Raw genomic sequence first — 271,079 nt, forward strand, 5'->3', positions numbered from 1 at the left:
TTGTCACAGGTAGCAGAGGAATGGGAGGCTCTGCCGGCATGGGGTGGGGATACTGCTGAACGCTCTGCAGTGTACAAGGCAGCGCCCCACCCCCAGCCTAGCATAGACTGAGCCAGCCCCGAATGTCACAAACGTGGCGGTGGGAAACTGACCGTCCTCACGGCTGTCTGTATTTAAAGGGGACCCTGAAGGAAGAGGGGCTTTCCAGCTGGTAAACGATCTGCCTGCCTTTGGAGGACACACAAAAGACGCAGGTTCAATCCCTGGGTTGGGAAGATCCCCTGGCAGAGGAAATGGCAGCCGACTCCAGTATTCTTTCCTGGATAATCCCATGAACAGAGGAACCTGGAGGGCTACAGTCCATGGGGTCACAAAGTCGGACACGACTAATCATGCACGCACGCACGCTGAAGGAAGGGGCATCTTGCTACTTCTCTGTTCCAGGAGATGAGGTTCCTTTTGCACTGCCCAGAGGGAATCCTCAACCTGGCTGTGCCCCGTATTCCTCATCTGTAAAATGGGAGTGATGATAATAGTACCTACGTGAAAGGAGTGTGGTGCGAAGTAATGTATTTAACAAGTGCCAGCTCTTACTGGCAAGAGGCCAGGGTGGGCACCCAGCAAAGAGGTATCTACTGAGTGCCCCCCTCCCAGAGCCCAGCATCCTCCTGAAGTTCCTCCAGCACGGTCCCATCCTGGACCCGACCCCGCTGCCGCTATCCTGCGCCAGGCTTTATGAATGACGACGGCCGGCGGCCCGGCGACCTTTGACCCGCGGCGCCTGCCGCGCCCCTCCCCCGCTTCGCTTGGCAGGTGGACAGCGGCTGCGCCGGGGTTGGGGTTGGGGGGGGCCGAGGCGCCAACCTTGGCTGGCCCGCAGCCGCTGCCGCACTGAACGGGGGCGGGGGACTGCGGCGCGCACGGGGCCGGGCGAACGCCTGCCTGGACCGCCTCCTGGGCCTCCGAGTGCTGCGCGGCCGCCGGCCAGCGGCCGCCGGCGCGCCGGGGCAGCAGACTGCGCCTCCGCCCCGCCCTCTCACCCAGGGATTGACACTGAACGTTCTGCCGGGGCTTGCCGGACAGCGCGCCTCCACCAATCGGCAGCCTCGCTAGGCGGGCCCCGGGCCCTGTCGGAAGACTCCGCCAATCAGACGGGTCGGCCCGCCCGGTTGGGGTCTCGCAAGCGCTCTAGTGGCCAAGCGTCCTAGGAGCGCGTCATGAGGCCGAGAGCCTATGGCAGCGCGGGAGGGTCGCGAAGGGCCAATGAATGGCGGCGCAGCGCCGTCAGTCAGGGCGGCCTAGGCCAATGAGCTGCGGGCTGCGGGGGCGTCACGGACAGCAGCAGCGGACTTGGGCTGAGGTTCCCGGGCGGGCGGGCGCGGAGAGACGCGGGAAGCAGGGGCTGGGCGGGGGTCGCGGCGCCTCAGCCAGCGCAGCCAACCCGAGGGGCCGCCGCCGCCGCCGCCGCCCAGCGCGCTCCGGGGCCGCGGGCCGCCTCCAGCACCCGCCGCGCCGCAGCTCCGGCACCGGCCCCGGCCGCCGCCGCCGCCGCGATGGGCAACGCCGCCGCCGCCAAGAAGGGCAGCGAGCAAGAGAGCGGTGAGTGCCCGGGCCGTGACCCCGATCCCGGCCTCGCGCTTCCAGCCTCCTCCCTGTCCATCACTGCTTGGCCCCTCCCCCCACGCGCCCCCCCTCCCAATTTCTCTCTGCTTACCCCCAGGCGCCCCTTCCCCCTGCCTGTCCAAGGTTGGGGTCCAGGGCCCGCAGAAGACCTCGTAGGAACCCCCTTGCCAAAGACTTCCCCTCCACTGCAAAGACTGTGCTCCCCCCTCAGCTGTCACTGCCAGCCATGGCACGTATGACCGCTGGGCCCCCACATGGGGCCCTATCACCACCCCACTCCCTACTTTCCTGGTCCCGCTCCGCAGATTCTAATCCCCCCACTTCCTCACTCACCTCTTCCACAGATGAGACCCACTGCCAAACCCCGACCCAGGCTTCTGTCAGTCTGGGAGTGCTATGGGGTCTGCCTCCACCCCACAGGGACCTTGGCCACTTGGTGACCACACCCCTCCCCCCTCCAGCCCCCGCCATCTTTCTCCTGCCCTTCCCCTCTTCACCTTATCACAGCCCCCCTTCAAACCCACCCTTGAGCGTTTCCCAGAGCCACCTCCAGCATTGTTTTTCCCTTCTGTGTCACTTGGCATGGGGCACAGGATCTTTCTGGGTCCCTCTGCCCCTCTCTCATCCTGTCACTATCACTGCTTCTCTGGCTGTGCTTCCTTCTCCAAGCAAGCGTCTGTCCCTGGCTGGAGTCGCAGACTGTTTGTGAACCTAGAGAACTGCTTCTGTGCTTGCAAAGCCAGGTTTGAGCCAATGGTGCTGGAATTCCGTGCGTCCTCTTTCTTAGAGGCTTTGGGGGTGAGGGGTTTCAGCAGAGAGCCCCTTCCCATCTCCTGCTGTGCAGTGAGCTCTAGGCTCTTTGGAGGGCCCCTCAATAAATGGTTGTGTCACAACTGAGGCTTCATCATTCACCCAGTCCCTCAGGCTTCTTTACCTGCTCCTGACTTGGGATGAAAAGTGGGGGATTAAGGGTGAGTTTAGCAAGGCTCATTCAGCTAGAGCTGGGATGGTAAGAAAGAGGACTCGAGGGATGACAGTTGGGAAGAGTAGTAGGTGACATCTAATGACTTGCTTTGCCAAGAGACAGATGCTGATCATCCCTAGGGTTCACCCAGAGGGGCGCCTGTTTCCACCCTCAGCCCCCAAATCAAATTGGCCTTTTCCAGCCAGCCAGGGAAAGAGATTCTGTATCTGAAAATGCCTTCAGATATGGTCTTGAGCTCCTTCCTCAAGTCATCCAGCTCTCAAATTGTCATCACTCCAGGCCTAAAGTTGGGCCTCAACTAGGATCCCCTTCCAGTTACCCAGAAATAGAGTTGAAAAGGAATGGCCACATCCGAATATGCCTTTCCCAGTTACTTGTCTCAGATCCCAGTGTCTGAGTTCCCTGAATGCTCCCTCCCAGAAAGATCCAAGCATGGAAGCCAGGGAACTTTATTTCCACCCAGATTCAAATAGCAGAACTTATAGCTGCTAAGCAGCCATGGAGAAGCCTGACATGTCACCGATGGGTGGGGGACAGGGAGGCAAGTGCCTGTAGCTGAGCGCTTGATGACAGAGGAGCAGGTGGGTAGTGACCAAAAATGGTCTGGGCATGAGCTTGGAGGGGACTAGACAGAGGGGGAGGGGCTGGGCCCCCAGCAGGTGAGGCTGGCCCGGAGGTGTAAGGTAGAGGCAAGCAGTTGTATATTTCAGTGACTCAGTTGAAAGTTGGGAGATGACATAGTCCTGGAAAACTTTCAAGGCATATCAAACACATGCAGTGGAGAGAGGTGGGGTGGCAAAACCACACAGGGAAAAGGATCCCCAAGAAAAAGATCAGAAGCTCCGGAAGGAACCGCTAATTCAGAGTACAAGCTGGATACCCAGGAAGGGACTATCAGGATAAAATAGAGCCACTATTTACTGGGCAGCTAGGATGTGCCGGGCTAAATGGTCTCCATAGATCTATCTGCTCGAGTGATTTTTCGTAACAGGCTGTTACCTGAATTTTACAAACGAGCTCTCTGAGTTTGACATAGATGATGCCACAGAAGCAGGATTCACATCCATTTCCATCTACCAGCCAAATTCCTGGACCCCAGAATTTCCCAACTCAAACATTTCCAAGCTGCCCCCCTGATTTTTCACTATATTCACTTCTATTTTGTTAACTGAAATAAAAATTTTGACTCACTTTTGTTCAGATGTAAATTTTGATCCGTCCTGAGAAATAATATAAATGAAATCATGGGATTGCTATACCAGTTATATTCTCTCTGGTACACCTTAAAATACAGTGAAACTAGAAAGGCAAAATATCCTTAACATCAGTTCGTCCCCAGCCAGTGGGACCTGGTCACACTTTGGGAAACATCCTAAGCTGTACTTCCAGAGATTTGCAGGGGCTCTTGGAGAAGGAAACAGGATGAGGAAAGAAGCCCCTCTTTGCTTCAAAGCTCTGATTCTGAGAGGATGGAGCTAGACAAAATTTGCCCTCTCCCGCAACTAGGACGGGGTGGAGGTGGGGATAGTAGCCTGGTCAGCCTTCAGGGGGCACCTGAATTTCATCTGCCAGACATCAGCCCAACTAGAGTAAGGAAAGTGCCAAAACGTAGTAGGCACCATTTGGCATCCTGCAGCCCCCTGTGCTGCCCTCTCCATGGTGGGGCAGGACAGCATTGGCCTCCTCTCAAGAGGGCAGGGATTTAGAACCAGCCCGGGGATGGGGTGGGGGAAAGTGTTAGTCACTCAGTCATGTCAGACTCTTTGCCACCCCATGGACTGTAGCCTGCCAGGTTCCTCTGTCCATGGGATTCTCCAGGCGAGAATACCACAGTGGGTAACCATTCCCAACTCCAGGGGATTTTCCTGACCCAGGGATCGAACCCGAGTCTCCTGCATTGCAGGCAGATTTTTTATTGTCTGAGACACCAAGGAAGGAGGAAATCTGTACCCAAAGATGCCAGAGCCACTGGTGGCAGCCTGGGTAAGATGCTAAGAGGGCAGAGGAAAAACAAGATCAAGCCCAGGGCTCTGAATAAGCTCGAGGAATTGAGAGAGGGCAGTGGCCCCAAGAGGCCCTGGGGACAGGCAGCCAACTGGGTCTCCAGCCTTGGCTACCCTGGCCAAAAAGGCACCCCTAAGAGCTGGTCCATGGAAGAAGGTACAGGCCTGGTAAGAGGAAGCCCTCCAGACTTCCCCCAACCCCTACCCCAGGTCCCAGAGACCAGAAGATTTACACGCTGAGAGTGAGACTTGCTCCCAAGAGGTCCATAGACGGGAAGAATTGTGGCCCTCCTAACATACTACAGAAGCCTGAGAAGGCCAAACACCCTCTGTGCGTTGGCAGTTGTACAGGTGCCCAAGAGGGTCCTGCCAAGACAGTTTTTCCTTTAAGTCCACCTGGACTTAAAGAAGCTTGAGGGTCCTCCCTGCCCCTCCCCTGCACCCGCTGGCCCGCAGGTTAGATTTCTCTTCCTGCCACCACCCCACTACTCCCTGGCTCCCCCTATAGGCAGGGCTCTGGTGATGAGCAGCTAAGCTGGTGCAGCAGGTCTCATGAGCCTTCCCAGCCACCGTAGTCCAGGTGCTTTGAGAGGAAGACTGAGTGATGGCTTCCAACCCCAACGATGGTGAGGCTGAGCCCTGTTGCTATAGCAACTTCCCAGGCACACTCTGACCCTCAAGTCAAGGAGGGATTAGAGTAGAGTTTAGGGAGCAAGTGGAGAGGAAAAGACTGTGGACCCCTGACTGGCCCTGGAAACCCTTCCTAACAACCCTGAGTAGGGAAGAGCAGGGGAGATGGGTGGTTTAGTTCAGACAAGGGGGCGGGGGGTGGGGTGGATGAGCCTCCCAGATTGGGGATCTGGCCCAGACCCAGGCAGTGGGGTAGACCAGCTCAGTGATGGGGTTCAGTTCAGAGTGGGGGTTGGTCCAGCTCAGTGATGGAGTCCAGGTGGTACTAGGCAGTGGTCCAGTCCAGTGTTGAGGTCCAACTCAGACTAGGGCATGGCCCAGCCTAGGGCTTGGCCTTCCTGCCGCAGACTTTCCAGGACGAGCAAGTTTCAGGGAACACGGGGTCCTGAGATTTTTTTGGGGGGGGAGGTCTGAGGCTGGGATCCTGCTTCCTGCTGGGGCCCTGGCTTTTTGAGGGCTGTTTTCCCTGTGAGCCCAAGTGGAATCCAGCCCAGGGTGGAAGCTGGTACCCCTCCTGTGGGAAACAGGAGCAGGCCAGGCCTACAGTCTCCAAAGACAGCAGCTAGCTGGGTTTCCCTTCTCTGCCACTTCCTGTTGTCAGCAGGGGCCGAGGTTGCCAGGCACTCCGGGGAATAAGTAGCTGCCACTGACCCTCCACTACTTTTGGGGATCTGGAAAGAAGGAGGAAGATGGTCAAAGCTGCCTCCCCCTCCCCCACCCCTGGGTTTAGCGTTTCGTTTCCGGTTTGGACTTTCAGGGCTGAGAGCAGAGCCAAGCACAGGGCAAGGTTTGACAGAGGCCAAGGACATCCCGGGATGTCATGCCCCTCTCCGCCCCTGCACAGGAGCAGGACTGAGTTAGATGTTACCCATTTCTCTCTCAAAGTAGCCAAATTTGAGGGCTCCAGTTTCAGAGAGCACTTGGGGGAGGAGATAGGGTGTTTCTCACTGCCCCCCCCAACCTCCGCCTTTCTCTCCAGCTGCTCTTTCAGCTAATTAATGGAGTTCTGGGGCCTCCTTGACCCCCAGGGAGGCCCCGGCTGCTGCCTGGGCCTGAGCCTTAACTCCTTCTCCTCCCCAGTGGGCACTGCCCTGGGCACATTGGATGCCATCCTCTGGGCAGTCAAGCACCCACTGAGAAAGGCAGGGCCTGGCAGCGGGGAGCAGTGAAGTCCCTGGAACGGGAAGTTAGCTTTAGCACCCCGCCCCCAGGGCAGGCAGGCCCGCCAGGAGGGACACCCTCAGGAGACTCTTCCCACCACCTGCTGCCAAGGAGGGCCTTTACCAACCTTGGCCAGCCGGGAGCAGGTACCTTTAAATGCTTCCCTAGCAACCAGCTCCTCCTCCTCCCCTGTCCACCCCCACCCCCAGGCCCTCCCAAGGAAGTCAGCTCAGAGACTCTGCTGTATTCCTGGTTTCCCTACCAAGGGAACGTTCCTGGGAGAGTCAAGGCGGCCTGGGATGGATCCGGGGTCAGGCAGAGGCTGGGATGGGGACTCAGAGACCACCTTCCAGCTATGGCTGCAGCTGCTTCTCTGGGGCCATCTGATTGTCCGCCTCCTGAGCTACCTGCGCCATACCCTCTGGGCACCTAAGCCGCAACCAGCACCTTGAGCCTCCCTGGCCACAGGCAGATGGGCCCCCCGATCACCCCATCCCACTCCACTCCCTGCCCTTGTACCCCCTGCTGGAAGAGGCAGGAAGCAGAGGTGAGTATGGGGACTCCTGGCTGGGTTTCCCCCCCATCATTATTCCTCTTTATCTGCCCTCTCTTCCTGCCACTGCCACACCCTGTCCCTCACCCCCAAATCTGGCAAGCTGATGAGCGCGCACACAGCCTGGCTCCTCCTGCACTTTGGAAAGGCCGGAGCAGGGTTGTGTCAGAATCAGGGCATCCATGTGGAGCCTCTTAGTGGGGTACCAGCAGACAGAGACGCCGACCCACCACTTTGGGAAAAAACAGGATGTGGCATTTCTCAGGGACAACTGAGAGGAAAAGAAGAAGCAGGACCTGCTTTTCTCCTGGATTCCTCTCAAATGCACTCCTCTCTGCCTTCTTGGGTGGGTGACGGTAGAGTCCCAAGAGGGTACCTTCATCCCCCACTGCCCCCCCACCCACCTTCATCCAGAATTCAGCGTGTACATTTGGAGGTTTCCAAGGAAGGTGTCATATGTCCAGAAAGATTCCGCTAGTGAAACCCTTGCAAGTGGTGCAGCCCCCAGGCTTAGAGAGTTCTCAGACAAGTTGGTGGCTCAGCCAGGCACACCAACCGAGGACCCTCGGCCATTCCTGACTGCCCCCTCTCTGCCCGGTCATTCTTCATAGGGCTTTCCTAGCCAACTATCTGTCCTCTGTCTGCCACTCTTGTGGCCCCACAGAAGGCTTTTCTCTTGGAACACTCAGAGTCTTAGGATTGATGGGGGGAGGGGTGTGGCTACCACAAGGCTGTGGGCATCCTGGCACTGCCTACAGGTGAGCCAGGCAAATGACAGGCAAAGCCAAAGTACAGGTTTGCAGGACCCTCTCAGGGTGACGACCGTCCCAGGGACATCAGGGTTGAGGATAGCTCTGTCCATGGGCCACCCTGGTGCCCTGTGACCCATCAGAAGCAAAGTAGTTAATCTCGTGGGTGTTAGGGATTGTCTGGAAAGTGATCAGAGGCCAGTCTTCTCATCTGTCCAATGAGAGTAATAGCAGCTCTGAGCCATCAGTGTGGGAATTAAGCGTGGAAACATTGAGTGTGTCGCAGAGCTGACACAGAGATGGTCCCTGAACAGCAGCACGACTGGCCCCAGGTGGGCCATTGGACGGACAGGTCCATGCTGCAGGAGTCCGTCAGGCTGCGCATTCAGTGCTCTACCTGGATTTTATACTTCTATTTAAAAATATATTTGAAGCTCCCTGATGGACCAGTGGTTAAGACTCCACGCTTCCACTGCAGGTGGGGGGCGCGGGCCCCATCCTTCATCAGGGAAGTTCTGCCTACCATGCCGTGAGGCCCCAAAAACTTAAAAATAAAAAACACTTCACAGCAAAATTAATAGCTGACATTTACATGGTGCTAGCACCCTGTGCCAGCCACCATCCAGACCCCCTTTGCCAAGATTAACTCCTTCAGTCCCCACAACTACCCCACTGGGTCATTACTGTTATTATCCCCAGTTTACGGATGAGGAAAACTGAGGCCCAGAGGTCAGTCACCTGAGGTCACACAGCAGGTGTGACCAGGCCAGGAGCTGAACTTGATCTTATCCCACAGTCCTGGCCCCTATCTACTTTGCCGGGCTGCTGCTCCACATTGGTGGGAATGCCTGTTTTCAGGCTTCAGTTCGGGGGGTGGGGAGGGGGGTGGTGAATGGGGAGCACAGATAAAAGGAATGTGGGAGGGGGCAAGTGAACCAAAGGAGAGAGTGGACACAAAGTAGCAAGCCCAGGGTCTCAGGGAAATCTTCAGTGCTAGCTAGAAGGTGATCACCTGGGGCTGCTGAGGGGCCTGTAGGGGGCAGGCATCAGGCGAGGCTTTCTTTGAAGCGGCTCAGGAGCCAGGGGCCCTCCATTGGCACAGGCGGGAATGGAGCCAGCTGGGGGCCAAGGCAACAGCTGAACCCCCCAAGGGCGCCTGCTACCCGAGCCCCAGAGGCCTCCACCCGGACCGGCCTCCCCAGAGAAGGGACCAGAGGAGCCGCCAAATCCAGAGGCTATAAATACCTCGGCTGGCGTCGTCCCTGGCCCTGGAATGTCGGTCAGAACTGGGGCGAGTGGGGGTGGGCTGGCCCGGGCACTGTTCTCTGTCCCCCCACCAAGAGTGACCCCCCAAGTCGCCCTGTCCCCCATTGTGGACAGAGTTGAGACTGGACCCTAGCTCTCTGTAGTAAAGGGGACCCACGCCCCAGCCCAGATCAGGCCCCCCCACCCACCCAAGGTTACCCTCAGACTCAGCCAGGATACCCAAAGGCCCAGGGAGAAGGTCAGGCTCTAGGTTAAGGTGACCGCACCCCACTTTCCACAAAGCGGCATCTCCCCGGGAATAGCCTGGGGCCATGCCAGCAACATGGGGTCTTCACCTCACTGCCTTCCTCTCTTTCTTTCAGTGAAAGAATTCTTAGCCAAAGCCAAAGAAGATTTTCTTAAAAAATGGGAAAATCCTGCTCAGGTAAGCCCCGTGGGTACAGAGCCCCGGGAAGGGTGACTGACAGCCCCCTCACCCCAACCACATCCAGGTGACATGGCTAGGATTTTGGGGCCCTGTGGAGGCGCCTCACCTGGCCTCATTCACCCCATCGATGCTCATGGGGGCACCTGATCACACATTGCCAGGCTCCTCCACCCCACCACCCCCTTCCAACGGGCGGCCCCTGCCCCCCCAGGCAGCTGCCAGCAGCTCCTGGGCCCCTGGCCAGGGCTGGATCCGGACCCTGCCACCAGCCTTGAGGAATGCGCCCTCCGCCATCTTGTTTTTCCGCCCCCGGCCTCACCGGCTTCGCTCCACCCGGTGCCCACGGCCCCCTCTGCTGGTGGCAGAGGGGATGCCCCAAACCTGGGCCGCGCAGGCTGCAGGGGTTGGGGTGGTCCCTGACCCTCCAGAGCCCTCTGTCTGCAGAACACAGCCCACTTGGATCAATTTGAACGAATCAAGACTCTCGGCACGGGCTCCTTCGGGCGGGTGATGCTGGTGAAGCACAAAGAGACCGGGAACCACTATGCCATGAAGATCCTTGACAAACAGAAGGTGAGTCCGGCCCTGCCACGCGGCCCAGGGCCCAGCTACCAGGGCTCTGCCCGCACAGTGGTCACCACCTGGAGCACCTCCATAACGTGCCAGACCCGAGGGCAAGAAGGGTACCGGACTGCCTTCAGAAAGCTTCCCCTCCCCGGGAGCCACCCGCGCCAATCCCAGCATGGAGGCGGCATCAGACACCTAGCCTGTCTCGAGGAAGCCAGGCATTTTCCTGAGGGGAGTGATATCTACGCAGACCTCCTTTCTGCAAATATTTTTGCCAGGCATGTTCTAGAGCAGCACGGTCCAGGAGAAATATCACATATGGTTTTACATTTTCTAGACTCCTTATTTTATCTTTATTTATTTGGCCAAGCGGCTTGTGGGATTTTAGTTCCCTGACCAGGGATCGAACCCGGGCCCTCAGCCATGAGAGCATGGAGTCCTAACCACTGGACCACCAGGGAATTCCCTAGAACGCTCATTTTAAGAGTTAAAAAAAACGAGTGGAATTCATTTTAACAGTGTGTTGTAATTAAGCCAGTATATCTCCAATATTATCATTTCAACATATGTATGCAGTGTAGAAATATCATTAATGAGACACTTTACATTCTTTTTTTTCCGTACTGTCTTAGAAATCCAGAGTGTACTTTACACTTAGAACACATCTTCGTTTGGATGTTCATTTTCACTAGAAAGAAAAGAAAAAGACAAGTTGAAAAAGCATATTCACATAGCCCAAGTTGTTCCAAACAGGCTTGAAAGTTGCCCAGTAACTGCATTGAGTATCAGTTTTTAAATTTTCATTTTAAATACTTTGAGTTTTTTGGGGTTTTTTTTTTAATCTTTTTTTCGGCTGTGCTGGGTCTTTGTTGCTGCTCAGGCTTTTCTCTAGTTGTCGCAAGCGGGGGCTACTCTCCAGCTGTGGTGCACAGGCTTCTCATTGCAGTGGCTTCTCTTGCGGAGCACAAGCTCAGTAGTTGTGGCCCATGAGCTTAGTTGCTCCGAGGCAGGTGAGATCTTCCCAGATCAGGGATCGAACCCACATCTCCACTGGCAGGCATATTCTTTACCACTGAGCCACCAGGTAAGCCCCAAGATGCTTTCAGTCTTAAACTCAATCTGTCAGTCAACCAGCCATGTTTTAAGTACTCAGAAGCTGTACGTGGCTAGTGTGGACTGTCCTGGACAGTGCAGGTATAGACCCAGAGGATGTAGTTGTGGGCAAAGCAGAAGATGCCCCATTGCATTGGGGCTCAGAGCTGACCGAGGGGCCAGACTGTGTACGTGTGACAAGCTGGTCTGAGGTTGACTAGCTGCATGTGACCTTGGGCACCACACTTCCCCTCTTTGCATCTGGGCTTCCAGACAGGCATGTTCCCAGTGCATCGTCCTCAGGACTCCTGTCAGTGTGTGAGGCGGCTGCTGGGGATGGCTGAGGGCCAAGGAGGAATTAGCCCAGAGTTCAGGTGGATTGTGGGGAGGGGCGTGCTCTAGTTGCAAGGAAGGTATTTCTCAACCCCCCCACCCCTTGGTTGCCCCTTCTGCCTGTATGTTCTGTTTCAGCTCAGCTGCCCCTTCCTCCAGGAAGCCTTCTCTGACTCCTCAGACTTCACCAGGTGCCTTATCTGGGCATCCAGATAAGGCCCCCAGCTTCCCCCACCAGGGCTGTGACCCCTGTGGCCTGGTGACTCATGTGTTCTTGCCCTGAATTGCATGACTGCATGCCATGTGGGGACAGGCACCTGGCCCAGTGCTTGACAGTTCCCAGGCACTCAAACAGTGTGGGGTTTTTTTTAGGTCAAAACTTGTTTATTTACTTATGACTGCACTGGGTCTTTGTTGTGCAGCGTGCACAACCTTTCTCCAGCTGCAGCCAGTGGGGCCTACTCTCTAGTTGCCATGTGGTGTACGGGCTTCTCATTGCTGTGGCTTCTCTTATGGAGCATGGGCTCTAGGACATGCGGGCTTCAGTAGTTGGGACTTGCAGGCTCACCAGTTGTGATACACGGGTTTAATTGCACCATGGCATGTGGCATTGCCCCAGACCAGGGATCGAACCTGTGTCCCCTGCATTGGCAGGCGGATTCTTCACCACTGGACCACCAGGGAAGTCCCCACTCATACAATTCTAGATGAAGGACCTGGCCCGGCCCTGGCACCTCTCCTTTTTTTTGGGTGGTCAGGAGGAAAAGGACTCACTCACACCCCGTCCTCTCCACTCTCCCCTCCTACTCCTGCAGGTGGTGAAGCTGAAACAGATTGAGCACACCCTGAACGAGAAGCGCATCCTGCAGGCGGTCAACTTTCCGTTCCTTGTCAAACTCGAGTTCTCTTTCAAGGTGGGGTTCCAGTGGCGGCAGACCGAGGCCACGGCCAGGCAGTGCAGCCTCTGGGTTCCCAGAGCTGGGGCCGGGCCGATCACCACCGGTGGCTGTCCACTGATGGGGCAGGGGCGTGCAAATCAGCCTGGGGCTCTGATCGCCCCAAGTTCAGCTGGGCCTGCCAGCCTCTAGCTTGATAAGCTGGGGCTAGTCCCTCAATCTGGATAACATCCCTCAAAATCATCACTCATTTATAGCAAGCACCTGACACACGGCCATAAGCCAGACCACTCAGCCTGGGTTCCAATCCCAGCCCTGCACTTCCTGGCCGTGTGACCCTTGCCAGGGACTTTACTCCCCTGAGCCTTGGTTTCTTCATCTGTAAAAGGGGTATCGTGGCAGTCCCCACCCGGGGCTGCCGTGACAGTTCAAAGCACAGCATGCGCACGCTGTGTGAGCTGTTTTGGGCATCATCCTAAGCCTTGACTGTGAGAACTGGGAAAGGCTATTCAGGGTCTGTGACCTCTGCTGTCACAAGGGTCCTGCACTTGGTCTTGAAATTGATAATCCTGTTTTTAACAAGGGGCCTCACACTTTTATTTGTGGGGGCCCCACAAATTCTGTACCCCATCCTGGGCTCAGTTGACAGATGATAAAACCGTGGCCCCAAGAGCCTTGCTCAAGACATGAGCCACCATGGAATTCTGACTGCAGCCCAGACCGACTGGCCAGGTCCCTCATGTACCCCTCACCGGCCCTCACTTTGGGTCCCCGTAAGCAGGATGACAGCTGTCCCTAGTTGCTGGCAGGCAGAAGGAAATGAGACAGGTAACTGGTGAGCACAGAGCCTGGCACTTGGAACGTGCTCCACTTGGGAGCCAAGATGGTGGTTGTCACTTTGTGAAAACCTGCCAGGTAAGGGCACTAGGCCTGCAGATGGGGCCCGGGGCTTGGGGAGCAGAACCCTGATCACTTGCTGCTTCCCACAGGACAACTCAAATTTATACATGGTCATGGAGTACGTTCCTGGTGGGGAGATGTTCTCACACCTGCGACGGATCGGGAGGTTCAGGTGAGCCCGTCACCCCACCCCGCCACCTTGGGGCTGTCCATGGGCATCATCCGTGGAAGTGGTCTCTTGGGGTCCCAATGAGTTCTCGTTCCCCCTGAGCTGAGGAATCTGAATCTACAATGTCTCAACTACCATGAAACAAAACAAACACAGGGACTTATGTGTCACCCCGTGAGTGAGTGATTTTATGTCCTTTAAATTTATGCTGTTTTATTTTACTTATTTATACAGTGATACATTTTATGTACAATAAAATGCACAGGTTTTCAATACCTAGTCCCATGAGTTTTGACAACTGCATACGTGTGTGTAGCCGCCATCCTGGAAAATTCCCTCGAATGCCTTTCTTGGCAAATCACCGGCCCAACAAAGGCAAACGTCCTTTCTGGCTTTCAAACACCATAAGTGCGTTTGGTCTGGGTCTGGACTTGATATAAATGGACTCACACAGTTCATATTCTTTTGTCCCTTTTCTTCTCTTGCTTCACATAATCATTTTGAGACCCAGCCACATTGTTGGGTGTATTCCTCATTCGTCCTGGTGGTGGTGTTGGGTCCGATCCCATTGTATGAATCTGTTGCAACCTGTGATTCCATTCCTCTGCTGATGGACACAAGGGCTGTCTCCAGTCCGGGGCTGTAGATGAAGAAGGTTGCTCTGTGGGTGCTTTTTTTTTTTTTAATCACAAAATAAGGCTTTTAATTATTTAGTCTCTTAGAGTACTCACACAAGAGAAACTGACAAATCCACCTTGTTATTTAGTCACTTCAGTCGTGTCCGACTCTTTGCAACCCCATGGACTGTAGCCCTGCCAGGCTCCTCTGTCCATGGGATCTCCCAGGCAAGAATACTGGAGTGTGTTGACATTCCCCTTCTCCATCTGCTGATGCATCATGATCACCTAGGCTGGAGACAGCTCCATAGGCCCACCTGCTGGACTGTTCCGGGGCAGGCGGGTGCTGCGGGTATGGCTATACCCGCATCCATCTCACCCATCCCACTCACCCATCCTCTCCTCTCTTATCTCCATCAGTGAGCCCCATGCGCGCTTCTACGCTGCCCAGATTGTCCTGACCTTTGAGTACCTGCACTCGCTTGATCTCATCTACCGGGACCTGAAGCCGGAGAACCTCCTCATCGACCAGCAGGGCTACATTCAGGTGCCCACTGGGCCAGGCGAGGGGGCAGCCCCAGGCGGCCCGCCCTGAACCCTTCCGCCCTCCCAGCCAACCGCCCGTCCTTGTGCCCACAGGTGACAGACTTCGGTTTCGCCAAGCGTGTTAAAGGCCGCACCTGGACCTTGTGTGGGACCCCTGAGTACTTGGCCCCTGAGATCATCCTGAGTAAAGTAGGCGCTTCCCGACCCCTCCCACCGCCCAGAGGCCTGTTCTGCCCGCGCCCCCTCCTCACCCTTCTCCCCACACCTGCACCTCACCCTTCTCCCTCCAGGGCTACAACAAAGCTGTGGACTGGTGGGCCCTGGGGGTCCTTATCTACGAAATGGCCGCAGGCTACCCGCCCTTCTTCGCCGACCAGCCCATCCAGATCTACGAGAAGATTGTCTCTGGGAAGGTGAGGCCTGGATGTTGGGGGCTCAGCCCTAAGACCAACCCTTCCCCGCCCATCCTGCCCACCGTGGAGCCCTGCTCCTCACTGTCAGAACAATCTAGGGAATTCCCTGATGGCCCAGCGGTTAAGACTCTGCGCTTGCTTCCACTGCAGGGGGCACGGGTTTGATCCCTGGGTCGGGGAACTAAGTCCCACATGCCTCACGGGGCAACCAAAGAAAAACCAAAAGAACAAATCTAGAAGTTCACGAAGTCAGGCCAGGTGGTGAAGCCAGACACACCCACCACAGTGAGGCCACCACTTCACACAGCCTCACTCATCTCTGGACCTTCAGTGCCGAAACCCCACGGGTTTCCAAAACCCCAGGCTTCGCTCAAACTCCTGCCCTGCCTGACATGAGGCTCGTCTCACCTCTGCGTGACCCCCTTAGCGTCAGTCTCCATAAGTTTGACAGCAGAAAGGCAAGTGTGTTCAGTTCCCAGGCGCTACCCTAGAGCCCTGCAGAGAGTCACTGAGGACACATAGCCCCGCCTCCTTTCCCAAATGCAGACTTTCTAACTTGGAGGATGTGGGTAAGGGGTGGCTGAACTCTTGGAGCCCTGGAGTGCATGAAGTGCCTACTGCCCCATGCGCCCCCTGGGTCACACAGCACTGTGAGGGAGGAGGAAGCTGAGGCCCAGAGATTGGGCATGTCTGGTTCAAGATCACACAGCACTGTTGTTCCGAGAGAGGTTGGGAGCCCCAAGTCTGCCTTCAGCTCACCCACCTCCCCTGGAGGACCAGCCACCCCTCCATCTGGCTCAGAAAGTGGTGGAAGTGGCTCCCAGCTCAGCCTCGGTGGACTGACCTGGTTCTAAGTCCCGGCTCTGCCATCCATCAACTTTGAAACCTCAAGCCAATATCTTTGCTTCTCTGAGTCTCATCCATCTCAGAACTGGGGAACAAGCCACTTGCCTCTCAGGGAGGTTTAAGAGAGTCACCAACTACCAAGTGGAGTCGTTAAAAAAGGGAAAGATGAGGTGTCTGCCACAAGGCACAATAGAGGTTGCCAAGAAAATGGCGCAGAGTGGGGAGAAAAAAAAAGTCATAGAAGTTTCTGAGGGGGAGAGGAGATGAGCTTGACTCCCTTCTTTGTAGCATTTCACAGTTCCCACACACCCTCAGCAGGATTATCTCCCTCATGCAGCCTTGGGATATCTGCCCCGTGCCAGAGAGGCAGGCACAGGCCCAGAGAGGTTAAGGCAGTGGCCAAGGTCACACAGCATGGAAGAAGCAGAGCAGTGCTGGAAGTCAGTTCTTGCAGCTGTAAATTCACTGACTACTTCTATACAAGGCTGTGGCCTCAAAGCATTTGGGGGAAGTTTCTGGAAGTTACACCGAGCCTTAAAGAATGGAAGAGCCTTAGCTATGCAGAGAGAGAGAAATAGAAAAACAATCATTTCTCTCAGAAACATGAATATTTCTGAAGTCCCCCAACCCCAGCAGAGCTGCCTTAAGAAGCAGTGGCTAAGGATGCAAGTTTTGGAGTCCATCAGACCCCACATACGGAACCAACCTGTCCTGCTCCTCAGTGTGACCTTGGGCAAGCCTGTTTCCTTTTCTCTAAAATGGGAATCTCGGGAACTCCCCAGCAGGCCAGTAGTTAGGAGTCTCTGCTTTCACTGCCAAGGACCCAGGTTCAGTCCCTGGTCGGGGAGGCCAGAAAAATAAAAAATCAAATGGGAACCTCATAGCTCTTACCTTGCTCCGGTGGTTCTCAAAGTGGTCCCTCCTCCAGCAGCATCAGCATAGCCCAGGCACTGGCTAGAAATATAAGCTCTCAGGCCCTACCCAGATCTCCTCAATCGGAAACTCCAGTGGGCCCAACGAGCTGTTTTAAATGGGATTCCAACACACACTCCATTTTGGGCTCCTCTACCCAATAAGACTGTTGGGTGAGGAAGGCAGTGTTCTGGGCTCCCCAAGCTCCAGAGGGGTTTCCCAGTCTTCCTGTGTTATCTGCTCTCCAGGTGCGGTTTCCGTCCCACTTCAGCTCTGACTTGAAGGATCTGCTGCGCAACCTCCTACAAGTGGACCTCACCAAGCGCTTTGGGAACCTCAAGAATGGGGTCAATGATATCAAGAACCACAAGTGGTTTGCCACAACTGACTGGATTGCCATCTACCAGAGGAAGGTAGGGCACCCCTTTCCTTCCTCAGGTGCTCTGGGGGTTTGGGGAGAAGGGGGGAGTATTACCAATGGAGAGATGAAAAGGGAAGGGGAATCTAAAAATAGCCTTCAGGCTCTGGGTGAATGTAGATGTGGCAACTTAGAGCAGTGGGGGTCTAGAAACAGAATTGCAGAGTCATTTGGCCACTCTGTGACCTTGGGCAGGAGACTGTTCTCTCTGGAAAGTATTAATAATTTGCCCATCAATGTGTTGGCTGTAAAATTCTTTTTTTTTTTTTTTTTTAATTTATTTATCTGCACCAGGTCTTAGTTGCAGCATATAGGGTCTTTAGTTGCAGCATGTAGGATCTAGTTCCTCGACTAGGGATCAAACCTGGACCCCTTGCCTTGGGAGCACAGAGTTGTAGCCACTGGACCACTAGGGAAGACTTCTATAAGATTCTTAAGAGTCCACACTCTAATGCTAAGCTCAGGCCTGGGTCAGAGTAAGTTATCTTATGAATGTTAGCCCATTCGCATTTATTGTTGTAATGATGATTATGTTGACTGCTGAGGTCTGAGTGGTTCTTGACCCCTCTCCAGGTGGAAGCTCCCTTCATACCAAAGTTTAAAGGCCCTGGGGACACAAGTAACTTTGACGACTATGAGGAGGAAGAGATCCGAGTCTCCATCAATGAGAAGTGTGGCAAGGAGTTTTCTGAGTTCTAGGGGTGTGCCTGTTCGCCCATGGGTTTTCTTTCTTTCCTTTTTTTTTTTTTTGGTGGGGGGGGTGGGAGGGTTGGATTGAACAGCCAGAGGGCCCCAGAGTTCCTTGCATCTAATTTAACCCACCTCGCCCCACCCTCCAGGGTAGGGGGAGCAGGAAGTCCAGGTATTTGGGGCAAAACACCAGCTGCTCCCCCACACCCCCTTTTCCCTCCTGCCCCCCCTCCCCCCCCACTGCTTTTGCCTTCCTTCCACAGCCCCCCACCCCAGCCCATTTCTGCCTGTTTTAAACGAGTTTCTCAGTTCTTCCCTTCTTCAGGTCAGACCAGGTCTCCCTGGTTTCAGGGACAGGGTGTGGCAAGAGGGGCCCAAACTTAACTACAGCCACCCCTCCCCCCCCAAAAAAAAAAAACCGACAGGCACCACTCTCTAACTGCGAATGAATGAAAAGCCAACCTTGCCTTCAGAATAATCCTGCCAGGGAAGGAGAGATTTTAGTGACACGTTCAGTGGGCCACTTGCTATAATTTTTTTTTTAAATACAATTTACAGTCTTATTTAAGTTCCACCAATGCCTCCCTCCCTCCTTCCTCTCCCACCCTTTCCCATGCCCCTCCTCTCCAAATCGTTTTTTTTTTTTTTTTTTTTTAACAAAAATGGGAAGCAGACTGACTGTAAAGGAAGGAGCTGGGTTCGAACCTCTCCCCCAAGCTGCTAATCTCTCCTGCCTCCTCCCCCCACCCCTTTCCCCAGGATCCCCTGCCAAGCCTGGAAGGGTCTCAGGCCCTCTAGGAAGCCCCTACTCTGTTCTGCCCCCAACAGACCTGTCTTCACCCTTGGGCTTCGGGACCCAGACAAAGCAGCTGCCCCTCTCCCTGCCAAAGAGGAGTCGTCCCCTGAAAAGACAGAGGGGGAGCCCCGAGCCCAGGGTCGTCCCTCCCAGTAACACTGTCCCCAAACTCCTTGATTTTATTCTCAGCTAGATTTTAATGTCCAGCCTCCTGTCAATTGGGAAGGCAATCACCGCAAAAGGAGGTAGAGCGCCCCCTCCCCCGGGTTCAAGGCCAGGGTTGCTGGTGAGGGGCTGCTTGTTTTATTCACCCAGCAGCCTCCTCCCTCCACCCCCCCCATCTTGGGCGCTCCTCCTCTGCTTAGCTGTCAGCTGTCAATCACCGGTTCTCCCCCCACCCCACCGCCACCACCCATTTGTGGTTTTTTCTCTCTTAATAGAAAAGTCAGGAGTCACCCCATTCATCCCCATATTTGTCCCTCTCATCATTTCTCCCCATCCCAGGAGGAGCTCTCAGGCCTGGGGTGGGGCCCGGGTGGGCGCGGGGGTGATTCAACCTGTGTGCTGCGAAGGACGCAACTTCCTCTTGAACAGTGTGCTGTTGTAAACATATTTGAAAACTATTATCAATAAAGTTTTGTTTAAAAAAAAGTGTCGCTAGTGTTCCTGACTTCGGTCACCCACCCACGCACCCCCAGGGGGTTGGAAAGAGAATTTCGGACCCCAGCGTCCAAACTGATCAGCACCTGGCCTGGAGTCCTTGTAAAGCCGGGTTTAGCTGGAATTCCGCCACTCCCCTCCGCCCTGCCGGAGAAGGGGGCGCCAAACTGCCCTCTGACCCCAGATTAGGGGTCCCCACATTCTGAGGCGCACCCCCTCTGCGTCCAACGAGAGGCCGAAAGGGCGGGAGCTCTAAGGAGACGCTGGGGCCGGCGCGCCGGGAAGCCGAGCGGCGGCGGGGGCGGCCCTGGCAGGGGGGGGTATTGGGTGGTGGAGACCGTGCGCGCCCCCTCCCCGCGCAGGGCCAAGCACGCCCAAGGGGCACGGAGGCGGCGGTGGTCCGAAGGTCCCCGCGGCGCCGGGTGAGCGCAGTGGCCCGGCCCGCGGGCGGCGAGTTCCCGGTAAGTGCGGTCCCGAGAGCGGAGCGCGCCGGGGAGGCGTGGAGAGGGGGGCTGGGCGCCGGGGACGTCTGGGTCCCGCGCCCAATGGCTGGAGGGCGGCCGAGCACCGCCCGCCCGCCCCGCCCGCCCCCTCTCCCCTCCCCCCGGTGCTCCCCTCCCCCTCCCCCGCCCGCCGCTTTCCCCCGCCCCCGCCCCGGCGCCAACTCCGCGGCGCCTCCTTAAAAAGCGCGCGGGAGTTGTAAGGGGGGGCCGGGGCGAGCCGGAGTGAGCGAGAGCGCAGGGTAAAGGGGGCGGGCGGGGGGCCCGGGCTCCACCTTAAAAGCGGGCGCGTGGGGGTGGGAGGGAGGAAGGCGGGCGGCGGGGAGGAGGGAGGGAGGGAAGGAAGGGGGGCCGGAGTGTCCCGGGCGCAGGGCGCGCGTGCGGCGGCGGCGGCGGCGGGGAGGGGCCGGCCGCGCCGCGCTCCCCTCCTCCCTCCTCGCATCCCCGGCCCCGCGCGCGCCCAGCAGAAGCGGGTCTGTGTGTGCGTGCGTGCGAGTGAGTGAGTGTGTGCATATTTTTTTCTCTCTTTTCTTTCTCTCTCACTGTTTTTTTTTTTTTCTCTCTCTCTCTCGCTCCCTCTCTCTCTCTCGTTCTTTTTTTTTTTTTGCAAAGAAACAGCAGCGCCGCCGCCGCTCCGCCGAGGCGCTGCGCCCCCCGGGGGGGGAGGCGGAGGAGGCGGGCAGCGGCGGAGGGAGGGGTGCCGGGGAGGGGGGCGCCGCGCTGGGAGGGAGGCAGCGCGCACGGTGCAGCCGGGCCGGGCGGGAGGCATGGCGGGGCCCCCGGCCCTACCCCCGCCGGAGACGGCGGCGGCCGCCACCACGGCGGCCGCTGCCTCGTCGTCCGCCGCTTCCCCGCACTACCAAGAGTGGATCCTGGACACCATCGACTCGCTGCGCTCGCGCAAGGCGCGGCCGGACCTGGAGCGCATCTGCCGGATGGTGCGGCGGCGGCACGGCCCGGAGCCGGAGCGCACGCGCGCCGAGCTAGAGAAACTGATCCAGCAACGCGCCGTGCTCCGGGTCAGCTACAAGGGGAGCATCTCGTACCGCAACGCGGCGCGCGTCCAGCCGCCCCGGCGCGGAGCTACCCCGCCGGCCCCGCCGCGCGCCCCCCGCGGGGGCCCCGCTGCCGCCGCCGCGCCGCCGCCCACGCCCGCCCCGCCGCCACCGCCCGCGCCCGTCGCCGCCGCCGCCGCCCCGGCCCGGGCGCCCCGCGCGGCCGCCGCTGCTGCCGCCACAGCGCCCCCCTCGCCCGGCCCCGCGCAACCGGGCCCCCGCGCGCAGCGGGCCGCGCCCCTGGCCGCGCCGCCGCCCGCGCCCGCCGCTCCTCCGGCAGTGGCGCCCCCGGCCGGCCCGCGCCGCGCCCCCCCGCCCGCCGTCGCCGCCCGGGAGCCGCCGCTGCCGCCGGCGCCACAGCCACAGCAGCAGCCGCCGCCGCCGCCGCCGCAGCCACAGCAGCCGCCGGAGGGGGGCGCGGCGCGGGCCGGCGGCCCGGCTCGGCCCGTGAGCCTGCGGGAAGTCGTGCGCTACCTCGGGGGTAGCGGCGGCGCCGGCGGCCGCCTAACCCGCGGCCGCGTGCAGGGTTTGCTAGAGGAGGAGGCGGCGGCTCGGGGCCGCCTGGAGCGCACTCGTCTCGGAGCGCTCGCGCTGCCCCGCGGGGACAGGCCCGGGCGGGCGCCCCCGGCCGCCAGCGTCCGCGCGTCGCGGAGCAAGGTGAGCGCGCCGCGGAGGGGGGCGCCGTGCGGTGGGCAGGTGCTGGCGAAGTTGGTGGCGGGGCGAGAGTCCCAGGAGGAAGCGGGCCGCAGGCGGCCGGGGCTTTGCGCTTCTTCCCTGCGGGCTTGGCGGGTGGTGACCTTGGCAAGTGACTTGATCTTCGCCAGCCTCAGTTTCCTCCGCTGTAAAACGCGACTTAATAACAGTAGCGACCTCTTGGGGTTGTTGAGCGAGTTTAGTGAGATTTGGCTACTGAGAGCTTTATTAACACAGAGTCTGGCACGGAGTGGATGTGTAAAAGTTAGTCCGTGTTGGTATTAAAGGTGGTGGTGAGGCAGTCCGCCTGGTCCTGGATCCCCGGGTCGGGCCCAGGGCTAGCACAGCTACTGCCCTTACGGGCCTCCCTCTCTTGCTCCAGAGAGGTGGAGAAGAGCGAGTGCTTGAGAAGGAAGAGGAGGATGAAGATGACGAAGATGAAGATGATGAAGATGAAGTGTCTGAGGGCTCCGAGGTGCCCGAGGGAGACCGTCCTGCAGGTGCCCAACACCACCAGCTTAATGGCGAGCGGGGCCCTCAGAGTGCCAAGGAGAGGGTCAAGGAGTGGACGCCCTGTGGGCCCCACCAGGGCCAGGATGAAGGACGCGGGCCAGCGCCAGGCAGTGGCACCCGTCAAGTGTTCTCGATGGCCGCCATGAATAAGGAAGGGGGATCAGGTAAGGGCTCCTCCGGGTGGGGGAGGGTGGCTGGTGGGGGGGAACCGAGCCCCAAGACAAAAACCACAGGCATCTGCTTTTTATTTCCTAGCCTCTGCTGCCACTGGGCCAGACTCCCCATCCCCCGTGCCTTTGCCCCCAGGAAAACCAGCCCTCCCTGGGGCCGATGGAACCCCCTTTGGCTGTCCGTAAGTTGCAGTGTTTGAGACACGGGGTGGGGTGGGGGCTGCTGCCCAGGTGTGCGTGACCGAACCACGGGAGTGTCACTGCTCACTGGTTCCCTCTGTTCCAACACAGTTCGGGGCGCAAGGAGAAGCCGGCTGATCCTGTGGAGTGGACGGTGACAGATGTGGTTGAATACTTCACTGAGGCTGGCTTCCCGGAGCAGGCGACAGCTTTCCAAGAGCAGGTGGGTTCAGCCCCTCAGCTTAGCCCCAGGGTTTCAGGGTCTCAGTGGGGGTGTATTCTGACCCTGCTCTCTCTGTCTCTCTCTTTCTCCTCTGTCCCACCCAGGAAATCGATGGCAAGTCTTTGCTGCTCATGCAACGCACAGACGTGCTGACCGGCCTGTCCATCCGCCTCGGCCCAGCCCTGAAAATCTACGAGCACCACATCAAGGTGCTGCAGCAAGGCCACTTTGAGGAGGACGACCCCGACGGCTTTCTAGGCTGAACGCCCAGCCTCACACCCCTGCCCCAACCCACTCCAGTCTCCATCTCACCCAAGAGTCTGGGAGCTGGACCGGGAACACCCTCAGCCCTTGTAACAGATTCTAGTGAAGGGGCATTCCTACTCACCTTTCCCCCAACATACACGGCTCTGGCCCCCCAGCACATCCTGTACTCCCTGACAAAGGAGTGTGGGGTGGGACAGGGCCTATTCCTTTCACCCCAGGAGGCCAACCCTTTCCCCCCGCCCGCTGCCCCCTATCTAGGACATTTTGGGGAAAGAAAATGGGGGCTTCCCATCTCCCCTAGATCCTCTTCAGTTCAGCCAGATATTTCCTATATCAATGTTTTATTCTGCCTGTTCATTTTGGTGGGTGGCCTTTCCTCTCTCCCCCACCACCCAGGCCCCTCTCCAGTCTGGCCCTGGCCTCCAGCCCCTGGGAGCAGCTGGGAAGGGGGTCCGGAGATCTTCCCTACCCATCCTCCCCTTTTCTTTCTGTTCGTTGTCGCTCCAGCTGGCCGTATTGCTTTTTAATATTGCACCGAAGGTTTTTTAAATAAAATTTTAAAAAAAGAGAAGAAAAAAATGGCATGGAGTCCATTTCATGAAAGTAGTCTGGGGAGGAGAAGAGCCACATCAGCCCCCTGGGAGCCTTGGGTTTAGGACAAAGCTATGTGCGGTGGAAGACTAGGTAGTGAGTGGTGCTGCCTCAGAGCTGGCTGTAATTTTGACAGTAACTGTTCCAGGAGAAAAGGATTATTTGTTTCTTCTGCCATCTCTCCTTTCCCAGAATAGTCCCTGGGCACATAGTAGGTGCTCAAATATTTGTTAAGTGACTAGCAGTTAACTCTAGGTTTTATGAGCATTCTCTGGGTTCTCACCAGAGCCCCATGAGGCAGAGCTCATTAAAAAAAAAAAAAAAAACACTTTATAGACCTGGCAACTGGCTCATCACTGCAAAGATGCTGGCTCGGTGTCACATAGGGTGGGTTCAGACACCTGTCATTCTTTACCCAGCGTCTTTAAGTATAATTAATGTATTTGGCTTCAGACCTCTGTATCTGACAACCTTTGCATGTTAACAAAGAATCCAGTCTACAACTCGGGGGGTGGGGAGGGCAGAAGTCTCTTCTGGGCCCATGGTAGGGTCCCCAGTCCTCAAGGTCTTTTTCATAAAAGGGACAGGAGGGACTGGGCCATCAGATGAGATCATGAGATGGGGAAATCTTTCCAAGTGAAGATTTTTATTGTTAGTGACAACTACTACATCACAAGAGCCTAGTAAGTTCTAGTCAGTTTCTCAATTCCATTAGGTTTTTTTTTTTTTTTTTTTAAATACAGATTCCAGGGCCTGGGGGTCAGTGTCAGCGAGCGGGGCGGGGCCTTCCTTGATTTCTATACTTGCAATCCCAGGGGTTTGACGCGCGGAGAAGATCCCTCCTCCCTAGGAAACCACCTCCGAGAGTTAGATGCGCTGGCCCCAGGCCGCGCCCCCAGAACACCGCCGCGCCAGCAGCAGCCCAGGTCACCTCCCCCGGAGGCGCACCCCACGGTCAGGTTCCGGGAGCGCGCGTGTGCGCGGGGCGCCGCTGCCGCGCAGCGCGGACAGGAGCGGCGCGCCCCTCCGGCGTGTTGAAATTCAAATGAGGCGAACTCCCTCCACGCGGCGCCGGCAGGGAGGTAGAGGCTGGGGTGAACCAGGCCAGGCAGGTCCGAGATACCCTGGGCGGGGTCGAACCCGCGGCCAATGTGAGCAGCGGAGGCTTAAAGAGCTCCGGTGGTCCCCGCCTCTTGCCGCACGATGGCAACCGAACAGTGGTTCGTGGGGCCGCTCCCCGCGGGCTCTGGGGAAACGCCGCCCCTGGACGACTTGGAATCTGGGGCACAGCCCGGCGAAGACCCCTCGTGGTCGCCTCCCCCTGGCGGACCTGGGAACCCACCCGAGGCGGAGCCCGAGAAGGATGTTCAAGGACAGCTGCCCCAGACCCCCACCTCTACGCCTTCCCCAGAGCGTCCGGCCCCAGGCCCCCGGCCCACCCCTCCTCGCCTGCCGTTGGACACCGTGTTCAGCCCCATCACCGAACAGCTCTGCTACCTGCTTAAGAAGGCAGATGATTTCCAGAGCTACTTGCTCTACAGGTGATGCTCAACGGGGCCCTAGATTCTACCATGGATAAAGGGGCAGAGGAGGGTTTAACAAAATAGGCGAAATACACTAGGTTTGCAAACTCAAAAGCATTGGGAGCTAGACGAAGTAAATGACGCTGGCTGATTAGCAACCCAATTTCAGAGTTATGAGAACTGTGTAGAAACTTGGGGTTAGGGAGGGCGGACTACTATGTGGGATTTTGGGGTTGCCAAACTGCTAGAACTTTTCTCCCACTTTTTAACTGTTGGCTTAAGTTTCGAACCTTGGGCAGGCTAAACAAAACCTATCTGGACCAGATTTGGCCTGCTGGCCACCAGTTTGAGACCTCAGAGGATGATATGATTCCCAGACCAAGGGAAGGGGGACTGTGATGCTCACAGATTAATGTCCATTGGAATCCCCTGGGAGGCTGTTTAAATCCTAGATTTCTGAGCTCCACCCAGGGAATAGTAGTAGGTCAAAGTCAGATGTGGGACTCAGGTGTCTGCATTTTAACAAGTGTTTCACATGTCTTTGATGATGGCGGTCCTGAAAGGTCCTCTGGGAGTTTGTTCGTAGTGGGAGTCCAGGCCAGGGATACAGGTGGGAGGGGTGCATAGAATGGGAGAAATTGGTGGGGGAGCCAAGGACTCAGGCAAAGGCCTGCTTCTCCCTTCAGCAGGGACCGAGTGCAGAAGGAACAGTTGGCAAAGGCCATGCCCACCTTCTTGCAGATGTGTGAGCCCTACTTCCTGTACCTGGAGGCAGCTGCTCGGAGTGTGCCCCCGGTCTATGGAGCCCTGCAGGAGCTGATCCGAAAGGGGGTGTGTGTGGAGCAGGTTTCCTAGACCCTGATGCCCCTTTCTGCATCCCTCAGGCCTGGGGGATGGGGAGGATGCTCCTGGAAGGCCAACTAATCTCGCTATGCCCCCTCTTCCATACAGCTGCTGGAGATCTCCCAACAACTCACTCTTCGCCTGGAACAGCTGGTCCTAATGTATGCCTCTTTTGGGTTCGTGAACTTGGAGGAGACTGACCCCCTAAGGTAAAAGCCTAAGAGACTTGGCTTGGGGTCAGGGGTGGAGGAGCCCAGGGCATAGCCTCATTCCCTACTCTTGAATCTCCTGCCAGCATCTCCTGTTTCTTCTGCGGGAGGTTCTCCATCAGTCCCTCCCATGAGGTGTCCATCTTCAGATACTGTGCCCCTGCTGCCTACACCGCCAGCCGCTTCCCCCGATACCTGTATAAGAAGATGCGCTGGAACCTGGAAACCACCCCAGAGGCCAGCAGCCAGGAGCAAGATTCCCACGTGGATTAGTGAGTCCCCTTATCAGAATCCAAGTCCTCCCCCTCGCTATGGGAGAATGCCAGTTTGGGCCACTGAACCACCACCAAAGTGGAAAACCAAGCAGGAATTCAAGAACCTTTGCAAGGTCATCCTCACCTTAAATATACATACATACATAGATGCACCCATCAAAATAGAAGTCGTTATCTTAAAAAAATAGGCTGACAGGGAGAAAAGACCTCAGTATTGTCACATGCCTACCTGAGAACCTGAAGGTAACTTTTGATGAGTTTCCACTTTACCTCCAAAATTAAAGCCCTCAAACAGAAGAACTAAGAGACTGCTCACTGCTCACTTTTAATTGCTGCCCCTTCCCTTCCCAGCTACTTCTTATGCTATCGAGATACATGGGAAGACACAGGCAAGAGTCCGGCCAATTCCTGCCCCCAGATTCAGAAGCTGTGGTCCATTGGCCGATGGGTGCCCCTAGGACCAGCCGAGGATGACCTTTATTCATGGTAGGAACCAGGGCAATGGTAAGGTGGGTGGGGTCTGGAGGGAGGGACAGAAGCCAACCAGAGACCATCTGCCTCCCTCAACATTGTTACCATTGATAATAATGAATTTTATTGTGCCCTGAAAAGCCTTTATGCAGACTCATGTAACAATCCACTGAGGTCTATACTACTAGCCCCATTTTACAAAGGAAACAGGTGTTCAGAGAGGTTAAGTTACCTGCCAAAGGACACACAGCTCGTTGAGTAATCAGCCAGGTCAGGGATAAAATTGCTCAGCCTCCCAGAGCCTTACCCTCTAGGTTTCGCATCAACAAGGAAACCACTTTCCCCCCAGGGTTTTTCCCACCCCCAGCTGAAACAAAGCCTCTTTCAGCCACAGCTTCTCGCTCAAGGGGAGGGGCTCCCGAGTAGCAGGGGACGCTCACGTCCTGGCCTGTCTGTCCCTGGGGCCCAGGATTTTGTGCCCGCAGCCGCCTGGGGACTATCAGCAGCTGCTGACCATCGGCTTCGAGGAGCCGTCGCACATGCTGGCCACCGACCTGCTGGTGCAGATCCTCACGGGCCAGGCAGGCACGGCTCGGCCCCCGAGCGCCGCCGGGCCCGCGGCGTGGGCCGCTCAGGAGTCTTGAACCTGGAGAGAGGGTGGGAGCTGGAGCTTGACAGTTCCAAACTCCAGGAGAGGGGGTAGGGGAGGGGCTCACTCGTTCTCCTAGTGCGGCTCGGCCTGCCTTCCAAGGGGCCAGGCCGAGCTGGCCCGTCCGCACTGGATCCGGCCCGGCCGCGGAGCCCTGCTTGTGAACACACCAGTTTTGTGTTAAATAAAAGAAAGAAAGAGGTCACAGGCTCAGCGTCCGCTCGGAGCGCCGCTCCCCTCCCCTTGGGGAGAGGAGGCCCCGCCTACTCGCTGTGGCCTTCTGGGTAATGTAGTCTTATGGAAACAAAACCGTGGTCCGCTGACTGGCCGACGGGAGCTCAGAGCATGCGTAGGGGCCGGTACCAAGCAAAAAGGGAAGTAGCGGCTCCTGTCAACAACCGGAACCCAGATAACCGCAAGTTTCGGGTAGCGAGGAAATTCAACGCCCACTGTGAGAAGGAACGCAGGGCTACGCCCACTCTCATGTTTTGACCCGGAAATTATTTCCCTGTACCGAAAAAGACTATATTTCCCGACGTGCCCCAGGAAAGGGCCAGCGATCAGTTTCCTAAGCGCCGAGGTTAGATCTTTCTCTTCCAGCTTTTGGGTCATGGCTTGGGCAGGTCGCTGTACCCTCCTGAGGTGTCCGGGGCGCGGGCTGGGTGGGACAGCGGTGAGGCCCTCCTTGGACTGAAAAGGAGACCGGGTTGAGAGGTGAACCTGCCTACCTAGAGCTTCAGAGACCAGGTGGTGGAGCCTGCACCTGATAGCAACTGGTCACTTGCCAGGGGAGGAGTGTCCTTCTCATCCGGCTGTCAGTCAGCTGCGAGTTACCCACCCCTTTCCCCTTAAACTAACGGACACCTTTTGAGTCTCCCTTGCATTTTCAGAGTTGGAGGAGAGACTTGGAGCCCTGCTTACCTAATAGTCCCTGACACATAGTATTATCATGTGTTATGATTATCCCAGTTTACAAATTATAAAAATAGAAACGTGAAGTGAATCATGATTAACCAAAACCCTTGTCTTTTTGGAGTAGGAGTAGAGGCTTCTGGTGACAATTTCTGACTGCACCAAGGATTTTTTAGTCCACAACCCAGGAGTTTGAATGAGTCCAAACGGGTTCTGAAGTTCCCTAATACTGAGTCAAGGCCCCTCTGAGTTCACCACCACTACTGTTCAGACTTAGTTCAGTTCAGTTCAGTCACTCAGTCGTGTCCGACTCTTGGCAACCCCATGGACTGCAGCACACCAGGCCTCCCTGTCCATCACCAATTCACGTAGCCTACCCAAACTCGTGTCCATTGAGTCGGTGATGCCATCCAACCATCTCATCCTCTGTCGTTCCCTTCTCCTCCTGCCCTCAGTCTTTCCCAGCCTCAGGACCTTTTCAAATGAGTCAGTTCTTTGCATCAGGTGGCCAAGGTATTGGAGTTTCAGCTTCAACATCAGTCCTTCCAATGAACACCCAGGACCGATCTCCTTTAGGATGGACTGGTTGGATCTCCTTGCAGTCCAAGGGGCTCTCAAGAGTCTTCTCCAACACCACAGTTCAAAAGCATCAATTCTTTGGCGCTCAGCTTTCTTTATAGTCCAACTTTCACATCCATACATGACTACTGGAAAACTGTTTAGACTAGTCCAGTCCAATAGAAATTTGAGCCACAAATGCGAGTCACCTATGTAATTGCAAATTTTTAAGAGCTATACTAAAAGAATAAAGAGGCCAGACTTTTAGTGATATTTTTATTTAACCCCAGATATCCAAAATATTTTTGCAACATATAATTAATATAAGAAATTATTTTTTAAAAAAGAAATTATTGAGGTATCCCCCTTTTTTTGTACTAGGTTTTTGAAATCTGTGTATTTTGCACTTATAGCACATCTCAATTTGGACTAGCCACATGGAGCTTTAATTTATCTTCCCTTAAGACAAATCCACAAGCCACTTAAAACTAGATTTCCGGTGGGTGGTGGCAGTCCCGGGAGAAGAAGGAAACAGGTTTGATTTCCTGGGTCCTTTTGGTCAGGAGGGAAGCCCTGGTGGCTCAATGATGAAGAACCTGCCTGCCAATGCAATGGGGGAGATGGTGGGAGGGTTTTCCATCCCTGAGTGGGGAAGATCTCCTGGAGAAGGAAATGGCAACCCACTCCAGTATTCTTGCCTGGGAAAATCCCATGGACAGGTGAGCCTGGTGGAATGCATAGTCCATAGGGTCGTAAAAGAGTCAGGCACAACTTAGAGAGTAATAACCAGTAGTTGCTCAGGAACTGTCTACACCCATGATTCTCTAGCTTTAGAATCACTGGAGGGTTTGATCACTAAGTCTGGGATGGAACTTTTTTCTTACAAGATCCCAAGTGATGCTGATGTTGCTCATCCAGACACCACACTTTAAGCTTGTATCGACCTATATCGAGCCTACATCGACTTCGTGGCTCTCAAATTTGGCTCCATGTTAGAAACACCTGAGGAGCTTTATTGATTCCAAAGCTTCTATCAGAAGCTGATTTATTTGACATAAGCATGCCTCAGGTAACTTTAATATGCAAGAAAGTTCATGAATCCAGGTCTATACTTAATTTCTGTCAACTCAACATACTTAGCTCTTAGCTCCTCTGCAGGGGATTAAAAACAGGCTCTTGGTGTTTCCATTTTCCACCTTGGCAGTGCTGGCTCTGAACTCTGGTGTTTAAGACTTGAGAGTTCCTCGAACTGCAAGGAGATCAAACCAGTCAATCCTAAAGGGAATCAATCCTGAATATTCATTGGAAAGACTGATGCTCCAATACTTAGGCCCCCTGATGCAACTTAGGCCCCCTGATGCAAACAGCTGACTCATTAGAAAAGACCCTGATGCTGGGAAAGATTGAAGGCAGGAGAAGGGGACAACAGAGGATGAGATGATTGGATGCATCACCAACTCAATGGACATGAGTTTGAGCAAGCTCAAGGAGATGGTGAAGGACAGGGAAGCCTGGTGTGTTGCAGTCCATGGGGTTGCAAAGAGTCAGAAATGACTGAGAGACTGAACAACAAATGCCGGCTCTTTCCTGCCTTTCTCTCCATTCCTCCCAGAGTCACAGTCAAGCATGTGGTCAGTGTGCTGATGATGGGGTCAGGGGTGGGTCCTTGGGCTGAGCTACTGTTGGGGTGCAGTGCTGTGTGAGCTAGACCCAGGCATAAATCCAGGAGTTTAAACAATGATTCTAAAATAGTCTTTTCTGGGTCTCAGCGTATCTCCAGGAATTTGATACATTAAAACTGCAGAATATACTGCACTGATGCAGCTTTACAGCTTATCTTGAACCCCATCAGAGGCCTTGGACCCCTAGTCTTGGGACCAAGGGAAGTTAAGGAAGGCTTGCCAACTGAGCCACAAGCCCTATTGCAAACAGGTATTGTTTGCTGTCTGCTCTTACCTCCCACCAATTAAAGTTTTCTAAATAGTCACAATTCTTTAAAGTTCAGTAGATTTCTCTTTTAAAGATGATTTCCAGTTACTTTTGGGTTTTTTGTTTTAGATTTTTTCGGCTGCACCACAGGGGTTGTGGGATTTTAGTTCCCAAACCTGGGATTGAACAAGGGTCTTCCTTCGGCAGTGAAATCATGACGTCCTAACCACTGGACAGCCAGGGAATTCCCTCCAGTTGCTTTTGGAAAACAGAGACTTAACACCACTGAGCTCACTCACTCAAAGCACTGGTGATACGAAGTAACCCCTACCTCCTCCCTGTTGAAACCAGGTCTTTGTTTTACAGCACACCCTCTCCTCCTTTTAATATCTGTCTGGGGTCTGTAAGGGCTTCCCTGGTGGCTAAGATGGTAAAGAATCTGTGTGCAATTTTGGAGACCCGGGTTCCATCCCTGGGTTGGGAGGCAACCCACTCAGTATTCTTGCCTGGAGAATTCTATGGACTGAGGAGCCTGGTGAGCTACAGTCCATGGGCTCTCAAAGAGTCGGAAACGACTGAGCAGCTAACACACACACACTGGGGTCTGTAAGCATCTGAGGTTTACACTTGCTAGGCAGATTATAAATGGCCTTACATGCCCTGCTAAGGAGCTTGAACAACCAACACCACATTTTTTTTTTTGTAGCTATTGTTTATATCCCCAGGGTGGGAACAACCTCTTATCACTTCTGTCTAGCCAGCACCATGCGCGGGGCACGTCGTTTGGCACCAACAAAAGTTGACGAAATCTGGAAAGGGAGGGCATGAGTTCGTTTGTCCCAAAGCCGCAGTTCGCGCCCGCATCGCTAGGGGGCACTAGGACCCCGGCAGGGCCGGGGGAGACCAGCGGCCACGGAACCGGGCGACAAGGGGACATTATGCATTCCGGCTGGCGCCTCCCGTGTGTGTCAGGCCTTCCTCGTCTCGCCGCGCTCCTGCCCCACCCCAGGAGAAGAAAACCCAGAAGAAAACAGCCTGCACTGTCCAGAAAGAAAGGGCTTTATTGGGGAGTAGGGGCAGCCGAGGACCCCTGTCTTCTAACAGACAAGGCCAGAAGGAGAGGCTAAGTGCCGTTTGCAGTTAGGCGGCGAAGGGCTGGGCAGTTTTACTGGCGGTGGTGGTGGCGGTGCTTCCCAATGGGGACTAACAGTTTTATAGAAGATTCTGGTCAGTTTCACAAAGTCAGGTTCAAGGATGCTGATCGATTGCGTCTTCCCCGGCGCAGACCTGTGGCCCTTCTCCAGGCCTTCCGCGGATACGGAGGGCACTCCTGAGCGCCCGGGCCCGAGGGTCTGCGGGGCATGTTACTTTCCTCCTGGGACTCCAGAAGGCCGGAACCTCAAGGCTCCTCCTGCCAGGGGGAGGGGCCAGACCAAAGGCAAGTCTTAGCGGCGCGCGCACCGCGAGTGGGGACACCCAGGCGCCGGATGGGGCAGTATGGGCCCCACGACCACCGCCTCCTCCTCACCCGCGGGCCACGCCCCGGACTTTGGGTCCTAGCGCAGTGACTTCCCAGGGAGCCCTTTCGCTAGCCCAGTTTTCTCCCATGCAGAGGGTTGGGGTAGGGGCAGGAGGGGAAAGGAGTTCCCACCTGTTCCAGACCGTTCTCCGAAGCCTTTCTGCGAGGAGGCCAGATCACCGCCAGCTTTCCGTCGCCTCTGCTCACTGCGGAGGAAGGGGCGCTCAGCTGGGATTGCCCCACCCTACGCCTTACCGGCAGGAGGCGGCCAAAACGAAGGAGAGCGGCCGCGCCCCTTAAACACACACAGGCGTTCACCCCCCTCCTCCCCACGGAAGCCTCCGTCCCGAGGGAGGAGGGAGGAACCCCAGGGAGGGGGAAGGCGAACAAACCCACAGTGAGGAGGTAGGAACCAGAAAATTCAGAGGGGCAGATCCAGGTGTGCCAGAACCCAGGGAGGGTCCCTGGGAACCCGACAAAGACATCTGGGATCCTCCTCCCTTCCCCCACCACAAGCCTAGGTGGGGTGGGTCTGGGAGTTCGACGGGGGTGGGGGTGGAGCATAGGGACGGTCAGTCCAGAAAGGGTGGGCAGAGAGAGGAGAGTCGAGAGGGGTGTCCGGGGAGTTCGGGAGCCGGGAAGGGGGACCCTGAGGATTAGAGGCCCATTGGAGTTGGGGAGTCGGTGAAAGCGGCTGGAGCCCAGGGAATCCCCAGCGTTGGGGCGCCGGTGGCTTACCCGTTAGGCTGGGCGCGGGCTCCTTGAACTCGGCGGTGCCGTAGAGGCTCAGCCGCTGGCGCTGCAAATCCCACTCGCGTTCATTCACCTCGCGCACCTCCTGCTCCAGCAGCGACGGTGAGATAGGCGGCGGGGCGCGAGCCAGCACCGGACACCGGCCCTGTACGACTGAATGCGGCCGGCCTCCGGGCTCGGGCAGCCGCTGCGTGTCTGCGCTGCCCTCCACCGCGGGTGAGGAGTAGCACCCAGCCTCGAAGAAGCGCTTGAGCTCGCCCAGCGGCTGCGGCGGCGGCCGGGCGCTCTGCTTCGGGACCTCGGGGCGCGCTAGCGCCGCCTGCCGATAGGCCTCCCGCTCGATGTCTCGCTGCATCTGCGCGCCCGCCCGAGCGCGCTCCAAAGCGCGCGGGAGCGCGGGGCTAGGGCCCGGCAGGCTGAGCACCGGCCGCACGCGCAGTTCGACGAGTTCACTGCCCGCGCGACCTGGGCTCAGGCCCCGGCTCCGGCGCAAGCTTTCCTCGCGTTCGCAGCTGCGGCGGATTTCGCGCTCGATGGGCGTCTCCATGAGTGGCTCCTCTCGGGGATGTTGTGGGGTCTCCGAACGCAACTGGAGGGCTTCCGAGTTCGACTCAGAGGAGGTTTCCGGACCTTGAGAGAGACACTGCTCCAGGAGCCCCGCGCCTGGCGCTTCAGACGGTTCAGGGTCGTCGCTTCCTTGCCCAGGACTCTCAAAGCCCCCAGCTGCGGTCGGCCCAGGACGCTCTGCGTCCTGCTTCGCTGATGGCCCGAGGACTTCCCTCTCTTGCTCAGGAGTCTCCGCGCCCTGGTCTGGGTAGGGCACGGGGACGTCGGTATTCAGCTCTGCGGCAGGCTTGGGAATTTCAATATCTAAGCCGGGAGGTTCAGGCCCACGCGCTTCGGAAGACCCCAGGGCTCCGTTCTGAGGCCCAGGGGCTTAGGTGTCCAGGGTTGGGAGCAGCTCGGAAGCCTTAGCTCCCAGCGCTGGAGTTTTGATGCCCAGAGCTGGGACACCCTGCCCTGCGCAGCACCTGTGGTTGCAATTGCCGTCCGCTGGTTCCAAGGCGTCGCCCGCACGAGCCACTTCTCTGACCCGCCCCTGGCCTCCAAGAACTGCCCTCGGGGGCAGGGCCGGGCACCGCCCCCTGCACCTGCCAGCCGGACTCGGAGCCCCGCCCTGGCCCCGCCCCCGAGGGGGGGGCGCTTCAGCTGGGCACTGGGTTTGGTCCACTGACCCGCCTGTCAGCTCGGGGCATTGGGTGTTTTAGAAGAGAGCGTCCCTAGACCTAGTCTGCTACCTGGGGGCGCCAGTCTAGATGCAGTGTTCACTCAATGGGCGCCACCTTGGCACCTTTTCAGGCTCACGTCTCCGGCATTATCAGGGGTCTTGGTCCCACCCAGCTGCACGCCTGGCTGAACCTCTGAACCACTGTCTTCTGGTGGGGTGTCCTCCGAAACCATCTTTCCGGGGCCTGGCCTGGCCCGCCAATCCTGTGTCAGCAGGCTGGCAGCGACACCAACGGCCTCCGGGCTGTCCTTTCAAGTTCCACCCCTGCAGCGCACAGTTCGGGCTGGAGGGGGCGCCAGGAACCGCCTCTCCTACCGCCCCAGTCTCCCTCCCCGAGCCGAGCGCCAGCGCCCGCGCCAGGCCCATACGGCGCTTCCCTCACCCCACCCGGAAAAGTCCGCGAGCCGGCCACTGCCCAGCGCACTCCCAGACCGAGGGCCGAGGCAGGCATGCACACACAGCGTGCCCAGGGCCCAGAAGAGCGGCTGAGATTGGAAAGGCGGTCACCTTGGGCCCAGGCGACTGGGAGACCCAGAGAAGTATCCAGGCTTGTGGGGGAAGTAGCTCCCTGCAGCTGGGGTCAGATTGTGGTGTTCTTGGCCAGGATTGATGCCAGGAACAGGCGAACTACTCCCAGGGACATTTTCCACTCTCTTCCACTGGGCTTTCGCCAAAACCTGCCTCCACCCCCTCCCCCTCCATTTTGGGATGACCAGTGAAAAAGATAGTTCCCTAAAGAAAGGGGGAGGGGGGCGCGGCTACACAGTCTCAGGATCGCCAATAATCCCGCAACTCCCTGCCTATCCTGGTAACTCCCTATCTATCCACCCTCTCACTCCACTCTCCTGGATCCCAATCTCAAGCTGCTACCCTCCTCCCTCTAACTCTATTGGCCCAATTGGGATTGGGCCCACCTGGGTTTCATCCCACTGAGAACCTGAGCCAAGTTGTCAGCCTTCTCCAAGACTCAGTTTCTTTATCTGTAAAATGGGGATGGTAGTACTTACCCCTTTGGGAGGCGTTGACGATGAAGACTCTACTTCTGGAATGAGTTGTCTCTACAGTGGACTCTCCACTTTATCATCTCCTATTCCTCTTCTTCCCTGATGGCTCAGTGGTAAAGAATCCGCCTGCAGTACAGGAGACACGGGTTCAACCCCTGGGTCAGGAAGATCTCCTGGAGGAGCAAATAGCAACCCACTCCAGTATGCTTGCCTGAAAAATCCCCATGGACAGAGGAGCCTGGCAGGATACCGTCCAAAGAGTCACAGAGTCAAAAACGACTTCACATGAATATGTGCATCTCTCTTCTAGCCATGCATACCGTGCTCTCGGTTCCACCACACCACAGACCCTTCTCTGTCCAAGGATCTCCGTGACCTCCATTTACCAGACCTGGTCACTGGCTTTTCCCTGAGTTCCTTTCCACTAGCTCCTTAGTCTTGGAGAACGCTACCCATTTATGGTTTTCCTCTGACCTCCCAGGTGCCCCTTTTCAGATTTCTGGTTCACCTGCATCAGTGGATTCTTTCCCCTCTGGCTTCCATTGGGTTTGACTGATGGGAGAGAGGCGAATGAGAGATCATGTGTTCTTCCTCCAAGCTTTGTTGGCTGTGTCCCTCCACTGCCGGCAGCAGCTCCAAACAGCTCTCTCCCTCCAGGGCTATGGGGTGGTAAGAGCTCCCAGCTGTTGCTAATCCAGCCAGTGCACTATGCCTTCTTTATTTCCTTCTATTGAGTTCTGATCAATTACTTAGTTTAAGTATACAATGTCTTTCCTGCCAACACTCAAACCTTGACAAACTCCAATTTCACACTTTAAACACCATCTCTATGCAGATGTCTCCCAAATTTATATCTCTAACTCTAATTTCTCCTCTGAGTTATCCAAGTCCCCAGTCTAACAGATAGGTCAAACTGAACACTTTCAAAACTGAATTCTTGGTCTCCCCCCAACTCTACTTCTCTTTACTACATATAGCAACTCACTCATGCTGTTTTTCATGTCCCAAAATGTAGAACTCAGCCTCAATTTCTCTTTTTTCCCTACCCACCCCAGTCCATTCATATATTGGATTGCTGTTTGCTCTGCCTCCAATATATATTCTGAATTCGTCCACTTTTCCCAGCCATTCATTGCCCTCTGATGTCTCTCCAACAAACTTAGGAGAAAAGTCCAAATTTCCTACCCTGGCTCAACACCCTTCCCACTTCTCAGATCTCATCTCCTGACACCGTCTCCCTTGATCTCTCCTCCATCTGAACCTTTATGCTTTCCTCAAACTCTGCGATTACATTCCCACCCCCAGGGCCTTTGTACTGGCCTTTCTCTCTGCTTGGAATGACTCAGTACATGGCTGGTTTCTGCTATTCAGATCTTGATTCAGATGTCACTGCTTCAGAGAAGTGGTCTCTGATCACCCAGCCTAGCTCAAACACAGCTCTTTTTCATAACTCTATCCCTGCCTTTTTTTTTTTTTGTAATTCACCCAATACTACAGTTGGGCTTCCCTTGTGGCTCAGATGGTAAAGACTGCCTACAATGCAGGAGAACCAGGTTTGATCCCTGAGTTGGGAAGATCCCCAGGAGAAGGGAATGGCTACCTAATCTAGTATTCTTGCCTGGAGAGTGCCATGGACAGAGGAGCCTGGTGTGCTACAGTCCATGGAATCACAAAGAGTTAGACACAACTGAGCGACTAACACTTTCACAATACTATAGTTATCATCAATTACCTTGTTTCTTTATTTGTATATTATCTATCTCTGCCTGCCCCCCACCTCAGCTGTAAAGTGAGTGGTATTACAGCATTTTCTGTTTGTCATGTTCACCCAACTCTCTCATGCCTAGAACAGTGCCTGACACATAACACTTATTAAAGAATGTTCCCAAAATTGGGAACAAAGAAATAAACTAGACTTGGAAGTTGCCGCTGAGTTTAGGAGACAGACACAATTATAAACAGAACAATCTTGCCTCAGGGTGGAACCCAGGACGAGAGTATAGAGGGAACCCTATATAAGTGTTTATCTAAATAGCTAACAGTTACAATAGCTACAAGCATTGAAGTAAAATATACACTGTCCTCCAAAAGGTGGGAACAACCCAAATGTCCATCAACAAATGAATGGATAAGCAAAATGTGATCCATTCATACAATGGAATATTATTCAGCCATGAAAAGGAACGAAACACTGATTCAAGCTAAAATGCAGATGAACCTTTAAAACATGGAGAAAGGAACGGCAACCCACTCCAGTATTCTTGCCTGGGAAACCCCACGGACAGAGGAGCCTAGTGGGCTACAGTTCATAGGGTTACGAAGAGTCAGACACTATTCAGCAACTAACACTTTCCTCTTTTGAAAAAAATGATGCTCAGTGAAAGAAGCCAAACAGAATAGGCCACATATTGTATGAGTCCACTGACTAAAAAAAAATGTCCAGAATAGGTAAATCTACAGAGACAGATGCAGATCAGTGGTTGCCAGGGGCTTGGGAGGGGAGTGCCTGTTTAATGGGTACAGAATTTCCTTTTGGGGTAATGAAAAGGTTCTGGACCTAGATAGTAGCAAGTTGCACAACATTACAAATGTACTAAATGCTACCAATGGTAAATTTTGTTTTGTGTATTTTACCACAATTAAAAACTGATTTTTAAAAATGTGTTCTCTATTTCTATCATGGCAAATAAACTTTTATTTTATTTTTTAAAACTTTTATTTAAAAAAAAAAAACTTGGCTGACTTGGGTCTTAGTTGTGGCACAAGAGATCTTCTTGCCTCATGTGGGATCTTTCACTGTGGCATGTGGGCTTGGTTGCCCCACTGCATGGGAAATCTTAGTTTCCAGACCAGGAATCAAACTCGTGTCCCCGTCATGGCAAGGTGGGGGATTCTTAACCACTGAACCACCACGGAAGTCCCCCAAATATGCTTTTAGGAGGATATATTGGGTTAGCCAAAAAGTTCACTTGGGTTTTGCCATACCATCTTTGGGTTGTTGTTATGAAAAAAGAAAAAAAAAAAAAAAACCCAAAGGAACATTTTGACCAGCCCAATAGAAGACCAGGTTCAACTGAAAATATTTTGAATCCCTAGGAGTTTTGTCCTTGGCATAGGAAAACCCCAGGCCTCAGTCTGGCCCCGTTTGTTTTCCACCCCCAAGTCTGTCCTGCACAATGAGGGGCCTTGTACATGTACTTAGGGACCCTGTCCCATGTACCCAAGCTCTTTCCTCGCTCCTCTGCCAATTTTTGGCCATCCTGAGTAGGATCTAGAGCAGGGAGGAAGGATTAAGTTGGGCACATTCCCTTTGTTCCATGGGGAGCAGACCCTCTGAAGCAAGGAAGGGGCCTAGGGGACTTCCCTGGCGGTCCAGTGGTTAAGACTGTAGGGGCCATGGGTGCGATCCCAGGTCGGCTGGGGTGAACTAAGACCCTGCATGCTATAGAGCTTGACCACAAGAGTGCTGGGGGCTGCAGCAGACCACCCTGGAGAGTAGGAAATGATTTCCCCAAGAGGATGGTTGGATAAAACACATGTTCAGCTGAGAAAAGGGGCGCTGCTCCTTGAAGAAAAGAATGGTGGGAAGATTGAATAGGGACCTTCAAGACTTGGGTAAGAAGTTCTCTAGACATTTCTCATCACTACATTCCCCCAACAGTTATCAAACCTAAGGGGCATCCAGTGTCCTGGAGGCAATTTGATTGAATTCTCTCATTTTCCGAAAGGGGAAACAGAGGTCCAGAAAGGAAGTTGCCCTGAGTTGTCCAGAGCTCAAGCCTTCTGGTTCTCATGAGGCACAGGCTCTGGTCTCCAGAATCTTCTGGTGGGATCAGCCCTCCATCCTCACCCCAGAGATCAGGGTCCAAGAAGGGAGGGCAGTAGTATGTAAAAGCAACAGTGTTCGAAGGCAGGTTACCCTTGGTGGACAGCCGGACTTGGAATGTCTAGGGTGCCAGGCAAAGGTGCCCTTGTCTGAGGGGCCAGGGAGTCCCAGCCCTAGTCCACAGGCTTGACCAGGCATGTGAGAGTGTGTTTGCCGGGAGGCAGCCGAGTGCAGCAAGGAGGCCAGTGGCTGGTAAATAATTGATCAGGACAGCTGATAGTACCTCCCCAGAACTGCCCGCCAGACCCCAGCCCCCCTCAGCCCGGCCCAGGCGTCTCCCGCCTCCTGGCCCAAACCAGCTGGACCAGCTCTCCCAGTGCCCGCCTGCTGCGCCCACCCCCCCCCCAAACTCCCGACAGCCAAGTCACAGCCTCCGGGGCACCTTTCGGCAAGCACCCGGGGTGGTGGATCTGGAATTCGGAAATCAGAACGTGGGCTTCTGGGCAGAGATGGCCCTGCAGAGCCATGTGTGGTCTCTGGCCACACCCATGTAAGTGTCCGGGGTCAGGGGGGCCAGTGGGCAGGGCCTGGGAGGGGCTCATGGGAGACGCTGGCCTTCCTAAGGGGGGACGGCAGGGTGGGGGTTGTTGCTGCTTAGAGCTCCAGCTAGCCTCTCCTAAGGGGGCCAGAAAGAGTGAAGGGCAGCTGGCAGCCAACCCTGGAGCCTCTTCAATGCCCCCCTCCCCCGAAAGTCGGGTGGGAGATGTGAATTCTTACCCCCTTGTTTTTTCGGGATTTTCCACCGGCAGGCTTCAAGCCCAAAGTCCAGCCAGAGGCGGGGTGGGGCTATTACTTGAGTGGGGGATGGGGAATGTCAGGGTCCCTCATATTTCGCCTCTAAATTCATCCTTTGGCGTCTGGGGTGGGAAGAAATGTTTGAAATTCAACAGGAAAAAAAGTTAACAGCTCCCAAACTGGAAAAGAGAATTTCAACAGGGAAATGATTACCTGCTTAATGAAATGACCACCAACTGTCCCTGGCAGGGCAAAAAGCTGAAGATTTAGAGACAAGCAACATTGAATAAAGTGTGCAGATTGTTTTAATATTTGAGATGTGAAGGCCTTTGAAAGTCAGAAGATGGAAGGGGCTCCAGAGGTTTGTAGAGACTTCTGGAAAAGGGGCTCCCTCCAGGGACCCCAATTGGGTCCCTCACTCTTTTGGGTTCCCCGTTGCATTATTCACCAACTACAAACCTGGTTGCCTAGCAATGGGAATCTGATCTCCCCCCACCCCCCCAGCAAGGAGGAGGCAGGGTGATTACATCTTGGGCGTGGCAGAACAGAGGGGAGACTTTAGCCTCCCCCAGGGCAAACCTATTAGCAGGGGGTCTGAGCTTCCTTTAGGACACCCTGTAAAGCATGAACTTCAGCATCCTGCCCTAATTGGAATTGAAGACCCACCTCCCCAGGCTGATCTCTGGTCCCCTGGCTGTCAAGATAAAGATGCATGAACTTCCATTTCTCCACAGTGTTCCCAGTATTTGGGCTCTAAGAGCCTTGAGTTCCAATCCTGACTCAATGACATTAGACAAGTCTTCTGCCACTTCTCAGAGCCTCAGTTTCCTTTTCTGTAAAATGGGGACAGTAGTACTACTTAGCTTTTAGGATGGTCGAGAGGGTTAAATGAGTTATTAAAGAAGTTTTTTGAAAGGCGCTCAGTCCTGTCTGACTCTTTGCAACCCCATGGACTGTAGCCTGCCAGGCTCCTCTCTCCATGGAATTTTCCAGGCAAGAATCCTGGAGTGGGTAGCTGTTGCCTTCTCCTGCAGATCTTCCCAACCTAGGTATCGAACCTAGATCTCCCGCACTGCAGGTGGATTCTTTACCATCTGAGCCATCATGGAAGCCCCAAATGAGTTACTAGGAGTAAAGCATTTAACGGTGCCCAGCATGTGGTGTGCACTGGCTAATGGTTGGCTGATTTTCTTGTCAGTTGGAATGTCAACTCAGCAAAAAGTTGACTACAGTGTCTCAAGATCAGGGCAGGGAGGAGGAGGCGGAGACGGCTGCGGGAGCCTAGCGGAAGCCCCATAGAGCACTTAGAGAGCTATATATAGTAAGTGCTAAATGCGAGCTCACTATTATGCCTTCATGGTGAAGCCAGAGAAGATCAGGGAGGCCCCACCAGAGTTTGGGCAATGAGGTTTAAACTCATCTGATAGGTTAGTGCTCAAATTAATAAATCTTTGAAGGGCTTGCTCTGTGCCCACCCTGGGCGACGTGTCAGGGCCAACATGCAGATAGATATATCCTTCTAGATATTGGAAGCACCTCCATGTAGCTGGCACCCAGTGCATCTCTGTGATGGGAAGTTGTGACGATGACTGTCCCCGACGTGCACTGCAGTACCAACCAGTCTCCAGCTTCCAGGGGGAGCCCAAATGGACTAGGGGTGCCCTGGAGGCTGAGACCTGGGGACCCCGGGGTGTTTTGAGGTGGACAACGATGGGGGAATTGCAGGTTAAACCTTAAACGGCAAGTCCCCCTCCCCCCAGTTCGGAGTCCAGCACTAGGCAGTGTGACCTGGTGATCCTTGCCCCCTGGGAGGGTGGCTTGCAAGTGGAAGAGGCAGCTCTGGAGTTACCATGGCAATGGCATGTGTCCACAGAGAGATGGACACTTCTCTCCCAGACTCTCACCCCCTCCCTCAACCCGCATGTAAGGGATGCTGGGTAACAGCCAAGGTCCAGAGAGGGTGTGGATTTGGGAAAAAATACAGAGCATGTTCCAGCCTGGTGGGATTCAAGCTTCTGGGGATGGTTATTATAATTAATTAAAAACATTATTAGTCATGGGAATTATTTAAATTATTATTATTTTTCTTTTTGACTTGTGGGATCTTAGTTCCCCAACCAGGGATTGAATCCCTGCCCTCAGCAGTAAGCGCCCAGTCCTAACCACTGGACCGTCAGGGAATTGCCTAAAATTACTATTAATAATAAACTATGCTACTGTTTTGGGGGCACATAGTCCTAAGTTTTTTCCTGCATGGATAGATATTTCCCTGAAAGGGAATCTCTCTCTGCAAGCTGAGGAAGGGTCAAGCTATTCTGGTCCATTTTACAGATGGGGAAACAGGCTCAGAGGGGTGATGTCTAGCCTCAGAAGCGATTTAGCTCAGCCTGTCCCGGCCAGGGCTCTCTCCCCATCACAGGACCCCTGCCTTCTGCCCTGACTCCTCCCAGGTGCAAAGGGGAAATAGAGAAAATTACTGGGTTTGGTTGATTTCCAAGCAGCTCAGGGATCTTGGCTCAAAGAGGGGTGTTCAAGAGATGGGTCTGCGAGGGTTGGGCCCCCGGGAGGCTCCTTTCGCAGCCCAAGCCGGCCGCCCCTCAACCCCGCTCCCCTTCAACCCCCGCCGTCTCCCTGCAGGCCCATGGCGGAGAGCTCCCTCTACCGGCAGCGACTTGAGGTCATCGCGGTAAGGGACGCCCTACCAGCGCGCTGCGCCCTGAGCCCTAGGCACCGCTCGCCACACCCAGGCCTCTTCCTCACCTCTTTCCTATCTCAGGGAGCAGGCCTAGCGCTCTGAACGTGCGGGGAGCACCCTCAGCTCCAGCCGCGCCTGGGGCGCCCCACCAAAATCCTCAGGCCCCTCTGCTCCTCAGTTCTTCTGTATGATCATCAACACCCCCAGAATGGAGCTCTGGGGACTCCGCACTCTCAAATCTGCAGCATCTGTTCCATTCTTGAACCCCGTCTCCCAGATACACCATGTCTGAAGCCCCCTGTCTCAGGCCCCCAATCTGGACCTCATCTCTCCGGACCTCCATCTCTGAATCCCCATCTCACCAACCCCATCTCTCTGGTCCTCCACTGCTGCACTCGCATCTCTCTGGACCATCTCTACATCCTAGTCTCGCTAGATCCTCACGACTGCACCTCCATTTCCGTCTTCCCACCTTACTAGCCCCCTCCATTGGATCGTCATATCTGGACCCCCATCTCTCTGATACGCATTCCTCTTAATCCCATATCTCAGACCCCTCCCCCTCTGGATTCCCATTCCGGGGCCCTCCCCATCCACAGACCCCGCCCCCCTTCCGCCCGGGCGAGGCCTCCGCAGCATCTGGGGCGCGGCCGGCCCCGCCCCCGCCGGCCCCGCCCCTACCCTCTGCTGACTCAGCGCCTCCGCCCCCCAACCTCTTCCCCGCCCGGGGCCCCGACGTGTGTTCCGCTACCCGGTGCGGCCTGCAGCCCCGGGAGTCCCGGGAGCCCCCGGGAGCCCCGGCGAACCTGGCGGAGGAGGGAGGGGGGGAAGGGGAGGCGGCGGCCCCGGCCGGCCCCACCCGGCCAGCGGGCAGGTCAGGGTCCTCTGTACGCAGGAGAAGCGGCGGCTACAAGAGGAGATACGCGCGGCGCGCCGCGAGCTGGAGGAAGAGAAACTCCGCGTGGAGCGGCTCAAGGTTGGGGGCGGCCGGGGGCGCCTGCTTAGCCCGGGCAATGAAGTGGCGGTGTCTATGAGAATCAGTTCTGGGAACCAAAGGAGCCTCTCTTTAGACATGGGGTTAGGGGAATTGGTTCCAGCTTCGGGGACGGGCGTCTTCCCCAGCTTGGGAAGAGTGGTTGGTGGTGATGGGGGACGTTTGTTCTACCTTTGGGAAGATCATGGGAACGTGTTTGTTACGCTTTGGGGTAGAGAGGGGCTAAGAGGGACGTTAATTTCCCCTTTTTGGGTGTCTGTCCCATTCTGGAAAAGTTGGGGAGATGGGTGTTTCTTCCAGCGTGGGAAAGCGGTCGGCTGGGAACGGGGTGGCTTCCCACCTGGCATTGTTGGGGCACGTATCCCAGCCTGAGGCAGAAATGTCTGTCCGTCCACATGCCCCTTCCCATGGCCAGAGGAAGTCTCTCCGGGAACGCTGGCTAATGGACGGGGCAGCTGAGGAGCCAGAGCGGCCCCAGGACCCCACCTCACAGGACCCCCAGTCACCTGAAGACCAAGCTCAGGCCCGCATCCGGAACCTGGAAGACAGCTTGTTCACGTGAGTAGGGCCCCCTGCCTGATAGCTTCGCCCCTCTGTCTAGGCCAGGCCCCTCCGCCCACTCCGCTGAGACTTCCGGTGGGGGTGGCCCGTTGAGCCTGGGGTCCAGGCTCCCAGCAGCCCCTTCTCTTCCCCAGACTCCAATCCCAGCTGCAGCTGCTGCAGAGTGCGTCCACAGGTGCCCAGCACAAGCCCTCAGGCAGGCCCACCTGGCGACGACAGGTGAGGAACTAGGGGATGAACCAGCAGAGCTCAAAGCAGTAGTCTCCAAGCACAGTTGTATTTTTTTTGACCCTGCTATGTGGCTTAATTCCCTGACCAGGGATCGAACCTGTACTCCCTGCAATGGAAGCGCAGTTACTTAACCACTGGACTGCCAGGGAAGTACCCAATCACAGTTTAGATGCTGGGTCCTCTGGTCTTGTGGTCTTGGGCAAGTTGCTTTCCATGCCTAAGTCTCAGTTTCCCCATCTCTAAAATGGGGATACATAACAATAGCATACAGCTGGAAGAGGTGTGAGAGAGGGTCAATGAGATCATAGCTTGGTACCGGAAGCAGACACAACGGAATTTTTTTTTATATGTTGTCGAGTTGTGTTAATCGCTCAGTCGTGTCTGACTGAGTTTGTGACCCCATGGACTATAGCCCGCCAGGCTCCTCTGTTCATGGAATTCTCCAGGCAAGAATACTAGAGTTGCTATTTCCTGCTTTGGGGGATCTTCCTGATCCAGGGATTGAACCGGGACCTCCTGCATTGCAGGCAGATTCTTTATCATCTGAGCCACCAGGGAAGCCCTATTTTGATATATGATTGCCAATATGACCTGAATGAAGAAAGTAGTCAGAAAATGTTGTGGGGCGGGGTTGGGGCTGGGGGGCTGGGGCTGGGAGTTCCCTGGCAGTTCGGCGGTTAGGACTCGGTGCTTTCACTATAGTGGCCTGGGTTCAATCCCTGGTTGGGATTACTAAAATGATCCCACAAGCCGCACAGTTTGGCCAAAAAAAAAGAAAAGAAAATGTGGGGATGTGTTCTCAGAATTCAGCCTCCCAAATGGGAAAAGGGTCCCCATGAGATGCTCTAATGATTTGAGGCATTTCCATGATTTGAGGGATTTGGGATTTTGTTTTGGTAATGCCTCTATTAAGATATAATCCACATGCCATACAACATATGGGTCTTTGAAAACCAAGACGACTTTACATTAAGATCTGGCTCTCTGGGTTATCCTTGAAGTCCATAGATCCAGTAACATTATCCAGTATCCATAGATCCAGTAACTGATGCACCTGGCCACAGTAAGCTGTGGGTTTTCCACAGCCCCCACCTCTCCTTGATGCCTTACTTTGGCTCCCAGGTGCCTGTCTCAGGACAGAAGGGGAGAGGAGACCTTTGGACAGAGGAGGGTAGGATTGAGAGCTGAGAGATCTGTGGGGTTTGGTGGAGGTGGCCTGTATGGCCAAGTCCCTAGCTCCCCTCCCTGAGCTCATCTTTCCCTCCATCCCTTCATCACTCCACTCCAGCCACCCTGACCCTTTTCTGTCCCTTGAACTTGCTTAATTCATTATAGCCCCAGGGCTTTGCACTTGCCTTACCCCTCTTCCTAGAATGCCCTTTCCCACCCCTTGACTCAAGGCTGGCTCTTCTCACCTTTCAGGCCTTTGTTCAATGTCACCACCTCCAAGAGGCCCTCCTGCATCTTTTTTTTTCTTTTTTTAATATTTATTTGGCTGCATCAGATCTTAGTTGCAGCATGTGGGGTCTAATTCCCTGACCAGGGGTCAAACCCATGCCCCTGCGTTGGGAGCATGGAGTCTTAGCCACTGGACCACCAGGGAAGTCCCCCTCCTGCATTTTATACCTACAGGAGGCACCCCATCACCTCCCAACCATTTCCTAGCCCCTTATCCTGTCCCCCCCCCCCATAGCCCTTCTCACTTCCTGAATTATAGATTTGTATTTTATGTTTATTACCTGCTTCCTCCCACTGGAATTTAAGTTTTAACAGCAAAAGTCTTAAGTATCCCTTAAGTGGGATTTCCCAGGCGACTCAGTTGTAAAGAATCCACCTGCTGGTGCAGGAGATGTGAGTTTGATCCCTGGGTCGGGAAGATCCCCTGGAGTAGGAAATGGCAACCCGATCTCATATTCTTGTCTGGAAAACTCCATGGGCAGAGGACCCTGGCAGGCTACAGTTCACGGGGTCACAGAGTCAGACACGACGGAGCACGCATGCATGTCCCTTAAGTAACCTCAGTAGCTGGCAGAGTAGGTCCCCAATAGAGGGCAAGGCTGCATGGACACAGGATTGACTGGGTGCATACCATGTGCAGGGCAGGGCAGTAGAGGGAGCTTAGAGAGGTGAGGAAGACTCACGGTTTGGTCCTGAGGTAATGGGGAGCCATCCAGGGTGTTTGAGCAGGGGAGGGGTGCTGCCATGCTGGAGGCTGGAAGTGAGATGTGGGCTGCCCTGACCTTGTTTCTGCCATCCCTGCAGGGTCACCGTCCTCTCTCCCAACCCAGCGTGGAGTCAGGTCCTGCAGGTGGGTGTTTTGAGGTCTGGGGGTCGCAAGAGGAAGGGCCTGAACCTCACACTGTTGCCCCATCTCTCCTCTTCCCTGACTCCCCCAGGCCAGACTGGTCTAAACAAGAGAGCCTCCTTGCCAGCCGGACCGCTGGGCACATACCTGGAGTCCCCCTCCGAGCCCAGAACTGAGGCTGCCGGGGTTCCAGCAGCCCCGAGGCAGGTCCCTGGGGCAGCAGGAACCTCCTCAGAAGCCAATGGCCCCTGCCCTGGATCCAGCCTCCCTCTGGAGCAGGAGCCGAGTCAGGGGGTGGTGGCACCTGAGGGGGCAGTGAATGAGGCCAAAGCAGGAGGCATGGTGAAGGTGGTGTGGGAGGGGCTGAGGGCCACGGAGGACTGTGCCGTCGGGGCCACAGGCTTGGAGCTGGAGGCTAAGGTGGAGGAGATGGTATTGGAGGCCATCGGGGACAGGCAGGAGGCCAGCCGTCCAGAGCTCCCCTCGTGGGTCAAGGAGGACAGGGCCATCGTGGAGGTGGTCTGGGAGGGGGTGGCGGGTACAGAGGGCAGTGACTTGGAGGCCATGGCGGAGGCAGGCAGGGGCCCAGAGGCCTTGCAGACCAGCTCCCTGGGGCTCCAGGAGGGATCGGGGGGAGCAGATCCTGGAGCAGGTGCCCCCAGAAGCAGCCCTGATGGTGATGGGCAGGGGGTCTTTGGAGGAGAGGAGGGGTCCTTCATTTGGGTGGAGAGAGTGACCCTCAGTGAGGAATGGGAGGAGCTGGAGGTGGAGGGGTTGGAAGGGCCAAAGGCCCTGGGAAGGGAGGAAGAGGATGAGCGTCCACGGGGGGCAGAGGGCACAGGCAAGGAGGAAACGTGGGAGGCGGAGAGGAGGCGGGCGGAAGGACCTGAAGGTGCAGAGAAGAGAGGCAGTGAGGGAAAGGCAGGCACGGATCCAGAAGGAGCAGAGATGTCACTGGCGGCAGAGGGGAAAGGAAGCCAGGAATCCTTGGAGCCAGAGAGAAGAGGTGAGGAACACGTGGAAACAGAGATGGGAGGAGGTGATGAACCATTGTCGGCAGAAAGGAAAGAAGCTGAGGGACCTCGGGGGGCAGAGAGGGGAAGAGATGAGAAGCCATTGGGAGTAGAGCAGAACGGAGGTGAGGAAGAGCTAGAGGCAAGCCAAGAACCAGAGGCAGCAGAGAGAAAAGGGGAGGAGTCACTGACGGCAGAGAGAATAGGAGGTGAGAAGCCATTGGAGGAAAAGGAAAAAGTAGATGAGAGGGCAGAGAGAATGGGAGACGAAGAGCCCTTGGAGGCAGAGAAAACAGGAGACGAGAAATCACAGAAGGTAGCAGGACCGGGAGGTCAAGAGCCACTGGAGGCAGAGAAAACAGAAGATGAGAAATCACAGAAGGTAGAGAGAATGGGAGGTGAGGAGCCATTGGAGGCAGCGAAGACAAGAGATGAGAAATCACAGAAGGTAGAGAGAGCCGGAGGTGAGGAGCCATCAGAGGTGGAGAAAAATGAAGATGAGGACTCGCTGAAGGCAGAGAGAACCGGGGGTGAGGAGCCATTGCAGACAGAGAAGACTCAGGGGGTAGGGGAAGAGCAGAGAGAGTCAGAAGAAGAAAAGGAATGTCAGGCAGAGAAAGTGAGTGAGGCAGGGGCTCCCTCAGAAGCCAAGGAGGTGCCAAGGCCGGAGGATGAAGGACAGCAGCCCCAGGAGAAGCAGGAAGGCTCCCCAGAAGCAGAAGTGGAAGCAGCGAAGCCCCAAACTCCTGCTGAGGGCCAGGACCCCACTGGAGATGCCACCCCACTCCTGGCAGAGACGTCAGCTCAGGATCAGCCTGCTGAGTGCCAGCCACTGCTGCAGATGGAGGGGCCCAGGGCCAACCCCAGTGCCCGCCCCGTGCCCACTTATGCGCCTGCCCGGCAGCTGGAGCCATCTGCCCCTCCGGAAGGTGAAGAGGCTAGCAGCCCTAAGCAGAAGACATGCCAGTGTTGTGCGGTTATGTGAGCTCATGCCCTCCACCCACTCCCAGCTCCTCTCACAGCTACCTCGGCCTCTTGGCATCCAGCAGGCAGTCCCAGGCGCAGACGGGGCACCGGACTGACCATGGCACCTGGGAGCCCGTTGGTGTACACGTTCCACCTCCACCTGGGCTTCTGGACCCCTCACCCGCTGCCTGTGACCTGGCCCTCTTCTGTGACAAAGCTTTTTATACTTGAAAATAAAATGCTAAGCATTCGGACAGTGTGAGTGTGTGTGTTGTTGGCCCAGAACCCCCTCACCGTCTCCTGGTGGGAAGTGGAGGGCTTGACTCTGCTAGAAGCAAAGATTGAGTCAGTGAGAGTTAAATAGATGTGGCTGCCGTAACAAAAAGATCTCAAGCTATAGTAGCTATCAAAAGAGAAAACAATTTATTTCTTTGGACACGTCTACGGGATCACTTGGAAACTCTGTTTTCTGTTTCTCGCGCTGCCTCCACCTTGGATGTGGCCAAAGCTATATCACAGGGCACATCAAGGCTCCAGCTCATGGGAACAGGAAGGGAATGTGGGAGAGCCCCCACCCAGACCCAGTGTTGATGCACGTCACCTCTGCTTAGGTTTCACCAGTGAGAACTCAGTCCTTGGTTACACTGAGCTGCAAGGGAGGCTGAGAATGCATCTGACTACAGTTCTGTGATAGCAGCAGGACAGATCTGGGGAGTAGCTGCCACTCTGGATATCATATATTTTTCCTTTGCTCCCTCATCCATCCACATTTTCCCTGTAGGGCCAGGCCCTTCTCTGTAGGGGTCCTTGAGTCTCAGCTCTTCCTTGGCTGGGTGTCCTCAGGCAAGTGACTCAGCTCTGAGCCTCTATGTTTTCATCTGTCAAAGGAGCTCCCCTCTCCCCTCCTGAGGTCAGTTCAGGTCGTAACCTGGAGCCTGCAGTGGGGCCCACAAGGCCCAGCTCCTCAGGTGTGGGCAGGAAGTGTTTCTCATACCCAGAGTCCAGTGGCGCCAAGGGCTGGGGGGGCTCCTTAACCGGAACCTGCTCTATTTCCTCCACTTCCAGGATGGGTGAGTCGCCAGGGGGCTGGGCCTGGGGCACCTCCTGGGGAGAGAAGAGGCCGAGATTGTTCCCCTTGTACATGTGAGTGTGCATGCTAAGTTGTTTCAGTCGTGTCCGACTCTGTGACCCTATGGACTATCAGGCTCCTCTGTCCATGGGATTCTCCAGGCAAGAATACTGGAGTGGGTTGCCATGCCCTCCTCCAGGGATCTTCCCGACCCAGGGATCAAACCCATGTCTCCTGCATTGGCAGGTGAATTCTTTACCATTAAATCCTGGGAAGCCCCTTCCCCTCATAACCCCCCCACCCTAGTTCCCAACTATTCCACACTGTCCTAGCTTTCCCCAATCAGCCAGGCTTTTCACTCACCTTCATGTGCGGCAGGCTGAAATTGCTGTTGGCAGGGTCAGGAATCTTCTCCCAGATCCAGTGGGGCAGTATCTTGTGCTGCAGGTGGACACACCTGGCAAGCAGGTTACGAGTCAGGGCAGGGAATCCAGGTGGCCAGATACCCATGCCCAGAAGGCAAGGTCCAGGAACGTCACCGAGCTCGGAAGCATCATCCCCTCATCCCCGCTGCCCCCACTCCCCCCACCACCCCTGCCAAGCCAAGCTCAGCGATGCCCAGCTGCCCTCCCCACCTGGGCAGAGACCCATGTGTCTGACGGCCTCACCTTCCGCAGGTGGCCAGGCTCACACCACAGCTGGTCAGGAGCACACCCCACAGGAAAAAGACAACTGACAGAACTTTCCAGTTCAGGGTGTTATCTGGGGGGCAAGGGGGAGGGGCAGAAGAACATTTGGACATCAAGAAGGCCGGGAGGGCTCAGGGAAGGCTCATGGGTGGGGCAGGGAACAGGTAAGGAAGTGGGTAAATGGGCAGGGCTCATGAATGGGTGAGGGCTTCTCAGGTGGCCCAGTGGTAAAGAATCTGCCTGCTAATGCAGGAGATGCAGAAGATTAGGTTTTGATCCCTGGGTTGGCAGATCCCCTGGAGAAGGAAATGACAACCCTCTCCAGTATTCTTGCTAGAGAAGCCCACGGACAGAGGAGCCTGGTTGGCTACAGTCCATGAGGTCACTAAGAGTCAGACATGACTCAGCATGCAGGCACAAATCAGTAGGGGGAGTCTCAGAGTGGGAGTGGGACTTGTGAGAAGGTCAAGGTCAGGGATGGGTGAAAGGGTCAAAGACACACATTGCCTGTTAATCCACAGCAGTATTTAGCAGCATCAAAATGCATCATCAACATCCCCAAGTCAAAAGGTTGTCTACCCAATGAAGTTCATTTCAGTAAGGATTGTATAACCCCCCTCCAGTGGAACAGGGTCCCCTCCCATAGCAGTCCCACCCCAGACCCCTACCTGGTAGGTGGAACTGGAGGCTTGGACCAGGTGGGCCCTGTCCTGCGATGGTGGACGCAGTCACCCACAGCTTGCAGGGACCCCAGTGAAGGTCGGGCAGGGTCATGTTTCGGGTGCTGCCAGTCACTGAAGGACATACCCAGAGAGGTGAGGAAGGCAGTCAAGTCCTGCCTCAGGACCTTTGCACGTGCCAGGCTGTCTGCAACACTCTCTCCCAGATATCCACATGGTTCCTGCCTCACCTCCTTCAGCTGTTTGCCCACAGGTCACCTATCCAGTGAGAACTTTCCTGACTGCCCCTCCACCCCAACCAGTTAAAACAGCACTTGCTTCTCCATTCATCTTTCTTGCTTTATTCCTCTACTCAGCACTTACCATCATCTGATATACTGCATAGATAGTATTTACTTTATCTATGCCTGCATGTCCCCCATGAGAAAGTTAGGGCCACGAGGGCCGTATTCCCAGAGTCGTGTCCAGCTCTAGTCAGTGCCTGGCACATGGAAACCACTAAATAGTGATATACAGTTGACCTTTGAACAAGGCAGGGGTTAGGGGTGTCAACTCTTAACTGTTAAAAATCCAAGTACAGTATAATTTATAGTCTGCCCTCCTTATCTGTGCTGCTGCTGCTGCTGTCAAGTCTGAATCTTTGCGACCCCATGGACTGTAGCCCACCTGGTTCCTCTGTCCATGGAAATCTCCGGGCAAGAATACTGGAGTGGGTAGCCATTTCCTCCTCCGGGGGGTCTTCCCCACCCATGGATTGAACTCAAACCTCCTGCATCCCTTGTACTGGCAGGCGGGTTCTTTACCACTGAGTCACCAACACTCTCTTCCAGTCACCAACTCACTCTCTGCCCTCCTTATCTGTGGTTCCTCAATAGGGGCTTTCCTGGTGGCTCAGCTGGTAAAGAATCTGCTTACAGTGCAGGAGACCTGGGTTTGATCTCTGGGTGGGGAAGATCCCCTGGAGAAGGGAATAGCTACCCACTCCAGAATTCTTCCCTGGAGAATTCCATGGACAGAGAAGCCTAGTGGGCTACAGTCCCTGGGGTTGCAAAGAGTCAGACACAACTGAGCAACTAACACACACACTGTAATTCCTAGTTCCACATCAGCAGATTCAACCAACCATACATAGTACTGTTAAATTTACTATGGAAAAAAGTCATGTATAACTAGACCTGCACAGTTCAAACCTGTGTTGTTCAAGGGTCAAGTGTATATTGGAATAAATAAAAGAATGCATGAATATCATATCCCTGAGAATGCACAGGATCCAGTGAAGGGAAATTTGCTTCAGACCAGGGAAAGACATCTGCACCTCCCACAACTGTTTTTGTTTACTTCTTTGACTGTGCCTTAGAGTTGTGGGATTTTTGTTCCCCTACCAGGGATTGAACCCAGACCAGGAGTTGAACCTAGACCTTCAGCTGTAAGAGTCCTAACCACCTGTCCATCAACTATTATCAGTCATTGATAAAGGGTTGCAACTGAAGGGCCTTGATTCCCCAGCACTTCCAGCTGTTGAGGCAGGCAAAATGCTTCAGACCAGAAAAAGCCCTCAGGCCAGGAATGCAGGTGCCGGAGACTGGGAGATAAACTCTGGGCTCTGAGTAGGGCCCTGATGCTGCCCATCACAGTAAATAAGGCTCCTGAGATCCCTTCTCAGAACCTGTGGTGCCATATAGCCTTCCCCAACTGGGAATTTTCCAGAATTGGGGCTCCTCTTCTTTTGTCTATATATACTTATGGTCTTGGGACTCCATCCTTAATCTCTCACTTGATGCCCTTCTCAGGCTGTCCCAAGTTCTTTACACCAAGGACAGACTGCAGTGTTAAATCTCAGCCTAGAACTTATTGCTAGATCTGAAACTTGAGTATCTGACCATCTCATGGACAATCCCACTTGGATGAGCATGTCAGGTACAACAAATCCAAATGGGTCCCCCAACTTCTTCTTGAAAGTCCTTACCACTGGACCGCCAGGGAATTCCCTATTTTTGTGTGCTTTTTAACTGGATGTGCCATATAAAGATATGCAAGCTAAAACATCAAGTAGAAAAAGAAAGCTGCAAAACGTCAGTCATAAGCTTTAGGGGCCTATAACATGGTTCTCTTTTAATACTAATAGTAGGTACATGTACTCATAAAAGGAGAAAGGGGAGCAGAGGATGAGACGGTTAGATGGCATCACCCACTCAACAGACAAGAATCTGAGCAAACTCCGGGAGATGTGAAGGACAGGGGAGCCTGGCATGCGGCAGTCCATGGGGTTGCAAAGAATCAGACATAATTTAGCAACTGAGCAACACATAAATATATATGATTTTTAACCCAGTGATATCTATGTATCCGTGCAAAGTGCAGTCATGGTAAATAACTATGTTTTAAAAAAAATAGGCTTTATCAGGCAGAGACAAAAGCAGAAGTACCGAATTATTTAAGGGTGAAATGAAACCAAAGACATACTAGGTAAAAAGTGTGGGGGATACAGTGAAACACGAATGATTAAATGCAGTTAACTATTGAAACTGGATGGTGGGTACACAAGGGTTTGCTACACTATTTTTCCTACTTTTGCTTGAAATTTTCTACAGTAAAGCAGTTTAAAATTTTCAAACAACACAACTCAGAAACAACACACAGAAACACAACTCCCATCTTTGTGTTAACGTACACAGGGCAAAATATGGAAGCTGCATGATCAGTATCACTGAAGTGATGAGCATGCTGATATATTTGAGTGTATATACTTCTTTAATGCGTCAGTTTTTTAAATACTTTTATTTCTTTATTTTTGGCTGTGCTGGGTCTTCGTTGCTGAGTGGGTTTTCTCTAGCTGTGGCGAGCAGGGGCTACTCTCTAATTGTGGAGCAGACACTTATTGTGGCGGCTTCTCTCGTTGTAGAGCATGGGCTCTAGGTGCCCAGGCTTCAGTAGTTGCAGCCCGTGGGCTCAGTAGTTGAGTCTCTCTGGTTCTAGAGGACAGGCTCATAGTTGTGGCACACAGACTGAGTTGCTCTGAGGCATGTGGGATCTTCCCGGGTCAGAGATCGAGCCCTCGTCTCCTGCATTGGCGGGTGGATTCTTCACCACTGAGCAACTAGGGAAGCCCCAGCGTGTCCGTTTTAAAAACAAGAACAGGTAACTTTTGTGATCAGAAGAAAAGAATATTTTGAAGTTTTTTTTACTTTTTTTTTACTTTTTATGGTATCTGTGTGAGATGATGGATGTGAACGAAATTTATATTGGGAATCATTTCACAGTATTTGTGAGTCAAACCATTACGATGTACACCTTAAACATCCATAGTGTGTTTGTCAATTATATCTCAAGGTGACTGTGGGGGAAAGGGTGATAAAGAGAATTTAGGGACTTCCCTGGTGGTCCAGTGGTTAAGAATCTGCCCGCCAATGCAGGGGACACAGATTTGATCCCTGGTCCAGGAAGATCCCACATGCTGCAGAGCAGCGAAGTCCACGCGCCACAAGGACTGAAGCCAGAGCCCCTGAGAACCTGTGCTCTGCAACAAAAGCCACTGCAATGAGAAGCCCGGGAACCGCCACAACTAGAAAAAGCTAGCAAGCAGCAACGAAGACCCAGAGCAGCCAAAAATAAGAAAGGCATTTTTAAAAGGAATCTGTGCTCAGCGTAAAAATGTAGCCTACATCCAAAGGTATAAAAAAGAAATAAAAATCGTATGTAATTCTAAAATCCCTATTGATGCTGTGGAGGAATTTCTTTCCATAGTTGTGTCTCTGCTTTGCTCAGTGCTGGGTTTCTTATTGTATACAAGTAGAACCATCCCACAAAGTTTTATAACCCTTTTATCTTTTTTCATTTAATAAACTATGACAGGCATCTTTCAATGTCAATAAATATAGATCAGACTCTTCATTTTAAACGGCCACAAGACAGTCTATTATACTGATAGCCACCAGGGTTATTATCCACTGGGGAACCCACGATATCAGGTGTTCTCGGAGGGGCTGAGAGGAAGCCAAAAGGTCCCATCTGGGGGCAAAGGGGGGTTAGACTGATGGGTGGGTCTTACAGGGGCTGGGAGCAGAGGCGGAGGAGCTCACCATTCTTGCAGACAGAAGGCCTGGTTCCACTCTGAGTGCACAGGGTGTAGTGGGTGAGATGGCCCCGAAGTTGGTGCCGTGGGACCTCTCCCCACGCTACGGCAGGGGTCCCTGAGGGGGTATCCTGGACTCGCCAAACCACTGGCCCCGATAACGGTACTGGCGAGAGAAAGTCAGTGGGTCAGGTTCTGCCAGGATTTCAGAACCCTCCATCCTCCAGGCCCACCACTTACCTAGTTCCTCTCTGAACTTCCAGACGGAGGGGGCAGGGGCCAAGCCCCAAGGAGAGACCATGGTCACCGTGATTCGGTAAGGGACCCCTTCCTTGAAATCCACTGAGGAGGACAGGAGCAAAGACCCGTTAGAGTTGGCTGCCCCCCACCCCCAACTCGTTTCTTATTTTGTAAGGAATCTTCATTGGTGTCTCCAGAGGGACGCTCTGCTATAAGGGTTTTGAGGAAAAGTAATTTATCTGGGAGGTAACCACAGAAAACACCAATAGGGCAGTGGGGAAATGAAGCCGGGAAGGAAAGACACCCAGGAAACTGTGTGTTAGAGAACAAGTTCCCAATATGTCCAACCAAGGCTCAGTCCCAGTGGTGCCCTCTGGGTGGCAGAAGAGCTGACAATCCTGAGCTCCATCCCACCCAAGGAGGGAGGGAGGTGGGGTATTTATCCATCGACCATTGTTGGTGAAAGGCTGCATCTAAGGGGCCTTGATTCCCAGGCACTTCAGCTATCTAGGCAGGCAAGATGCTTCAGACCAGAAAAAGCCCTCGGGGCCAGGAATGCAGGTGCCAGAGACTGGGAGATAAACTCTGGGCTCTGAGTGGGGCCCTGACATCACCCATCACAGTAAATAAGGCTCTGAAATCCCTTCTCAAAATCTGCGGTGCCACATAGCCTTCCCCAACTGGGAATTTTCCAAAACTGGGGCTCCTTTTCTTCTGTCCATATATACTTATAGTCTTGGGACTTTATCCTAAATCTCTCACTTGACACCTTCTCAGGCTATCCCAAGTTCTTTACACCAAGGACAGACTCCCCAGTGTTAAATCTCAGCCTAGAACTTATTGCTAGATTTGAGACTTGAGTATCTGACAGTCCCATGGACAATCCCACTTGGAAGAGCAAGTCAGGTGCAACAAATCCAAATGGGTCCCCCAAATTCTGCGGTAAGACTCCCCAACAAGAACCTGCCTGCTTCTCTCCCTTCCTTCGTTCCCTCTCAGAAGGAGCAAATACAGTCCTTTCTGAAAGGGAAAGTGTCACTCCCTCTTTGGTGTCCGACTCTTTGTGACCCCCTGGACTGTAACCCGCCAGGCTTCTCTGTCCACGGAATTCTCCAGGGTAGAATACTGGAGTGGGGAGGCATTCCCTTCTCCAGGGAATCTTCCAGACCCAGGGACTAAACCCAGGTCTCCTGCACTGCAGGCAGATTCTTCACCGTCTAAGCCACCAGGGAAGCCCCCAGTCCCTCCTGGGTTTCTCAATTCCAGCCCTCACCCTCCCAGTCCGTTCCTCCCACAGCCGCCAGGGGGCACCTGTGAGCAACTGAGTCAGGACACACCCTTCCTCCGCTTAGAGCCCTGTGTGGCTCCCACCTCACCGGCAGAAAAAAGCAGTCTTCTTCATGAGCCACAAGGCTTTGCACATTCTGCCCTGTCCCCTCCCTGCCCTCACCTCCTCCCACTTTCCCCTTTGCTCATTCCACTCCAGCCACACTGGCCTCCCCACTGCACTCTAACACCTAAGGCACATTTCTGCCTCAGAGACTTTGCAGTTTGTCCCCTCTTGTTTTTCCCATAGACATCCTCATGGATCCTTCAGGTCTTAGTTTAAATGCCACTTTCCCAGAGAGACTTTTTCTTCTTTTTTTTTTCCCATTAAAATAAATATCTTCCCTCCTCCCCCTTACCCTGATTTACTTTGCTCCAATTACATTACAGGGGTTTCCCTGGTGCCTCAGGGGTAAAGAACCCTCCTGCAATGCAGGAGATGCAGGTTCCATCCCTGCATCAGGAAGATCCCCTAGAGAAGGAAATGGCAACCCACTCCAGTATTCTGGCCTGGAAAATCCCGTGGACAGAGGAGCCTGGCGGGCTACAGTCCATGGGGTCACAGAGAGTTGGACACGACTTAGCAACTAAACAGCTCATTGCATTACAGAGGTATTTGTTTTTTGTCCCACTGGTTGCCTGCCCTACAAGATGAGGATGGAGATGTTGGGGGAGATGAGGGTAGGGATGCTGTTGAGAGGAGACTACAGTGATAGTTCAGGGTTTGGCTTTAGAAACCTGACTACGTGGTTCAAATCCTGGTTCTACCACATACTTGTTGTATGGCCTCAGGGGAGTTGCTTAACTTCTCTGAGCCTTTTTCTTTTTTTTTTCTGAGCCTTTTTCTTTATCTTCATGATAATAGCAGAAACCTGCTTTATAAGGAAGATCGAATGATTTCACAATGATGGAAAGGCCAATACACATCAGCTGCCATCACTGTGTGTGTGTCGTCGTTAACTTGCCAAGTCGTGTCCAACTCTTGTGACCCCATGGACTGTAGCCCTCCAGGCTCCTCTGTCCAGGGGATTTTCCCAGGCAAGAACACTGGACTGGGTAGCCATTTCCTTCTCCAGAGGATCATCCCAACCTGGGGATTGACCCTGCATCTCCTGCATTGCAGGTGGATTATTTACTGCTGAGCCACTGGGGAAGCCCATCACTGTGTACCGGTGTCTAGAATAGGGCTTGGCACACAGTGGGTAGTCAATGAATGTTTCTTACATGAATTAATAGTACTTGAACACTCTTCTGCAAATCCAGCCTCTCCTCTGTTCTCCAACAGCTGAAATGGGATCCCAGGTGCCCTTCGGCCTCACCTGGCAACACTGCGCTGAAGTTCCCAGGAGGAAGCCGAACCCAGTTGAGGTTCTCCAAGGGGTCGCCGTCTCGAATCCAGTCCACCACATGCTCCTGCAGCTCCCTAGGCTCCTGTTGCCAAGTCACCAGCAGCTCTTTGTTTCCAGAGATGCTCCTGACCACCACGCCATGGGGGGCAAAGTCTGGACCTAGAGGATGAGGAGGAGAAATCTCAGCTGTCTACTTGGGACGTCTCCACTTGCACCTCCAGGGCATCTCACAAAGGAAGTTCACAGCCTCTTACCCAAGCAAGTCAAAGAAAGGCTGGTAGGAGGCTCCCAGCTTGTGGCATTCACGGCAGACACCCCCACCCACTCTGCTTGGGTGGGGATGGAGAAGTTGCAGCAGGGGATCTCCTGGATCACCTCCTGATCTTTAACCTGGATCCAGACTCTGTAGGTCACCTGCACGCAGAGCCCTGAAGCCTAAAGGATAAGGGAAAGGAGGGGTGAATCTCTCTCCTTATCAGGCACATACTGTGCATCTCAGTGAGGTCACTGGATAAACCCATCAGTGAAACATTTTTGTTGGTTTCACTGCTGTTTGATCACGAAGTCATGTCCGATTCTTGACATGAATCGGACCCAGGTTACTCTGTCCATGGGATTTTTCCAGGCAAGAATACTGGAGTGGGTTGCCATTTCCTTCTCCAGGGCAATCCTCCTGACCCAGGGATTGAACCTGCATCTCCCACACTGGCAGGTGGATTCTTTACCGCTGAGTCACCAAGGAAGCCCTGGTTTCACGGTACAGGGGAGGAAACCAAGTCTCAGAGGGGCTCAACAGCAGAAGTGAGATTAGAATACAGCGTGTGAGCCAGAACTAGGGTGCAAAACAAGAAAGGATACCAAAAATCCAATCAAGATAAATTATATTTTAATGCAATATTTTTAAAATTTCTTTTTACTGAAGTATAGTTGATTTATGAAGCTGTGTTCATTGCTGCTGTAAGCAGTCACACACGCACACACACACACATATACACATTCTTTTTCATACTCTTTTCCATTATGGTTTATCACCGGATATTGAATACAGTTCTCTGTTCTACAGTAGGACCTTGTTGTAACACAGTATTTTAATCCATCAAAATTAATGCAAAAAAAAAAAAAAATGACAAATTTTCAAGATTTTAAGTAAGGGACTTCCCTGGTGGTGCAGTGAGTAGAATCTGCCTGCCAATAGGGGGAACATGGATTCGATTCCTAGTTCGGGATAATTCCACATGCTGCAAAGCAACTAACCCCATGGGCCAAAACTACTGAAGCCTGCTCACCCTAGAGCCAGCAAGCTGCCAACTACTGAGCTCACGAGCTACAGCTACTCAAGCTGGAATGTCTATAGCCTGTGAACCACCAGGGTATAGAGAAGCCACTGCAGTGAGAAGCTCATGCACCACAACTAGAGAGTAGCCCCTGCCCTCTGCAACTAGACAAAGCCCACACGCAGCACCGAAGACCCAGTGCAGCCAAAAATAAATTTTTAAAAAACAAGAGAAAATAAAATGATTTCTAAAAAAAAATATTTTCAGTTCAGTTCGGTCGCTCAGTCGTGTCCGACTCCCTGCGACCTCATGAACCGCAGCACGCCAGGCCTCCCTGTCCATCACCAACTCCCGGAGTCCATCCAAACCCATGTCCATTGAGTCGGTGATGCCATCCAACCGTCTTATCCTCTGTCGTCCCCTTCTCCTGCCCTCAATCTTTCCCAGCATCAGGGTCTTTTCAAATGAGTCAACTCTTCTCATCAGGTGACCAAAGTATTGGAGTTTCAGCTTCAGCATCAGTCTTCCAATGAACACCCAGGACTGATCTTTAGGATGGACGGGTTGGATCTCCTTGCAGTCCAAGGGACTCTCAAGAGTCTTCTCCAACACCACAGTTCAAAAGCATCAGTTCTTCGGTGCGCAAAGACAAAATCTGGCCAACGCACTTGTATAACCCTGCCTCACTCACCTTACCCCATTCTGTCCTGTGTGGTTCTTAGGGACTGCAAAATTCCCACTGTTGTACAGAGGAGTGGTTATGTGTAGCAAAGAGGATGGTACCCTCCAGAGTCCTTTGGGGAAACTTGTGAGACTATCTGGTTACCTCAACGATTGGTATTTGATGCGCAAGAGCCAGGGACACTACTCTCTCCTAGAAACAAAAAGTTGCCCCACCTCCCTTGTGACTTTAGAATGTCATCCCAACTGGAAACTTCTATAGATAGAAAAATCTAACAATTTTAGCTGATCCTAAGACCAAACACCATTTGATGTATAAATACAAAACCTTTGGGGAATGGGTTTTAATATTCACTGAATGTTAAAATATTCCAAACATATAGGGACTTTCCAGGCAGTTGTGATTATCAATTTCCAGTACGATCTGTGTTTTGATCAGAGCATTTCTCTTGCCTTGTCTCATCCCTTTGAAGTCCTTGGAAACTGGCTCAATAGCCTGGTATGTGGACGACTCTGGTAAATGTCCTGTTTGGTATGGAAAGAATGCATGTTCAGATGTTCCCTGTGTAAGTCCACTTGGTTGTCAGCTACTCACATGCTCAGATCTTCTAGATCTTGACTTGTTTTCCAGCTGCTTGTTATGGAATTACTTAGAGGAGTATGTGAAAATCTCCCACAATGGATGTGAATTCAGAGAGTTCCCCTTGTAGTTCTGTCAATTTTCACTTTATGTATTTTATTTATTTATTATTTTTTTTCACTTTAGGTATTTTAAAGCTATGTTATGAGGTACACGGAGCTTCCCTGGTGTAAACAGTAAAGCTTCCCTAGTGTAGACAGTAAAGAATCTGCCTGCAGTGCAGGAGACCCGGGTTCGATCCTTGAGCAAGAAGATTCCCCCCAGAGGAGGGCACAGTAATCCGTTCCAGTATTCTTGCCTGGAGAATCCCATGGACAGAGAAGCCTGGCGGGCTACAGTCCGTGGGCCCGCAAAGAGTCGGACCACTAAGAGACTAACACAACCCTATCAGGTAGGTACAGATTTAGTACTCATGCCATACTGGTGAACTGAATACTCTGGCATTATGTAGTAGCCTTATTTCCCCTTTATTTTCTACTGAATGTTACAATACACTGTATACTGTATGTTACAACACAATACACTGTATTTATACACTTTTAAATGTGCATATATATATATGGGTTATAAGAACTATATTTCTATTTTATAATTTTATTATGTATTATTTACTTGGGGCTGTATGGAGCTTCGTTGCTTGATGGGCTTTTCTCTAGTTGCAGAGAGTGGGGGCTACTAGTTGTGGTACTCGGGCTTCACACTGCGGCGGCTTCTCTTGCTGTGGGGCACAGGCTCTAGGCACACAGGCTTCAGTAGCTGCGGCACACGGGCTCAGCTGTGGCTCCCTGGCTCTAGAGTACAGGCTAAATAGTTGCGGCACACAGGCTGAGTTGCTCAGTTGCATGTGGGATCTTCCCGGATGGGGGACCGAATCCGTTTCTCCTGCATTGGCAGGCAGATTCTTTACCACTGAGCCACCAGGGAAGCCCTGAGCTATGTATTTGATTTCAGCATAGTAAAGGGGCATTACAAGGTATGTGTCATAAAACGGAGGCACTGAGGGACTTTGCTGGTGGTCCAGTGATTATGACTCCATGTTTCTAATGCAAGGAGCCCAGGATTGATCCTTGGTCAGGGAATTAAGATCCCACAGGCCCTGGAGCATAGCCAAAAAAAGCGAAAAAAAAAATTTAAATAAATAAAATAAAGGTATTGAAAGTGTGAATTATGCTTTGAAAGCCAATAAACATCAGCTCTGCCATGTACCAGTTGTGTGGTTTGGGGCAACCTCTCTATGTCTCATTTTCTCATCTGTAAAGTTTGTCAATATAAATAAGTGTCTAGGCGAGGACCTGGCACACAGTAAGAGCTCTGGAAATATTATGCATGGTTAAAGTGAGTGATATTATTAGATCGCGTGGCCCAAGAAAATAAGAACCCTGTTACTGGTTTCTTGCCATGTTTACCGTGAGTTAGGGCCTTGCAATGCATGGAACCGACTAGGTGCTCAACAGACTTGGGTCAGTGAGAACTGTTTCATTCTTGTCTGTCGTCTCACAAGCCCTGTTTTTGTTTTGGTTTTTTAAAAAATATTTATTTGTTTGGCTGCACCAGGTCTTAGTTGAGGCACACAGAATCTTCAATTTTCATTGCAGGAAGTGGGGTCTTTTAGCATACAGGATCTAGTTCCCTGACCAGGGATCGAACCCAGGTGCCTTGCATTGGGAGCTCAGAGTCGTAGCCACTGGACCACCAGGAAATCCCTACCATGCCCCCGCCCCCCACCTTTTAAAATTATTTATTTATTTTATTTTTGGCTGTTCTGGATCTTTGCTCCTGGACTCTGGCTTTTTCTAGTTGCTGCGAGCGGGGACTACTCTCCAGTTGCAGTGCTCGGGTTCCTCACTGTGGTGGCTTCTCTTATTGCAGAGCTCAGGATCAAGGGCGCAAGGGCTTCAGTAGTTGTGGCATGTGGGCTTAGTTGCCCCAGGGCATGTGGGACCTTCCCAGGCCAGGGACTGAACTTGTTCATGTCCCCTGCATTGATAGGCAGATTGTCAGCCACTGGACCATGAGAGAAATCCCTACAATGCCCTTTTGATACTAACATCAAAGCCCTTAGCATACCTGGCTATACTTTGTAGAGCTGAACCTTGTATTGCTTCTAAATCTTTGCACCCAACGTCCCCCCCTGCCTGGAACACTCGTACCCATCTTCAAGTCTCAGCTCAGATCCCCTACTTTCAGTCAACATTGGTGGAGTCTTGCTCTGAGTCCAGCGCCATGCCAGGACTTCCCTGATGATCCCCTCCTTGAAGCCCTGAAGCAGCCTCAAGAGGGCAGCATAGTAGCCTCTGTTTTGTTTACATCATTGTTTTTTTGGTTTTGGGGGTGTTTTTGATTTTGCAGCAGCGGGTAGCCTGTGGGATCTCAGTTCCCCGACCAGGGATTGAACCCACGACCTTGGGAGTGAAAGCTCGGAGTCCTAACCGCTGGACCACCAAGTAAGTCCCTGCATCATTGTTATCCAAGGTTTCCTGACATGAGCAGAGAAATGGGTCTTCACAACTCACCTTCCACAGAAGCAGGAGTTCCTGTTCATCTGGTGCCCCACAGATGTTCCCCATGATCCACACATCTTTTGGAGCTGGTGAGGATGGAAAAAGGAGAGACAAATGGGAATGGCATGATGGCCAGACTTCCAGGAGAGGAGAAGATGGGAAGCCCAGAGATCCTCACCAGAGGGTGATGTCTGGAAAGGCAGAATGGGGCTCCACTCGCCCCACAGATCCTCCTCTTTGTCCACTCGGCAGCGGCCGAACATCTCGTAGCTAGTGGCCAGTTCCAGGTCCTGGATCTCAATAGGGGTCAGAGGTATGGACTTCACTTCCGGTTCCAGCTGGGGGAGTGACATGTGAGTGATGAGGCTGAAGGCTGAATTGAAAGTTGACCTTTTATATGTCAATGTGTGTGCTCAGGCACTTCAGTCCTGTCCGACTCTTTGGGATCCCCTGGACTGTAGCCCACAAGGTTTCTCTGTCCATGTGATTTTTCTGTCAAGAATACTGGAGTGGGTTGCCAGGCCCTTCTCCAGGAAATCTTCCTGACCTAGGGATAAAACCCATATTTCCTGCATCCCCTGCATTACATGCACATTCTTTACCACTGAGCCAGCTGGGAAGCCCTTGAAGGTCAATAGGATGACCAGTACTGTCTTGCTTTGCCTGGGAGACAGAGTGGGTTTTCAGTTTTAAAATTTCAGTTTTAAAATTGGGACAATCCCTGGCAAAAAGAGACAACTTGATTATCCTTTGTGCCAGGTATAGCAGTAGGTGGGAAATTCTATTATTGTTCTCATTTTACAGATGAGGAAAACTAAGGTCAAGAGAGGGAAAGTGACATAGCCAAGGTCACAGAGCTAGTGAGTACTACAGCTGAGATTCACACCCAGGCAGTAGGATCTCAACGCCTGTATCTTAGCACTGTTCTGAACTGCATGGATATTCACAATGAAAACAAGTCTATACATTGTGGTATTTTGCATCCCAAGCCATGACTGAGATAGTTGGTTACCCCCACTACCGATTCTTGGCTTCTTCTTTTGGAAACCCTGAGTATCTGTCAGGACCATGTGCATCAAGAATAAAGACCACATTTCCCAGTCTCCCTTGCAATCAGGTGAGACCATGTGACTATGGTTTTGACCAATGAGATATGAGATGACAGATACATGCAACTTTGGGGTTGTGCTCTTAAAGTGTTTGGGCAGGTTCCTCAACTCCTGAGGGTCCCATTGCTCTGGAGCTTTCGTCTTTCTTTTTTTTTTTTTTGCTGTGTGTGAGCTTGGGAAAGTTGCTTAACCTCTCTGAGATTCAGTTTCCCCAACTATGAAACAGAGATGATCGTAAAATAATCTATATATAGGGAAGTCAGAGTACAGTCCTCATTAAGATCATCCAAGCAGATTGCTTAGCTTGGGACCTGATGCATGGCTGGTGCTTGCAAATATGAACCACTTTTATTATGAACACTTGCGAGTATTTATTGAAAACCAGGCTCTGTTCCTCATCTGTAAAATGGGTAGGCACAAAACATGTCTACCTCAAAGAGTTCTTGTACGGATTTGACAAAGAGCCTCCCAACAGTGTGTGGCACACAGTAGGTGCTAAGTAGTATCTGCTATAAACCTTTTTTTTTTTAGTGTTCATTTATTTATTTGGCTGCATCGTGTCTTAGTTGCAACATGTGGGATCTAATTCCCTGCCCAGAGATTGAACCCTGCATCGGGAGCATGGAATCTTAGCCACTGGACCACCAGGGAAGTCCCCTGCTGTTAACCTCTTACTTTAAGTTTCACGTAAGCTATTTGAGGAGACAGCAAGGAGATCAAACCAGTCAATCCTAAAGGAAATCAACCCTGAATACCCATTGGAAGGACTGATGCTGAAGCTGAAGCTCCAACACTTGGGCCACCTGATGTGAAGAGCCAACTCACTAGAAAAGACCCTGATGCTGGGAAAGATTGAAGGCAGGAGGAGAAGGGAATGACAGAGGATGAGATTGTTGGATGGCATCATCGATTCAATGGACATGAGTTTGAGCAAACTCTGGGAGAAAGTGAAGGACAGGGAAATCTGGGGTGCTGCAGTCCATGCAGTCGAAAAGAGCTGGGTACAACTTAGTGATTGAACAACAACAATTCATTAAATGAAAGTGTCTGAGGAAGTTTACTGAGTTTCTCAAGAATTCCAAGTGAAGGGAATTAATTCCCTGGCTGTCCAGTGGTTAGGACTCCATGCCTTCACTGCCGAGGACCAGGATTCAATCCCTGGTCAGGGGACTAAGATCCTGCAACATGCATGGCATGGCCAAAAAAGAAAAAAAAAATTCCAAGTGGAACTGCATGGAATTTATCCTGGTGCGGGTACATTTTTTAGCTGAACAAGATGCATGTACAGACCTTTTGTGAGGGATGTGGACAGACTCCAGGGGCAGGTGAGGAATGAGTTCTGGGCTAGGTCTCTGATTTGGGAATGATGTCCCAGGATCCACCAGAGTAGGATGGGGGAAAAGGGTCCCTGACACTCACCAGCACCCAGGGCATCTGGCACCTTCGGTAGTAAAACTGGCAGACCAAGACCTTATGGGGTGGCCACGTAGGAGGGGCCCACTGGACAACGGCCTCCAGGGGGTCATCTTCTGAGAAGTCCACGTCAGGGTACAGGTGGGGGGCATCTGGCTTCACTGAGGAAGGGGAAATGCATTCAGCAGGGGCCTCCAGGACCAGCCACCCCACACACAGCACATCCCCACACTCCCACCCATTACTTCGGGTTTCGAGGTTCACGAAGACGGGGGGCCAGAGAGGCTGGCCAGCCTTGGCCATCCAGACAAGGAGCTTATCAGACGTGGTGAGCTGTTCCCGTGGGATCGTCACCCAGTTCTGGCCGGTGGGCACCGCCACGGTCCAGGTTTTGTTGGAATGGCTGCAAGGAGAGATGGGGAAATAGGGGCGGTAGACGAGAGGCTGGGCCCCGAGTCGTAATGATAACATCGGCTCTGCCTGGGTTCAAGTCCTAGTTCTGCTTAAGAACTGTGTGACCTTGAGCAAGCAACTGAAATTCTCTGTGCCTCAGCTTCTTGACCTACAAAATGAGAGTGATAAAAGTGCCTGCGAAAAGGGCTGAATAGGGGAGATGAGATGAGATTAGATATGAAATGCATTTAGGACAGCAAGCAGGACTTCCCTGACGGTCCATGCATGTGCGCTCAGTCACTCAGTCCTGTCGGACTCTGTGACCCCATGGGCTGTAGTCCGCCAGGCTGCTCTGTCCATGGGATTTTTCGAGCAAGAAGACAAGAGTGGGTTGCCATTTCCTCCTCCAGAGAAACTTCCCGACCCAGGGATCAAACCTGAGTCTCCTGTGTCTTCTGCATTGGCAGGTGGATTCTTTACCACTGAGCCACCTGGGAAGCCCTTCCTCTGGTCCAATGATTAAAAATTCACCTAGCAATGCAGGGGATGTAGGTTCCATCCCTGGTTGGGGAACTAAGATTCCAAGTGCTGTGGAGCAACTAAGCCCGAGCCCAGCAACTACTGAGCTCTCATGCCACAACTAAGACCCCATGCAACCAAATCAAAACACTAAAGAAAAGAATAGCAAGCATCAGGGGCACAATACATGTTATATAGGCATTGGTTATTTTATTTATTGAGCACCTATTATATATATCCACATTTACTTCTATATTTTCTTAGGCTCCAAAATCATTGCAGTGACTGCAGCTATGAAATTAAAAGATGCTTGCTTTTTGGAAGGAAAGAATGACAGCTAAGACAAACCTAGACAGTGTTTAAAAAGCAGACATCACTTTGCTGACAAAGGTCCCTACAGTCAAAGCTATGGTTTTTCCAGTATTAACATGTGCAGCTGTGAGTGTTGGACCATAAAGAAGACGGAGTGCCAAAGAACTGATCCTTTCATATTGTGGTGGTGAAGAAGACTCTTCAGAGTCCTCTGGACAGCAAGGATATCAAACCAGTCAATCCTAAAGGAAATCCACCCAATGGGAAATCCAATACCCATTGGAAGGACTGGTGCTGAAGCTAGAGCCACAATATTTTGGCCACCTGATGCAAAGAGCCAACTCATTGGAAAAGACCCTGATGCTGGGAAAGACTGAGGGCAAGAGAAGAAGAGGGCAGCAGAGGATGAGATGGTTAGATAGCATCACCTACTCAATGGACATGAATCTGAGCAAACTCCAGGAGGTAGTGGAAGACAGCAGAGCCTGGCATCCATGGGGTCAACAAGATTCGAACACATCTTAGTGACTGAACAACAACAAAAACAACTGTTAAGTCAGCAAATACATATTTTGTGCCAGGCCCTGCTGTAGAAACTGAGAATAGGACTATGACCAAAGCAGGCAAGGATCCACTCTCCAGAGCTGGTATTTCAATGGAGCAGGCAGATGAAACACATATAAGTATATAATTGATGGTGGTATAAGCAATGTAAAGAACAATCAAGGGAGTTCCCTGGCTGTCCAGTGGTTAGGACTCCACATTTCCATTGCAGGCGGCGTGGGGTTCAATCCCTGATAGGGGAACTAAGATCCCACAAGCCTCCCAGTGAGGCCAAACATACAGAAATAATTAATGAAATTAAAAAAATCAAGCGGGGTGAGGAAGATGAGGTGCACTGAGATGAAGAATGACAGCGCTATTTTAGTACAGGTGGTCAGGAAAGCTCTCTGGTGAGACATGAGAATAAAGACCTGAAGGAGGTGGGTGCACAGTTTGTGAAGGGCCTTCCTAAATGAAGAGCATTTTAAGAAGGAACAGCAGCCAAGGCAAGGGTCCCGAGGCCAAACCATGCCTGGTGCTTTTTCTTTTTTTTCTTTCATAATTTTATTTATTTATTTTTGGCTGTGCTGGGGCTTTGCTGCTGCACATGGGCTTTTCTCTAGTTGCAGCGAGTGGGGCCTACTCTCCAGTTGCGGTGTGCAGGCTTCTCATTGTCGTGGCTCCTCTTGTGGAGCACGGGCTCTAGGGGCGCCGGCTTTAGTAGCTGTGGTGTGTGGGCTCAGTAGTTGCTCCAGAGCACAGGCTCAGTGGGGTTTCCCAGGTGGTAAAGTGATAAAGAACCTGCCTGCCAATGCAGGAGACATAAGAGATGCAGGTTTGATCCCTGGGTTGAGCAGATCCTCTGGAGGAGGGCATGGCAACCCACTTCAGTATTCTTGCCTGGAGAATCCCAAGGACGGAGGAGCCTGGCGGGCTACGATCCATGGGGTCGCAAAGAGTCAGACACGACTGAAGCGACTTAGCACACACAAGCACAGGCTGAATAATTGTGGCACACGGGCCTAGTAGCTTTGTGGCATGTGGGATCTTCCCAGACCAGGGATCGAACCCAAGTCTCCTGCATTGGCAAGTGGATTCTTTAGCACTGAGCTAACCAGGGAAGACATGGTTAGATAACATCACCGACTCCTGACTCAATGGACATGAGTTTGAGCAAACTCTGGGATATAGTGAAGGACAGGGAAGCGTGGCGTGCTGCAGTCCATGGGATCAAAAAGAGTTGGACATGACTTAGCGACTGAACAACAACAACCCCAGGGAAGCCTCTGTGCCTGGTATTTTCTGAGCAACGGTGAGGAGGAGGCTTGCATCCTGGAAGAGAGTGAGTAAGGTGGAAGTGGGAGGAGGCGAGGACAGGGAGGTGACAGCAGATTGTTCAGATGACAGCAGGAAGGATTCTGGCTTTTACCCTGAGTGAGCAGGGAGCCCTGGGGTGCTGTGAGCAGGGGAGGGAAGTGCTCTGATGCAGAAGTTCACAGGCACCCACTGAATGCCATGGTAGAGAAGAGACTGTGGGGGTGAGGATGGAAGCCTGAGTCCTGAGGGGAGGTGACTGTGGGGTCCAGGCCAGCGATGATGGGGACAGGACCATGGTGGGTGCTCAGGAAGTAAGGAGTCCCAGATTCTAGATAATGTTAACAAGGCCTGCTGATGGATCAAATGTGGGTTAGAGAGAGAGGCTTGAGGATGTCCCAAAGGATTGGATTTCAAAGGTTCAAATCAAGGCCGTCATTTCAAAACAGAAACAAAACCAAAAAACACATATGCTGGCAAAGATGTGGAGAAATTGGGATCCTCTTACATTACTGGTAGGAACATAAAACGGTGCAGCTGTTGCAGAAAACAGTTGGTTCCTCAAAAAGTTAAACAGAATTGCCAACTGACCCAGCAATTTTACTCCTAGGCATATACCCCCAGCGAACTGTTCAGTCGCTAAGTCCTTAAGAAGGACTCAAAAACTTGCACACATAAATTCTCAGTAGCGCTAGTCACAATCACCCACTGCAATTGTTCAATGGTGGAAACATCCCAAGTGTCCATTAACAGATGAGTAGACGAATGCAGTGTATCCATTACAGTAGAATATTGTCCAGCTACAAAAAAAAGGGATGAAGTTCTGGTCCATGTTACAACATAATGAACCTGAAAAACATGCTAAGTGAATGTATACAGATATAAAAGACCACATAAGGTATGATTCCACTTAGGAGAAATGTCCAGGACAGGCAAATCAAAGGGATGGAAAGTAGATCAGTAGTTGTCAGGGGACAGGGATTGACTGCTGTTAGGGACGAAACTGCCTTTTGGGGGTAATGGACATGTTCTGGAATGAAACAGAGGCACTGGTTGCACAATAATGTGAAGTACTAACAGCTACTGAACTGTTCACTTGCAAATGGTTAATTTCACATTATGTAAATTTCACCTTATTAAAATTTAAAAAAAAAGCTTGCCCAGGCAGCTGCCGAAGATGGTGGAGGGGCAGGTCCTGGTGTTCGACGGCCGAGGCCATCCCCTGGGCCGCCTGGCGGCCACCGTGGTCAAGCAGCTGCTTCTGGGCCGGAAGGTTGCGTGCGGTCGTGCTCTGTGAGGGCATCAACATTTCTGGCAATTTCTACAGAAATAAGTTGAAGTACCTGGCCTTTCTCCGCAAGCGGACGAACACCAAGCCCTCCCGCGACCCCTGCCACTTCCGAGGCCCCAGCCGCATCTTCTGGCGGCCAGTGTGAGACATGCTGCCCCACACCAACTGAGGCCAGGCTGCTCTGGAGCGCCTCGAGGTGTTTGATGGGATCCCACCACCCTGTAACAAGAAAAAGCCTATGGTGCTTCCTGCTGCCCTCAAGGTTGTGCGTCTGAAGCCTACTCGGAAGTTTGCCTACCTAGGGCGTCTGGCTCATGAGGTTAGCTGGAAGGACCAGGCAGTAATGGCCATCCTGGACGAGACAAGAAAGGAGAACGCCAAGATCCGCTATCGGAAAAAGCAGCAGCTCACGAGGCTACCGAAGCAGGCAGAAAAGAACATCAAGAAGAAAACTGACAAATTCACAGAGGTCCTCAAGACTCATGGATTCCTAGTCTGAGCCCAATAAAATAGACTGTTTATTCTTCAAAAAGAAAAAAAGAGAGGAGACTTTTTCTTATTCCCTGGTGCAAGCATGCATGCTAAGTTGATTTGCAGTCCTATGTATTGCAGCCCGCCAGGCTCTTCTGTTCCTGGGACCCTCCAGGCAAGAATACTGGCTTGAAAGAATACTGGAGTGGGTTGCTATGCCCTCCTCCATGGGATCTCCCCAACCCAGGGATCGAACCCATGTCTCTTACATCTCCTGCATTGGCACGTGGGTTCTTTACCATCAGAGCCACGTGAGAAGCCGTCTTCCTTTCTCCTTCTCTACAAATTAAAACCCCTCTGGACATGGATGGTGGTGATGTACTGCACATTAAGTACAGTACAACACTGACTGTACTTAATGCCACTGAACTGGACACTTTAAAAAGATTGAGGGGACTTCCCTGGTGGTCCAGTGATTAAGAATCTGCTTGTCAGAGTAGGGGATGCGGGATGGATTCTTGGTCAAGGAACTGGGATCCCACATGCCCTAGAGGCAACTAAGCCCGTGCACCGCAACTAGTGAGAAGCCTTCAAGCCAGGATTAGAGTCCAAGCTGCAAAGACGATCCAGCACAGCCAAAAGAAAAAGATTGAGGAAAAAGGGAGTAAATTTTATGTGTACTTTACCACCATTAAAAAAAAAAAAAACAACCTCCCATGCCAGTTCCCATCTTCAAATGCTCATTTTCCTCCCTTCTCACAGCCAAATTTGAGATGAATTTGAGTTTCCAAGTGTGATTCATCATGAAGCAATATCAGTCACCCCCTCAGACTGTGGGCTCCATAAGGCTTTCTGTGTCTCTTTCACTGTTGCATCCCCAGCACCAGACCAAATGATCTTTCCAGATTCTCAGAGAGGTTAAGCTACTTGCCTAAGGTCACACAGCAATAAAAAACAACTCCTGGTCATTAAGCATTTTCTTTCCCAAGTGCCTAAACTCACTGAATTCTCAGAACCAACGCTGGGAACCAGGTTCCATTACTATCAGCATTTGAGAGAGGAAGAAGTAAGTGCTCAGAGAGGGAAAGTGACTGGTTCATGGTAACACAGCAAGGAAAGGAGGGAATCTGGAACTGAAGGGCTTGAGAGTGGGGCAAGGCTGGGAGGTGAGGGTGGGCAGGACGAATGGGTCCTCTGAGAAGGCTAGAACCTGAGTGGCTTCAGTGCCCCCCAATTACCCCATTGTACTCACTACTTCTGGCTCTGGACATACAGCATGGAGGGGGCTCCCAGGTCCCCAGGAAGCTCCCAGGAGCAGTTCAGGTTGCCCAAGGGTCCAACTCCATAGCACTGCAGGGGCCCCTGGCTGCCTGGAGAGGGAGGCAGGAGGGTCTCAAGGAAGGGGGTCAGTTCCCCCAGCCTCGGGCACACCCCAGAACTTCTGACAACGGTGGAGGGCGATCCAGGGTCCCTTACTGAAGCGAGCAGCAGGAAGGGGGCGCTGGGCACCGCTCCCCAGGCTTTGGGCATAACTCCTCCCCTCCCACCAGCCACATCCTGTTAACTACCCCCCCCCCCCAACTCCCCGACAAAAGCCCTTACTCTACCCCCCCGCCTCCAACCCCGGCCTCAAGTTCCCACCTCGCTACCGCCCATTCCCCAAGCCCTCGTATCGCCCGGCCCCTAGCCCGGGGCCGGGGAGAGCAAAGTGGCTTCTGGACCTCGGCCATTCATTCCGCACACTTGAGGGTCACCCTGGAGGATGGGCGCTTTCGCGAGCATGAGACACGAGCTCGCTCCAGAACTCACCCTGGGGCCGAGTCCGGCAGAGCAGCAAGAACAGAAGCAGCAGCAGCAGCATCGGCTTCGGCCGCGGTGGGAAGGGGGCGGCCGGGGCCCCCCGCATGGCACTCCCGCGCCCCCCCAGTCCGGCCCGGGCTTGCCGGGCCCAGCGCTGCCGCGCCGCCCGCCTCGCTCTCGGGAACCAACGCCTGAGCGGCGACGGGAAGCAGAGCCACCCCTCCCGGCCGCCTCCGCACCTTGCGCTCCGGGTCCCCGCCCCTTCTCTGCACCGGAAAGTTCCCGGCAGAACTCGCAGGGGCTGGGGAGGGAGGCTGGGGAGGGGGTGGGGGCTGCGCTGAGGGCGTGGCCGAAGCTGCCTTGATACCTGCCCCTTGCCTCCCCAAACATCACACACTGCCAAGTCTTTTGCAACTTTTTATTTTGAGGGGCTGGAGAAGGTTCTGATCCGTTCCCACCACACACACACACTGAGCTTCCCACCCCAGGATATGAAGAAAACCCAGGAGTCCCTCCACCAACCCTGGGGTCTACAGCTTTAGAACCGCCCCCCACCCCCAGCGGGCGGGGTTGGAGGGAGAAGGGCTGGCAGGCAGAGGGGCTGGCAGGCAGGAAGGCTGGAATGGAGTGGGGGTATAATTTGGGCTGGCGAATGGCCACAGACGGGACAAAAGAGAGTCACAGCTTGGGCAAGGGTCTGAGGGTGGCCAGTTTGGGTAAGTAGGGACAGTAGGAGACAGAATAGGCCAAGAAAGGCATCATAGGGGCTGCTCAGACGTCAGGGTCCCCATTTGGCCAGGTTGGGGCATAGCTTGCTCATGGGTGGGATGGACTGCTCAAAGATCGGGGTTGGGTGGGGGGGACTTTGAGCCCACAGTGCCGGACCTCCGTGACTTGCTGATGAATGAATGTGTGAGGGACCAGAAACAAGTGCCCAGCCAGACACCAGCCAGGTGGATGGCAGGGCTGGGGCATTCACCCCGGTGCCCCCCTGCTGCCCAGTTCCGCTTCTAGCAGAGTCTGCCAATTTCACTCTTGCTGCACCCCCGCTTGCAGCAGTTGCTCGACAGGCCAGCTAGAACGTCGCGTCTGCTCCGCAGAGACCCTGGGGTTCCCTGCCAGCCCTGTCCGGCCCCGTAGAAGGCCTGAGGGGACTTGGTCAGGGCCAGCCACTCGCTGGAGGCCACTGCCTCATCCAGCTCACTTTCTGAGTCGGTGTCCACCTCTGGAAAGGCATCTTCTGCAAAAGATGAGAAGAGTTAGTGCTCGGGATTGTGTCACACCCAGAGTCCCAGCTCCGGGCTCGCCCAGCTACTTCTCTGTTCTGGAGTGTGACTAAGCCTCGTCAGTATAGACTCTGCTCAGATGTGGGTTCCTTCTTTGATGAGCAGTTTAACCCCACTGAACTTGACTTTCCTCCTCTGTCACAGCTTTTCCCCTGTGTGCTAAGTCACTTCAGTTGTGTCCGACTCTTTTCAACCTTATAAACCATAGCCCTCCAGGCTCCTCAGTCCATGGCATTCCCCAGGCAACCCACTGGAGTGGGTTACCATGCCCTCCTCCAGAGAACATAACCCACATCTTGTCAGGAAGGTTTGGGTACCTCTAGCGCCACCTGGGAAACCCAGCTTTTCCCCTCCTACTTAGTTATTGAGGACCTGATGGTGAAAAACACATGTCTGGGAGCTGAACTGACTGAGCCCTAGTCCAGTTATCATCCTTGAGCTTCAGCTTCCTTGTCTGCAAAGTGGGGATAATAATAACTCCTGGGACGTCCCTGGTGGTCCAGTGGTTAAGACTTTGCCTTCCAATGCAGGGAATGCAGGTTTGATCCCTGGTCGGGGAGCTAAGATTCCCCATGCCTCTTGAAACAGAAGCAGTACTGTAACAAATTCAACAAAGATTTTAAAAATGGTCCACATCAAAAAATTTAAAAAAGCTTCTACCTTGTAGAGTTTTATACAGAGTAGATGACTTAACTAATATGCGTTAAAAAAAAAAACAAACTTAAAATAGCATCTGATATATGGTAAGCACTCAGTTCTGTCTTAATCAGTTTAGACTCAATTTTGCCACTTAACAAATGTGCAAGATACAGGAGCTGTGCCTCCTATTTGCCGATAAAGGGGATCAGGGAAGAAAGGCAACTTGGTAGGAGGGTCACCTATTAGGAGATAAATCTAGCCTTGTAGTCACCACACTCTTCTTACTCCCTTCCCTGAAGGCTTGGAAAACACTTTAGTTTCAGCTTCTGAATGGCACTGACCAGGGTTGGGCAAACACCAGCCTTGCGTAACACAGGGCTCACACGTAGCAGGTGTCCCAGACCTCTAGCTGGTTCAGATGGCTTGCCGCCCACCCCAACCCCCATCTCAGCTCTGCAGCTCTGCCAACCGGCTCCCTCAGCCTTGGCACAGCTTCAAGGGCCTGGCCCATCTCCCCAGCTGCATGTGGTGCAGGAGGGACCTTCCTGCCCCAGCCCCTCATCTCACCTCCGTCTCTGGTTTCTGGGACCCACCTCATGTCCCGTCAATCCCGCGGCCACACACACTACCTCCCCAGCCTTACCCACAGCGTCACGGGCACGTCTCCACCGGGAGCCCCCACAGGTGAAGATGACTGCTCGGATGAATTCACGGCCGCAAAGTTTCACTCCGTAGGGTGTTGCCCGGGCCTCGGTCTTCGGCAACAGCTCCCCAGCCAGCAGCCCCACGGCCAGCAACAGCACCAGGTGTCTGAGCATGCTGGACGGGGCTGCCTGAGATGCGAGAATGGGCACAGCAAGGCAGCTTCCTGGTGACTGGTGCCTCTACCGCCTCCTGGCCCCTCATTTATACATCTTAGCTTCCCCCTCCTGTCCTGTAGGAGCTGAGTGACCTCGTTTATCTCCATCAGCAGAGGGGAGGCAGGCATGCCCCCCCCACCAAACCCTGACCTTTCCCGTTTCCTGGACCAAGTGATAACCTTTGGAAGGAATAGGGTGACGTGGCCCTGCTGTCATCACTGGCTGTCATCTTCAACAGAGAGAGGTGAGAAGGCCTCCGCTCAGCAGAGACCAGTGAGAGAGTCAATTCTTAGGTAGGTTGATAAGAAGTCCGGGGTCCCCACGGAGGAGAAAGGGGTCTGGAGTTCTCAAGGAGGAGAAAAAGACAAGCTTTTTTTCTTTAAGCCCTGAGCTGCTGCTGCTAAGTCGCTTGAGTCGTGTCCAACTCTGTGCGACCCCATAGAAGGCAGCCCACCAGGTTCCTACACCCCTGGGATTCTCCAGGCAAGAATACGGGAGTAGGTTGCCATTTCCTGAGCTGATGATTGCACAACAAAACAACTCATCTTGCTCAAGGATATGTTTTTCCTTAAACTCTGTACCAATGACTATATAACAGCAATGTATCCTGCTTGACGATGTGTTTCTCTTCTTGAGAACCTTCTGAATAATCCTATCATCTTATAAAATGTATATTGTGGGAGTGGATCTGGTAAGACCTTTACAACCTTGAGACATTCTTTTGATTTATTGTTAATAACCAATTGAAAAATCTATAGCTCCCTTGCTAAGACTGGCGAATGGGGCACTCTCTGTCCCCCTTCTGATGTGTATGTCAGAAGCTTTCTCTGTCTCTTTCACTTTAATAAAACTCTGCTATGCAACAGCTCTTGAGTGATCAAGCTGGTGCCTGGTCCCGAAGCTAAATCTTCTTTGGAGATCATGAATCTGACGCCGTTCACTGTAAGCTATCACCAGGAACCCAGACCCCACCAGGCCAGGAGGGAGGGTGCAACCAGCCCCTCATTACCACCCTACTGCTAGGGTCCTGGGCCTCTTCTGTAATAACAATACTGAGCGCTTACACTGTGTGGGTTAAGGGGCCAGGCACCGCTCTAAATAGTTCAGATATTGTTTAATCAATGTAATCCTCTCCATAACCTATGATAATGCTTCTCAAAATCTGAGCAAGCCTCAGACTCTGGAGGGCTTGTTAAAATACAGATTGCTGGGCACTATTTGCAGAGCATCTGAGAATCTCTGTGTGTGTGCGTGCTCAGCTGTGTCTGACTCTTTTGCGACCCCATGGACTGTAGCCGGCCAGGTTTCTCTGTCCATGGGATTCTCCAGGCAAGAATACTGGAGTGTGTAAGGAAAGGGAGTTAGAGAAGGCGAGGTTCAAGGGAAAAAATAAAAACATGAAACCGGCACTTTACAGGAACAGATCACCTTTAATGAGGTGAGAAGGGGCAGCAGTCAGATTAGTGGGCTGCTGGGCTAAGTGGAAAAGAGAGTAGGTATATATAGAAAACGTATATATGCGGAGATGCATCATTTTGAGGGGGTCTGTTTTTCCTCATGATTATTTTTGATTAGTCAGCTTTTAGCAGCTGGGGTAAGGAATTCCTGAAACCGGCTGGAGACTGGGATTGGCTGGGATCTGAATGTAATCAATTTTAATGTCCATTCCTTTCTTCAGGGGAGAAAGTTCTTTATTCTGTATAGAATGGTGAGAAGGACCTGGAGGGAAGTTTTAACTCCAGGCTATTTTGAGCCGTGTAGCTTTCCTTCAGAGTGGGTTGCCATCTCCTCCTCCAGGGGATCTTCCTAAACCAAGGAATCAAAATCACATGTCCTGCATCTCCTGCATTGGCAGGTGGGTTATTTACCACTGAGCCACTTGGAAAACCCCATTGAGAATCTGCACTGGCAACACATTTCTGGGCCATGCAGATGCTGCTGGTCCAGAAAGCACACTTTTTAAAAAAGTTTATTTATTTGGCTGCCCTGGGTCTTAGCTGCAGCATGCGGAATCTTTTTACTAATAGTTGTGGCCTCTGAGCTCTTAGTTGTGAATATGGGATCTAGTTCCCTGACCAGGGATTGAACCTGGAACCCCTGCCTTGTGAGTGTGGAGTTTTATCCCCTGGACCACCAGGGAAGTCTCTAGAAGCCACACTTTAGAGAACCACTGAACTATGAGATCGGGACTGAGATTGTCTCCATGTTACAGATGAGGAAACAACAGTGACATAAGGTGTCCAAGTTTAGTTAGTAGGTGAAAGTGGGGATTGAAGTTTAAGAAGAGCCTCTGACTCCAGAGTCCATGCTCTCCAAAAGGGAAAAAAAAATTTTTTTAACGGTTTTATTGGAATATAGTTGATTTACAATATTGTGTTAGTTTCAGTGTACAGTGAAGTGAGTCAGTTATACATACACATATATCCACTGCTTTTTTTGGATTCTTTCCTCATATAGGTCACTACAGAGCATTGAGTAGAGTTCCCTGTGCTAGGCAGCAGGTTCTTTTTAGTTTTCTCTTTTATTTGGGGCAGTGTGTTTATGTCAACCCCAACCTCCTAGTTTATCCCTCCCTCCAGGGAACATTTTTAAAGAATTTTTTAAAAATTTTGGGGACAGAGTTTCAGTTTCACAGGATGAAGAGTTCTGATGGCGGATGGTGGTGATGGTTACCCAGCCATGTGCATGTACTTTGGTTCATTGAACTGGAAGCTTAAAATGGTTACTATGAAAAAAAAAAAAATGGTTACTATGATACATATCATGTTACGTGTAGGTTACCCTAATTTAAAATATAATTTTTATATGTTTAACTAATATCATATACAGGCTTCCCTGGTGGCTCAGATGGTAAAGAATCTGCCTGCAACTCAGGAGACCCAGATTTGAACCATGGCTCAGGCAGATACCCTGGAGAAGGGAATGGCTACCCACTCCATTCAGAGAGGAGCCGTCATGTGTGGGGCAATGTTTAGCAGTGGGCTCTCCAGATACAAAGGAACTTATTTACAAAATGGAAATAGACACACAGATATAGAAGACAAATTTATGGTCATCAAAGGAGTAGGGGAGAGATAAATTAGGAGGTTGGGGTAAATATACACACCCCGAATGCATGAGTGTTAAGTCACTTCAGTCATGTCCAACTCTTCAGTGCATGACCCCATGCACTGTGGCCCACCAGGCTCCTCTGTCCATGGGATTCTCGAGGCAGGAATACTGGAGTGGGTTGCCATGCCCTCCTCCAGGGGAACATATATACATTACTATACGTAAAACAGATAACCAACAAGGACCTACTATATATAGGGAACTGTGCTCAATATTTTGTAATAACCTACAAGGGAAAAGAATCTGAAAAAGAATGTATATATATATATATATATACACACACACACATATATATATATATATATATGGGCTTTCCTGGTGGCTTAGACGGTGAAGAATCTGCTTTCAATGTCAGAGATCTGGGTTTGATCCCTGGGTCAGGAAGATTCCCTGTAGGAGGGCACGGCAACCCACTCCAGTGTTCTTGCCTGGAGAATCCCATGGACAGAGGATCCTGGCAGGCAACAGTCCAAGGGGATGCAGAGTCAGACGTGACTGAGTGACTATACACAATACACATATGTATATATATGTGTGTGTATTTATGTATATATATATATATATATATATACACACCTGAAACTAACACAACATTGTACATCAACTATAGTTCAATTTTTTAAAATATGAAAACACAACAAGACACAAAAAAAAAAAAAAAAGGAAAAAACAACTCAAGGGACTCTCCAGAAACAAAAAGGTCTTGATTTGTAGCAGTTACAGGTTTCTGGCCAATTTCAAGCTACCAATATGATATTAGTGTGATATAGCCAATTTTCTGAAAAGTTATTAATCAGTTCTCACGAGTCAGTGTAAGCTGGCTCTATGACACCACCAAAATGTGAAAAAAATTGCAATTTGTGCAATTAAAAAAATAATTATGATTCAAAGACTTTCCTGGTGGTCCAGTGGCTAGAACTCCAGGCTCCAGATGCAGGGGGCCTGGGTTGGATCCCTGGTCAGGGAACTAGATCCCAGCTGTTGCAACTCAGCGGTCGCATGCTGAAACAGAAAGATTCCACATGCTGTGGCTAAGACCTTGCACAACCAAATAAATTAATATATTATTTTAAGTAATGATTTTTTAACACTCGTGTCATCATTACCCAGATCAGGGAGGACAGTGCCAGCACCACTGATGTCCTACCCCCACCCCCCCATCACAATTCTTTCTTCCATGCCCAGGTAACCATCATCCTGACTTCAGCTGTCATCATTTCTCTGCTTCTCATTTGTTTTGTTTTCACTTGGTTGATGGCTTGTGGAATCTTCAATCCCCAACCAGGGACTGAACCCAGACCCTTGGCCGTGAGAGTACTAACCACTGGCCTGCCAGGGAATTCCCTGCTTTTCATTAGTGCATTATTTTATTTTATTTTTGGCTGTGCTGAGTCTTTGTTGCTGCTCTTGGGTTTTCTCTAGTTGCAGCAAGTGGGGGCTATTCTCTAGTTGTGATGCACGGCTTCTCATTGTGGTAGCTTTTCTTGTTGCAGAACAGGGGATCAGTAGTTGTGGCCCATGGGCTTGGTTGCCCCTCAGCATGTAGAATCTTCCGGGACGAGGGACCTAACCTGTGTCGCCTACATTGGCAGGAGGATTTTTAACTGGTGGACCACAGGGAAGTCCTGGTTTTCATTAGTTTTTACACCAACAGGGCATCTCTGAAAAAATAACTGAATCTCTGAATCATAACTGAATCTGTTTCTTTTTTTCCCTTTTATTTCCCCCTCCATTCCAGCAAGTTGAACTTTCTATCAAAGTGTGACATGCATTCAGAAAAGTGCCCAGACCATCAGTGGATGTTGGAAGGATTTTCACAAACAGAACACACTTCTGCATCCATTACTCAGGTCCAGAAACAGAACATTCCCAGTCTTCACCCAGAGTGGGGGAGTTAAGCTCCACTGTCTTGAGGAGTATGGTAGAATTTGTGAACATATGTTAAACAGAGGATGAGATGGTTAGATAGCATCACTGACTCAATGGACATGAATTCGAGCAAACTTTGGGAGATGATGGACAGCAGAGCCTGGCGTGCTGCAATCCGTGGGGTCACAAGGAGTCGGACACGACTTAGTGACTGAACAACTACAATGTCAAAACTATACTAGCCAATAAATACTTTGAGTGAGACTCTTTGAGGTGATGCAAAGATCCTGTTTCCCATTCCATCCACTGAGTTTAGCCTTTGTTGGTGGATTGTGTGTGCAGAAATTATTACTGTGCTATTTGTTTATTAGTAAATTTCCATTTACCTCTCTCCTTCTGCATTTGTTATTATTTATTCTTTGGAATTCTTCTGTAAGGAAGAGCTGATTCATGTCCATTTATTTACTTGCTCCATCATTTATTTATACCAATATGGACTCACGAAGAGTTTTTTTTTTCTTTGGGTGAAAATTAAATACTATTATTGTTTATTTTACCACCCAAATTGTTCCAACTTTGGCCATGGGGAGCTCTTTCAGTTGGCCACTGCTCTGAGCATTTTCTCTCAGGCACTGTTCTTTTGACATGACTCCATATTTCTTTTTGAGTACTTCCTTACTTTCTGGCCTCACACGATGTTCCAGGCTCATCTTACACTTTCCTTGCCCCAGTCCTAGAATCAGCCATTTCCCGAAAGGTTTGGGAATTCCTTTCTTGGGTTTCCTTTACTGGAAAGTGGTGGCAAGATTGAGAAGTCAAGATCGGGATGTTGAGTCTGCTTGTTGCTACTGGGGGTAGAGGTTGATGTTGCTGCTTCTGGGCCCTCTCAGCTGATAGCATTACTTAAAAAAAAGAAATATTGGCCTTCCCAGGTGGTCTAGTGGTTAAGAATTTGCCTGCCAGCACAGGGGGGGCCACAGATTTAATCCCTGGTCATGGAAGATTGAGCATGCCGTGGGACAACTAAATCCATGTGCCACAACTACTGAGCCTGCACTCCAGAGCCCAGGAGCTGTAACTACTGCAGCCCACACGCCCTGGAGCCCTCAATGAGAGAAGCCCACACACAGAAACTAGAAAGTCGCCCCCGCTCGCCACAGCTGGACAAAGCCCACACAGCAGTGAGGACCCAGCACAGTCAAAAATAAATAAGCATTGAGGTACAATTCCTATGAAAAGACATGGACCACTTTTCACCAAAAATATTTATTTGGCTGCACTGAGTCTTAGTTGGAACATTCGAGATCTTTGATCTTTGTCGTGGCATCTGGGATCTTTAGTTGCTACACGTGGTGTCTAGTTCTCCGACCAGGGATTGAACCTGGGCCCCCTGAAGTGGGAGCATGGAGTCTTAGCCACTGGACCACCAGGGAAGTCCCCACATTGACCATTTTAGTGTTACATGTACACACATGTTCAGAGTCTCACTAGTCACAATAGTCAAAGAGTGAAAACAACCCAGATTCCCATCAAGAGATGAATGGGTAAACAAACTATGGTCCATCCCAAACAATGGAATATCACATAGTCATAAAAAGGAATGAAGCAATGACCCACACTACCATGTGGATGAACACTGAGAACATAATGCTGAGTGAAAGAAGCCAGATACCAGAGGTCGCATCGTGTACAATTCCATGGATAGGAGATGTCCAGAAGAGGCACACCCACAGAGGCAGAAGGCAGACTGTGGTTGCCAAGGGTTGGGAGGAGGCAGGAATCGAGAATAATTGTTACCAGGTATATCTTAGGGTGATGAAACCATTTTGGAACTAGACAGAGGTGGTGGTTTCACAACATTATGATTCTAAGAACACCCCTGAATTGTTCCCTTTAACACTGTTAATTTTATATTATGGCAGTTTCACCTCAATTTATTTATCTCTAATTTCACCTCAATTAAAAAAAATCATCCATTAGGGGCTCTGGTGATGGGCAGAGCTGAGTTTGAATCCCATCTCTGCCTAGGTCCTGCTGTGTGACCTTTGACAAGTCTCTTAACCTCTCTGGGCCTCAGTTTCCTCATCGGTAAAACGAGGAGGATTCAATGAGTGTGTCAAATTCTTGTAAAAGTCTGTGGCACGCAGTAAGTGCTGCTTAATTAAATGTTATTTCTACTTGACACATCCCCTTTGGATTCTAACTTTATTCCTTTGTCCTTTCTTCATGACAAACTCCTGGCCTCAGTTGCCCCCAAAGCCAAGGGCAACCCTCCAGAAGGCGGGAGTCAGAGCTGACTGTACTGCTTCCAAAGGCCTGATGAATAATCCTCTCCCTTCCTCTGCCTCTTCTTTTCCCGGCTCCTCTCCAGGGCCACACCCTTCTGCCCTTTTCTCTATATCCCTGATCTTGGCCCAGGGATTGCTGATGAACAAACCCACCAGAAAAATATCTGCTGCCTGACTGTTTGCCTTTAATGGACTGTCCCAGGACCAGAAGCGTCTTTCTGTGCCTCACACAGAATCAGAGTTTTGAGCCCATCAGAGCTGGATTCAAACCCCACTTCCCACGAGCAAGTGGCACCTCTCTGAGTTCATTGGGAAGATGGAGATAATAAGCATATGTACTTTATGGGGCTGTTTGAGGACTTGGGTGAAATGATGTAAAATGCATATCACTGGGCATGGCACCCAGGAAGGGAAGCAGGTTGAATGCTGACCTGCAGAAAGATATATCCACGTCCTAACCCCCAGGACCTGTGAACATGATCTTTTTTGGGAAAAAAGGGGTCTTTTTAAAAGTGTTATTTATTTGACTGTGCCAGGTTGCAGTACGTGCGTGTGTGCTAAGTCAGTCGTAGCATGCCAGGCTTCTCTGTCCGTAGAATTCCCCAGGCAAGCACACTGGAGTGGGTTGCCATGCCCTCCTCCAGCGGATCTTCCCAACCCAGGGATCAAACCCGCGCCTCTTTGTTGTTTTTCAATCCGTCAGTTGTGTCTAACTGTGACACCACGAATTGCAGCACACCAGGCTTCCCAGTCCTTCACTATCTCCCAGAATTTGCTCAAACTCCTGTCCATTGAGTCAGTGATGCCATCCAACCAACATCCTTTGTTGCCCCTTCTCTTCTTGCCTCCGATCTTTCCAAGCATCAGGGTCTTTTCCCGTGAGTCAGCTCCTTCCATCAGGTAGCCAAAGTATTGGAGCTTCAGTTTCAGCATCAGTCCTTCCAATGAATGTTCAGGACTGATTTCCTTTAGGATTGACTGATTTGATCTCCTCTTCAACACCACAGTTTGAAAGCATCAATTCTTCGGCGCTCAGCCTTCTTTATGGTCCAACTCTCACATCCATACATGACTACTGGAAAAACCATAGCTTTGACTACACCAACCTTTGTTGGCAAAGTGTTGTCTCTGCTTTTTAACATGCTGTCTAGGTTTGTCACAGTTTTATGTCTCCTGAATTGGCAGGCAGATTCTTTACCACTATCTCCACCTGGGAAGCCCAGTTGCATTACGCAAGACCTTCAGCTTCTTGCAGCACTCACGATCTTCAGTTGCAGCTTTCAAACTCTTAGCTGTGGCTTGTGGAATCTGGTTCCCTGATCACGGATGGAACCCATGCTCCCTGCATTGGGAGCTTGGAGTCTTAGCCACTGCGGGAATTCCCAGGGGAGAAAGGACTTTGAAATGACATCATCCTGGATTATCTGGGTGGGCCCTAAATCTGATGCCAAGTGTTAAAGACACAGACAGAAGAGATTAGGCCAAGTGGAGCTAGAGGCAGAGATTGGAGTGATGTAGTCAAAAGAGGCCCAAGTCACGCCAGGAGCCACAGAAGCTGAAGAGACAAGGAAAGATCCTCCCTAGGCCCTTTGGGCTTCCCTGGTGGCTTATTGGTAAAGAACCTGCAGGAAACCCAGGTTCCACCCCTGAGTCAGGAAGATCCCCTGGAGAAGGACATGCAACCCCCTCCAGTATTCTTGCTTGCAAAATCCCTGAAAGAGTCAGACACAACTCGGGCACTAGCACGGCAAACAAAAGAGGCTTTGGAGGGAGCCACGGCTCTGCTGAACCTTGCTGATTTGGGACTTCTGGCCTCCAGAGCTGTGGGGGAATAACTCTGCATTGCTGGAGGCATCCGATTATGATGAACGGTTACAGCAGCCTTAGGAAACTATAGAATTGCGAAAGGTAATCTGCTAGCAATATCATTATGGGCTTCCCTGGTGGCTTAACAGTAAAGAATCTACCTGAAATGTGGGAGACCCAGGAGATGCGGGTTTGATTCCTGCTTCAGGAAGATCCCCTAGAGTAGGAAATGGCAGCCCGCTCCAGGATTCTTGCCTGGGAAATCCCAAGGACAGAGGAGGCTGGTGGGCTATGGTGCGTGGTGTCGCAAAAGAGTCAGACACGGCTGAGAGACTGAGCAGGCACACACCAATATCATTATTGTTATCATCATCATCATTATCATGGTCAGCATAAAAATGCACTCAAATCTTTCCAATCCTGGGGCCTTCCCTACTGGTCTGGTGGCTAAGACTCCACACTTCCAATGCAGGGGTCAAGGGTTCAATCCCTGGTCAGAGTACTAAGATCTCACATGCCATGAGGATGTGAAGTAAAAAATAAATAAAGTAAAGCAGGGAGTTCCCTGGCGGTCCAGTGGATGAGACTTCGCCTTCCAGTGCAATGGATACCTGATCAGGGAGGTTGTGAAGGACAGGGAAGCCTGGCATGCTGCTGTCCGGGGATTGCAAAGAGCCGGACATGACTGAGTCACTGAAAAACAGGGAGCTAAGACCCCACATGCCTTGTGGCCAAAAAAATTAAAAAAAAAAGAAAACTATTGTTACAAATTCAATAAAGACTTTTTAAAAATAAATAAAATAAAATCTTACCAATCCTAAATAGAACCATGCTCCAGATTTGTAAACTAATTTTATTTTTGAACAGTTAACACATTCTCATGTTTCAACAAAGAGTGTAAGGTTATGTTGCAGGATCTTCCTCTCAAGTCTTAGTTACCCTCCCTTCCCCCAGAGGTAACTCACTGCTCTTCATTTCCTGAGTATCTTTCCAGAATTTCTGGGTACATATAAAAAGAAATCCAAACTCGAGTCCTTATCCCCTCACCCACCCACACACGCCTGCTTTTATTTATTTATTTGGTTGCTACAGGTCTCAGTAGAGGCACTCAGAATCTTTGATCTTTGTTGCAAAGTGGGGTCTTTAGTTGCAGCAGGCATGTGGAATCTAGTTCCTTGACCAGGGATCAAACCCAGGCCCTCTGCATTGGTAACGCAGTCTTAGCCACTGGACCACCAGGGAAGTCCCTCCCACACACCTGCTTTTACGTTAAAGGTAGCTTTAAAAAGTTTCTTTTTATTGTGGTTATATACATATATACAAATAAAATATAAAAATTTACCATTTTAGCCATTTTTTTTCCCATTTTAGCCATTTTAAAGTATACAGTTCAGCGACATTAAGCACATTTACATTGTCGTGTAACTATCACCATCATCCAACTCCAGAACTTTTTCATTTTCCCCAACCGACACTCTGTACCCAATGAAACAGCGATGCTCTGCCCCTCCCTCTCCCGGTTTCTGGCCACCACCGTCCTACTTTTTGTCTCTGTGAGTTTACTTACTCTAGGTACTTTACAAATTAAAACCAAACAGTATTTGCCCTTTTGTGTGTAGCTTCCTGCATTTAGCATAATAGTTCAAGGTTCGTCCATGTGGTAGAGTGTGTCAGAATTTCAGTTGAAGGTTTTACACATTCTTCAACACCTTCTTCCTCCCCACCTCCCCCCCACTTAACAACAAATGCTGGCCATCTCTCTCTCCTTTCCAAAGCTGTCTTTACGCACTTGTCATTTTTTGTAACCACAAAGTATTCTGCCACTTAGATGCCCCATAGTTAATTTCACGGCTGGAGACAAACATATTTTCATCCATTTGTTCTTAGGTTAACACTGCAGTGAAGACTCTTATGCAAACATCATTTCACACACACGCGAGTGTAGCTGTAGATAAATTCCGCAAAGTGAGATTTCTGGCTCGAAGATTATGTGCATTTGTAATTTTCACAGATAATACCAAATTTCCCCCTTTGAGGGTTAGGTTAACTCATATTCCCTCCAGCCACAGGTAAGAATCCTGTTTCCCTTCAGCTTTACCAAGAGAGTATCATCAAACCTTGGATGTTTGCCAATAGGACAAGCAAAGAATGTTATCTCAGAACAGAGAAAATTTGCATTTCCCTTACCACAAGCGAGGCAGAACATATTTTCATAGTTCCATGTAGTTAAGAGCTATTTATAGTTTCTTTTTCCATTCTGATCACCTTCCTCGCCCATTATTCTTTGTTGATCTTTTCCTTCCTGATTTCTAGGAGGGTTTTTTTTTTTTTAATTGTTGTTGCTGTTCATTTAAAACGTTTTTTTGGCTGCTCCACATGGCTTGCAGGGTCTGAGTCCCTTCTCAGGGACTGAACCTGAGCCTTGACAGTGAAGGCTCGGAATCCCATCTGTCGAGGCAGTCCGAGCACGGGTTGGAAAAGAATTTCCAGACCCAGAGCATTTCAGAAGGGAGTGAGATTTTATTAAGCACAAACAGCAGAGAAAACGTGGGCACTGCGAGCACAGGGGGCCGACCTCCTGACAGACCAGGGAGAGTTGACAGCTTTCATGAGTTAATAGACTCAAGGCAAAGAAAATTCCTGCTGGAAGGGTGGCATTAGATGACTGGTCAGGGTACTATAGGGTGTTAGCTGCAGTGGGCATCTTTGCCTAACTGATATCAGCTTGTTAGTGATATCGGGGGGCTTTTGGCAATGGTTGCAAAGGGGCTCAATCAGCTTCAAAGGTGACCTCGGTTCTGGGCTCTGTTTCTATGGCCTTGGTGCAAGGCCTTGTACCTGTGGCCTTGGGAGCAGGACACACTCCCAAGCAGGACACTAGCCACTAGACCACCAGGGAGCTCCCCTAGGAGCTCTTTATATACTAAGGAAGCTTACCATATGGTTATAAAATGTGTAGTAAATATTTTTTCCAAATTTGTCCTTCCTCCAAACTTTTAAATTACTGACCACTAACATTTATTGAGGATTTGCTGTAAGTCTGGTTTTGTCTTACATACTTTAAAGACACTATCTCGCTCTTTTCTTTTCCTTTTTAAAAACTATTTATTTATTTGGCTGCATCAAGTCTTAGTCATGGCACATGGGAGCTAGTTCCCTGACCAGAGTTTGAACCCGGGCCCCCTGCATTGGGAGTGTAAAGTCCTAGCCACTGGACCACCACGTGAGTCCCCACACCATCTCTTTTCAATCTTACTGCCACTGTTTTTCATCTCTAAATACTGCAACACAAAGTTCTGAAAAATAAGATCTTCTCCTATAAAATATAAGGACATTTTCACACCTAACAAAATATTCGATCATTCATCAGTATCATCTAACACCAGAGCGAATATCAACATTTCCCCAAGTCTCTGAAATGTCTTTTTAGAGATACTTTAGAGCAATGATGGCCAACTGAACTTTCACTGATAAGAATATGTTTTCCAATACAGTAGCCACTAGTTATTAATACATGTGGCTGTTGAGTGCTTTAAATGTGTCTAGTGAGGGCTTCCCTGGTGGTCCAGTAGTTAAGAATCTGCCTTGCAAGGCAGGGGATGCTGATTCAACCCTGGGTCTGGGAAGATCCCACATGCTGCGGGCAACTAAGCCCCTGGGCCTACGTGTCGAAACTACTGAAGCCCGCATGCCATAGAGCATGCTCCACAACTGCAACCAGAAGCCCTCGCACAACCAGAGAGTGGCCCCTGCTTTCTGCAACTAGTGAATACCCTTGCACAGCAAAGACGACCCAGCACAGCCACACAAAAAAAGTGTCCAGTAACTGAGGAACAGAATTCTTCATTGTATTTTATTTTCGTTTCTTTAAGTTTTAATAGCTACTTGGAAAATTACAGGCCAATATCCCAGATGAAGTTAAATGTAAAATGTAAACAAAATATTAGCAAATCAGGGACTTTGTGGTTAAGACTCTGTCTTTCCACTGCAGGCGGCTTGGGTTTGATCCCTGCCTAGGGAACTAAGATCCTACATGCACTGTGGCACAGTCAAAAAAAATTAGCAAATCAAACTCAACAATACATTAAAAGGATCACACACCATGATCAAGTGGGATTTAGTCTAAGGATGCAAGCAAGTTCAACATCTGCAAATTAATCAATGTGATATACCACATTAATAAAATGATGGACAAAAATCATGTAAAAAATCATATCAAAACAATCTTCCAATCATGATGAAAAATCAAGAACCTTGAAACCCTGCCCTTGATGGTGTACAGAAAATGTTGACTTTGTTTTTGTAACCTCCCCCTGCCACCAAACCTTGCTAACTTTGATTAAAACACTGAAACCTGGAATAAAAGATCAATAGATGCAGGAAAAACGTCTGACAAATTTCAACATCCTTTCATGATGAAAAAAAAAAATTCTCAACAAACTGCTACTTAGAGGAAATGCACTTCATGTAACAAAGGCCATATGTGACAAACCCACAGCTAATATAGTCAACACTGAAAACTGTTCCTCTAAGATTAGGAGCAAGACAAAGGGGCCCACTCTTATTGCTTTTATTCAATATATCACTGAAAGCCCTAGCCAGAGCAATTAAGCAGGAAAAAGAAATAAAAGGCATTCCCTCCCTGTAAAAATAGCCACACAGGACTAGCAGCTACCATGTGAGACAGTGCAGGTTTAGAGTCTGACTTCCTCACCCAAATATATCTCAGCTGTACGCACTGTCTCCACTCCTCCCCTCCCACTTGGCCCTCAGCCTTCTGCAGTGTGACAACTGGGCCCCTGCCCCTACAAATGTCACCGAACCCAGGTCTCAGCCCTCTCTGCCTCTTCCTAAACTCTGTCATACCTTCATCATGCAAAGCTCCCACTAGTTTTATTTCTGCCTCCTCCATCCCAGAGGGCTTCCCTGGTGGCTCAGCTGGTAAAGAATCTGTCTGCAATGCGGGAGACCTGGGTTCGATCGCTGGGCTGGGAAGATCCCCTGGAGAAGGGAAAAGCTACCCACTCCAGTATTCTGGCCTGGAGAATTCCATGGACTATATAGCCCATGGTTGCAAAGAGTCTGACATGACTGAGCAACTTTACTTCCATCCCAGATCCCCAGATCCTTGCCCTTTCCAAACCACTGCCAACATCTCTAAGGCATTTGCTACATGTTCCTGAACTGGTAAATATTCTTAAATTAATAGGATGCATCATTTTGTATGTTTCTACAGTTTATTTTGCATGTTTATACAAGTGTGTTATAATTTGCACAGTGACCCGCTGTGTACTAGATCTCCATCTGTATCCTTTTCAGTGATACACTGTGGGATTTTTTTGTTTATTTTGTTTTGTCTCTTTTTTTAAACCACATAGAAAGCATTTTTTATTAACTTCTTTCCTTCGGCTTCCTCCCCACAAAAAGATGTATTTCTGCTGGAAGTGGGAGTACGGAGGGGTGAGGTTGACACCGGTTCATGTAGATTTAGGGCATCATCTCTTAGATCTATGTTTTTATTTTCAAATCTCAGTCCATTTCACAGGTCTTCCTTTCTTTCAGTGCCCCTAGGAGTAGAGTCACAAGACCGTCTTCATGTATCAAAATCCTGCTTCCAATATGTTTCCCCCAAACCTGTTTAAGTGCGTGTTCCTGACATTGGGCTTCCCTGGTGACGCAGACAGTAAAGAATCTGCCTGCAGTGTGGGAGACCTGGGTTTGATCCCAGGTTGGGAAGATCCCCTGGAGAAGGAAACGGCAACCTACTCCAGTATTTTTGCCTGGAGAATTCCATGGATTGAAGAGCCTGACAAGCTAATAGTCCATGGGGTGGAAAAGAGTCGGACATGACTGAGCAACTTTCACTGTTCACTGTTGCTGACATTAGACTCCATTGTATTCATGCATATATCTGCACAGTGTTTATATATCACATATATATATATATATATACACACACACACACACATACCTATTGTGTACATAGTTTGAAAAGTTAGAAGAACCAGCTTGCTAATCATTCACTACACCTCATGTTTAACAAGCAGACAGGCACATGCTTTTGAGATGAATTTCCAGTGTAACAGAAGGACATCTTGTTTGTATTTCAATGTACCAAGTGGCAGATTCTTATTTCATTATTGCTGGCACTTTAGTGGATGGCTCTTATTCTTTTTTTCTCTCTCTCTCTTTTTTAGCAAAATTCGATGGAGACTTCTCACTCTTGCCACTTGGGTCAGGTGTTGCTTTATTTTAAAATGCTGTAGTGTCTTGAGTTTCACCCCATCAGCACCACAGTTTTAGAGAGCTACTTCATTGCTTTCAGTGTTGGCTTAGTATTCTGTATCAAGTAGTTCTTATTTCATCTTTCTAGTCCCCTAGGGGTGGACACCTTCATTGCTTCCAACTTCCTATTTCAGTGTGCATTCTTACCTGGTGCAAAACTCAGTGAACATAAAAACTGGGAACAGTTTCTTTAGCACTGAGCTTTCCTGGTGGGTCAGTGGTAAAGAACCCGCCTGCCAATGCAGGAGACATGGGTTCAATCCCTGGTCCAGGAAGATCCCACATGCTGCTGAGCTACTAAGCCCGTGCTCCACAACTACTGAGCTTGTGCTCTAGAGCCTGGGAGTCACAGCTGCTAAGTCCACGTGCAGCAACTTCTGAAACCCACGTGCTCTAGAGCCTGCGCTCCACAACAAGGGAAGCCGCCACAATGAGAAGCCTGTGCACTGCACCAAGAGAGGAGCCCCCGCTCACTGCAACTAGAGAAAAAGCCTCAGAAGCAACGAAAACCCTGCATAGCCAAAAAGAAAATAAAACTTGGAACGGAATTTGCAAAGTTGTTGTTCTCTCTGTTTAACAGGGATACACAACTAGTTTAAATGAGAGAATGTTTGTCTCTGCTGGCAGACAGTCTAGAGATCCTGGCTCCTTTGGTCAGTTGCTCCACCATCCTCTAGGGCTGTCTCTTCAAGGACATTTGCCTGTGTCTGGAGACATCTTTGGGGTTTCCCAGGTGGTGCTAGTGGTAAAGAACCTGTCTGCCAATGCAGGAGATGTAAGAGACACGCGTTCAATCCCTGGATCGGGAAGATCCCCTGGAGGAGGAGATGGCAACCCACTCCAGTATTCTTGCCTGGAGAATCCCATGGACAGAGCAGCCTAGCGGGCTACGGTCCAAAAGGTTTGAAAAGAGTTGGACGTGACTGGATTGACTTAGCATGCACATGCCCACGTACACCCCGAGACATCTTTGGTGGTCACACCTGGCGCATGAAAAGGGGTCATGGACTGGCAGTAGTGATTGGTGGCCAGGAATGCCGCTCAGTTCTCCACAGGGCCCAGGACGTCCCCCGGGGACAAAGAACAATTTGGCTTCAAATATAAATGACGTCACCCGCCCTAGAATAGTCCCCACTCCGTTTTGTCATGACTGACACGCTGAAGAGCCTGGGACAGTTGTTCTGCAGCACGCTCCACTCTCGGGCTTTGTCAGCTGTTGCCTAATGTCGTTTAGCTTGTTCCTCTATGCTTCCTATTTCGTGCAAACTGGATGTTGGGTTGAGAGATTTGATCAGAGTCAAGTTTAACGTTTTGACAAGGGGTGTCCTGGGAGAAGCTATAAACTTCCTTTGGTATTGAATCAGGAGGCCCAGGAGGCCGGAGGGTCCCTCTCCTCTGAGCTTCACTGCAGCTAATGCTGGTGACGGTCTGGCCTCTGCGATGAAGTCTGCACCCGCACACCTAGTGAACCGTCTGAAACCCTGTGCATCTCTCTCGCTCCATCATCTTTTCACCTGAGGCTTTTTAAAATTACTTTTTTATTTTGCCTGTGCTGGGTCGTCACTGCTTGTGTGTCTGTGTATGTGTTGCGGGGGTGGGGGGTGCTTGCTCCACTTTCCACTCTTCCTTGCAGTGAGTGGGCTTTTCATTGCAGTGACTTCTCTTGGTGCAGTGCACAGGCTCTAAGGTTCACGGGCTTCAATAGGTGCAGCATGAGGGCTCAGTAGTTGTGGCTCATAGGTCCCTAGAGCATGGGCTCAAAAGTTGTGGTGCACAGTCTCAGCTGCTCCAAAGGCACGTGGATCTTCCTGGACCAGGGATCGAACCCTTGTTCCCTGCACCAGGTAGGCAGATTGTAATCCACTGTGCCACCAAGAAAGTCCTCACCTGATATTTGGTGACACCCATCGATGATTACCCTCTAAATTAATTACTGCATTTGGCTTTTGAAACATGGTGATTTTTTTTTTCTCCAGTTCTCTCCTTCCTTCCACAATTTTTAGCTGGCATTCTTGGGGTCTTTGGTGACCAAGGAAAGCTACTACTGGGAAGGCCAGATCATGCTAATTCCTTAGTTTTCATAAGTAACGTTTCCAGGAAGGAGTTAGTTGAGAGCTACTTCCAGTGGGTTAATGTGGGTGTGTTTTAGCTTCCAAAGTGAGGTATAATGTATATGAAGTGCTCAGACCTTTTTCTTTTTTTGGCCCAGCAGCAGGATCTTAGTTCCCTGACCGGGGGATTGAACTCAGCCTGGCAGTGAAAGCGTTGAGTTCTAATCACAGGACTGCCAGGGAATTCCCAAAGTGCACAGATCTTAAATAGAGAGCTCAGGGAATTTTGACATCTATATACCTGTGCAACTGCCACCAGATAAAAATATAGAGCATTTCTAATCCCACACTGCCTTCCTTGCCAGTTTTTCTTTTTTTTTTTAAATTGAAGGATATTTGCTTTTTTTTTTTTTCTTGTTGTTGTGCTGGGTCTTCGTTGCTACGAGCAGCCTCTCTCTCGTTGCAACAAGTAGGGGCTACTCTCTAGTTGCAGCGTGCCTGCTTCTTGTGGTGGCTTCTCTTGTTGTGGAGCACAGGCTCTAGGTGATGGGCTTCAGTAGTTGCAGCACGTGGGCTCAATAGTTGTGACGCACAGGCTTAGTTGCTCCTCGCATGTGAGATCTCCCTGGATCAAGGACTGAACCCATGTCTCCTGCACCGGGAGGCAGATTCTTTATCACTGAGCCACCAGTGAAGCCCCCCCTCCCAACCCCTGCCCACTCCCATTAAGTTTTATAATGAGTAGTTTTGATTGAAGAAATGATTTCCAGGTTTGGTTGGCCCCAACTTGGGCTTCAGAGACTTCAGGAAGGTGGGGAAATGGGTGGGAAGTAAAAATAGGGCTTCTCGCACCCCACCACTCAACATGGCTGGCTCTGACTCCCAAAACTGTCTCACAGAATTAGCTGAATGGGTTGAGTGACTTGCTTTGCCAGCCAGGACTTAACTCTGGGCACTCCTACCTGGAAGTCTCATTAATTCTCGGGGCTCAGTGAGCATTTCCAAGCAGACTGCTGCTTCTTGTCTTCCATCTAGGGTCACACCCAGGGGCAGCAAAGCACGCTGGAAAGTCCCAGAAAAGGAGACAGCCTGTCTGGGTGCTGCTGCCTTCCATTACCTGGTCTCAGAGGATTCTCCTTTCCCTCCTGAGCCTTTGCTCACCTGGAAAGTGGGGGGAATATTCCACTTTGCTGGGTTCTTGGGAGGATTTCCGCAGAATCTGACTACCTTTACATTTCTGAACTCACCTCCTGGTGCTTTCCTCTCTGCTCATTCCACCCCAGCCAGGTGTGTGGTCCTGTCCTCAGATGTCTGTTCCTGCAGTTTCCTTCATCTGTTTTTTGGGGGCTCGCTTGCCTCTTCTCACCACTCAGGCTCGGTTCAAATGACCCCTCCTCAGGTTACATGGGTTCCAGCATCACTCTTATCACACACAGTCTAATGTTGCTCTCACAGCTTTTCATTTTTTCTTGAGTCTCTGTTGTTATTTTTTTAAAGTATAGCTGATTGACAATGTTGTATCAGTTTCAGGTATACAACAAAGTGATTCAGAAATATCTATATATATTCTAGATCTTTCTTTCTCTCTCTCTCTCTCTCTATATATATATATTTATGTGTGTGTGTGTGCCCAGTTGCTAGTCATGTCTGACTCTTTGCAACCCCATGGACTGTAGCCAGCCAGGCTTCTCTGTCCATGGGATTTTTCCAGGCAAGAATATCAGAATGGGTTGCCAGTTCCTCATCCAGGAGATCTTCCTGACCGAGGGACTGAACCTGTTTCTCCTGCATTAGCAGGCAGATTCATTACTACTGAGCCACCTACATATTCTTTCTCAGATTCTTTCCCCTTATATGTTATTACAAAATGTTGAATATAGTTTCCTGTGTTATATAATCAGTCCTTGCTGATTATCTATTTTATATTTAGTAGCACCTCACAGCTCTTACGAACCTTTTTTTAAGATTTTTTTTTCAATGCAGAACATTTTAAAAGTCTTTATTGAATTTGTTACAATATTGTTTCTATCTTATGTTTCGGGTTTTTGGCCAGAGGCATGTGGGATCTTGAACAGGGATGGAGTCTGCAACCCCTGCATTGGAAGGCGAAGACCTACCCATTGGAACATCAGGAAAGTCCCATCCTAGATTCAAGTGTTAATTTAGTGGGGAAGGGGGACTGCACTACACACCCTGCAGGAAGTTATTTTAGTGCCCTTTGCAGAGATAGAACTTAGGCCCCAGGCAGTGGGAGCTCAGAGTCCCAACCACTGGACCACCAGGTAATTCTCTTATTATGTCTCTTATTTGCAGTAGTCCACACAGTCAAGGGACTTGTCTTCTTTTTTCACTGTTACTACCAGGGCCTTGCAGAAGAAAGTGTAATGTTGGCCGCACTAGGAAACAGAAGCTCAGAGAGGTCGAGCCACTTTCTCAGTGTCACACGGCAGAATCTGAATTAGAACGTCAAGTTCTGAGTCTCTGCTTTCTTTTTCCTTTCTCCTTGGTCGCTGGTGGGAGCTGGAGCACAAAATTTAAAGTGTTAAAAAACTGTCATCAAGATATTTTTAAAGGTCAAAACTCATGCAAGAAAAAAAAAGTAAAAGGTAAGATTCTACCCTATAGTTGCATGATTTCACTTCTCCCTAATCCCAGTCCTGGCAGATTCTGTCTTTATTTAAAATTTTGCTATTTTGTTCACCATGGATTTATTTTTTCCCATTAAATTTGATATTTAAAACATACTTCAATATTGCATTAGAATATTATTCATCTTGATGGTCGAATTTTTGTACCAAAGACGCTCAACCTAATACAGACTCCGCTTCTGTCTCTTCTCCTTCCCTAGAGAAACTGAGGCACGGAGGAGGGCGGGAGTGGGGCAGGAACGGGGGAGGGATGGGAGAGCAGTGTGGAGCCTGGTTGAGCAATCCGAGCTGCCCCGGGAAGGGCTGGACGCTGACCTTTGCTTATCGCTTACGGTGGAGGCAGCTAATTAAGTCCCCCGCCTGCGGGAGACCTTTCGCAGAGCGGCCCGCACCTCCTGCGGGGCCGAGATAGCCGCGGTCGCCCCGGCAGCCGTGACCTTTCCCGGCCCGAGGCGGCGGGGAGGCGGGAGAGAACCGGACGAGCCTAAGCAGAAGTGGTGGCGGGTGTCGCTCTGGGACTGGGCCCCGGGATCGAACCCTGGCCTCGGGTCCCCACCTTCATCCCACCGCCGTAGGGCAACGGCGTGCGGGGGAGGAAAAGAGCGCCCGGTGACGTCATCGAACGCGGAGCCCGGCCTCCGCCACCAACGTCACAGACAAGCAGCGCTGCGTCACCGTATTCCTCCCCTGACGTCAGCGCGCGAGACCAAGAACTGGCCCACCGGGAAAGGGAGAAGTCTGAAGGAAGAGATCTTTCCTTTCTCGCTCTTTACATTTGGTAAGGCGTTTAAAGTACGCAGGAACGGACTACCACTCCCAGGGGGCTTTGCGTGGCGCGCATGCGTATAGGCGCCAGCTAGAGAGCGCGGCAAACCTTTGGGTTAGACTGACATCCCTTTAGTCTAACCAGAAGACAGGCTTTAAGGCAGCAAACCAATCCCGACCTCACAGACCCCACCCCTTTATTCTTAGCCCGAAGCTTCCTTGCGGGAGTGACGGGCTCCACTGCCTTTGAGGGCTCAGTTTCCTTTGATGGACATTAACACCGGTGAATCAGAGCGCCGGGAAGTCGAGAGGGTGTTGAAAAGCGTGCCTTGGGGCCAATGGGTTAGCGGCAGGGCCTGGCTCCGTCCAATCACTTCTCCCCGTGTCGCCAATCATCCTGGACCCCGCCCCCCGAGCGTGACGTAGGTAGGGTGGGTAGCAACAGTTGCCCCGGTGAGGGAAACGGAGGCGCCATAGCCACGGTAGTCGTGGCGACCAAGCAACCCAGCAACGCGAGTCAACAACAACAACCGCCCGGCCGACCCCCACCCCCACCCCCCCCGGCCCGGCCCGGGGACCCCGGCACGTTCTGTCCCCCTCCCAACATCGCCTCCGAGACCTCTGGAAAGCCCTTCCGCAGAAAGAAGTGGGAAGAAGCCGAGGTAACCTGGGCGGCCCCAGGGTGGCAGGCCGGGCCGGGGAGGGCGGCGGGGCCCGGGCGGCGGGTGTCGCTGTGGTGAGAGTCTTGGGGGAAGGGGCGGGCGGTCAAAATGGCGGCGGCGACCGTCGGGGCCGTGGGGGAGGGGGCTGGGGCCCGGCTGGGGCGACACCACCCGCCCCCGGGCCCCGCGGCCCGGCCCCCGCAAGGGGCGGGCGTTCGCAAGCCGGCGGCGAGTGGAGGTCGGCCGGCCCGGGCGGGGGGCTTTTATATGTCGGGAGGTACAGGGGGGCGGGACTTGGAGGGTTGGGCCAATGGGAGTGAGGGAGGGGCGAGGCGGGATCTAGGTGGATGGGCGGGGCCAGGCCGTAAGGTGTGGTTGGGGGCCGGCCGGTGCCCCGGGAACGGGGTGGGGCAGCTGTCGCCTAGGCCTTCCTGCTCTCTGAAGCAATGGAGGCCACCTGTGCCTCATCACTTTAGAACCTGCCAGTACTCAGTGCCTGCCACACCTAGGCCTCAGTTTTCCATCCTGTAAAGTGGGTTCAATCATTGCCATCTCCCCATTTTTTTTGCATTTCAGGCCTCCTGATTCCTTTCAGAAATTTCTCTAGGCTCATCCTTGAATTTTTTACTCCTATCTAGTGTTTCTGAAGTGTTTTATAGATTAACGGTTGGTCTTAATGTCAATGTTGCTGTTCCCTCCAGAATCTACCTTCTCTTTGAGAGGAGGTGAGGGTAGACAGTTTTTTGAAGCTGTGGGCTAGGGGTATGACTTTAGTCTGGATGATTTGGTTTGCAGAGAGTGAAGGCCTTGTCTGAGAGGCATGATCTTGGGTGGCTGAGTTAGAGGAACCGAAACTTGATTGCTTCTCCCTGGGCTGCTCTAAGATCTCCTTCCTGTTGTCCCTGGGCAGGAGACTTATTCCTGGAGATGGGGCCATTCCTAGCTGTTCTGCCTATCCTGGGCTTCCTTTCTGGGCATGGGAAGTAAATGGCTCCTGAGGAAGTTTCTGAAGCGGCTTCTCTTGGTCAGACACATGTTTTTGTGTCAATCAAGTTGGTGTCAGCTGGATCACATGTCATTGAAGAGGTACCAGCCTCCAGAGCCACGTGGGGAGGGAGCAGGGACACTGAGGTCAGAGACAAGGGGAAGTGCTCTACTTTGTTAGAGGAGAATCTGAGTGAGTGCTTTGCTGGGCAACAAGATCTGCCAGCTTGGGAAAGATTTTTTTAAATAGCCAGCCAAGCCAAGTCTACTGTGCTTATTCTCCGTTTTGCTTTGGAGCTTGGCATCGGCAGGGCTGAGGGCAGACTGCAGCTGTTTTGTTTTAAAATCAATTAATAAACTTCAAGGAGAAGAAATGTTTCAAGTTCTCCTAAAGCTTTCCCCCAGAAGTTTGAGATAAGGCTGGGAGAAGGGATGTCACTTCTCCAGGAATTTTTCCCAGGTCAGGGATGGTAGAACCTCTTGACATTTAAGAAAGGAGAGATTTAATTTTTCAGTAAAAATCTAGAAATAACCAGGTTGTCAGATCATCAGCACCTGTTAGAAAGGTGAATTCTGAGACAGAAAGCGGTGTTACTGATGATCTAGTCTCATTGACTGCTTCTTCCACTCTCTGTGACCCCCCCTTCCCCACCCCACCCCCCATATCTTAGGCATTTGAAAGACCCAAGCCCAGAGAAGTTATTAGACTCCAGAAGGGAATACTGGCTTTGGTTGCTTGTCTTTGAAACAATCAATGGCTCTCTAGCTGTGTGCTCCTAGGCAAGTAACTTAACTTCTCTGGGCCTTAGTTTCCTCCCATCTAAACTAGGGGCAGTGATCATCGGTCACGATTTTAATCTCATGTTAAGGTACTGTGGATCCCATAAAAGAATACATGTTGAGCATCAGATACATAGTAATTGCTCAGACTGTGTTGACTGCTACTGTTATTATGACGATTGTCACTTCCTGCTCAGCCCTTGGAATTATACCACTTGCATTTATTTTTATCATTTCAAATCGAGCGACAGCCTAGTGGGTTTAAAGCTTGACTCACTTGCTGGTCTGTGTGGGCCGATGACAGGGATCCTGGGAAGCTGGGTCCTAGGACTCCAGTTTCTAGTGGGAAGATGTCACTCTCCTAAGGCCCTTCTTCAGCCTCAGGAGAGGACCCAGAGAGAAAGTTTGTCCCTTGGCCCAGGCTCAGACTCAGCCTTCTGGGAAGCAGCTGGATAAGCTGGGGCAGTGGGTGTCATGGGAGAAGTGGGGACCTGGGAAAGGTGTCCCTGGAGCTAAGCAGCTCACCTTCCCCTCCTGCCGTACGCTCCAGCATCCTGGGGCTGAAGACAAGAGTTGGGCCAGGCAGGACTCTTCCCCACTCCTCCACCTGCCAGGGAGCAGTTGCTCACCTCCAGAGAGCAACTGCTTGGTGCACAGTCTTCCTGGCCTAAGGGGCCGTTCTGGATTCGGAGGCATCACCTGCCCCTGTAGCACAGCTGAAGGAGGCAGTAACTCTTCCGCAAGCCTCTCTCACCAGTCGGTAGATTTCAAGCGGCTTTGACACTCACTAGCAGTGTGCTGTTCCCAGCATTGTGGACACTTGTTTGGCAGTGAAAGTGGAGTGGAGTCCCAGCTGTGTGCTTGTCAGTGTTCTCGTAGCTGGGAATGGAGTGATGGGCACCCTTACCTTTCTGGTTGTGGAGGGAAGAAGAAATAAACAGGATACAGGTCCAGGAAAAAAATGAAACTGGAGTATGTACTCCAGAGGGCTTGTAAAGCGGGTGCTTGAGACTTGACAAAGTGACCTATGAGCTGAGACGTGAGTGATAAGGAGCTAGCAGGTGGAGGTGAGGAGAGCATGCCAGTAGATGGAAGAGCTGGGGCAAAAGTCCTGAGGCAGGGGGAGGCCTGGAGCATTTGGGAAGGAGAGAGATTGTGGCTAGAACATTCAGAGCGAGAAAGGGGCCTGGAAGGGGCCAGATCCCATGAGGCCCTGTAGGTCATGGGAGGGGCTCCGGTTTTTTTGTTTATTCTCTGTGATGGGAAACATTGGAACCTTTTCAACAGAGGAGCGACAAAATAGGGTTCGTGTTTCAAAGAATCTTATAAAGGCAAGAGTGAAGCCAGGAGCCAGTGATGAGTGGGTCCAGGCAAGAGATGATGGTAACCATCAATACTAGCATGGTATTGATAAAGATGGAGGGAAAAGCCCAGCCTTAGGAACTGTTTTGGAGGAATTATTGATAAGTCTTAAAAACTAACTGGTGGGACTTCTCTGCTGGTGCAGTGGCTAAGACTGTGTTCACAATGCAGGGGGCCCAGATTTGATCCCTGGTCAGGGAACTAGATCCCACATGCTGCCAATCCTGTGTGCTGCAACTAAGACCTGCACAGCCAAATAAATAAATAAGTGTTAAAAAAAAAAAAAATTAACTGGCTAGGGAATTCCTATCCAGTTCCTGGCAGTCTAGTGGTCAGGACTCTGTGCTTTCACTGCTGGGACCCAGGTTCAACCCCTGGCTAGGGAACTAAGATCCTGCAAGCCATGTGGTGTGGCAAACAAACAAATAAAAACACCCCCCTCCACCACCACCAAAAAAAAAAAAAAACCACACAACTGGATATAGAGAGAATGAGGGAAACACACTGTTACATTTAATTTCTCCATTCCTCCAAAAGTTCGTTTTTGAAGCCAGTCTACAGGTGAGGAAAGCGAGGTTTTCTTTTCATTTCCTTGGGAGGGCCTTGTCCAAGATGTAAACCATTCGGTTTAAGATCTGGCCTCTAAAACAGCTAAACCTTCACCTGTTTTTTACGGCCTGTGATCTGAGCATGTTTTTACATTTTTAAGAAGGATATTCTGTGACATGAATAATATATCGTGATATGTGAAAATTATGTAAAATTCAAATTTCAGTGTCTAGAAATAAACTTTTATCGGCACACAGCCACACACCTGCTTGTTTACATATTGTCTATGGCTGCTGTCACACTCCAGTGGCAGAACTGAGTCACTAGAATAGACTTGTCTGTCCTTGGAGTCAAAAATCTTGACTTCTGGCTGGCCCTTGACAGAAATATGCCGGCCCCTGTCCTAAAGAATGGATTCACACATTCTCCAAAAACAGGTGTTGGCTTTGAAGATAGGTGCAGCCATTGGTGCATTTTTTGGCAGTTTCATTGCTAAGAAACAGATTTGCTGAGTCATGCTCAAATAGATGGGGGACACACCTCATCCTGTATAGATATTTGTGACTTATTCCTCTCCAGGGAACACCCTACCGAACTCTGCTTAACCTAGCCCTCCACAATTGGGGAAAAAAAAAAAAAAAAAAGGGAGGTTCCCTGGTGAAATAATTATGGAAACTTGGCATTCTATATCATTCTTCCTGGAGTCTGACAATGACAGTGCTGAGAAGGTCTCCAGTAGAGAAGGTGGTTCAGCTGTTTTATCCATCTCCCCTTCCCCATTTTGAGCTCAGTTGTGTCACTGCCACCTTGCGCTGTCCTTGAGTGGAAACAGGGAGGCCTGCAGGGTTTGCACCTTGAGGGGGAGAAAGCACCAGCAAGTGCGGAGCTTTTAAAGCCCTTTTGTGGTGGGAGGGGGCCACAAGGGGCCACTCTCCTAAGGGTGGAAAAGCCCAGGCCAGGGTTTCTCAGTGCCCCCAGTACAACCTGCCCCAGAATTATCCAGGCAACTAGCTCAACAGACTGCAGGGTCATCCCAGACTCTGTCAGTGGGCCTAGGAACCTGCGTTTAACTGACTCCCCAGGTGAGGCTGACAAGCACCAGAATCAGAATCTCTGCTTGGTGCCTATTTCCAAGAGCTTGAGGATTGCGTCTCTCTCCTTTCCCCTCCAACCCCATGGGTGCTTGTTGAGTGAATAATGATAATAGCAACTTCCACTTCTCAGTGCTTATTTGGTGCTCTGCTGATCACATTGGATCTTTGCAACAGCCCTATGAATCAGGTGTTATCATCCCCACGTGAAAGATGGGGAAACTGAGGCCCAGAGGAAAGTCAGTTACATGTTCATGAATTAAGAGACAGGCCAGGGTTCAAGTGGAAGTGGGTCTGATACTGGTAGACAGGTGCTGGTCAGCAGCAGTGACTTGAGCATCCTATCTGGGCCAGAGTTTGGACCCAGTAGTGCAAGGAGGTCTGAGGAGGTGGGCCCCTCTAGTGCTGGCAGGAAAGAGTTTGGGGAGGGCAGGGGCTGGTGGAAGATGTTTTCCCTGTGTGCTTGGCAGGCAGTAGCCTCTCCCTCTTCAGGTGAGCAAGTTCTCCCTGCTACCCGAGTCCCTAGCAGCCCACCTTTCTGTCCTGCCCAGTGGGCAAGCCCAGAACCGCTCCCTCAGACCTGGACCATGGCCACTGTCGCCATCCCTCTCTCTGTAATGACCAGTCTTGGCAGGGAGGGTGGCCTCAGGGCCCTGCCAGCTCTGCTCACACCAGCCATCGGAGCCTGGCATACCCCAAGCCCCGCAAGCCCACCCGAGTGCAGACAGCAACCCTTGTTTCCTCTGTACTCAGCAGTCCAAAGCAGGGAAGCAGAGCCCGGAGGCTTGTAGTCTTGCCTAGAGCCTTGTTCAAGGGCCTTGGGCAATGAGGGGAACCAGAGCCATTTCTTAAGTGCTCAGGCTGCACCAGGCGCTTGGCCAAACATTGCCCGCACAATCAGACGGAACTCTGCAGCAGCCCTGCACTGTAGGCCTGCTACCCTCCCATTGCACAGATGGGGCAGTGGAGGCCCAGGGAGGGGACACCAAGTCACACGGCTGGGAGGCAGTCAACTTCAGGTGGAGCACAGGCCCATCCAGGGTTTATGACTCACCTGTCTTGCCCCCTGCTGACCTGGATTCTTCTTGGGTTTGGCATCCAAGGGCAGAGTCCAGATCCCCAGAGAGCGAGGTACAGGGAGGCGTGAAGAACACAGGCGCCACGGTGCTGCCTGGCCTGTGGTCTCCCTTGGGCTGCTCTGGTGGGCTCCCCGCCCCTGAGTTCTGCTGCTCCAACCAGGGCCTTGGGTGGGTAGCATTACCTCTGTGGGTGGGCCTTAGATGTCTCCATCAGAAAAACAGGAAGACTCCATCTACTGTGAACCCTGGGCCTGGCTCCCTGAGTAGGGCTGTGGGCTAACAGCACATATCTGGGGGTCAGAGAGACCTGGCTTCAAATCCCTTCCTTCACTGGTTGCTGCTGCAGGCCTGTGCACAGTCCACTCCTGGGCCTTGTTTTGTTCATCTGTGAAATGGGCACAGTGGCTCCTCCCTTGCCAGCCTGCTGTGAGGAGGTGATCACAGTGATTACCTGGGGGTTCTGATCACCAAGTAGCAGTTGTTTTTCTCTTCCCCTTGAAAAAATCTCACTTTTAGTCACCCTGCAGCTGGCTGGCCATGGCACACAGGTGCTCGAGGATTAATGCAGAAGAGCCTCTGGCTCAGCCCTGCAGTGCCATGCTGCTGAAGGCCACAGGTCACCGCGACCTCGCAGGCAAAGCTCTCACACTGAGATACGTCTAGGGTCACAGGGACCACGTAACTGTGAGGGGTGGAGCTTCTCTTAACCACTCGTGCATTTGTTTCACTGTCCCTAGACGCTCCTTAGCGAAGGAGCCAGGAAACCGGCGGCCCACTCCCTGCTGGGGCGGGGCTTAGCGAGGGGCGGGGCTTAGCGAGGGGCGGGGCTTAGCCAGACCGATTTGCCTCACCCACAGTACTTGCCTCACACCCAGCGCCTGAGAGGCACCACAGACATCTAGCAGCCAGAAGCTGCCTCTGCATGGTCAGGTGGGCCCCGTTCTGAAGTCCGCGGGCCTCCCAGGCCTGCTCTGTGGCCAGGGCCCGCTCCCAGCCCAGTTGCCCCAGGCCCTAGAAGGCCACTGTTTAGGGAGGAGCTCGTATCTGGCGTCGCCACCTACAAATGCCCTCGTTTCTATGGCCGCAAGCAGCTCAGGGGGCTTTTTGGACTCAAAACACCTTCCCCTTCCCCGTGTCTGGCATTTCGCTCTCCACTCGCCCCCCGCCCCCCTGCCTCGGGGAATGACACTCAGCCAAGAATCCAAGCCCAGATGGCAGGCAAGGAGGGGACTGGAACAGGCTGGCTGGGAGACAGCTTTCCCCATGACCTTGCTTTCCAGCTGTTAGCCCACTAGTCCAGTAATCAGAGTGCCCAGGGTTCAGACTCAGTCCCACCTCTTCCCTGATGTGTGGCCTGGGGCAAGCTCCTTAACCTCTCTAAGTCTCAGCTCCTCATCTGGCAGAAGCAACCCAAGCGTGGATGCGACTGTTGCAGAGTTTTAAATTAAGTAATGTAGGGACTAGACTGTGTGCTTCCACTGCCTGGAGTAGGGGTCTGATCCCTGGTCGGGGAACTAAGATCCCACATGTCATCCAGCATGGCCAAAAAATTAAAGTTAGTTGTAAAGAAAGTACGCAGGACAGTGCCTGCCGGCACCCTTAGGAGCACTGTATTATTTGTTTCTGGGCAAAAGTTGGAGGTCTCCCAGCCCAGGGGTCCCCCAGGCACTGGAGCATGCAAAGGAAGAAGGCAGGAATCCTGGGTCAGGGTGAGTGGAAGAGGCGCAGACCAGCCCTGGTCCATCCTCAGTTGCCGTGCAGCAGCGGGTTGGTTAGATCTTGCCACCAGCCTCGGGATGTAATTAAGTTGCTGATGAACCCAAACGTGTCTCTGGGGAGCCAGGAGCTGTCCCTGGTTTCCTCTGCCTGTAGATTAATTCTTGTTTTTCCTTCTTTTTCTCCCTCCTCTTCTCTCTCCCCCCCTCCCTCCTTCTTCCCAAGCAAGCAAAAAAAAAAAAAAAAAGCCTTATTTATTATCATTTTCCCCACTGTTGGCATGGCAACACAGGCGTACGTTACTGAGTTACAGGCGGCCCCGCAACCATCCCAGCCACCACAGGCTCCGCCACAAGCCCAGCCGCCACCGCCGCCCTCCGCGGCACCCCAGCCCCCCCAGCCCCCCGCCACCGCCGCCACCCCCCAGCCCCAGTATGTCACCGAGCTGCAGAATCCGCAGCCCCAGGCGCAGCCACCGGGCAGCCAGAAGCCGTATGTGACAGAGCTCCCGGCTGCCCCCACGCCCTCGCAGCCGGCCGGCGCACCCACCCCGTCCCCGGCGTCCCAGCAGTACATCGTGGTCACCGTCTCCGGTAAGTGGACGCGTGCTCGGAGCCAGGGCACACTGTGAACAACTCCAGCAGAAGTTTGGGGGAGCCTAGCCTTCTGGACGGGGGGCATCCCGGAGCCCTCCCGTCATCACTTATTGCGCCGGTCACCCGGAGGGCAGCTTTTTAACTGTCTCAGCTTCACAGGTGGGATTTGCGGGACATCTCTGGGGAAGGCTTTCCTGGTGGCTCAAGACGGTAAAGGATCTTCCTGCAGTGTGGGAGACCCGGGTTTGATCCCTGGGTCAGAAGATCTGGAGGAGGGCATGGCAACCCACTCCAGTATTCTTGCCTGGAGAACCCCATGGACAGAGGAGCCTGGTGGGCCACAGTTCATGAGGTCGCAAAAGAGTCAGACACGACTGAGCGACTAACACTTTCACTTTTTTACTTTCTGGGGAAGAAGTAGTCAGACCAAGCAGGGAGGACTCTGTGCCCCCCCAGATTCTCCCCACCAGGGCAGCTCTTTGAGCTGGTTCTGTCTCTGTCCTCAAGTAAGATGTCACTCAATGAAAGGCTTGGACAGTGGAGTTAGTTTGCAAACGCCTGCCGGAACTGGAGGGGGAGCATTCAGCTGTCATCCGTAAAGGGACCATAACAACTTTGAGTGACTTCCCTGGTGGTCCAGTGGTTAAGAACCCACCTCCCCACGCAGGGGATCCGGGTTCGAGCCCTGGTCGGGGAACTAAGATCCCACAGATGGCAGGGCAGCTAAGCCTGAGTGCTCTGGATCCTGCGCGCTACAACCAAGACCCAACACAGCCAAAATTTTTAAAAATAAAGAGTAACAGTTTTGAGCTCAGGGACTGCCTGTGAGGTGCTCCCAGCTGCATTTCAGGGAGGTCCACTGGGAGGTCTGGAGGGGTTGCTTCCCTGCCCCTCCGTTTCATTTTTGACAAGATTTGGGCCAAGCAGGGCTCCTGGCTGGGTGAGCTCGTGAGTACGTGATGTGGCCAGGGGATCCTGTTTGTCACTGCAGCCGCCCCCCGAGGCTGTGGAGCAAGTGACCGGGAAGCTTGGGCCATGGCACCCATGGTTCCTGCCTCAGAGCATCTTCCTCATGCCCACTTCCTCTAGAATGGGGACGGGCTGAGCAGAGGGAAGTGGAAGCAGAGAGTCGGGACAGGTGGTCACTCGCCTGAGGGAGAAGGTGCAGCTCAGATGAACTTCCCTGGCGGTCCAGTGGTTAGGACTCTGCGCTTCTACTACAGGGAGCTTCCATCCTTAGTTGAGGAACTGAGATCCTAACATCCCACATGCTGCATGGTGCTGCCAGAAAAAACCAGGTGGCGCTCAGGACTGGACTGGGTGGTTTCTGATGTTCCCCGTGTAGAGGGGAGGCTGGCCCTGGTCTTTCCACAGTGGAAAAGGAAGTGGTGGAGATCCTAAGGGCATCCTGGGAGGCTGTGGAAGGTGCGGGTCAATTAACTTGACCCAAGGACAATGAAGAGTCAAAATTGGTGGCAACTGACACGGCCCCGTGGGACCATGATGGAGGCAGCTGGGCCCCGGCAGTGTCCTGGAGGCTCCCGGCAGTGTCAGGGTCCCCAGGGAGGGCAGGGGGCATGCAGGGGCTTGGGACAGTGACTCTGCCATATAGACTGGTGTGGAGGAGGGCTGGCATGTGAGAGTCAGCTGAATGCAGAGTGAGGCCAGGCCCAGGATGTGGCCAGGGTCACCGGGCGACATCTCCAGAGGGTGCTCAGTGCTGCCCGGTATCCTCACCAGCATTCTCCCCACTCTCTGAAAAACCCAGGCCCCCGGCTCCCCACTCACCTCCATCACCTCCCTCTCATTCCGTTCTTAACCCCCAACCCTGCTCCTGACCTCACTGTACACAAGGCATCGTCACGTGACAAGACGGACCCCATCTCCCACCCACCCAGCCTGCCAGCGCCCAGGGTCCATCTGCACCCACCAGCTCTGCTTTCCTGCTGCTAGAAGGGTGAAGTGGCCCCATGGCAGTTCCAGGCTGCCTGCTCCAGGACTTCTGCCATCCCAGCCTCATTACTGAGTCCCCTCTCTAGTAGATCTTTTTACCTGCTTGTAAAAATATAGCAGCTCCCATTTTAACCAGGGCCCCCAGGCCCTGTACCCCCTACCACTGTTGTCCCATTCTCTTCCCTTTAAATTGTTTAGTTACTAAGTCATGTCTGCTCTTTGCGACCCCATGGACTGTAGCCCACCAGGTTCCTCTGTCCATGGCATTCTCCAGGGAAGAATGTGGAAATGGGTTGCCATTTCCTTCTCCAGGAGATCTTCCCAACCCAGGGATCGAACTCGTGTCTTCTGCATCTCCTGCATTGGCAGGCAGATTCTTTAACACTGAGCCACCTGGGAAACCCTCCCTTTAAGTCAGAATTCCTCAACGGGTTCATCCTCCCTTCCTTGGTCTCAGCCCTTTCACTTGGAGCTCTCTCTCCTCAACCCCAGAGTCCAAGGCAGGACCACCCATGGCCCCCATCTGTCGCTCCTCTGGTCACCCTCTCTTCTCCTCTTCCTTAGCCTCTGGGCAGCACGTGACAGTTTCTCCCCCCTCCCCCACCCCCCCAGCGATGCAGTCCTGCTCTGGTCTCTGCCCACCCCTGCGTCCCCATCTCAGTTTCCCCTTGCTCCTTCCTCCTCATCTCCCTGACCTTGTGCACCACGACTTCTTCAGCTGAGGCCTCCTCTCTGCTCCAGGGCCTTGTCCCGTCCCTCAGCCTCTGATGCCACTTCTGTACGACAATGCCCACATTGAGGTCAGTACCCAGGGACTCGGCCCTGAGTCCTCGCCACCTGTGACCCATCCACGCGGTTCCACAGACCCTCTCAAACCAGCATGGCTCGATGGCAGTCTGGAATTTCGTTCCTTCTTCAAATCTGGTCTCCTTTGAGACTTCCTTGTCCTAGTAAACATAACACCCTCTATCCCCCCAGCCCAGGCCTGGGTCAGCCTGACTCCTGTCTTACCCATACTTTTTTTTTCCTGACTGCGTGGTGTGGCATGCAGGATCCTAGTTGCCCAACCAGGGATCAAAACCATGCCACCCCTACAGTGGGAGTGCAGAGTCTTAACCACTGGACCACCAGGGACGTCCCCTGTCTTACCTTGAGTAAGCAAGATCTCTTGGCTCCACGTCCTAAATCCAACCAGAACCCACCACCTCTCCCACCTCCCTGGCCCCTACCCTGGCCCAGCCTCTGTTCAGACCCTTCACAGTCCTCCCCAGCAGAACCAGAGGAAGCCTCTTGATAACTGTTGATTCAATTCCATCATGTCCCAGCTCACCCCGGATTATTCCAAAGCAGGTGACCCTGGGGGTACTCTCTGAGAAAGCCTAGCCTGGCCTTTCTTGGCCCTCGGAGACCTGGATCCCTGTGATAAGGACCAGCTCCACACTCCCACGCCGCTGCTGACAAATGTCCAACCTCCTGACTTGGGCCTTCCAGGCCTGCTGGCCACCCAGGCCCACCTGGGATCAACCTTCCCCCCGCCCCCCACATTCCTGCGTCAGCCCCACTGGCCTTCCTGTGGCTCCGCAAACCTTCCAGGCTCAATTCATCTCTGAGCCTTGGCACTTGCGTTCCCCTCTGCCTGGAGCTCTCCCATTCCAGACCCTCTGGTGGCTCATCCCTCATGAATGCTGACCTGACCCAGCTCAGCTCTCCCATCCCATCAGCCCCTGGGTAGCCACGAGCAGGCAGGAGGGCTTGCCCATTGCCGCTGGAGGACTTTTCATAGCCTCCACGGCATCTTATTGGCCCTGGACCTCCTGAGTGCTGGCTTTTGCTGCTTGCCATGTCTGGGGTCCCCAGAACAAGGGTCTGGAATGGACGCACGACTGCAGACCCCAGCATCCCCCAAGTCCCAGCCCATCTCCTCTCTCCCCTTGTCTTCTCCAGCTCCTCCCAGCACCCCCCTCCTCCGCCCTCAGGGAGGCCCTGGTGCCCACTGGTCACAGCCTTCGTTGCCCTCTCTCCTGGCCCCCATCGTGCTGTGGGGCACCAGTGTGCACGGCTTGCGGTGCTGACGTGACCGCTTGTGGGTGTGAATCTCAGCCTCCCTTCTTTGGTCAGGCAGTGGCCTCACTGTCTTTCACAGAGGTCCCGGGGAGCTGCCTGTCCCTTCTGCTCCTGGTTCTGCCAGCAGCAGGCCTATCCCTGGAATGGTTACCAGGCACTGCTTCCTTGATTTGTTCTAAGAGGACTCCTGCGGCTTCGTTGACCCCTCCCCCATCCCTGGCAGTGATTCCTGAGGGTTCCTTTGTAACCCTTAGTGTCCCTTTTATCTAAGGGTGGCCTCTGGGTCACGTGAGCCGGTCCTGGGGGTGGAGGTGGGGGTGTAACTAACGCCAGCAAAGGCTTCGGCAAGGTGCCTGGGGCTCCTCCCGAGCCAGAAGCAATGTGAGCTGGGCAGGGACCCGGGGAGTTGCAGGCAGGAGGCAGGGAGGGGCCCGGGAGCCAGACCTGGAGCCCAGACGGGAAGCCAGCCAGGAGCGCCTCCGCTGCAGAAGCAGCTCTTCTTGCCCAGGCCTCACGAGCTCTGCCCTAAGGTGACTGTGGAGGTGATGGGAAGGAAGCTCAAATTTCCAGCTTAGGAACAATCCCCTACATATAAGTCCCTGTCCTCAGAGGCCACCAGGCTATCACCTGAAACCCAAGTGGAAGGAAGACCTTGTGAGTCCCGCCAGCCGTCCCTAGAAAGATGAGACCAAGCCGGTGGAAGGGGGTAGGGCTGGACTGAAGAAGGGACCATGTCCAGCCTCTCTTCCCTGCTTCTGTCTCACTTGGAGCCCTTGGAAGTCCAAGACTTATGTCAAGAAGAGGGACCTGGAAGGTGTTTATCAGTGTCCCCAACCATAGATGGGGAAACTGAGGTCGGGACAGACAAGGGACCCAGGACCCTGGGGGCAGCAGGAGTCCATAGGCTCCCCTCCCAGTGAGCCTTTGACTGAAATCATCGGCAGGACGGGAGCGAAGGATCAGGAGGAAGAGGAACAGATGGCCCCATCTGTGGTCCGCGGTGACCTGAGTCCCGTCTTGGAGTCCAGACTCTCAGGCTTCCCTCCGTCCTCCCCCAAGTAGCTCAGAGTGGCCTGTGAGGCCAGAGTAGGTATCAGTGAGGAAGTAAGCGCAGGGGCCAGGGAGGAAGAGATGCTCATCAGATCGAGGGACAGGAAATCAGCTGCCGCTTCCTGGCTAGAGATTTGAGACGGCAGGGCCCTCTCTGGCCTGTGTGCATGTGCAATGTGGAGCTTGCAGACAGATGCTGATGTTGACGGACTCAGGGTCCCCCATGCACACACGCAGAGCCAGGACGAGACACTGTGACAGGGGTCCCATCTTGGCCACAGGAGGCCCCTCATCTAAAGAGTAGACTCTAGAATCTCACCTGCTCATCCTCATGGTGCAGCCTGGCCAGGATGGGGGTTCCAGCCTTGAGGGCCACCCCTGAGGCAGGAGATGGGCAAGACTGCCTCCCGGAGCTTCCTTGTCCAAGGTGATGCTGGATCCCAGCAATCCCCAGGCCTCCAGCTGCTCTGGGTCCCACTCAAGGACCAACCTTGCCCTTTTCATCAGAGTTCCAGGACGTTGGAAGGGACGGAGAAGCCCCCCACTCGCTGCCCACCCTGAGCCAGGCTGAACCTGCCATGGGCCTTCTCGGTCAGGCACTGTCCCTTGGGCTGGGCCATGGACACCCAGGCTGCCGGGGCCCCCGCGGGACTGGGTGCTTCCTTGGGTTTCTCCCAGTGGGCCCGCTCAGTGAGGGCCTCCTCTTTGACGATGACTGGGAAGCCTAAGTGGTTGCGGGGGATGACTCCAGTAAAACAGGAATCAGTGTCTCCTGGAATGAGCTGCAGAGTTGTCCCAGGGCCTACCCCCCATCTGGCCCACACCTAGCATACACACAGTCACGTGCTCTGCTTCAGACCTGGCCCCTGAGGTCTTTGCTTCTACCTGCATGCGGTCACCTTTCTGTTCTAGCCAATCCCTTCTCCGTGTCTCCCTGCAACAGCTGAGGCCTAGCTCCTCACTTTAGAGGCTGAGACCCAAAAGGATGCTCCGAGCCTTCTGTGTCCCCCATAGGCCCTCCGCTCAGACACATGCCTCCTTACCCACATGCCTGGGTCTGCATCCCTCTGCCTTTGGGGCCTCAGCCTAGGCCTGACCTGTGACTCGGTCCCAGCCCCACCCCACCTCTGAAACTGCGGGGAGTAACCAGGTGACAAAGGGGGTGGGGTGGCTGGTGTCCCAGCTGGGATGAGGGTCTCCCAACCAGTGCCTCTGGGGACACTCACCCCCTGCCCCCCACCCCCCCCCCCCCAGCTCCCCTGCTCATCACTTAGCAAGAGGTGCATGAAACCCGACCTGCACTTTCCTGATAGCATCTCTGGGTACCGGCCTCCCTCTTGACCCCAGCTCCTCAAAGGCCCCACTCGGGCTGGGAGGGAAGTATGTTTATCCCAAGAGGACGGCCAGGAGCGCTGGGGGGATTATCTCCCCAAGGTTGCAGGTATAAAGCCGCCCGCGCACCCTGCTGTTCCTGGAGAGGTGGGCAAGGATCAAGGAGTGCCAGGCAGGCTCCTGGGGACGGACGGGCAGGGGCAGGGGGCGGGGGGGGGGGGGGGCACCATGTTCTATGACTGCCTCTTCTCGGCTGCCTGTCAGCGTGAGTACCCGCCTGCCCCCCACCCCCCACGAGGACAGGGAGGCTCTGACAGTGGCAAGGGAGGAGGGGGTGTCTGACAGCAGGCCGGTGAAACCTTGGGTCACTCCTCTCACCAGCTTCCATTCCTGGGAGGGGGGGTTGATGGGGTCGGTCGTGGTCCACAGTCCTGCCTGCTGGGCAAAGGAGTTCATCTCCCCAAGCCTCCACTGCATCTTGGCTTGTCAGTCAACCCTTCTGGACACCCTGACTTCAGGACAATGAAGGTGGGGGGGGGGGGGCTGCTAATGAGTGTTAAGGATTATAGGTCCTTGTGGCCCCCAGCCCACTCCAATGGGCAGTCTTGGGGCTGGCCAAGGGCCAGGCAGGATTCCTGGAGAGGCCTAGCCCCATCTGGAGCTGGCTTCAGGCAGCGGCATCCATCTCGACGGCCTCAGGCTCAAGGTGGGGGTGGAGGCAGCAGGCAGAGCTGACCTGGTGACCTTTCCCTACAGAGGGTGCCATGCGGGCCAGCGAGACTGTGTCAGAGGCCAGCCCAGGCTCCACGGCTAGCCAGACCGGAGTCCCCACTCAGGTGGTTCAGCAGGTGCAGGGCACCCAGCAGGTAGGACATGCCCCTCCCCCAGGGTGGACAGAGGCTGTGGCCGTAGCGACCTTGCTTCCCCCTCTCCCAGTCCTGCTGCTGGAACCATCTGCTCACCTGTTCTTATCAAGGTGCTCACTGCTAAAAAAAAAAATCACTACCCCTCCACCTCGCCTTTCCCCCACCCCGGCCAGGCTTCCCTGGGGAAACCAATCTGGTTCAGGTCCTTCCTCCTTTCCCCACAGCGGCTACTGGTCCAGACAAGCGTGCAGGCCAAGCCGGGCCACGTGTCACCCCTCCAGCTCACCAACATCCCGGTGCCCCAGCAGGTAAGCGCCCCGCCTCTGGCCCCACCCCCGCTCTCAGAGCCTCCCCAGGGTGTAGAACCAACCCCCGTAGCCTGCTCGGATCTGCCCGCACCAGCCTTGAGGATGCGGGGCCCTACCCTGAGGTGGCCAGTGAGGCTGTATCAGTCAGGGCCCATGAGGTAAGAAGGAGCTGCAGGAGTCATCTTAACAGGGAGACCTGAGGATTGACAGTGGGGAACACGGCTGGGGGGTCCAACCCTTATGTTGCAGAGCAGAGAGCCCAAAGCCAGTTAGGAATCAGGAGCCCAGCGCCAGGAGCAAGTGCATGGTGACCCTGGGGGCTGCGAGGCTGCACGGCGGCCGCTGGGGCCGGCACAGATGGGGACAAAGTCCCGCCTGGTTTCCAGGGTGGGAGCACATGTTGAGGCCCACGGAGTCAGGCTCCCTGGGAAAAAACTTCAGCTCTGCTGAGTATGGGCTCCAGGACCTTGGGCAAATGCTTCTGCTGTCCTAAGCCTCGCTGTCATCCTCTGTGAAATGCAGGAGCCACCTCGCATCGGGACTGTCGGGGCAATTCTGGGAGCCCGTGGGCACGCAGCGCTAAGATAACGCCTGGTTCAGCACATTGATGTTGAGTCAGTCAGTCGTGTCTTACTCTTCTGCGACCCCGTGGATTGTAGCCCACTAGGCTCCTCTGTCCATGGGATTTCCCAGGCAAGAATAGTGTAGCGAGTTGCTGTTTCCTTCTCCAGGGATCTTCCCGACCCAGGGATTGAACAAACCCACATCTCCTGCATTGGCAGGTGGGTTCGTGACCACTGAGCCGCCAGGGAAGCCCCTGGCACACACAGGTGCACATTAAGGACACACAGGCCAGGGATTTCCCTGGTGGGCCAGTGGTTCAGACTGCGCTTCTGAAGCAGGGAACTCGATCCCTGGTCCAGAACTGAGATCCCACATACCTCGAGGAGGGCAAAAAAAAACCCACACACACACAGAGGTCATTGTCAGTGAACTATGGTCCTCCCTTCTCGCTCCAGGCTCTCCCCACGCAGCGTCTGGTGGTGCAGAGCACAGCCCCAGGCGGCAAGGGCGGCCAGGTCTCCCTGACAGTGCACGGCACCCAGCAAGTGCACTCACCCCCCGAGGTAGGTGCTGGCCCCTTCGGCCATCCTCCCCACCCCTCTCCCCAAAGGAGCGAGGACTCCCTCCTCTGAAGTCCCCGTTGAGCCTGGGCAAGAGGGGCTCGGCCGCTGGACTCTCTGCTCTTCTGGCTCTGAGCTGAGTTTGGCTCCAGGAGGAGGCGCCTTCTCTCCTGGGCCAGAATGGATCTCAAAGTTCCAGCTCTGGGCACTGCATCCCAGGAAGCAAAAGTGGCCCTCTTCCAACCATAGTGTGAATACTGAGGACCTCTAATTTCCACGTGGGTGTGGAGGCAGGCGACCTGTGGATGGCTGGGAGGATGGGTGTCAGCAGTCGGACTTTGAGGTCCCAGGCTCAGCCATTCAGTCCTGGGGGACTCTGGACAGGCCCTCAGAGCCTTCTGAGCCCAGAGTTTTCTAGGCAGGAAACAAGTAATGAAACCCACCCCGCATCTACTTCCCATGACACAGGGCTGATGGGGGCTTTGCAACCAGCTCACCTAGGGTCAGCATTTGCTTCCACCACTCACAACTGTGTGGCCCTGCTCATGTCCCTTCCCATCTGCACCTTCACAACTCATCTGGAAAGTGGGGACCCCCTGACCTAGCCTTTCTCACCTCAGGGCTGTTGTCCAGCTGATGATGGAGGCAGCTGGGAGCTGCTGAGCAGAGGCCAAAGTCCCCACCCTCCTCGCTGGGGAAGACAGGCCTCCCCAGCATCTCTGGGCTGAACTCTGAGCCTTGCCCTGGGATCCCTGGAGCTGCGGGAGGGACCAGGTGTCTGGATGCCCGGGACTTTATCAGCTTAGGTGGCTGGGAGATGTCCCCCCCTGGCCATTGTCCTCCCCGAATAGCTCTTGGGACAGGGTTTTTTCAGGGCCCGGCTGCCCCACACACTCTCTGTGCCTCCTTCCCTTGCAGCGGTCACCAGTGCAGGCCAACAGCTCCTCCAGCAAGACGGCCGGGGCCCCCACGGGCACGGTGCCGCAGCCGCTGCAAGTCCATGGCGTCCAGCAGAGTGTCCCCGTCACCCAAGAGGTGCCAGGCCAAGGCGGGCAGTGACAGGGGCGAGGGGTGCCGGCCCCGCGGCCTCTGCATCCTCCTGCAGCTGTTTGCTGGGGTGGTGGTGGGGAAGGCCCATGAGAGACGAGCCGATGGGGTCCAGCCCCAGCTGGCCACCCGGGCCTATGGCAAGCAGCTCTGCTTCTCTCCAGACTCTATGTTCTCATCTAAATACTGGCTTCTGCTCTGAGGGCCAGGGAGCTAGGTGGTTGGGGCTGTAGTGGAAAGCACCTCAGACTGAAGAGGCACTGGAAACAGCTTTGAAAAACAACCTTGGCGTCTCCAGGCCCATTTGCCTGGAGGCAACCCCAAGGCCAATTCCTGGCTCACCCCCAGGGGGCTCAGGGAGAGGCCTCAACCTGTTAAGTCCATGCCCAGTCTTCCAGAGGAGGCCTCACTCTGAGCTGCCAGCTACCATGGCCAGAGCAGGTTATAAGGCAAGGGTTGTCTGTCATCTGGTCATTACCAGTGTGGGGGGAGGGGGTGGTTTCCAGCCCCTCAGAAAACCAGATGAAAGCCATAGATCCTCTCCCTGGAGGAACGCAGAAACTCCACCCTGAAGGACTCAACAGATACTCTCCGGCCAGGCACCACAGCCCCTCGGAAGCTCTAGCCCTGGGTTCTTCACTCAGCTGCTCCCCGCCTCCCAGCCTCTGTCCCTCCCTCTGTCCTGAGGGTCATGCCGGCATCCCCGCCATAGCATGGAAGTGAGGACCTGCTAGATGCCGGGGTGCGGGATGACCCATGTAGGGGTGGAGAGCAGGGACCCCTCCTCGGTCAGCTCCAAGTTCACCTCCCAGTCCTGCTTCCTGTCAGCCTCACCTGGTAGAGCCTGGGTTCCACATGGCGCCCAGAGTCAACCTGGTGAGGAAGCTGGAAGCCACGTGGTGCGGGGCCAGCAGTGAAGAGCTGGAGAGAGGCTGACGCCAGTGCTGGGGACAGGGTGGCACTTGAGGACAGGCGGGCAGCCATCCTGGCCATGGCTGTCACAGTCTGACTTGCCTTTCGCTCCCTGCAGAGGTCAGTGGTTCAGGCCACTCCACAGGTGCCCAAAGCTGGCCCCGTGCAGCAGCTCACGGTGCAAGGACTCCAGTCGGTCCATGTGGCTCAAGAGGTGTGTGTCTCCCCAACATGCCTCTGGGCAAACTGGGGCTCAGTCACGTGGGGTGGCGGGGGTGGGGGGGTAAGGTGCAGGCCCCTCAGGCCGCAGGGAGGGAGTGGAGCCCCCCTGGGAGGGGATCTGGGTCGGGGGAGGCAGCTGGAACCTTGAGAAACCCAGCCCCACCCTGGACTCCAATTCCAACCATGGGCCTCAAGCCTTCCTCTTTGCCAGCACCGGGCAGTTCAGGGCCCAGGCTTTGCTAAGAGAGAGCTCTGGATTGTCCCTTCCCTGACACCGGGTGGGGGTCTTCTGGTCGGGTTGCTGCCTAGTGTCAGCAGCCTGGTGGGCGGTGGAGGCCTGGAGACCCGCCCGCTGCCGGCCCGGTGACCCCTCAGTGTCTCTGTTTGTCCTCCAGAGCTCAGGCAGTCAGTTTCCCGCTAGGAAGGCAGAGCAGCAAGAGCCCTGGCCCACGCCGCCACCGGAGCCGCCGCCGCCCCGGCCGCCCACGCCTGGGCCCGGGCCGGGTGCGCTGGCCCCGGAACCGCCAGCTTGCCGCGGGGAGGCCCCGCAGCTAGGCAGCCCCGAGCCGCTGCCGCCCCATTACGAGCCGGGCGCCGAGCAGTGGGTGGAGCTGGTGGGCTTCCTGCCCCCGCACCTGCTCCTGCCGCAGCAGAAAGTGGTCCTCGAGCCACTGCCCGGGCTGCCGGCCCGAGCCAGCCCCGACCAGAGGGTCAGGATCCAGAGAGTCCCCCAGGTGCTAGTGTTCGGCACGGCCGCCACGGCCCTCAAAGTAGGTGGCGGACGCACGGCGGGGGTGCGAGGGGCGGGCGGGGGCGGGATCCGCCGGCCCCGGCCCGCGCCCGGCCCCACAGGCCCTGTAGACCCCACCTTCATCCAGACAGCCTGGGGACCCATCTCTGACTACCCCCTTCACCCACCAAAGCGGGCTCCAGGTCCCAGACTCTGCCCCTACAGACTGGGATGGGGGATGGGTGGGGGACTCAGGCCCCGCCCGCTTTGTCAGTGGCTCCAGACTCTGGCCCACCAATGGGGCCCCACCCCTGGCCCCGGCTCCGCCCATCGCATCCTGTGCACCGGGCCTAGGCCCCGCCCCCATAGGCAGGGGTCCCTCCCTGATGCAGGCGCCTACCCTGCAGCCATGGCTAGTTCCGGGCTCCGGCTTACACGTCAGGCTTGTACTAGAACTTGGCTCTGCCAAGTTCAGCTTTCATGCCCGCAGTAGGACCCCGACTGGGGTCCCCTCCTCCCACCTCACCTCAACCCTACGTTTGCTGTCCGCAGTCCAAGAAGAGAGGCCTGGCTTTTCCTGACACCGCTGTGCCTCCTTTCCAGCCCTGTCCCTGTCCAGGGTGTTCAGAGAGCCCCGAAGTGCAGCCTCCCAGCCGGGGACCCGGGAGTCCCTGCAAGCTTGGCCAGCTGCCGACTGTGAGAAGCAGGAGGCGGGGCGCCAGCCTGCCCCTGACCCCCCGTGTGCCCTTCCTCCCATGCCAGGTGCAGCAACTCCAGCAGGTGCCAGTCTCACACGTGTATCCCAGCCAAGTGCAGTACGTGGAGGGCGGTGATGCCAGCTACACGGCGAGTGCCATGTGAGTGGGCCAGGATGGGGGAAGGGACAGGAGGAGAAGCATAGGTCTGCTCAGGACCCCTCCCCGGGACTGAAGCCCCAGTCTCCAGCAGACCAGCTAGCCTTCAAGGTGAAAACAGGCAGTGGGTGCTCACCAAGGGGAGAAAGCAGTGAAGCAGAGGGGGCCCTGGCATGTTGGGAAAGGCATTCCAGCATAGCATCGGGCTTTGGAGTCAGGTGGGTCTGGTTCTTTGCAAAAAACAAAAAAATATAGACTTCCCTGGCAGTCCAGTGGTTGAGACTGCGCTTCCAATGCCAGGGGCGCAGGTTCAATCCTGATCAGGGAACTAAGATCTGACATGTCCCAAGACATGGCCTGAAAAGAAACTGCAAAAAAGGAAAAGAAGTTTACCAGATAAAATTTTTAATGAGTAGGGAATGTTAAATAGTGAAAAAGAAATCTCCTTTACTCCTGAGCCTCAACCCTGCCCCAGAGGAGATGCTGCGCCCCATTTCTTTGCTTCCTCCCTGAGATAGTCTGAGAATAGAAATTACCTGCTTTGTGTGTTGAGAAATAGAGGCAGCATGTTCTGTCCCCTATTTCTTCCCCTGCCACATATTTCAAAGTTTTTCATGTGAGTCCCGGTTACCCTCTTTAATCACCATGTGTGACTCCGCTGCTCAATCGCAGCATAAATGTCATATGGCCAGTCACGCCCAGCTAGCATGTAGACGACTTCCACTCTCTGGTACTGTACACAGCTCAGCCTCAGTACCTGCCATATCAGGCATATGTCAGCCCCAGGCCTGCCCTAACCCTGGCTCTGGCTCCTTGCTGGGGGTCCTCCATACACCACCTTCTGTCTCCCCTTCTCCACAGTAATAATTCCAGGAGTTATTCTAGTTGTCAGTTCAGCTTCCCAGGGGGCGCTAGTGCTAAAGAACCTGTCTGCCAAGGCAGGAGACTCAGGAGACACGGGTTTGATCCCTGGGTTGGGAAGACCCGCTGGAGAAGGGCATGGCAACCCACTCCAGTATTCTTGCCTGGAGAATCCCATGGACACACGAGTCGTTTGAGTTTGGGGAAGTTTCATTGACTTTCTTTGCATTTGCCTGATGTCTTTCTCATGTCCCAGCCACCTGTCCCTGTGGGCATGACACTGGGGGTGGATCAGCTCATGGAATGACTTGATCCCTGGGTCCTGATGCTGTGGGTGTGGGGCCCCGGCCCCTGAGTTGTGGTCTGCAGCATCCAGCGACCTCATGGTTCTGTTGCTGTATTTCCCGCGGTGCCTGGCTCTCATCTGTGCAGGGGACCAGTGCTGGTGGGACCACAGAGGACATTCCAGAGAGGAGCCTAGCTCCCGAGGGCCCCCAGGGGCTCTTCTGCCTCTCCCTGGTCTGTCTTTGGCTTCTGATTCAATTCTTCCCTCTGTGACTGTAGTGTGTGAGTGATCACAGAGAGTCCACTGTTACCATCAGATTCTTCTGCTGTATGACTTTCCTGAGGGCACCGTATCTTCTGTCTCTCCCTCACAGGGGGTTATTTCCACATTTCCAGCCCTTTGCTGGTCTGGATTCCTGCTCTGACTAAAGCCACACCCCCTGGGCTCCTGTCCATGGCCCTGTTTAGCTTGTATCCAGGTGTTGTTCAGTCGCTAAGTCATGTCTGACTCTTTGCAAATCCATGAACTGCAGCACATCAGGCTTCCCTGTCCTTCACTGTCTTCCGGAGTTTGCTCAAGCTCATGTCCACTGAGTCAGTGATGCTATCTAACCATCTTAATCTCTGTTATCCCCTTATCCTCCTGTCCTCCATCTTTCCCAGCATCAGGGTTTTTTTCCAGTGAGTTGGCTCTTCGTATCAGGTGGTCGAGGTAGATACACACACTCAGTCATGTAGTCATTTGGCAAACAGTTGCCATAGTAGCATTTTCTGAGAGCATGTGTTGCAGGTAGGGTGCTGGGCTGGTTTCGGTTCCTGCCAAAGAGCGGGTGGCAGGGGCACTTAGCAGCACTGGCTCAGGTGTCACACTTGTGGAGTCACTCGTGCCGTGGATGTGGACTATGTAGATGTGTGAACCAGGGCACAGTGAACAAGAGCTGCATCCTGGGGTCTGATGGGTGACGCCATACACCAGGAGTGACCACGCCCCCCCACCCCAGTCGCTCTCCTTGCTGCCCTGGGAGGCCCATAGGACTTCTGTCTCCAGCATCCTTCAGCACCTTCTGGGCCAAGGACACTCCTGATGGGCCTCCCTCCCTTTCTGGGTCTTAACATTTTAGCTTATGTTTTTTATAATTACTTTTATTTTATTTATTTAGTTTTGGCTGCGCTGGGTCTTCATTGCTACGCGGGCTTACTCTAGTTGTGGCAAGTGGGGGCTACTCTAGTTGCAATGCACAGGCTGCTCACTGCAGTGGCTTCTCTCGTTGTGGAGCATGGGCTCTGGAGCTCCCAGCCTTCAGTAGTTGCAGCGCCTGAGCTCCAGAGCACAGGCTCGATAGTTGTGGTATATGGGCTTAGTTGCACAGCACAGTGGGATCTTCCCAGACCAGGGCTCAAACCCATGTCCCCTGCATTGGCAGGCAGCTTCTTTACATACTGAGCCACCAGGGAAGCCCAGCTTATGTTTTCAAGTGACTAACACATTGTGCGTGCGAGCCAAGTTGCTTCAGTTGTATCTGTCTCTTTGCGACCCCACAGACTGTAGCTCACCAGGCTCCTCTGTCTGTGGAATTCTCCAGGCAAGAATACTGGAGTGGGTTGCCATTTCCTTCTCCAGGGGATTGAGAGGGCTCAAAAATCAAACCTGTGTCCAAACACATTTAGTGAGGTGGCTGCCCTCTGTCCACACACCCTCCACCCCGATGAATGGCAGGTACAGATAATGAAATGCCATGCGATCTCTCCCTTCTTCCCAAAGTGTCATCCACACCCCTCCCTGCCTCTCTTGTTCACCTAATGGAACATTCTGGACCTTGTTCTTTGGTGGGACCTCAAGACCTTCCTCCTCTCTCACCCCCACGTAGGATTTTATCAGCTTTTAACTTGACATCCCAGTAAAGATAGACCACCCCTCCATGTGACTCTTGCTATGATTTGCAGCCTTGAGTTCATGTGACCGAATAGTTGGTGACCTCTCCAGGGCAGGATGGGTCGCTGGGTCAAAGCAAAACACATGTGCACCTTAATAGTCGCCGCTGACCAGCCCCCCATGGTGGCAGCCAGTGGATTTAGAAGCAGAGCGCACTCTCTTCCCCACCCACTTCCTGCCTCGTGTGCCTTGGTACCTGCCACCTTCCAGAGTGCCCTCAATTTACCTTTGCACTTGGCTTCTCCTCTGGCTCCCTTGCTAGGACATTAACCTCCCCCGGACCCCAGGGTGGGACCTTTTCTCTCGTGTCCACCATTGGGTCCAGCATACTTAGAACAGTGCCCAAGCAGGCCTTCAACAGTTGTTGGTCTTTTTTTTTTTTTTTGGCTGCACCACCAGGCTTGAGCAATTTTAGTTCCCCGACCAGGGCCCCCCCAGCAGTGGGAGCGAGGAGTCCTAACCCCTGGACTTCCAGGGAATTCTCTTCAGTAGTTTGTTTTCTGAGTGACTGAAGTGTTTAGGCCGTTGCAAGTCACTCAGCTCTTCCAGTCCCAGTTCCTCAGGGCTGAAGCCGGGATTCCCAAGTCACGGGACTGCTTTGAGGATTCAGTGAAGAATTGCCCATCAGGCACTTGGGGGGATGTGCAGTGCATGGGGCTGTTGCTGCCCTGCCCCGCCTTCCCCCCCCCCCCCCCCAATTGCAGGGCGCCCCTCATTATACCCCTGGGCCACCCAGCTCTTATCCCCTGTCTGCCGCCCTCTACCTCTTTCGTAGCCGCTCCAGCACCTACTCGTACCCGGAGACGCCACTGTACCCGCAGACGGCAGGCACCAGCTACTACGAGGCCGCGGGCACGGCTGCCCAGGTCAGCACCCCTGCCACTTCCCAGGCGGTGGCCAGCAGCGGCTCTGTGCCCATGTACGTGTCTGGCAGCCAGGTTGTCGCCAGCTCCACCAGCAGTGGGAGTGGAGCCAGCAGCGGCGGCAGCGGCAGCAGCGGCGGCGGCGGCGGCGGCGGCGGCGGGGGTGGGGGCGGGGGTGGCGGCAGCGGCGGCGGCGGCGGCGGCGGCGGAGGCGCAGGCACCTACGTGATCCAAGGCGGCTACATGCTGGGCGGGGCCAGCCAGTCCTACTCCCACACCACCCGTGCCTCACCAGCCACCGTAAGTGCCGACCCAGGCCCCAGAGGAGGCAGGGTGGGAGGGGGCCCCTGGGCAGGGGCGTCGGGTGATGGGCGCCGGCCACCGTCCCCAGGAGGCTGGGTAGCCTGGTGCCGCGGTGCTCAGGTGAAGAGGTCCTGGGGTTGACTCCTCACTGTGTGGCCTCAGGCAAGTTCCTCAGCCTCTCTAGGCTTCAGCTAATACGCCCGAAGCTCTTGGAGCTATTACCCAAGGAAGTCTCATTGAGTCTGATAGTAACTGGTGATGGCGGATAGATAGCATGGGGCGGGAGATGCAGGCACCACCATGCCAGGAGCTACCCGGAGCAAGGATCTGTGCCTGTCCAAAAGGCACTGAGATAAACTTCCCGTGCCCAGAGCGGCTCTGTGGAACAGCCCTAGGGGCTAATCCTGATGGGGCTTGTCATCAGCTCTGTGACTGTGGGTGGGGTGTCCCGGCGTGGTCCTTGTCCTCCAGGAGCTTGAGGTCTGAGCGATGGCTGCCCCTCATGTGTAACTCCCGCTCTCTGCCGCGGCCACCCATTGTGGTCATCATTATCAAGACCGAAACTTTCTCAGAAGACAGCACCTCTCTCGGGCACCTGGGCAGCCTGGCTTCTAGTCTGATTTTTTTTAATGCTGGTCATGACCCCCATAACTGACTTCATGAGCCCCAAGTGGGTTCTGAAAATGTGCTCCCCTAGATCCGTACTGTCTGATAGAACATCCTCCAGTGATGTGTTCTTTGCTTGCTGCCTACTGTACAGGCCTTGGGACACATGAGGCTATTGAGTGCTTGACATGTGAGTTTCACAGTCCCAGAGACAGAGTTGTTGTTATTTTTTTATTTTAGAATTTTTAAAAATTACTTATTTTTGGCTGTACTGGGTCTTCATTACTGTGCCTGGACTTTGCCTAGTTGTGGTGAGCAGGGGCTATTCTCATCGCCGGGCACAGACTTCCGACCCTCGTGGCTTCTCCTGTTGCGGAGCACGAACTCCGGAGTGTGCGGGCTTCAGTAGTGTGGGGCACAGGCTTAGTTGCCTCATGGCACGTGGGATCTTCCCGGAACAGGAATCGAACCCGCTTCCCCTGCGTTGGCAGGTGGATCCTTAACCACTGGACCACCAGGGAAGTCGTGGAGTTGTTTGTTTAAAAAAAACGATCTTGAAAGAATTATGGTCACAGAAGCTGCAGAGATCCCCGTGGACCCCTCACCTAAGTTACCCCACTAATTACAATTTATGTAACTGTAGTACAGTATCTAACTCAGAAACCAACAGTTGGTGTTATATGGGGGTATCTACTTCTGTGTCTTTTTATCACATGGGTAGATTTGGGAAACCACCATCAAACTCAATGCAGAACTGTCCTGTCCCCACAAAGATCTCCCTGGTGCTAACCCTTTAGAGTCTCCCTTACCCTCCTCCCTTCCAGCATTCCTGACCCCCGGCCATCACGAATCTGTTCGCAGTTTCTCTAACACTGTCATTTTGAGAATGTTCTGTGAATGGACTCATACTTGACGTGACCTTTTGACACTGGCTTTTTCCATTCCGCCTACATTCATTTAACAGCTCTCCACAGCTAGTGGTGACGGCCTGGGACAGCACAGTTCTAGAGAGTTCCACTGGATTTAGTTCCCATGGGCAAGGGTGACATGACACCCTCTCCGGCATGGCTGTCAGGATCACAATTGGAAATAAATAGAGCACTTAGAGACGAGCACTTGAGAAATGGAAGCCATTCTTAGCATTCTTCCGATTCTTCCGTCCCCCTCGGGCCCCAGGTCCAGTGGCTCCTGGACAACTACGAGACGGCCGAGGGCGTGAGCCTGCCACGGAGCACCCTGTACTGCCACTACCTGCTGCACTGCCAGGAGCAGAAGCTGGAGCCCGTCAACGCCGCCTCCTTCGGCAAGCTCATCCGCTCCGTCTTCATGGGCCTGCGCACCCGTCGCCTAGGCACCAGGTGGGGCCACCTGCCCCTGACAGCCCCCAGTGGCCGCAAGGCCCGCCCTCACCCTGTTTCTGAGGTCCTCCACTCCCCTCGTCCATTCACTGCTCCCCAGCCCCACTGGCCTCATCACAGTTCCTGACACTCACATGCTCCTGCCCCAGGGCCTTTGCACTGTCCGTGCCTTTCCCCATCTCCTGACTCAAATATCCCCTGGCCCTCCTAACCTAAACTTCAGCTTTTCCCTACCTCCCTGGCATCCACCCCACTGAGTTTTTCTCCTGAGCACCCATCCAGCATGCCTTTCATGTTACTTCTCACTTCTGATCTGTCTTCCGATGCTGAAATGCACACCCCTTGAGAGTGTGGGGGCTGCACACAGTAGTTGCTTAATCATGGCCTGTGAGTCAGTGAATTCACAGAGGAAGGAGCAAGGAGCCCTTCCGTGAACCCACCCTTCTCTGCCTCTCCTTTGCGATCCCCCCACACCTTTCTGGGCTGAGCCCTGCTCTTCTCTTGGTTCCAGCTCCCAGTTCACGTCTCAGTGTGACCTCATTCACGTAGGCATGCATGTAGAACCTTGGGCAGAGTACCTCGTCTCTCTGTGCCTCCGTTTCCTCAGCTATCAATCTAGGATGCTAGGAGTACCCTTCATGGGGGAGAGATGAGGAACACGTGCATTCGCATGTGCTCAGTGCTCAGAACAGTGCCTGGCAAATTGTGAGACTAGCAGTCAGCAAAGACCTGCTAAGTGCCTGCCCCAGACTTGGTCCTGTCTTCACAGAGCTCAGTCTGCAGGTGGGGGCCTCTCCTGGCCCCCATAGCCCCCATGGCTTCCCCAGCCCAGCACCCCGAGCTCTGTGGAACATGGGTCACACCCCCGGGCTCTGTTTGGCCCCCTAGCAGAGAGAAGGTGGGTGCGATGTAAAGTTCCCAGTGGATGATCGGGGGCCACCCCCAGCCCAGCCCTCACCCTCTGCCTCCCTCCCAGGGGCAACTCCAAGTACCACTACTATGGCCTGCGCATCAAGGCCAGCTCGCCCCTGCTGCGGCTGATGGAGGACCAGCAGCACATGGCCATGCGGGGCCAACCCTTCTCCCAAAAACAGAGGTAGGAAGGCGGGCTGGCTGGGTGCTGGCAGGCAGGGACGGACGTGGCAGCCTAACTCCCCATCCCATTGCCTACCCATCCTTCCTCCAGGCTGAAACCCATCCAGAAGATGGAGGGCATGACCAACGGCGTGGCCGTGGGGCCACAGCAGGCCACTGGACTCTCGGACATCAGCGCCCAGGTCCAGCAGTACCAGCAGTTTCTGGGTGAGGGCTCCCTGCACTCTCGGGCAGGGCCCAGGGCAGGCTGTGCAGCCCCCAGAGAGCCAGCAGATGGTTCAGTTGCCTTTCTTGAACCTCATCACCCCAAACTGGTCATGGGGGAGCTTGGTAGCCAAGTGGTGCCAACTTAACAGGATCCCAGGATGAGGCTGGAAGGGGCTCACGGTGTCTCCTCTGCCCCCCAGATGCCTCGAGAAGCCTCCCTGACTTCTCAGAGCTTGATCTCCAGGGCAAAGTGCTGCCCGAGGGCATCGGACCTGGGGACATCAAGGCCTTCCAGGTCCTATACCGGGAACACTGTGAGGTAGTGCACCTGGGCAGCGGTGGGGGTGAGGGCGCACCATGCTGCCGCCCGGCCCCCTCGAGCATCTGGCCTCCCCAACAGGCCATCGTCGATGTCATGGTGAACCTGCAGTTCACACTGGTGGAAACGCTCTGGAAAACCTTCTGGAGGTACAACCTGAGCCAGCCCAGCGAGGCGCCGCCGCTGGCTGTGTGAGTGCCCCAGGGGGAGGAAGGGAGGAAGTTGGGCACCTTGCGAGTCTGCCCTCAAGGCTGGGGTGGCTAGACCATGCAGGAGCCAGGGCTCCTCTCTGACCCCCACAGTTTGTGGGGCCCGCCTCCAGAGTGTGCCTGGGTACCAATCTGATGCTCTGTGTGTGGGATGGCGGGCCCCACCGAGCCATTCCCTCCCTGCAGTGGCTAGGTGCCTGGGTCCCCACATGCAGGATGTTGAGATCCCTCTCTGACCCTGGGGGCAGTGAGGCCTGTATCAGCCTGACCCCGGGGGTTTTCAGGAGGCAGAGGGTACCTGCCTGAGCCCAGGGTGGGGTGAGGGTGCTGTACTCTTCTGACCCTGGGTGCAGGTCTGTGGAACAGCCTCGTAACACCCCGGGCCGGGTGGGTGCCCACAGGCACGATGAGGCTGAGAAGCGGCTGCCCAAGGCCAGCCTGGTGCTCCTCTCCAAGTTCGAGCCCGTGCTGCAGTGGACCAAGCACTGTGACAACGTGCTGTACCAGGGCCTGGTGGAGATCCTCATCCCGGATGTGCTGCGGCCCATCCCCAGTGAGTGCCCGCCTCCGCCCCGCCCCCACTCCCCGTGCCCCACCTCCCCCCCCCTCCAGTCCCCACCAGCCCTCCTACCTCCCCCAGGTGCCTTGACCCAAGCGATCCGGAACTTTGCCAAGAGCCTGGAGAGCTGGCTCACCCACGCCATGGTGAACATCCCCGAGGAGATGCTGCGGGTGAAGGTGAGGGTGTGAGGTGGGGGGTGGAGGGGCCAGCTTGGGCCCACAGCTTCGGGTCCTCCCTCCTGCTTGGGGGGGTGGGCAGTGGGCCTCAGCTACCTCTGCCTGACCAAGACAATAAGATGCGTCTCTGTGTGTGTCCCCTCAGAGTGAGCTCTGGGTGTTGTCTTTACAAGCCAGCTTCCTCAGGTGCCCACTTCTGACACACAACCCGTTTGTGGTATTTCTGTATGCAACACATCATCTTAAAAAAAAACCAAATGCAAACTTGACGTAGTTCTCTTCAGAGAGCTTCAACAGAAAGTGCTTTAGATGTTCAGAAAGAGATAAAATCTTAAAAAAAAAAAAAAAGACACCTATAAGGAAACAGAATAACGGCCCCCTTCGTCAGTGCTGCACATTCACTAACTACCAAGATGTTTGGAAACAGATGGGATGGGCTTGCTCTTGAGCAAAAGGAAAAAAGAAAGAAAGAAAGAAGAAAAAAGCTTTTAAAGTCCTGAAAATGCTATTAAGACTGGATGTCTGAAGAATGACCCCTGGGGTCTGCTGGACAGAGGGCTGGGCTTGGTCTGTGGAGAAACTAGAAGCTGGATCCAGGGGGAGTCCTTCGGAACTGGCAAGCTTATGTATTCATTTATTACACACACATTTACTGAGCACCTGCTGTGTGCTTGGCCTGGTTCTAATTACTGGGAGCACAGCAGTGACCAAGATGGACAAAACTCCAGCCCTCCCGGAGCTGACATTCAAGGGAATAATAATCCAAACAGAATGAAGCAGGTGGTTATGGAAGCGGTGCCCTTTCTGGGCAGTGCCCTCCCATATCTTCTTGTGTGCTTTGATGAAAAATAATAGTGTTCAGATACACTGATTTTATTTTTTCTTTTGGACGCATTATTTGTGTGGCTGATGACCCAAAGTTTAAAAATCCTGATCCTTTTATCTCCCAGCAAAAGCAACAAGGTTTTTTCTCCCTTTTCGGAGAAAGAAACAGGCTCAAAGAGGTCACAGTGGGTGGGGGAAGGGACCTGAGTGGGCGGGGGCAGGGGTGAATTCCAAGAAAGCCACAAGCCTGGGGCCCTACAGGTGGCAGCGGCCGGCGCCTTCGCGCAGACCCTGCGTCGCTACACGTCGCTCAACCACTTGGCACAGGCGGCGCGCGCTGTGCTGCAGAACACCGCGCAGATCAACCAGATGCTGAGCGATCTCAACCGCGTGGACTTCGCCAACGTACAGGTGAGCGCCGGCGGGGCAGGCGATGATGAGCGCGGGGTGGCCAGGCGGGGCGGGCCCCGGGGGCGGCGACTGATTCGCGGGCACCCGCCTTCCTGCTCTGTCCCAGGAGCAGGCTTCGTGGGTGTGCCGCTGCGAGGACCGCGTGGTGCAGCGACTGGAGCAGGACTTCAAAGTGACGCTGCAGCAGCAAAACTCACTGGAGCAGTGGGCGGCTTGGCTGGATGGCGTCGTGAGCCAGGTGCTCAAGCCCTACCAGGGCAGCACCGGCTTCCCCAAGGCCGCCAAGCTCTTCCTCCTCAAGTGGTCATTCTACAGGTGCGCCCCGGCTGAGGGGGAAAGTGCTCGTTTTGGAGGCAGGGCAAAAGGGGGCCAGAGATGGCCCCGCCTCTTCGAGGAGGGTGGGGCCAGATAAAGCCCCGCCTCCTTGAGGGAGTTGGATGCCTTTTGAGAAGGCCAGGACTCTGTTGGAGGTGTGTGGGTCTAGGGCCCTCCCCCCTCTCTGATGGACGCCCCCCCGGGGAAATTTGTTCGGGGCTGGGTGGTGGTCGCTGCGTTTGCTCAAGCCTGGTTCTTATGGAAGGAAAGTGGGGCGAGAGGTGGGTCTTGGCCTGAGGGTCTCCTGTCTGTCGCCGCCTCCAGCTCTATGGTGATCCGGGACCTGACCCTGCGCAGCGCCGCCAGCTTCGGCTCCTTCCATCTCATCAGGCTGCTCTACGATGAGTACATGTACTACCTGATCGAACATCGTGTGGCCCAGGCCAAGGGCGAGACCCCCATCGCCGTCATGGGCGAGGTGCGCGCAGCGGGACGCTGAGGGCACGGGGCGGGGCGCCCCTGGGCGGGACTCTCACCCCTTTTCCTCTCCCCACCTTCCAGTTCGCCAATCTGGCCACTTCTCTGAACCCCCTGGACCCGGACAAAGGTAGGTAAAGCCAGGACCTGAGTCCGGAGGTCGGTACAGGGGGGCTGGGATGGAGGAGGCGCCAGTCGGGGCGCCGCGTGGGGGCCTGGTGGCGCGGCCGCCCCGCGCTGAGCCAGGCCCGGTCTGTGTGCCCCAGACGAGGAGGAGGAGGAAGAAGAGGAGAGCGAGGATGAGCTGCCGCAGGACATCTCTCTCGCGGCCGGCAGCGAGTCGCCCGCGCTGGGCCCCGAGGCTCTGGAGCCACCGGCCAAGCTGGCGCGGACAGACGCGCGCGGCCTCTTCGTGCAGGCACTGCCCTCCAGCTAAACCCGCGGCCTTCCCCGCCCCGCCCGCCCGCCCTCCCCCACCGCCCTTCCTCGCCAGGGTCCTTCACAGCTTCTGTGGCTTCGCTGTCACCGCTCCAGCTTCGGCCAGGGCCAGGAGGGGGCCTCCAAGACAGGGAAGGCTGGGGGGTCCCTGCCCCCGCCATGGGGCCCGCACAATCACAGGGCCGGGCGGAGCCGCAGCTGCAAACACTGACACAAAAGACGTGCCTTAAGGAACCCGCCGCAGTGCCCAGGTGCCCCCTGGGGCAGCCAGCTTGGCCCCTTGGCCCCAAAGGCTGCATCATCTCTCTCCCTCCCTCCCCCAGCCCCACCCCCACCACCCCAGGGGGCAGGCAGGCAGGCCCCCTACCTTGCAGAACTGTTAACTTATTCAGCTCGCTGGCTTTGCACAGCCTGTCCTGGGCCCAGCCCTGAGCCCCGGGTGGGCGCAGGTGGGCATCACCTGGGGACCCACCACTGTCGGCAGCAGCAGCCCCGGGACCCCTCCCTCAGTAACCCCACCGCTTCCCCCTCCTTGGTATAAGTGCAATTAAAGCCGTGGGTGTCGCATCTTCTCCAGCGCTGGACCCTCCCGCGCCCCACAGCCCCAGAGGCGGGCACTGCCCAGCCTGGACGGGGGGGAGGGCAGAAGGGGCACCATCTCTGGCTTCCAAAGAGCAGCAGGCTGGGCCGGGCGATGAGCCCGGAGGGGCCTGCTGCAGGCAGCGGGCCCGGAAGTGCCCACGCCTGCCCCGGCCGGGGCTGGGTGCTCCGCTTGCTCGTATCCAAGCCCCTAAGCCCCCTTTGCCGCTGGTTTGTAATGGAATCTCCACGCTCCTACTTAACCCCCACCTCCGCTCCTGGAGACCGTGCTTCTCCTCCGTGTGTGGGACCTCTGCCCCTCCCCACCCCCCACATGACTATTGTGCGATTTGTGAGCGGAGTCGGTAACTTGTTGGGTTTTTTTCCAACCATCATGGCCTTATCTGTTCCGGTTTTCTCAGTGTTTTCAACCTGTGAGATAGATGTTTATGGCAAAAAGCGAAAAAAGAAAAAAAAAAACCTGACCTATTGTATAAAAATCACTATTTTGTGTGCTCCGCGTGCTACAGCTTTTGGGAGTGGTTTGCCCACTCCCTCTCCCACTCCTCTGGGCCTCCCTTCTCCTGGCGGTGAAAGTGTCCACGCGTGTGGTAGTCTAGTGTGCCGAGCTGTTTTCTATCTTTTTGTAGTCTTTCTTAAAACACAATAAATTCCACTGTCATATTTGGCTACTGCTGACTTGCCGGGCTTTGGTGGGAGCCTGGGGGCTGGAGGGGGGCCAGCTGGACCCCGAGCTCCTGAGTAGCAGGCAGTGAAGGGAAGTGGTGAGGTTCAGAAATAAAACATTTATTATGTGAAGAGGAACAACAGGGCCAGGAGGGGGAGGTGTGATGGCCACTAGGTTCTCCACCTCAGATGGGGGAGACGGAGGGTGGTCGGGGCAGGGGTCGGGGATCCATCTGGCCTCCCTGGGCTGTGTGTGGGGGGGCCATGTCCACACCTGTAGCTGAGGAAAGGGGCGAACTCTCTCAAGGAACGAGGGCCCGCGCCCAGCTTAGGGTGAAGGCGGGCGCTCAAGGCAGGTGGGGCAGAGGGCTCTCTTCCCTCTGCCCCTTCCCCACTTAAATAGGCATAAATAAGAAGCGTCCAGACTCTCAGGCCACCAGGGGCTGCCCGGCCCAGCCCCCTTCCCGCAGCCTAACACTAGTGCCGGTCATCGGTTGGTCGGTTGGTTGGTCGGCCGGCCGGCCGGCGGCTACCAAGAAGGCGGCCAGCTCCCAGGCCGCGGAGGTAGTTGGAGTCAGTGTCCAGGGCGGCCGGGCCCTCACAGCACAATCCACGTGTATCGCTCGCTGTCGGCCAGAACTTTCAGTGAGCACCCTGCAGGGGAAGGTGTGAACAAGGCCTTGGAACCTCGAGCCGGCCCAGTCTGCAAGAGAGGCTTCTTTCCCTGACCTGATGGTGGCCCAGAAGGCTCTAGCAAGGCAGGTCCAAGTTATCTCTGCCTCGGGCCTGCAGCCACTCAATGTCTGCTGAATGCTGCCAGGTGCCACATCTGAGCTGGCGCCCTGGCCCTGGCCTGGGCTGCCCTCACCTTCACCTCCATGCCGCTGCTCAGCCAAAGGGCTCCTTCATTCAGCAACATTTAGCAATTAGCGCCCGCTCCAGGCCCCACCCAGCCCCAGGACCAGGACCTCAGTCCTAAACTGTCGTCAGGTCAGCGCCCCACCTTTGTGCAGGGCCTCGTTGGTCATCCTGTTGACGTATCGGCCGCTGCTCTCGGGCACCAGCCACTTCATGACCATGTCCACACAGCTCTTGCGATATGAGCTCCAGACGCTGCCGCTGAGGAGGAGGGTATGAGCGACTCCCAGCCCTGGGCCCAACCCACCCCTGCCCCCGACCCTGCCTCACCTTGTCTGTCCTTTGACCTCAGTGAGGTCGCCCACGCTGACTGTCACAAAGATGCCCGTGTTGAGGTCCCATGCCACCTTGAGACTGGTGTGGTAGGTCTTTGGTCTACAGGAGGGAAAGCTGGTGAGCACAAGAGAAAGTGGGGAACTACAGGGCCCCTGAGCTTGAACCCAGGCTACCCTAAGGGGCTTTTATCTTTGGAGCAGTAATGGAATAGCCTATCCAAGCTTTGGGGGGTCAAGGGGAGTTTTATCATATGCCACCTCCCTACATTGAGGTATCATGAGAGCAGGACCCTGCTGGGCAAGGGTGAGGGCGGGCCCTTGCCCACTCACCGGAGCTGGCCTTCCTCGGTGGGGGATGGGAACGCCAGGAGCAGCAGGCCAATGTTAATGAGGACCTGGTTGGTTTCTGGGCAGACCTGGGGGGTGGGGAGGGTGGACAGTGACAGCTACTGAGAGTGCCACCAAGAGCAGGGGAGGCCCTGGGCTGTCCTGCCCAACACCTGGACCCACCTCCAGGATGACAATATCATAGTCGCTAAAGGAACAGAACTGGTGACCCCAAGTGGCATCATGGCGGATCACCTCGTTGATGACATACTCGAAGTCCAGTGTGAGCTGCTCGACTGTCAGGTACTGACCCTGTGGACAAGGGCAGGGGGAGAACTGCGCTCACTGCCATCCCAGGAGGTGCCCCAGGAGCTGCCCCTCGGCCTGCCCACCACCCACACCCACCTGGACGGCGGCCTGCTCACGCATGGGCCGCAGGTTGCGACCTCTGAGATCAGTCACCACAAAGGGCAGGGAGATCTTGTCATCCTCGAACTCTGAGGGGGCAGGACATGGGGGTAGGGATGGCGGTGGAAGGCCTAGAGGCTCTCAAGGCCAGCCTCCCATGCTTGGGGCCCTGCCCACCAGAGGGGCTCCCCGCTCACCATCCTCTGGCTCCGTCCCCTCACCAGACCCCAGCACGTAATAGAGCTTGGTGTAGTTGACATATCCAGGCTCCGGGGCGGGCGCCTCTGCTGCAGGGGGGCTGTCCCGGGGCACCGCCTCCCCACCTGGGCCAAGGGGCTCAGAGGGCAGGCGGCAACGGCTGCCTGAGGGCCCTGGGCAGGGGGGTGGCCGGACTTCCTCCGAGGTCCCACCCTTGGCCTCTTTGGCCCGGCGGAAGATGTCAGCCACAAACTCCTTGGCTTTGGCAATGGCAGGCGAGGGATCGGGGGTCCCAGAGGGCCAGGCTGGGGCTGCTTCAGGGCAGAGGCTGGGGAGAACAGGGGGCAACTCTGGGCTCTGGGGTCCAGGGGGGCTGGGAGGGGCCGGGGGGTAGGTGGTGTGGTCGTATAGGATCTGGCAGAAGCTGCTATCTCCTGGAACATAAAAATAGTGAGAGAGGTAGAAGAAGTCAATAAATGAGTTTAGGTCAGGATGCTCTCCTGAGCTCCCTCATTACCCGGGGTGGGGGTGGGGGGGCGTGGATCTTAGAAATCCAAGAGCAGACCAGTCCAGAACAACCAAAACGGAAAAAGGACTTACACACATGCATGTTCATTCAAACCTTCCGCTTAAGCATCTGCTGTGTGCCCCATACTGAGGACATAGGCGTGAACAAGAGAAAATTCCCTGCCCTTGGGAGCTGACATGTATGGATAACAGCAGTCATGCATGGATGTGAGAGCTGGACCACAAAAAAAGCTGAATGCTGAAAAACTGAAGATTTTGGTGCTGGAGAAGACTCCTGAGAGTCCCTTGGACTGCAAGATCAAACCAGTCCATCCTAAAGGAAATGAGTCCTGAATATTCATTGGAAGGATTAATGCTGAAGCTGAAACTTCAATACTGTGGCCACCTGATTCGAAGAACTGATTCATTAGAAAAGACCCTGAAGGTGGCAAAGATTGAAGGCAGAAAAAGAAGGGAATGACAGAGGATGAGATGGTTGGATGGCATCACCAACTCGATGGAAATGAGTTTGAGCAAACTCTGGGAGTTGCTGGACAGGGAAGCCTGGCATGCTGCAGTCCATGGGGTCACAAAGAGTTGGACACGACTGAGTGGCTGAACTGAACTGGGGAGCTGGGAGTCTATGATGATGACAGAAGATAAAAGCTACATAAGGGCTTCCCTGGTAGCTCAGTGGTAAAGAATCCACCTGCCAATGTAGGAGACATGGGTTCGATCCCTGATCTGGGACGATCTCACATGCCCAGGAGCAACTAAGCCTACGCGCCACAACTGAACCTGGGCTCTTGAGCCACAATTACTGAAGCCCACACGAGAGGCTCTGCTCTACAAGAGAAGCCACCCCAGTGAGAAGCCCATGCACCACAACGAGAGAGCAGTCCCAGCTCTCCACACCTAGAGAAAAGCCTGCACAGCAGTGAAGGGCTTTATTTGACCCCACATGGTCAAATAAATAAGCCACAGGAGTCTGACAGTTTACCACACTGTCTTCTGTCCTTTTCAACTCGAGACAGACCCACACAGGCACAGCCTGGCCGGATCCCAGGCCTCTCTGTGACTCCACCTGACTGGGGGCCAGATCTCCCTATGGAGAATCTGTGTGGAGAAGCCAAGCATCCACCAAGCAGCACCACCGCCGGTCCCTGGGCTCTGCCTGTCCTGCTCCACTGGGCCCCTATAAGCAGCCCCTGTAGAGGGGAGCTCCCCTCTCAGTTCAGAGACTCGGGGCCAAGGCTCAGAGAAACTTGGCCAAGGTCACACGGAGAGATAATACAAGTATGCCAACAAACTCCTGTCTGCCAGGGCGGCGGCACGTCTTCCGGAGAGGAGGGAGATGAGAGGAAAATGTTCACATCAAAACTCCCCCTCTGTGTAGATACCCTCCTAGGGTGAGAGGATTGTCAGACGCCGCTGACAATGCCCCTCACCCGGGCCGTGTGTGCACGGCTGCATCCTGTCCCGTGCGGTCCTTCCTAATGGGGTGGGGGTCAGCCGCCCCGTCCAGGCCTAGCTTGTTGGGGGATCATAGTTTGGTGAGAAAGCAGAGCCTTGCCCACTCTGGTACAGGTGGCCAGGGCAGCGGCGGGAGGCCCCTGGAAGAGCTTAAGGACAAGGCACACGGGCCCTTGCTGGTCTGTGGGCTCCGTTACATATACATACGTAACACATACATGGCTTCCCCAGTGACTCAGAGGTAAAGAACCAACCTGCCAACGCAGGAGACCCGGGTTCAGTCCCTGGGTTGGGGATCACCTAGAGGAGGAAACGGCAACCCACTCCAGTACTCTTGCCTGGAGAACCCCCACGGACAGAGGAGCCTGGCGGGCTGCAGTCCATGGGGTCCCAGTTGTACATGACTGAAACGACTGAGCACACACATGAGCACATACATAGAATCCACTTCTCATGTCCACTCCCCTGCCTCCCCAGGGGCAGTCACTTTAAATGCAGGTAGTTGGTATCTTTTTTTTTTGGCCATGATACTCAGTCTGCAGGATCTTAGGTCCTCCCCAGCCAGGGACTGAACCTGGGCCCTCGCAGTGAAAATGTGGCCTCCTAACCACTGGACCACTGGGGAAGTCCCAGTGGTCATCTTTATTGGACTGGGTTCTGACATAATTGGAACACATTCTAAACTCATATATAAATGGCATCATTTATAGCAGGTTACAGATCTTCTTGTGTTTCTTTTGCACGTGAACATGTCTTTAAGGCACACTCTCCACAGACAGGCATGCTGGGGCACTCCCTGCTGATCCGGGAGAGGTAACCACCCAGTCCTACCTTCCCAATGCCAGGCAGGCCCCAGCTGCCGCCACTAAAGCCTCGGACATGCTTAGGCGCAGGGCTGCTGCCGGGTCACAGGCACCCTCTGTTGCCGTAAGGCCCTGGGAGAGCAGGAGTGCGAGTGGCCCCCCGCCCCATGTCAGCAACAGTCAAATCCGTAAGGTGGTCCTCTGCGCACTAACCACTCCCTTAAGTTTTTAATCGACCTTCCTTTTTCTGACTAGAAGGACGCACTGCACTGTCCAGCATGGTAGACAGTGGCTGACCACATGTGATGATTTGAACTCGACATCACTAAAATTAAATTTAACAACTCAGTTCCTTGGTCACATGACCCACTGTCAAGTGGCTACTGGTGGCAGCTGTAGCAGATACCCCAGCTGTGGACCCTCTTAGCCCCATGGAAGTTCCAGTAGGCAGTGCTGGGGCAGGGGCGAGGGGGCAGGGTGGCTGGGTTGGGAGCCCACATTGCCACTTCCTGAACCAGGGACTTCACCTCTCCGGGGTCTCCATCACCTCATCAGTGATGCGGGGTAGTGATGGCGCCGACCTCAAGGGGCTGCTTGGCCAAGTCACTGGGTCACAGGGCCCCGAGGGGCCAGGAGCGCGTTTGCAGGGCCTGTCGGCAGACCGAGGGACCCACCTGCCGAGTGCACCGAGACGGCGCAGGCCACCAGAGAGTAGCTGGTGTTGAGCAGCACCACCTGGTCCTTCTTGAGCTGGAAGGCGGGCTGGAAAGTGGGGAAGGGGTAGACCACCTGGTACTTGGTGTGCAGCATGAAGCCATGCCGCAGGCACTGCGCGCTCGGGTCACCTGCAGCGACACAGGCCACGCGGGCTCAGCTGTGGCCACGGGGCAGGGAAGCAGGCCGCCCGGCGCCCCAGGCCCCAGCCCCTCACCTGGGTGGGCGCGGCTGGCGTCCCGGCAGGCGGCACAGCGGCCCGGCGGCGGCACGGCCACAGTGCTGATGTAGATGTCCCGGTGGTTCTCGTCGCTCATCACCATCATGTTCATGAGCATGCCGTTGGCTGAGCGGGTGCTGGGGGCCGGTGGAGCCTCAGAGCCTGGCCTGGGCGCCCGCCCCCACCCACTCCCCACCACCCTATCCCCAAGTCTCACTTGAAGCCGAAGACAATGACTTTGGAGGCGTCACTGGGCCACTCGCACACAGTCAGGTATAGGTCACTGTAGATCTCCTCGTCCTGGAAGAGCCGCACCTGGCGGACCTGAGCAGCAGGTTCTCGTGGGGGTGGGGTCTGAGTGGGCCAGGGCCAACCCGAGGCAGCAGCTGCCGGCAGTCCTGGGCCACGGAGCCCCAAGCGGCCTTCACCCCACATCCCGCTCTGCCACCCTGAGAACACGCTGAGGAGGCTCATAAGAATTTCCCCTCACACGTGGGGGACACAGGGAGGCCAGGCCTAGGATAGGATGCAGCCAGACCCATAGGCTCCAAGCCTGACCCACTCTGAGACCGGTTGACCTCTCTGAACTCATGTGGAAACTGGGGTAACGGCACTCACCTCCCGGGGTGGGACATTCGAGGAGTCAAGGTCAGGGCGAAACCAGGCATGGCAGCCTGCCTAACAGACCTAATGGATCCCTCCTGCCCTAAGCCATCAGACCATAGGAAATCCTGCCATTCCCACTTTCGGCTCTGAAGATGGCCATTTCCTACAGTTTGACCTAACACTTGGGAGTCCTGACAATGGCCCCGCGAGTACACTATCTCCACTCTGTGGCCATGGAACCTGAGGCTCAGAGTGGGGTCATGTGGTCAGAAGGGAGGTGCCCAGCGCCCAGCCTGGCCCTACCAGCTTGAGCTTGCTGTGCACGTTGAACTCCCACCAGTACAGGTGGTAGATGTAGAAAGAGAAGTCGTCGTCCCCACTGCTGCTCGTGTAGGAGAGAACATAACGGCCGCACTTGGAAAAGCCCAGGAAGATGTGTCTGTGGGGATGGCAGGGAGGGGCCAACGGCCAGGTCAGGGCCGGCCAGCCGCCCCACCCCGCCAACCCCTGCCTGGCCCCCGCCTCACCCTGCGTAGAGGAAGTCTTCATCCACAATGTTCTTGAGAGAGACGCAGACCCTGGGTGGCAGCTTCCGGAAGAGGCGAGGAGAAAGCTGCCCACTGATCTGGGGAAGGGTCAGCCAGAGCTCTTGAGACACCACATGGCAGAAGCAGCCTGCAGCACCCCAGCCCCCTCACCCAATGCAGAGCAACACCTCTGGGGTTCAGCCCAGCCACATAGGCCTACTTCCTACCAACCATAACGGTCCAGGGTGGTCCAAGCTCTGGAAGGTGTGAATGGCTTGAGCCTGTCTCTCCACCAGGGCCCCATGCCACCCTCCCAACTCCACAGCCTAAGGGTTCCTCTTGCCTGCCATATCCCTGGTGGCTCAGATGGTAAAGAACCTGCCTATAAACGCAGGAGATGTAAGAGACATGGTTTGATCTCTGGGTCGGGAAGATCCCCTGGAGAAGGGAATGGCCACCCATTCCAGTATTCTTGCCTGGAGAATTCCATGGACAGAGGAGCCTGGCAGGCTACAGTCCATGGACACGACTGAGTGACTGACATTTTCACACATTCCTCTTGCGTAAGCCCCCAGGCTGTGAGAACTATCACTGGCATTGCCTCCTCCAGTCACCTCTGGCCCACACTGGCCACCTAGCTGTCTTCCTGAAGGCTACCTGAAGGCACAGTGAGCTCTGGACATCGAGGACCACCAAGGAGGCTGAGATGGGGGCTTGACCAACTCCACTCACCTGTTCCCAACCCACCAGCCTATACACGGGGCACTTAGGTCCCTGGGGGCCTGTCTGTTGAGGCAGACAGAAGGGTAAACCTGACCAGTGACGGTCCAATTCCTGCCCGACCCCCCCTTCTCAATTAACAGCCACCTTCCAACTGACTCCCTCATCCCAAAACTTCAAGGAAGGTTTGGGCGGGAGACAGGCCCAAGTTGAGCACTAAGGAATCAGAGCACCTCAGATCCTGTTACCCAGTCTAATGGGGAAGATGCAGCCCAGCCCTCGAGGAGATCCCAGAGTGGAATATCCCTGTCAGTGAGGCCCAGGCTGACCGGGAGACACAGTCCCCGTTCACCGAGCTTCCAAGCTAAGGGCGGAGCCACAGCCCAACCCAGGGAGCAATCAGGCTGAGGGTGGGGACTGTCCAGGCTCCAGGAGCTCTAGTCAAAAGGAGAAGACACAGCCCTGCCCTCACAGAGTTCCCAGCCTGATGGAGGAGACGGCACAACTCCTGACCCACGGAGACACAGACCTGCCCCAGTTGCTGCTGACCTGACAGTAGATTTACACGCTTGCCCTCCCAGAGCTGGCAACCCGATGGAGAAAAAGATCCCAGCACGCTGAGAGTTTGGTCTCATGAGGAGACAGAGCCTTCCTCAGGTAGCTGAAGATCAGGCCCTCTCCAGGGAGCTCCCTCCCATTCAATGGGGGAGGCAGTTACAGGAACTCCCAGCTCTCCTGTGGTCAGAGCTGGACAGAGAGAGGAACCCCAGGCGGAGGAATCCCAAAGCCGGTAGCAGAGACTGTGCCAAGGGGGCGGTAAGGCTCCAAAACGGAGGTGCCGTGGGAGCAGGGTTTTGAAAAACGAGTCTGACCCTGCGTCGCCCCCTTCCTCCTCACTCCTCCAGCGGCCTCTAAGGCCCCCTTCATCCAAGCTCGTCCTCGGGACCCCGCCCCCAGCCCGTCCATCCAAGCCCCCTCCCAGGGACCCCGCCCCCAACTCCCTCCATCCAAACTCCCGCCGCAGCCCCCCCAATCTAAGCTCTCTCCCCGGGGCCCCGCCCAACCCCCTTCCTCCAAGCCCCCTCCCCCGGGGCTCCGCCCCCAACCCCTCACCCCGCGAACGCCCTCCCTCCCCGCCGCCTCCCTCGTCCCTCCTCCCTTCCCTCCGACGCGCTCCTCCGAGACTCCAGGCCTCACCTTGACCCGCTCCAGCTGCTTGAGGACGTGCTCCCGCCGCCGCCCCGCTGCCCGCTTTCCCCCGGCGCCCCCAGGGCCGCCGCCGCCGCTCCCGGCCCCGCTGTTCCGCTCCGATTTCGAGCTGGGCGCCATTTTCACCCCCTCCCTCCACTTCCGGAGCAACCGGCCTCTTCGCCCCACCCCCGCCGCCTCTTCATTGGCCGTTGCTCGACACTGCGGCCCGCGGGTTGGGTGAACGCCCGCACTCTGGGCTTTTTCCCGCTACGCCTGTCCATCACTGCCACCTCGACCCTTGATTGGTAGAGACGGTACAGTCCCGCCGGCCCGTCGCCGTATTCCCGCCTTCCCGCAAGGACGCACCCGTCAGAGGCCCCATTTGCGCCCCTCGCTGATATGACTTTGACCCAATAGGCAGAGGACCCTATCCGTCTCCAGGGCGTCACGCCCCCTTGTGGCTGGTGGGTTTCCATGGAGATCCAGGCGGTCCTGGCCTGTGGGCGGGGCGATGGGGGCCTGTGGTCCAGAAGGGTCATAATCCCCGGCCCAAGGATATCCGCGCCCAGTCCGGGTGCAGCGGGGCCTGGCAAACATCCTAGGGCTACCGGCCGTGCTGAGGAAAGGGATTTACAAAATAAAAGGATGAAATTGATTAAAACATCTTTCAGGACTTCCCTGGCGGTCCAGTGGTTTCAGGACTTCCTCATGGCTTCAACTGCAGTAGGTATGGGTTCCATCCCTGGTCCAGGGACTAAGATCCCACGGTGCAGAGGGGCATGAGAAAAAAAAAAAAAAAAAATTCAGATGGACTGGCGGGCGGCCTGACCAGATCATGATGATGATAATAACAACAACATTAATCACTTATATAGTACTTTACACTTAGCAGAAACAGTTCTGCACTTAGAATCCTATGTAGTAGATCGCTGTTAGGCCAATTTTATAGATAATAGTAATAGCAGTTGTTTAATGTCAGATATGAGTATCATCTTCCTGTGCTTTAGCTTATTTAACTTTCAAAGCCGTTTTGGAGATGGATCCTTTTATTATCTTCATTTTAAACGTGGTGAAACTGAGGCTTACAGTGTACTGCTCCTGAACCCCTGGCACATATACACCTCAGATGCCTGAATGTTATGACCATAATTAGAGAAGAATAGAATGGATCTGGCTTTCATATTCTTCCAACCTCTGTCTTCACTTATTCAATAAATACTTATTGAGCACCTACTATGTTCAATGAATATGACGGGGCTTATTTATTAATGTGGCTGTAGCAGGTCTCAGTTGCATCATGGGAGATCTTTTGTTGGTTGCAGCACACAGTCTAGTTGTGGTGCATAGATTCCAGAGTGCACAGGCTCAGTAGTTGCAGCTGGTGAGCTTAGATGCCTCATGGCATGTGGGATCTTAGTTCCCCCACCAGAGATCAAACCAGTGTCCCCAGCTTTGCAAGACAGATTCTTAACCTCTGGACCACCGGGGAAGTCCCTAGTGATTCACTTTTAGAAAAAAGAATGGAAAGGGAAAATGTAGTCTGGCAGTGAAGAAACTTTGCAGATAACACCTCAGTCAAGTGGTCAAGTTTATCATCATAGTGATAAGTTGTGTGCATGTCATGGGCACTTGATGTGACGTGGGGACCCTTGCACTTGTCTGGTATCCGCCAAAACCTATAACCTCCATCTAATGAGAAAACATCAGGTGATTGTCCCAAAGGGAGGGACAGGACCTTCTACAAAAGTCCTAACTGGTATACTTCAAAAGTGTCAAGGTCATGAGAAAGCATGACCAAGGAACTGGCACAGTTTAAAGGAGTCTAAGAAGATGATGTGATATCCAAATGAAGTGTTAGCTGTGATCCTGAACCACAAAAGGACATCAGAGTAAAACCTGGGGAAACTGACATTATGTCTGTAGTTTAGTAAATAGTGTTATACCAACATTAGTTAATCTCTTAGTTGTGACAAATATGCCTGGTTAGGCAGTATATTAAAATTTGGGGCAGTTGGGTGGAGGGTAGACAAGAATTCTTTGTACCAACCACCTTTGCAAATTATAGTCTGGTCAAGCTGCTATAGCAAAAATACTATAGACTGGGTGGGTTTGCAACAAACATTTATTTCTCACAGTCCTGAAGGCTGAGAAATCAAAGATCTAGGTTCTGGCAGATCTGGTATTTGGTGAGGGCCCACTTTCTTTATTGTGGACAGCATCTCCTTGCTGTACCCTCACACGGCAGAGAGAGAGACCTAGAGACAGAAACAGAGATGAGGAAGAAACAGGCAGAGATCTTGAACATTCCCTTCTAAGGGCACTATGCACTGTGCGGTACCAAGTTGCCTCACTTGTGTGTGACTCTTTGCTCCCTACGGACTCTAGTCTGCCAGGCCCCTCTGTCCATGGGATTCTCCAGGCAAGAATGCTGGAGGTGATTGCCATACCCTCCTCCAGAGGATTTTCCTGAACCAGGGATCAAACTCACATCTCTTACATCTCCTGTGTTGTCAAGCAGGTTCTTTTACCTATAAGGGCACTAATCCCATTCCACCTGCCTGACCTAATTATTTCCCAAAGACCTCCATCTCCTAATACCATCAAACTGGGGTTTAGGGCTTCAACCTTTGAATTTCAGGGGGACCCAAGCACAGCCTGTAGGACAAGTCATCTGTAAATCAAAAAGTATTCCAAAATAAAAAGTTTTTAAAGAGTTTGGGGGCAGGTCATTATGGTTGCTGTATAGAGGATAGTTTAGGGGATTAAGAGCAAGAATGGCCTCAGAGAGGCTAGAGAGGGAGGTGATGGTGCCTTGAATTCAGATAATAGCAATAGAAAGAGAAAAATGATCATATGCAAAGGTGATGGGTGATGCTCATGGATTGGGTATTGGGATGGAGGCGAGAAGGGAAGACAGTGACCTTCTTCAGCAGGATGAAGGAAACCAGACAGGAGTCCCCCTCATCCCCTTTCCAGAGCCCCACCTACCCCAGTGGAAGAGATCTTGTATCAGTTATCCATTGTTGTATAATAAACAACACCAAACCCAGTGGTGTAAAATTACAATAATTGTTTAGTCATTTTTTAATATATTTATGTATTTATTTGACTGGGTCGGGTCTTAGTTGTGGCACGCAGGCTCTTCATCGCTACATCATGCAGGATCTTTCGTTGTAGCACATGGACTCTCTGGTTGTGGCATGTGAGCTCCAGAGCATGTGGACTTCAGTTGTGGCACGCAGCCTTAGTTGCTCCACAGCATGTGGGATCTTAGTTCCCTAACCAGGCATTGAACTCTCGTCCCTTGCATTGCAAGGTGGATTCATATATACATATACGTATCTCTGTTGGTGTGCAGGCTTTTCCCTAGTTGTGGCAAGTGGGAGCTACTCTCTAGTTGCAGTGCACGGGCTTCTCATCACGGTGGCTTCTCTTGTTGTTGAGCACAGGTTCTAAGGTGAAAGGGCTTCAGTAGTTGAGGCATGAGAGCTTGGGAGATTCAGTTCTTGGGATCTAGAGCACTGACTCAATAGCTGTGGTGCACAAGCTTGGTTGCTCCAAGTCCCATGGGATCCTCCCAGGCCAGGGATGGAACCCGTGTCTCCTGCATTACATGGCAGATTCTTAACTACTAGACCATCAGGGAAGTCCTAGTCATTTTGTATTCAGTTCAGTTCAGTCGTTCAGTCTTGTCTGACTCTTTGTGACCCCATGAATTGCAGCACGCCAGGCCTCCCTGTCCATCACCAACTCCCGGAGTTTACTCAAACTCATGCCCATCGAGTCAGCGATGCCATCCAGCCATCTCATCCTCTGTCGTTCCCTTCTCCTCCTGCCCTCAATCTTTCCCAGCATCAGGGTCTTTTCCAATGAGTCAGCTCTTCGCATGAGGTGGCCAAAGTACTGGAATTTCAGCTTCAGCATCAGTCCTTCCAGTGAACACCCAGGACTGATCTTCTTTAAGATGGACTGGTTGGATCTCCTTGCAGTCCAAGGGACTCTCAAGAGTCTTCTCCAACACCACAGTTCAAAAGCATCAATTTTTCGGCGCTCACCTTTCTTCACAGTCCAACTCTCATATCCATACATGACCACTGGAAAAACCATAGCCTTGACGAGACGGACCTTTGTTGGCAAAGTAATGTCTCTGCTTTTTAATGTGCTATCTAGGTTGGTCATAACTTTCCTCCCAAGGAGTAAGTGTCTTTTAATTTTCATGGTTGCAGTCACCACCTGTAGTGATTTTGGAGCCCAAAAAAATAAAGTCTGACACTGTTTCCACTGTCTCCCCATCTATTTCCCATGAGGTGATGGGACCAGATGCCATGATCTTAGTTTTCTGAATGTTAAGCTTAAGCCAACTTTTTCACTCTCCTCTTTCACTTTCATCAAGAGGCTTTTTAGTTCTTCACTCTCTGCCATAAGGGTGGTGTCATCTGCATAGCTGAGGTTATTGATGTTTCTCCCAGCAATCTTGATTCCAGCTTGTGCTTCTTCCAGCCCAGCATTTCTCATGATGTACTCTGCATAAAAGTTAAATAAGCAGGGTGACAATATACAGCCTTGATGTACTCCTTTCCCTATTTGGAACCAGTCTGTTGTTCCATGTCCATTTCTAACTGTTGCTTCCTGACCTGCATACAGGTTTCTCAAGAGGCAGGTCAGGTGGTCTGGTATTCCCATCTCTTTCAGAATTTTCCACAGTTTATTGTGATCCGCACAGTCGAAGGCTTTGGCGTAGTCAATAAAGCAGAAATAGATTTTGTATTACTCTCTTACAATCCTAAGAGTTGGCTGGATTCAGCTGGGCAGTTCTCACTTGAATTCTTTCGTGCATTCTATTCAGATGATGTGCTGAGGTTGGAGTCAACGTAGCACATACATGTGGACTTAGCGCACATATATGCCTTGTATAAGAATAAAAATATTGTCAATATTATTCACGATCCCATTGTCTTTATTCCCTGTCAAGGTAACAACATCCTAGAATTTTGTCCTACCATTCTCATTATGTTTATATCCCTGAAGAACACAGCGCTTATTTTGCCTGCTTTGTGCTTTTATACAAATGAATTCATAATGATGGGACTCTCTTATGATTTGCTTTTTTCACTCAACAGCATGCTCCTGTGATTCACCCATATTGTGTGTAGTTGGGGGTGTGTTTGTTCTCACTGTGCTAAGTTGCTTCAGTCCTGTCCGACTCTTTGTGATGCCACAGACTATAGCCCACCAGGCTTCTCTGTCTATGGGAGTCTCCAGGCAAGAATACTGGAGTGGGTTGCTGTTTCCTTCTCCAGAGGATCTTCCTGACCCAGGGATCGAACCTGTGTCTCTTATGTCTCCTGCGCTGGCAGGCAGGTTCTTCACCATTAGCACCAGCCACTTTGGAAATCCTTATTTTCACTACCATATAGTGAATGCACCATAATTCTCTATTGTCCTGTCAGTAGAAAGTGCAGCTGTTTCCAGTTTGAGGAAACATGGTCAATGATCAATGCTTGATCATCAAAGCATGATCAGTGCTTCTCTGAGCCCTCTTGTACATACCTCCCAGAGAACCTGTGCAAGAGTTTATCTGAGGTCATACATTGGAGTGGAATTGCTGGTATGTGTCAAGTTGTTTTTGCAAAGTCGTTGTATCCATCTACACCATAACAACAATGTGTGAGCATTCCAGTTGCTCCACATCCTGAGCAACACTTGACATTGTCAGACTGCTTCACGTGTGTCCCTTACCAGGTAAGAAACACAGCAGTCTGGTGTTATTCATCCCTGCTGGGAGCACCCCAGTCAAGATAGGTGTCCATATTCTAGTTTAAAAAAAAAAAAAAGATGTAGCCTCCCTGGGAAGCCTCCTGCCCAAAGCTTGGTGTCCTCTTTCTGTTTCCTTCTCCCAACGTGGCAATGTTACAGCTTCCATGGACTTGTGGTTGACACACGCTTAAGGTATGTAGATTCTACTGTCTATGTAGACCCACAGAAAGATGTGGTAGGTTCTGAGTAGGGGTCCATCTGTTGGGGCAGAGACAAGCATGGGATCGAAAGGATACAAGATGCCCTTAAGAAGCCACTGTTGGGAATTCCCTGGTGGTCCAGTGGTTAAGAACCACCTTCTAATACAGGGGACTCGGGTTCAACTCCTGATCAGGGAACTAAGATTCCACATGCCACTGAGCAGCTAAGCCCACATGCTACAACTACTGAGTGTGCTCACTCTAGAGCCCATGCCGCACAGCTAGAGAAGCCCCCTCACACTGCAACCAGAGAAAGCCTGTGTGCCACAATGAAGACCCGGCCCAGCCTCCCACCTTAAAAGAATTCACTATAATTTACTGTGACCAAGCCTGTATATGAACTAATACAGTTTATTTTTAATAAATAAGAACAATTGATATGCATATTGTATACAGTTCAGTCACTCAGTCATGTCCGACTCTTCGCAATACCATGGACCACAGCATGCCAGGCCTCCCTGTCCATCACCAACTCCCGGAGTTTACTCAAACTCATCTCCATTGAGTCGGTGATGCCATCCAACCATCTCATCCTCTGTCGTTCCCTTCTCCTCCTGCCCTCAATCTTTCCCAGCATCAGGGTCTTTTCTAATGAGTCAGCTCTTCGCATGAGGTGGCCAAAGTACTGGAGTTTCAACTTCAACATCAGTCCTTCCAATGAACACTCAGGACTGATTTCCTTTAGGATGGACCGGTTGGATCTCCTTGCAGTCCAAGGAACTCTCAAGAGTCTTCTCCAACACCACAGTTCAAAAGCATCAATTCTTCAGTGCTCAGCTTTCTTTATAGTCCAACTCTCACATCCATATGTGACCATCAGAAAAACCATAGCCTTGACGAGACGGACCTTTGTTGGCAAAGTAATGTCTCTGCTTTTTAATGTGCTATCTAGGTTGGTCATAACTTTTCTGCCAAGGAGTAAACGTCTTTTAATTTCACAGCTGTAATCACCATCTGCAGTGAGTTTGGAGCCCAAAAAAATAAAGTCAGCCACTGTTGCCGCTGTTTCCTCATCTATTTGCCATGAAGTGATGGGACCAGATGCCATGATCTTAGTTTTCTGAATGTTAAGCTTTAAGCCAACTTTTTAACTCTCCTCTTTCGCTTTCATCAAGAGGCTCTTTACTTCTTCTTCACTTTCTGCCATAAGGGTGGTGTTATCTGCATATCTGAGTTTATTGGTATTTCTCCCAGCAATCTTGATTCCAGCTTGTGCTTCATCTGGCCCAGCATTTCTCATGATGTACTCTGCATAAAAGTTAAATAAGCAGGGTGACAATATACAGCCTTGATGTACTCCTTTTCCTATTTGGAACCAGTCTGTTGTTCCATGTCCAGTTCTAACTGTTGCTTCCTGACCTGCATACAGATTTCTCAAGAGGCAGGTCAGGTGGTCTGGTATTCCCATCTCTTTCAGAATTTTCCAGTTTATTGTGATCCACACAGTCAAAGGCTTTGGCATAGTCAATAAAGCAGAAATAGATGTTTTTCTGGAACTCTCTTTCTTTTTCGATGATCCAGCAGATGTTAGCAATTTGATCTTTGGTTCCTCTGCCTTTTCTAAAACCAGCTTGAACATCCGGAAGTTCATGGTTCACGTATTGTTGAAGCCTGGCTTGGAGAATTTGGAGCATTCCTTTGCTAGCGTGTGAGATGAGTGCAATTGTGCAGTAGTTTGAGCATTCCTTAGCATTGCCTTTCTTAGGGATTGCAATGAAAACTGACCTTTTCCAGTCCTGTGGCCACTGCTGAGTTTTCCAAATTTGCTGGCATATTGAGTGCAGCACTTTCACAGCATCATCTTTTAGGATTTGAAATAGCTCAACTGGAATTCCATCACCTCCACTAGCTTTGTTCGTAGTGATGCTTCCTAAGGCTTGCTTCTGTTGGGTCCATATGATTTCTGTCCTGTGTTGAGCCCATCTTTGCATGAAATATTCCCTTGGTATCTCTAATTTTCTTGAAGAGATCTCTAGTCTTTTCCATTCTATTGTTTTCCTCTATTTCTTTGCACTTATCACTGAGGAAGGCTTTCTTATCTCTCCTTGCTATTCTTTGGAGCTCTGCATTCAAATGTGTATATCTTTCCTTTTCTCCTTTGCCTTTAGGTTCTCTTCTTTCTAAGCTATTTGTAAGGCATCCTCAGACAACCATTTTGCCTTTTTGCATTTCGTTTTCTTGGGGATGGTCTTGATCCCTGTCTCCTGTACAATGTCACAAACCTCCATCTAGTTCTTCATGCACTCTCTCAGATCTAATCCCTTGAATCTATTTGTCACTTCCACTGTATAATCGTAAGGGATTTGATTTAGGTCACACCTGAATGGTCTAGTGGTTTTCCCTACTTTCTTCAATTTAAGTCTGAATTTGGCAATATCTGAGTCACAATCAGCTCCTGGTCTTGTTTTAGCTGACTGTATAGAGCTTCTCCATCTTTGACTGCAAAGATAATCAATCTGATTTCTGTATTGACCATCTAGTAATGTCCATGTGTAGAGTCTTGTGTTGTTGTTGGAAGAGGGTGTTTGCTATGACCAGTATGTTCTCTTGGCAAAACTCTGTTAGCCTTTGCCGTGCTTCATTTTGTACTCCAAGGCCAAATTTGTTTGTTACTCCAGGTATCTCTTGACTTCCTACATTTGCATCCCAGTCCCCTATAATGAGAAGGACATGTTTTTGGGGTGTTAGTTCTAGAAGGTCTTGTAGGTCTTCATAGAACCATTCAATTTAAGCTTTCCGGTCTCCTCTGGCGTTACTGGTTGGGGCACAGACTTGGATTACCCTGATATTGAATGGTTACATAGACCATTCTGTTTCATGGATAGGTTTATTTGCGCCATATTTTAGACTACACATTTAAGTGATATCCTATGATATTTGCCTTTCTCTTTCTGACTTATTTCACTTAGTATAATAATCTCCAGTTTTAGAAATGAGTTCTGATTCATATATGTTTTCCATATTTTTGTTTTTATTTTATGCCATACATACCTCAATCAAATTTTTAAGATGTATTGACTTTATTTGGAGAAGAAAATGGCAACCCACTCCAGTATTCTTGCCTGGAGAATCCTATGGACAGAGGCGCCTGGCGGACTACTGTCCATGGGTTCGCAAAGAGTCGGACATGACTGAAGCGACTTAGCATGACTTTATTATGTACGTTTGGCTGCGCTGGGTCTTTGTTGCTGCCTGGGCTTTTCTCTCGTTGTGGCCAGCAGAGCTGCTGTCCGGGTGCCATGCCTGGCCTTCTCACTGCTGTGGCTTCTCTTGCTGCGGAGCACGGGCTCTGGGCTCGTGGGCTGCAGTAGCTGCCGCTCCCATGCACAGGCTCACTGCTTGTGGTACAGGGCTTAGCTGCCCAACGGCATGTAGGATCTTCCCAGACCAGGGACTGAACCCATGTCTTCTGCATTGGAAGGCAGACTATCACTGAGCCACCGGGGAAGCCTTCAGTCAAATTTTCTATTCAACAGATATACAAGTGTGCAATGTGGCAAAGCCCACCTCTCCTCTCAGCCCCAGCCACCCAGCTCTCCCCTCTGAGACAACCAACTCATGAAAATATTTAGGTTATGAAAATGAGTGTGATTGTTAACCTCACTCTGCAACGTTTTTGTCTTCACATTAGCTCTCCTCACTCTAATCCATGTCGTGGTTTGAATGGTGATCCACAAACAGATGTGCTGACATTCTAACCCCAGAACATGTGAGCATGACTTTATTGTGGAAAAAAGAGAGAGAGAGAGATGTAATTAAATTAAGGATCTTGAGATGATCCTGGATTAGCCCTAAATCCAGCGACCAGTGTCCTTAAAAGAGACAGAAGAGGAGAAGCATAGACAGACACACACAAATAGAGAGAGAGGAAAAGGCCACGTGGAAACCAAGGCAGGGACTTGGGAGAAAGAGCTAGAAACACTGGGAATGGCAAAGATTGCCAGAAACCACTAGAAACTGGAAGAGAGACAAACAAGTAGTTTCCAAAATGAACCAAGCCTGCCAACACCTTGACTTCGGACTTCTAGCTCCACAAGTCCAAATAAATAATTTGGACTTCTGAAATGAATCCATTGCTGCTGTTTAAAGCCATCCAGTTTGGGATCCTTGGTTATAACAGCCCCAGGGGGAAATGAATAAAGTATGTGTAGATAAAGTCCACGGTGGGTCCTAGATCTGTTTGCCTATTGTTTCAATAGGACACATTTTTTTTTTTTTTTTTGTCTATTTATCTATTCCCTTCTTCTTTTCTATTTATTCATTTACGGCTGTGCTGGGTCTTTGATGCGATGAGTGGGCTTTCTCTGGTTGCGGCAAGCAGGGGGACTACTCTCTAGTTGCGGTGCGCAGGCTTCACATGGTGCCGTGGTAAAGAATCCACCTACCGGTACAGGAGACACTGGAGACACAGGTTTGATTCCTGGGTCAGGAAGAGCCCCTGGAGAAGGAAATGGCAACCCACTCCAGTATTCTTGCCTGGGAAATCTCATGGACAGAAGAGCCTGACAGGCTACAGTCCATGGGGTCGCAAAGAGCCAGACACCACTGAGTGACCGAACACACACATACTCTTGTTGTGGAGGGCGGGCTCTAGAGCTGGGTCTCAGTATTTGTGGCTCACCGACTTAGTTGCCCCTAGGCATGCGAAGTCCTCCGCAACTCATGTACCCTGCATTGGCAGGCAGACTCAACTACTGGACCGCAAGAAGGTCCTACTATTCCCCTCTTAGCCAGATTTTTTTCACTGATCACCTGGTATGTGAGAGGCCCTGTTCTCGGTCTGGGGACACAGCAGTGACTGTGACCAAGTGCCCACCTCCGTAGAGCTGATATTCAGGTGGGAGAGATGGACAGTGGGCAAATATATAAATTAGGATGTGAGAAATGCCAGGAAGAAAAAGGAGGCAAGGAAGAAGAAACGGTGGAAGAAAAAAAAAAAAGCAAACCTGCTTCTGATCAGGGGATTTGGTGAGGGGGGTGCTCTGAGGAAGTGATGTGAAGTTGCTAGCTTTGTGGGATGGAGGGTGACAGAGAATTTTTACTCCATTTAATGACTCTGCAGGGAATGGTCCTTGTGTGGACATGTTGGGGGCTATGTAAGAAAAAGAGATGGCTGATCCTGTGTGTCACAGAGAGGATAATACTGCAAATATTCCACTTGCTCCTCTCCCTCCACCCGATTACCCACCCACTCCCACCTCCTCACCCCATTTCTCCCTTCCTTGCATTCAGGCAGGACCAGGTGACGAATCCTCACCAGTGAGACAGGAGTGGGAGGGTAGATGGTCCTTCTGAGTGGAGGCACTGAAAAAGTGATAAAAAGTGAAAAAGTCTCTCTCTCCAACTGCTCTGGCCACGCACAGACTGCTATTCAGGTCCATGCAGCCTCTGTTGGACTGGATCCCAGAATGACTATGGCTCCGACGCCCTTCTGCTGATCTGTTGAGACTGTGGTGTTAGGCACTGATCTTTGCAGTCATTTGTTATGTAGAATGGTCTGCCTGCCCCACCTCTCTCTCTCTCTCTCTCTCTCTCTCTCTCTCTATATATATATATATATATATATATATATATATATATATAAGACCCTTGAATACTGTGGGGGTTGGAGGCCATACCTCTGCATAGTCAAAAATCCGTGTGTAAGTTTACAATTGACCCTTCAAATTTGAGGTTCTGGATTTGCAGATTTGGCCCATCATGGTGTGACACTGTTGAAGAAATTCAGTGGAAAAAAATCCACATAAAAGTGGACCCATGTAGTTCAAGGAAATACATATGTATGTATGTATGTGTATATATATATATATACACACACACACAATATTTTACATAAACACACATAATATATGTAGTGTGTGTGTGTGTGTATATATGTAAAGAAACCTGTATGCAGGTCAAAAAGCAACAGTTAGAGTTGGTTCCAAATTGGGAAAAGAGTACGTCAAGGCTGTATACCGTCACCCAGTTTATTTAACTTATATGCAGAGTACATCATGCAAAATGCTGGACTGGATGAAGCACAAACTGGAATCAAGATTGCCAGGAGAAATGTCCATAACCTCAGATATTCAGATGACACCACTCTTATGGCAGAAATCGAAGAGGAACTAAAGAGCCTCCTGATGAAAGTGAAAGAGGAGAGTGAAAAAACTGGCTTAAAACTCAATATTAAAAAAACAAAGATCATGGCATCCAGTCCCATCACTTCATGGCAAATAGATGGGGAAACAATGGAAACAATGATAGACTCCCAAATTCTTGGGCTCCCAAATCTCTACTGACGGTGACTGCAGCCATGAAATTAAAAGACATTTGCTCCGTGAAAGAAAAGCTATGACAAACCTAGACAGTGTTTTAAAAAGCAGAGACATTGTTTTGCCGACAAAGGTCTGTAAAAGCTATGGTTTTTCCAGTAGTCATGTGGATGTCAGAGTCGGACCATAAATAAGGCTGAGTGCCAAAGAACTTATGTTTTCAAACTGTGGTGTTGGAGAAGACTGAGAGTCCCTTGGACTGCAAGGAGATCAGACCAGTCAATACTAAAGGAAATCAGTCCTGAATATTCACTGGAAGGGTTTCCCTGGTAGCTCAGTTGAAAAAGAACCCGCCTGCAATGCAGGAGATCCCGGTTCAATTCCTGAGTTGGGAAGGTCCCCTGGAGAAGGGATAGGCCACCCACTCCAGTATTCTTGGGTTTCCCTTGTGGTTCAGCTGGTAAAGAATCCATCTGCAATGGGGGAGACCTATGTTCGATCCCTGTGTTGGGAAGATCCCCTGGAGAAGGGAAAGGCTACCCACTCCAGTATTCTGGCCTGGAGAATTCCATGGACTGTATAGTCCATGGGGTTGCAAAGAGTTGGACAGGATTAATTGGAAGGACTGATGCTGAAGCTGAAGCTCCAATACTTTGGCTACCTGATGTGAACAGTGGACTCATTGGAAAAGACCCTGATGCTGGGAAAGATTGAAGGCAAGGGGAGAAGAGGATGACAGAGGATGAGATGATTGGATGGCATCACCGACTCGATAGACATGAGTGTGAGCAAACTCTGGGAGTTAGCATGCTTGCCATGAAGCCTGGCATGCTTCAGCCCATGGGGTCACAAAGAGTCGGACATGACTCATACATATATATATATATATATATATATATATATATATATATGTATATATATATGTGCTTAGTTGCTCAGTCGTGTCCGACTCTGCAATCCCGTGGACTGTAGCCCACAAGGCTCCTCAGTCCATGGGGATTCTCCAGGCAAGAACACTGGAGTGGGTTGCCATGCCCTCCTCCAGGGGATCTTCCCAACCCAGGGATTGAACCCAGGTCTCCCGCAATGCAGATGGATTCTCTACCATCTGAGCCGCCAGGGAAGCCCAAGAATACTGGAGTCGGTAGCCTATCCCTTCTCCAGGGGATCTTCCCAATCCAGGAATCAAACTGGGGTCTCTTGCATTGCAGGTAGATTCTTTACCAGCTGAGCTACCAGTGAAGCCCATATATAAGTATATGTGTGTATATATATATATAATATATATTATATATAATGTGCATATATAATATTGTGTGTATATAAAATATTGTATGTTAATATGTGTGTATATAGTATTTATGTATATATAATACAGTTACTATATATATTTTTTCATATATACATATATGCATATCATTTTATGTATGTAAAATCTATATAAGTAAGAGGAGATTTAGCATGAGGAGTTGACTCATGTGATTTTGGAGGATGAGAAGCCCCCAAGCTGCTGTCTGGAAGCTGAGGACCCAGGAAAGCTGGTGGCGTTATTCCAGCTTGAGTCCTGAGGACTAGGGAAGCTGATGGTGCACCTCCCAGTCCTGGGGCAAGAGAAGACCGATGTCCTAGCTGAAGCAGGCAGGATGAGAGAAAAGGCGTGACTGTCTCCTTTCTTCAACTTCTGTTCTGCTCAGGGATGCTGTAGATTGAATGATGCCTAGGCACAGTGGGGAGGGTCATCAGGTTTACTGAATCCACTGATTCCGACACCAATCTCCTCTGGAAACACCCTCACAGATGTGCACAGGAAGAATATTTAATCTGGGCGTCCCATGACCCAATAAAATGTTATCATGTGATTTTATATTTGACACATACAACGAACCATCACCAACCAGTACCTGGCAGGCACATCTTCAGGGTTTTTTAAAAATTAATTAATTACATTATTTATCTTTATCTGTGCTGGGTCTTCATTGCTGCACTCAGGCTTTCTCTAGTTACATTTCATGGGCTTCTCCCTCTGGGGGCTTCTCTTGTTGGAGCGCATGGGCTTTAGGGTGCACAGGCTTCAGTAGCTGCGGCACGTGGGTGCAAACATGTGTGGCTCTCGGGTTCTAGAGCACAGGCTCAGTAGTCGTGGCGGCACAGGCTTAACTACTCCACGGCAAGTGGGATCTTCCTGGACCAGGGCTCGAACCCATATTCCCTGCATTGGCAGGCAGATTCTTTTATCACTGGACCATCAGGGAAGGCCCACATCTTCTGTTTTACCAGATACTCTCAGGTTCCTTTCTGACCCTCCTTCTGCATGGCCATCGAGGGCTTCTCTTTCACCCACACCTCAAACCTAAGGATCCTTCAAGGTCCTCTCTCTGACTCCCTTCTCTCCTCCTACATGTTCTTCTTGACGAACAGCATCCATGCTGTCTCCAGTTCTCACCTCTGTGGATATCTTCTGTGTCCACTAGGATTCAATTCAGTTGTTAAAAGTGTGGGTGGGGGCGCTTTCCTGGCACTCCAGCGGTTAGAATGCTGCACTTCCAATGCAGGGGTGCAAGCTCAAGCCCTGGTTGGGAATTAAGGTTCCACATGCTGTGCAGTCAAATAAATAAACAAGTTTTTTTAAAAGGATGGGTGGGTGGGTAGGGGACACAATTCTAAGTGACCTGTGGAACCAAAAAAAAAACACACACACACATATATATATGGAATTTCAAGAACACAAAACCAAATGATAACAAAAACATTACATATAAAAACTTGTGAAATGCAACCAAAGCAGAACCTCAGAGGAAATGTTAGACCCTAGTGGTCCAGTGGTTAGGACTTTGCACTTCCACTGCAGGTAGTACAGACTCCATCCCTGGCTGGAGACCTAAGATGCTGCAAATCGCAAATCGCAGGTTGCATCCCTTCCTCCCTGCCAAAAGGGGTGGGGGGTTGGGAGGGAGAACTAGTAAAAATAAAAAATATAAAGAAATTTTTAAATCCAAAATAAAAATGGCTAACCAAGAGAGATATCTATTTTTTCCTCCTGGTCAAGATAACTGGTGTTGGTTATGTGGAAAGGCCTGAAATTCCATGGGCTGTTTTGACCTCCTTGACTTTCACAGGGCCCCCAAGACTTCAGTGTGAATTTCTCCACTTTTGTCCCCACCCCAACCACCTGACTCGTTTCTCTATCAGCCAGAGCAGCCACCCCCCATCTGGCCCTTGACCTAATGCGTTTTACCTCTCTGGCAGTCAGAGATTATTCAAACAAGCCAATCACATCCTCGGAAGGGAACCAGAGGTTACCGCACACTTTTGTCGCTACCAAGGTTGTCTCTTGTAGCCCCTGCTTCTTGACTCTGCTCCTGAGTGCACCCCCCACCTGGTGGCTCAGTGTCTTCCTCCACTTCCGGCCTGTGAGTATGTGTGACCAATTAACTGATGATGATCTCATCTATCCTGTTAGGTGTCATGTGCTGGGCTATCATGTGTTTGCACTATTTAGGGCATGTGATCCCTCTTTCTCCTACAGGGCCAATAGGAGGGGATTAAAACATGGGTCAGTTCATGGACCACACAGTCTTCCATGGTATGTGAGATCCAGTTTCCTTCTACAATATCTTGTTGCTCCACCATTCAAGGCTTCTAGTCCCAAGGCAGAGTCATGGCCCCAGAGAGCTGATGGCGTTCCAGCCATCATGTCTATGTTCCATCAGAAAATAAGGCACCCTCCTTTCCTCAAAGTTGTATATATCACTTCTGCTCACATAGTCATATGGCAATGTCTAGGGCTTCCCAGGTTGTGGCAATGGTAAATATTCCACCTGCCCGCGCAGGAGATGCAAGAGACACGGGTTCGATCCCTGGTTGGGAAGATCCCGTGGAGTAGGAAATGGCCACCCACTCCAGTATTCTTGCCTGGAAAATCCTATGGACAGAGGAGCCTGGCTGACTGCAGTCCATGGGGTCGCAAAGTCAGACACGACTGAGTACCGTACAACAGCAAGGGCTTGTCTACCTGCAAGGGAACCTGGGAAATGTAGTATTTTATTCCAGGCAGCCACAAGGCCTGGCTAAGTACCAGTTAGTTTTATGGATCGGGTCCAGATCTTGAGGGGCTTATCAATCAGATGAAGGCTGATTGAGGAGTTTGGCCTTAGCCTGTGAGTCAAGACTGGATGATATTAGAGGATGAGGAGGGGTAGGTCCAAGGTTAGCCTTGGGATCATTAACTGGTACTGAGTTAAGACCCCTCCTTTCCTCTTCTCATTGGGAAACCACATTTTCCATCAGTTTCGTACTCCCTCCCACATCAACTCTGCCCCTTCTTCCCCCACCCCAAAATGACACCACATCAAGACTTTCCTGGTGGTTCAGTGCCCAAGATTCTATGCTCCCAGTGCAGGGAACCAGGGTTCAATCCCTGGCTGGGGAACTTGATCCCACATGCCACAACTAAAGGATCCTGTATGCTGCAACTAGAGATCTCGAGTACTGCCCCTGAGACCTGGCACAGCCTAATAATAATACATAAAACTTTTTTTAATTAAAAAAAAAAAAACGTTGAACAACAAAATGAGATCAGATTTCTGCCCTAGCTCCCATGGTGCTCCTGCAACTATCTTTTGTACCCCTGATTCCACAGTCCTCTTACTCTGAGATCAGAGCCCCAGGAAAACCAAGAGACAACAACACCCCCTCCTCATGCAAACATCCCCACACATACAGACACAATCCTACACGCGTTTTGATTCTGCCAGGCTCCACATTCGTAGACCATACTCCTTTACCACCCCTGTAGAACTCCCTCTTGGGCAGGGCAGAGCTGGGAGGGGCTGAACCCGGCTAGGCACAGCACAGTGCAGAGAAGGGGGTTTGTTGCAGGAAGATAAGCCCTGTGGGTCATTCACAAGAGTGGTGGTTATGTTCCCCACCAATCATCACATTCCATCTGTCTAGCCACAGGGACTGATTCCAGATGCACATGTGACCAATGCGAGGCCAATGACGTGTAACCTTGGGGCTTTCAGCTGGACTAAAGCTGGGGCTATCTTGGCACCACACAGAGGAGCCTGCTGGTAGAACTGAGAGGTAGAGAGAGTTTCCATACTGAAGATGTCATTTGAGCCCCTGGAACCAGCTATGCCTGAAGGACACCCCTTCAACATTTCTATTCAAGAGTTAATAAGTACCCTGGTTTGTATTAGTTAGTTTGGCTTGATTCTCTATTCCTTTGTATCTTTAAGAGTTTCCTGCCAGAAACTCACATATTAATAGTTTGGTTCTCATTGTCACATCCCTGTGGCTAGAATCAGATCAGTAGTTCTTCAACACCCTGGGGCTTTATTTACTCTATTACTCTCTAATTACTCTGTTATGGAGACTAAGAAGCTGCTACACAACGTCCAAGCTAGTGTTTGTCAGTCCCACATGGAGAACTTGGAGGCCTGTTGTTCTCTTCTGGTCAAAGCTAAGTCCTATCTTCTGTCCTAGCCCTGAGCGTCCCATTTCCCGAGGCCACACAGCCCTAGGAAACATGGTTAAACGACTACCTCTTTGGGTCCAAGTTTCTTCTTCTGTAAAAGAGGGATTAATAATACAGACACCCTCTGTCCATCATTCTTCCACATCGTGGTCCTTTCTTCCCACCCACCTGATGCACTTCACCTCCATCACCCCATGGCTGGACGACCCCTCCCCCAAACCCTCTGCAGTTGGTTCTGTCTGGGGCTTACCATGCCCTCCTCGGGCCACACCAGCAAACATCTCGTACCTCTTTATTTTTAAAAATATTTATTTATTTATATTTGGCTGCTCTGGGTCTTGTTGCTCCACCAGGGAGTTTCACTGTGTCATGTGGGGTCTCTCCTCATGGGCCATGGGCTCTAGAGTGCTTGTGCTCAGTACTTCTGGCTCATTGGCTTTGCTGCCCCATGGCATGTGGGATCTTAGTACCCTGACCAGGGATTGAACCTACATCCCCTGCATTGCAAGGCGGATTCTCAACCGCCAGATCACCAGGGAAGTCCCTAATATCTCTTTGGGGGTGGAACCTGCTTTACCCAAACTGCCAGGGAATTCAGGTCCCTTGGGGGTAGCCCTCAACCAGTGACCAATGGAGGGAGTTGAGGATCAATACCTCAGCTCTCTCACCCCTGGTGTGGGATGACTCTGATCTCCCAGGGCTCCCTTTCGGGACTGAGCTCCAGCTGCCTGCGGTGAAAATTTGCTTGATTATGAGAATGACCAACCATCCCAGTGTGCCCAGGACTGAGTGTTCCTGGGACGCAGGATTTTGAGAGCTAAAGTTGACAAGTTCCAGGGCAAGTTGCTTAATCCAGTGATATCTCATCAATTACTAACTGCTCCCTTCCTTCCCTCTGCCACATCCCTGCTCCCCTACAGCTGCTGTCTCTGAGGCAATGGCACTAAATCTTCATCTCCGTCTGTTTTGGAGAGACCCCAACCTCCATCGTGCCCTTTAAGCAGCCCATCAGCCACTCCCATCCAAGCTGAGCACTGTTGGGGCAGTTGCTCAGTTATTTTTTCCCCCACTATCTGGTTTTCATCTTGTGACAGCCTCTTTCCCTAAAAATTAAATAAATAAATAAATTTTATTTATTTGGCTGCTCTAGGTCTTAGTTGTGGCATGTGAACTCTTAGTTGTGGCACATCGGACCCAGTTTCCTGATCAGGAATCAAATGTGGGCCCCGCGCATTGGGAGCTTAGAGTCTCAGACACTGGACTGCTAGGGAAGTCCCTGTCTTATGACAGTATTTTGAAAAAGGATCTTCTGTCATCTTCATGTTATGTGTTGGAAAGCTGAGGTTTGGGCAGGAAAATGACTTGTCTGAAATCTTGCCATTAAGTGGCGTGTCTCAGGGGATGGGACCTGGGGCAGAGATGGGCTTCCTTACCCCTCGGCACACACTGCCACTCTGCTGTTGAGGGCCTGGTATGTGCTGGGTGCTATCTTACCTTTGTCTTTTTTTTTTTAATTCATGCATTTGGATTTCCCTGGTGGCTCAGTGGTAAAGAACCTGCCTGCCAATGCAGGAGATGCAGGTTCGATCCCCGGGTTGGGAAGATGCCCTGGAGAAGGAAATGGCAACCGACTCCAGTATTCTTGCCTGAAGAACCCCACGGACAGAGGAGCCTGGCGGGCTACAGCCCGTAGGGTCACAAAGAGTTGGACATGACTGAGCAACCAAGCTCGCGCACACATTCATGCATGTGTTTGGCTGCCTGGCTTTTAGGTGTGGCATATGGGACCTAGTTCCCTGACCGGTGATCGAACCTGCCCCCCTGTGTTAAGAGCATAGAGTCTTACCCACTGGACCACCAGGGAAGTCACCTCTCTCACCTCCTTCTTATGCATTATCTCATTTAATCCCTACAGCACTCTGAGGAGGGCAAGACCACCATTCCCCCACTTTGCAGAGTGGGAAACCAAGGCCAGGAGAGGTGGCAGAGCCCAGGTTCAAGCCCAGGCAGGCTGCCACCAAGCGCACATCCTTAACCACACGGCTGGTGCCTCAATACTTGTAATTTCCTCTTGGGCGGCGGCGGCTGTGGCCATTTGGGTACAGGGGGAGTCTGGCTGCCAGTGAGTCCAGCTGGCAGAGGGGAGGAGGGGCCCAGATGGCAGGCCTGACTGGGAGCGCCCCAGGCTGGTGTCTGGACTGGCAGGCTGAGCCCGGGTCTGCCCTGGCCCTTGCTCCCAGCCCCGTCTCCTTGGGGACCCTCCTGGGCCCTGAAGTGTCCTCCACTCCTCTGCACCCACCCCTACTCCTGCGGTCGGCCCAAATACCAGACAGGGCGAATCTCAGCTTTCCCCCAAGCATTCCTCGCTCCTGTGGCCCGGCCCAGGCTGGCCGAGGTTACGCAAGCCGATCTGGGGTGGTTGGGGGAGGCGGGTGGGACTGAGGGGATGGGCTGGCCGGTCCTCACCACCCCATCCGGTGCCTGCCCGCCCTCCACAGGGCGGGGAAAGGGTGGGCCAGCTCCCCTGAGCCCCTGGGGGAACGGGCTGGGGGGAAGGAGGGTGGTTTGTGTGAGATGGGGGGCAGTGGCGGCCACAGCACAACCTCCAGAGGTGACCGCCTGGTTTCCATTAAGGAACCCTGGTCAGCAGTTCGGGCGAGACAGCAGAGCGGGGCTGGCTATGGTAAGGTGGGGCGGGGGTGGGTCTGAGGGTGGGGCCTGCCTGCCTGCTGCACACCCCCCACCAGGCGGGGATGCTTCCGTTGCCATGGTGACCCGGTGCCCAGCCCGGGGACATCCTGACCTGTCCCTCAACCCCCAGCGACTGAGCCTATTGCTGCTGCTCCTGCTGCTGCCTGGCCTCCCACCCGCCCTTGGCATGGAGGATGATGCCTCCTTCCCCCACCTGGGGGAGAGTTCCCAGCCCCCACCTCGGGCCTGCCCCCCACGCTGCTCCTGCCCCCGGCCCGACACGGTGGACTGCGACGGCCTGGACCTCCGGGTATTCCCGGACAACATCACCAGGGCTGCTCAGCACCTCTCCCTGCAGGTGGGGCCGGCGTGTGGGTGCAGGGCGGCTCCCAGGGTGGACGGGGGAGCCTGTGGAGTGCTGGGGTTCAGAGTGCGGGGTCCCCGTGCAGGGGTGAGGTGCTGGGCGTGTGGGTGTGGGTCGTGACACGGATGGGAGTTGGTCTTGATGAGCACGCAGGGGTCTGTGCAGGAGTCAGGTGAGAGGAGGTGGGGGGCACAGATGCTAAAAGTGGGAGGGGCTGAGAGCTTAGGGGTGTCGGAGGGGTCAATGTCTGCTGATTACAGGGTTGCTTGAGGTCAAGTGTAATGAGGCATCTGGGGTCAATTGTAGGGGTGGATGGGGCACTGGGGGGCCAGTGTCTTTTTGTTACAGGGTTGTTACGAAGTAATGCCTTTGGGATCAAGTACAGGGTGAAGGTTCAGTGGTAAAGAACCCTCCTGCCAAGCAGGAGACAGGAGTTCAATCCCTGAGTCAGGAAGATTCCCTGGAGGAGGGCATGGCAATTTACTCCAGTATTCTTGCCTGGAGAAGCCCATGGGCAGAGGAGCCTGGTGGGCTACAGTCCATGCGGTCACAAAAAAGTCAGATTTGGCTGAGCGACTCAGCAACAAACTGGGTGAAGGGGCGTCGGGGCTTCCTGCTTAGGCTGGTGGGAAGCTGAGAAGCAGGGCGTGGGGCCATCTGTTGGGGGCCCAGGGTCACGGGGGTCAGGGCGTGAATGTCGCCCCCCACCCCGGCCTGCCCTGCAGAACAACCAGCTCCAGGAGCTCCCCTACAACGAGCTGTCACGTCTCAGCGGACTGCGGACCCTCAACCTCCACAACAACCTCATCTCCTCTGAGGGTGAGGCGGGGGGATGACGGGAGGAGGCCCCTCCAGAGCCCGGTCCCGGCTGCCCTCTCCTTCCCCAGCTGGGTCTGTGGGCAGCTCTGCGGCAGTTCCCAGAACTGCCCTTTGCTGAGCAGGATGGAAACTCAGGGGGTGGGGGGCGGGGGCTGTGGCTTCTGAGGACACGCGGGGGCGGGGCCGGAGGAGCCTCTGCCAACCTCCACCCGGACGGGAACACGGGCTGCCCCCTGCCCTCGCCCCCCGCCGGGAGGGCCCCCTCACTGCCCGCCTCACGCACAGGCCTGCCCGACGAGGCCTTCGAGTCGCTGACACAGCTGCAGCACATCTACGTGGCCCACAACAAGGTGAGCGCCCCGCCGCGCCCCCATCCCGCCCCAGGCGGCCCGGCAAGGGCACAGACGGCTGGGGTCACGCAGCGCTGCGCGGAGGTGGGCGGCAGGCGGGCGGCGCAGGACGCGCGTGCCGCCGGGACCACTGCGGCTGTGCCCCCGCAGCTCTCTGTGGCCCCCCAGTTTCTGCCCCGCTCCCTCCGGGTCGCTGATCTGGCTGCCAACGAAGTGACTGAGATCTTCCCGCTCACGTTCGGGGAGAAGCCGGCGCTCAGGTACAGCCCCTGGCCCAGCCCAGGCCCCGCCGTGTCTTGGGTAGGCCTGGGGTCACTCTGCACCCTGGGGTCTGACTGGGGTCATAAGCCAACCCTGGGGAGGCTCTGGGTGGCGGGGGAGACACGGCCCGGATGCTCTGTCTGGAGAATTTCAGACTGGAGAGTGCACACACTCACACATAACACTCAACACGCACACACTCAGATACATACACCCACACAGTCACACACACACACTCATTCACACACACACACCCACTCACACACAATACACAACACACACACATACACCCACATTCACACATACTCACACTCACACTCACACGTATGCTCAACACACATTCACTCACACACATAGTCACACCCACTCACCCACACAAATCACACCCACACAACTCCCACACACACACACACTCGTCACACCCACCCACCCACACAACTCACACACACACACACACTCAGATACATAAACACCCACAAATTCACTCATTCACATTCACTCACACCCACCCACTCACACACACACCATACACAACACACACACACACATACACCCAAATTCACATACTCACACTCAAACTCACACGTATGCTCAACACACACTCACACACACTCAGTCACACCCACCTACCCACACACACACACTCTCTGACACACACACACTTTGACACACACACTTACACACACACAGATACATACACCCACAGACACACACACACACACACACACACTCACACACAATACACAACACATACACCCACATTCACACATACTCAAACTCACACATATGCTCAACACTCACTCACACACATACACTCAGTCACACCCACCCACCCACACAACTCCCACACACACGTACACTCACACACACACACTCAGATACATACACCCACACAGTCACACACACACTCATTCACATTCACTCACACCCACTGACCCACTCACACCATACACTCAACACACTCACACACCCACATTCACACATACTCACAACTCACACGTATGCTCAACACACCTTCACTCACACACATACTCAGTCACACCCACCCACACAACTCACACACACACACACTCTGACATGCACACGTACACACACACTGACATGCACACACACACACTGACACACACACACACTCAGATACATACACCCACAGACACACACACACTCACTCACACACACCCACTCACACACAATACACAACACATACACCCACATTCACACATACTCAAACTCACACATATGCTCAACACACTCACTCACACACATACACTCAGTCACACCCACCCACCCACACAAATCACACCCACACAACTCCCACACACACACACTCAGATACATACACCCACACAGTCACACACACACACTCATTCACACACATTCACTCACACCCACCGACCCACTCACACCATACATTCAACACACTCACACACGCATACACCCACATTCACACATACTCACAAACTGACACGTATGCTCAACACACCTTCACTCACTAACACACATACTCAGTCACACCCACCCACACAACTCACACACACACACACACTCTGACATGCACACACACACACACACTGACATGCACACACACACTCACACCCACACACTCTGACACGCACACACACATGCATTCACTGACACACACACTCTGACATGCACACACACACTGACATGCACACACACACTGACACACACACACACACATGCACTCATACACATACACACACACACTGAAGCCTGCCCTGAGCTGGGGCACGGGGTGGTGGGGAGGCCGGGGCCGGGCTGGTGGCAGGAGCCTGGCTCCCCTCAGGTCCGTGTACCTCCACAACAACCAGCTGAGCAACGCCGGCCTGCCCCCTGACGCCTTCCGCGGCTCCGAGGCGGTGGCCACCCTCAGTCTCTCCAGCAATCAGCTCAGCTACGTGCCACCCAGTCTGCCGCCCTCACTGGAGCGGCTCCACTTGCAGGTGCCCGTCCTCCGCTGACCGCCCGCATGTCCCCATGCCCCTCGGGGCCCCTGCACCTGTCCTGGGGGACCCCTTGTCATCCCAGCAGTCAAAAGTGCCTTTGGGTCCTTTCCTCCAGCATGGGTAGCTCACAGGCTCTCTCTGAGCAGCCCTGCTCAAAAGAACACCCTGTCCCTTACTCAGGAGCCCTCTGTGGCTCCCTATTGCCCTCTGCCCTGGACCCTCGGTCTCATTCCCGCCTCCCTCCCCAGAACAACCTCATCTCCAAGGTGCCCCGAGGAGCCCTGAGCCGCCAGACCCACCTCCGTGAGCTTTACCTTCAGCACAACCAGCTGACAGACAGTGGCCTGGATGCTACCACGTTCAGGTGGGGCCTGGGACCGGGGCTTGGAGGGGTGTAGGCTCATGCTGGCAGGAGGTTCTGAGGACTTACAATCTGGGAGCCCCAGGTCTCCATTTCACCACCCCCCCTTTATGGCCAATTCAAGGTCTCATTTGCTGTGTGCCTACTGTGTACCAGGCTTGGCCAAGCACCTTGCCTCCAACCGCCTGGTGCCTCAGTCTTATTACCCAACATCGCAGCTGCCACATGAAGCTCTCAGACTTAGAACTCTGACCTAGTCACCACAGACTTACTTCCTGCCCAGATCTCTCAGCTCGTCACCCCCAAACTGAAATCTCCACCTTACATCTCTCGGGTGTGTGCTTGCATGCTCGGTCATGTCTGACTCTTTGCAACCCCGTGGACTGTAGCTCGCCAGGCTTCTTTGTCCATGGGATCTCCCAAACAAGAATACTGGAGTAGGTTGCCATTTCCTTCTCCAGGGGATCTTGCTGACCCAGAGATTGAACCTGCATCCTCTCCTCCCCTGGAAGGCAGGTTTTTGACCACTGAGCTACTTGGAAAGCCCAGACATCTCTCAGGACAGCTCCTCAACTCCGCCCACCCCAACCTGCCGTGCAGTATCCATCTGGGGCCTTCACTCTGGATGCCCAATCTGACGCCACCTTTCTCTCTCCTGCCAGCAAGCTGCACAGCCTGGAGTACCTGGACCTGTCCCACAACCAGCTGGCTGAGGTGCCCGCCGGCCTGCCCCGCACCCTGGCCGTGCTGCATTTGGGCCGGAATCGCATCCGCTGGGTGGAGGCGGCCCGGCTGGGCGGCCTGCGGGGCCTGCGCTACCTGCTACTGCAGCACAACCAGCTGGGGGCCACGGGGCTGCCAGCCGGAGCGCTGCGGCCGCTGCGGGGCCTGCACACGCTGCACCTCTATGGCAACAGGCTGGACCGAGTGCCCCAGGCGCTGCCCCGCCGCCTACGGGCCCTGGTGCTGCCCCACAACCGCGTGGCCGCGCTGGGCGCCAGGGACCTGGCCTCCACACCCCGCCTGGCCGAGCTCAACCTGGCCTACAACTGCCTGGCCAGCGCCCGCGTGCACCTCCGGGCCTTCCGCCGGCTGCGGGCCCTGCGCAGCCTCGACCTGGCTGGCAACCAGCTGACCCAGCTGCCCTCCGGCCTGCCCGCTGGCCTGCACACCCTTCGGCTGCAGCGCAACCAGCTGCGGGCCCTCGAGCCGGAGCCGCTGGCCGGCCTGCACCAGCTCCAGGAGCTCAGCCTGGCACATAACCGCCTGCGTGTGGGTGACATCGGGCCTGGCACCTGGCATGAGCTGCAAGCCCTGCAGGTCAGGGGCAGGCTGGTTGGCCATACTATCCCCAGGGCAGCTCCTTCACCCTTCTGCCTGCTTGCCCAGCTCCTCCCCTGGAAAGCCTTGAGACGCTAGAAAGAGAGCCCTCACTGAGTGTAGGCCAGCCCTGAGAAGCCATGCCCTCCTCCAGGGGATCTTCCAGACCCAGGGATGGAACCCGGGTCTCCTGCATTGCAGGCCGATTCTTACTGCCTGAGTCACCAGGGAAGAATGGGGTTGGCCCAAAAGTTCATTGGGCTTTTCCATAACATGTTACGGCAAAACCTGAACGAACTTTTGGGTCAACCCAATACTGTCTTTGTGAGTGATAACTGCATCAGTGGCTCCCACGGCAGGGACCCTGTCTGGGCCCCCATCACCTAGAATGAGGCCTGCCCCAGAAGGGACTCAGCTTACCTCTGTGGAGGGCAGGACTTGGCAGCCATGAAGTAGGTCGGGGGAGGGGGCAGAAGCACCAGGCTGGGTGTCCATGAGGGCCTGGGAGGGGAGCAGGTTGGGGCTTGGCTGAACGGTGGCCCGGGGCCTGGGGCCACCGCGGCGCCATCTCTGCTTGCCCGCCCAGGTGCTGGACCTCAGCCACAACGAGCTGTCCTTCGTGCCCCCTGACCTACCCGAGGCCCTGGAGGAGCTGCACCTGCAGGGAAACCGCATCGGCCACGTGGGCCCTGAAGCCTTTCTCAGCACACCACGCCTGCGTGCCCTCTTCCTCAGGTACCCTGCCGGTGGCCGGGTTAGGCAACTCCAGGTCGACAGGAGAGGGCTGTAAGGGATGTGAGCGGGCCCAGGTGGGCCTCTCCCCTGGAACGTGCCCTCACACCCGTCTCTTGGTCCAGGGCCAACAGGCTTCACATGACCAGCATCGCACCTGAGGCCTTCCTGGGCCTCCTGCACCTACGCGTAGTGGACACGACGGGGAACCTGGAGCCAGTCTTGGTCCACCTGCCGCCCACAGCCCCACGTCGGCCACGGGCAGCAGGCCCCTGAGCCTAGAGGACCTCGGCAGAGCAGCCCAGACCCCTGGGGCTCTGCGGGGCAATGGACTAAGGAGACAGCGCCCACCCAGGGCCTCGACCTGGCTCTCCTGGGCCTGGAGGGCTGGGCCTGCCCCTCCTGTGCTGGCGGGGCTACTGCGACGGGCCACCACCCAGCACAAGGGAGCCCAGGAGACGGGAGCAGGCCACTTGCACACTGGGCGAACAGGCAACTCGGGCCCTGCTGGACACTCCCCCACTGCCTGTGATGGACACAGCAACAATAAAGCCTAGCCCCGGCCTTCCCTGATGGTCCAGTGGTCAAGAGTCCACGCTTCCACTGCAGGAGGTGTGGGTTCAATCCTTGGTTGGGGAACTAAGATCCTGCATGCCTTGCAGCGTGACCAAAAAACAAACAAAAAAACCCCTCTAGCCCTTTCAAGTGCTCACCACAGACCAGGTGCCCTTCCACTTGTGGCAGGGGCTCTCATCGTGCCGTATCCAGCAGCGGAAGTTGAAGCTCTGGGATGCTAAGTGGGTCCGGCAGTCTAGTGTAGGTCCTGGGGCCCACGAGCGGCAGGGCTGCCTTGCAAGGCCCTGAGATGCACGTGGGTCACCAGGCACCACCATGTAGGACCTGACCTTGTGTGTAAACCCAGATATACCCAAGGCCACCAGCTGGAGAGACACACACAGATGCCCTCAGGTGCACTACAGACCCCAAGGACACACACACGGGCCTTCACACATATCCCTGCAAAGTGTGCGCATAGACCATGTCCTTCATGGGCACACTCCCTGCCAGCCTGCTCCTCTCGCAGGCACCTCTTCATCAGCCCCCTGGGGTGGGGCAGTGGGGGAGACCCAGTCCAGGCACTGGGGGCAGGAACAAGAAACAAGGGCAGGACAGAGTGAGCCGGGTGTGGCCCTGGCTGTTTATTCCATGTGTCAGCCCTGGGGGCCCAGCTGGGCCAGGGCAACCCTCTGGGGAGCCTGGCTGACCCTGGCTGGCCTCAGCGGTTTCTTTGGGGTGTGGGTGGACATCAGGGTTAAGGCTGGGGAGGGACAGGAAGTAAAGTGCTTGCAAGGGCCCTGGGGGCTTGGTCCCAGCCACCCTCCCGCTGTGGAGGCTGGCAAGGGTCTGTGCACCCCTGGGCTGTGCAAACGGACTTTCCGGGGCCCACCCAGCTGGGCCTGGGCGAGGGGCACACACAGGCTAGCAGACCCTGCCGATGCCCCCTGCTGGGGAGGCTCCAGCGGGGCCAGGTGGGCCCAGTGGGGGGTGTGTCCGGCCAGAGTTGACTGTCCACTGATTGTCTGCTTGTCTGGTCCGAGGTTGTGGCACTATCGGGGCTGCAGGCCGGCTCCCAGCTCTCCGGGGGCTGCCTGTCCCGCTGCCCCTCACCGGCGGAGCCGCTGCAGCTGCGGGGAGAAGTGGCCCGGGTCAGGGTGGGGGACACGACCACATTCGCCCACCCACTCTCAATGCCCAAGCTGCTCACCTCACTCTCGACCAGGTTCCGTCTATACAGCGCCTCCTTGGCGGCCTCCTAGGGGGTGAAGAAGGAGTCAGCGGGCAGCCCCTGGTGGCCCCGGCCCTGCCCCCACGCCCGCCCGGCTCACCCTGCTGCCGTCATTGCCCAGACGCCGGGCGGCCTCCGTGTAGAACTGTAGCTGGCGCTCCAGCTGGGCCATGTACTCTGAGGGATGGAGGTGGGGGGACATCAGGATGGGGCCCGTGGCCTCCACCCCTCCGCCCACACCCGTCCCTGAGCTCCTACCCCGCCGCATGCCCGGGCCTCCCTGCTCCAGCTGTGCCCGCTGCCACTGGCTGCGCTGCATGATGTCCTGGTACTGCTGTGCCACCTCGGGGGGCACTGGCCGCCGCGCCTGCCTGAGGGCCAGGATCTGGGGTGGGAGGAGAGGATGCAGAGGGAGCTGTGAGGGACCTGCGGACCCCCAGTCCTGCCCCACTGAGCCTCGCAGGGCGGTACCCACCTTCCGCTCCAGACGCTCTTGGTCGAAGGCCAGCACGCTGAGGCTATGCAGGGGCCGTGCTGATCTATGGGGTTGGCGAGGGGTGAGGGGCTGCAGGAACTCCCACCCGCAACCCTGTTAACTCAACAAACACACTGGGCCCCGGGGGACAGTGGGAGACAAGCCAGGCTCCCCCCTGTGTTGCTGAATCCACAACCAGACAGGGACAATGGGTGTACACCCAGGCTACTGTGATGCCAGGTGTCAGGGAGGGCTTCCTGGAGGAGGTGATGGCCAAGCTGGGAATCAAAGGAGTCAGAGCTGGGCAGAGGAGCAAGGAGCAAGTGTGGCCATAGGGGTGCTCAGGGTATTGTAACACAGAGTAGCCAAGAGGCTCGTGAAAACTAAATGTAGCCATGAACCAACCGGAAGAAGTGGGGGGAAAAAAGGCTGGATTATTGACAATGGTCTGATCACAAAAGGTCTTAAAGATCAAGCTGAGGAGTTTAAACTAGATGCTCCAGAAGAGGGGCCAGGAAAGGTTTTGAAGCAGGGGAGAGACATGCTCTAATTTGTGCCTGATGATAAGTTGTCCAGGAGAGGCTGAGATAAGAAGGGCATTCTCTCCAGCACAGCTGGGCCCAGTCACCTACCTGTTCCCTGCCTCCCTTGTAGGAGCAGGTATGGGAGGAGCCTTCCCTTTGGGCCCAGCAACCTGCTTCAGAGGACAGAATCAGTCTTGTGAGTCTCGGCCACCTTGAACCAAGCCCCCCCGTCCCCCCCAGGGCTGCTGATGGGCAGGGGTCTCACTGTGGGCATGGATGCTGGCACGGGGTCGATGACCAGCCACCTCTCTGTCGTGGTCTCCAACTGCTGGGCCGTCAGTGGCTCACGAATCCGAACCATCACCTCCAGCCGCCCCCCTGTGGGCCTGCGACCATCCAGGACCTGATGGGAGTGAGGGGAGGCTGTTAAGAAGCATGCAGTGGGGCTTCCCTGGTGGCTCAGTGGTAAAGAATCCGCCTGCCAATGCAGGAGACATGGGTTCGATCCCTGGTGCGGGAAGATCCCACATGCTGCTCAGCAACTAAGCCCGTGTGCCACAGCTATAGAGCCTGTGCTCTAGAGCCCGGGAGCTGCAACTACTGAGCCCACGCACCTAAACCACTGAAGCCTGTGTGCCCTAGAGCCCGTGCACACAACAAAAGCAGCTACCGCAACGGGAAACCTGCATACCACAACTAGAGAGTGGCCCCCGTGTGCCACAACTAGAGGGAAGCCTGCGCGGCAACGAAGACCCAGCACAGCCAAAATAAATAAATAAGTAAATTAAAATAAAAAAAGCAGCAGCAGGAAGTGGCTAGAGGCTCAGGGCTGGGCTCCAGGACAACCAGAGAAATTTCCAAAATATGAGCCCCCGGGTATGGCTGAGACACCAGCTGCTCTTAATGGAGCAGGGTGCAGAGGGTACTTAGGGCTGGGTAGTGGGGAAGCCTGGTATTTCTGGGGAGGGGCTGTGCCAGCAGAGAGGACCTTCGGGAGGCTCAGGGCAGGGAGCATCTGGTTGAAGTTCGTGAGCGGCACGGCTATACCCAAGTGTTCAGACCAATGTCCATCTCTCACCTCAAGGACCTCTCGGACCTCGCATGCTGTCTCCAGGGCATCCAGTTTCAGCTGGGCTGTGCCCAGGACCCGGTCGGTCTTAAAGAGCCCCCTGTGTGTGAGAGGGGACAGGATGGTTGCTCCTGGGCAGCTCCCCCTCCTCTGGAGCCCAGACAGCACCTGTGGCCCCAGCTCACCCCTTGTGGACCACTTCGAACTTGATGCCTTTGGTCTGGATGGCCCTTCGGAAGCCACGGTGGCTGCGGTTGATGCAGAGCTTGAACTGCTCCTTGAACTCTGCCGGGGGAAAGAGGGAGAGAGGAGGGGCGGGTGGGGTCAGGTTATGGTCTCATGGGCTTTCTGTGGGGAGGGGAGGTGGGGGACTGCTTCCTGCCAGGGCTCACCAGGGGAGTCTGTGTTTTTGATCACGCTGGTCTTGTCTTTCTGAGCTTCTTCCTGTGACCAGACAGGAGGTGAAAAAGCTCAGGGGCTGGGGCCTGCCCTTGAACCCCTGCCGGCCCCACATCCTCCAGGCCTGAGGGGGCTGGAGCCCATCCCCCCTCAGCTCCCCATGTACCACGTTGGGATAGGGGAAGTCGAACCGAACAAAGACATCCAGGTCACCAGGAGACAGCCCTGCGGGAAGACAAGGGTCAGAGTTGGGCAGACAGGTGGACCCCACAGCCCTGCCCCTTGCCTGGTGCCCCCTCACCTGGCGGTGTGGGCAAGCTGATGCCCTTCACGATGAACAGGAGCATGTCGTTGCTGCTGAGGTCAGGGAAGATCCTTCCGGGAGGGAGGGCAGGAGACAGACATCTCAGTGCCACCGTCCTGCCCACCTTCTCGGCCCACCCCCCAGTCTCGTGAGGGTGTCTCAGGTTCCAGGCTTGAGGTTTTTTTTTTTTTTCAGGCTTGAGTTTTAGAACCAGACAGACTACAATTCTCTATCAAGGTCTGCCACTGGCTACCTGTTTAGTCCTTTCATCAGTCTGCACATATTTATTTGGGACCAGCTCTGCACCAGTCAGTGGCCTCACCTTTGTGGGACTGCTTTCCTTGCATAAGATTTCTGGAACCTTCTAGAAGTTTCTGGAATCTTCTAGAATTCACCAAGTGCCCTAGCTGCTGTGGGACCTTCTCTTTCTCTGACAAGGTTTTTTGAGCATCTACTATATGTCAGCCAGTGTCCTCACTGCTGAAAATACAGAGGTAAATGAGGCAGACCACACCTGTGTTCAGGGAGCCCTGATTAGCTAAGTGAACAGATGACCCCTGAATATATAAACAAAACAAAAACAACTCTGCAGAGGATTAAAACACTGGAGAGAGTGGAGTGTGCTTGGGAGGTGCTGCTCCAGACACAGCCATCAAGGAGGGCTTCTCAGGAGAAGTAACATCATAGGTGACCCTGAATGTCAAGAAGAGGTGGCTACAGGGACTTCCCTAACAGTCCAGTGGTTAAGACTTTGAGTTTCTACTGCAGGGGGCATGGGTTTGATCCCTGGTCATGGAATTAGGATCCTGCAGGCCATGCAGTGGAGCTAAAAAAACTTTTAAAAAAGAAAGAGACTGCTACATGGTAATCTGCATAAGAGGGTCTAAGCAGAGGAGACAGCTGGTGCAAAGGTCCTGAGTGGGAACACAGCTGATGTGTCTGACTGACCAAAAAGAAGTCTGTGTAGCAGGGGGTGAGAGAAGTGGGGTGAGTGGGAGGAGATGAGGGGATGACAGGGAGCCAGGCTGTGCAGATGTGGGGGAGCCAGGGTAAGGGGTGCAGATTATCCTAAGTGGTGACGTTAGGTTACCCCAGTGGCCACCCCTAACCTTGTGTAAAAGTGGGAAAAATGACCCCAACTCCCTGGAGTGTGAGATGATGTAACAGGAGCAGGACCCACCTCACCACTCCGTGAGCTTGCCCAGGACTTTGGGATGAGGCCCAGCTCTGCATTCACTAGACTGTCCCCATTTCCAAACGTGTCACTGTCAACACTTGACTGCCATCCTTTACTCACATGGCATGTTTGCCTCAGGACCCTTGCACATGCTCTGCTCCCACCAAACCACCCAAACGCTCCTCCAGAAGGAAGTCCTCTGCTAGCTTCTGGGGAGTGTGAACCCCTCTCCAAAGGGTCAGTGGCAGGGTATAGGGGGCCTTACTTGATGACGCTGAAGGTTCTCTGCTCAAAGCGAGCAGTGGGCGTGGGGAGACCCCGGGCAAAGGCCTGCTTCAGAATCTCCATGCTCCGCTTACAGTCCTCTGCCAGCTTCTCAAATCTGCCAGCGAGAGGGCCCTGCTCAGGTCCCTGGTCCCAGGGGCAGGCTGCGGGGTGCAGGAGTCAGTGGGGCATGGGGGCTGGGCTTCTTACTTGCTGGTTTCAGCGATGTTGCCTAGCTGAGTGAACTGGTTAGAGTGGTTCAGGCACATCTGGGGGAGCAGAAGATAGTGAGGGGAGGGTTGGAGCGGGGCCGTGTGACTGGTGATGACCTGGGCAGGGAAGTCCCCTTCACCTCGTGCTGCTGCCTTATGAGCTTGGTGAGTTCGGCGTAGCGTCGGGCAGACTCCTGAGACAGACCTGGGCCGGGACGCTGGACCAGGGCAAAGTCATCCTTGTTGACGGGGGCGGGCGGCACCTGGGGAGGACGGGGCTTGTGAGGGAGGGGCCTGCTGGACAGCCGTGAGCAGACCCACCCAGGGCTCGGCAGAAACATCACGCCTCCTTCAAGAGGCCTTCCCTGACTACAGCTTCACCCGCAGGCCCTGTTCTTTCTTCTTTCCCAAGGAGAAAAGTAATCCTCAAACAGAAGTGGATGGTCTGTTTCACATGGCACAATTTGTTACCCTGATCTCCAACCCCTCTTCCCTAGTAATGGAGTTCTGGCTGGACACACAGCAGCCCAGCAAGAGACTACATGTCCCAGCCTCCCCTGCAGCTAAGTGTGGCCACATGACTCAGTTCTGGCCAATGGGAGGAAAGTAGAAGTGATGGCAACTCCACATCACGGCCCATAGTCATGATGCAGATAAGGCATCTGCTTATCTGGTCAAAGGTCAATCCACTTTGACCACGTGGACAAGAATGACCTCCTAGGGTGTCACAGAGTAGCAAGATGGAAAGAACCTGGGCCCTGGAGGGCTTTTTTAGAGGTTTCTTTTAGAGACCATAATGCCCTGGGTGTCACATACAGGAAACATAAATGTCTGTCTTATTTTAACCACTGTCTTGGGCGGGGGAGAGGGGTTTGTTACAGCAGTTTAACCTGGACCCTGATAAATACATTCCAAGTCATGCGACTGCTAAGTGGCAGAAGTCCGAAGGGTGAGGGCCTGGGAAGGTCCAGAAGGCCTAGAGGGTTCACCTTGGTGATGTCCACAGGCAGCCCGTTGCGTGAGGCCTCCAGCATGGGCTCCAGCCCCTTGGCCTGGCGCAGGTGCATCTTGGCGCCCTCCACGTCGTTCTTCTGCTTGGCTCGCAGCGCAGCCTGCAGGAGCTGCTTCTTGCGGCCCTCCAGGAAGGCCAGCTGCTGCTGGGCTGTGGGTACAGGGGCGTCTGCAGGTGCCGCCCCACCCACAGCCAGGCAATCGGCTGCCCAGGTGGGGAGCGGCGTACCTACCTCTGGTGGATGTGCCTTTGGGGGCTGCTTTGGCTATGGGGGCAGATCCTGACGGGGGTGCCTTTGAAGGTGGGGCTTTGGGCTGGGCTGTGGGGGCTGCAGGGCTGCTGAGCTGCAGAGGGATGGAGAGCAAGTCAGAGCTTTCCCAGCACCTGTGATGAGTCTGCTGCCCACAGGGTTGAGGCCTGACAGCGACAACACTGACCATCTCAGTGTCTATTTCCTCAGCACTGAACACAAAACTGTTCACACTAAACCTTGGCAGCAGCCCCAGGAGGTAGGGATTAGGACTGTGCTCGCTGTACAGAGGAGCCTGAAGTTCAGAGGGCAAGATGACTTGCCCGTGGCCTCATGGCCAGGAAGTTGCAGGCCCCGATGTGCAGCCGGTTCTTCCTGGCTCAAGGCCAGGACTGCTGGGGCTTTGCTTTGCTGCCAGGCCACTCCCCTGCCTCACCCCGAGGCCCTGGCCCCTCACACCTTCTTAGGCTCCTCGTCCTCTTCATCCTCAGGGCCTTCGTCCTGGTTGGCCAGCTTCATGGCGGTCTCCAGGACCCCCACCAGGCTCTGCTGGGTGGGCTCGGTGGCCTCCAGGCCCTGGATCGGGGGAAAGCCTAGGTGGCCAGTTGGGACCCAGTCAGGAGGGTGAGGCCCACACTATAATGATTGAGACACAGGTGCTTCCCCTGCTAAGGAGCCTCAGGCCTTTGAATCTATGTGGGTTGGCCAAAAAGTCTGTTCTGGTTTTTAAACCCTGAACAAACTTTTTGGCCAACACAATACTTTGCGTTTTCTCAGTTCTTTCTTTTATTTGTGGAGAGGTGGGATGGGCTGCACTGTGAGGCATGTGGGATCTTACTTCCCCAACCAGAGATCGAACCCACGCCCCCTGCAGAGGAAGCGCGAAGCCAGAGAACAGGACTGCCAGGGAAGTCCCTGCCCTGAATCTACTCTGAATGCAAGAAAGGAGCTGCTGCTGGTTTCGTGGAGATGTCCGACAATCCTAACCTCCCTTTTTGCTCTCAGCTCCTCTTGCCTGACCCTGGCCGGGCCATGATCAGACTCCAACAAGCAAGCACCATGTGAGGCGGTGTGCTGGGCGTAAGAGGTGGCCCTGGGCCTGGAGGGACTCCTGGGGGACCAACAGGCAGAGCTGTACTTGCTCTCATGGTGGACACACAGGCAGCTCTGAGATCCCAGAAGACACCTCCAACCCACCGGCGGGGGTGACGGGAAGCTGGGGAGCTATCTGTAAAACTGAGAGCTGATGACCAGGAAGGAGTGAGTCAAAGAAGAAATGACCAGGGCCTTCCCTAGTGATTCAGTGGTAAAGAATCCGTCTGCCAAAGCAAGAGACATGGGTTTGATCCCTGATCCGGGAAGATCCCACATGCTGTGAAGAAACTAAGCCCCAATGCCACAATGTCTGAGCCTGAGTTCTAGAGCTCAAGCCGCAACTACTGAAGCCCACATGCCTTAGAGCCTGTGCTCTGCAACAGGAGAAGCGACGGTAATGAGGCCTGTGTACCACAACTGGAGAGTAGCCCCTGCTCGCTGCAACTAGAGAAAAGCCTATGCAACAACAAACACCCAGCACAGCCAAAAATAAATATATAATGTTTTAAAATAAATAAATGACCAGACAGTGGTGGGCTGGTGAACAGACTCTTCAGATAAAACCTCCTAATTTTTAGTGTTCGCCAATTTCTGTGGTGTAAACATTCCCATGGTAAATGATTTTAAGGTACCGTTGTCTAAGAAGCTTGCAGAATTTCTGAAGGTGCAGCCGTCAGCTCCCTGTGACTGGAGAGCTGGAGGGAACAGCACCTGTAAAGGCTCAGAGGTTGGTGGGGTGGGGCTGGGGGCAGGGCCTACCTGGAGGCACGGGCAGCTCCGCCACGTCCACCGCCCGGCCAGCCTTGTGGGCTCGAATGGCGTCTTGGTATTGCTGCAGGAAACACAGGTGTCAGGGCTTCCTGGACAAGGTCTCTAGGGGTGGCCACCCGCCTACTTGGGTCTCCATGCACCTTGACGATGCGCTCATGCATGCGAGCCTTCCGCTGGTCCCCCTTGGTCTTGGCTTGAGCCGCAGCCACATGGTACCGCTCCATCCGCTGCTCTAGTGCCTCCAGGAGGGTCTTCGGGGGTGGAGGAGCCTCTGGGCCAGACCAGAGGGTAGAGTTAAGGGCCCTGGTGAGGGAAGACTGTCTTGCTCCAGCCGGCCCACCCCACAGGGTCCCAGGAGCGTACCTGGCGTGGAGGGCACCACAGCAGGAGCTGGAGACTGCACAGGTGGTGACGGTGGGCCCTGGGGCAGCTGGTCTAGGGGTAGAGAGGTCCAGTCCAGTGGGGGGCTTACTTGTGGCCGCCCTTCCCCCGACCAGGTTAGTCTGGCCTGACGCTGGGGTCCCCGGGGACCCCCTGACCGAAGGGGCGGCAGCATCAGCAAGAATGTCCTGGAGACCTCCAGCAGTCCTGGAGGATGGGCAGGGTGGGGTCCTCACCAGGTGGAGGGGGCAGGCGCGACAGGTCCACAGGCTCCCCCCGGCTCAGGGCCTCCAAGACAGCATCAAAGCTCTGGGAGAAGGAAGATCAGGGGACGAGGCTGCAGCTGGGAGCTAGGACCCCACGGGGAGCCTCCACGACCTGCCACAAGGCAGATGACTCCTCACTCTGTCCCTTCCTTTGCAGCATCTTTTTAAAATGTTTATTTTTGGCTGTTCTGTGACCAGGGATTGAACCTACTCCCCTTGCAGTGGAAGTGCAGACTGATCTGGTGGTCAGTCTCTGGACCACCAGGGAAGTCCCTCTGCGGTATCTTGCTCAAGCCTCCTCCAGACATTTATGCCCATTTCACAGAGAGGGTAAACTGAGGCTTCAGGAGGCGCAGCAAACTATAGTCACGGAGTGACTGGGATTCAAATCTGGGTCTGTCTGACTTCAGAGCCCCTGTTCTTTGCTATCACACAATGTCAGAAGCATCCTGTCCTCTACCTCCAACCCTGACCCCTCTGGACGCACCTTGGCCACACGGAAGTGTTTGGCGGCAGTGGCGGTGTCTCCCTGCTGCTTGGCGTGGAGGGCAGCCAGCTTGTACTCACGCTGGCGGCTCTGCAACTGGGCCAGGGGGCCAGGGCTGCAAGGACCTGGGAGAGGGAATGGCACACAAGCTATTTCTACTTAATTCTCACAACAAAGGCCCACCTTAGAGACTTGAGAATTGAGGCTGAGAGGGGATGCTGTTTCCCTGAATCACACAGCCTGAAGAAGGCATAGTGAGGACTCAACCCTATGACTGTCAGTCTCTAGAGCCTATGCTATTTTGTCCCCAAGAAAATTCTGGAAAACTTTCTGTACTCTTACACGTTTTTAAGTTGACATCTAAAACTTCTCATTTTGAGTTGAGAAAGTGGCAATGGCTGTTGTTCCTAGTGTCTTCAAATACTGACATTTGATAAAGAAAATCATCACACTAAATCAAATGGGCAGGCTCTTTTAAATCAAATGTATCCTAACTACCATGGTGATTTGAAACTCACCAATATTTCCCTTTTCATTTTTTCAGATTGTGGTAAAATACACACAATATAAAATTTACCATCTTAGCCCTTTATAAGTATACAGTTCAGTGGCATTAAGGACATTCACGTTGTTTTACAACCATCACCAACATCCAACTCCAGCACTCTCTCATCTTTCCCAACTGGAACTCTGTCCTCATTAAACACTAACTCCCCATCCCCCTCCCCCAGCCCCTGACACCCACTGGTCTACTTTTTGTCTCTGGGAACTTGACTCCCCAGGGGCCCCCATAAGTGAAATCATACAGTATTTGTCCCTTTGTGACTGGCTTATTTCACGCAGCGTAATGTCTTCAGGGTTCATCCGTGCTGTAGCGTGTGTCAGAATTTCCTTCCCTTTTCAGGGTGAATAATATTCCATTATATGGACGGACCACATTTGTTTAATCCATTTACAGGTATACCTCTTAGACAGTATAGGTTTGGTTCCAGATCACCTCAATAAAGCAATTGTTGTAATAAAGTGAGTCACTCAGGTTTTTTTGGTGTCCCAGTACATATAAAAGTTACTACACTATATTGCAGTCTATGAAATATGCAATAGCATTATGACTAAAAAAACAATGTACATACTTTAATACAAGAAAATTTTATTGTTCCACAGGGTAACTAAGCCCATGCACTGCAACTACTGTGCCTGAACACCCTAGAGCCCATGCTCTGCAACGAGAGTCGCCACTCCAAGGAGAAACCTGCTCACCGCAACTAGAGAAAGCCCATGTGCGGCAACGAAGGCCCAGTGCAGCCAAAGATAAATAACTCATTAAATTTAAAAAAATTTATTGTTAAAAAATGCTAACTACCACCTGAGCCTGCAGCAAACCGTAGCAGTGACACCAAAAATCACTGATTACAGATCCCCATGACAAATATAATAATAATGAAAAACCTTGAAACACTTTGAGAATTGCCAAAATGTGACAGAGAGACACAAAGTGAGCAAAGTGAGCAAACGTTGTTGGAAAAATGGCGCCAACAGACTGGCTCAAACTACAGTTATCACAAACTGATTTGTAAAAAAAAAATCACAATAATCTGTGAATTGCAATAAAGCAAAGCTGAAGAAAACCAGGTGTGCTTTATCTGTCAATACAAACTGGACACATGGAATATTCTGGGATTGACCAGGGATCGAACATGTGTCCTCTGCATTGGCAAACGGATTTCCAACCACAGGACCGTGAAGTCCTACTTTTTAAATATATGCCAGGGTTCACATTGAGCAATTGGGAACTTCAGATCTTCCCTTATTTACATACACGTTTCTGGCAGAATTGTATCCTAACATGATGCATTTGGGTACTCGAGTCTTTTTTTAACACCTCATTGTACATTTAAATGTACCTTTCTGCAGTGTATCAGCAAAGTTGGGAAACAGGATTAAATGGCTTTTTAAACACTATATTAGATACAGCTTCAAATAATATGCCTAATATGTTCTTAGGAGAAGTATTCTTAAATTGAAATCAGTAAGTACAATTGTTGGGATAAAAAATAAAATACAATAGATACACCACCCACCACCCAGATATACATCCTAGAAACACCTGGAAAACAGTACCAAGTACCTGTTGTACTTTTTCAGACTGATAACTGGACTCACTGCTTTGTTTTGGTGGACTTGCCTGAGAAGGTGTCCAATTTGAAGCAAAACAACTTGACATTTTTTTTAATTGAGGTATAATTAATTTACAATGTTGTGTTAATTTCAGGTGTATAGAAACCTGATTCATTTATTTATATACATAAGTAAATGTTCTTTCTCAGATTTTTTCCATTATAGGTTATTACTTTGTAATAACCTATAATGTATTTATCTACTGTATAGCATAAGTTCCCTGGGCTAGACAGTAGATCCTTGGTTTTTCTGGAACTATTTAATATATAGTAAGGTGTATCTGTTAATCCCAAGCTCCTAATTTATCTCCCCCTGCCCAATATCTTGACATTTCTCAATGTGGACCATTTTTAAAGTCTTTATTGAATTTGTCACAATATTGCTTCTGTTTTATGTCTTAGTTTTCTGGTCCCGAGGCATGTGGGAGCTTAGCTCCCACAGCTGAGATTGAACCTGCTCCCGCTGCATTGGAAGGCAAAGTCTTAACCACTGGACCGCCAGGGAAGTCCTGTAACACCCTGACATTTCATTGGCTTTATCTCCTGCCATGGCAAGTCCCTCTCAGTATTAAAAATTTTTTTATTTTGGGGCAGAATTACTGTTGGAATTATTTTTTGCACAAAACTGAGCCAATCTTAACTGTATCGAGCTTTTTTGATAGATAATTTTGATATACTAAGAGTAAAACTATATTGGCAAGGCAGCGCTTGTTGACAAGGTGGGGGCCGGGTCCACCCCCTAGCACTTAGCTCCTGTTTCCTTGTTCATTCTTTCCCTACTTTCCTTTTTTGTTTTTAACGTGCAAAGAAACCTGCTTCACATCAGTCAAATAGATGGGAAGAGACAGTCTTACAGATGTCACGTGATTCTCAGGGTCCCTGCGCAGCTATATACAAAGAAATCCCATTATGAAAAACTGTTGGTGATTTCAGCTGAGAATCTCAGGTCACAACTTCCAATGGTCATCCTTGAGCTTTACTAAAAACAAAAGCTTAGAAACCAGCTTGGCTGAAGCACTCAGCGACTAGGGGTTCACTTTCTGAACCTCAGGCCAGCATTTGGAGTATCTCCTTTATATATGTGCTGCCGAAGCGAGCACTGGAGTATCTCCTTTGGTTTGCCCCATTTTCTTTTCTTAAGGTGGTGGAAGGGGAGGTTAGGGGAAGGAAAACTTCTTGGGAGGTGTGTTCTCCAGCAAGTGAGTTTCAGGAACGATGGACAAGCTGAGGGCTTGGGAACTGTTCACTTAGTACTCTATGGGTGGGGGCCTTCCCTGGTTGTCCAGTGGTTAAGAATCTGCCTGCCAGTGCAGGAGATATGGGGTCGATCCCTGGTCTTGGGAAGATCCCACTTGCCATGGAGCAACTATGCCTGTGAGCCACAACTATGGAGCTTGTGTTCTAGAGTCCTCGAGGTGCAACTACTGAGCCTTGCACTCAGAGCCCATGCTCTGCAACAAAAGAAGCCACCACAATAAGAGGTCTGTGCACCACAAGAAGAGTAACCCTCGTTGCAACTAGAGAAAGCCTGAAGCAGCAATGAAGACCCAACACAGCCATAAATAAATAAAATAAAAATAAACAAATCTTTAAAAAAGAAAAAAACTCTAAGGGGAATTCCCTGGTGGTCCAGTGGTTAGGACTTTGCACTTTCACTGCTGGGACCTGCGTTCAGTCTCTGGTCGGGAAACTAAGATCCTGCAAGCCACATGGCACACCCAAACCAAAACCAAACCAAAAAACCATAATGTTGTTCAGTTCTAAAAAGGAATGGAGTTCTGACACATGCTGCAACATTTTGTTAACTGAAGGAAGCCAGACACAGGAAGACAAATAGTGGATGATTCTATTTACGTGAAATATCTATAAGAGGCAAATCCAGTAGAACAGAGGTTCCTAGGGACTGGGCCAGGGAGAATGGGGAGTTAGTGCTGCATAGGGGAGATGAAAAAGTTTTGGAAATTGATAGAGGTGGTGGTTGCACAATATCATGAAAGTGATAACTATCACTCAATTGCATGTTGAAAAATAGTTAAACGGCAAATGTTTTGTTAAATATATTTTATAGCTACCACAGACAGAAAACTTCTCTTGTGAGCCTGTGTTCCCCTTGGAAAGTGGGATCTTGGCAGAGAAAGGTGTTAAAAATATCTAAAAATCAGTGCATAAAAAATAAAATAAAATAAAAATCAGTGCAGGCACGGTACCCTCCCCCACCAAAGAGCCAGCCACTAAATGAATACCACCCCCTCATCAACCCACATCAGCCAGCCCTGCCTGTGGCCTACCTGGGGGCGGCTGGGGTTTAGCGGAGACCAGGGATGATGATGGAGCAGTGGAAGGAGGACTCTCCATGATGACCCGGGGATCTGGGGCCAGCGGGTTCAGAGGGGCCGGCGGGATGGGTGCAGGTGTGTGGCTGGGCGTGGCCACTGGACCCTTCCCCACAGCCACAGGTGGTGGGATGTCCCCTTCATCGATGGCTTTGCCTTTCCGGACCGAGGCCAGCAGGTTTTCAAGTGTCTGGGAGAAGGTGTGAACGTGGGTTTGGGAGGAGCCTGGAGCTGGGTGCCAGAGGCAGTGGTGAGGACCTGGTTACCCTCTTGTCTGCCCACTCACCTTAAGCCCCCGGTCGTAGCGCCGCATCTTGGCACTGTCTCCAGCTTGCCTAGCGCTTTCGATCGCGGTCTGGTAGAGGGCCAGCCTCTCCTGCAAGGTGGCCTCCAGCCCTGGGCTGGGCGTTGTGGCCTTTGGCTGCGGGAGGGGCCAGGTGCACGGTATGGGTGGTGACCCCTCTCTCAGGTCCACCCTGACAGCCTCCTGGGTTGAGTACCTACTGTATACCAGGTGTGTTGCCCCCTGTAACCCCGAAGGGGCAGAAATCATTGCCCATCTCCCAGGGTGGAGAACTGGGGATCAGAGGCACCCCACTACCTGTGCGAGGTTCCGTGGTTGAGAGGGGAGGAGGGAGGCCTTGAACCCTGGGCTGCATGGACCAGTGTTGTCAGGGGTATACCTGGGCCACAGGAGGGTGGGACTCTGAAGCCTTCTGTTCCTCCCCAAGGACCTCATTCAGTTCCGCCTGCAGGGACACACGGCCGGGGGCCAGTCGTGAGGGCCTACTGGATGGACAACAATGGGAGGGAGGTCTCCTACTCCGCCCCGGGCACTCACCAGCAGGTCATCATCAGCTTCCACGTCCTCCTCATCTGTTCCCTCCTCTTCATCCTCATCCGGGTCTCTCATGCATAAGCTGGCCATCTTCTCAATGGCTTCCATGGGCAGGGGACCTGGAGGGAAGGGGAGGCCCCAGTTGAACCAGGATCCTTCACGAGTCCCCAGCCTCCTGTCCCATTCACCCATGGCCATGAAAATTAGGGGAGCAGGCAATGGGCAGTATGTCTTCCTCTCCTGGCTCTTCCATGGCACCCCACTGTCCTTGGGCCAGCAGGCATGATCCTACTCCCTGTCGATCCCCCTGGCCTCATCTCTCCCTTGACAAGCCTGAGTTGGAACCCCAGATCTGCAACTTTCTCACTCTGGGACCCTGGGCAAGTCGCTTCACCTCCCTAGGCCTTAGTCTTCCCATCTGTTAGATGGGGGCAATAACAGTCTCTCCCCCACCATAGACTGCAGGGCCTAAAGGTAAATGCAGCCCTTAGAACAGCACCCTGTCAGTGTTTTGTTGTTCATGTAACTCTTATTATTCACGGCACCCATGTTCTATAAAGCTGGAATTAGTGAATAATGAACCACCTGGCCCTGAAGGAAATACAGCAATAGGTTCCCATGAGCCTCTGGGCACAACATCGTTGTCAAACAGGCAATATATATCCTTGTTTTATGTGTGTTTCTACTTAAAGACACCTTCGTTAATATATATTGTTGATTCACTAACATGGAACTTGAGGCCAACAGTACTATAACTAATGCCTGAATGAAGCTCATTTACAGTTCAGTTCAGTCGCTCAGCCATGTCAGACTCTTTGAGACCCCATGAATCGCAGCACGCCAGGCCTCCCTGTCCGTCACCAACTCCCAGAGTCCACCAAAACCCATGTCCATCGAGTCGGTGATGCCATCCAGCCATCTCATCTACAAGGTACATCCTAGTCTTCTCACGCTAAGGAACAGGAAACAGCACTCTGGCACTGCGCTTGGGGACCACGTGGATCCGCAAAACCAACAAAAAGCACAAACATGAGAAAAGCGTGACATTCCATAGACCAAGAAAAGGACACTATTTATGCGCTGAGACGAGAAGGCAGAGTGTCGCCTCGGCAGGGAACAGGCACACTGGGTGACTCAAACTTTTGGCAGCTCCATGCATGTCTGTGAATGACTGCAGAAGTGCACCAAGCAACTGATTTGGAGGTTACAAATAAATTTAAACCAATAGATGAATTCACAAACTCGGAATCCGTAGCTAACAAGGATCAACTGCATTAGCTATACAATGTAAAGGTTCCGTGTGCCCAAGTTCCAGCCCCACTTGACCACTGCAGAGTCCCCTGCCCCCTACCACCTCTTCCAGGGCCTGTGCACAAACTGTGACTCACCTCCTCCCCCACTCTTCACCTGGCCCTCCCCATTGCAGGTGCCTCCTCCTGGAATCCCAGTCCAGCTCACAGGTCTCCCCCAATCCCAGCCCTGATCATAGAACCATGGGTTGAGGACATGCCACATCCATTATTGGTCATTATTCCCATTTTACAGACAGGGAAACTGAGCCCCATAGAGTTGCTAAAACTCAGCAAGTCACACAGCCAGTTAGTTGCAGAAGTGGGACTTGAATCCTCATTTTGGGGCCAAAGCCAATCGCTTAACTCTTCCCCAGACTGAGGTTGCCAGGCGGACAAGGACCTTCTCTGTCTTCATACTCTCATCGCCTCAGTGCCCAGCTCCAAACAGGAGCTCAGAAAATGTTCAGGGGTGTACTGAGAGTCTCACCTTTGCCTTTAAGCTTCTCCAAGGCTTGGGGCTGGCCTCCCACCAAGGCCAAGAACTCAGCCTCCAGTTCCTCATCGTTAACTCCATCTTCAGGGATCATCAGGCCATCTGGGGAGAGGTCAACTAGCAGGCCCAGCTGTGGGAACAATGGGGGTTCAGTCATACCATGGGATGCACCCCAGGTAGCTAGAGGCAGCTATGATGGACCTGGAGCCTGCTGGGGAGGAACCCAGGGCTCCTGGGGAAAGCCAATCAGCTGGAACAGGCCCCAGACACAACAGGTGTCTCAAGATGGGCCAAGTCACTCCTCTGGCACAGATCAACATGGGGCAAAGGGCAGGTAGAGAGAGATCCAACTGCCTGCTCTGAGCCCACACCTGTGATGTGTTGCTAGCCAAGTTCAGTGGTGAAATAAGGCCCTACACCCTTCCCCAAAGCAAAGTCACTCTGCACAACTGGGTTTTTCCATTCCAGCATCTTCAGCAGAGGGAGCTATGCAGGAAGGCTGGAGGTGTCAAGAGTAAAAGGAAGCACAGACAGTGCTGAAGTTGGAAGTGAGGTCTTGGCTGTGTGACACACCTGTCTTCCTATCCTATCCTTGCTAATGACCAACCATGATGTGACAATATTAGGCTGAGTACACAAATTACGCCCCCTTTCTTTGGGTCAAAAATGGCCAAGTATCGGCAATCATACATACATGGCTCCATCTAATAGTAATGATGATGACACCATTTATTGAGCGCAATGTTCTAGCACTTTCTGTAAACTATCTCAATGAATTTTCACAACTATCCTGTGAAATGCACTCTTAAGGCCTCCATTGTACAGAAGAGAAAACTGAGGCTTAGAGGTGTGAAGCCAAGTATCCAATATGCAGAAGCCCAGAGGGAACTTCAGGTCAGCCAGACTAATGCCTGGGCACTAAGTTTTGGCCTGAGCTCCTTCCATCAAAGCTGAGAAAAATCAAACTCTCCCAGTGCCTAGGAAAAAGGTAATGAGACAGGGAGAAGGGGCCCAACCACAATTCTGTGGGCTCATGGCAGGCAGTCTGGATTTGCCCTTAGCTCTGGCCAAGCAGTTGATCCCTCTGACCTTGGACAGGTGTCTTCGCCTCTCTGGGCCTCAGTATCCTCATCAGTACAATGGGGATAAAAAAGTATGACCTGGCCAAGCTGATGCGAGGGTTACGAATGCTCAGTCCAGGAAAGCCATAACTGTTTTTCTTACCCCAGGTTCGAGGCCTTCCCCTCCCCGACTGGCGTTGCTACTGCAACAGGTGGCCCTGAGCCCTGGGCGGGGCTCCAGGAGCTGGGAAGCCCGGGCCAACAGGCCTTACGGTGGGGGTCGAACCTAACCTAGGGGGCGGGGACGCGGGATCACCTGGGACTGGAGAGCAGGTTCCCTTGGGGGGTGGGGCCCTCCCTTGAACGTATGACAAGGGTGGGATGGGATACCTCGGCGGGGCCATGGGATACAGACTCACCTGGCGGGCGGTGGCGGCGCCTCGGCCCGGGGGTCCCGGGGGTCCCTTCCTCTTGTGCATCTTCCTGGCTGGCTACTCGGACCACTGGACCCCTGGCCTGGCCTTGCCCTGCCTCCTCCCCCGGGGCCTATGGCCGCGCACGCGCCCTTCCTGAGTCCCACGCCCCTTGTCGGCGCCCCGAGACCGCCGACCCCACGCCCTCGGCCCCCAGGTGGCTGCCCCACTTCCGCCTCGGCCCTCGGGCGCCGCGGCACCGGAGCGCAGCCACTGGACTTGCCGGGCCCACAACAGAGAAACTACAATTCCCGGCAGGCAGTGCGCGAATGCGCAGGCGCGTTTCCGGTGATGGGCGGTGTCGCCGGTTGCGCGGGAAAGAGGCGGAGCGTGCGCAAGTGGAGAAGGAGGTTCCGGCATAGCGCGTGCGCAGCAGGGCCTCGTAGTGCGCGGGAAAGAGGCGGAGCGATTGCAGGTGTGAGGGGTGGTGGCGGCCGCTGGGTTCTAGGTGTGGCCGGTTCACCTGCGAGCTCTGGTCTCTCCTGGTTTAGACAGTTCTCACTTTCGACGCCCAGAGTAGGGTTAGAATGGGCCTGGTCACGAGAAGCGAGGTCCACAGCACTCGGGCCTCAGACCTCGAGCTGCCAGGCTTCCGTGAGGGCCAACTTTGCCTGTAATTGTTTTTAAAAAAAAAAAAAAAAAACCGTACAGAAATAATTTAACCGAATTATCCCTCAGCAGATCCAGGTAGACCTTCCCAGTTCCTGGTAACGACAGAGGGACCTCGACAGCTTCTCTGGCCCAGGTCAGTTTGGGCTTGTCTGGCTCCTAGGCTGAAAGGAATGGACGTGTGGTGGCGACTCCGGCCTCCCCCAAGGCCCCAGGCATCCTCCAAAGGGCCTCCCCATCCCTTGAAAGGTCCCCAGGTGTCCCCTCTAACGCCCTCAGATGACCCTGCAGGGCCCCATGTGTCACGTCGAAAATCCTAGGGTGTCCCTGGAAGGGTCCCAAATACCCCAGACTGGAGGAAGGGAGCTTCACATAGGCTGCCCCATCTTAGAGACTGGAGGGGCCATACCCTGGCCCAGGTGCTCTCAGATCCTGGGCAGAAAATAGGCAGTTCCCTCTCTGCAGCATGGAGGAGTTTAAATTCTCATGCCGCGATAGCCCAAGGTGGTTATGATCCCCACCCTCTGCCCTCTTGGGGCTCTGTTGACCCCTGGGGCAGCCAGATGGGTCTAGGTGGGGGAGGGGTGGCCTCAGCCAAGGCCGCTGGGTCCTGTAACCCAGAGATAGGAACTGCTTGTAATGATGAGATTTGCTCCTTGTTTTCAGATTTCTCTAGGGAGAGAGAAAATGAGTAAGAGGAAGAAGCTTCGGACCTCAGGTATTTGGACGATCAAGTTGACACATCTTTATTGCTGCTTCTGCTTTTAGGAGGAATGTGGGCTTATTCTTACCCCTAATGTGACCACACCAAGCTCCTTAAAATAACAGCAATGATTTAATACACACGATGACTTAGTGCAAGTGTAAGTTATGGAGACGTGCTTATAGTAAAAAGTGAAAGCTTTGTGGAGCTTCCTCCAGCCTGTAGTGGGATCCCACAGCCTCGGGGAGGCCTGCAGGCTTCAGGGAGGGGTGCAGCTTCTATGCGGGTCCACTCTCAGAGATGACCCATGAATAGAGCTTGATGCTGGTATGTGACTTGAGCAAAAAACCTAGGTTCATCTCCCTGTATGATGGCAGATAACCTACTCTTTGTCTCACTTTCCTCCTGTAAGTAGGGGATAATAAAGAGCACATACCATTTCCTTTATTTTCTTTTAAAAATATTTTTAAATTTATCTTTAATTGGAGGAAAATTGCTTTACAATATTGTGTTGGTTTCTGCCGTGTATCAACACGAGTCAGCCATAAGTATATGTATGTCCCCTCCCTTGAACCTCCCTCCCACATCCCTACCCTGTCCTTTAGAACAGTGATTCTCAACCTGTTGCAGGGAGCAGTTTGATTCCAGAGGACATTTGGCAATATCTGGAGATTTTTTTTTAAGTATTTATTCACTTATTTGGCTGTGACAAGTCCTAATTGCGGCATGTGGAATCTTTCAGTTGTGGCCCCTGGGTTCACAGAGCTAATGGGATCTAGTTCTCGGATCAGGGATTGAATCCCCTGCATTGGGAGCAGGAGTCTTAACCACTGGACCACCAGGGAATTCCCTAGAGACACTCTAGGGTTTTACAACTGGTGTGTTTGGGTGGGTGGGTGGGAGGTACTGGCATTTCAGGGGTCGAGGGCAGAGATGCTGCTAAAAATTATAGCATGCAGAGGACAGCCCCCACAGCACAGAATGACCTGGCCCCAAATGTCAGTAGTACCCCAAATGTCAATAGTGCCAAAGTTGAGAACTTTGCCCTAGAGCTCACATGTGAATTAGTATTTGTAAAGCACTGAAAGTAGACCCATGGCAGGACACAAATATATGCTGCTGTTATGATTGTCCTTTCAGATTTTTTTTTTCATTTTGAAACAATTTTGAGCTTACAGAAAAGTTGTAAAAATATTTCAGAGTTCCGTCTACCCTTTGCTCAACTTCCGCTAATGCTAAAGCCCCCCACAACCATAGGATGATGGTCAACCATGTTGTTTAGTCACTCAGTTGTGTCTGACTCTTTTGCGACCCCATGGACTGTAGCCCCCCATGCTCCTCTGTCCATGGGATTTCTCAGGCAGGAATGCTGGAGTGGGTTGCCATTTCCTTCTCCAGGGGATCTTCCAAACCCAGAGATCAAACCTGTGTCTTGTGCATTGGCGCTCGGATTCTTTACCACTGAACCACTAGGGAAGCCTGGATCAACCACATCGTTTAGCATAAAAAATAGGAAATAAATAGTACCCTACTTCTTCCAGACTTTTTCTTTATATACACAAATACAGTGTTTTTATTGGATAAATATAATCATCAACATACTGACCTGCAACCTCCTGATTTTCAACTTCATGGGTTTTCAAGATCATCTTTACTTCTCAATATACATAGAGAATTGCCTCCTTCAGAAGGAAGACATCCAGTATTATGTAGTGTAGCTCCATTCCCCTGTCATTGGCTAAGGAATTTAAATTTCTTAAAAATTTAGGAATGACCCCTTCACCTAGTGGCTAATGAACTTCAAGAGTAGGATGTAGGGCAGGAAAGAAATCAACAGATCAAAGATGTTTAGTGTAAGGGCTTCCCTGGTGGCTCAGCGGTAAAGAATCTGCCTGTCAGTGCAAGAGACAGGGGTTCGAGCTCTGGTCTGGGAAGATCTCACATGCCGTGGAGCAAGTAAGCCCCTGCACCAGAACTGCTGAGCCTGTACTCTACAGCCTGGGAGCCAGAACTGTTGAAGCCTGTGTGCCCTAGAGCTTTTGCTTCGCGAAAAGGGAAGCCACTGCAGTGAGAAGCTTTCATACCACAGCTAGAGAAAAGCCCAAGCTGGGACAAAGACCCAGCACAGCCAAAAATAAATAAATAGAATTATTTTAAAAAAAAAAAAAAAAAGATGTTTGTGCAGAGATGAGTAACAAGCTGCTTGGAGGCATAGGAATTTCTGTGACCTTGGAGGGGAAAGCTGGGGCCAGCCAGGCCCACCCACAGCAGGTCATTCGGGGCCTCTCTTGGCAGTGGACTCCTCAGCTCAGTGGACCCTGGGCTGGCCCAGGAGAGTTCTTTCTGTGTGTCCTGGATGGGTGGGGAAAAAGACGATTCTGGCAGGTGGTGAAAGAAGCCTTTCCCTCCTGATGTCTTTGGCCTTTAGTGTTGAACACAAGGTTCTGCTTTCGATTTTCTTAAATTAATCCTGTGGGGATGGATCACAGGAAGAAAATGGGAGCCTCTTTACTCCTGTTGGTATTTTTGGTGTTTATTTGGTACTAATAAATGTCCATTGGATGAGCAAAGCAAGCTAGTGTTTTGGCTTCTTAAGAAACTAAACAAATGAAGCTGCTATATTTTTGCATTTCCTGGCAGACCACAAAGTGGAAATGTGTTTGTATAAGAAACTCATTGGAACTTTGCTCTGGGTGCAGTGCCAGAATAGTCCATAACATGGGCGGGGGTGGGAAGCATGGTGAAGATGAGATCAAGATGAGATTTAGATCCTGCAGTTGATACCTTCAAAGTCCAGTTTAGGGGGAAAGGAAAAATGCTTCTCAACCAGGGGAACTAATCAAATACACAGCAGTGGGGTAAAGTTCTAAATAGGCCCATGTGAACTGTAACTGACAGAATTAGGAGAAATTACAGGAAAGTCAGTGTGGTCTGGTGGAACCCAAAAAGCCAAATGGACGCTGAGGAGGACCCTAGCATTCAGTGTTGGAGGGAGGGAGCTCATTCAATGGATTTGTTGTTGTTTTAGTTCTGTCTAACTCTGCAACCTCATGGACTGTAGCCCTCCAGGCTCTTCTGTCCGAGAGATTTCCCAGGCAAGAAATACTGGAGTGGGTTGCCATTTCCTTCTCTAGGGGATCTTCCTGACTCAGGGATCAAACCAGCATCTCCTACATTGGCAGGCGGATTCTTTACCACTGAGCTACCTGGGAAACTCTCAGTGGGTTTACTTCAAGATATATAAGGAGGATAAGGGGACGACAGAGGGCGAGATGGTTGGATGGCATGACTGACTCAATGGACATGGGTTTGAGCAAGCTCCAGGAGATGGTGAAGGACAAGGAAGCCTGGCATGCTCCAATCCATGGGGTCACAAAGAGTTGGACACAACTGAACAACAATATAAGGAGCTGAGTTTGGAAAGGTCTTTGTGACAACCTCCAGAAAAATCAGACCTGGGTTTGGTTTGTCTTTTTGTTCTCACTGCCTGGTCAGAGATGCAGTACATAGTAGATGTTCAGTGAGTGTTCAGGTACACTTAAGCGTGAAGGCTCTGGAGCTGAACTGCCTGAATCCCATTTCAGAGTCTTTGGTCTCCCCATGCCTCAGCTTGCTCATCTGTAACGTGGGCATAACATGAAGACTCTATCTTGAAGTTTTACCATAACATGCCTGAGTCCTCAGGACAGTGTCTGGCATGGAACTGAACTAGAGTCAACCCTTATTATTTGTTTATTGAATAAATGGTTCATTTGGAGCCAGATTGGAACATTCTGACAAGTCAGCCACTATTGGCAATTTTTATATAAGGAAATTCCCTTCATTAAACAAATAGATGTTAATAAGCACCTTTAGGCTCTGAATTGCTTTCAGTGATGGGAAAGGTATTTGTAGGGATGTAGCAGGGACCAAGAGGCAACCGAGCCGAGAAGTCACCTCCTTACCGCTCGATGACTCTGGGTCCCAGTTTTCCCAGGTTGGATATTCTGCAAGCATCATGGAAAACCAGAGTGGTACTTAAAATTTAATGTCATCTGCATTTTCTGGGAGGTGATCTGGATTTTCTCATGCTTTTATTCAGTCATCTTCCAAGTATTTATTGAGCGGTTCTCAACCCAGGAATGAAACCAGGGTCTCCTGTATTGCAGGTGATTCTTTACCAACTGATCTGTCAGGGAAGCCCCATTTATTGAGCACCAACAGTTTATTAGATGCTCATCTAGCCACTTGAAACCCAGCAGAGAGTGAGATAAATGAGGCCCCTCCTTGCATGGACAGGTTGTAGTGGAGGAGACAGTAAATGACCCAGTATATCGGACACTTGCAGAAAAGATGTAAAGTGAATACAACAGAGCATGGCTGCTAGAGGAGTTGCTCTATAGAAAGGGCAAGAATGGCTCCTCTGGGGACTTCGATGGTGGTCCAGTAGTTAAGACTCTGTTTCCACAGGGGGCACAGGTTTGATCCCTGGTTGGGGAACTAAGATCCCGCATGTCCTCTCACTAAAAAAAAAAAAAAAAAAAAAGCCCCTCTGTAGGGACAATTTGAGCTGAGATCCAAGGCAACCAGCACACACCTCTCACCACTTCCCCAGAGAAACAGTCAGCTGGACAGGTTGTCTTGTGATTCTGAGCCAGGTCTGGTCACTCAGGATTCAGCGTCTGTCATGACGCTGTTAAAAGCCCGCAAGTTAAAAGCCTTTGAATCCCATGGCCCGATAAGTTCTTGGGTCCCACCTGGATGACAGTCCATCCTGTCTCTCACTCTCCAAGCAAGCGTCAGAGCAGGAATTTCCTGCCTTTTGCACAAGCCTGCTCATGTTGCATCAGCGACCCGGATGTGTTTGGCTGTTGGTCATGGCAATGTGTGCTCCCACTGTCCCCCCACCCCTTCATTTCTTTTTTTTCTTTTCATTTATTTTTGGCTGTGTTGGGTCTTCACTGCTGCGTGAGGGCTTTGTTTAGTTGCAGCAAGCAGTGTCTGCTTTTCATTGCAGTGCACAGGCTTGTCATTGTGGTGGTTTCTCTTGTTGGGTTCCACTAGACCACACTGACTTTCCTGTAATTTATCCTAATTCTGTCAATAGTGGCCATGTGACACATAGGATCTTCCCAAAGCAGGGTTTGAACCTGTGTTCCCCTCATTAGCAGACAGATTCTTAAACACTGGACCACCATGAAGGGAGGCCCCCTTAATCTTCTTTTGTCTCCACACCAGGAAGGGAAGGACTCCATCTTCCGAAACTTCGAAAGAACCCAAGGATAGAAGACTCTGACAGGGCCACCAGCCAGAGTTCCATGTTAAACTATTTGCATCACCCTGAAGAATCAGAAGGCGGATCAGGACTCACTCCCTCTGCGGAGCAGAGTGGGGAGGAACCAGGACAGGCAGCCTTCAGGTAGGTGGCTCAGAATATCCAGCAAGCCTCTCCACTGACAGTGGGCACAGCACACTGACCTGGTGGACTAGATGCAAAGGACAGGGGACCAGCTCATATGGCCCAGCCAGTCCGTGCCTCCCCCACAGCGGGTCAGGGCCCTTGGATTGAGCTTCTTGATGTTTTGCTCTAGAGGCTCCTCGCTAGTGAGAAAAGTCAATATATATATATTTTAATTAAATTTTATTTATTTCTTATTTACTTATTTATTTTTGACTGAATTGCGTCTTTGTTGCTATGTGTGGGCTTTCTCCAGTTGCAGACAGCGGAACTACACTTTTTGCAGTACATAGGCTTTTCATTGCAGAGGCTTTTCTTGTTGTGGAGCACAGGCTCTAGGCATGCAGGCATAAGTAGTTGTAGCACACAGGCTCAGCAGTTGTGGTGCACAAGCTTAGTTGCCCCATGGCATGTGAAATCTTCCTGGACCAGAGATTGAACCTGTGTCCCCTGCACTGGCAGGCAAATTCTTACCCAGTGTGCCACCAGGGAAGTCCTCCCACATTCCTTCTTAATGAAGAGGGGACTGAAGGAGTTGTGGGTCTGTGAAATAATAACACATAAGAGAGGATTAAGCATCTTTATGTTCCAGGCAGTGTGCTAATAATAAATACTTTACACACATTCGCTTATTTAATCCTCATGGCACTGTGACACAGGTTTTTAACCCCATTTGACTGATGAGGACTGAGGGTTTGAGCAATCAAATGACTTTCCCAGGGCCACTAAGCTCATACAGGGTGGGCTGCGGTTCTGGCTTCGTCTGGTTCCTGTGCTCTTCACTACTATGGCTTCCCAGTTCTCATATATTTTCAAGAAATATGTAATTAAACACGGTGGGAAGAAAGGAAATCTCTGGAGAACCATTTAGTCTCCATGGGGGTAAGCCATATGTAACTGCAGCTAAGTAGAAAGGGTTATTAGGAGTTGGGAGAAGGAAAATTCCTGCTGTCCGACGTCTTCACAGAAAGTGCTGTGGATTGGTGTAGCACATTTTCTGCATGAAAAAGTAAGGCATGCAGTCCAGCTGACAGGACCATTTTCTGGGGTGCGTGTCTGATCTCAGGTCTTGGCAGTCTTAGGGCTAAAGCTGCATGTGTGATAGGAAGAGAGGGGCCACGTGTCATAGCTAAGGCATCCTCCCAGACACACACGACGGTGTCACCATGTCCCTCACCCCAGAGAAGCCATCAGGGCTGATGAGGTCCTGGCCGCTGTCCTCCCTGCTGTCTGAGTCCATAAGAATAATCAGAACCCGCAGAAGTGGGTTCAAACTCCTTTGTTTCTGTTTTTTTAATGTTTTATTAAGATATACCGCCTGTGCAGAAATGTAGCAGGAAAAAAAGCAACATAAATCAATCAGCCTAGCACATTTATGTTGAGAAATGAAATCTTGCCAGTACCCCAGAAGCCGCCCAAACAACCCATCCCAATTAAAAAATTTTGAGCAGACGGTTGCTATCAGTATCTAGACTTATTCTGTCTCCATAACCTCCCTTGGCATGATCCAAGCCCATTAGCGTAGCTTCATGCTTTATCCTGCTCCACTTCTAAAGTTGAAATCATGAAGTTTCAGTTCCAGAGTCTGATTTTTTTTTTTACAGTATACATATCCACATTTACTCGGATATAACTGTAAGTCTCACCAGTTTTTAAAAAAGACTTTATTTTTTTAGAGCAGTTTTAGGTTTACAATAAAATTGAGAGGAAGGTACAGTGATTTCTGATATACCGTCTGCCCTCCCACATCCCTCGTGACCGCTGTCACTCACCAGAATTATTTTTTAACCAAGGATGAAGCTACATTGACATGTGGACAGGGAAGCCTGGCATGTTGCAGTCCAGAGGGTCGCAAAGAGTCGGACACGACTGAATGACTGAACTGAACTGAACCTACACTGATACATGTTAATCACCCACAGTCCATAGTTTACTTAAAATTTTCTTTTTATTGTTTAATTTTGGGTGTGCTGGGTCTCTGTTGCTGCACAGGCTTTTCTCTAGTTGTGGCAAGTAGAGGCTCCTCTGTAGTTGCGGTGCCTGGGCTTCTCATTGCAGTGGCTTCTCTTGTTGCAGAGCATGTTCTGTAAGGCATGCGGGCTTCTGTAGTTGCAGCTCCCCGGCTCTAGAGCACAGGCTCAGAAGCTGCAGCACACAGACTTAGTTGCCACGCAGCATGTGGGATCTTCTAGGACCAGGGATTGATCCTGGGTCTCCTGCATTGGCAGGTGGATTCTTATCCACTGGACCACCAGAGACGCCCCAAAGTTTACATTCTGTGTATTGTACACTCTGTGGGTTTAACTAGAGGAATAATGACATATATCAGTACAACATCATGCAGAGTTCTTTCACAGCCATAAAAATCCTAGTCTATTCATTTTCCCTTCACCACACCCTGGGTAACCACTGATCTTTTTCACTGTCTTCATTGTTTGCCCTTTCCAGAAAATCATATCATTGGAATCATACAGTACATAGCCTTTTTAGATTGGCTTCTTTCACATGGTAACATGCATTTAGGGTATCTCCACATATCTTAATGGCTTGAGAGCTTGTTTATTTTTTTAGATTTTATTTTATAAAGCAGATGGCATAATTTTGTTTGTTTATTTTGAAAAAGTCTGGACTTGTCTGGTGGTCCAATGGTTAAGACTCTACCCTTCCAGTGTAGGGGATGCTAGTTCAATCCTTAGTCCAGGAAGTTCTACATTCCTTGGGGTGTGGTTAGAAATTAATTCAGATTTTTTTACTGGAGTCTGATTGATTTACAGTGTTGTGTCAGTTTCAGCTGTACGCAAAGTGAGTCAGTTGTGCACACGTCCACTCTTTTTTAGTCTTTTCCCATATAGGCCATTGCAGAGCATTGCGTAGAGGAGAGCTTGTTTCTTCTTAGCACTGAATGCTATCCCACTGTCTTTATGTACCATAGTTTCTTTGTTTTGAAAATTATTTTATTTATTTATTTGTCTTTGGCCGTGCTGGGTTGGGTCTTTGTTATTGTGCGTGGGCTTTCCCTGGTTGTGGAGAGCAGGGCCTACTCTCTAGTTGTGGTGTGGGCTTCTCATTGCAGTGGCTTCTCTTATTGCAGGGCACAGGCTATAGGAGCCATGGGCTTCAGTACTTGCAACACATGGGCTCAGTAATCACGGCTCTCGGGCTCTAAATCAGGGGCTCAGTAGCTGTGGCACACGGGCTTCTTGTCCCCTTCGGTATGTGGGATCTTCCCAGACCAGAACTCGAACCGGAGTCCCCTGTGCTGGCAGGCAGATTCTTTACCACTGGACCATCAGGAAAGGCCTACCACAGTTTAGTTATCCATTCACCCACTGAGGGCCTCTCAATTGCTTCCACATTTTGGCAATTATGAATACACCCGTTTTTTTAGACACTGCGTTTTTTTTTGTATCTGCAGCTTTTTAGCATTTGTAGAATTGGGGGCTGGGATGTCAGTCCAAATGAGAATTCCTGTTCTTATTCCAGGAGCCAGTTCCTGGGATTATAAAAGTAAAGTGCTGCCAGAGAAGGCAGCTTGGCTTCTAGGCATGGGACTCCGAATGCTTGTTGGCAGGCATGCATCCCCTTCTCCACCCCGCCCTTTCTCAGCAGGTGCTGCAGGGCCGCCCTCTTTGGAGACGCTGAGCACTACTCTGCCTGTGGATTCCATTGTTTGTCTCACTACACAAGTTAACCGTGTAGGAGGACTTGAGAACCTCCTCTGTTTTGTCTTTCTCCTTCCAGCTCTCCTGATAATGAAGCAGATGCTCCCTCCAGGCTCCTTGGGCAGCCGGAAAAGGAGCCAGTGCCCCTTGCTCCTTCCCAGGTGAGCCTGCTCTGTAGCCTTACACAGGCACAAAAGATGCTGGAGAGCTTGTCTGTGTTCAGCAGCAGCAGCTGCTGGTGGGAGTGTGTGCTGGGGCTGGAAGGCACAGACTACAAGGCAGAAACCAGTTTTGGGGTTTTCGTGCTTGATTTCCAAGACCTCATTCCTCCTTTATCTTTACTGCTGTTTTGTTCTTGTTGTATCTGGTTCACAGAACTCAGTGGGGAGGTTCGTCCCCCAGTTTGCAAAACCCAGGAAGACAGTGACGAGACAAGCAGAGAGGAGGGCAGAGGGCCTTGGGACTGGGGTGTTCAGCTCGGTAAGGTCCTACCATCAGCCAGGCTGCGCTCTGTAGGTGTCCCACCTCTTGGCCCCACCTCAGCAGCCAAGTTCAACCTTGGTTTCCTTTGACAATGACTCGGCTTCCCAGGTGGCTCAGTGGTAAAGAACCTGCCTGCCAATGCAGGAGATGCAGGAGATGCGTGTTTGATCCCTGGGTCAGGAAGATATCCTGGAGAAGGAAATGGCAACCCACTCCAGTATTCTTGTCTGGGAAATCCCATGGTTGGAGGAGCCTGGCGGGCTACAGTCCATGGGGTCGCAAAGAGTCAGACACAATTGAGCATGCACGCAACTCTGTACCTCTCCACACCCCACCACCACCATATTTAGCACTAAAGGCGTCTGTGGACAGCAGGGGCTGTGTCAGCAGCCTCCAGGCCTGTGAGAGGCGCTCAGGGCAGCGTGCCTGCACTGAAACTGTAGAGGCCAGAGCTCTGTGCCCCAAATTAGGTGAAAGTATGGAAACTCAGAAAGGCAGCCCGAGTATAGCACAGGGAGCTCACCTGGTGTTCTGTGATGACCCAGAGGGCTGGGATGGGGGATGAGGTAGGAGGGAGGGGATATATATATCTATAGTTAGAGCTGATTCACATTGTTGTATGGCAGAAACCAACACGATATTATGAAGTAATTATCCTCCAATTAAAAATAAATTAAGAAACGCAGCCCGCATTTCTGTCCCTAAACCCCTTTGCTTCTCAGAAGCTTTTGCATGAATCAGGGGGATTCTTACAGCATGCTGTCTTGTCCTTGCCCCTGTGAGCTCCAGGGGTCATGATCGCTGTCTCTGGAACACACTCCCCTAAAAAGTGATTGGTGGGAGTTCCCAGCAGCTGTGTTTGTAATTTCCCGAGACCAGAAACAACCCACATATCTTTCAGCGGGTGAATGGTTGAACAAGTCGTGGTCCATTCACACCACAGAACACAACTCATCAATTTCCAAAAAAGGAGCAAACTAGTGTGAAACACATAACCACTTGGATGGATCTCCAGGGCATTAAGTAGATTCAGAGGAAATTGTAAAAACTGTACGACCACACATGTCTGTTGAGGGATGAATGAATTAAACAAAACATGGGTAACATCCATACAACAAAACAGATACTTGTATATCCATGTTCATTGCAGCAGCAATCGCCTTGAACTCATGTCTCCTGCATTGGCAGGCAGATTCTTTACCCCTGAGCCACCTGGGAAACCCACCCAGGATCAGCACAGATCCCTGTTTGGTGCACTGTCATCCTCGTGGCATCTGAGGCTTCGTACAGGGGCAGTGATGACTGGAAAAGTCTTCAGAGCAGTTGATTATTGAAGGCCCAAGGCTGAGTCTTTCTCTCTCCACAGGGAACTCTGCCAGAACTCAGTGCACAGCAGACCAGAAGCCAGCCTCAGGATGAGTCCCCAGGACTTGCCCTCCAGGAGGCCAGGGACGCAGGACACCAGACCCAGGCAGATGGCTTCTGCACCGAGCCCAGTGGCCTGAGCCCCGTGACCCCTGGGCCCAGTGATGTGGGTCCTCAGCCCTCTGTCTCCACCAGAGCCTCCCCAGAGTCGGGGATGGTGCCCTCTGCCTCAGAGAGTGCTGGCCAGGACCACCTGTCAGAGCCTAGGACCAGTGTGCCCAAGGGTGGAAGCACAGAGGAGGGTTGGGCTCCAGGCAATCACGGTCAGAAAGGGCCCCTGCCCGGCAGTGATGCTGAAGAGACAGAGCCAGAGCGGGAAGCCCCCCAGCAGGGAGGTATCCGAGGGCTAGCAGGGGCTGATCTACTTGAGGGGCAGCGGGAGGAAGGAGGTAGCCTCCTGGGCCCTCCTCGCCCCCTGCAGACCCTCGGCAGGGAAGCAGAGTGGAGCTGGAGCGGCCCTCGGTGCCCTCCGCTTGGGACCATTGTTATTGCAGATGTGAACACAGACCCTGCTGAGCCAGAACACAGGGCTCTGAGGGGGGCTGGGCCAGACGGGGAGATCAGCGCCAGGGTGCCCACCTCACCCAGCGGGAAGGCGCCTGATGCAGGTCACAGCAGGGCCCTGCTCAGCTGCACGACTCTCACTGGGGTGACTGGTGGAGGCAGAGGAGAGGCACAGCGGGAAGACGAGCCCCCTGATGACATCCTGGGGTGCTTTGCAGCCTTCCTGCCTCTACTTCATGAGACCCAAGAACCCACACTAGGAGCTGGGGACCCCAGCCCTTCAGCCTTAGAAACGGGCCCAGATGGTGGTCAGAGCCAGGTGCCAGGCCCGGATCAGGAGGGCTTGGGAGGTGTGTGCTTGCAGCCTTGGCTGTCACAACCTACAGGGGAAAAGGCAGCTGAGCGAGGGAGCCCGAGCCACAAGCAGGACCTCAAGGGGCTCAGTTTGTCCCCCAGAGCGTGTGCTGCGCCGATGGACCAAGAAGCAGTGGGCGGCCCTCCCCAGGATGCTGGGGCAGGCCAGGGCAACCCAGACACCCCCACTGGCCCCGTAGGCCAGCCCTGGCGCCCTGCTGACTCTTCCAAGCAGGCCATCTGGGAGGGGTCACCAGCCATGGAACTCGACTTCCTACCAGACAGCCAAATACAGGATGCCCTGGAAGCCCATGGCTTTGAAGCCCCACCGGAGCAGGTAAGAGCTTCCCCGAGTTACAGTCACATGCCCCAGGGCAGGCGCCAGATGGCCATTAGCCCTCCCAAACCATCCAGTAGTCGGGGGAAGAGGGGCACGTGGTGACCTGTTTATACAGCAGATGAGTCCTGGGGTCTGAGTCACAGCTTCAGTGGGTGTGGAGTCAGCGATGTCCTGGGGAGGTTAGACCTGCCTTTCTCTAAGGGGCCTGTCCGTCTGGGAGCTGAGGAGCCCCGGGGCATGATACACACGTTTTTTTGGCCCAGGCAGTGCCCCCAGTAAACCTGCGTCCTGCACTCCTCAGTGCCCAGGCTCTGCCTGGAGATTCCTTAGGGGTGTCTAGAGGGTGCCAGCCCCAAAGGGCCTACCTGAAGAAGCAAGTGGCCTCAAAACTGGGCCCATGGGAGGGGAGCTCACTCCCCCACTGGGAAGAACCTCTGTCCATCTTTAGGGTCACCTGATACCATTCTTTTTCGAACATATACATGGACTTTTGTTTGTCTGCTGGATTTTTTTTTTTTTTTTTTTTCACTTACTGTGCTTTGCAGATACTGAGTTGGTTTTTTTTTTTTTTTTACAAATTGAAGATTTGGGGCAACTCTGTTGTCAGATGATGGTTAGCATCTTATTATTTATTTATATTTTTTGCCGCACTGGGTCTTCTCTGCTTTTGCACGGCCTTTATCTAGTTCTCAGCGAGTGAGGGCTACTCTTTTGCTGTTGCAGTGAGGGCTTCTCACTTGTTGCTGAACATGGGCTCTAGGGCTCAAGGGCTTGAGTAGTTGTGGAGCGTGGGTTCGGCTGCCCCATGGCATGTGGGATCTTCCTGGACCAGGGATCGAACCCATGTCCCCTGCATTGGCAGGCAGATTCTTATCCACCAGGGAAGTCCTGTCTGCTGGCATTTGCAAGGGCTTTCCTTCGGGGATCTGCCCACTGAGCCTGTGCTGGCCGTGGGCGGTAACCTGTCTGGGCAGGTGGCAACCCCACTTTGGCCCCGCCCCCCAGTAGGCACCACATCCCTGGCAGCAGCTGGCACGCCTGAGCCTAAGTGCTTTGTGGACTCACGCTCAGAGGTGGGCGGTTCTCTTTCCACACACTGGGTGCGGCTGAGAGACTGACGAAGGTTGGGCACCTGCCCTGATGAGGCAGCCGGGAGGGAGTCATGCCCAGGTGGCCTGATTCCATGACTGTGCCTCAACCGTTCTGACCTGGAACCAACACAGAGCCCATGTCACTTCACAAATGTGGCCTCCGTTTCTTTGGCCATCCCTGTTTTATTTTATTTTATTTTTTTTATTTTTTGCCATCCCTGTTTTAAAACTTGATTTTTGGTGTGTGTGAAAAAATTTTTTTCAATTTTTATTAATTTGTTATTTGTTTTGGCTGCTCTGGATCTTTGTTGTGTCATGCAGGCTCTCTAGTTGGGTTGCTTAGGCTTAGTTGCAGCATGTGGGATCTTAGTTCCCCGACCAGGGATCGAACCTGGGCCCCCTGCATTGGGAGTGTGGAGTCTTATCTACCAGACCACCAGGGAAGTCGCCTGTTTGAAAATGTCTTGAGGTTTGAGAGCCTGCTCTGTGCCAGGAGTAAACAGATCTGGATGGTCTCTGCTCCCATGAGGTTTTCAGTAGCGCCATTCGATCTGCTTCTCCCAGAGTGAGCACTTTGTACCCTGTCATTTCTGCCCTTAAATAGTCTCTTCCTAAGACGCAGCCCCCAAACAAGCAAAGGACGTCATCTGGTGCCCAGCTGGAGGAAGCCAGCTGTTACAGCCGTGGAGGGAAACCATGTCTGGGTTGAGGAAATGTGGGTCTCAGGCAATGCCTTCCCAAGGGATGGCCAGGGGTCATTTGTGACACGGGCCTCCCTACCCTGGCTCAGATTCCTTGTACCATTCTGTGATCACCAGACAAGCAAGACTGCAAAAAGTGAGTCACAATGTGGCTAGATTGTAGCCTTTAAACACAGATGCCCGGGAGAGGTAGGCACTCAGGTTCTGGACAGAGCTGAAAAGTTGCAATTAAAGCCCCAGCCCTTGAAAAATGCACACCCCTCTCTTGGAAAGAAGAGCTTGGTCGTCCCCAGTCTCTGGCCTCTTGGGCCGTGGCTGAGGGGGAGGGCTGGGGAAGCAGCTGGGACCTTGGGTGGCGTCTTGCAGGCACAGGAGAGCCCTGGTGGATGTGCCACCAGCAAGCGCACTCTGGAATCACCACAGAGCCGGCAGCGCCCAGGGTGGACGGGCCGCTGCGGGAGGAGGCACTGCCCTGACAAGGCCGCGGACACCCAGGCATGTTCTGTTTTGACGCTGGGCCTTCCTGAACAAGTCGTGGCGACCTGAGCACAGGTTCCCGTGGGAAGGTTCCAGAAGGCAGGAACCCTCCCTGGCAGGAAGGTCCTGTGGGAACAGAGTGCTGGTGGATGGCGTCTCGGCCCGTGACCTCAGCGGGCTCAGCTGTGAGCTCCGCTGCTGAGGAGGGGCCCTGGGGACTCGCAGCAGTGACAGACAGGCTGCAAACCCAGCTGCCCTCTTACCCTGGCTCCCTGGGGACATGATGCTCACCCCAGGGCTGGTGGACCCCCTCCACTTGTAAAGAGGGCCTCATTTAAAACGCCGGCCCCCAGGGCCCTCTCGTGGCCCCACTGGTGGCCTCCAAGGGGGGAGGTATAAGCTGCACCTTCAGCACAAGCACTGCCTCTGTCATGACAGACTTTTACACCACCCTGGTGGGAGCCGTGGTCCCTGCTGGGAAGAATATTCCTTATGACCTATCTTAGGGGAATCTGTGGCATCGAATTTTCTTTTTTAATTTGGCTGTGCTGGGTCTTAGTTGTGACACGCAGAATCTAGTTCCCTGATCAGGGATCAAACCCGGGCCCCCTACATTGGGAGCGAAGAGCCTTAACCTCTGGACCACAGGGAAGTCCCTGAATTGTATTTTAAGTCACAGAGTTGCCTCTGTGAGAGTCACCCAGGCGCATGGGAGAAATCACTGTCTAGAACAGTCATGCCAGCCTTGGCACTGCTGGTGTTAGGGGCCCGACCGCTGTTCTGTGCATGGAAGGGGGTTGAACAGCATCCCTGGCCTCCAGCCTCCACACTCTGAATGTGAGGAGCACCCTCTTCCAAAGGCGTGACAACCCAAAATGTTTACAGACATGATGACATATCTTGGGAGTGGAGTCATCCCCGAGTGAGAGCCACTGGGCTGAAGACAGTTCTTCATGTCCATTCCTTTGTATCCTGGGACCCTTGGTAGACTGAGCTCAAACCCTTCACCCCATCCCCCACCCAGGACTTGGGTCTCCTCAGAACAGACAGCCCTGGGCCAGCCGCTCCAAAGAGGCAAAGAGCCGTCACCTGCACCACTGAGCCACTGAGCCTGACATTTTCCATGAAAATTAAACCACCGTTGACCTTTAGAAATTTAAGCTTCTCAGGGTTATCTGGCTCTCTCTCCCCTGTTAATTATGAATGTTCCCTTCAAAATATATTTGCAAAATCTTTTCCTTGACATGAAACTCGGGGCTTATCTGGCTGACCTCTGCCCCTCCATGCCAGACGCCCACCTCACCACAGTCACCAACCTCGGGGTCTTCTCTGACCCCTCCTAGATACCACAGGACAGGCCTGAGACCACACCAGGCCTCAGCTGTCAGGGACAGAGGATATGTGGATGGAACCACCGATCGGTGGATCAGATCAGCTTGTCCAAAGGCTGGGGCCCGGGAGAGGACCCCGGGGTCAGGCCCAATATTGAGGAGGGAGGTGTGAGCAGCCCGGACTGCTGGCCTGTAGGTCTGGCTGTTACAGCATCTGTCCCCCACACCACTTTTCCTCTGGAGGAGGAAAGCATGCCTCAGCCTTCCCAGCGTGGCAGAGGAGAAGCCAGACCTGCATGACCCCTTTCCCTTCTCCGACCAGCCGGGTCATTCACATGTGTGTGCACTCTCTTTTTCCAGTCATTTCCTGCAGGAGGCGAGCTGGACCCCTGCTGGCCTGGCACCGACCCACGTGCAGACAGAGGCTCCCTTGCTGAGGCCCAGCTGAGGTAGGCAGAGTGGGAGGCACCTCAGGACTTCGCCTTGGCAGGAGTCCTCCTCTTGTCTCTGGAAGAGGGGAGTGTGGCTGCTTTCCTGGGACTGAAGCCCCCAACTCTCCCCCACCCCAGCCTTTTGAGCTCCCACTCTGTGAATGAGGGTGATGGAGGTGACCCTGGCTTTCCCTCGAGGGGCCTCGCTTTTCTCTGTCCAATAAGGTTGCTAAGCCCTGAATCTCTTATTTATTTGGCTGTGCCAGGTTGTAGTTGCAGCATGCTGGATCTAGTTCCCTGAGCAGGGATCAAATCCAGGCCCCCAGTATTGGGAGCCCAGAGTCTTAACCACTGGGCCACTAGGGAAGTCCCCCAATTTTTTCATTTTCGTTTTTTGGCCATGCCACTTGGCATGGGATCCTAGTCCCCACCAGGGGTCGAACCCAGGCCCCCTGCATTGCAATGCAAAGTCTTAATCACTGGACTGCCAGGAAGGTTCCCACCCCCACTTGCAAACTTCCCATGCCCCCTGCTCCCTGGGAGTGGAGAACTCCCAGTCAGCACCCTGTACCCAAGCTGGCATCTCTCCGTAGGTCCCTTGGGATGCTTCCCCCAGCTCCGTGGTGGTCTGAATGCACGTTGTGTGTTTTCTTGGAGAGATGGTCCAGAGCTTTCCTTGAATCTCCATGGAGGGAGCGGGGACCCAGCCAGAGCTCGGAACCATTGGCCTGCACAACCTTGGGGCCACCCCTGCTTTGGCACCCTCGGGCCTTCCGGAGTCTCCAGTCTGTCCCGTCTTCTTTCCTGCTTGGTTCTGTTCCCCGAGGCAGCCGCCCTTCTCTCCCTCCTAGAGGCAGCTGGTGTGTTGTTCCTCCAGCTCATGGAGGTGTGTGAGTGTTGGGGGGGCCCTCTCCCCCGCCCAGAGCCTCCCTCTCAGTCCATCACCTCCTATCATGTCCTTTCTCCCAGCCTTGCTGACCGCCAGCACTGGGCGACCGTCCTCTCCTGTTACCTTGTACTCAAACTGCAGAGCGGTGGCCGATTGATTATTTATGGCCAAGTTTCTGTTTCTGTCTGGCAGGCATGGAGGAGAGATGAGGGATGCAACCCTTGGTGGAATTTGTCTCCTTTCTCTTCCTCCTGCTCCTCCTCCTCAGGGAGGAGGGAGGCCGTGCTCCCACCCCCTGCCCCTGCACACATCTGTGTATCGTACCTGTTGTACCACACGTTGCTTCCCTGACAGACGCACACACCCACTCCCTGCATGGGGACCAGAGGCAGTTTAATCAACGTGGCCCCACTATTGTTTTTTTTAACATTTATTTTTGTGGTGCTGGGTACCTGCTGCTCACAGATTTCCTCTAGTTGCAGAGAGCGGGGGCTCCTCTTTATTGCAGCACACAGGCTTCTCACCGTGGCAGCTTCTCTCATTGCTGAGCACAGGCTCTAAACACAGGCTTAGTGGCTCCGCAGCATGTGGAATCTTCCCAGACCAGGGATCCAACCCATGTCCCCTGCACTGGCAGGCAGATTCTTAGCCTCTGTACCACCAGGGAAGTCCCCTACTATTGTTTGAGCAAAGAGGAGGGAGATTCGTGGGTGAATCTCTGACGGTCTCGATGCAACCCCATGTGGATGGCTGGAAGCCCGCAGGTGGGCCCTGGGGTCTGGTTCCGTGGCCCTTGGCCAAGAGAGAAAAGGCAAGAGACGGAGGCCCAGGCTGACCAGTCATCTCGGTGACTAAAGCAGGTGGAACAGAACCACAGTTCCTCTAGTGACAGCCCAGGAGATCTGCTAAGCTGTGTGATCCTCTTCCCCCTCACAGGCTATATGTTTTCGATATGGTGGTGCCCCGGCACGCCTGCCCTTTCTATAGGCAGTGATGCCCTCTAATGCCAGGTCTTCCAGGACCTGCTCTGGGCACTGGGGAGAAACACAGAGCTTCTCCCTAGTTGGGTGGGAGCTGGGGCGGTGGTGGTGAGCGACAGACAGATTATTAGCTGGTCAGATGGCAGATAGCAGGGAAGGGGTTAAAGTTTTAACCTGTGGTGGATGGGGAGGGAGAGGGAGGGCTCCCCTCCCATCTTCTCCCTCCCCCACCCCCACAGAGGAGACATTCTGGAAAGAACATTCCAGAGCCCTGAGAAGTGCTAAGGGCATGGCCAGGAATTTGGTGTGGCTAGAACAGGGGGAAGAGGGACAAGAGGGAGCGGGTGGGTCTGGAGGCGTGGCGGATGGTGTAGGGCTGCGGGGAGAGACTTGGGCTGGGTTTCCATTTCCACAGCCCCCCCAAGTCACTTGGGGGCACAGGATGTAAGGGCAGGAGGTGGGGGAGGAGGAGAGTGTGGCAGCTGCCCACAGGACCACCTGGTGGGGGAAGGGGCTGGATTCTGGGTGTGCTTTCAGCGGTAGAGCTGTTGGGTTGGCCATCAGGGCCCTGCCTGGTGGGAGGGGGCATCATTGCTGTCAGAGGTGTTCCTCTCTGGAATAGACAGCCCAAGGCTCAGCAGAGCCCCCCGTGGAGGCTGGCGAGGCCCTTCAGTGAGTCAGGCCTCTCGTCCTACCTCCCGTCCCGCCAGGACACGAGTGGGGATCAAGAGCTGCGAAGCCGCCAGCATGGAGGATGCGACAGAGACTGTGTGCGGCCTGGTCATGGAGCTCTCCAACCTGAAGTAAGGGCTCGGCTGGGCCCTGCGGACCCGCGGTCCCCAGGACAGGCAGAGGGGATGGGGCCAGGGGCGGGTGATGGAGGGCCCGGTGCACCAGTGATCCGGGGGCGCCAGGCTGGGCCTGGCCCCCCAGTGAGGGGCCTCTGGGAAGCTTCTCCTTCACAGAGCTGTCAGGTTGAGGTGGGGCTAGATGGGTCACAGTCTGCCTGCAGCAGGTTGATGCGGACTGTGCACACGTGTGTGCTTATGTGGGTGTGACCTGAGTACCCATGAGTGAGCGAGCCGATGTGAGCAGGCCATTGTGCCTGAGTGTGAGGTGGGGCACAGCCCAGGCCTGTTTCCACCCAGCCGGCTGATTATGAGTGCCCACCGGGATCTGGAGACCTTCAAGCGCGTCAGCTGCTACCGGAAAGCAAAGCCAGCCGGGAAGGCCCCCACACCCTACACCACAAAGGGGGCGGGGACCCTCGCCTGAGGGGAGCAGTCCTGGAAGGATCTGTAGCCAGTTCCAAACTGCCTGGGCTTGTGCGGGTGTTCCTGCAAGCTCACTGGCCCCCAGAAATGTCCTGCCCAACAGTGGGGAACAATCCCTCTGCAGACCCTGTGTGCTCCCCCCACCCCGCTATCTTGACTTTCTGACATGCAGGTCCTGGGGGCCCCAGAAACCTTCCCTCAGCTGACCCGGAAGTCAGCTTCCCACGGGAAACACAAGAGGCCCTGCCTCTGTCAGCAGCCTCCCCTGGGAGCTGTGTGGGGCGGGGACCTGCTCCTCCCTGTGGCAGGCCTTCTGGGGCCCCAGGAAGCCAGCTGCTTCTGACCAAGGGGCCCAGGGCCGCCCAGATGTTTATCTGAGTTTGCAAATTTCAGCTCCTTAGCTGAGGTTACTGAAGGTTCAGAATTTGTTTCTTTCCTGGAGGAGAAAAGGGCTCCCTTTGTTGGTCATACCCTTGTTTTTCACTGGATTTCCATTTCTTCTGGGAAGCCCATTAATAAATGATGTCCTAGCTAGACCTCAGACCGTGTGACCTGTTGTTTGGGGTTGGAGGCATTTTCAGTTCCTTGATGGCCTGCCCACAAACCTCCCTAACCACCTCTTTCTCCTTCTGCTTCTAATGCTCCTTGCGAAGACAAGTTGGTGTATTGCTGGGGGCCCCCACTCCCAGATGGAGTCCAGGGGTCCCCATGCGTTACCAAGTGTCAGACTCTCCTGGAGCACGTGGCTATGTGCAGAGGTGTGCACGTGTACAGATTCCGGCACACAGGTGTCTTTGGACCAGGGAGCCCACTGAGACATCCTGACTGTCCAAGCTGGAGCTCAGTGCTGAGACGGCCTTGCCGCTCCTCTGTGGGACAAGCTGCTGAGAAGCCCTGGTCTAGGAGGCAGCACTGGGTGGGAATTACTACTGATGCAGACACAGCTAATGCTTGGAGGGTGCCGAGGGCAAGCGTGTGCACACCCTGCCCCACCAAGCCTCACCACAGCCCCAGTGAGGTCACATGGTCACTAGCAGTCCCAATTGGTGCTGTCAAACCCATTTTGCAGAAGACATTGCTTCTGTTAAATAGGTCACCACTAGGTGGACCAGACCCAAGACTAATTTGTTGCTCTGTCTGTGGCTCCTGCACCCTAACACCTACGGCCAAGGCCGGGAGGACCCTCCTCCGACCGCCTTCTTATACCTGGGACATCCCATTCAGGTGGCTCAGAGTCCCCCAGCCCTTTCTCCCTGCTGAATGTACAGCCCCTTACTTGAACCCCCCAGAATGTGCCCAGTCACCCCATTCCCTGGGTCTCAAGCCCCAGTGGCTCTGGCTTATACAGTTAGCATCTGTAAGTAGCTGAGAGTGGCTGGGGGTCCCCTGACCCCATGTGAAACTCTTGGCGCTGCTAAGGAGGCCTCCCTCATGTCTTCTTTCTCCTTCTTCCCTTTTCTCTCCAAGCCTGGGCGGTAGGCTGTCTTCAAGGGCCGTCTCTGATCCCTGGCTCACCGCAGCCCTCCTCAGGTCCCAGATCAAGTGGAAAAGCCAAAGGCAAATTCTAGGAAGTCCAAATCCTGCCCTGACAACCCCAGGAGACCTCGCAGGCTGGGGGTGGAGACCAGGCTCAGGCCAGCCCTCAGATTGGGGAAGGAATGTGGACTGGCACTTCTCACTTGCTGCCCCTGGAGGCTGGTGGAACAAGATCTGGGGGTGGAGGAGGCAGACGGGCTGGAGATCTCCCCAAGCAAAGCCCCCCGGAGAACCAGATCACACTCCCTGGGTGGGGATGGACCTCTGTCCCCTCCCACTCCTGACCACATACAGCCTCCACAGTGCCCCTTGCCCAAGGCCTTGTCTGGCACAACCGACCAGGACGTATTCCCATTCCTTATGGCCCCCAGCCCTCACCCCTGCCCAACCCAGAAGTCCTTCCCTTGCTCTGAAGGGCCTAGAATGACTGGCCCCGAGTTTCTGGGGCATCGATGGTAACCTAAACAGTCACTGAGGGCGTCTGAGGTAAGGACAGTGATGGGGGGAACCTCTAATTGTTTCTCCATTGCTCCCTCAAATCAGGACCCCACCTCCAGTGTGGTGGATTCTACCCATCTGACCTGTCAATATGCAAGAGGTGGCCAGAAAAGTTTGCAAACACAAAGTCATGGAAACAAGATTCATGGCACTAACTCAGCTGCAAGTGTCTGCTCTGCTCAGAAGTGCCGGGCTGGGGCTATGCCCCAGAACCCCACAGCTGCCATTTCTCAGCCCAAAGCACCTCACCCCAGCGCCCCAGGGCGAAGAGAAATCCAAATAGCAGTTGGGGAAAGCGGAGATGAGAGTTAACATGTGGAGGCTGTGGGAAGCGACAGCCCCAGCGGCGCAGTTCACGATACCTTGTCCCAAGACCGGGCTTCGTGGGACGCTGATCCATTCATAAACATTTATTGAGCTGACTGGGTGCCCAGCGCTGGGGAAGAAGGGCAGGGGTGCATGAGGACCACCTCCTTCTGTGACGGGGGTGGGCGCGCTTAGGACGGTGGTCCCAGACCCGGGTCTTTTGCCAAGCCCCCAGGCTGGAGGCACCGTCTAGGGGCGGATCCTCGGAGGGTGGGTCTTCCCTGAAACCCAGCCTCCACTGAGCCTGGGTCCCCATCCCCAGGTGAAGGCGTCATCCTGCTTGCGCCGGTCTCCTTAGGCAGAAGTAGAGGGGCAGCAGAAAGAGGGAGGAGTTCCAGAAGACTTCCCGGCACCTTTGGAACCTAGATTTTAAAAGCAGAGTTGGGGGAGGAGAAAAACATTTAGTAATATGGATGATTCGATGATCCGGAAGTTCCGACTCAACCTGCAGAGCTGCCGGGGCTCTGGCGCCACCTGCAGGCTGTTTCTGGACTAGCACCCCTGTGCTATTCCCAGCCCGGGGCAGTCCCAGGTGGGACCCAGAGCCAGACACAAAGTAACGGAAACTCCCACCTCCGTCCTGCCGTGCTGCCCCCTCGCGGCCGCAGGGCTCCGGGAACCCCGGATTGGTGACGCTCAGAAAGTTTCCTGGGAGGGCAGCCTCAGGCACCCTTTCCGTGCCAGTATCTTGGTGAGGGCTTCCCGACCCCATCCCACCCCCACGGAGTCAAGCTCTCCTGTTCCCTCGGGCTAAGGGGGAGAAGGAGGATTCTGAGACGATCGTCTCTGTGTCCCTTCCGCTTCCGCCCTCTCCCGTCGGACCTCGCAGGAATGCTGGCCTCTCCGGCAGGCAGTCTCACAACCCTTCTACCATGTACTCCCTGCACAGCTGCCGGGATGGGAAGGGGTCCTCCATCCTGGTGGCTTCCCGAGGGGCCGCTCCCAGTCTGATGAGAGAGGCAGTACTGGGGCACCGCTCCGTCAAACCGGTCCCTCTGTTGGCTGACTTCCCCAAAGGCTATTAAAGTTGCTAAAACGGATTTCTTTTTTAAAAATCTGCAGAAGCGAAGGTCTTTCGAGTCTGTAATAGTAACTGGGGATATTTAAGCCTAGCCACTCAAAGCCTGCCGGCTACGGTCAAGGGGAGCTAGTTAGAAGTACAGATGCTCCGGCCTCACGCAGACCTGCAAAACTGGAATCCGAATTTGATGAGCAAGATGGAGGGGACCCTATGTAGCTGTGCAGACCTTAGGGAGCTTCCAGCTACCCTCCCGGGGGTGACCCACACACAGCAAACTCATGGTTCTTTCCCTCCAAACTAACATGGACTCGAACACCTCTGCCTGGAGGACCAGCTTGTTCCAACCCCATCAAATCCACCCCCACAGCCCAACCCATTAGCCATGGTCTAACACACAGCACAGTCTTAACACACGCTTAATACACAGACCTGCTCTGGTCCCTTTCTCAGCTCCCTAGTACCCAAGTCCAAACTCTTCAAGGTGATCAGCAAGGAGCCCTTCCCTGAAATTTCTGACACCTTCCCCTCCACCCTACATGCACGCATACTCCCATCCCAGATGCAGGGAATTTGACCAAGTTCCCTAACAAGCCCCAGTGCCCAGGGCCCCTTCAGCACTTCACCAAACTGAATGAGGCTTCCAGGAGTCACTTCCTCCAGGAAGCCCTCCTGGACCGCTTTGTCTAGCTCTGGTGCCCCCTTTAGACTCCCCCGTTCCTGTTATAACTGTCACTCTCCCATCTACCACTGAGGGCCAAGCCCAGCCCAACGCTTGGCACAGGACAAGCCTCACAAACTACCTGGCGAATGAGTGGACAAGTGAGGCTGTTTCCCGCTGGTCACAAGGCGCCTACGTTTCTGCACAGGATTGCAGCCCCTGCTGTACCTGTTGCCAGACCCCATCACTAGTCCCCACGGCCTCCCTGCTGGATCACCCTGCACCTGAAGTAAATGTTCCCTCTATGGGCCCAGAGAAAGGAAAGTGTCTTGCCCAAGGCCACACAGGGAACTCCAGCCCCAGCTTACCCACTGGGGCGACAGTTCTAGAACACGGTTCTATGCTTTCTATTATGTATGGATTCTCTCCCCCGCCCAACCCTCTGAAGTGGGTCAGCCAAGGGGTTAACCCACTTCCCCGAGGCTCTGAGTCAGCCCAGGGCAGACCCCCGTCTGCAGCGAGTCCCCCCAGCCACCTGCACAGGCACCTCCGCCGCCGCCGCGACGCTGTCCGTGTCCAGGGTCCTGCGTCCTCGCCTTGTCCGAGCGGACCAGCTTCTTGCCAGCCGAGTTCCGGGTGGTGTAGCTGTAGACGGAGGTGTAGCCCTGGCCGGTGAGCGGGCAGAAGCGGCGGGTGTGGGCGCGCTCGCGGGTGGCACCGCACTGGGGGCACACGTAGTCGCGGAGGATGGGGCACAGCACCCGGCCCGCTTCATCCTTGAGCACGTGGGACTGGTAGATGGCCCGGGACTCGCCGTTGTGTTTGCAGAAAGAGCACAGGCGTTCGGGAGCGGGTGAGGACTCAGGGCTGGGTCGCTGACCCCCCGCTTCTGGCACTGGTTCTGGCTGGCGGTCCAGCCTGGTCTCTGGCTCCTCCTCCCCACGCTGAGCCCCCACCAGGCGTGCCAAACCCAAGTAGTCTGTCCACAGGTTGAAGGTCCCCATGGCTGGGCCCCGTGTGCCAGGTGGAGGAGCAAAAGAGAGGAGAAACCCAGCCACCCCCAAGCTGGTCTCTCTACCCCTGCCTCCTCGCCCTTCCCTTCCCCTCTCTGGAGCCGAGGAGTCTGGGCTGTCAGTTCCCTCCTTATACCTCCAAGGGGGTGTGAAGAGGGAGGAGCAGGCTGTAGGAGGTTCCCTGTTGTCACGGGAGGGGGGCTTGCTGCAGCTCCCCCAGAAATGCAGCTGCCCGGAGGCTGCATGGCCTCTGGGTGGCCTAGGGGTGAGGGGGGGGTGACAAGACACAGGCTGCAGGGGGTACCAGCAATAAGCAGCCACACACACCCCCCAGAGGGCATTGAAAGGTCCTCCCTTGCCTACCCCTCCTGGAGCGCCAGAGTGATGCAGGTGGGGGCATTGGAAGCCCCACCCCAAAGACTAGCATTGCTGTAGCCAGTAACTTAGTAACTTCTTTCTTCCTTCTCCTGGACTGGGGGAGGGGTCGGGTACCCTTGGGCTCTTTGGGGAGGGGGGAGGGGGAGACACCGTTGTTCCAGCTGTCTTTGGAAGGAGGATGGGCCTGACTTATGGGGTGGGGGGGACAAGGACCAAGGCCCCTAGCTCTGGCACCCTCAGGGAGCTTTCCCACCCCTTGTCAGTGGAACCTCCTCTAAACTGAGGAACAAACTGGGGTTTGAAGCCACCTGCCCTGGGATTATTCACAAAAACAAACACAAAGCCTGCCTCCCCCACCAGTTACAGGAGCATTAGGTGTTGTGGAGTCAGTCTCTTCTGGTCCTGGGGTGGAAAGGGGTTTGAGACTGAGAATCACAGGGAAGAAGAGAGCACACGCACAGGTGGGGCTAACGGGGGCAGAGGGGAGACCCCTAGCATTCTCCAGCACCTTGATCTCCCTCTCAAATGAGACCTGAGCCCCATCTCAGGAGGATGCGGTGTGCCCGAGTCACCCAGGTGGGACACAGACTGGCAGGTGATCAATGGGCATCAAGGTGCTAGGTGGGCAACTGAAGGTGAAGGAGGGGTCTGCAGGTACCAGGTAAGGAGGGCGAGAAAGCAGGGCCCGAGACTGTAACTCAGACATGAGGTGACATGCTGCCTGCACACCTCATTCATTCACTCATTCAAGAAAGCTTCACTGAGCCTTCTGGAAGCAGGGCTCCCTAATCCCTTTCAGAAAGCTTTTTCAGCTGCCCAGTCCTAAGCTTGTAATTCCTGTCCACAGCCCTCCAGGACTGGTTCCCCCAAATCCAGCCTGAGTCTGTAAGGATCCCAGACACCAGCCCCCCTCGAGGGGTGAGAAGCCAGGGTCAGGGTCAGGTGCTGGCTGAGCAGTTTTGGGGGGTGGGGGGGGGAGTCCAGGGTGGGTTGTGTCCCCCATCCCATTCCCCTGAGGCTGTGTCTGGCCCAGCCACAGTGACATTCATCCCTCGGTGGGTCTGGTCTCTGTCACAACCCACCGACAACAATGAATGTTGATTGTGACCTTCGCTGTGGCCTAAGGAATGTTGATTGTGACCTTTGCTGTGGCCTAAGGGAGGGGACGTGTTCGGGATCCCCTGCCCCTGCCCTAGATCTGAAAGGTGGGGGGTGGACGGCAGTTCCAGGCCTCGGGGTCCACTCAACGGTCGATGGTTTGCCTGAGCTGCCCAAACTCACCGACAGGTTGAATGTTCCCCCAAACCCTTGGCAACTCCTTGGGGGGCGGGGAGTGCAGGTTGGGTGGGGATCAGGGAACCGGGTAGGGTGAGGGAGGAGAGGGGAAGGGAATGGGAGACTTAGAGAATCTATTAAGTCAGGGAACAGTTAGCAGGTGCCAACTCTCTGCTCCAGGACACGGAAAAAGGAGATAAATCTAAGTAATAATAACAGCAGATACTTCTGTCACCTTTGCTATGCAAATATAGCAGCAGAGGGCGCTGGGCTTCGAACCCATTTATTCAAAGCATTCTTAAAAGGGCCCTCAAAGGTGCATATTTTTCCTAATTGTCAGTTTGGGACACAGGCCAGAAGGCACTGTTAGCAAGAGGCAGAGGAGGGATTCCCAGTGGCCCCAAGAGGTCTGGCGGCCAAGTGGTTCTGGACCCGGGGGCATGGATGCAACAGAGAGATAAACAAGTCATTTTAATACAATGTAATACCTTCAGTGAGCCTCACCGTGTTCCGGACACAATGGTTTTGGAATCACAACAACCCACGGCGGGGTGGGGGGGGGGGGGTGGGGGGGGAGGGTTGTCAGAGTCTGCACTTTGCAAATTCGAGCCCCGAGGTGTGGCCGCTGCCTGGCCCCGCCTGTGGGTCCACCTGCCGTTTGGACAAGGGCAAAGCTAGAGGATCGCAGAGGGTCCCGGGCTTCCGAACTCAGGCCCTTGTCGGGATCAGACCGGCGCCCAAGCGCATAACCACACGAGGGTTGCCCCGTTAATGCCCTTCCCCATTTCTTCACCCTCAAACCCGGTCCCCAGTCCCTCCCTCCAGGGGCCGCTGCAGAGTAAGCCGCCCGCCCCCTCGGGTGCCCCCACGGGCAGTCTCAGGGGAGGCAGCTCCCCACCTCCCTGGGTCTGGGAGGTCTGGGACCTCCCCTCCCCCAACCCCGAAAACGGCCTGGCAGGGGACTTCCAGTCCCCTTCCATTTCACTGAGAGCAATATCGAGCCCCAAAGGATGAACCCCTTGCCGTAATACTAAGGCAAACCAGAGGCCCCGGGTGTGCTGAGCTTGAGTGAACCCAAAAATGACCTTTCGCGGAGGTGGCCAGAGGCAGCGCCCTCGGAGACCCACCCTCGAGATCCCCACCTAGAGCCAGCCTCCAGAGACCTGCCCCTCGCAAGCCACTGATTCCAGTCCCACCCCCCAAGGCCCGCCCCCTCGGAGCCCACCCACAAGTCGCACATCCCTAGGACTGTCCCTCTAGAGCCCGCCCAGATAGACTCCCATGTAGCCCGTCCCCAAATTCAATCTCCATAAAATACGCCTCCTAAGCCCATCCTCCAAGAGCCCACCCAGCTCCTCTAAGGCCCGACCCAGGGCCTCGCCCTCTGAGCCCACCTCCGCGGGCCTCCCACCTACAGCTGTCTCTGGGAGCCCCCGCACTCTAAGGCCTCTAAAACCCTCCTGCCCAGACCCCCGGAGACCGCGTCCCTACGCGTCCCCCAGGTCGTTCCCAGGGATCTCAACTCCGCTAAGGTCCGCTGGGGACCCCCTCGGAGCCCGACTCCAGTAAGACGCGCCCCCCACCTGGATCGCATTCCCCAGAGCCCGCCCTCTCGCCCACCTGGGACCAGTCCGGTTCCCATCCCTGTCTGGAGCTCCGAGCGGAGCCTCCTCTCCCAAGGACCATCCACCCGCCCTGCAGAGCCCTCCCCCATTCAGGCACAGGGTATCCAGGCCTTTCTTCGGGTGTGTGTTGAGAGGGGATCACCTGCAGTGAGGGCAGTGGTCCTAACAAGTAGAATGCTGAAAGAGGAAGGTAGCTTAGGAGGGCAGGGGTAATAACAACAACGATAACAGTAATTCTAATAATGATGCTTTACATACATCGCCCTGTTATTAGGATGCCCATGTTATCAATGAGGAAGGTGAGGTTCTGAGAGTTTGGACCAGAACTCTCTCAGCGGTTCTTAACGACCAAGAGGTTAGAATGCCAGGTCATCCGGGAGAGGCACTGGCCAGAGTGCGGTGGGGGTGGGAGAGGGGGCTTCCCAGGACACCACCGCTCCTTTCCCTGAAGGCTTTGACTTTGACCTACCGAGGAGGTAGGTCCTAGTAAGGGGTCTCCCAGCTCAGGAAGGCAGGGCTGGGGCCAGAGGATGGGCCTTGGGATCAAAGAGAGGTGTCCTAGGCCCGCAACCCCCAGCCCCACCCTATGGGGGAGGGGCTGTCCGGACAGAACCTGGGGTCTGACTGGTCTCCCTTTGTCTGTCGTGGAGGGTATAGGCTTCCCGCCCTTGCTGTCTGTCTGGGTCCTCCCGCCTGGGTCTGACTGTGCCCCTCAGAGGCTGGTATTAGTCTGGGTCCCTAGCCCTGCTGCGTGCGCCCACCCCTGGCTATCTGAGGTTGCCTGTGTGTGTCTGACCCTTGCCACCTGATCTCCCCTATGTCCGTCCGTCTGTCCCCTCCAAGTCTGGGGCTGCCCTTTGGTGAAAGGCTGCTGTGGGTCTGTCTCCTTCTCTCTGTCTGCACCTGGGGCCCTTCAGCAGGTGGCTGAGTGTTCCTCCCGACAAGTGTCCTGAGGCCTTCTCGGGGGCTGAAGGGGCCTCCAGTCTGACTTTGAAGCCCAGCAGGGAGTCGTCTCCTCCCACCTCCAATCCGGGGCCCTGCCTCTTTCTCATCCTTATCCCTGGGACCCCACACAGCAGCTGGGAGGGCCTGTCTGGGCTGGGAATGACTGGGTGGGGGGCAGCCTTTCAGCAGCCAGGCTGACCCAGAGCCTATCCCCACCCCCACCCTCATCCTAAGCAGGATGGCAGAGCAGCTGGCATGGGGTCTGGGGGTCAGGGGTCGGAGGTGAGAGGTCCCAGTGGAGCCAGATGGGCAGGCAATGGGTGGAGGCAGCTCTGCTGTCAAGTTGAAGAACAAGGTGCTGGTGTGGAGGTGGAAGCGGGGAGGAACCCGAGGTTAGAGATGCAGGGCTTCTGGGGGTATCTAGTGGCCTGTGTGCCCCTCCTGTGTACCAGAGTGCATATGCCCCTGTGTGTGTGTGCACAGGACCAGGGGGCGGGGAACACGTGGAGCAGGAGGTACTCAGAACCTGGCAGACAAAGAGCCCATTATGGAATGTGCAGTGGCCGTATACATAGGAGTCCCCATGTGGGGTCTCGTTGATGGCCCAGGCTGTCTAGACTGGCAGGCAGGGGGCCCCTCATTTCCATGATACCTACATGGCCTCTCAGGTTGCCACCCCGCCCTCCCCAGGCTTCCTCTCCACTTGCTGGCTGCTCAGGCTTTTGACTCCATGTCCTCAGACAAGGGGCTTGTCTGTCCTGCTCAGGACCCTGAGGGCAGCCAGTTCAGCCAGGAACCTGAGTTTCCTTCTCAAGCCCACCAGATGTGGGGCTGGGGGAGGCGAGAAGGCTCCCTGCGGTTGGGGTTGGGGGCCGTGGAGGGGCCTGAGACAGGCTGATGAGAAATTCAGACACTTCTACCAAGGCTTGAAGTGCAGAGTGACCCTGGGTCTGGGTCAGGATGGGCCCCATATGCAAAAATGTAGGCAGCAACTGCCTATGGGCCTGTTACTTGGGGGCCGTGATGGGCTTGGGGGTCCAAAAGCTACTTTGGTGGGATATTTTAGGGGGTCTGTAGGTGTCTGTTAGTTCAGGTAGGTATGTGCCATAATGGGTGACTGGCTGTCTCTACGCCAGTTGTGTGTCGGCACTGCCGTGGGCTTCTGTTTGTGTGTGGATGTCAGTGTGGGTATGTGTCAGGCTAATTGTGGGAAATTGCAGGTCGATGTCTGAGCCGGTGTACATGGGTGTCTGGCATCTGTCAGTGTCACTGTGGGTGACTGTGGTCTGTGTCATCTGATGATGGTGCCCCCCTGACTCCTCCTCGCTAAAAATTCAGCTTGATAGGGATCTTCATCTTACAACCCCAGTAGAGAACAGTCCCTGGTACATACAGATGCTCAATAAACAAGTGCTGGATGTGTGGGCATTCAGGTGACTATGGATTTCTGCATGTCCCTATGTCCTTTTCCTGTATGTCATTTTCACTGCAAATGTGTTACTGTGTGGGTCAGAGGTTTTTTTTTGGCTGCGCCGGATCTTAGTTGTGACATGTGGGATTTTCAATCTTTGTTGCGGCATGTGGAATCTTGAGTTTCAGCGTGTGGGATCTGTTTTCCTGACCAGGGACTGAACCCAGGTCCTTCTGCTTTGGGAGCATGGATTCTTAGCCAGAGGAGCACCAGGGAAGTCCCAGGGGTGTCTAAGGGTATAATCAAGTGTCAGGGTGGGTGACTATGGGTGTAGGTACCACTGGACTGTTCATATCTGTCTGTGGGTGACAGTGTTATAATGGGTGTCTAGGACGGTCAGTTTAACTGTATGTGTGTAGGTTAAGATTACTATAACCTGATGTCAAAATGTCCATCATCTGTGCAGGCCTTGTACCATGTGTGTGTGTGTGTCAGTTTGCCTGGGTGACTGGGTGTGTATTTGCCTGGGTAGGCACACAGACATCTATGTGTGCATGTCCAAGTTCTTGAGAATACTGGTGTCCATGTGCCCCTGCTCTGTTGGGGCATTTACCTAGCTTTGGTTGTCGGGTTACTCTGATGATAGCCTGTGGGTGCCCATGGGACAGTGATCACAGGAGTGTCTGTGTGTGCAATAGAAAACTACGTGTGTGTGTCAGTGTTATGTGCAAGGATATGTCTACCACGGTCGGTGGCAGCTTCGTTTCTCTGGGGCAGTGTTTTCCCAGGTGTCAGCCCCGGGTGTCCCTGTCATTGTGGGTGATGTGTGCCCACGTGGCAGTGTTATGATGGGTGAGTGTGTGTGTACATCAGCGTTCTAGCAGGTGATGTGAGTAATAATGGGGATGATGTATGCGGGAGTATAGGGTGTAGATTCGGGGTCTTCATCAGCCATTTGGGAATATCTAATTGTGACTCTGTAAGTGTATCATTGAGCAGTCCAGGGAGGTGGAGAATCGGTGGGAAAGGAGATGGGGGGACTGAAATGTAGTGGGACGGGGGGTACCTCTCAGATCCCATCAGCCAATGAGGGGTCTTCTCCGTCCCCTCCTCCCCACCCCCAAAGCATGTCCTCCAGGGCGAGGTCCCTGTGAAAGGCGCCTTGTCGCTTTAAAAGGGTTCCCCAGCAGTGGGATTCCGGGCCATTTTTTCCTCTTTACGGCCACTTTTTGAGGGCGTGTTCCTGTTAGCAAACCTTGGCCCCGGTAAATTCTCTGCAGCCGCCGGCGGTAATGACAAGCGGGGGCGGGTGGGGGGTGGTGGCAGCGGAGGGCCCCGGGGCTCCGGCAGGCGGCGCCGCTGTCGCCCCTGGCCCGCCGGCGCAGCCAGGCCCGAGCGGGAAGCCCCCGCCGGGATCCGTCTCCGCAGGGCCCGCATAGGCCTGCACGCCCGTGAACTTGGCCGGGAGCGCCTTCTCGAACGCGCGCGCCGGCTCGGAGCCTCTACCGGCCCGGGATATCCGAGGCCCCCATCCGCCCTGCTCCCCCAAGAACAAAGCTGGCTGCCGCCCGGCCCCAGGGCCTCCTACGGTCAGGTGTCAGGAGGCCCGGCACCCTTGCCCCTCCGACCCTCAGCCTGCGTCCCCGCCCCGCAGGGGCATCTCGGCCCGCCCTCCCCCCGGCGGCCCCCGGCTGGCCTGGGACTTCTGGGTCTGTCCCCTATGGGGCGGGGGCTCTGGTCCTCCGGGGGCCCCTTTCGGGGAAGGCGAGACACAGAGAAGCCGCCAGGGCCTCCCCGCCCCCCTTCCCCAGCCGCCGCAACAATGGAGGGCCGGGCTGCAGAGGCCGGGGCGCCCGCCCCCCGGCCGCGAGCAGGTGCGCGAGGGGGCTGCGGCGGATCCCGCCGCCGCCCCGCCCCGCCGCGCCCCCTCCCCGCGGGCGGCCCCCGCCCCGCTCGCGCCCCGGGCCGGCCCGGCGCCCGCGCTCACCTCGTTTTGGGGCCGCCGCCTTGTTTCCCCCTCTTCTGTCCAAAACCCGCCCGGAAAAGCCCCCCGAGCCGCGAGGCGCCGGCACGGGAAATTGCATTTTGGCGGCTCCGGGGCTGGGCGGGGGCTCCCCAGGCCGCGGGCAGGGGGAGGGGACCGCGGGGCTCCGGCGCCGGCTCGAACCCGCGGCCGCCGCCTCCCGCCCGCCCGCCTGTCTGTCTGTCTCGGTGACGTGCCCGCGCTCCCCGCCGCCGCCGCCCCCTCCCACCGCCCCGCTCCTGCCGGGCGGTGGGTCCAGCCGCGGCCGTGTGCGCCCCAAGGCCTCCCGCCAGGCGCATCAGGATGCAAGCGGGGATGCCCACGGGACTCCAGGACGCAGCTCCCCGGCTCCGCGCAGGGGACACGGGGACACGGGGGCGCGAGCGGGCACACGCTGGAGCCCAGATGCACGCAGACCTCAAAGGCGCACAAAGGCACGCGCACCACAAACACAGGGGAGGGTGTGCAAGGGACTTCCAGACACAAACCCGCCGGAGGGAATGGTAGGACACGGGGGCGCCCGCCACACAACTTGTTCAGAAAACCCACTACACACATAGGGACAGCTGGGGCCACACAGACGCATGCAAGATACAGACACGCACCACATCCGAGAGACAGGAAGAATGTCTTCAGAGCTGAAATAGAGTGCATAGAGGATCCCAGGGGCACACACAGAAAATATTGGCACAGAAATAGACTCGCAGGAATGGCCCCAAAATACGCAAACACACACACAAGGTACACAGACATACCGGTGTGAACACAGAACCAACACACCTCCCCACTCGTCAAGTGCACAGCCATGGGAACACCCTGACACACACCACTTCAGCACACGTGGATGTATACACAGACACAACACACGGTTACATGCACAGAACAGAAATACACCCACAAGACATGTCAGGTACACAATCTCAGGGGTACACACAGACACACAAAGTTCGCAGAGATATAAATATATGCACAATCCCTCTTGTACAAACTGGGCATAAATATATGCACAGTTCCTGCCACAGAGGAATTCACAGAACCAACACACATACCCACAAAGTACCCCCTTCCCCGGGCAGGTCCTAGGGTTACAGGGTCCACACATGTGTGCTAAGTCGCTTCAGTGGTGTCTGACTGAAGTGTGACCCTATGGACCATAGCCTGCCAATTTCCACTGTCCTTGGGATTCTCCAGGCAAGAATACTGGAGTGGGTTGCCGTGCCCTCCTCCAGAGGATCTTCCCAACCATGGGATCACACCTGCATCTCTTATATCTCTGCATCGGCAGGCGAGTTCTTTACCACTAGTGCCACCTGGGAAGCCCACAGTGTCCATAAAGACTCACAAAATACAGGGATGCTTGGGACCATGTGTACCTGGGACCATCCAGTGTAAGTACACAGACAGGCCAGGTACAGCGGTCATGGTCTCAGAAGCTGTGCATGGGCTGGGGCTCCCCTGATCCCCCCAAGATGCTTACATGGAGCCCCCATGGTCACACACACACACCAGGTACATGGGCACACACAGCAACAGTACACTGGTGAAGGATTCCTCCAGGAATTTGCACACAGGTCCCCTCTTATACTCCCCATCAATACACAGGATGCCGGCCTGCCGTGGCCACCTCCACTGGCAGAAGGAGGTCACCTCAGGGCAGTCGGTGGTGCCAGCCGACCTTCCACGGCCCAGGACTGAGCTGACCAATTTCTCATTCTGTGTATTTCTTCCCTGCTCCAGTCTAAGATGGGGTAAAGGAAACCTTCAAGCCCACCACCTCCCCAAAGCCCAGGCCTTAACCCTTGTGGGGCCAGGGCCCTGCTCCACCAGGCAATGGCCCTCCCCTTCAGACCCCTCACCAATGTCCTGCCTCAGTTTCTCCTTGATAATAAGTCTCCTTTCCCCACACCTGCCCTCTTTCCTCAGGTCTCAGCCCAGAAAGCCAAGCTCCAGCAGGCCCAGGAACGTGGATGCTCCCTTCGGAGCCCCCCAGAGGCCTTTGGGGTTCAGCCCTACTCTGTACCTGACTTCCCTACAAATGGGGGCTAATTCCCTGGAGGAGAAGGAAGAGAATGCGAGTAAACAGTAATTGGGCCTCAGTGGGTGGAGACAGCTTTGGGATGTCCCTTATGTACCATCCCCATTCTAACTGAAAAAGAGGAGATTGCATTGAAATAATGTCTTCATTCAATCCCAGTTATCGCAGACTCTTCCCAGCAAGCCAATGAAGTGAATATTGTGATTTTTACATACGGGCAACTGAGGACCAGAGAGGGACTGCTGTTTGCCCAGGGAGGCACAGCCTGTAGGCTGCAGAGCTGGGATTCTGAGCAAGGTCTTTCCCCATCTTGCAGGATCCTTTTGAAGAAGCACTCAGGCCGGCGAACTTCCCACAGCCAGCAGCAGGGGGCAGCAGACTCCAGAGCCCTCCGGCTGCGGGAGCGCGCTGGCTCTCAATTCCCTCTTCCTCCTAGCCTAGCCGCTGAGGACTCTGCATGGACCGCCCCCCCACCCCGCCCCCAGGCTGGAATCGCTACTGCCAAAATGCAGGGGCCCCCCGCAGAAACAAACTTTTCTTAAATAAAGCCTTCTAGAACTGATGTCCCAAGCAGTGTGTCACTCGCACGTGGTCACTCTTGAGGTCTAGCTTTGCTCCTTCTTGCTGCAACCCAAGCTGGGTGGGCAGCCTCGGCATTCCTGAGCTGGGTCAGATCAGGAGAGAGGACTCCTGGATTCTGGCCCAGTGGTTAGTCCCACCTCCTACCCCAAAGTCCTCTGAATATCCCTCAGAGCCCATTGCAGGATGGGAGGGGCAGAGGGGGAAGCCCCAGTGCCCAAGCCGCCTGGTTCCTTCTGGCGTGGGAACTGCCCGCCCCACCCCAGACCCTAGTTCCTGGGGCCCCTGCCAGTGCTGACTCATAGGGGACCCACGGCTGTGACTCAGCCAGCGGTCCTTCCTGAACCTCTCCCTGAGAGATTTTCCACCCCATGTCACCTCCTGTCCCCTGGGGGGGTCGCCTCAGGGACCCAGATATAGCCCTGGTGGGTGTGTAAACCGGAAAGCTCTTCTCAACTCCATCAGTCCCCGAGAGCCCCAGTCCCCAAGGACCCCCCTGCAAGGTTGTGGCCGTGACTGGGTGTGCCGGGCTGTGGGGGTCTTGGGCGGTGTCCGTATGTGCCCAGACGTGTGCCTAGGCAAGGCTCAGGCTGTGAACACACCTTCCTCCACATCCCACTGGAGTCGGGGCAGCGACTCTCCAGGTCCATGCGAGGCCTGGGCTGGAAGCTAGTTCACTCAACCACAAACCAGCTTCTCCAGCCATGTTCCCTGTCTCCGGAAATGGCAGCCCCATTCTTCCAGCTGCTCCGGCCAAAATCCTTCTTAACAAATGCAATCCATTAACAAGTTCAGTTACTGTCCCTTCTAAAGTCATCCTACCCTCTCCAGCGCTCCCACCCGGGGCCACCCCCCATAATCTCTCCCCTGGACCTACGCAGTTGCCACCTCCTTGTTCTCCCCGTGCTCCAACCTCACACAGCCTGTTCTACCACGGCCCAAGGGCGCCAGTGAATGCCTTAGTCCCTTCTCTGCTCAGAACATTCCATGGCTCCCATTTCATTCATACCAAAAGCCCAGGTCCTCCCCACAGCCCTGCACACTATATCCTTGTCCCCTCCCTGCCTCATCTCTGCTCCTTCCCTCACCCCCTCTGCTCCAGCCACAGGGGCCTCCTCACTGTTCCACAAACACACAGGGTATTGTCCGGCCTCAGGACCTTTGCACTGGCCCTTCCCTCTGCTAAGGACTCTCTTCGCCCAGGTACCCACAAGGCTGCCTCCCTTACTTCCTTCAGGTCTCTACTTAAATATCATGTCCTCGGTGAGACCTTCCCTGATGCCCTTATTTAAAATCCCACCCCCTTGCTTTATCTTGTTCTCTTTTTCATCTATCGTTTTTATTTTAATTTTTGGTTGCGCCGTGTCTTCATTGCTATGCGCAGGCTTTCACTAGCCGCGGCATGCAGGGGCTACTCTCCGTGGTGGGTGGTGTGCGGGCTTCTCACGGCAGTGGCTTCTCTTGTTGCAGAGCATAGGCTTCAGCAGGTGCAGCACGTGGTCTCAGCAGTTGTGGCTCAAGGGCTGCTGGAGCTCAAGCTCATTAGCTGTGGCACATGGGCTTAGTTGCCCCATAGCATGTGGAACCTTCCAGGGATTGAACCCATGTCTCTTGCATTGCAAGATGGATTCTTAGCCACTGTACTAGCAGGGAAGTCCACCCTATCACCTTTGAACATTATATGTTGGGGGTACTGACAGCAGAGTCTCAGACTGTTGTCTGGACGGATTGATAATCGCCACATTTCTGACATGTTGGAGAACAAAAGGACGTGGCACCTGCCTGCCTGCCGCAGTCAGGCGGGGCAGACAGTCACGTAGCTAGCCAACTGCAATGAAGAGTTTTCAGTGCTGAAAGCCAGAAGCATAAGGGAGTATTGGGGAGGCGCGTGGGGCCAATCTGGAGGATGAAGTGCAAGCAGGGAAGGCTTCTGGAGGGGGTGAGGTCATGCAGGGCCTTGGTGGTCAGTGAGGAGTTTGGATATAAGTATAGGGTGGGAAGATTTGGAGGGTTTTATTATTATTATTATTAATTTAATTTTATTTTTTATGGCTGTGCTAGGTCTTCATTGCTGTGCATGGGCTTTCTCCAGCTGCGGTGAGTGGGGGCTACTCTCCAGTTGCAGTGTTCCGAGTTTCTCCTTGCAGTGGCTTCTCTTGTTACAGAACCCGGGCTCTAGGACACGTGGTCTTCAGTAGTTTCGGCATACGGGCTTCGTTGCCCTGCGGCGTGTGGAATACTCCCGGATCAGGGACTGAACTCGTGTCCCTGCATTTGCAGGCAGATTCTTTACCTTTGTATCACCAGGGAAGTCTGGGTTACTATTTTTAGTTAAATATATGGAGGCATTATTTACATAGAGTAAATTTCTGCCTTTACACGGTTCTCTGAGTTTTGACACATGCATACAAATTGTGTAACCACTGTCTAAAATCACGATATCGCAGATTTAGTGGGAGGTGATCAGCAAGAGTGTGAGATCAGGTCCACCAGGCCAAGTACACAGCAACAAGGACATGAGTGGAAGCAGAGGCCAACGGGGAGACCCGTGTGGCTGGCTGTCCACCGGCTTGAATTCGGACGGAGGCCCCGGGGGAACAGGTGGAAGCAGGCAGCTTCAGGAGGCAGACAGGTCTCAGGGGTGGACCATGTGTGGGGGCTGAGGAACCAAGGAGGAAGGACGAGCGGACAGAGTCAGAGACGCCTGAGGGCCCCCTCGAGGAGATAATTGGAGAGGAAGGTCATCAACATGTGGTGACCAAAGCTATGCCTGGGGAGGAGAGTGTTTGAGAGGCGTTTCAAAAGACTGAGGAGGAGGAGGAGGAGGAGAAAGGCCACCAGGAGAATGTAGTGTCCTACGGCCAAGGAGGAAGTAGGCAAAGGTAACAGATTCATGTTTTTTTCTTTTTTTTTTGCCACACCGTGCGTCATGTGGGATCTTACTGCCCTGACCAGGGAGCCAACCCGTGCCCCCTACAGTGGAAGGGCGGAGTCCTAACCACTGGACTGCAAGGGAGCTCCCGAAAGGTGACAGATTCTGTATAGAGGTCGAGGACAGAGGTGACTGGGAGCATCGGCCTGACTCACCACTTGGTGTGATCAGGCACCCCCTTGAGAAGTAAGGAAGAGAGAGAAACAGGCAACAAGCCCAGCACTTTCCAACAAAAGTGCTGTATACTTTGAAAGCCACGAACGGGCTTCCCTCGTGGTTCAACAGTAAAGAATCCACCTGCCAATGCAGGAGATTTGGGTTTGATCCCTGGGTCAAACCTTGAGAAGATCCTTGGGAAGATCCCCTGGAGGAGGAAATGGCAACCCACTCCAGTACTCTTGAGCCTGGGAAATCCCAATGACAGAAGAGCCTGGTGGGTTACCATCTATGGGGTTGCAAAAGAGTCAGACACGACTTAGCGACTAAACAATAACAACAGAGCCACAGATGTGAGCTGCCACGTGTGTAATAAAACAATCTTTAGTAGCCGCATTACAGGTTTGCTTCTTTTTGTTTTGGGAGGGTCTTATGGCCACACTGAGTGGCATGTGGCATCTTAGTTCCCCAACCTGGTATCAAACCAGTATCCCCTGTAGTGGAAGCTCAGAATCTTAGCTGCTAGACCACTGGAAAAGTCCCCTAGTAGCCTCATTACAAAAAGTAAAAAGAAACAGGGGAAATGAATGTTGATAATATATTCGATTTAACCTGACATATCCACAATAGCATGGTTTCAACATGTAATCAAGATTTTTAAAAAATTCTTGAGATATTTCACATTCTTGAAAACAAACTTTATACATACAATGTATCTCAGTCTGGAATACCCAGGTTTCAGCTGCCCAATAGCCAAGTGACAAGTGGCAACCTCACTGGTAAAGCACAGATCTAGACAGGACTCAATTTTGCCCTCTGATGACTCACCTCACTCACATTTCCCTAATCCCCACCCTATCAAACCCTGTCTATTATTTGATTTCCCACACAAAAGTGTGTACACGAATGTTCATAGCAACATTATTCATGTTCGCCAAAAAGTGAAAAACACCCAAATGTCCATTAACTGATGAATGGATTTTAAAAAATGTGGCGTATCTATACCACGTATGATTTGGCAATCAATAGGAATGAAGTTGCGATACATGCCACAACTTGAACACATCTTGAAAAGTGAATTAAGCTAGTCATTAAGTCACACTGTATGAGTCCATTCATATATAGAGACAGAAAAGAGTGTAGGGGTACCAGGGGGTGGGGGAGATGGGGGCATCTGGGGAGTGATCGCGTATGGGTACTGAGTTTCTTTGGGGGGTTAATGAAAATGTGAAGGTTATACAATTCTATGAATATACTAAAAACATTGAATTATTTACTTTAAATAGGTTCATTGGGGACTGCTCTGGCAGTTCAGTGGTTTGAGACTCCATGCTTCCACCACAGGGGGTGTGGGTTCAATCTCTGATTGGGGAACAAAGATCCTGCAAACCAAGCATCGTGGCCAAAAAAATAATAAAAATTGTACATAAAAAAAAGTCAGTTGTATGGCATGTGAATTTTATCTCAATACAGTTTTATAAAAAATATTTAGTAAACAGGTGGCACTAGTGGTAAAGAACCTGCTTGCCAGTGCAGGAGACATAAGAGACGGGTGTTCAACCCCTGGGTTGGGAAGATCCTCTGGAGGAGGGCATGGCAACCCACTCCAGTATTCTTGTCTGGAGAATCCCCATGGACAGAGGAGCCTGGCAGACTGCAGTCCACGGGGTTGCAAAGAGTCAGACACCACTGCGCGACTGAGCACACACACGCTGAGTGTTTGGGTGTCCCCATAAATTTTGCCCTCAGTGGGGTGCATCTCTGCTCTCAGCCTAGCTGAGGCCCTGCTGTCTTTCCCACACCAAGCTTAAGAAGAACCACTGGGACTTCCCTGGCCATTCAGTGGTTAAGACTTTGCACTTCTTCTGCAGGAGTGGCAGGTTCGATCCCTGGTCCGGGAACTAAGACTCTGGATGCCACACTGTGTGGCCAAACCCCACCCTCCCACCCCACCACCTCAAAAAAAAAAAAAAAAAAAAAAAAAACCAACCCAGAGGGACAGCAAGGACAGGATGCCTAGGTGGGGGGCTAGCAAAGTCAGGGAGATATGCCGAGACATTTTGCCAGTACCCTTGTTTCCTACCAGAAGTCGTGGGCTTCCCTGAGTTGCAGGCTCTCCCGGGGTGGGAAGAATGATTCCAAGGGCCCTGGCCTACACGCCCAACCAGACAGCCTGACTCAACTTTACCCACTGTATGCGTGTGACCCTCCACTGTCCCCCTAGTGACTCAGGCAACCTAAAAGCCCCCTCTCTGGGGACGCTCTGCTGCCCATGTGACTCTTCACAGACATTGCAGAGGCAGGCTGGCGCCTCCCCGGCCCAGGCGGGGGTCCTGGGGGCAGCCCACTAGGGCCTTGGCCCCACAGCACAGTCTCCCCCAGAGGTCCCAGGGTATGGGGGAGGGGAGTGGGGAACTTTCTCAAAGGGCCTTTGTGGGAGCGGCTGGGACGCTGGGGTGGGGGCGCTGCCGGGGGACCACGCCCTGCGTGACTCACTCCTCATTGCTGGGCAGTGACTCACGCTCAGGCCTCCCTCCTGCCCCCTTGCAGCAGGTGCTGCCAGCGCCAACTTCAGGACTGGGGCCCCAGCAGCCAGGTTCATGCCACCCTACCGTGGGCCTGTGATCCACACTCACTTATTTCCAGGGGCGCCTGCCCTCCCCACCCTACATGGCTCGGACCACGGAGAAAAACTTCCCACGGTCCCTCTGGTCCTTGGCGGGGCGGGGGGCAGACCCCTGGTACTGAGATATGCCAGCTACTGTCTCACTACTGATTCGCGGACTCTCCAAACCACCGGAAAGGTGAGTTGTCCTTGCTACTCTAACAGATGGGAAAACTGAGTCTCGGTAAGATTATGAAGTTTGCTCAAAGATACAAGATCAAACCGAGTCAGAGCACAAAGTGATGCCCGACAGTGTAAATATGTAATGATCCCAGCTGCTTTGTAGCCCAGTAATGGGTTACTGCAGCCTGTAATGTCACGTCCATTTTACTGATGACCAAGCTGAGGCAAGGAGCGCCTAAGTCACACCCGAGAGTGAAAGGCTGGGCAGAAATTCGAACCGATGTCGGCAGCCGGGGCTTGTTCTGCCACTTCCCAACCAGCCTTGGGCGCCCACTTGGAGGTTGGGGCGCCCCCGCCGCCCGGCCCCTCCAGCCGCCGGGGCCAGCCTGGGCCGGGCCGCCCGCCAGGCTGCCGGGCGCCGCGCCCGCCAGCATCACGCCGCTGTGAGTCACCGCGCGCGCCGGCCCCGCCCCCCGCGCCAACAAACAGCGCGTTGCCCGGCAACCGCCGCTGCTTCCCCGCCGGGTCTGCGCTGAGGACAGGGGTTCGAGCCTCCAGCCGGGTGGGAGCTGTGAGAGGCTCCTGGACCCGGTGGCTTTACTCAGATTAGGGATTCAGATCAGGTCTACAGTCCTGGTTGACACAGAGATGAGGGCGAAGGAGATGGTGGTTCACTGGCAGCGGGATTAAAGGCAGGCCTGTCTCTGGTTCTCAGGAGGCCGATGCCAGAGCCAGGGGATGGCACTAGGGACTGTGGGGTGAGACGAACCCTGAGAAGTTAGGTTAGAGCTACTGTCAAGAGGTCGAAGCCATTTTCCTAGAGGGATTTGGGGAGCCGACCTGGGGGTCGGGGTCAGGAGGGCTGTAATCAGGGCTTCTGACTTTTCACCATCCCCCCACCCTCAGAGTAGGTAACAGTGAGCACGTTCTATGTTCTAAGCTGTGTTCTACACGCGTGCTCAGTCGTTCAGTGGTGTCTGACTTTTTGTGATTCCATGGACCATAGCCCTCCAGGCTCCTCAGTCCAAGGAATTTTCCAAGCAAGAATACTGGAGTAGGTTGCTATTTCTTCCTCCAGGGTATCTTCCTGACCCAGGGATCAAACTGGTGTCTCTTGCATCTCCTGCATTGGCAGGTAGATTCTTTACCACTATGGACATTACCTAATGTTCACAATAGCCCGGTATTCCCATTTGACACATGGGGAAACTAAGTCACAGAGAGGCACAATCCTTTGCCAGAGGAGGCAGGGCACCAAGCTTGAAACCAGGCAGGGTGACTTGGGCTCCTACGCTCCTCTCAGGGGGGTGCATGCCTCCTCTTGGGGGCAGTCATATCTGTGGGAGTTTGAGTCCACACTGGAGCTTAGATGGGCCAGGTGGGCTCCTTGGGGGCTGTTGATGCAAGGCCAGATCCCCTCCCAGGCTTCCAGGCTACTTGAGGGCAGGAGAGAGTCCCCCAAGAGCCAGCATCACTTAACTCTAGGCTCCCAGGACCCATACTAGCCGCCATCCAGCTGCCCACAGGACCCCTAAGGGGGCTGCTTGAGGGGTTTCCTCGGGCCCCAGATCCCATGGAGCAGGGAAAAGAGTAGGTAACAACAATGAGGCCAGGTGGACAGCTACATTCCCCACCCCCAACCCCGGTTACCTTGGCATCATTTAAGAAATGTTTGTTTTCTTGACCATATCATTCAAATGGTTGAATGGGGAGACAGACGTGTTTCGAGTCCCGGGAGAGTACAAAGTCAGAGGGTCGTGGCAGGAGGTGAGGAAGGCTTCCCGGAGGGGGTGGTGGCCTAGGATCTCAACAAGTTGGCAGTTGACAGGTGGGTGTGAAAGGCAGGTTGGAAAGAAGGTGGGACCCTGACAAGCAAGGTGACAAGGGGGACCACAGAGAAACTTTTCCCAGTGGACGGTAGAAGGGAAATGTGATTGGATTTAATTGGCTGTCTGGAGAATGGATGGAGTAAAGCTGGAAGCAAGGAGACAAGGGAGACCAGACAGTTGGAGAGTTTTCATGCCAGAGATGATGATGGCTTAGAAATACAGTTGCCAGATTTAGCAAATAAAAATACAGGAGAAAAAAAAATAAAAATACAGGAGACCCAGTTAGATTTGATTTTCAGTTATAGAGCAAGTAAAAAAAAATTTTTTTTTTGATAGAAATATGGCCCAACTATTGCATGCGACATACTGATATGAAATGATTCAAAGAAAATCTGATTTAATTGGGTGTCCTGTATTTTATCTGGCAAGAGTACTTGAGGGTCTTAGGGGACTCTGGGCATGGGGAAATAATATAACAAAGATGGAGCGAATACCCTTTGAAGTAGGTACTACTATCATCCCTGTTCTACAGACAGGTACACCGAGGCCTAGAGGTTTTTTTTTCTCCCTGTATTGTTGGATGGCATCACTGACTCAATGGACATGAGTTTGAGTAAACTCCTGGAGTTGGTGATGGACAGGGAGGCCTGGTGTGCTCAGTTTATGGCGTTGCAAAGAGTCGGACACGACTGAACAACTGGACTGAACTGAACTGAACAAATCTATACTTAATAAGTGCGTGACCCCCCAGCTGGAACCTAAGCGTGTGGCTTACAGTTCTGCGGCCGAATAGAGGTGACCTGTAATGGGGTAGAGGATGGGACTCAGTGGCCAGGGTTTCCTCGGTTTCTTGGTGGCCCAGGTGAGGGCCTTCTTAAGGCAATAGACTGCTCAGCCCTTTTTTGCAGCCTGGGATCTGTGCCACCTCCTTTGCGCCCCTCCTCCCAGGACACCGAGGCAGTGGGAGGGACGGGAGTCGGCCTCAGGGGGGCTCCTCTCCCCCGCTGCGGCTCGGCCCCGGCCTTCTCCAAGCCAGGAGGATCCGCCGTCTGCGCCCGCCGGCAGGGGGAGGGGGAGGGTTATTTTTACCTCCCTCCAGGCAGCCAGGGCGACAGGAAGTGAGCGCGCAGCCCGCCAGATGTGGGGAGCCAGGCAGCTGGGAGCAGCCACAGCTGGACTGGCGGCCGGCTGGGGCGGGGGTGAGGGGGGCAGGGTGCGCAGAGGGCGGAGCGCAGGCCTCAGGTCCCTCCTTTGTTCCCCGCCGTCCCAGCCTCCCTTCTGAGGTCCCCCCTGCTCATCTCGGCGGTGGCCTCCCTGTCCATCTGGGCGCCAGTGCCCCGGGTGCTCGTGGGCTCTCGGGACCCGGTCGGGAAGGGGACCCTCCTCCTCGCCCCGGGGACACCCCCCTGGTCCCAGCAGAATGAGGAGTGGGAGGGGAAGACAGCCCCTCGCCGGCCCCGCCTGCCACCGCCATTGTTTACCCGTCTGCTGCCTCCTAGGAAACTTAACCCGCCCGCGGTAATTTTATTTGGGAACTTCGGGCAGTTGCCATAGCAACCCCCAGTGACGTCAGAGGGGCTGGGGCCCGAAATCCCCGGGAAAGGGGGGGGTGGGATGGGGGGCAGACCCCCAGGAGGGCCCCTCCTTAACCCTGCGCCTGCCGGGCCCCAGTCAGAGGGGAGAAGGCGGCATTCTGTGACACCTCTGGGGCACCCCCCATTCTGGCCCGGTGCCAAGTGAGGGTGGCCGGCCAGACCCTGATGTCATCTGGTGCTGGGTAGGTGGTGAATCAGTTCCCGGGTGGGGGCTGGGCTAGGCCTGGGGGGCTATTCCTATCTGACTCACCCCTCCCCTGCCCCAGGAGCTGGCAGGTACCCTAATGGACCCTGCTCTGGGGATTTCAGTCCCCCGCTGGAGGACCCCATAGGTCCCTGGGGCCTCTCTGGCCCTCTGCACTGTAGGTGGATAGACCAGAGCTTTCCTGCCTCTCCCAATGCCAATTTGGGGCGGTTGAATGAAAGGGTTAGTGGCAGTGAACTGGGGCCACTGCATAATGTCCTCCGGATGTGGGCAGTGACTTGGGCCCTAGTGAGGGGGCAGGTGGTGGGATCCCAGCTCAGTCCATAACACAGCCTGTCACCAGGGTGACAGGAGGCAGGGGCCCTGACTGGCAAAGAGGAGCGCAGCACCAGCCGGGGGCTGGGCTGGGAGGAGCCACCCTAACCACAGTGACGTGGGACTTCCTCGGCAGGGCCTGTTTGATGTCTCTGTGTGCTGCGTTGCCATGGGGCCCGGCTGGCGGCCCTGCATATGAGCCAGGGTGACCTACAGGGCGACTGAGTCCGTCAGGGTCCCTTGACCCATCCTCCCCATCCCAGGTCTGAATGGCTACGTAAAGTGGTGTACCTATGTCCTTACGCCTGTCCAGCTTCTACCCTGCCTCAAGCCCTGGGCTGGGACATGATACAGCTCATCTCAGAATCTCCTAACAACCCTGAAAATTACATTTTCAGGTCCATTCCATGAATAAAGAAACTGAAGTTCAGAGAGGTGTGATCACTTGGCCAAAGCTATTCAGCTAGGCATTGGGGAGCAAGAATTGGAAACTCAGTTCTGCCACTCTGCTCCCCTCCACACTCTACCACACTGGTTCCATGCTGTTTCGCAAATACGCCAGGAACTTCCTGCCTCAGGGCCTTTGTACTGGCTGTTCCCTCTCTACCGAAACTCTTCCTCTAGCTGTCTGCGTGGCTTCTCCCCACCTCTTATGATCGTTGTTCAAATGTCACCTCCTCTCTTGATCTGCCCCCAACCCCTCACTCCTCATCTCCCTGCATACTAAGTAGTTTCAACTGTGTCGGACTCTTTGAGACCCTATGGACTGTAGCCCACCAGCCTCCTCTCTTCACGGGATTCTCCGGGTAAGAATACTGGAATGGGTTGCCATTTTCTCCTCCAGGGGATCTTTGCAACCCACGGATCCAACCCGCGTCTCTTATAGCTCCTGCATTGGCAGGCAGGTTCTTTACTACTAGTGCACCTGGGAAGTCCCCTGCCCTCATCTTCTTAGCCTCCTTCTAGTCTCCCCTATTATGTACCACCCAACACATTATATATCTTTATACCTGTCTGTTTACTGCCTGTATTTCCCCCATTGATGTGGACTCCATGAGGGCAGGGTTTTTTTCTGGCTTGTTCTCTGCTGTGTCCCCAGTGCCCAGAACAGCACCTGGCACCCAGCAGGCACTCAATGAATGTTTGAAGAATGAACAAATGGGTGTGTGTGTGCGCCCTGTGCCACTTGACCACTTGGCCTGGTCTCACCCTGGCCCTGTCCTCTCACCCGTCCCCGTCATTACAAAGAATCAGTTGGCCGGTTTGGAGAGCTCTGATCCCTCTTGGCTGCTGTCCCTGGGTAAATTGGCCAGCTTAGGACCAGGGTGGAGGGGGTTGGTGGGGGCAAATGTTCAGAATCCAGATGGAGGGCTGAGGACACTGGGAGGACCCTCCCAAGTTTGGGCTGAGGGATGTTGAGCTGCTGTGGTCCAAGCCACGTGCAGGGTAACGGCAGAAGGTGCAGTTGGCATAGTTATCCCTGGAGGCCAGCCTGGAGGAGGCATTTCCCCTACATGTATGCCTGATTGGACTAATAAGAACAGGAGGATGGTTCTCGATGGAGATCTTGTCCCAGCGTATAAACGGAGTGTTCTGGAGAGGTGGTGTGGAGGAAGTGCCCTATCATAATTCCGTCACTTTATACTTCTGGAATGGGTTGTGTGTGTGTCTGCGCAAGCTGGCATGTGCACGAATGTGTCCACAGTAAGACCCTGGACCCTGGGAACTCCATTCCCCTGTCTGTAGCTGCTCAGGAGGTCCTGTGGTGAGTGCCCCACCCCCTCAGGGCCCCGCCCTGAGTCGGGGAATTCTGTGCCACCCCAAATCTTCCCCTGGGGCCCCACAGGCGGCTCTGCCCCCTCCTGCCCCAACCTGCCAGATCCTGCAGCCTGGGCCAGCCTGCCCCTTGGGCCCCACAGAGAAGAAAGACCCGGGAGCCCCCAGGGCTGGGCCCCATGGGATAGTAGCTAGGTGTGGCTTCTGCCCCTCTCTCCCCAATCCCACCGAGATCCAAAGTGGGGAACCTGTTGAGCTGAACTGCGGAAATGAGGGAGCCTGGAAGAATTCTGGGGGTGTGAGGTGACCCAGAGGCATTCAACCAACCCCTCCAGTGTTCTGCCTGGGCCCTCCCGCCGAGTACCCCCCATCCCAGCTTTAGTCTTGTTGCCCAGGAGGTGGGTTATGAAGAATCTGACACACGCCCCCGCCTCTGGCCCCAATTATATGACTTCGGAAATATTGGAGGTGGGTGGGAGGAAACCTGTCTCCCAAAGCAATACCCACACAGGTCTGAGAAGGGTCCTCAGGCCATAGAACCTTGCTGCAGCATCATGGTGCTGGTGGTGGTGGTCTGCGGGCCACTGGCTCCCATCCCATCTTGGAGAGGGCAAAGTGGCATCCGGGCCTGCCCAAGGAGGCTGGCTTGGCGGCACAGGGCACCCCGCCCCTCCTTCGCTGAGTTTTGTTCCCGGCCCCCCACCTGGGCACGGGGCCAGGCCCCAAGGCAGGGCCCCGTCCTGGTGAACAATGCCTCGGTGTTCCTCCTCCCGGTTGAGGGGAGGTCCGCGGAGGATGAGGTGGGACAGACAGGCTCGCAGGGAAGGCGGGAGGGATGCAGGGAGGGGCTCTCTCCCAGGGATACTCCAGGAGCTGGGAGTTTCCCAGAGGCCCTGGGTAGATGGGGGGTGGGGATGCCGGGAAGCCTGGCGGGGAGGGGCGGGGGGGAGGATCTAGGCCAGGGACCACCTGGACTGGGGTCAGCAAGTCTTCAATGGCAGCAGGAGAGGGTTGGGTGGGATAAAAGGAGGGACTTCCTGAGGCTAAAGAACGCACTGCGTAAATGCATAGAGTGGGGATTCGTAATTGGCCGGACCCCAGAATTCCCCGGACCCATGCCCCCCAGGGAAGGGAGGGGTCTGCAGTGGCAGTGTGGCACTGTGCCCCCACCATCTGCCCTCTCCTTGTCCACGGCCTCCTGGGTTTCTCTCCCTGCGCAGGGGAGCAGAACTTCGGCCAAGAGGGGTTTCGGGTGCGATATGGATTAGGAACGCCCCCCGCCCCAATCCCAGCAGGAAGGGCGTTCGCTGAAGAACTGGGGCTGGATCCCCGAGCCCAGGACGCAGAGAGAGAAGTTGAGCTAAGACTCAGGCTCAGAAAGACTTGGACAAGGCAGGGAAAAGTTAGGGCTGAGTTGGGGACGGGACCGAGTTGGGGGACCGGAGAGAGAAAGTGGGGGCGGACCGGCTCCGGGGGCACATGACGGCGGCGCCCGCCCCGCCCCGCGCCCGCCCCCGCCCCCTGCCCGGCCCGGGAGGGGAGGAGACGAGGAGGTTTTAAAAGCGATTCGGCCCCGCGGCGGGCCGGCCAGTGAGTGGGATGGAGCGCGGCCGGCGACCGCCCCCGGCCCCTCTCGGGCCCGCCGCCCGCCCGCCCGGCCGGGTGTCGGCCGGCCGGGCCGGGGCGGCGGCCGGAGCCCCGAGTGCCGGCTCCCCTCCCCCGCGGGTGAGTCGGGGAAGCAACCGGGAGGGAGACTGCGGCGCCGTGGTGGCGGCGATAACTTTTCCGCGCTGGACTCGTGGGCGGAGTGGGGGGTGCGCCTGGCAGGTCCCCCAGCCCTGGGCGAGGGGGAGGGCGCCGCCCCGCGCCCCGCCGCCGGTGGCTGGGGGGACGGCGGGGCCGGTCTGATGGTGGCGGCCGCGGAGTCAGTCCCGGGGCGCCCCCTTTGGAGCGGGGGAAGGGCGGCCCACCTCTACTCCGTCCCCAAGGGCCCACCGCGACCCCCCAGCCACTCCCCCGACCCAGGAGATTCGTGAAAGCGTGCTGGGGAGGGCGGGTCCCAACGCGAATCGGGGCAGGTCAAGGTGGGTCGGAGTTGGGCGCTGGGTGGGGAGGGTATGTGCCCCCCCTCGGGGTGGAGGGAATGGACGTGGTGTCTCGGCCCCGGGATTGGGAAGGTAGGTGCCTGTCTGGGCTGTGTGAGTAGGGGTCTCCCAGAGTTCTGTGGATGCGGGTGGAGGACAGTGCTTCAAGTTCTTGACATGTCAGCCAGTGTGGGGGTGGGGAGGCCCTCCAGAGGAGAGAAGTGGGGACCCAGTAGTCCAGCCTGGGTTTAAAAGAGGACTAGGGGCACCCCTCTCCTCCCTTCTCACTCCTTCTGGCCCAACTAAGAAGGCTCATTCATAGAAAGGGGGCCCACATCTGGGAGTTTCCTGGAGGGCTGACTCCTCGGCCCTGTGTAGCTTGGGGTTCCCGTGCCCTTGGGGTGCAAGAAGAGGGTGAAAGGGCTCAGACTGAACCTGGACCCCTTCATCCTAGCGCCAGACTGACCTCTGACCCCAGTGCTGGGCTCCACTGCTACCAAAGCCGCTCAGCCCTACACTGCCTGTCTGGTGCAAGCCAGCCAGGCCCAGACCCAGTGGCTTCCTGAATGTCTTGGAGGTGCGGTTGGCTGTGTCACCTATCCTTTCTGCCCCAGCTCCAACCAACTGCCTGCTCCTGATGGGTGGTCTTCGACGGGGAAGCTGGGCCCCTTGGCATAAGGGTGTCCTCTGGCAGCCCTGCCGATGCCAGCCCGAGCCAGAGGGCAGTCCCCAACAGGTGCCCGAGCTTAGAGGCGAGGTGATGGAGGGCACACCCTGTCCGCTCACCCACGCACCGTGCCTGGGCCAGCCCATGCGCATGTGTTCACATGCCGCTGTCCTGGGAAGGCACGGGCCCTAGGGCTCCGTGCCAGCTGTCTTCTAGCGCCCCAGGGGCACCCACTGCCCTCTGTCCTTGCAGGATGTCCTCTGGGAGCTCCCTCAAGACCCCAGTGGGCGAGCCTTGTCTGTGGGTCTGGAGGGGGCCCCCGAAATAGCTGCTGGCCTGGCTCTGGGCTGGCACGCGGAGCACATGCGTGACAGGGCGTGTCCAGGGGGGTCGGGCCTGTCTGTGCCGGCCCGGCCTCTGAGTCTCCGCAGACCCTTGCTCAGTGGAAAGAAACAACAGGGACGGATGCTCCAAGGGTCCTCTTGCGGGACCCCACCCCACCAACCTCTACTTGTTGCAAGTGAAGGCCAGATGTGTGCGGGCCGCAGCTGTGGGGCAGACCCCTGTCCCCCTGGAAGTCCGAGGGACACTGGCCCAAAGGGTACAGTGGACCTGCTCACCGAGGGCCTAGGTGATTCTTTGATATACCGTAAGATTTTTCAGCGTTTGCCCTTTACCTTGGGAGGCTGGGTGGGGGTCAGTTCGAAGCGAAGGACGCCGCCAGGAACCCTGGACGGTCTGGAGAAAATTCCTTCCGGCCCCTCTCTGGGCTGGCTGGCCAGCCCTTTCCCACTCTGCGTGCACTTGAAGCCAGGATCAGGCCTTGGCTTTTCCTTAGACTTCTCGCATGACCTTGGGCCTGGCTCTGAACCCTCTGGGCCTCAGCTTTTCCATCTGTATATGGGAAGCATTGGGAAAGCGAGCGGAGAGATGTGTCCGCCTCCCTCCCTGTCCAAGGCCCTCGCCTTCAGATCCCGTTTGGGGGCGGCCCTCTGACCACCTTCCCACCTGCCATCGGGTGTCCTGGGTGATCATGGAGGTGTGTCTGGGGAAGGCTGGTCCCCTGGGAAGGACGTACTCGGAAGCCAGTGGGTGTGGGCGTGTGAGAATCCTTGGGCAGAGAAGGACGCCGCCATGCTGGGCACGGCTGAGTCATGCTCTAGCGGCGCCTTGCCCCAGGGTGCTGGAGCTGGCGCCACCCTGGGTGTGGTCACCTAGCTGTGGCCCTGGGCAGAGCAGGCCTGGGTGGTCTGGGCTGGGGTCCTGGGTTGGGCCAGGGAACCGACTTGGGCGATGCTAAGCCCCTCAGCCTCCTGTCCTTGGTCTGGTGTCAGCGTCCACGACCGTGGTCACCCACACTTTGGGAATGACTTGGGGAGCCCAGGAACCTAGAGCTTTGGGCCTGGGAATTGTCGGGGTGCCATAGGAGGGGGATCGGGCCTGGAAGCCAGCGACTACCCTCGAGGCCAGCGCCCCCCAAAATGCAGGCCAGATGGCCGGGACAGGGACCTGTTTGGGGATCAGGCAGAGGTGAACACGGTGCTAGCATGTACCCCTCAGTGAAGGGCTCACCGTGTGGACGTTAGGGGTCCCCTGGGAATTCTGTGATCAGTCTGAGGGTCATCAGAGTTGAAGGCAGGGGGTTGGAGCGTGGCGTGGCTGGGCACCATGGGGGCTGAGATGTGACTTGCACGGTTCCCCTATTTATAACAAGTGATTCACTCCTCACTTACTCACCCCTTCCTGAGCCTGCCCCCCTCCCCTCAGCCCTGGGTGGGCAGTGGGGGCCCACCCACTTGCCAGTGTCCTGCCTTCCTTCAGCTGGGTGCCGACCTCTGAGGGCTGCCCCGTCGGTTGGGCTGGTGGTGATGGTGGCCTCCTTGGGATGGGGGTGATGGGTGCAGGGCAGGGGGGGTGGCCCTGGTGGTCAGGCGGCACTTGGCTGGAAGGCCCAGGTTAGCGGCTGGCTCAGGGCCTGGCCCAGGGAGCCTCTGCGGAGAGTCTGGGCCCATTAGGCAAAGCGTTAGTGACAGGCTGGGAGGGCGGGGCCAGCGGCCCTTGGTATTTTCCGATCCCAGCTGCTCTGAGAGGGTGGAAAGTATTTGGGGACCAGGCTTGGGGGCGGCGGCGGCGGCGGTGGTGGCGCCCCCGGCGGAAGCTGCCCCTGATTCATTCTTGGAGCATGGGGTTTGGGGGGGGGTAGGCTTACGGAGTATGTCTCTCAAGTCCACGCCCTGTCTGCAGAGCGGACTTAGACACCCATCCATCCATCCATGGTGTGACCTGGGGCCTGCCCTACTCTCCTGGCCCAAGGGCCCTCCGCCTGCGCCACCCGCCCCCCCCCCCCCCCCACCAAAACGCCTCCAGCTGCCAGGAGCTTGGCCCTCCCTGGACACCGTCTCCCCTGAGCCTGGGGGGCACGCCTATGGTAATGGGGGGGTCATCCTGCTCCTGGGCACCTGCTTTGTAGTGCCCCCTGCACTGGAGACCCAGGCCTTTTGTGCCTGCGGGGATTGGGGAGTGGCCTTGGCCCCGACCCGGGGCTCTGTGCAGGGGAAACCCCACAGGAAACGGGCCCGGCCAAATGGCCGCCCTTCCCGTTTCGTCCCTGGGACACGAATGTGCTGTCTCACTTCCGGAGGCGGCCCAGGGAGGCCGGCCGCCCTGCGGGGCCTCGTCTGCTCCCGGTTGGTGCCCCTAGACCTTGAAGAGTCAGGGCTGGGCTGGGGCCCCGCCGTAAAGCGGGTGGCCGGCGTATGTGGTGTGTGTATGGCGGGGTCGGCGCAGAGCAGGGCACCGCCCTCCACCTGTCTCCTGGGGGTGGCCACCCCCTGTCCTATCTGGGCGCCGAGGTCCTACCCGTGTGCAGTGTCCTGAATGCCATCCTCCTTCCTGTTTCTGCCTGGGGAATGATGACAGCGTAGCCCCGTCCCAATTACACACAGCGCTCATGAGTTCCTCACCACAGCATTGCCCCTGCTTTGCCGATGGGGAAAACGGAGGCCCAGAGAGCTTGACTTCCCTGCCCCGTGTCGCCCAGCTGGTGCGCTGCAGAACCAGGGTTCAAACGCAGCTGGACTGGCTCCAGAGTTCGAGGCTCCTAGCCATAGGGCTCTCATCCTCCGAGAGGTCTCTATTTACTGAACACAGGGCTGGCGTCACCGGTGGGTGACCTGTGCGGTTCACAGGGTGTTTCCCCACTGAGAAGGACCTGGCACTTGGTTTGATACTCTGCTGTCATCTTGAAATTCTTATTTTGTGAACAGGGGCCCTGGAGTATTCATTTTTTTTTTTCCCCACCCGATTATTCATTTTGCACTGAGTCCCATAAATTGTGTAGGGAGTCCTGGTGCTGGGTAGTTGCTACATACTGTTGGTGAAACCTCGCCGTGTTACCCGGTAGAGGCTCTTGGCTCCACTGTACAGATGGGGAGACTGAGGATTGGATGGTATTTAGGAAACCGTGGAGCCGGGATCTGCACCTGGAGCCTGGGTCTGGTGCTCTGGGTGGGTGCGTGCCTGCGGGGAGAGTGGAGCGCCCGCTGTCGGCATCCGCTCTGGTGGGGCGCGGGCTGAGGCCTGGCTGCTGAGGAGACGGGGCCATGGGGGGAGGCCCTAGTGGTTTCCTCCTGCCCTTCAGGCTTCTAGGAAGTGGCGCCAGCTGGGGTGAGATCACTTCCTCAGCCGCCTGCCCGCCACCCCCTCAGCTTCCTCTCTCCATGGCCCCGTTTAGCCTGCCCAGGGCTCCGTGTTGCGGGCGGGGCGGGGGTAGGGGCTCGGCCAAGGAAAGGAGGGGGGGCTGGCTCTGGGAGTTTCTACAGCCTCCTTGGCCGAAAGTGACCCTCTGGGTATCTCTCCCTCTCTGAGTCTGGGAAGCATGGCTGGGGGGTGTCCAGCCTGGTGGTATCTTTAGCTGCTGTTGCACATGGGAAAGGGTTTCCCAGGTGGCGCTAGTGGTAAAGAATCCGCCTGCCAATGCAGGAGACAAGAGAATGAGGGTTCGATCCCTGGGTCGGAAAGATCCCCTGGAGGAGGGCATGGCAACCCACTCCAGTATTCTTGCCTGGAGAATCCAATGGACAGGGGAGCCTGACGGGCTGCATTCCATGGGTCGCAAGAGTCAGACGCGACTGAAGCGACAGCACGCACGCACATGGGGAAAACAGCTTCTCTGCGAGACCTCAAAGGATGGCAGCAAGGGCGGGACGTGGAGGGCAGGGGTCCTCAAATCTCACGACCTCCTTTCGTCTCTCCTAGGTGCCAGCTGCTGGCCCTGCCCGGCGCCCTGCCCCTCAACCCTGGTGCCATGGCCGGCTGGGGTTCCTGGGGATGGGATTTGCTGCCTGTCACAAATCACATTGCCAGGGATTTCCAACCGACCCTGAGCCCTGCCTCCGGGGCCGCCACTGTCACCGCCACCGCTGAGGACGCTGACCCTGGGGATGGGGATGGGGTGGCAGAGAGGCCCCACTGCTTGCATCTGGCCTGGGGAGCAGGGCTTAGCTGCTTGTGAGCAGGTCCACATCAAGTCGTGTTCACAGTGGCTAAGTTCCGCCCCCCCAGGGCCCTGCCGCCTCCTCTGGCCCTGCCACCTCTCCCCCTCTGCTGCCTGGCCAACCTCGGGCCTTCCCTGGGCTCTGCCTCCCGTGCCTACTGAGCTGAAACACAGTTGATTTGTGCACACTGGCTCAGTTCAGCAGGAACAGGAGTCCAGCCCCCTTGGAGTCTGCTATGGCCCCTGCCCTCCTTGGGTGGGCCAGTCACTGCCTGGGGGAAGAAATGAGGACCCTGCTGGCCTGGGACCTGGGTCAGGAGGAGGAACCTGGGGGTGGGTGGGGCCTGGGATGGGGTGGGTGAACCCAGCTGTCTGCTGCAGCCCCCTCCTCCAATTTCTGCACTCGGGGACTGCCCCCCCCCACGCCCCAGTCCCAACTCAAGACTGGGCTGTGCTCCCAGGGAGGATGAGCAGACAGGCGGGTGGCTGGCTGGCTGGCCCTTCCATGAAGAAAGGAAGCCAGATGTGTCCTTGCCTGGCCAACCCTCGGCCCCTCCTCGTCCAAACCTGGTGGGGGCCTGGCTGGTCTGCATCTTCCCAGCAGCCAGTTACCCAAGAGGAAGCTGCCTTGGGCCCCCCAGACCGTTAAATGCCAACTCCGGGCTTCCGGAACCAGGCTGGCCTGACCTGAACCTGCCTGGCCCCTTCTCTCTGGGCCCTGTGGCTTCCGAACTTGGGGGGAGGGGCCATGGCACCCTCCTGGCACATGGGGTGGCGAATGAGGTCCCTGTAGGCCCAGAGGACACAAGCAGGCCTGCTCAGTCCTTGGGTGGGTCCAGGGCATGGAAGAGTTAAGACTGTATCTATCATCAGATGGAATAGGGCTCTTCTAGGGGTGAAACTAGGGATGTAGAGTGAAGCCCCCCACAAGCTGTCAAGAGTTGGCTCAGTGTACCCCTCCTCCATCGGAGCAGGGGCAGACAGCAGTTTGGGGAGGTCTCTGCTGTGTCTTGAGCCTGCTGTCCAGTTAAATAAAAGCTGCCCCCTGCCTTATTCCTGGTCTGGTGGTTTGTGATGTATTCTAGTCTGCAACTCTGGAGTCCTGGCGTTTTATCTGGGGAGGGTTGATGGGTCTGAATTTATTGTTTTGGCCTCCTGACCTCACAGGATCCCCAGCCCTGCCCTGCCTACTCTGGAGAAGATGACAATTTAGTCATTTGGGGTGGAAAGGGTGCCCTTGTCATGGAAAGGTGAACTTGAGGACTGTCCTGGGGTTCAGGGGTTGGCTGGAGAGACAGACATTCAGGGTCGGTGTGGTGACAAGACCTGGAACCTAGACGGGATGTGATGAGGAATGCCCCATGTCCAGGGGTGATATGGAAGGGAATGGGACCCAATCTAAGCTGGTGTTTGAGGGTGACCCGGAAGTAAACACTGGACATTTGAAGATAACTGGTACTTGATGGTGTTGATCTAATGATATTTAGGGGTGACTTAAGAAATAAGGGACAACTTGGATTGGGGGTAAGATTTGAGGTGTCTGGTATCTGAGAACGATGGTGGGGAAATTGTGTATGTGGGCCCAAGGGGGACGTTTGGCTCTGACTGGGACCTGAGTGGTACCCTAGGTCTGTGGGGACATCTGCAGATGATTTGGAGAGCCGAGGGGCACAGTAAGGGGTGCCTCAAATCAGGGGACATTTGAAGGCAGCCGGGAACCCCAAGGGTCAAAGCTGACATAGAGCCCTCAGGACTGCCGCCTCTACCCTGCCAGGCCTCCAGGCGGCGCTAAGGGGCTAGTGGGTCCGCTGGGGTCTCCCCTCACATACCTGCGGGAATGTGTGAGGCGGGGCAGAAGGTGGGGTCGCCTCCAACTGGTTCCCTCCAGCGCAGGGCAGTGCCAAGAGCCAATCGCCTTGCCCAGCGCCAGGGAAGGCCCGCCCACGCCTGCGCGCAGGCCCTTGGAGTCCTCTAGCTGCTGTCCCCGCCCAGCCTCGCTCTGAACCCCGCCCCTCCGGGAAGACTCTGTCCTCGCCTGCCCCAGCCCTGACGCTGACCCAGTCAGCCAGCCCCTCTGTCCGTCAGTCTCTAAAGGCAGGAAACCAGTAAAGGCAACTAAAGGCCTTCCCGCCATCCCCCAGGTCCCTCATCCGCGGGGTAGGAGCCCAGACACGCCCTAGGCGCGCCCGGCATTGACCATGCCCACGTCATCTTGGCAAGAACCTCACCCACCAAGGCCTAGTCTAAACCGCGTTCCCACTTGTGAGGGCTGTGTCTTCCCCACCCAGCTGCACCCAGCACCTGACAGGCACCCTCCCACCCCCGCCACGTGTTTAGAAGCTTGCAAATCACCCCGATAGCGAGGCTTCCCAGGTGGTAAAGAATCCACCTGCCAATACAGGAGACTTGGGTTCGATCCTGCTTGAGGAAAATCATCTAGAGCAAGAATTGGCAACCCACTCCAGTATTCTTGCCAGGAAATCCCATGGACAGAGTAGCCCTGACGGCTACAGTCCATGGGGTCCCAAGTCAGACAGGACTGAGCAACTGAGAAACGCACACAGGGAACCTCAATAGCGAGTGTCTGGAGCCAGGGCACACCCTAGTGGCCATTCCCAGCACTGCATGGACCAAGCAGCTTGGGGTGAGCAATCAGCGTCCCCAGCCCAGCAAGGTACTAATTCTAGAACTGCCACTTTCTAAAATTCCATGCCCTTTCCTTAAACTTTGGCGCCTCCGCTTTCTCCTCAGACAGGTGTAACAGATGACAGGTGTAAAGCACAGATATAAATACCAGGCTTGCTCACAGTGAGCTCTCCATCCCTGTCTACTATCATCCATACTCTTACACTGGATGCAACCAGCAGTGGCTCCCATTGCACCCGTCGCTTCAAGCTATTCCCAGAGAAGAGGCTGGAGATTTTCTACAGGGGGAGAAGGGGGCCCTGGCAGGGGCCGCACTGGGGGAGGAGAACATACTTTAGTCTTAAACTAAAATTTAAAAGAACAAGCTGTGTTCAATCTTTAAAAAAAAAAAAAAAGTAAATACAATATGTGGTTCAATAAATAGAAAAAAGTTACAAAATGCGGTGATCTTTTCCTTAATTACAAGAGGAGAAAAGACAGAGGAGGGTGATTGGGAGCGGGACACTTTCTTCTTCTCCCTGGGCCAAGGTGGGGGGAGGGAGGCCAAAGAGACAGCAACTGGGGATACAAACAGAAAGACAGGCTAGATGAAAATATGCGAAGAGGGAATAAGATGAAGGACAGAGCAGGGAGACAGAGGAGGAGAAAGGGAGAGCTAGACAGCCAGCCAAAAAATGCTAAGATGTTGGCCCCTTTCCTTTCTAGATTGGGGGGGTTGGGGGTCTCTGGCTTGCCTGTCCTTGTCTCTCCCCACACCAGGTTTGGAGGACAGTGTGAGTCTGGCTCGGTTCCTGAGTTGTATGTCCAGTGACTAGTAGGTAGGGGGAGGGGCAGTAATGATCCCCCAGCCTGCCCTGGGACCCTGGCACCCAACAGAGTCCTGGCAGGATGAGGGGGTGAGGTATGTGGCCGAGGCCTGAAGCCTCTTCAAATCCTTCAGTGGGGGGTGAACCATTGGTCCCCATTGGGCAGCCTGGAGAGGGTGTGGCGCTGTCGGTGGGGCCCCTGAGGCGGGGGTGGGGGGTTGGGGGGTTATTACCAAAGGAGTTTAGATGCCCTAACACAAGCCCTCCATCCACCCAGAGTTGGGCACAGGGAGGGTTTGTCTGCTACTTTGACTTCGAAAACCAGTGTCTGGAGAGTCCTGCTTCCCAGCACTCCCTGCTGCCCACTCAGCTCCAGACAGAGCTGTAGCTTTGGGGAGGGACAGCTTGACTATTGCTTCTGGGGTGGTCACAATGGGGTCATACCAGCGGCACAAGCACACACCCCCTTCCAGGCCTCTGGGTGGTGGTATGGCTTCTGATCCTCGCGTCTCGCACACTCGTTTGCACGCTCCTAGGCACGCACGTGGCAGGATGCCACCTCCTGCCTCCCACCTCCTTTTGGGCTTGGGGGGTGGGGGATGGCAGGCAAGACCACCCAGCTTTAGCCAGGCTTCTTCCCTGACTTAATACTGAAATGCCACACGGGCCTTCAGCGTCGAGGCCCCTGATGGAGAGCGGGTGCCACAGGGGCAGGGGCGGAGGGAGGATGCCCCCACCGTCTGCCTCTTGCTCCTCAGCCGAAACGCTCCCGCACCAGGAGCATGAGCTTCTTTTTGCCCTTGTAGGTCTGTTTGAGGTTCTCCAGGAACTGGGCGAACTGCAGGTGTCCGTCCGGCGCCAGCAAGAAAGTCTCGCGAGCTTTGCCCAAGAACTCGATGAAGTCGCTGTAGTGACGTGGGCTGATGTGCGTCAGGCGCGAGTGACTGGTGGTGATGTAGGCCGCCACGGCCGCGTCCAGCAGCTGGCACAGCGGTGCCCGGTCGGCGCCCAGAGGCTTGGCAGCCCGGCGAGCCCCAAGTGGCCCCAGGCCGGGCGCCGAGAGGGTCCAGCGGCGCAGGATGTCGGAGAGCATGGGGGCGCAGTGGATGCTGCGGATGATGAGGGGGACGATGGCCGAGAGCTCATGCCGGCCCAGCGAGTGGCTGAGCGAGCAGGCCCAGAGCACGTCATTGACTGCCGGGTGGCTGTCCTGGTTGAAGGCAATGCTGAGCTGCGCCAGGGCCAGCGTCGCCAGCTTGTAGGCCCGCAGTGGCAGGCCGCGGTGCTCCATGTAGCGTGCCACGGTGAAGAGGTGGGCGTGGCCCAGGCCGCCGGCGGCCGCGTCCAACACGATCTGGTAGGCCGCCTCGAAGGCCGCCTGGTTTTTCTCGCACAGGGTGAGGGCGGGCAGGGCGCAGTTCTGCGGGTCTTTCATGGCGCACTGCAAGGCCAGGGTGCGCGCGCAGGCCCAGAGCTCCTCCCGCCGGGCTGCGTCCAGCTGCAGCCGCAACAGCGTGGCATGGGTAGTGCCCGTTACTGCCACGATGGTGGCCGCCTCCACTGGGGTGAATAAGGAGTACCAATTCTGCATGATGTTCATCAGGGCTTGTGGGCCTGCGGGAAACGAGAGGATGACACTGGTCGGGCATGGGGCAGGGATTCACCTGTGCATGGGTTTACCCTGTGTGCATGGGTTTACCCTGCGTGAATGGATTTACCCTGTGTGCATGGGTTTTCTAGGGATTTATCTGTGCATGGGTGTACATATGTGTATAAGTTTACCCTGACCTACAGTTCCCACCAGGCAAGAATAAAGCTCTACCCCCTCTACCTCCACTCCAGGCTTGATAGAAACTTCACTTTACTTTTCTAAGGGAGCAGAGGGCAGCTGGGCTGGGTAGGAACTGAGAAGATGGGTGCTAAGCATTGGAGGGATTGTCCCTTCTCCAAGCCACTTAGCCTGGCCAGCCTCCAGGCTCAGCTGGACACATCCTACCATCCCCCACACCCATCAGTCCCTCCTGGCCCAGCTCAGAGCACAGGCTGGGGTCCGGGAAATGGCTCTGCTTCTCCTTCATGCCTGCCTGGTTCTGCATGGAAGTGAGTCATGAGTGCCCTTGGGGGCTCTCACCAATTTCTGTGGCACAGCTGACCAGCCAGCGCACCATCTCCCTCCGACGCCAGGTCATGGTGTTCAGGGTCATCCGCATCACCTGCAACACGGGACATAGGGAGAGAAGGGGGTCACCTGAGGGAGGCCTATGGGAGGGGGTTAAGGATTCTGAGGGGCCCCAGGAAACTCAGAGGTTAAGGACTGAATCAAAGCCATACAGTGTGGGCAAGCGGCTTCACCTGTCTGGACCTCAGCTTCCTCATCTGTAAAATGGAGATAAGAATAGTATCTACCTCACCCAGTTGTGAGAATCAAGTGAAAGTGTGTAGTAAGTAAAGGTTTTTGTACAGTGCCTACGGCTTCAATGTGCTCAGCTGACACCAGCCATTACTGTTAGTGTTATTCTAAGGTCCCATGGATCCTACCTAGGACAACTAACCAACCTGTCACTTTTCTCTGGAAAGTTCTGTGCTTCCTGTCAGATTTCCTCCTGAGGCCCCACACAAAGCACCTACCATTACAGGTCCTACCTTCTTCAGGTCCCACCCCCAATAAGTACCATCCTTGCTGGCCTTTCTCCTGAGACCCCCAATCGCAGGTCCTGCCTGGAAGCTCCTAAATAGTGGGGTCACCACCATAAAGCACCACCCATGGGGACTTCCCTGATGGTCCAGTGGCTAAGACTCCATGCTCCCAATGCACGGGGCCCAGGTTCAATCCCTGGTCAGGGAACTAGATCTCACATGCTGCAACTAAAAAAAAAAAATCCTGCATGCTGCAACTAAAGATCCTGCATGGAGCAACAAAGATCGAAGATTCTGTGTGCTGCGACTAAGATCTGACACAGCCAAAAACCCCCCCAAAACACCACCCTTATATCAACCCCCACATTCCCCCACAATAGCTCCACCCCCTTCACAGCGTGGTTCAGAGGCCAATTCTGCCACTTGTCTGCCCTTTGCTGGCCAGTTCTACACTGGGAAGATGTCACCTTATTTTACTTTTGCCACTGAGATCCTGCCCCCATGAGCCCCATACTTGTCTATGCCCTCAAGCCGCGCCCATGCCTCTGCCTTGCCCTTACAGCATGTCCCTCGTCCGGGTCCCAGAGGAGGGCCTGGACACTCACCTGCAGGCCTTACCTCCACGACTTTCAACCACAGACCCCACCCCTAGAAGTGGCTCTTCATTCACAGGACCCTCCCTAAGCCCCGCCCCTCAGTAGCGACCCCCTCCTTCTCGCCCAGTCCCCTGCAGGGCCCTTTCCCAAGAAAGCTCCTAGTAGGCAGGCTCTTCAGTTTCAGCCCCGCCCACTCATGGTCCTTAGGGCACATCAACCCCAGGCCAACACATGTAGATTCTGCTCCCTCTTGTGGCAGCGGGCAAGCTCTGTGATCCCCTTCCGTGTCCTCAGCCACACCCCCAGAAGTAGATTCTCACCTTCAGGTTCTGCAACTGAGTCACTCATTCATAGGCCCCACCCTCACTGGTGACTTCAGGCCCTCACTCTCAGGACTCCTCTCCCTGACCCTGTTCCTCTGTAGCCCCGCCCAGAGATGCCATTCACATCCAGGCCCCGCCCCTAGAGGATGCGAGGCTTACCCTTAGGTCCCGCCCCCAGAAAGACCTTGCACTCAGGCCCCGCCCCCAAGTGGGCCCTTGCCCCGCCCTTATGCCCAGCCGGCCTCGCCCCTATGCTTGCTCCCGCGGCTCTCACCTGAAGGCCCAGCTCCAGCGCAATGCCCAGCAGCGTGGTGTCCGGTGGGGCGCTGGCCGGGGTGGCAGTCTTGCAGGCATCCTGCGCCAGCTTGAAAAGCAAGGCTGGAGAGTGGATGTTCTGCTGGATGGAGCCCAGTACTGCGTGCAGCCACTTGGGGTCTCCTAGAGTTCCGGGAGGGACAGAGGATATCATGGGCATACCCCGCACCAGCCGGATGCTGTCGGACCTGCTTACACAGTTTCTTCCACACACGTGCAAATGTGTGAATGTGGATGGTGATGGAACTGGCGATGGTTCTATGAAGACCTAGACCACTCTTGGCACTCCGCTTTATCTTTCCTCTGCCCCTTCCCTTTCTGTGAGAGGAAGCCACTGGACCCCTAACTGTCAAGGGCACCAATTCTGGACCCAGCAGATGCCAGATGCCAGGGTTCAAATCACACAAGCTGTGTGATCTTGAGTAAGTCACTTCACCTCTCTGTGCCTTGGCTGCCCCGTTTGTACAATGGATAATACTAATGCCACGGTACATGTCACACAGGGCTACGGTGAGCCCATACTTGTAAAGGCCTTAATATGGCAAGACCTATATATGTGAGTGGCTTCCAGGTGGCTCAGTGGTAAAGAGTCCGCATGCCAATGCTGGAGCTGCAGGATACATGGGTTCAATCCGTGGGTCAGGAAGATCCCTTGGAGGAGGAAATGGCAACCCACTCCAGTATTGTTGCTGGGATAATCCCATGGACAGAGGAGCCTGATGGGCTAGTCCATGGGGTTGCAAAGAGTCCGACATGACTGATCAATTGAGCATGCAAACACATGCACATATGTGAACTTTTATTACTGTTATTATTGTTGACCTAGATCCTACAATTCTGTTACTCAGCTCCAGCCACACCAGCTTCCTCTCTGCTTCTTAAATATAACCAGGCACTCTGCACTGGCTGTTCCTTCTGCCTGGAATACTCTTCCCAGATGCTGTGGACTGAACTGTGTCTCCCAAAATTCATACACTGAAGCCCTAACTCTCTAGAGTGACTGTATTTAGAGTTTACCTTTGGGAGGTAATTTGGTTTAGATGAGGTCATGAGGCTAGTGCCCCCAGGATGAGATCAGAGTCCTTATATGGACAGGAGGAAACCAGAGATCTCTCTTTCTCTGTCATGTGAGGACACGGTGAGAAGGCAGTCATCTGTAAGCCAGGAAGAGAGCCCTCACCAGGAGCTGACTGTCCTGGCTCCCTGATCTTGAACTTCCAGCCTCCAGAACTGTAAGAAAATAACTTTCTGTTGTTTAAACCACTGCATCTATGGTAGTTTGTTATAGAAGCTGAGCTAAGACACCAGATACTCCACCTTCACGTTGTGGCTTAAATGTCAACTTGCAGTATGCCTCTTCATAGCACTTACTACCTCTCACTGCATAACTATCTTCTTTACCTTATTTATTATGTATCTGCTCTCACTAGGAATAACACCATAGAGCATGGGATTTGAGACAGTTTTGTTTGCTACTGGGGCTCAGCATCTGGGACAGTGCCTGGTATATACAGGAAGTGCTCAAGAAGGGACTTCCCTGGTGGCCCAGTGATTAAGAATCCACACTTCCTCTGCAGGGGGTGTGGGTTTGATCCCTGGTCAGGGAACTAAGATCCCGCAGGTAAAAAGAAAGTGCTTAAGGAAAACTGCGTAGGTGCACGCTAAGTTGCATTTGACTCTTTGTGACCCCATGGACCGTAGCTCCCCAGGCTGCTCTGTACATGGGATTCTCCAGGCAAGAATACTAGAGTGGGTTGCCATGCTCTCCTCCAGGGGATCTTCCCGACCCAGGGGGTCGAACCCACATCCCTTATGTCTCCTGCATTGGCAGACAGGTTCTTTATCACTAGCAGCATCTAGGAAGCCCCAAGGAAAACTGTGGGATAAGTAAAAGTAAGTGGGGGGAATGGAATGAGGGAAAGGAGGGAGGGAAGTAATGTAAAGGACAGGGGGACGGGGGTGGGGGGTAGCCATGGTCCTCACCCTTGGCAGCGGTGAGCATGGCAGAGGCCAGCTCACATTGGCGGGTCTCCAGGTGGCCGAGGATGAACCAGCGGGGGAAGCGGTTGCTCATGATGGAGTCCAGCGGGTTGCTGGGAGGTTCTCCAGCTGGAAACGCTGTCTCCAGTACGGGCAGCCTGGGGTGAGAAGAAAGGCAAGCCTGCTGTGAGACAAGGCTGGACTCTCCGTCCTCTCTAGGAGATGCCGCTTGCCTCAGCCAGAACCTACCCTCCAGAGTCAGCAAAGCCCTGGGAACCCAGGAAGACAGAAGATGTGTGTTGAAGATGTTCACTGCATGTATGAAATACATGGGGCTTCCCAGGTGGGGCTAGTGATAAAGAACCTGCCTGCCAATGCAGGAGACATGAGACCTGGGTTCGATCCCTGGGTTAGGAAGATCCCTTGGAGGAAGGCATGGCAACCCACTCCAGTATTCTTGCCTGGAGAATCCCATGGACAGAGGAGCCTGGTGGGCTACAGTCCATAGGGCTGCAAAGAGATGGACACAACTGAAGCAACTCAGCATGCACGCACACATAAGATACATAACTAATAAGTATAGTACAGGGAACTCTACCCAGTACTCTGCAATGACCTATATGGGGAAAGAATCTCAAAAAGAGTGGGTATATGTATATGTGGGCTTCCCAGGTGGTACTAGTGGTAAAGAACCCGCTTGTTAATGTGGGAGACAGAAGAGATGTGGGTTCAATCCCTGGGGCGGGAAGATCCCTTGGAGGAGGGCATGGCAACCCACTCCAGTATTCTTGCCTGGGAAATCCCATGAACAGAGGAGCCTGGTGGGCTACAGTCCATAGGGTCACAGAGTCAGACACAACTGAAGTGACGTAACACACAGGTACACAGATATGCTGCTGTGCGGCTAAGTCACGTCAGTCGTCTCCAACTCTTTGCAACCTCAATGACTGTAGCCCTCCAGGCTCCTCTGGTCTGTAGGATTCTCCAGGCAAGAATACTGGAGTGGGTTGCCATGCTCTCCTCCAGCGGATCTTCCCAACCCAGGGATCGAGACATGTCTCTTATGTCTCCTGCATTGGCAGGTGGGTTTTTACCACGAGTGGCACCTGGGAAGCCCACACATAGGTGTATGTATAATGAATTCACTTCACTGTACACTGAAAGTAACACAACATTGTAAATCAACTACACTCCAGTAAAACTTAAAAAGACAAAGACGTTCACTGCCGTTGAGACCGAGCAGGGCCCTGTGGGAATCCCAGGCACAGAGGCCTTTCTGTCTGGCATTTCTTGAAGTAAAGACTCCAGTCTCCAGGAACTTCCCTGAGTTCCAAAGGATGGATTCCAACAGTTGCTAATCAAGGGAGGAGCAGCCAAGACACCACCTGAGGCAAGATTAAAGGGGCTGGAGAAACTCACCAAGATGAGGAGACCCGACCACCTGAGATGCAACCCCTGCTCATATCCTGATCTTGTCAGAGACCACATTTTGGACCCACTGTTAAAAACACTCTCATCAGGCTTCCCTGGGGGCGCAGTGGATAAGAATCCACCTGCCAACGAAGGGGACATGGGTTCGATTTCTGGTCGAGGAAGATTCCACATGCTGCAGAGCAACTAAGCTCGTGTGCTGTAACTAGCGCCGGTGCTTTAGGGTCTGTGAGCTGCAACTACTGGGCTTTCATGCCACCACTACTGAAGCCAGCTTGCCTAGAGCCTCTGCTCTACAACAAGAGAAGCCTGAGAGGCCCACATATAGCAACTAGAGAGTAGCCCCACTCTCCGCAACTAGAGAAAAGCCTGCGTGGCAATGAGAACCCAGCACCCAGCATAGCCCAAAATAAATCAATAAACAAAATTATTTAAAAAATATTTTCAGTGAGCTCTTTCCTGACATGCCCAACAGAAGGGAGAGTGCAACTTCCCCTCCCAACTCCTCTACCCCTTTCTTGCATATCACCATATGCATATGGCATCTTGTCATATGGCAATATGACATAGTTTACCTATAAATGTGCTTATTCTCTCTCCCTCACTACAATGTCAGCTCCAAGAGGGCAGGAATTTTTGACTACTTGGGTCACCATTGCATCTCCAGCACCAGAACAATGCCTGCCATCCAACAGGTAAACAACACATGTTTGTTGAAGGACTCGATGGGGGGCCCCTGTAAGATATTTTGATCCTCAGCTCACTGTTTACATGCATTTTGTGTTAAGAAAGTTCTCTAAAGCTGTTAAGTGTAATCAAAGCATGGAAAAGGAGTCACGACTATTCTGGTTCCAAATATGTAAGTGATTTTGCTGGACTTCCCTGGTGGTCTAGTGGTTAATAGTCCACCTGCCAATGCAGGAGACACGGGTTCAATCCCTGGCCCGTGAAGATCCCACATGCCCCACCAAGTAGCTAAGCCCACAACTACCGAAGCCTGAGCACTAGAGAGCCTCTGCTCCATGAGAAAGAAGTCACTGCAGTGAGAAGTCCGAGCAGTGTCATAAACAGTAGGCCCCACTCTCTGCAACTAGAGAAAGCCCGCGGGCAGGAATGAGGACCGAGCACAGCCAAAAATAAAATAAATAAATAAAAATTTTAAAAATAAATAAATGACTTTGCTACGTGACTTGGGACACACCTTCAGCCTGGCTATGTGTAAAATGGGTGTAAATATACTTATTTCGCTGGGGTGTTTAGAAGATTATATGGGATAATGTGAGTCAGATTTAGATCAGAAGTTGGCACCTTTTCTTCTGCACTGGGTTGGACAGCCAGTATTTTCAGCTTTGTAGGCCATTTGGTCTCTGTCACAACTCTCATTGTTGTATAAAAGCGGACACAGACAATACACAAACGAGTGAGTGGTGCTCTGCACCGATAAAACTTTATTTCTAGAAACTGAAATTTGAGTTTCATGTGTTTTTCATGTGTCACAGAATACTTTTTGATTTCCTCCCAACCATCTAAAAATATACAAACCATTCTTATCTCAGGGGCTGCACAAAAGCAGGCAGCTGGCCAAAGTTGGCCCGTGGGTTGTAATTTGCTAGCACTGGTTTAGAAAAAAGTCTAGCACATAAAAGAGTGTTCTCTAAATCATGGCTCTTAACAGATTATTCTTTTCAAATATTCTGGAAAATGCACCTCAAACTTTTTTTTTTGGCCAGGCCATGCAGCATGTGGGATCCTAGTTCCCCAAGCAGGGATTGAAACCAATCCCCCTGTATTGGGAGCAGTCTTAACCACTGGACAGCCAGGGAAGCTCTCAAATTGTTAATAGGTATCTCTGGAGGATAGGATCAGAGGGTGGGAGATGGATTTCACTTAATTTGTTGGGCATGGTTTACTATGGACAGGGCCTTTTAATATTCTGCTTCTATGATCTGCTGGTGCCCATGGGGAATGATAACCTGGTCATGCATTGCAACATCTAAATGTCTATCAGTTCCACACTGGGTTTTTCGTGGAACCACCCTACAGTGGTTCACCTGTTATGTGATAGGATAAAGCCTTCAAGATGCAAAAGTTCAGTGAAAACAAGGTGCAAAGAATAGGTACAGGAGACTTCTTTGGTGGTCCAGTGGCTAAGACTTTGTGCTCCTAATGCAGGAGGCCTGGGTTCCATCCGTGGTGAGGGAACTAGATCCCACATGCTGCAACTAAGAATTCATATGCCGCAGCTAAAAGATCCTGCGTGTCGCAACTAAGGATCCCTCGTGCCTCAACTAAAGATCCTGAGTACAGCAACTAAGATTGAGGGCAGCTAAGTAAATAAATATTAAAAAAAGATTAACCATCATAAGAAACCATTAGGTTATTAAAATAATAATAATAAAAAAAGAATAGGTACCAGAGTTATGGGGCTTCCCTGGTGGCTCAGTGGTAAAGAATCTGCCTGCCAATGCATAGACTGAGGTTTGATCCCTGGGTCAGGAGGATCCCCTGGAGAAGGAAATGGCAACCCACTCCAGTCTTCTTGCCTGGGAAATCCCATGGACAGAAGAGCCTGGTGGGCTACAGTCCATGGGGTTGCAAAAAGAGCCGGACATGACTTAGCGACTAAACAACAGGATGTATCATGGGTATAGAAGAGAACCAAGTTTTAATTTTCAGATTACAAGTTTGCAGAAATCTGGACTCTTGTAGTATAGATAAGAAAGTGGTAACACTGCTTGCCTCCAGAGAGCTTTGGGTAGGTTGGGATAAACTTGCCTAGAAAAGGACTCTGAATTCTGTGTCATGTGGAGATTTCTCAATTTCAAAATAAAATGACATATTTATATTTAGTCGTCAAGAGCACAGAGCAGCCTGGAATGCTAGCATGAGGGAGACTGCATGAACTAAGTTGTGAGTGCAGGCGGAAGGATGGGGCTCCCAGTAGCCTCCCATCCCCTAATCCTTCCCGCCCCAGGGGGAGTCCCCAGCTGCATTTTCTCACCTCATGGCTCGAAGTGCGAGGCGGTAGGCTAGGTCTGGGTCGTGAGGCAGCAGTGCGGTAAACAGGTATCGGGCACAGGTGTGCATGGGTACGCTCTCCCGGAACAGCACTTCTCCAAAGCCACTGAAAGGACCCCCTGCGGGGGCAACCCAAGCTCAACCCCCAGGTGTGGGCGTGTTTCGCCTCTCCCCAGGGGTCCCCACCTTCCAGTGGGGTACGGGCCGACCCAAGATAGAGTGGTTGGGGCTAGAGAGGTCCCAGGGGTGGGGAAGCAGGGCTGAAACTAAGACAAGTACTGGAAAATCCAAAGGAAAAAGACCCTTGGAACCTCTGGGTAGGGGTAGGGCTCAAACGAAGGGAGTAGCCAGAGTGAAGGCGGGGCTGCACCTGCTCTGGGGGCGCGGCCAAGCCAGCTTCCTTATGTGGTAGGGGCGGGGCCTCACAGGGATGGGGGGGGGGGGCCATCAATAGCAGCTGTTATTGGCTGGCAGGCTTTCTGGGGGCGGGGCAAAAATTTGGACCTCCCCTTTAAGGAAGTGCCAAGGTATGTAATGATTGGTTATCGCTGACTCAATGGACATGAGTTTGAGCAAACTCAGGGAGATAGTGAAGAATCAGGAAGCCTGGCGTGCTGCAGTCATGGGGTCGCGAAGAGTAGGACACAACTTAGCCACTGACCAATAAGGTATGGAAAGACAATAAGCACCGGAGGTGGAGGTAGAGGCTGGGTCTCCCAACCCAGCAGCAACCAGACCGCTGCGGCGGACTGGACCCTAGGTTTCAGGAAGGATCCGGCTTAGGAGTGTGGCCTTACCTTCCAGCAGCTGCCCCGCCTGCTTGCGCAGCACCTGCACCAACCGCTCGTCCAGCTCCACTTCCTCCAGCAGGGCCAGCAGCTGCTCCTCGCTGCGCACCACCTTGTCTTGGGCATACAGCCCCTCGGGCAGGGCCCGCTGCTGTCCCAGGCCCAGCAGGGCCACCTCTAGCGCCATCGCCAAATAGGACTCCCCAGGGCTCCCTGGCACGGGGACGTGCTGGTAGGCCACCTTCCGCTTCTCAAGGCCCAAGTCTGTGGGAGAAGGGCATCATGGCTACTGGGGAGGAACCCCTTTTCCTGGGACTCTAGTGGTCCCTGACTTTAAACATGGATACTGTAGGGGTGGAGGAGGTTTATGGAGAGCCAGCTGTTTCTGCACACACCAGGAGGAAGCGCCCACCTTCCAACAGCAGGTAGGCCTATGGTGGCCTCACTTTCAGAAGCTAAGCCTCTTTTTTTGGGGGGGGGCACCTGGTACTGGCCAAAGGGCAGGGCAAGTGTAGGGGTGTGGCCAAGTAATAGGAATACTAGGCAAAGAAGTATGGCCAAGGGGTGGTGATCCTCCCACCTCCTCCAGAGGTCCCCAGTCTGGGTACCTGGGTAAATGGCAAGGGTCTCCTCCTCTAGACGACAGGCCTCCAAGAGTGCCCTGCAGAGGCAGCCAATGGGGTCCAGGGGATGGCCCACCCATCCTTCTGTGTTGGTGATGCAGGTGGAACCTTTCTGCAATAGCTCTGAAGGTAGAAAAAAAGGCTCAATGCCCACCCCCTACCAACCCTCCAGGAGGGCTTCTTCTTCCCAAACCCTGAGCCCAGCCTCCAGATGCCCATCCAGCACCTTCGTCTCTGCCCCCTTGAGCTCTATAGTAGCTCTCACCTCCCTGGCCTTCTGTTTCACACCCAGACCGAGGCGTGGCTAAACTGGGTGCTTTTTAAAACATCCAATCAGCGTCATCCCTCTCCATATAACCCTTAATCCTTCTCACTTCTCTCAGGCTCAACCTGCTTTCAGCGCTCTCAAGGACTGATATGAACGTTTCCCCATGATTGTTACACACCCACCCCATCTGGAAGCACATCCTCTCATCTTCTCACACAAGCTGAGCTCTCCCTTGCCTCTGGGCTCCAGCCCATGCTGTTTCTTCTACCTGGAATATAGTTGCTCCCTCTCTTTTTCCTGGGAACCTCATGTACATCCTTAGGATCTAAGCTTAGCTCTTACTTCCTCTGGGCCTGGGGAAGGGTTGGGGCTTTCCCCATGCTTCCAGGCTAGTTTAGAGTTCTGCTCAGATACCAAAGCCCCCATTTTCCCTCATTAAACCCTGTGTTCAATTTCCTGGTAACTAACCCATCAACCCAACCTCATCACCCAGAGTATGCAACTGGTGGCTCCCTCCTGCCCTCCATATCTCGTCTACAAACATGTTCTTTCTTGGGTCATACAACATGGAATACAATTTTGAATTTGTTGCCCATATTGGGAAAAACAAAAAACAGTAAATTCCACATCAAAGAATCCAGATTTCTGGCCTCTCTTGGAAAAATCTGATCTGGCCATGCTGGGCCCATGTCCTTGAAAAGCATGTGGCTGGATGCATAGAAGCTACATTTCCCAGACCCCTTTGTGTGAGGTGTTAAAGGTGGGAGAAAATGAGCCCATTACTCTTCTGCAGCAGCTGTGAGTATGTGTGTGTGTGGTTGTCTGGGGCACAGATGTAAGGTTTGCCAGCAGGTTCTGAGTTGTCCTCTTGGGAACTGCCTCCCTACCCCCTGGTTAAGGCTACAAGCAGCGGAACTCTGTGCTTCTGAAGTTCAAGTTTGTGAACCCAGGCAGTGGTTTCCCTGACTTTGAATCTGGTAGCCCTTTCACTAGTTCCCTGAGCCCTCAATCCCCTGTATTAAATTCCTTTCTGCTCAACACACCTAGAGTGGTCTGTTTTCCTGTTGTACCCACAGACCCTCCAGGTTGCCACAGCCCCCAGCAGTTGGCATTTGTGTCTTCGGCCCCAGGACACGATGATAAGATTGGTGCCCACCTTTTTTCTGCTGCTTGTAAATCTGTAGCTGATGTCGCTGCTGCAGCCGGAGGGTGTTGACTATGGCGCTTGCCAGCCGCAGGGCCTGGCGGGGGTATCCATGGGCCCTCAGGGTGTCCACACGCGCACAGGTAGTGGGGAAGGGCTCGCCCAGCCAGAGCGGGCGGCCCTGGGGGTCGAAGGTTGGTTTCTCACTGCCCCCGCTGCCTGTGAGGTTGGGGCTGTAGGAGTCACTGGCCAGGATCCTCTGCAGATGGTCATCACTCCAATGCAGCGACCCAGCCTGCAGGGCGCGGCCAAACACGGTGTGACGGGAACCTGCAGCCATCACCTCCTCCTCCTCCTCTGGGCCTGTGGGAGAGGTGCCCAAATGTGGCCCCATGAGTGGGGCCCTAGCAGTTAGGCGGTGGACAGTTCTATCCCACCAAGTGCCAGACTTGGGCCTAGACTCTGGGTACAGTGATGAGTGTGCCATCGTTTCCCCCAATTTTTTCAAAAGACTTAAAGTTGTGTGTGTGTCAGGGGAGCAATCAGAGTCCTTCATGAAAGTGAAAGTGTCCGACATGAAAAAGTCGTGTCTGATTCTTTGCAACCCCATGGGCTATAGCCCGCCAGGCTCCTCTGTCCATGGAATTCTCCAGGCAGGAATACTGGAGTGGGTAGCCATTCCCTTCTCCAGGGGATCTTTCTGACCCAGGGATCGAACCTAGGTCTCTGCTTTGCAGCGGATTCTTTACTATCTGAGTCACCACAAATGGACAACTGAGTTTGAACAACTGGGTCTGTCCATCTTTCTCCCTCCATACTCAATTTCTTTCTCTTTCCTCTGTTTCTCTCCCTCCCTCTCTGCCTGTCTTTACTTGTCTTTCTCTTCTCAATACCTGTTTCCTTTTCTTTTTGTTTCCCCATCCCCCCACCCGATTTCTGCCTTCATGGCCAGGAGGAGACTGAGTCAGCCCAAAACTACAGGTATCTTAAGTATTTCACATCACTGTCCCTCAGGCTGCCTGCTGCCCCTGCCCTGGACACTCACTGTCTCCTGGCTAGGAGGCAGGTAAGGGCTAGTCCCCTGCCGCCCTGCCTCTATTTTCCCCAGAGCACCATGATGGGGAGGCTAGGCCACAGGCAGTAGGGATGGTTTGCTTGGGGGGAGTGGCAGGGACCCCTCTCCTACCTGGGATGAGGGCTGCAGTGGGCTGCAGGCTGGGCCCATCAAAAGAGTAATTGCCCTCCTCCAGCGGGCACACGTCCAGCTTGTCCCACTTGCTAAGCAGCTGGAGCCAGCTCGTCCGCTCCTCTGGTTTGCAGTGGGGACTCAAGATGACGCACACCCACAGGGCCCCTGGGGAGGGAGGGGAGCCAGTGTGGGCATGGAGGAGGCTCAACACTCACGCCAGCAGGAGCAGCACACACTTATGGAGTGCCTGCTGTGTGCTGGGCACTGGTCTCTGCTTAACTCTCACCTTGGGCCTCTTGCAATTCATCCTCTCTTCACTTTATGGCTCAGAGAGGTAAAGTCACTTGCTCAAAGCCACACAGCTGGGAAGACAGAAGTCAGGACTCAAACCCTGGCTGCCAGACTCCTCTTACAATTTTTTTCTCTATAGCACTTATCACCATCAATCACAGGGGTCAGCAAACTACCACCCGTGGAGAAAATAAAACCTGCCACTTTTTTTTGTGTGTGGAGCTGTACTGCATGTGGGATCTTAGTTCCCCAACCAGGGATCAAACCTGCACCCCTGCCTTGGAAGCACAAAGTTTTAACCACTGGACCACCAGGAAAGTCTCCCACCACCTGTTTTTGAATGGCCTCTGAGCTAAGATTTATTTTTACATTTTTAAATGGTGGATGGGGTGGGGAATAAATAAAAATATTTTTTGATTTGTGAAAATGATATGAAATTCAAATAAATAGTGTCCATAAATACAGTTTATTGGAATGCTACCATGACTACTTTGTTATGTGTTTGTGGTTGCTTTTTTGCTACAACAGATAAAATCGAATAGTTGGGACAAAACCCAAATAGCCCGAAAAGGCAAAACTATTAACTAGCTGGCCCTATGGAAAATGTGTGCTGACCCCTGGCCTGATGGGCTTGTGGGATTTTCTCCTGTCTGCCCTACTAGGTGTCAGCTCTCTGAGAAGAAGAAATGAAAGTCGCTTAGTCGTTCAGAGTCCGACTCTGTGTGACCCCATGGACTTATACAGTCCATGGAATTCTTCAGGCCAGAATATTGGAGTGGGTAGCCTATCCCTTCTCCAGCGGATCCTGCAGACCCAGGAATCAACCCGGGGTCTCCTGTGTGGCAGGCGGATTCTTTACCAACTGAGCTATCAGGGAAGCCCTGAGGGCAGGTATTTAATCTCTTTTGTTGCCTGTGGTAGCCCCAGCGCTCAGTACAGCCCTTGTATATTGGCCGGGCTACTGAATGAGGACGGATTCAGGGTGGTCGAGCCCAGACGCTTGCCGCGCTCCCGCTTCTGGGGTCTGGGACTCACCCAGCTCGTCCCACAGCTGGCGGCACTTGTCCGTCATGCCGGCGCCCTGCTGCCGCCATAGGGCCAGGCGCGGGTCCTGCAGGAACTGCTCAGTCATGAGGATCAGCATGCGCGCCCCATTGGAGTCACGCATCCGCAGCATCTCGCGCACCTGTGCCAAGACCTGGTGGTGAGAAGGGGCGGGGCTCTGACTCCGGAGCCTAGCCCCGCCCCCCGTGCTTGCCCACGCAGCACCTTGCAGAACATCGAGCGCAGCTGCTGGCTGGCGCCGTAGTAGCCGCCATTGGACAGCAGCTGTTTCACCTGCTCCTGGATCTGCTCCTCGTCCAGGTGCCAGCAGTTGGCATCCTCGATGCCTGCGCCTGCTGTGGGGTCTGGGGCACCTGTGGGGAGAGAGGGAAAACTCATGCGTGGGCTGGGGAAAGGAGTATGTCAAGCAGTCCTCCAAATCAACTAACCCATCCCCAAATTCCATCCATCCCACCTGAAAACTCACTCACCCAACCATTCATCCATCATCTTACACAAAGCATCACCTACCTTTCCATTCAAACCACTCACCGGGTCTATCCACACCCCCATGTCATGCCATGCATCTTTCCATCTACACATCATAACCCTTAGCCACCTACCTACCCCATTAGTCCATCAGCCACCCTACCCATAACTCCCATTTGTTCACTGATCTACATACCCATCCCATCAGTCCATCCATCCATCCATCCACCTACCCAACCCTATTTGTTTTTCCAACTCATCTGTACCAACCACTCAAAACACTACTGACCTATTCATCCACTGACCCACACAACCATGCTATCCATCCATCCAGTTAACCCAAACTTTCCATCTATTTTTTCCCCACCAACCATCCATTCATTTGTATCTCCCCAAACACCCACCAACCCATTAGTGCATCCATCCATCCTATATACTTGATCCATTCACCATGTCAGTCTATATATAATAACATCCATGCACCCATCAACTCACCCCCAATCCATGTATCCCTTGGTCCTTCCAATCTTCCACCAACCCCATCTGTCCACTACCTCAAACTCCCCAATCAAAGCGCATCCCATCCAACTCCACTGCCAAGTACCACCAACTCCCCATTCACCTACCATCCCAGTAAATCACCCATCCACTCATTCCATTCATTTTCCCACACCATCAGTTCACCCCAACACTCCGTCATGAACACCTTCTGCAGCCACTCATCACTACCCTCAAATATCCATTCATGCCTCCACCTGCTACTCATCCATCTATTCACTCTCCATCTCACTCCATCCTCCCACCATTATAGTTAAGCAACACTTGTAGCTCCAAACCACCCCAGAATTCATAACACCTCCGGGTCTATCTCCTAACCATATCCCACCTCTGACACTCACTAAGGTCCACACATACTCCTCATGACCTCAACCCATCCATGATCCCAGGCCTGCTTCTGTGATCTTGGGACACCCCTACCCTGGGGCTGGATATTTCCATTGGCTGATTTCTGACCATTCATCTGCCCAGGGCCAGATCAAATCCAGGTTCTGCCACTTCCTAGGTGTGTGACCTTGACCTCAGGTGGTGGGGCTCCACCCTCACTCCTAGATCAAGGCTATCTTTGGATGCTGTGACACATGCCAGCCACACAGCAAGCAAGGTGGCTTTGAGCTGGGGCTTCACCTCTCCCATGAGATCTTGGGGCACTCTTACCATGCACCAGGTTGATCTCAGAGCCCAGGAGGAGGATCTCATCTGCCAAGCGCTGGGCAGTGGGCAGCACCTCGGTGTGGTGGGCGCTGATGAGATACTGCACGAACTTCTGCAGCTGGTCCCGGTTCATCTGGGAGAGTGTCTCAGAGATGGGCAGTCTCAGCTCCACCTGGTGGGCATGCCGAATGCGGTAGAGCGACAGGGCCACCACGTGGGCACAGTAGAAGAGATCACGGTTGTCGCAGCCGCAGCTCACGGATGTGATCTTGCAGCGGTCAAAGCTGATGGAGACGTGGTAAAGGCGCTCGGGCTCTCCGGGGCCCCCTGGCTCCCGGATATTTCCACTCAGGTGGAACCCTAAGACCAAAACCAAACTGTCACTTGCTGTGTCACCCCAGAGATGGGTTGTGCTTGACAATGATGCACAGCAAGACCAGGTGCAAATCCCAGCTGAGTAACCTAGCACAAGTAACCTAACCTTGCTGTGCCTCAGTGTCTGCGTCTGTGAAATGGGAATATTAATGAATAAATGAGGAAGCAGCATCCTCCTCATGCGTTTGTAATGAGGATGAAATGGGTTAATGTAGAACACTGTTTGCAGACAGTAAGTGCTAAATAAATGCTTGTTCTTATTCTAATTCTGAATAATATTACTACAAGCCCTTGGATCATTATGGATACTGCCCAGGCTCCAGGCACCCTGTCACTTCCTGGGAAGATACCAAAGAATCTTGGGGGTGAAGGGTTGCTGTGGCCAGCTAGGGGCCAGGTCACCCCATCACCCCCTGCCCCTCCCTGGCCCCTGGGGAGCCCAGATGCCAGGCTCATCCAACTGGTTGGGCAGCTCAGGCTCCAGCCGGCCCTGTCTGTGTCATGCAGGGACACAGCAGCTTCCTCATACCAGTTGGAGGTGGCCGAGCCTGTGGCTGGCTGGGTCATGTCCAGGCAAGGGGGCCCCCAGGCTGACATGGTTCAGAGAGGGTCATCTTGGCTGAGTCCCTGCCTCCAGCTGGGAGATGACGTGACCTGCCCCCATGTGAAGTGTGGCATTCCAAGGCTCATCTGCCTTCTGGCTCAGTCTCCACTGGTTCCCATCTGAGGCCTGCTCCCTGAGGTCTAGATTCATCTTTCATCTCTAGCTCTACACTTCCACCCTCTCCCTTCACTTGGACCCTGCTGTCTGGGGTTTAAGAGCACTCCTTACTGATGATCCTCAACTTCCACTCTTTGTTTAGTCGCTCAGTCGTGTCCGACTCTTTGCAACCCCATGGACAGCAGCACACCAGGTTTCCCTATCCTTCACCATTTCCCTGAGCTGGTGACTTTCACCCCAGACCCCACCAAATCCTTGTTGCCTGAGGTCCAAGACCATCCCTAAACCTATGAACCCAACCTCTACCTGAATCTCTCTGCCTGAGGTCTAAGTCTATGTCTCACCACTGGCTCTAAAACTTCGCCACTTCCCTGGTGGTCCAGTGGTTATGAATCCTCCTTCCAGTCAGTGTATGGGACATGGGTTCGATCTCTGGTGTCGGGGAACTAAGATCCCACCTGCCTCGGGGCAACTAAGCTCGTGTGCCACAACCAGGGAGAAGTCCACACGCCCCAACAAAAGACAAATAAATATTAAAAAAAACCAAACTTTGCCACCAACTCTTACCAAGGACCCTGCTGCCTGAAGTCTGGGATCATTCTTACCTCTGGCTCTAAACCTTGGCCCCAGAGGACTCCTGGGTCCCACTGCCTGAGGTCTGGAACCTCCCCTCACTTCCGGTTTATAATCACTCCTCAAAACCACTGTCTCCTCTCTGTCTCACTACTTCTACCTTCAGCCCTCAACTAAGCTGACTCAGGTCGAGGCAGATCCCTGATCCTGAGCTCAGAATATTTTGTACAACCCTCTCTGGGCATCAAAGCCTGCCTTTTGGAATCTTCCAGCTTCCCACTCCTCCACACATGCTCTGGACCCCTGGCCTCCCTGGCAGGGCTGGAGGGACAGGCACTCACCTACTTGCAGCACACGATCTACAGCCCCACTCTGCAGCAGGTGCAGCCCGCGGGTGAAGGGCACCCGGGCGTCGTGCTCGCCCTCCGGGGGCTGGTACCCCAGTGATGAGTACATACATATCTCCCGCTCGCTTCGTGGAAATGACCAGAACACAATGCGCTTCTGGACTGGCTCCGGCACACGGGAGAACCGCTCCTCAACCTGTGGGAAGGGCTGCGGTGTTAGAGACCCGGGTGTTGGAACTCTGACTTTGCTGCTTACAAGTACCATGACCTCGCGGAACTTCCCTGGTAGCCCAGTGGTTGGGAATCTGCCTTCCAATTCCAGGGATGTGGGTTCAAGCCCTGGTCCAGGAACTAGGACCCCACACGCTGTGGGGCAACTAAGCCCACCCACCACAACAACAGATGCCACAGTGAAGATCCTGCCTGCCACAGTTAAGACCTGACATAAGCCCAAAATAACTAAATAAAACAAGTAGCATGACCTTGGATGAGTCACTTTGCCTCTCTGAGCTTCAGTTTTTCTCAAGTGTAAGAAGGAGATGTTAAGAGCCCCTGCCTTCTGGGTGTCATGAGTATTACATATGCATTAATATGTTTAGCACTTATAATAACACCTGGCCCATTGTTAGTGTTCTAGAACTTTCTGTCACTTCCCTCTTGAATGTCAGGTCCCGGGATCCTAATGGAAGGTAGTCTCACCCCTCAGGCTTGCAGGGTGCGGGTGGGGCAGGAGGAAAGAAGACAAAAGTGATCAGAAGACAAGTGATCAGGCCTACACGGTCTTAGCCTACATTGTCCTAAATGTTTTATGTATATTAAATACCCTTAATTCTACCAGCAACAACCCAATACTTTGGCAGCCTGGGGATTCTAAGCTCAGAAGTAGGGTAAATTCATTTGTTCAGGATCCCACAGCTGATGAGCTCCAGGTTCCAAGACAGGCTCTCTGTTCCAGCTTCTAAGGGTCCCCAGGAAGGGATGGGTATCCTGCCCACCCCTGGGGGCTCTGGGCAATGAACTGAGCTGGTTGAGCCTACATTCCAATCCAGGCTTGCTACTCACTGGCTGGGTGTCCTTGGGCAAGTTTCTCAACTTCTCTGTGCCCCTGTTTCCTCAAAGTAAGGAGACCAATTGCCAAAGAGCTGCGGACGATTCCATGAGCTTCTGTGGGGTAAGACCTTTACTAGGGCCAGACCTGCCTGAGGCAGGTACATGGGAACCCTGGAGAAGGTTTTAAGATTGTCCTGGGGGTTTCACACATGATGAAGGAGCAGGGACCCTTCAGAATCCCCAGTCATGGATTTCAAAGGGAAGTGGGAGGACCAGTGATTTGCTCGGGGCCTCGGGGACAGTTGGCAGATGACTAAGGAGGGATTTTCCAGGCCATGAATCAGAGCCCGCCCCATCCACACTTGGCCCAGACCTATTGGTCGAGGCAAACTCCCTAATTCTTATGAGGCCAGGGAGCAAAGAAAGCCACTCAAAGCCAAAGAGAGGACAGAGCCTGTCGGGGCTGAGGAAGGCTTGGTCAGGTCCTAGCCACAACTCCACTGAGGCTGGGAAAGTTGACTCTAATAGCTTCCACCCTGGGGCCATCCTGGCAGGGCCCCCAGAAACCATAGTGGTGCACCTGTCCAGGTAGCAAGACCCTGGCCCCACACTTGCTGCCAAACTCTGGAAGGACTGGGATGGTTGAGGGTCAGGGGTGGGGGTGAGGGGAGGGTAGGCACGAGGTAATGGGGGCAGGGGGAGGACTCTGACAATGGGAGTAATCTCTGCAGCCAGTCAGGAGGGGCAGCCCCAGGTAGGAGGTGGTCCAGAACGACAGGGGGTTGTGTAATAGGGCCTGCGTAAAGGACTGACAAGAGAAGAAGGTGTCCCCATGGGATAAGTGGGTTCTGGAGGCTGGAGGCAGGGATCGGAGACAGAAAGGGGTGTCTTGGGCCTGGGATCTATATATATAGGAGAGTCCTCTAAGGGGGTGTAGGTCAGAAATGTTGGGTCTCTAGGTCCTGAGATCTGGTCTGTTCCCAAGTGGGGGCGGTTGTAAGAGTTGGAGAGAGGATTGAGAATTGAATGGGGTGCCCTAACTGGGGATGAGGAGAAGGTGGGACAAGAGAGGTATGCGGTGCTGTAAGACGACCATAGGGCAGGAGAAAAAGGGTCCTGAATTGGATCAGGGGCACTCAGGTATTCCTAAGTCTTGTGGGCTGAAGAGCAGAGTTGTCCCAGGAAGGGATGGGGGTGGAAGGAGTGAAATGGGAGGATGAGGGGATGTCTTGGGCAGAATTAAGGATTTTGGAGATCTCTGGAGGTGTCTTCGATGGGGACAGGTCCAGAGGCTGGGGTCTGGGCAGGGGGAGGAAAAGATATGTCTAGGAAGAGGCTGGGAGTGGGTTCCTCCCCACCCCGCCTCTCGCTCACCTGCTCAAAGGCCCAGCTCTCGGCTACTCGCTTGGCGCTGAGGTCCAGCAGCGCTTCGGGCCGGCCCCGGCCGCGCACGGCCCCGGCCCCGGCGTCGCGCTCCTCCGGTCCTGCGGGGCAGCCCCGGCTCCGCTTGGCCGCGGGGGGGTCCATCCGGCTGGGCCGGGGCCGGGGCCGGGGCGGGGCCTGTTGAGGGGGTTCTGCCCGAAGCCTGCTCCGCCTCGCCGGCTCCCACGACTCCTGCCCACCTTCCTGACCTTGGTCTGTGCTCGGTCGCCCCGGGACTCGCGCCGCACCCACCCCCGGGCCAGCAGGGTGATGCGGCCCCTTTAAGACGCTTCACAACAATGAAGCTGCCTCGGCCGCCGCTTTATCCTACACCTTGGTCCCGCCTCCGCCTCCCGTCCCCATTGGCCCCCCCTTCGGCCTCCGAGGCCCTCCTCCGCCGTTGGCTGCGCCACCAGATCCGTATCCAAGTCGCCGCTGTTCATTCGTTACAAGCACTGCCTGTCTTTTCGGGACTACTCAATCAGGACGCTCAGCGAGCTGGGCTGTCAATCACGAAGAGCCGAAGACCAATCACAGTGGGAGAAGACCCCGCATCGCCGGCCTTAAGCGGAGTTTCGGGGCGGGTCCTGGGTTCATTCACAACATTCCTCCCCCGCCCCCTTCGGGCTGGACAGCGCTCCCAGGGCTGCTGGGGCTGCGCCCACACACGGCTTTGTTTACTGAGGGTCGCTTCCGGGCGCCGCCAGGGGACAATCAACACTGCTCGGCCCGGGAGCGAGACAGAGCGGCGGGATGCCCGGGCAACCTCTCAGCCCATCCTCCCTCTGGTTTGTGTGGCGTGAGAAACAGCCTCTCTGGGCGCCAGGTCAAGTTTTGATGCTTTGCGGGATGGAGGGAGCACAGGTCGCTGGGTAGAGCTTATGGGGGCTGCGGACACCCTCTCTAGAAATAGAGCCAAATTCAAATCCATCCTTGAGCCTCAAGATAAGTATCCCCAATCCATTCTATGCCTCATATATTGTTGTTGTTGTTTTTAGTTACTAAGTCGTGTCTAACTCTTTGTGACCCCATGGACTGTAGCCCGCCAGGCTCCTCTGTCCATGGGATTTCTCAGACAGGAATACTGGAGTGGGTTGTCATTTCCGTCTCCATATATTATGTTGAGTCATATGAAATTACTGATTTTCAATCATTTTTGATACACTAAATGACAATCTCGTAAAGTTCAAAGTATAGATGTTAAATCTGACCACTTCTGATTATTTTTTCTGACTGAACTTGTCTGGGCCGCATCTCTGACCTTGAAGCAGTCGGTGGTGCTCACTGCAGTTCCCCAGCCCAACCCGCGCCCCAGGCCTCTGCCCACCGCGGCCCCTGCCGCCTCCATGTCCTCAGAGAACCCTGCGTTTCCCCTTTGCCACACTTCTCTCCGTCATCATTACGTTCTTTATCATTTCAGCAGTTGTTTAACTTCTGTCTCTCCCTGCTCCATGGCGAGCTCCAAGAGGAAGTAGTTTGTCCAGCTGATGCACTGCTTTAAGGCCAGCACCTGAACACCTCAGGACACACAGCAGTGGCTCAATCTATATATAACTTGTTGACTAAACCAACTCACGCCTGTTCCCATTCCACTGAAATGATGTACAGAGCAGGAAGAACTCAAGCTGGCTCCTAAATGGTCTAATTGCTGCCCCCTTCCCCTCCCCATATGGAAACTCTGGCTTTTTCCTTCCAGGAATTTCCAGTTTCACAGCTGCACGTTCTGGCCAGTCCCCAACCCACCATTCAGTAAACTCTCTCTGACTTGCAGTGTCCAGTATGGTCACCACTGGCCACAAGTGGGCTTTTGAGTCCTTGAATTGGGGTCAGCCTGAATTAGGCTGTGCTGTGGACTTCCTTCATGGCTCACACAGTAAAGAATCTGCCTACAGTGCAGGAGACACGGGTTGGATCCCTGGGTCAAGAAGATCCCCTGGAGAAGAGAATGGCTACCCACTCCAGTATTCTTGCCTGGAGAATCCCATGGACAGAGGAACCTGGTGGGCTACAATCCATGGGGCTGCAAAGAGTTGGACACCAATGAGCGACTAAGCACATCAATGTGAACACATTGGATTTCAGAGACTTAGTAGGAAAAAGAAGGCAATATAACTTAAGAACTTTTTTTTTAATATCCATTACATGTTGACATGATGCTATCTTAGATAAGTTTGTGTTAAGTAAAATACATTATTAAAATTAACTCCTCGGTTTCATTGTGTATTCATTTTATTCAGTGAAGTCTCAGGGTAGGTCAAGTTACGTATGCAACTTGCATGGTCATTTCTATGGGACAGCACTGCATTGTAATTTCTGTGGGTCTTGAGAAACCACAGCTGACCACAGTGACAACAAAAGAAACAATAATAATAATACTGTACTGATTGTTTATGGTGTGCTATAGCTGTTCAGACACATGATCAAGTTTAAGCTTTCTGACAGTGCTGCAAAATGGGGATGTCATCTCCATTTCCCAGATGGGGAAACTGAGGCTTAGAGGCGTGGAGTCTTTGCCTGCCTGGGAAGCCCTAGACTTATTGGAGCGTGTCTTTCTTGCAAGGATTTGAGGCAAAGATAGACATATGGGGAAGGGGTCATGGGTGAGGAGAGAAGCAGGCAGAACTTCAGCAAAACAAGTCTTTCAGCTGCTCCCCCGGCAAACAGGACCCACGGTCTGGCTGTTCCAAGTGGCTCCCTTCAGCATCCAGTATGTGGCTGGTCCTTGTCCCTGCCCCAAGATGTTGAACCAGAGAAGGCCCTCTAGGCCAGTGGAACAGGATGTGTAGAGGAACAGAGAATGGGGCATCACAAGGTGAGGATGTTTATTTTATTCTCTAACAAGAGATACTAATAGTGCCATCATTCCCATCTCATGGATGAGAAAACTGAGGCACAGACAGTTCAGGTGACGTAATCAAGATCCACAGCAGGAAAGGGTAGGGCCAGCATTCAAGCCCTACCTTGATGAGTGGGCTGGTCTTATCACATTGGATGGGGATCAAATGCACAGTTTGGGACACACCAGCATTCCATTCTGATCCCTGATGAGGGGAATGAGGCCCAGAGAGGGTGAGAAAGTTGTCCAAGGCCACATAGCAATCCCAGGAGAATGTGAGAAATCAGCAAGACACCTAGGAAATGTGTCACACCTCTGGGATGCAGTCTCCAAGCCTATTTCAAACCCAGCAACATTTTTAGAAAAGGAGAAGGTTGGGGGGTTGGTTTCTAGCCACGGGCAAGTCCTCTCAGTGTAGACAGTGAGTTTGGGCTTCAGGGAATGGAACCACGTTTATCCTGACCGCCCTGCTGTGAGCTCACTGTCTAGGCATCCACAACTCCAGACCCCAAACCCACATGTCCTTGAGACCCATGAGAAACGGGGCGACCCTGCAGTCTCAGATGAGGGGGTCTGCACCCCACAGCTCTGTGGCCACCCCATCCTAACTTTTTGAGGGTCCCTCCTTTTGCCAGCACCACCCCACCATGGCCCCCACTGACCCACCCAGGCACTCCGAGGCTCCTAAAGACTCAGGCAGGAAACCAGCCAGGGCAGTTTCGCTTCCTGGTCCAGACACAGCCCCTCTGGCCTGCCCAGCTGGCAAGATCTGCTTCTTACATTTCTTTTCTTCCCTTTTGGAACACAAATTCATGGGCAGAGAGTCAGGGCCCTGCCAGGAAAAATGGGCATTCCAGGCAGAGGGGGAAGGTGGAGGCAAAAGAGGAAAAGGCTCGTGCAGGAATAATTGTCTGAAAAAGCCACATTTAATGACTGCAAGGAGGTGGGAAACTGGCAGAGGGGTGAGGGTGGGGGAAGCAGGGAAAGAAGACAGGGCGAGTGGCTGGAACTGGGCTTCCCACCCCACCCAGGACACAAAGGCAGCTGTCACAGCCTTAAGTTTCAGCGAATTCTCCACACTCAGGAAGAGGTGTTAGGGTCTCCATTTAACAGATGCGGAAACTGAGGCTGAGAGAGGGACTGAAGAGAACAAGAGGTATGGGGATTTGCCAAAGTTTGAGGCCCTCGGCTGCGACGCTAAAAGGGGATTTGTGGGCAGGACCCACGTGCTAGGAAGGAGAGGAGTCACCCGGGGCAGTGACAGGGAGGAGGGTGGGGGCAGCTGGGGGGAAATGGGGCTGTTTCAGGAGGTCGAGGGAAAGAGGCGAAGAGGAAACAGATGGGTTGACAGTCCAGATCCCACACCTGTCACACCTGAATGCCTTTCCTCACCCCTGGGGTCCCCCTCAAAGAGGCTGGCATCAGAGGGACAAAGGGAGCCAGTTTACAAGAGTCCTCGGCCTGCCAGGCGTTATGGGCTTGGCCCAGGGCTGGAGGCGCCCCCTGGTGGCCGAGGGATGTGCCAGCTGGCACCCAGAGCCCAGACCGTCTCAGCCCTTGCGAGCCCTTTCGAGTTTCCACATAGAAAGGTTAAAAGATAATTTTCAAAAGCGGGTGTAATCATGGCTCTCACTGACAAACAAAGGACACGTGTTAAGATTTTGTTTTAATTGAACTCCTATGGGAACCACGCAGATGTTCCACGAGGTTCAAAAGAGTCCAGAAAAACAGGCACTCTTAAGGACAGATTAGACTATCCGAGTAAATAAATGTGTGAATGGAGGTCAATTGGTTTTTCCACAGGGGAGGAGACTTGTCAATGGGACCTCGGCTGGATGAGCCGGAAGGAGCAGGTAAGAGTGGCTTTGAATTGCTATCACTTGCTGACAATTCACGGAGCTGTGAAGTTCGAAGAGGCTGTTATGAATCAGCTAACCTGGAAGGGAAGCACGTGTTGTATGGAGATGATGCTTTGAATGGTCAGAACTGATTCACTGAGATGCAAAATGTTCCTTGCAGAAAGATGAAACAATTCCTTCCTTCCTTCATTCAACAAACACCTGTTCGTGGAGCAACTATTGTCCACTGTTCCAGGTGCTCAAGACGTAACAAAGATGCAAGACAGAAAACAGGGGACAGTGGCACTGAGTGACCATCTCCTGGAGTGGGGGACAGAGAACAGTTCTCTGAGGGGACACCTGGGAGCGGAGAAGCAACAGGGGGTGAAAAAGGCCAGGAGGCAGGTCAGGGAGGAGGTTGGGGTCCGGAGGGGGTGGCCTGGGGCTTCCTGTTCTCCCCACTAGAATGTCAGTTCTCAATTCTACCTAGCCCAGAGGTTGGTATGCAGTAGGCGCACAATAAGTGCTCATCATGGACTTCCCTGGCGGTCCAGTGGCTAAGAATCCACTTGCCAACACAGGAGACACAGATTCGATCCCTGATCCGGGAAGATCCCACAAGCTGCAGAGCAAGTGAGCCAGTGCGCCGCAACCACTGAGCCCGTTTGCCCTAGAGCCTGTGAAGTCACTGCAACGAGAAGCCTGCACACTGTAATAAACAGTAGGCCCCTGCTTGCTGCAACTAGAGAAAGCCTGAACACAGTAACGAAGACTCAACGCAGCCGTAAAGAAATAATTTGAAAAAAAAATCCCCATTGTGCAAAGCAACTCCATTTCAAGGGCAGAAGTCACTTGCTACCTGCTTTGGGTAGAAAACTGCTGTGAGGTGGGCAGATGGCAGGAGGTCCAGGCCCCTAGGTGGGGTTCAGAGAAGGGTGTGCCCTGGGGGTGTCACAGGGCCCAGCAGCAGCCCTGCCCTCTAGTTAAGGATCTGTGAGGCATTCACCAGTTCCATCCTCCCCAACAGAAATCCTGAGCCCTGTACTCCAGGTAACTCCAAACTGTGAAGTCTCTATCAAATTAGGGCTCTGCTGCCACAATTCTTGTTTTTTTGAGATGTAAATCAGAATTTTTTTTTTTGGAGGGGGTGTGAAATTTCCCTTCCTGCCTTTTTTTCCAGTGGTTATAACCCACAAGGAACATTTATCATTTAGAAGAGTATAATTCAGTGGCATTTAGCACCTCCACATGTTTGCAACCACTATCAAGCTGCAAAATCTTATCACTGCCTTCCCCTCAAAGATGAAGCCATGCCCATTAGCTGTCACTGCCCATTTCCCGGCACCCCATAGTGAACCAGAGTCTCTCTGGATTAGCCTCTTCTGGACACTTCACATATATGGAATCACATATTATGTGGCCTTTTGTGTCTGTCTGCTTTCAGAATGTTTTTGAGGTTCACCCATGGTGTAGCCTGGATCATTCTGCCTTATGGTGATGGCTTAGTCACTTAGTCCTGTCTGACACTGGAACCCCATGGACTGTAGCCCGCCAGACTCCTCTGCCCACGGGGATTCTCCAGGCAAGAATACTGGACTGGGTTGCCATTTCCTCCTCCAGGGGATCTTCCTGACCCCAGGGATCAAACCCCAGTCTCCTGCATTACAGGC

The 271,079-nt window shown here is 53.8% G+C and overlaps 15 protein-coding genes and 1 pseudogene across 22 annotated transcripts; 9 read left to right on the forward strand and 7 right to left on the reverse strand.

The window, feature by feature from the left end:
* Positions 1 to 1,502: 1,502 nt before the first annotated feature.
* On the forward strand, positions 1,503 to 18,519 carry PRKACA (protein kinase cAMP-activated catalytic subunit alpha). Of its 2 annotated transcripts, none has more exons than XM_061150107.1 (10): positions 1,503 to 1,599; positions 9,393 to 9,454; positions 9,902 to 10,030; positions 12,265 to 12,363; positions 13,335 to 13,417; positions 14,452 to 14,578; positions 14,671 to 14,766; positions 14,868 to 14,990; positions 16,997 to 17,161; positions 17,740 to 18,519. In XM_061150107.1, the coding sequence occupies exons 1-10, from the start codon at positions 1,554 to 1,556 to the stop codon at positions 17,863 to 17,865; spliced, it is 1,056 nt and encodes a 351-aa protein (XP_061006090.1). In that variant the 5' UTR covers positions 1,503 to 1,553; the 3' UTR covers positions 17,866 to 18,519. The 2 variants fall into 2 exon arrangements, with proteins under 2 accessions (XP_061006090.1, XP_061006091.1); XM_061150108.1 differs by lacking the exon at positions 1,503 to 1,599 and adding an exon at positions 5,201 to 5,237.
* On the forward strand, positions 5,461 to 9,454 carry SMIM46 (small integral membrane protein 46). The gene is made up of 2 exons (XM_061150109.1): positions 5,461 to 7,009; positions 9,393 to 9,454. Exon 1 carries the CDS (start codon positions 6,762 to 6,764, stop codon positions 6,912 to 6,914), a length of 153 nt encoding a protein of 50 aa, XP_061006092.1. The 5' UTR covers positions 5,461 to 6,761; the 3' UTR covers positions 6,915 to 7,009; positions 9,393 to 9,454.
* Positions 18,520 to 20,528: 2,009 nt separating the features above from the next.
* SAMD1 (sterile alpha motif domain containing 1) lies at positions 20,529 to 23,486 on the forward strand. The gene is made up of 5 exons (XM_061150110.1): positions 20,529 to 21,524; positions 21,943 to 22,237; positions 22,329 to 22,425; positions 22,535 to 22,646; positions 22,751 to 23,486. The coding sequence occupies exons 1-5, from the start codon at positions 20,580 to 20,582 to the stop codon at positions 22,907 to 22,909; spliced, it is 1,608 nt and encodes a 535-aa protein (XP_061006093.1). The 5' UTR covers positions 20,529 to 20,579; the 3' UTR covers positions 22,910 to 23,486.
* Positions 23,487 to 24,707: 1,221 nt separating this feature from the next.
* On the forward strand, positions 24,708 to 27,479 carry C9H19orf67 (chromosome 9 C19orf67 homolog). The gene is made up of 6 exons (XM_061149206.1): positions 24,708 to 25,045; positions 25,714 to 25,858; positions 25,979 to 26,079; positions 26,166 to 26,351; positions 26,706 to 26,840; positions 27,295 to 27,479. Exons 1-6 carry the CDS (start codon positions 24,708 to 24,710, stop codon positions 27,467 to 27,469), a joined length of 1,080 nt encoding a protein of 359 aa, XP_061005189.1. The 3' UTR covers positions 27,470 to 27,479.
* Positions 27,480 to 31,916: 4,437 nt separating this feature from the next.
* MISP3 (MISP family member 3) lies at positions 31,917 to 34,288 on the reverse strand. The gene is made up of 3 exons (XM_061150111.1): positions 33,131 to 34,288; positions 32,525 to 32,598; positions 31,917 to 32,284 (listed from the first exon to the last, which is right to left on the reverse strand). The coding sequence occupies exons 1-3, from the start codon at positions 33,690 to 33,692 to the stop codon at positions 32,273 to 32,275; spliced, it is 648 nt and encodes a 215-aa protein (XP_061006094.1). The 5' UTR covers positions 33,693 to 34,288; the 3' UTR covers positions 31,917 to 32,272.
* A 9,308-nt stretch (positions 34,289 to 43,596) lies between these two features.
* Positions 43,597 to 49,077, forward strand: PALM3 (paralemmin 3). The gene is made up of 5 exons (XM_061150112.1): positions 43,597 to 43,729; positions 44,163 to 44,305; positions 44,443 to 44,527; positions 46,802 to 46,847; positions 46,936 to 49,077. Exons 2-5 carry the CDS (start codon positions 44,190 to 44,192, stop codon positions 48,840 to 48,842), a joined length of 2,154 nt encoding a protein of 717 aa, XP_061006095.1. The 5' UTR covers positions 43,597 to 43,729; positions 44,163 to 44,189; the 3' UTR covers positions 48,843 to 49,077.
* Positions 49,078 to 49,223: 146 nt separating this feature from the next.
* Positions 49,224 to 72,696, reverse strand: IL27RA (interleukin 27 receptor subunit alpha). The gene is made up of 14 exons (XM_061150113.1): positions 72,519 to 72,696; positions 71,962 to 72,079; positions 66,112 to 66,269; positions 65,873 to 66,027; positions 63,523 to 63,682; positions 63,357 to 63,430; positions 58,503 to 58,683; positions 58,219 to 58,407; positions 55,574 to 55,675; positions 55,341 to 55,499; positions 51,250 to 51,375; positions 50,561 to 50,654; positions 50,256 to 50,349; positions 49,224 to 49,927 (listed from the first exon to the last, which is right to left on the reverse strand). Exons 1-14 carry the CDS (start codon positions 72,613 to 72,615, stop codon positions 49,676 to 49,678), a joined length of 1,959 nt encoding a protein of 652 aa, XP_061006096.1. The 5' UTR covers positions 72,616 to 72,696; the 3' UTR covers positions 49,224 to 49,675.
* LOC133061851 (large ribosomal subunit protein uL13-like) lies at positions 68,524 to 71,933 on the forward strand (annotated as a pseudogene).
* Positions 72,697 to 73,512: 816 nt separating the features above from the next.
* On the reverse strand, positions 73,513 to 75,339 carry RLN3 (relaxin 3). The gene is made up of 2 exons (XM_061150115.1): positions 75,078 to 75,339; positions 73,513 to 73,749 (listed from the first exon to the last, which is right to left on the reverse strand). The coding sequence occupies exons 1-2, from the start codon at positions 75,250 to 75,252 to the stop codon at positions 73,520 to 73,522; spliced, it is 405 nt and encodes a 134-aa protein (XP_061006098.1). The 5' UTR covers positions 75,253 to 75,339; the 3' UTR covers positions 73,513 to 73,519.
* Positions 75,340 to 96,130: 20,791 nt separating this feature from the next.
* RFX1 (regulatory factor X1) lies at positions 96,131 to 129,902 on the forward strand. The gene is made up of 21 exons (XM_061150116.1): positions 96,131 to 96,779; positions 104,566 to 104,933; positions 112,092 to 112,201; positions 112,426 to 112,509; positions 113,529 to 113,636; positions 114,552 to 114,668; positions 115,711 to 115,806; positions 117,307 to 117,401; positions 121,253 to 121,640; positions 123,426 to 123,607; positions 124,584 to 124,703; positions 124,794 to 124,909; positions 125,110 to 125,228; positions 125,310 to 125,419; positions 125,839 to 125,990; positions 126,078 to 126,175; positions 127,262 to 127,411; positions 127,518 to 127,726; positions 128,051 to 128,204; positions 128,288 to 128,333; positions 128,470 to 129,902. Exons 2-21 carry the CDS (start codon positions 104,621 to 104,623, stop codon positions 128,637 to 128,639), a joined length of 2,937 nt encoding a protein of 978 aa, XP_061006099.1. The 5' UTR covers positions 96,131 to 96,779; positions 104,566 to 104,620; the 3' UTR covers positions 128,640 to 129,902.
* A 104-nt stretch (positions 129,903 to 130,006) lies between these two features.
* DCAF15 (DDB1 and CUL4 associated factor 15) lies at positions 130,007 to 138,946 on the reverse strand. 2 transcript variants are annotated; one of them, XM_061150117.1, is made up of 13 exons: positions 138,801 to 138,946; positions 136,884 to 136,981; positions 136,660 to 136,795; positions 135,968 to 136,074; positions 135,748 to 135,887; positions 135,491 to 135,661; positions 132,033 to 132,467; positions 131,833 to 131,924; positions 131,611 to 131,739; positions 131,431 to 131,516; positions 131,096 to 131,200; positions 130,911 to 131,026; positions 130,007 to 130,561 (listed from the first exon to the last, which is right to left on the reverse strand). In XM_061150117.1, the coding sequence occupies exons 1-13, from the start codon at positions 138,930 to 138,932 to the stop codon at positions 130,506 to 130,508; spliced, it is 1,803 nt and encodes a 600-aa protein (XP_061006100.1). In that variant the 5' UTR covers positions 138,933 to 138,946; the 3' UTR covers positions 130,007 to 130,505. The 2 variants fall into 2 exon arrangements, with proteins under 2 accessions (XP_061006100.1, XP_061006101.1); XM_061150118.1 differs by lacking the exon at positions 135,491 to 135,661.
* A 20,077-nt stretch (positions 138,947 to 159,023) lies between these two features.
* Positions 159,024 to 165,980, forward strand: PODNL1 (podocan like 1). Of its 2 annotated transcripts, XM_061150119.1 has the most exons (10): positions 159,024 to 159,230; positions 159,369 to 159,596; positions 160,328 to 160,421; positions 160,707 to 160,771; positions 160,922 to 161,031; positions 162,840 to 162,996; positions 163,248 to 163,363; positions 164,023 to 164,680; positions 165,267 to 165,415; positions 165,538 to 165,980. In XM_061150119.1, exons 1-10 carry the CDS (start codon positions 159,228 to 159,230, stop codon positions 165,686 to 165,688), a joined length of 1,731 nt encoding a protein of 576 aa, XP_061006102.1. In that variant the 5' UTR covers positions 159,024 to 159,227; the 3' UTR covers positions 165,689 to 165,980. The 2 variants fall into 2 exon arrangements, with proteins under 2 accessions (XP_061006102.1, XP_061006103.1); XM_061150120.1 differs by lacking the exons at positions 160,922 to 161,031; positions 162,840 to 162,996.
* A 597-nt stretch (positions 165,981 to 166,577) lies between these two features.
* On the reverse strand, positions 166,578 to 184,788 carry CC2D1A (coiled-coil and C2 domain containing 1A). 2 transcript variants are annotated; one of them, XM_061150123.1, is made up of 29 exons: positions 184,498 to 184,788; positions 183,012 to 183,147; positions 181,236 to 181,351; positions 181,078 to 181,143; positions 180,681 to 180,815; positions 180,350 to 180,584; positions 175,885 to 176,009; positions 175,368 to 175,440; positions 175,114 to 175,185; positions 174,891 to 175,021; positions 174,739 to 174,811; positions 173,344 to 173,477; positions 172,867 to 172,978; positions 172,612 to 172,784; positions 171,763 to 171,885; positions 171,621 to 171,679; positions 171,412 to 171,528; positions 169,967 to 170,040; positions 169,832 to 169,890; positions 169,659 to 169,710; positions 169,452 to 169,551; positions 169,276 to 169,366; positions 168,463 to 168,600; positions 168,306 to 168,367; positions 167,674 to 167,737; positions 167,457 to 167,583; positions 167,299 to 167,375; positions 167,178 to 167,225; positions 166,578 to 167,097 (listed from the first exon to the last, which is right to left on the reverse strand). In XM_061150123.1, the coding sequence occupies exons 1-29, from the start codon at positions 184,555 to 184,557 to the stop codon at positions 167,077 to 167,079; spliced, it is 2,853 nt and encodes a 950-aa protein (XP_061006106.1). In that variant the 5' UTR covers positions 184,558 to 184,788; the 3' UTR covers positions 166,578 to 167,076. The 2 variants fall into 2 exon arrangements, with proteins under 2 accessions (XP_061006106.1, XP_061006105.1); XM_061150122.1 differs by having other exon boundaries at positions 168,306 to 168,370.
* An 86-nt stretch (positions 184,789 to 184,874) lies between these two features.
* BRME1 (break repair meiotic recombinase recruitment factor 1) lies at positions 184,875 to 205,759 on the forward strand. 2 transcript variants are annotated; one of them, XM_061149207.1, is made up of 10 exons: positions 184,875 to 184,966; positions 185,233 to 185,296; positions 185,827 to 185,878; positions 191,081 to 191,261; positions 195,042 to 195,123; positions 195,338 to 195,442; positions 196,812 to 198,065; positions 202,029 to 202,117; positions 204,679 to 204,771; positions 205,117 to 205,759. In XM_061149207.1, exons 3-10 carry the CDS (start codon positions 185,848 to 185,850, stop codon positions 205,241 to 205,243), a joined length of 1,962 nt encoding a protein of 653 aa, XP_061005190.1. In that variant the 5' UTR covers positions 184,875 to 184,966; positions 185,233 to 185,296; positions 185,827 to 185,847; the 3' UTR covers positions 205,244 to 205,759. The 2 variants fall into 2 exon arrangements, with proteins under 2 accessions (XP_061005190.1, XP_061005191.1); XM_061149208.1 differs by lacking the exon at positions 195,338 to 195,442 and having other exon boundaries at positions 205,096 to 205,759.
* Positions 205,760 to 207,678: 1,919 nt separating this feature from the next.
* NANOS3 (nanos C2HC-type zinc finger 3) lies at positions 207,679 to 210,325 on the reverse strand. 2 transcript variants are annotated; one of them, XM_061149210.1, is made up of 2 exons: positions 209,869 to 210,325; positions 207,679 to 208,004 (listed from the first exon to the last, which is right to left on the reverse strand). In XM_061149210.1, exons 1-2 carry the CDS (start codon positions 210,323 to 210,325, stop codon positions 207,937 to 207,939), a joined length of 525 nt encoding a protein of 174 aa, XP_061005193.1. In that variant the 3' UTR covers positions 207,679 to 207,936. The 2 variants fall into 2 exon arrangements, with proteins under 2 accessions (XP_061005193.1, XP_061005192.1); XM_061149209.1 differs by having other exon boundaries at positions 209,857 to 210,325.
* Positions 210,326 to 242,469: 32,144 nt separating this feature from the next.
* Positions 242,470 to 265,054, reverse strand: ZSWIM4 (zinc finger SWIM-type containing 4). Of its 2 annotated transcripts, XM_061150124.1 has the most exons (14): positions 264,688 to 265,054; positions 262,258 to 262,459; positions 260,251 to 260,607; positions 258,772 to 258,920; positions 258,538 to 258,688; positions 257,209 to 257,376; positions 256,035 to 256,385; positions 254,596 to 254,733; positions 253,997 to 254,251; positions 253,183 to 253,318; positions 248,754 to 248,908; positions 246,730 to 246,893; positions 245,031 to 245,112; positions 242,470 to 244,513 (listed from the first exon to the last, which is right to left on the reverse strand). In XM_061150124.1, the coding sequence occupies exons 1-14, from the start codon at positions 264,838 to 264,840 to the stop codon at positions 243,654 to 243,656; spliced, it is 3,321 nt and encodes a 1,106-aa protein (XP_061006107.1). In that variant the 5' UTR covers positions 264,841 to 265,054; the 3' UTR covers positions 242,470 to 243,653. The 2 variants fall into 2 exon arrangements, with proteins under 2 accessions (XP_061006107.1, XP_061006108.1); XM_061150125.1 differs by lacking the exon at positions 257,209 to 257,376.
* Between the last annotated feature and the right edge of the window lie 6,025 nt (positions 265,055 to 271,079).

This window comes from Dama dama, chromosome 9 (assembly GCF_033118175.1).
Source record: "Dama dama isolate Ldn47 chromosome 9, ASM3311817v1, whole genome shotgun sequence".
Lineage (NCBI taxonomy): Eukaryota > Metazoa > Chordata > Mammalia > Artiodactyla > Cervidae > Dama > Dama dama.

Coding starts and splice junctions, on each gene's coding strand:
- PRKACA (XM_061150107.1), top strand. CDS start 1,554: ATGGGCAACGCCGCCGCCGCCAAGAAGGGCAGCGAGCAAGAGAGCG. Junction 13,418..14,451: donor CGACGGATCGGGAGGTTCAG/GTGAGCCCGTCA, acceptor TATCTCCATCAG/TGAGCCCCATGCGCGCTTCT. Junction 17,162..17,739: donor TTGCCATCTACCAGAGGAAG/GTAGGGCACCCC, acceptor ACCCCTCTCCAG/GTGGAAGCTCCCTTCATACC.
- SMIM46 (XM_061150109.1), top strand. CDS start 6,762: ATGGATCCGGGGTCAGGCAGAGGCTGGGATGGGGACTCAGAGACCACC.
- SAMD1 (XM_061150110.1), top strand. CDS start 20,580: ATGGCGGGGCCCCCGGCCCTACCCCCGCCGGAGACGGCGGCGGCCGCC. Junction 22,238..22,328: donor GAATAAGGAAGGGGGATCAG/GTAAGGGCTCCT, acceptor TTTATTTCCTAG/CCTCTGCTGCCACTGGGCCA. Junction 22,426..22,534: donor GGAACCCCCTTTGGCTGTCC/GTAAGTTGCAGT, acceptor GTTCCAACACAG/TTCGGGGCGCAAGGAGAAGC.
- C9H19orf67 (XM_061149206.1), top strand. CDS start 24,708: ATGGCAACCGAACAGTGGTTCGTGGGGCCGCTCCCCGCGGGCTCTGGG. Junction 25,859..25,978: donor AGGAGCTGATCCGAAAGGGG/GTGTGTGTGGAG, acceptor TCTTCCATACAG/CTGCTGGAGATCTCCCAACA. Junction 26,841..27,294: donor GAGGATGACCTTTATTCATG/GTAGGAACCAGG, acceptor CCTGGGGCCCAG/GATTTTGTGCCCGCAGCCGC.
- MISP3 (XM_061150111.1), bottom strand. CDS start 33,692: ATGGAGACGCCCATCGAGCGCGAAATCCGCCGCAGCTGCGAACGCGAG. Junction 32,599..33,130: donor GCCCGCGCCCAGCCTAACGG/GTAAGCCACCGG, acceptor CTTCCTCCGCAG/TGAGCAGAGGCGACGGAAAG.
- PALM3 (XM_061150112.1), top strand. CDS start 44,190: ATGGACGGGGCAGCTGAGGAGCCAGAGCGGCCCCAGGACCCCACCTCA. Junction 44,306..44,442: donor CTGGAAGACAGCTTGTTCAC/GTGAGTAGGGCC, acceptor TCTCTTCCCCAG/ACTCCAATCCCAGCTGCAGC. Junction 46,848..46,935: donor CGTGGAGTCAGGTCCTGCAG/GTGGGTGTTTTG, acceptor TGACTCCCCCAG/GCCAGACTGGTCTAAACAAG.
- IL27RA (XM_061150113.1), bottom strand. CDS start 72,615: ATGCGGGGGGCCCCGGCCGCCCCCTTCCCACCGCGGCCGAAGCCGATG. Junction 51,376..55,340: donor GCCTTCTGTCTGCAAGAATG/GTGAGCTCCTCC, acceptor TATGTCCTTCAG/TGACTGGCAGCACCCGAAAC. Junction 49,928..50,255: donor TCAGCCTGCCGCACATGAAG/GTGAGTGAAAAG, acceptor TTCTCTCCCCAG/GAGGTGCCCCAGGCCCAGCC.
- RLN3 (XM_061150115.1), bottom strand. CDS start 75,252: ATGCTCAGACACCTGGTGCTGTTGCTGGCCGTGGGGCTGCTGGCTGGG. Junction 73,750..75,077: donor ACGTGCCCGTGACGCTGTGG/GTAAGGCTGGGG, acceptor CATCTTTTGCAG/AAGATGCCTTTCCAGAGGTG.
- RFX1 (XM_061150116.1), top strand. CDS start 104,621: ATGGCAACACAGGCGTACGTTACTGAGTTACAGGCGGCCCCGCAACCA. Junction 113,637..114,551: donor AAGTGCACTCACCCCCCGAG/GTAGGTGCTGGC, acceptor CTTCCCTTGCAG/CGGTCACCAGTGCAGGCCAA. Junction 114,669..115,710: donor GTGTCCCCGTCACCCAAGAG/GTGCCAGGCCAA, acceptor CGCTCCCTGCAG/AGGTCAGTGGTTCAGGCCAC.
- DCAF15 (XM_061150117.1), bottom strand. CDS start 138,932: ATGGCGCCCAGCTCGAAATCGGAGCGGAACAGCGGGGCCGGGAGCGGC. Junction 136,796..136,883: donor GAAGACTTCCTCTACGCAGG/GTGAGGCGGGGG, acceptor CCATCCCCACAG/ACACATCTTCCTGGGCTTTT. Junction 135,662..135,747: donor CGCCAGCCGCGCCCACCCAG/GTGAGGGGCTGG, acceptor GTGTCGCTGCAG/GTGACCCGAGCGCGCAGTGC.
- PODNL1 (XM_061150119.1), top strand. Junction 162,997..163,247: donor TGGAGCGGCTCCACTTGCAG/GTGCCCGTCCTC, acceptor CTCCCTCCCCAG/AACAACCTCATCTCCAAGGT. Junction 165,416..165,537: donor CTGCGTGCCCTCTTCCTCAG/GTACCCTGCCGG, acceptor CTCTTGGTCCAG/GGCCAACAGGCTTCACATGA.
- CC2D1A (XM_061150122.1), bottom strand. CDS start 184,557: ATGCACAAGAGGAAGGGACCCCCGGGACCCCCGGGCCGAGGCGCCGCC. Junction 170,041..171,411: donor AGAACCTTCAGCGTCATCAA/GTAAGGCCCCCT, acceptor CCCTCCCGGAAG/GATCTTCCCTGACCTCAGCA. Junction 167,584..167,673: donor AAGAGCGTCTGGAGCGGAAG/GTGGGTACCGCC, acceptor CTCCCACCCCAG/ATCCTGGCCCTCAGGCAGGC.
- BRME1 (XM_061149207.1), top strand. CDS start 185,848: ATGAGTAAGAGGAAGAAGCTTCGGACCTCAG. Junction 198,066..202,028: donor TTGAAGCCCCACCGGAGCAG/GTAAGAGCTTCC, acceptor CTCTTTTTCCAG/TCATTTCCTGCAGGAGGCGA. Junction 204,772..205,116: donor ATGGAGCTCTCCAACCTGAA/GTAAGGGCTCGG, acceptor GTTTCCACCCAG/CCGGCTGATTATGAGTGCCC.
- NANOS3 (XM_061149209.1), bottom strand. CDS start 210,325: ATGGGGACCTTCAACCTGTGGACAGACTACTTGGGTTTGGCACGCCTG. Junction 208,005..209,856: donor CGGCGGAGGTGCCTGTGCAG/GTGGCTGGGGGG, acceptor TTTAAAATCTAG/GTTCCAAAGGTGCCGGGAAG.
- ZSWIM4 (XM_061150124.1), bottom strand. CDS start 264,840: ATGGACCCCCCCGCGGCCAAGCGGAGCCGGGGCTGCCCCGCAGGACCG. Junction 262,460..264,687: donor AGAGCTGGGCCTTTGAGCAG/GTGAGCGAGAGG, acceptor CCCTTCCCACAG/GTTGAGGAGCGGTTCTCCCG. Junction 257,377..258,537: donor CCAGCTGTGGGACGAGCTGG/GTGAGTCCCAGA, acceptor CTCCCTCCCCAG/GGGCCCTGTGGGTGTGCGTC.